We start from the raw sequence: 287,087 nt of genomic DNA on the forward strand, positions 1-287,087 counted from the left end.
CTGAAAAAATTTTTTTCGGCCGGATAAAGCTAGAAAGAAAGGCCTGTAGATGCTGATCAAGAATATATATGATTTATGGGGTCGGAAATGGCTCCTTCACTTATTTTTAGGCTTCTGACTGAAGGTCCATTACCATTTTTATACCGATATTAACAATATTTTTATATGAAATTTTACGACAAATCAAAATTTAAAAATCTCATAACTCAGCCAAAAACGCATTAATTTCAATTCGGAAAGCGGCAGTATGTTAATTTTTAGCAGGTTAACAAAACTGCATACTTAATTTAAAGTGTGAATTTTTGGCCGATTTTTGCAAATTTTCATGATGTAACCCCTTTCCTTTTTTCCGAAAAATGGGAAATTTCTGAAAAAATTTTTTTCGGCCGGATAAAGCTAGAAAGAAAGGCCTGTAGATGCTGATCAAGAATATATATGATTTATGGGGTCGGAAATGGCTCCTTCACTTATTTTTAGGCTTCTGACTGAAGGTCCATTACCATTTTTATACCGATATTAACAATATTTTTATATGAAATTTTACGACAAATCAAAATTTAAAAATCTCATAACTCAGCCAAAAACGCATTAATTTCAATTCGGAAAGCGGCAGTATGTTAATTTTTAGCAGGTTAACAAAACTGCATACTCAATTTAAAATGTGAATTTTTGGCCGATTTTTGCAAATTTTCATGATGTAACCCCTTTCCTTTTTTCCGAAAAATGGGAAATTTCTGAAAAAATTTTTTTCGGCCGGATAAAGCTAGAAAGAAAGGCCTGTAGATGCTGATCAAGAATATATATGATTTATGGGGTCGGAAATGGCTCCTTCACTTATTTTTAGGCTTCTGACTGAAGGTCCATTACCATTTTTATACCGATATTAACAATATTTTTATATGAAATTTTACGACAAATCAAAATTTAAAAATCTCATAACTCAGCCAAAAACGCATTAATTTCAATTCGGAAAGCGGCAGTATGTTAATTTTTAGCAGGTTAACAAAACTGCATACTTAATTTAAAGTGTGAATTTTTGGCCGATTTTTGCAAATTTTCATGATGTAACCCCTTTCCTTTTTTCCGAAAAATGGGAAATTTCTGAAAAAATTTTTTTCGGCCGGATAAAGCTAGAAAGAAAGGCCTGTCGATGCTGATCAAGAATATATATGATTTATGGGGTCGGAAATGGCTCCTTCACTTATTTTTAGGCTTCTGACTGAAGGTCCATTACCATTTTTATACCGATATTAACAATATTTTTATATGAAATTTTACGACAAATCAAAATTTAAAAATCTCATAACTCAGCCAAAAACGCATTAATTTCAATTCGGAAAGCGGCAGTATGTTAATTTTTAGCAGGTTAACAAAACTGCATACTTAATTTAAAGTGTGAATTTTTGGCCGATTTTTGCAAATTTTCATGATGTAACCCCTTTCCTTTTTTCCGAAAAATGGGAAATTTCTGAAAAAATTTTTTTCGGCCGGATAAAGCTAGAAAGAAAGGCCTGTAGATGCTGATCAAGAATATATATGATTTATGGGGTCGGAAATGGCTCCTTCACTTATTTTTAGGCTTCTGACTGAAGGTCCATTACCATTTTTATACCGATATTAACAATATTTTTATATGAAATTTTACGACAAATCAAAATTTAAAAATCTCATAACTCAGCCAAAAACGCATTAATTTCAATTCGGAAAGCGGCAGTATGTTAATTTTTAGCAGGTTAACAAAACTGCATACTCAATTTAAAATGTGAATTTTTGGCCGATTTTTGCAAATTTTCATAATGTAACCCCTTTCCTTTTTTCCGAAAAATGGGAAATTTCTGAAAAAATTTTTTTCGGCCGGATAAAGCTAGAAAGAAAGGCCTGTAGATGCTGATCAAGAATATATATGATTTATGGGGTCGGAAATGGCTCCTTCACTTATTTTTAGGCTTCTGACTGAAGGTCCATTACCATTTTTATACCGATATTAACAATATTTTTATATGAAATTTTACGACAAATCAAAATTTAAAAATCTCATAACTCAGCCAAAAACGCATTAATTTCAATTCGGAAAGCGGCAGTATGTTAATTTTTAGCAGGTTAACAAAACTGCATACTTAATTTAAAATGTGAATTTTTGGCCGATTTTTGCAAATTTTCATGATGTAACCCCTTTCCTTTTTTCCGAAAAATGGGAAATTTCTGAAAAAATTTTTTTCGGCCGGATAAAGCTAGAAAGAAAGGCCTGTAGATGCTGATCAAGAATATATATGATTTATGGGGTCGGAAATGGCTCCTTCACTTATTTTTAGGCTTCTGACTGAAGGTCCATTACCATTTTTATACCGATATTAACAATATTTTTATATGAAATTTTACGACAAATCAAAATTTAAAAATCTCATAACTCAGCCAAAAACGCATTAATTTCAATTCGGAAAGCGGCAGTATGTTAATTTTTAGCAGGTTAACAAAACTGCATACTCAATTTAAAATGTGAATTTTTGGCCGATTTTTGCAAATTTTCATGATGTAACCCCTTTCCTTTTTTCCGAAAAATGGGAAATTTCTGAAAAAATTTTTTTCGGCCGGATAAAGCTAGAAAGAAAGGCCTGTAGATGCTGATCAAGAATATATATGATTTATGGGGTCGGAAATGGCTCCTTCACTTATTTTTAGGCTTCTGACTGAAGGTCCATTACCATTTTTATACCGATATTAACAATATTTTTATATGAAATTTTACGACAAATCAAAATTTAAAAATCTCATAACTCAGCCAAAAACGCATTAATTTCAATTCGGAAAGCGGCAGTATGTTAATTTTTAGCAGGTTAACAAAACTGCATACTTAATTTAAAGTGTGAATTTTTGGCCGATTTTTGCAAATTTTCATGATGTAACCCCTTTCCTTTTTTCCGAAAAATGGGAAATTTCTGAAAAAATTTTTTTCGGCCGGATAAAGCTAGAAAGAAAGGCCTGTAGATGCTGATCAAGAATATATATGATTTATGGGGTCGGAAATGGCTCCTTCACTTATTTTTAGGCTTCTGACTGAAGGTCCATTACCATTTTTATACCGATATTAACAATATTTTTATATGAAATTTTACGACAAATCAAAATTTAAAAATCTCATAACTCAGCCAAAAACGCATTAATTTCAATTCGGAAAGCGGCAGTATGTTAATTTTTAGCAGGTTAACAAAACTGCATACTTAATTTAAAGTGTGAATTTTTGGCCGATTTTTGCAAATTTTCATGATGTAACCCCTTTCCTTTTTTCCGAAAAATGGGAAATTTCTGAAAAAATTTTTTTCGGCCGGATAAAGCTAGAAAGAAAGGCCTGTCGATGCTGATCAAGAATATATATGATTTATGGGGTCGGAAATGGCTCCTTCACTTATTTTTAGGCTTCTGACTGAAGGTCCATTACCATTTTTATACCGATATTAACAATATTTTTATATGAAATTTTACGACAAATCAAAATTTAAAAATCTCATAACTCAGCCAAAAACGCATTAATTTCAATTCGGAAAGCGGCAGTATGTTAATTTTTAGCAGGTTAACAAAACTGCATACTCAATTTAAAATGTGAATTTTTGGCCGATTTTTGCAAATTTTCATGATGTAACCCCTTTCCTTTTTTCCGAAAAATGGGAAATTTCTGAAAAAATTTTTTTCGGCCGGATAAAGCTAGAAAGAAAGGCCTGTAGATGCTGATCAAGAATATATATGATTTATGGGGTCGGAAATGGCTCCTTCACTTATTTTTAGGCTTCTGACTGAAGGTCCATTACCATTTTTATACCGATATTAACAATATTTTTATATGAAATTTTACGACAAATCAAAATTTAAAAATCTCATAACTCAGCCAAAAACGCATTAATTTCAATTCGGAAAGCGGCAGTATGTTAATTTTTAGCAGGTTAACAAAACTGCATACTTAATTTAAAGTGTGAATTTTTGGCCGATTTTTGCAAATTTTCATGATGTAACCCCTTTCCTTTTTTCCGAAAAATGGGAAATTTCTGAATAAATTTTTTTCGGCCGGATAAAGCTAGAAAGAAAGGCCTGTCGATGCTGATCAAGAATATATATGATTTATGGGGTCGGAAATGGCTCCTTCACTTATTTTTAGGCTTCTGACTGAAGGTCCATTACCATTTTTATACCGATATTAACAATATTTTTATATGAAATTTTACGACAAATCAAAATTTAAAAATCTCATAACTCAGCCAAAAACGCATTAATTTCAATTCGGAAAGCGGCAGTATGTTAATTTTTAGCAGGTTAACAAAACTGCATACTTAATTTAAAGTGTGAATTTTTGGCCGATTTTTGCAAATTTTCATGATGTAACCCCTTTCCTTTTTTCCGAAAAATGGGAAATTTCTGAAAAAATTTTTTTCGGCCGGATAAAGCTAGAAAGAAAGGCCTGTCGATGCTGATCAAGAATATATATGATTTATGGGGTCGGAAATGGCTCCTTCACTTATTTTTAGGCTTCTGACTGAAGGTCCATTACCATTTTTATACCGATATTAACAATATTTTTATATGAAATTTTACGACAAATCAAAATTTAAAAATCTCATAACTCAGCCAAAAACGCATTAATTTCAATTCGGAAAGCGGCAGTATGTTAATTTTTAGCAGGTTAACAAAACTGCATACTCAATTTAAAATGTGAATTTTTGGCCGATTTTTGCAAATTTTCATAATGTAACCCCTTTCCTTTTTTCCGAAAAATGGGAAATTTCTGAAAAAATTTTTTTCGGCCGGATAAAGCTAGAAAGAAAGGCCTGTAGATGCTGATCAAGAATATATATGATTTATGGGGTCGGAAATGGCTCCTTCACAAATTTTTTACTTCTGACTGAAGGTCCATTACCATTTTTATACCGATATTAACAATATTTTTATATGAAATTTTACGACAAATCAAAATTTAAAAATCTCATAACTCAGCCAAAAACGCATTAATTTCAATTCGGAAAGCGGCAGTATGTTAATTTTTAGCAGGTTAACAAAACTGCATACTCAATTTAAAATGTGAATTTTTGGCCGATTTTTGCAAATTTTCATGATGTAACCCCTTTCCTTTTTTCCGAAAAATGGGAAATTTCTGAAAAAATTTTTTTCGGCCGGATAAAGCTAGAAAGAAAGGCCTGTAGATGCTGATCAAGAATATATATGATTTATGGGGTCGGAAATGGCTCCTTCACTTATTTTTAGGCTTCTGACTGAAGGTCCATTACCATTTTTATACCGATATTAACAATATTTTTATATGAAATTTTACGACAAATCAAAATTTAAAAATCTCATAACTCAGCCAAAAACGCATTAATTTCAATTCGGAAAGCGGCAGTATGTTAATTTTTAGCAGGTTAACAAAACTGCATACTCAATTTAAAATGTGAATTTTTGGCCGATTTTTGCAAATTTTCATGATGTAACCCCTTTCCTTTTTTCCGAAAAATGGGAAATTTCTGAAAAAATTTTTTTCGGCCGGATAAAGCTAGAAAGAAAGGCCTGTAGATGCTGATCAAGAATATATATGATTTATGGGGTCGGAAATGGCTCCTTCACTTATTTTTAGGCTTCTGACTGAAGGTCCATTACCATTTTTATACCGATATTAACAATATTTTTATATGAAATTTTACGACAAATCAAAATTTAAAAATCTCATAACTCAGCCAAAAACGCATTAATTTCAATTCGGAAAGCGGCAGTATGTTAATTTTTAGCAGGTTAACAAAACTGCATACTCAATTTAAAATGTGAATTTTTGGCCGATTTTTGCAAATTTTCATGATGTAACCCCTTTCCTTTTTTCCGAAAAATGGGAAATTTCTGAATAAATTTTTTTCGGCCGGATAAAGCTAGAAAGAAAGGCCTGTAGATGCTGATCAAGAATATATATGATTTATGGGGTCGGAAATGGCTCCTTCACTTATTTTTAGGCTTCTGACTGAAGGTCCATTACCATTTTTATACCGATATTAACAATATTTTTATATGAAATTTTACGACAAATCAAAATTTAAAAATCTCATAACTCAGCCAAAAACGCATTAATTTCAATTCGGAAAGCGGCAGTATGTTAATTTTTAGCAGGTTAACAAAACTGCATACTTAATTTAAAGTGTGAATTTTTGGCCGATTTTTGCAAATTTTCATGATGTAACCCCTTTCCTTTTTTCCGAAAAATGGGAAATTTCTGAATAAATTTTTTTCGGCCGGATAAAGCTAGAAAGAAAGGCCTGTAGATGCTGATCAAGAATATATATGATTTATGGGGTCGGAAATGGCTCCTTCACTTATTTTTAGGCTTCTGACTGAAGGTCCATTACCATTTTTATACCGATATTAACAATATTTTTATATGAAATTTTACGACAAATCAAAATTTAAAAATCTCATAACTCAGCCAAAAACGCATTAATTTCAAATCGGAAAGCGGCAGTATGTTAATTTTTAGCAGGTTAACAAAACTGCATACTTAATTTAAAGTGTGAATTTTTGGCCGATTTTTGCAAATTTTCATGATGTAACCCCTTTCCTTTTTTCCGAAAAATGGGAAATTTCTGAAAAAATTTTTTTCGGCCGGATAAAGCTAGAAAGAAAGGCCTGTCGATGCTGATCAAGAATATATATGATTTATGGGGTCGGAAATGGCTCCTTCACTTATTTTTAGGCTTCTGACTGAAGGTCCATTACCATTTTTATACCGATATTAACAATATTTTTATATGAAATTTTACGACAAATCAAAATTTAAAAATCTCATAACTCAGCCAAAAACGCATTAATTTCAATTCGGAAAGCGGCAGTATGTTAATTTTTAGCAGGTTAACAAAACTGCATACTCAATTTAAAATGTGAATTTTTGGCCGATTTTTGCAAATTTTCATAATGTAACCCCTTTCCTTTTTTCCGAAAAATGGGAAATTTCTGAAAAAATTTTTTTCGGCCGGATAAAGCTAGAAAGAAAGGCCTGTAGATGCTGATCAAGAATATATATGATTTATGGGGTCGGAAATGGCTCCTTCACAAATTTTTTACTTCTGACTGAAGGTCCATTACCATTTTTATACCGATATTAACAATATTTTTATATGAAATTTTACGACAAATCAAAATTTAAAAATCTCATAACTCAGCCAAAAACGCATTAATTTCAATTCGGAAAGCGGCAGTATGTTAATTTTTAGCAGGTTAACAAAACTGCATACTCAATTTAAAATGTGAATTTTTGGCCGATTTTTGCAAATTTTCATGATGTAACCCCTTTCCTTTTTTCCGAAAAATGGGAAATTTCTGAAAAAATTTTTTTCGGCCGGATAAAGCTAGAAAGAAAGGCCTGTAGATGCTGATCAAGAATATATATGATTTATGGGGTCGGAAATGGCTCCTTCACTTATTTTTAGGCTTCTGACTGAAGGTCCATTACCATTTTTATACCGATATTAACAATATTTTTATATGAAATTTTACGACAAATCAAAATTTAAAAATCTCATAACTCAGCCAAAAACGCATTAATTTCAATTCGGAAAGCGGCAGTATGTTAATTTTTAGCAGGTTAACAAAACTGCATACTCAATTTAAAATGTGAATTTTTGGCCGATTTTTGCAAATTTTCATGATGTAACCCCTTTCCTTTTTTCCGAAAAATGGGAAATTTCTGAAAAAATTTTTTTCGGCCGGATAAAGCTAGAAAGAAAGGCCTGTAGATGCTGATCAAGAATATATATGATTTATGGGGTCGGAAATGGCTCCTTCACTTATTTTTAGGCTTCTGACTGAAGGTCCATTACCATTTTTATACCGATATTAACAATATTTTTATATGAAATTTTACGACAAATCAAAATTTAAAAATCTCATAACTCAGCCAAAAACGCATTAATTTCAATTCGGAAAGCGGCAGTATGTTAATTTTTAGCAGGTTAACAAAACTGCATACTTAATTTAAAGTGTGAATTTTTGGCCGATTTTTGCAAATTTTCATGATGTAACCCCTTTCCTTTTTTCCGAAAAATGGGAAATTTCTGAAAAAATTTTTTTCGGCCGGATAAAGCTAAAAAGAAAGGCCTGTCGATGCTGATCAAGAATATATATGATTTATGGGGTCGGAAATGGCTCCTTCACTTATTTTTAGGCTTCTGACTGAAGGTCCATTACCATTTTTATACCGATATTAACAATATTTTTATATGAAATTTTACGACAAATCAAAATTTAAAAATCTCATAATTCAGCCAAAAACGCATTAATTTCAATTCGGAAAGCGGCAGTATGTTAATTTTTAGCAGGTTAACAAAACTGCATACTTAATTTAAAGTGTGAATTTTTGGCCGATTTTTGCAAATTTTCATGATGTAACCCCTTTCCTTTTTTCCGAAAAATGGGAAATTTCTGAAAAAATTTTTTTCAGCCGGATAAAGCTAGAAAGAAAGGCCTGTAGATGCTGATCAAGAATATATATGATTTATGGGGTCGGAAATGGCTCCTTCACTTATTTTTAGGCTTCTGACTGAAGGTCCATTACCATTTTTATACCGATATTAACAATATTTTTATATGAAATTTTACGACAAATCAAAATTTAAAAATCTCATAACTCAGCCAAAAACGCATTAATTTCAATTCGGAAAGCGGCAGTATGTTAATTTTTAGCAGGTTAACAAAACTGCATACTCAATTTAAAATGTGAATTTTTGGCCGATTTTTGCAAATTTTCATGATGTAACCCCTTTCCTTTTTTTCGAAAAATGGGAAATTTCTGAAAAAATTTTTTTCGGCCGGATAAAGCTAGAAAGAAAGGCCTGTAGATGCTGATCAAGAATATATATGATTTATGGGGTCGGAAATGGCTCCTTCACTTATTTTTAGGCTTCTGACTGAAGGTCCATTACCATTTTTATACCGATATTAACAATATTTTTATATGAAATTTTACGACAAATCAAAATTTAAAAATCTCATAACTCAGCCAAAAACGCATTAATTTCAATTCGGAAAGCGGCAGTATGTTAATTTTTAGCAGGTTAACAAAACTGCATACTCAATTTAAAATGTGAATTTTTGGCCGATTTTTGCAAATTTTCATGATGTAACCCCTTTCCTTTTTTCCGAAAAATGGGAAATTTCTGAAAAAATTTTTTTCGGCCGGATAAAGCTAGAAAGAAAGGCCTGTAGATGCTGATCAAGAATATATATGATTTATGGGGTCGGAAATGGCTCCTTCACAAATTTTTTACTTCTGACTGAAGGTCCATTACCATTTTTATACCGATATTAACAATATTTTTATATGAAATTTTACGACAAATCAAAATTTAAAAATCTCATAACTCAGCCAAAAACGCATTAATTTCAATTCGGAAAGCGGCAGTATGTTAATTTTTAGCAGGTTAACAAAACTGCATACTTAATTTAAAGTGTGAATTTTTGGCCGATTTTTGCAAATTTTCATGATGTAACCCCTTTCCTTTTTTCCGAAAAATGGGAAATTTCTGAAAAAATTTTTTTCAGCCGGATAAAGCTAGAAAGAAAGGCCTGTAGATGCTGATCAAGAATATATATGATTTATGGGGTCGGAAATGGCTCCTTCACTTATTTTTAGGCTTCTGACTGAAGGTCCATTACCATTTTTATACCGATATTAACAATATTTTTATATGAAATTTTACGACAAATCAAAATTTAAAAATCTCATAACTCAGCCAAAAACGCATTAATTTCAATTCGGAAAGCGGCAGTATGTTAATTTTTAGCAGGTTAACAAAACTGCATACTCAATTTAAAATGTGAATTTTTGGCCGATTTTTGCAAATTTTCATGATGTAACCCCTTTCCTTTTTTCCGAAAAATGGGAAATTTCTGAAAAAATTTTTTTCGGCCGGATAAAGCTAGAAAGAAAGGCCTGTAGATGCTGATCAAGAATATATATGATTTATGGGGTCGGAAATGGCTCCTTCACTTATTTTTAGGCTTCTGACTGAAGGTCCATTACCATTTTTATACCGATATTAACAATATTTTTATATGAAATTTTACGACAAATCAAAATTTAAAAATCTCATAACTCAGCCAAAAACGCATTAATTTCAATTCGGAAAGCGGCAGTATGTTAATTTTTAGCAGGTTAACAAAACTGCATACTCAATTTAAAATGTGAATTTTTGGCCGATTTTTGCAAATTTTCATGATGTAACCCCTTTCCTTTTTTCCGAAAAATGGGAAATTTCTGAAAAAATTTTTTTCGGCCGGATAAAGCTAGAAAGAAAGGCCTGTAGATGCTGATCAAGAATATATATGATTTATGGGGTCGGAAATGGCTCCTTCACAAATTTTTTACTTCTGACTGAAGGTCCATTACCATTTTTATACCGATATTAACAATATTTTTATATGAAATTTTACGACAAATCAAAATTTAAAAATCTCATAACTCAGCCAAAAACGCATTAATTTCAATTCGGAAAGCGGCAGTATGTTAATTTTTAGCAGGTTAACAAAACTGCATACTCAATTTAAAATGTGAATTTTTGGCCGATTTTTGCAAATTTTCATGATGTAACCCCTTTCCTTTTTTCCGAAAAATGGGAAATTTCTGAAAAAATTTTTTTCGGCCGGATAAAGCTAGAAAGAAAGGCCTGTAGATGCTGATCAAGAATATATATGATTTATGGGGTCGGAAATGGCTCCTTCACTTATTTTTAGGCTTCTGACTGAAGGTCCATTACCATTTTTATACCGATATTAACAATATTTTTATATGAAATTTTACGACAAATCAAAATTTAAAAATCTCATAACTCAGCCAAAAACGCATTAATTTCAATTCGGAAAGCGGCAGTATGTTAATTTTTAGCAGGTTAACAAAACTGCATACTTAATTTAAAGTGTGAATTTTTGGCCGATTTTTGCAAATTTTCATGATGTAACCCCTTTCCTTTTTTCCGAAAAATGGGAAATTTCTGAAAAAATTTTTTTCGGCCGGATAAAGCTAGAAAGAAAGGCCTGTCGATGCTGATCAAGAATATATATGATTTATGGGGTCGGAAATGGCTCCTTCACTTATTTTTAGGCTTCTGACTGAAGGTCCATTACCATTTTTATACCGATATTAACAATATTTTTATATGAAATTTTACGACAAATCAAAATTTAAAAATCTTATAATTCAGCCAAAAACGCATTAATTTCAATTCGGAAAGCGGCAGTATGTTAATTTTTAGCAGGTTAACAAAACTGCATACTTAATTTAAAGTGTGAATTTTTGGCCGATTTTTGCAAATTTTCATGATGTAACCCCTTTCCTTTTTTCCGAAAAATGGGAAATTTCTGAAAAAATTTTTTTCAGCCGGATAAAGCTAGAAAGAAAGGCCTGTAGATGCTGATCAAGAATATATATGATTTATGGGGTCGGAAATGGCTCCTTCACTTATTTTTAGGCTTCTGACTGAAGGTCCATTACCATTTTTATACCGATATTAACAATATTTTTATATGAAATTTTACGACAAATCAAAATTTAAAAATCTCATAACTCAGCCAAAAACGCATTAATTTCAATTCGGAAAGCGGCAGTATGTTAATTTTTAGCAGGTTAACAAAACTGCATACTCAATTTAAAATGTGAATTTTTGGCCGATTTTTGCAAATTTTCATGATGTAACCCCTTTCCTTTTTTTCGAAAAATGGGAAATTTCTGAAAAAATTTTTTTCGGCCGGATAAAGCTAGAAAGAAAGGCCTGTAGATGCTGATCAAGAATATATATGATTTATGGGGTCGGAAATGGCTCCTTCACTTATTTTTAGGCTTCTGACTGAAGGTCCATTACCATTTTTATACCGATATTAACAATATTTTTATATGAAATTTTACGACAAATCAAAATTTAAAAATCTCATAACTCAGCCAAAAACGCATTAATTTCAATTCGGAAAGCGGCAGTATGTTAATTTTTAGCAGGTTAACAAAACTGCATACTCAATTTAAAATGTGAATTTTTGGCCGATTTTTGCAAATTTTCATGATGTAACCCCTTTCCTTTTTTCCGAAAAATGGGAAATTTCTGAAAAAATTTTTTTCGGCCGGATAAAGCTAGAAAGAAAGGCCTGTAGATGCTGATCAAGAATATATATGATTTATGGGGTCGGAAATGGCTCCTTCACTTATTTTTAGGCTTCTGACTGAAGGTCCATTACCATTTTTATACCGATATTAACAATATTTTTATATGAAATTTTACGACAAATCAAAATTTAAAAATCTCATAACTCAGCCAAAAACGCATTAATTTCAATTCGGAAAGCGGCAGTATGTTAATTTTTAGCAGGTTAACAAAACTGCATACTCAATTTAAAATGTGAAGTTTTGGCCGATTTTTGCAAATTTTCATGATGTAACCCCTTTCCTTTTTTCCGAAAAATGGGAAATTTCTGAAAAAATTTTTTTCGGCCGGATAAAGCTAGAAAGAAAGGCCTGTAGATGCTGATCAAGAATATATATGATTTATGGGGTCGGAAATGGCTCCTTCACTTATTTTTAGGCTTCTGACTGAAGGTCCATTACCATTTTTATACCGATATTAACAATATTTTTATATGAAATTTTACGACAAATCAAAATTTAAAAATCTCATAACTCAGCCAAAAACGCATTAATTTCAATTCGGAAAGCGGCAGTATGTTAATTTTTAGCAGGTTAACAAAACTGCATACTTAATTTAAAGTGTGAATTTTTGGCCGATTTTTGCAAATTTTCATGATGTAACCCCTTTCCTTTTTTCCGAAAAATGGGAAATTTCTGAATAAATTTTTTTCGGCCGGATAAAGCTAGAAAGAAAGGCCTGTAGGTGCTGATCAAGAATATATATGATTTATGGGGTCGGAAATGGCTCCTTCACTTATTTTTAGGCTTCTGACTGAAGGTCCATTACCATTTTTATACCGATATTAACAATATTTTTATATGAAATTTTACGACAAATCAAAATTTAAAAATCTCATAACTCAGCCAAAAACGCATTAATTTCAATTCGGAAAGCGGCAGTATGTTAATTTTTAGCAGGTTAACAAAACTGCATACTTCATTTAAAGTGTGAATTTTTGGCCGATTTTTGCAAATTTTCATGATGTAACCCCTTTCCTTTTTTCCGAAAAATGGGAAATTTCTGAAAAAATTTTTTTCGGCCGGATAAAGCTAGAAAGAAAGGCCTGTCGATGCTGATCAAGAATATATATGATTTATGGGGTCGGAAATGGCTCCTTCACTTATTTTTAGGCTTCTGACTGAAGGTCCATTACCATTTTTATACCGATATTAACAATATTTTTATATGAAATTTTACGACAAATCAAAATTTAAAAATCTCATAATTCAGCCAAAAACGCATTAATTTCAATTCGGAAAGCGGCAGTATGTTAATTTTTAGCAGGTTAACAAAACTGCATACTTAATTTAAAGTGTGAATTTTTGGCCGATTTTTGCAAATTTTCATGATGTAACCCCTTTCCTTTTTTCCGAAAAATGGGAAATTTCTGAAAAAATTTTTTTCAGCCGGATAAAGCTAGAAAGAAAGGCCTGTAGATGCTGATCAAGAATATATATGATTTATGGGGTCGGAAATGGCTCCTTCACTTATTTTTAGGCTTCTGACTGAAGGTCCATTACCATTTTTATACCGATATTAACAATATTTTTATATGAAATTTTACGACAAATCAAAATTTAAAAATCTCATAACTCAGCCAAAAACGCATTAATTTCAATTCGGAAAGCGGCAGTATGTTAATTTTTAGCAGGTTAACAAAACTGCATACTCAATTTAAAATGTGAATTTTTGGCCGATTTTTGCAAATTTTCATGATGTAACCCCTTTCCTTTTTTCCGAAAAATGGGAAATTTCTGAAAAAATTTTTTTCGGCCGGATAAAGCTAGAAAGAAAGGCCTGTAGATGCTGATCAAGAATATATATGATTTATGGGGTCGGAAATGGCTCCTTCACTTATTTTTAGGCTTCTGACTGAAGGTCCATTACCATTTTTATACCGATATTAACAATATTTTTATATGAAATTTTACGACAAATCAAAATTTAAAAATCTCATAACTCAGCCAAAAACGCATTAATTTCAATTCGGAAAGCGGCAGTATGTTAATTTTTAGCAGGTTAACAAAACTGCATACTCAATTTAAAATGTGAATTTTTGGCCGATTTTTGCAAATTTTCATGATGTAACCCCTTTCCTTTTTTCCGAAAAATGGGAAATTTCTGAAAAAATTTTTTTCGGCCGGATAAAGCTAGAAAGAAAGGCCTGTAGATGCTGATCAAGAATATATATGATTTATGGGGTCGGAAATGGCTCCTTCACAAATTTTTTACTTCTGACTGAAGGTCCATTACCATTTTTATACCGATATTAACAATATTTTTATATGAAATTTTACGACAAATCAAAATTTAAAAATCTCATAACTCAGCCAAAAACGCATTAATTTCAATTCGGAAAGCGGCAGTATGTTAATTTTTAGCAGGTTAACAAAACTGCATACTCAATTTAAAATGTGAATTTTTGGCCGATTTTTGCAAATTTTCATGATGTAACCCCTTTCCTTTTTTCCGAAAAATGGGAAATTTCTGAAAAAATTTTTTTCGGCCGGATAAAGCTAGAAAGAAAGGCCTGTAGATGCTGATCAAGAATATATATGATTTATGGGGTCGGAAATGGCTCCTTCACTTATTTTTAGGCTTCTGACTGAAGGTCCATTACCATTTTTATACCGATATTAACAATATTTTTATATGAAATTTTACGACAAATCAAAATTTAAAAATCTCATAACTCAGCCAAAAACGCATTAATTTCAATTCGGAAAGCGGCAGTATGTTAATTTTTAGCAGGTTAACAAAACTGCATACTTAATTTAAAGTGTGAATTTTTGGCCGATTTTTGCAAATTTTCATGATGTAACCCCTTTCCTTTTTTCCGAAAAATGGGAAATTTCTGAAAAAATTTTTTTCGGCCGGATAAAGCTAGAAAGAAAGGCCTGTCGATGCTGATCAAGAATATATATGATTTATGGGGTCGGAAATGGCTCCTTCACTTATTTTTAGGCTTCTGACTGAAGGTCCATTACCATTTTTATACCGATATTAACAATATTTTTATATGAAATTTTACGACAAATCAAAATTTAAAAATCTTATAATTCAGCCAAAAACGCATTAATTTCAATTCGGAAAGCGGCAGTATGTTAATTTTTAGCAGGTTAACAAAACTGCATACTTAATTTAAAGTGTGAATTTTTGGCCGATTTTTGCAAATTTTCATGATGTAACCCCTTTCCTTTTTTCCGAAAAATGGGAAATTTCTGAAAAAATTTTTTTCAGCCGGATAAAGCTAGAAAGAAAGGCCTGTAGATGCTGATCAAGAATATATATGATTTATGGGGTCGGAAATGGCTCCTTCACTTATTTTTAGGCTTCTGACTGAAGGTCCATTACCATTTTTATACCGATATTAACAATATTTTTATATGAAATTTTACGACAAATCAAAATTTAAAAATCTCATAACTCAGCCAAAAACGCATTAATTTCAATTCGGAAAGCGGCAGTATGTTAATTTTTAGCAGGTTAACAAAACTGCATACTCAATTTAAAATGTGAATTTTTGGCCGATTTTTGCAAATTTTCATGATGTAACCCCTTTCCTTTTTTTCGAAAAATGGGAAATTTCTGAAAAAATTTTTTTCGGCCGGATAAAGCTAGAAAGAAAGGCCTGTAGATGCTGATCAAGAATATATATGATTTATGGGGTCGGAAATGGCTCCTTCACTTATTTTTAGGCTTCTGACTGAAGGTCCATTACCATTTTTATACCGATATTAACAATATTTTTATATGAAATTTTACGACAAATCAAAATTTAAAAATCTCATAACTCAGCCAAAAACGCATTAATTTCAATTCGGAAAGCGGCAGTATGTTAATTTTTAGCAGGTTAACAAAACTGCATACTCAATTTAAAATGTGAATTTTTGGCCGATTTTTGCAAATTTTCATGATGTAACCCCTTTCCTTTTTTCCGAAAAATGGGAAATTTCTGAAAAAATTTTTTTCGGCCGGATAAAGCTAGAAAGAAAGGCCTGTAGATGCTGATCAAGAATATATATGATTTATGGGGTCGGAAATGGCTCCTTCACTTATTTTTAGGCTTCTGACTGAAGGTCCATTACCATTTTTATACCGATATTAACAATATTTTTATATGAAATTTTACGACAAATCAAAATTTAAAAATCTCATAACTCAGCCAAAAACGCATTAATTTCAATTCGGAAAGCGGCAGTATGTTAATTTTTAGCAGGTTAACAAAACTGCATACTCAATTTAAAATGTGAAGTTTTGGCCGATTTTTGCAAATTTTCATGATGTAACCCCTTTCCTTTTTTCCGAAAAATGGGAAATTTCTGAAAAAATTTTTTTCGGCCGGATAAAGCTAGAAAGAAAGGCCTGTAGATGCTGATCAAGAATATATATGATTTATGGGGTCGGAAATGGCTCCTTCACTTATTTTTAGGCTTCTGACTGAAGGTCCATTACCATTTTTATACCGATATTAACAATATTTTTATATGAAATTTTACGACAAATCAAAATTTAAAAATCTCATAACTCAGCCAAAAACGCATTAATTTCAATTCGGAAAGCGGCAGTATGTTAATTTTTAGCAGGTTAACAAAACTGCATACTTAATTTAAAGTGTGAATTTTTGGCCGATTTTTGCAAATTTTCATGATGTAACCCCTTTCCTTTTTTCCGAAAAATGGGAAATTTCTGAATAAATTTTTTTCGGCCGGATAAAGCTAGAAAGAAAGGCCTGTAGGTGCTGATCAAGAATATATATGATTTATGGGGTCGGAAATGGCTCCTTCACTTATTTTTAGGCTTCTGACTGAAGGTCCATTACCATTTTTATACCGATATTAACAATATTTTTATATGAAATTTTACGACAAATCAAAATTTAAAAATCTCATAACTCAGCCAAAAACGCATTAATTTCAATTCGGAAAGCGGCAGTATGTTAATTTTTAGCAGGTTAACAAAACTGCATACTTCATTTAAAGTGTGAATTTTTGGCCGATTTTTGCAAATTTTCATGATGTAACCCCTTTCCTTTTTTCCGAAAAATGGGAAATTTCTGAAAAAATTTTTTTCGGCCGGATAAAGCTAGAAAGAAAGGCCTGTCGATGCTGATCAAGAATATATATGATTTATGGGGTCGGAAATGGCTCCTTCACTTATTTTTAGGCTTCTGACTGAAGGTCCATTACCATTTTTATACCGATATTAACAATATTTTTATATGAAATTTTACGACAAATCAAAATTTAAAAATCTCATAATTCAGCCAAAAACGCATTAATTTCAATTCGGAAAGCGGCAGTATGTTAATTTTTAGCAGGTTAACAAAACTGCATACTTAATTTAAAGTGTGAATTTTTGGCCGATTTTTGCAAATTTTCATGATGTAACCCCTTTCCTTTTTTCCGAAAAATGGGAAATTTCTGAAAAAATTTTTTTCAGCCGGATAAAGCTAGAAAGAAAGGCCTGTAGATGCTGATCAAGAATATATATGATTTATGGGGTCGGAAATGGCTCCTTCACTTATTTTTAGGCTTCTGACTGAAGGTCCATTACCATTTTTATACCGATATTAACAATATTTTTATATGAAATTTTACGACAAATCAAAATTTAAAAATCTCATAACTCAGCCAAAAACGCATTAATTTCAATTCGGAAAGCGGCAGTATGTTAATTTTTAGCAGGTTAACAAAACTGCATACTCAATTTAAAATGTGAATTTTTGGCCGATTTTTGCAAATTTTCATGATGTAACCCCTTTCCTTTTTTCCGAAAAATGGGAAATTTCTGAAAAAATTTTTTTCGGCCGGATAAAGCTAGAAAGAAAGGCCTGTAGATGCTGATCAAGAATATATATGATTTATGGGGTCGGAAATGGCTCCTTCACTTATTTTTAGGCTTCTGACTGAAGGTCCATTACCATTTTTATACCGATATTAACAATATTTTTATATGAAATTTTACGACAAATCAAAATTTAAAAATCTCATAACTCAGCCAAAAACGCATTAATTTCAATTCGGAAAGCGGCAGTATGTTAATTTTTAGCAGGTTAACAAAACTGCATACTTCATTTAAAGTGTGAATTTTTGGCCGATTTTTGCAAATTTTCATGATGTAACCCCTTTCCTTTTTTCCGAAAAATGGGAAATTTCTGAAAAAATTTTTTTCGGCCGGATAAAGCTAGAAAGAAAGGCCTGTCGATGCTGATCAAGAATATATATGATTTATGGGGTCGGAAATGGCTCCTTCACTTATTTTTAGGCTTCTGACTGAAGGTCCATTACCATTTTTATACCGATATTAACAATATTTTTATATGAAATTTTACGACAAATCAAAATTTAAAAATCTCATAATTCAGCCAAAAACGCATTAATTTCAATTCGGAAAGCGGCAGTATGTTAATTTTTAGCAGGTTAACAAAACTGCATACTTAATTTAAAGTGTGAATTTTTGGCCGATTTTTGCAAATTTTCATGATGTAACCCCTTTCCTTTTTTCCGAAAAATGGGAAATTTCTGAAAAAATTTTTTTCAGCCGGATAAAGCTAGAAAGAAAGGCCTGTAGATGCTGATCAAGAATATATATGATTTATGGGGTCGGAAATGGCTCCTTCACTTATTTTTAGGCTTCTGACTGAAGGTCCATTACCATTTTTATACCGATATTAACAATATTTTTATATGAAATTTTACGACAAATCAAAATTTAAAAATCTCATAACTCAGCCAAAAACGCATTAATTTCAATTCGGAAAGCGGCAGTATGTTAATTTTTAGCAGGTTAACAAAACTGCATACTCAATTTAAAATGTGAATTTTTGGCCGATTTTTGCAAATTTTCATGATGTAACCCCTTTCCTTTTTTCCGAAAAATGGGAAATTTCTGAAAAAATTTTTTTCGGCCGGATAAAGCTAGAAAGAAAGGCCTGTAGATGCTGATCAAGAATATATATGATTTATGGGGTCGGAAATGGCTTCTTCACTTATTTTTAGGCTTCTGACTGAAGGTCCATTACCATTTTTATACCGATATTAACAATATTTTTATATGAAATTTTACGACAAATCAAAATTTAAAAATCTCATAACTCAGCCAAAAACGCATTAATTTCAATTCGGAAAGCGGCAGTATGTTAATTTTTAGCAGGTTAACAAAACTGCATACTCAATTTAAAATGTGAATTTTTGGCCGATTTTTGCAAATTTTCCTTTTTTCCGAAAAATGGGAAAAATGGGAAATTTTTTTCGGCCGGATAAAGCTAGAAAGAAAGGCCTGTAGATGCTGATCAAGAATATATATGATTTATGGGGTCGGAAATGGCTCCTTCACTAATTTTTGGCTTCTGTCCATTACCATTTTTATACCGATATTAACAATATTTTTATATGAAATTTTACGACAAATCAAAATTTAAAAATCTCATAACTCAGCCAAAAACGCATTAATTTCAATTCGGAAAGCGGCAGTATGTTAATTTTTAGCAGGTTAACAAAACTGCATACTCAATTTAAAATGTGAATTTTTGGCCGATTTTTGCAAATTTTCATGATGTAACCCCTTTCCTTTTTTCCGAAAAATGGGAAATTTCTGAAAAAATTTTTTTCGGCCGGATAAAGCTAGAAAGAAAGGCCTGTAGATGCTGATCAAGAATATATATGATTTATGGGGTCGGAAATGGCTCCTTCACTTATTTTTAGGCTTCTGACTGAAGGTCCATTACCATTTTTATACCGATATTAACAATATTTTTATATGAAATTTTACGACAAATCAAAATTTAAAAATCTCATAACTCAGCCAAAAACGCATTAATTTCAATTCGGAAAGCGGCAGTATGTTAATTTTTAGCAGGTTAACAAAACTGCATACTCAATTTAAAATGTGAATTTTTGGCCGATTTTTGCAAATTTTCATGATGTAACCCCTTTCCTTTTTTCCGAAAAATGGGAAATTTCTGAAAAAATTTTTTTCGGCCGGATAAAGCTAGAAAGAAAGGCCTGTAGATGCTGATCAAGAATATATATGATTTATGGGGTCGGAAATGGCTCCTTCACTTATTTTTAGGCTTCTGACTGAAGGTCCATTACCATTTTTATACCGATATTAACAATATTTTTATATGAAATTTTACGACAAATCAAAATTTAAAAATCTCATAATTCAGCCAAAAACGCATTAATTTCAATTCGGAAAGCGGCAGTATGTTAATTTTTAGCAGGTTAACAAAACTGCATACTTAATTTAAAGTGTGAATTTTTGGCCGATTTTTGCAAATTTTCATGATGTAACCCCTTTCCTTTTTTCCGAAAAATGGGAAATTTCTGAAAAAATTTTTTTCAGCCGGATAAAGCTAGAAAGAAAGGCCTGTAGATGCTGATCAAGAATATATATGATTTATGGGGTCGGAAATGGCTCCTTCACTTATTTTTAGGCTTCTGACTGAAGGTCCATTACCATTTTTATACCGATATTAACAATATTTTTATATGAAATTTTACGACAAATCAAAATTTAAAAATCTCATAACTCAGCCAAAAACGCATTAATTTCAATTCGGAAAGCGGCAGTATGTTAATTTTTAGCAGGTTAACAAAACTGCATACTCAATTTAAAATGTGAATTTTTGGCCGATTTTTGCAAATTTTCATGATGTAACCCCTTTCCTTTTTTCCGAAAAATGGGAAATTTCTGAAAAAATTTTTTTCGGCCGGATAAAGCTAGAAAGAAAGGCCTGTAGATGCTGATCAAGAATATATATGATTTATGGGGTCGGAAATGGCTCCTTCACTTATTTTTAGGCTTCTGACTGAAGGTCCATTACCATTTTTATACCGATATTAACAATATTTTTATATGAAATTTTACGACAAATCAAAATTTAAAAATCTCATAACTCAGCCAAAAACGCATTAATTTCAATTCGGAAAGCGGCAGTATGTTAATTTTTAGCAGGTTAACAAAACTGCATACTCAATTTAAAATGTGAATTTTTGGCCGATTTTTGCAAATTTTCATGATGTAACCCCTTTCCTTTTTTCCGAAAAATGGGAAATTTCTGAAAAAATTTTTTTCGGCCGGATAAAGCTAGAAAGAAAGGCCTGTAGATGCTGATCAAGAATATATATGATTTATGGGGTCGGAAATGGCTCCTTCACTTATTTTTAGGCTTCTGACTGAAGGTCCATTACCATTTTTATACCGATATTAACAATATTTTTATATGAAATTTTACGACAAATCAAAATTTAAAAATCTCATAACTCAGCCAAAAACGCATTAATTTCAATTCGGAAAGCGGCAGTATGTTAATTTTTAGCAGGTTAACAAAACTGCATACTTAATTTAAAGTGTGAATTTTTGGCCGATTTTTGCAAATTTTCATGATGTAACCCCTTTCCTTTTTTCCGAAAAATGGGAAATTTCTGAAAAAATTTTTTTCGGCCGGATAAAGCTAGAAAGAAAGGCCTGTCGATGCTGATCAAGAATATATATGATTTATGGGGTCGGAAATGGCTCCTTCACTTATTTTTAGGCTTCTGACTGAAGGTCCATTACCATTTTTATACCGATATTAACAATATTTTTATATGAAATTTTACGACAAATCAAAATTTAAAAATCTCATAACTCAGCCAAAAACGCATTAATTTCAATTCGGAAAGCGGCAGTATGTTAATTTTTAGCAGGTTAACAAAACTGCATACTCAATTTAAAATGTGAATTTTTGGCCGATTTTTGCAAATTTTCATGATGTAACCCCTTTCCTTTTTTCCGAAAAATGGGAAATTTCTGAAAAAATTTTTTTCGGCCGGATAAAGCTAGAAAGAAAGGCCTGTAGATGCTGATCAAGAATATATATGATTTATGGGGTCGGAAATGGCTCCTTCACTTATTTTTAGGCTTCTGACTGAAGGTCCATTACCATTTTTATACCGATATTAACAATATTTTTATATGAAATTTTACGACAAATCAAAATTTAAAAATCTCATAACTCAGCCAAAAACGCATTAATTTCAATTCGGAAAGCGGCAGTATGTTAATTTTTAGCAGGTTAACAAAACTGCATACTCAATTTAAAATGTGAATTTTTGGCCGATTTTTGCAAATTTTCATGATGTAACCCCTTTCCTTTTTTCCGAAAAATGGGAAATTTCTGAAAAAATTTTTTTCGGCCGGATAAAGCTAGAAAGAAAGGCCTGTAGATGCTGATCAAGAATATATATGATTTATGGGGTCGGAAATGGCTCCTTCACTTATTTTTAGGCTTCTGACTGAAGGTCCATTACCATTTTTATACCGATATTAACAATATTTTTATATGAAATTTTACGACAAATCAAAATTTAAAAATCTCATAATTCAGCCAAAAACGCATTAATTTAAATTCGGAAAGCGGCAGTATGTTAATTTTTAGCAGGTTAACAAAACTGCATACTCAATTTAAAGTGTGAATTTTTGGCCGATTTTTGCAAATTTTCATAATGTAACCCCTTTCCTTTTTTCCGAAAAATGGGAAATTTCTGAAAAAATTTTTTTCGGCCGGATAAAGCTAGAAAGAAAGGCCTGTCGATGCTGATTAAGAATATATATAATTTATGGGGTCGGAAATGGCTCCTTCACTTTTTTTTAAGCTTCTGACTGAAGGTCCATTACCATTTTTATACCGATATTAACAATATTTTTATATGAAATTTTTCGACAAATCAAATTTTAAAAATCTCATAACTAAGCCAAAAACGCATTAATTTCAATTCGGAAAGCGGCAGTATGTTAATTTTTAGCAGGTTAACAAAACAGCATACTCAATTTAAAATGTGAATTTTTGGCCGATTTTTGCAAATTTTCATGATGTAACCCCTTTCCTTTTTTCCGAAAAATGGGAAATTTCTGAAAAAATTTTTTTCGGCCGGATAAAGCTAGAAAGAAAGGCCTGTAGATGCTGATCAAGAATATATATGATTTATGGGGTCGGAAATGGCTCCTTCACTTATTTTTAGGCTTCTGACTGAAGGTCCATTACCATTTTTATACCGATATTAACAATATTTTTATATGAAATTTTACGACAAATCAAAATTTAAAAATCTCATAACTCAGCCAAAAACGCATTAATTTCAATTCGGAAAGCGGCAGTATGTTAATTTTTAGCAGGTTAACAAAACTGCAAACTTAATTTAAAGTGTGAATTTTTGGCCGATTTTTGCAAATTTTCATGATGTAACCCCTTTCCTTTTTTCCGAAAAATGGGAAATTTCTGAAAAAAATTTTTTCGGCCGGATAAAGCTAGAAAGAAAGGCCTGTAGATGCTGATCAAGAATATATATGATACGACAAATCAAAATTTAAAAATCTCATAACTCAGCCAAAAACGCATTAATTTCAATTCGGAAAGCGGCAGTATGTTAATTTTTAGCAGGTTAACAAAACTGCATACTCAATTTAAAATGTGAATTTTTGGCCGATTTTTGCAAATTTTCATGATGTAACCCCTTTCCTTTTTTCCGAAAAATGGGAAATTTCTGAAAAAAATTTTGTTCGGCCGGATAAAGCTAGAAAGAAAGGCCTGTAGATGCTGATCAAGAATATATATGATTTATGGGGTCGGAAATGGCTCCTTCACTTATTTTTAAGCTTCTGACTGAAGGTCCATTACCATTTTTATACCGATATTAACAATATTTTTATATGAAATTTTACGACAAATCAAAATTTAAAAATCTCATAACTCAGCCAAAAACGCATTAATTTCAATTCGGAAAGCGGCAGTATGTTAATTTTTAGCAGGTTAACAAAACTGCATACTTAATTTAAAGTGTGAATTTTTGGCCGATTTTTGCAAATTTTCATGATGTAACCCCTTTCCTTTTTTCCGAAAAATGGGAAATTTCTGAAAAAAATTTTTTCGGCCGGATAAAGCTAGAAAGAAAGGCCTGTAGATGCTGATCAAGAATATATATGATACGACAAATCAAAATTTAAAAATCTCATAACTCAGCCAAAAACGCATTAATTTCAATTCGGAAAGCGGCAGTATGTTAATTTTTAGCAGGTTAACAAAACTGCATACTCAATTTAAAATGTGAATTTTTGGCCGATTTTTGCAAATTTTCATGATGTAACCCCTTTCCTTTTTTCCGAAAAATGGGAAATTTCTGAAAAAATTTTTTTCGGCCGGATAAAGCTAGAAAGAAAGGCCTGTAGATGCTGATCAAGAATATATATGATACGACAAATCAAAATTTAAAAATCTCATAACTCAGCCAAAAACGCATTAATTTCAATTCGGAAAGCGGCAGTATGTTAATTTTTAGCAGGTTAACAAAACTGCATACTTAATTTAAAGTGTGAATTTTTGGCCGATTTTTGCAAATTTTCATGATGTAACCCCTTTCCTTTTTTCCGAAAAATGGGAAATTTCTGAAAAAAATTTTTTCGGCCGGATAAAGCTAGAAAGAAAGGCCTGTAGATGCTGATCAAGAATATATATGATACGACAAATCAAAATTTAAAAATCTCATAACTCAGCCAAAAACGCATTAATTTCAATTCGGAAAGCGGCAGTATGTTAATTTTTAGCAGGTTAACAAAACTGCATACTCAATTTAAAATGTGAATTTTTGGCCGATTTTTGCAAATTTTCATGATGTAACCCCTTTCCTTTTTTCCGAAAAATGGGAAATTTCTGAAAAAATTTTTTTCGGCCGGATAAAGCTAGAAAGAAAGGCCTGTAGATGCTGATCAAGAATATATATGATACGACAAATCAAAATTTAAAAATCTCATAACTCAGCCAAAAACGCATTAATTTCAATTCGGAAAGCGGCAGTATGTTAATTTTTAGCAGGTTAACAAAACTGCATACTCAATTTAAAATGTGAATTTTTGGCCGATTTTTGCAAATTTTCATGATGTAACCCCTTTCCTTTTTTCCGAAAAATGGGAAATTTCTGAAAAAATTTTTTTCAGCCGGATAAAGCTAGAAAGAAAGGCCTGTAGATGCTGATCAAGAATATATATGATTTATGGGGTCGGAAATGGCTCCTTCACTTATTTTTAGGCTTCTGACTGAAGGTCCATTACCATTTTTATACCGATATTAACAATATTTTTATATGAAATTTTACGACAAATCAAAATTTAAAAATCTCATAACTCAGCCAAAAACGCATTAATTTCAATTCGGAAAGCGGCAGTATGTTAATTTTTAGCAGGTTAACAAAACTGCATACTTAATTTAAAGTGTGAATTTTTGGCCGATTTTTGCAAATTTTCATGATGTAACCCCTTTCCTTTTTTCCGAAAAATGGGAAATTTCTGAAAAATTTTTTTTCGGCCGGATAAAGCTAGAAAGAAAGGCCTGTAGATGCTGATTAAGAATATATATGATTTATGGGGTCGGAAATGGCTCCTTCACTTATTTTTAAGCTTCTGACTGAAGGTCCATTACCATTTTTATACCGATATTAACAATATTTTTATATGAAATTTTACGACAAATCAAAATTTAAAAATCTCATAACTCAGCCAAAAACGCATTAATTTCAATTCGGAAAGCGGCAGTATGTTAATTTTTAGCAGGTTAACAAAACTGCATACTTAATTTAAAGTGTGAATTTTTGGCCGATTTTTGCAAATTTTCATGATGTAACCCCTTTCCTTTTTTCCGAAAAATGGGAAATTTCTGAAAATTTGCAAAAATCGGCCAAAAATTCACATTTTAAATTGAGTATGCAGTTTTGTTAACCTGCTAAAAATTATCATACTGCCGCTTTCCGAATTGAAATTAATGCGTTTGTAAATGTAGGGGAGACAAATGGTCGAAAACAGCGTGTTTTATTAAAATATTTAAGAAATACTAAAAGTATGCCGTCAGAAATCTCCTAACGCCATTCAACTTTCTAGTATTTTTAAATTCGTGTCTCCGTTCAGGCCGTTAAAACGGCGCTTAGAAACAGTCGCTTTGAACTAATTGGCTTTTGCTCTCTCTTACTGATTTAAAATTGTGTTAAAATGGTTCATACCGTAGTTAAAAGAAAATAGAGCTGCCTACTTGGCGTCCGACTGCATTCAAAAACAGCTATGCCTTATCATTGTGTCCTCAGACGCTTTACATTCCAATTTCGGTTTTCTATTTTAATTTTCCCTTTTTGCGGGACTTTCACTTCCTGGTCAATATAATTAAAAGTATTTGCCCTAGAGCGCGTGGCATTCACAGCCATTCACAGGATTAACACACGCGGGTAGGATAACCGAGGAAACAACTCACACATGTGCCGTCGTCGTCAGGCTTTCTCTTTTCAGAGTGGAGCGTGTTTGTTTTGGCTTTCAATAGGATGTGAAGGTGCCGTGTCTCGCGTGCTATCGCACTCCCCTCAGTAATATTAGCTAAAAAAAAGCGTTAGGAAAGTAGGAAGAAACCAACAATTAACAAATGAGAAAACCCATGCCAAAGGAGCCCTAAGGCGCAACAGAATGGCGGCAGCACTGTGGCTCTCTCTCTCTCATTCTCTCTCGCGGAAGCGGAAACGAGCATGTGTACATGGAAGCGGGAACAGGACTAGGAACATATAAATAGCACGACGGCCCGCAGGACTCGCTCACTCTGCCAGCGTCGTTTGGAGAGCTTGGCGCCTGGAGTCCAGAGCTCCGGCCGAAACGCGTCTCTTTGCGCAGTAAAAATATTGCATCTTTATTGAAGCAGCTATTGCTATTGTCATCATGTCAGGAGGAGGAACCGGAAGCTAAGAGGAAGCCAAAAAAACCGAGCAATGATGGAGACCACTGGCGGCTACCAGGACATCAGCGCCCTGGAAAAATCTGTGAGTTAATTGACCAGCAAAACATGAATAGCATATCCACTTATTATAACATAGGGATAGGCCAGCTTTCTTCCTGCAGTGCAAGAAAATTTAACGGGTAAGCCTTTAAATAAATCATGGGTCGTGCGGGGCGTCTATTTTTGGGGCTTGGATTGTTGGGTTTCTATAAATAGTCAATAAATTGTGCATAGCACCAGTGACTTAATCAGACGTATAGTAAATAATATGGTAATATGGTATCGATTGCAAAAAATCGGTTAATTGAGAACAGTTTTTTTTTCCTATGAATAAGACTCTGTAGCTTTGGAAACATTATAAATGCGGGCAAAAAATTTGGTACAAAATGGATGGTTTCAGAAAAATTGCATTTGGATCACAATATACTTTATGCCATATTATATTTATACACCTTTAAAGGGTATTTGTAAATAAATAAAATGAGTAAGTGTATGTTTTTTTTAGGAAAAATAAGCACTTCCCTTGGATTTGAATTGTAAAAAGCGAAGAAGCAGTAATCATAGCATTTCTTTTTGATATATTATCATTCTGTTTGTTTTTTGTTTTCTAATTCGTTCATTATTTTTGGTGGTAAAGGTGGCCAATGCGGGCTCGCAGCTGTACACGATGGCCCATAAGCTGCATGCGGTGGAGCGCAGCCTGGAACAGACGACGATGGAGCAAATGGACGAGATGGAGGTGCTGGAGCTGCTCGAGTCGATGAGCGAGGTGACCAACGAGTACCAGAATCTACGGAAGGACATTCGCGAGGTGCAGCAGCTGCAGCGTGACGTCAGCAGCTCGATACGCTACCAAATGCGCAGCATGCAGCAGACCTTTCACACACTCAAACAACGGATAGCCAGCTCCCAGAAGAACTGGAGCGGCAACAAGCCTGTGTCGGAGGAGGAGCAGCGAGTCCGAGAGGCGAAAAACCAGTAGGAGCAGGGGAGCCGAAGCCACCACATTTATGAATAAACCATGAAACTTATTGATTGGACAAAAAGGGAGAGACGGACCCTGCGAGAGGTGCCGGAACTGTGTCGAAGGGATGAGCGGTTAATGTGAGCGAAGGATTGACTGGAGCGAGCAGCGAGGAGCATGGAGGAGCGTCCAAACTGAAGCAATCAACTGTGTAACTATATCGCTGTCACATATACACCAAGCATTTAGACTCCAAAGCAGATTCTCTACTTTATAATGTATACACTATGAAATCGAAAAAAAGCTGCGAATACACCACACACATACACCTTGTAGGTCGGGTGGTAATTTATACATGTATATCCCAGCATAGGAATATAGCGTATTTTACGACGAACCGAATGTCTGATGCACTTTTCCAAAATTTGCCTTAACATAATATCGTATTTGAGCTAGTTTTTGATACGACACGTTTTTAACCGAAAATAAAACAAAAATAATTATATTATTAGGCTGTACTCGCACACACATAGGTTATTTTTATTATTGTGTTTTTGTTTACATTTTTTGACAGTCGTTTGTTGAATAAAATAATAGTTTAGCTCATAGAACTAGCGTATTTTTAATCTGAAACTTTTATTTAGGAATTGTTATTATGAAGCTCTCTGAATGCCTTGAAACCCGAAATGCATGCCAATTTTGCTATTCCGTTTAAAATTTATTTATTTAAGCGACTACATACATATCTACATTTAGTCCAGTCCCCGCCAACATTTTGAATCCGGATCTAATTAAGATGGTTCCGATGTGTTGGAGAGCGACTGGTTCACGACAGGTTCCGGCCAGAGTTCGATTCAGATATCGATATTATCGCTCCAAATAGATTTATTATTATTTTCTTTTTTAATTATTATAGGTATTATTTTATTGTTTCTAATAATAAAAAGTATTCAAGTATTTTTATTAAAACATATTAAATAGTTTCCGGTTATTATAATTTTAGTCAGAAGCTTGGACAGCAGAGTAGGTCTTATATCAGATTCATATATTCTTAATCAGCATCAACAGCCGAGTTGATCTAGCTATGTCCGCTGGAAAATAAATTGGCCCACACTTTTTGAAGATGAAAATAAAAAAAGTTTAAGAACAGGCAAAAGAAATATCGTGACGGTCGAAAATTCATCGATAGTGCTTCCGTAAGCCTGTCCATCGATAGTAAAGATAGTATCGTCGAGGTTTCACAGATCTCAGTGAAATTTATTAAATGAAGTAAAATTAAAGAAGTTTTCGGTAATAATTGGGGCCAGGGGAGCAGTTGGGCGTGGAGTTGTGACAAAAGCAAAAGAAGGCGCGCCGCCGAGTGCCAACGGGGCAATAAGAAACGCCAAAAACAGTGAATATTTAGAACAAGTTCGTTTCGGCATTCCGCTAGTGTATGTGAGTGCGCGCTCGTGTGTGTGTGCGTGTCAACATTTTGTTTTTGCAGTTGTTTTTTTCTTTCTTTTTTTTATTTTGTGGCAAAGAAAGCAATTGTTGCTTTTACCGATTTCACGCATTTGATAGTTAACCAACCTTACCTGTTCTTTCTGAAATATTCATTCCTCCTTTACTCTCGTGCGCGCTTGCGCCTGTGGTTGTTGTTGTGTTTGTGTTTGCGCCTGCTTACGTGTCTGCAGTAGATTAGCAACAACAAAATCCGCGAAAAGTGTATACAAACCCCTCACCCATAAATGATGTGTGTGTTACTGAGACTTGTGCTGGTCTTGGCCCTGTGCCTCTTCCTCGCCTCTGCGGAGGCAGAGTACAGCGAAGTGCAGGTGATCCAGGAGACAGAGAACTTTCTAGAGAATCCCCACTATCTGGACAATGTCCAAGTGGGTGAGCTTTTTGCCCAGCTGGCCAAAGATTATCCGGAACTGGCACAAACGTATACGATTGGGAAATCCCTGAAGGATCGTCCCCTTCATGTCCTGTCACTGAGTGCACCGACCTCGGAAGGCAAGGAAGGAGATCTGCTGCGTCCGATGGTCAAGCTGGTGGCCAATGTACGAGGCGACGAGGCCCTGGGCCGCCAGATCGTGCTTTATGCGGCCGAGTACCTGGCCAGCCACTACGTAGCAGACCAGGAGGTGCAACGCCTCCTGAACACCACCGAAATCCATTTTCTGCCCACCTGCAATCCCGATGGATTCGCCGCCGCCAAGGTGAGTCCCAAACTTGTATACGATTCATGGTTATTCAGCTGAGGGAAAATAAATAGTATCAACTATTTTTTAATAAACCTACACAATACATCAAAAAGTTTCAATGAAATGAAACTGAGGAATAAATAAAAATGTAATAAAAAATAAAAAATAAAATAATAGTTCTATAACTATTTAGATGATATTATTTTAACCGGTGCTGTAGCTGTATTCCCCTGAAAATCGAACGATCTAGTCTGAATCAATCGCAAGAAATGTATAAAAACAGCTGCGCTCTCATTCATAGAGTGGAAAAAGTGAATGTAAATGGGTTTCAACTACCTCTAACCTTTCCCTTTGATCTATAATACGATAATATTCACAATACAGGTCGGGAAAATATTATCCGTCAACGAATCTTTCTTGATCGGAGTTCTCTGCATGAGATATACTGAGCTTTTGTCTGAACTTGGCTCGCAGTGCTTTGTGTGGCACAGAGAAAAATAAAAGTCCGGTTTATCTCTGTACACTCTAGGGGAAAACAAGTTCTAAGTTCTGAGCCACCCCCATGATCGGAAAATGTGACCCAGTTTCACTGGTTTGTAGCTTACCGCCGTTCCGCCTCGTATAATGACTCAATTAGCGACTCTCAGCTCTAGACGCGACTAATCCGACTAGAGATATTCTCCACCGATCTGCTCCCCTTCTGTGGTCTCAATGTCTCGGCCAAGTGTCTTTTGAGTGGCTCTCAAGTTTCCGAAGAGTCTCTTCAATGGAAGAGTGCCAAGTGATGCATCATGGGGCATCAAGTGGGAAGTTTATTTTTTAGGTGGATGACAATAGCAGATGCATTTGTAATTGTATCTTTAACACAATTTCATTGGTTTATCATTATGACATATAAAACCATAAATACAATTTTGTGCTATTTAGATTGTAGTTTTATCATCTACAAAATACAAACCGGTTTTGAATATGTAGAAAATATATTTATCGAAATTTGAATCGATTCACACGGGAGCTGGGAGCATTATACCTTTATCGTTTTATTGTTAATCTTTGGGGGATTCCCGACGAGCAGTTAAATTTTTCTTTTTGCATGTTAATCAACTGCTCATTGCGATCCATGTTTTAAAGTATGTATGTATGTTTGTGTGTATGCGGTGATTAATGAAAATGAAACGAAGAAAAGTCTCTTAAGTTCCAAGTTCGCTTTATAATTTACAAAAAGTGACATTTATACGTTCATTATTGCTTGTCTTAACAGGCCATTTTTATTTTGTTTAGGATTATTGTGGATCTTGTCTGGGTATTATTTATTTAAATGGCCAGACTTTTTTTTTAAAAAACAGGCCCGTTCACTTTTAAGTAACGAATTAATGTGCGTTGCATTCTTAATAATAATCAGGTCTATCTAATCCATGAAGTATTATATATGGCCTGGGCTATTTTGGCCTTGTCGCCTCTCCTTTTTGGCACTTCAATGAGCACTTAGGGGCCCTGATTAGATTAAAATAATGGCAAACAAACTTAGAAAGCTGTTAAATGCGAGATGCACTGGAGGAAAATATCTTAATTAACATAGTTCAAAGCTATTCCAACAACAACAACAACAAGGAAGAGGGAGGGAGAAAGATAAATACATAATGAAATTCATGTATGTACATAGAATGTTTTCAGTGCCTGTTTTGACATTAGTTTGGCTGAAAAATAATGATACTTTTTCGTCATGTATGTGGGCCTTCGTGCGTGCGTATATCTTTGATGACAGTTTTATGGCCTCGCCAATAATCGGAGTAATAAAGTAAACATAGTTACTTAGCCCGCTAAGCCGTCGACAGTTGTCAGTTGTTGACGTCATTATTTCGCAATTGCAGCAGGGTCTGTGACAATAACCGACTGAAAATACTGGGTGGCAGAACAAGTAGGGGGCGACAAATGGCCATTACATTGCAAGGAACTGGTTACGTGTCACAACAAATTTCATCAATGTGTTGTTTTCGCTTTTCGGTTCAACTTTATTCACTTTATTTAACTGCAATTGAAACACTTTGATTGGCAACCGGTTTCGTTGTTGCTGCCCGAGAGTTGGTGCTAAATGTTTGCCAATTTCCGCTGCAGAGCACACGCTTTGCAGATTGGCAAGTTTTTTGTATTTATTATTTTATTGCCGTATACATGGTTGATGTGTGGCTGTATGTGCGTGCAGCAGCTGTGGCAGTTCACGAGCATAATGCAGATTATATAAAACAGGTGCTTGTGTCTGCTGCAGACGCGAAAACATTATGCAGATTATAGAAATCGCCTGGCCAATTGTTACTGGAAGCGAGAGTACTTAAATCAACATCTTAGCTTGCCATTTCTTGAACTGATAATTTATTTGAAAGTTTAAAATTATTTTTAGGAATACAATCAAATTCAATTTAAAAGAAAATAATAATTTAAATACATATTTGTAATTGTAGGGTATATAACCTTCGTCACTCTCTGCTGCTCTTTAACCGCAATCCCCTAAGGAAGTGCATTACTCTGTTTTTGTTTTCTCTCTTACGCTCTTTCTCTTCGTTGTGAGCAGCTTTCCCATAAGCAGATCGGAACTGAGCTTTTTGTATTTATTTACTTGTCGCCAGCGGTTAATCAAGGGGCATGGTGGTTAGTGGTTTGGGGTAATGCGGGAGGGAAGAGCTGAGAAAGAGGCGGAAAATGTCCATATGTTGTTGTCGCATATTCTCTGATAAAAAAATGTAGCCTCGCTCTCTTTGCCAATTTTTGTTTGCTTGTTGATAAGGCGGCGGCGGGACGTTCTCTCGCACGTAAGCAAGTCCGTGTGCCTCAGCCTGTGCCTGTGTGGGTGGCCTTTGAACCCACGCAGGACGGTCGTGACGTCATGACGCCTGGGTGTGGGCGTGAGATTGTGAGTTGAGTTATTGATTTTCGTGTGCGTCGCTAAAAATATCCTGTTGACGTGCAAAGGCAAGCGATGAGACGCAACACCCTCTCTCTCTCTCTCCCTTATTTTGCCCAAATCACACACCCACATGCGCAGGCGCCCCACTTTTTCGGTCTGGCAACACCGTAATAGCACAATTAAATGCGCCTAAATAAACCATTAAGCTATGGCTCCTAACAAAATACAACAATAAACATTTGAAAAAAGACGTAAATGAAAGCTTTTCTTGATCAAAAATTTACCGAAAACGCAGAGTGTGAGTAGTGAGTTCGCAGCAGCGTGTAATTTCCCCACAATTAGCGCCTGTGCCTGCCGTGCCGCGGAGGGCGCGCTCTCTCTTTGCCGGAGTGTTGTGTATTTTTTGGCTCTCTTGGAGTGCCAGCAGCATTAGCGGCGGCGCACAGTGGGTCCTCTGGAACAAACATCGTTGCCAAAGTCAAAATTTTGCAGTGGGCGTATTGATTTTGAGTACTCAAGGAAGTTGTCAATATTTTAAAAACAATAAATATGAATAAAGCCCGAAATTTAGTCACGATTATAGTTGCAGATATACTATATTTGTTTATTGTTAATAGAATAAAGTTTAACCAATATTAAATTAAATTATATAAAAAGAACGTGATATCTCTTATCTTGGTTCCGAAGTTTATAATTTGACAACGAACAAACTGAAATGGTCCCACTGTGCGGCGGCGACGGCGACTGAGCGGGCAATGGGCGCTTAAGGCCAATCAACGCAGCAAATTTTCAAACAGTTGATTTTTCGAGGCTGAGCTGCAACGACGACATTTACACTGGACTAGCCAGCGAGAACCGACGAACGGGGACGCCACCGCCAAAGACAAAGGAGCAGAGCGCGCGCAGAGGAGCAGCGGAGGAGTGTGGAGCTGAAAAGTAACTGTATCGCTCAATTTGCACTCCAGTGATAAACGGCAGCAGCTATCAGCCGGAGCCCGTGGCCTCTGAAAGAATCATCGATAAAGACAGAATCAAGATGCTGGCGCTGTGGCTTTCAATGGCTCTCGCTCTCGCAACGGTCGGCAGCGGGTACATCATCAAGGAAGATGATTCCTTCCTGCAGCAACCCCACTACGTGAGCCAGGAGCAGCTGGAGGACTTGTTCGCCGGACTGGAGAAGGCCTATCCCGACCAGGCACGCGTCCACTACCTGGGCCGTTCGCTGGAGGGCAGGAACCTGCTGGCCCTGCAGATCTCGCGGAACACCCGACAGCGGAACCTGCTGACTCCGCCGGTGAAGTACATTGCCAACATGCACGGAGACGAGACCGTCGGCAGGCAGCTGCTAGTGTACCTGGCCCAGTATCTGCTGGGCAACTACGAGCGGGTTCCGGATCTGGGCCGGCTGGTTAACAGTACGGACATTTACCTGATGCCCACCATGAATCCGGACGGCTATGCGTTGTCGCAGGTAAAGTGTGTTTTCCTCCTCCTCCCCTGGTGTCACCTGTTGTGGTGTTCGATTTGTGGGAAAAATCGATGAGTGGAAGCGGGAGCACCGGAGGAGCCCAAAAATGGCAGCAGGAGAGATAGAGAGTAGTTAGTGGGTGGGAGCGAATGATTTTAAAATGGCCAGAAGAGAGCGTTAGCTCTCTCTCTCTCTTCTTCTCTCTCGGCCTGTCTGTCTCTGTGACTGCCACATAACATTTCCCAACTTCCTAATGAACTGCCTGCCAGAGCCCAAGCTCTGGGCTCAAAAAAACCCCTCGTTTGTTTACCAATATTTCTTATCATTAACAACTATCGCTCGTTGTCGTCTTCTCGGGTGTTCGTGTGCTGCTGCTTGGTGTGAAGCTGAAAGCGCAAACTCGCAATTATTAATATTTGTATGTGCTCAGTGGCACAGCAACAAGAATAAAGGTCAGATTAATACAATCTGGAAGTCTCTCGCGCTCTGTCGCCCCCTCGCTGGCGGGTATTTCAAATTGATTTGCGAATGTAGCGAATGTATGGGAAAAGCCCACACCTAATGCGAATTTAATTTAATTTTCCAGCTTCAATATGAAGTACTATTGAAATCGCTTGGTTTCGCTAAAAAAACTTGGATACCAATTGATATTAAGTTAGGAAGGGACTTTGTTTCCTTTTTTGGTGAAAAAGGGTTAACCTCGCTTTATGGATTATAAAAACAAATCATGCTTGTTTTTTTGTCTTGCCTTTAAGGATAACTTTATTTATATCGGGCTGCACTAAGGATTGATATTAATACATTAACTATTTAAAACAAACATAACATGTTTACAAGGCTCAGTTCAATTACCATTGTTTACCCCAGCACCCAGCCAACTCATCCATTACCCATTTTGACCACGTGAGCAGCTGATTCGGAGCTGCCGAGTTTTTCAGCTTCGGTGGTGTGCAGTGATCATCGTGGTGACGATGATGATGACATGATCCATTTAACGTGGCCCGTCAATGGTGTAATTTGTTGGTTTTGCCACCGGCCTGTTCCGTGTTCCACTTTTCCGGCGTCCATTCTTGTGTGGACTCCACCTTCCGATGCGTGTTGGGTCTCTGTGGCCTTTTCTCTGATTGATTGGAAAGCCGAGTAAACCACCACTGCCCCTGCCCCTGCCCCTGGCGCTGGCTCTGGCTCTGGTGATGCGTTCTGTTTTCCTGCTTCATTGCCCAATATTGTATTGTATTGTCATCGAATATCTATCGGGGAAAGACCGCTCATTCCGTTTTCTATACATATATAACATATTATTGTGTAACCAGTCGACTGACACCTGACTGCCTTGCTAAATGGCCAATTCCGGTCAGGAGTGACCTGCATGCCAATCAGCCCATGATAGAGAGCAAACAGAGAAACTTGTTGTGCTTTCAACTAGCAACTTTAACTTTCAATAACATCAAATTATCCTATATATTGTAAAAGCTGCAATTTAATACAAGTAATACCAGCCAAGTCTTGGCTTTTAAGTAAAGTATCAAATGAACTAACCTTTTAATGCGATTAAATTAATATCCCCCAAGTTAACTCTTAGTACAGTTCACATTTATACGAAGCAATTAAGAATGGTTCACTTACAAATACACCATTTGTTAGTTGTGCCACAGAGATAAGGCAATCTGACATAGCTGTTAATTAACCCAAAAAACAAACACGTAATCTTCTTTGCAGGAGGGCAACTGCGAATCGCTGCCCAACTATGTGGGTCGCGGCAATGCGGCCGGCATCGATCTGAATCGCGATTTTCCCGATCGCCTCGAGCAGTCGCACGTCCACCAACTGCGCGCTCAATCCCGCCAGCCGGAAACGGCAGCCCTGGTGAACTGGATTGTGAGCAAGCCGTTCGTGCTCTCCGCCAACTTCCATGGCGGCGCCGTGGTGGCCAGTTATCCGTACGACAACTCCATGTAAGTCAAGGGCAACCTACCCTCCTCCTACCAACTGGACTAACTCAAGACCCTTCCAGTGCCCACAACGAGTGCTGCGAGGAGAGCCTGACCCCGGACGATCGAGTGTTCAAGCAGCTGGCCCACACCTACTCGGACAACCACCCGATCATGCGCAAGGGCAACAACTGCAACGACAGCTTCTCCGGCGGCATCACCAACGGCGCCAACTGGTACGAGCTGTCCGGCGGCATGCAGGACTTCAACTACGCCTTCAGCAACTGCTTCGAGCTGACCATCGAGCTCTCCTGCTGCAAGTTTCCGGCTGCCAGCACACTGCCGCAGGAGTGGGCGCGGAACAAGGGATCGCTCCTGCAGCTGCTGCGTCAGGCGCACATAGGCATTAAGGGTCTGGTGGAGGATGTCAGCGGCTACCCCATAGCCGATGCCAATGTCTACGTGGTTGGACTGGAGGACAAGCCCATACGGACGTCGAAGCGTGGCGAGTACTGGCGCCTGTTGACCCCGGGCCTCTACAGTGTCCATGCTGCTGCCTTTGGGTGGGTGTGCTCTTACTTCTCCTTCTTGATCCACTAAGCTAATGCTATCTCTGTACAGCTACCAGGCAAGTGCCCCGCAACAGGTGAGGGTGACCAACGACAACCAGGAGGCACTGCGCGTCGACTTCAAGCTGACGCCCGTCGAGACGAACTTTGATGGTATTAGCAGTTTTTACAGTCCCTATTATTTCTAAAAAGGAGGGGGAACGCCAGCTAAATATACAAACAGATCTATATATATATATACATATATAGCAGCAGATCCAGCTAGAAACATACACACACACATAGCATATAGCCATGACCTGCACCTAGTTTGCACGCTGCCAGTTTTCGTTATTGTACTATATGTTGACTCGGCTCATTTCCTTACCATCTAACCTTACCCTTACCCTTTGGTGTGGGCATGATCATCTCATCCCTTTTGTTTTTTCCCCACGATTCCTCTTTCTTGCTATCGGTTTTTTGAAAGTTTAATTGTTAGGCGTTCAAATGGCCGAAACTAATCGAATCGAATCTGTTTAGTGTATTTTCCTTTACTATTTGTGCATTTTATGTTGTATTTCCACTTTCACCGAAGGAATCTCTGGTCCATTGTGTCTCTTCCCCTCGCTCCATCCCCTTTCGTTTCATTTCTCACACACTCGACGAGGAAGCCGGTTGAGTTGTAAATAGACCTCGGCAAGGGACAGCAAAAGTGCAGCCAGAGCCCGAACAATCCAAAACCAAAAATCGAAATATCTAAATAGCGAAATAACAAACAACACACAATAATCGAATATAAGCGAATTGTACTTAGGAACTTGTAAAGAACTCCAATCCAAAGTCACAGCCCACTTGGAAGGTCATAAAATGGCCCCCTAATTAGACGAACAATATATACACGGTTTTAGCTTGATCTCTCTCCTGTTTGTCTTTCTGTTTTACGCATATACATATGCACTATATGGACATATAAGTACATACATATATATATACGGCTATATAATATTACTATCATATGTAGAATCTATGCGAATTCCATCAGATATCGGAAACATGAATTATGGCTTTTAATGTAGATATAAACCATATATATGCAATGCACACATGACTTTAGCTGGAAATTGAATGGAGCGAAAAGAGGAATAAAAATGAATTGATGAGCCAGGTTTATCTCTCCCAAAGGATAAATAAAATTTTAATTTTCGCTTGGTGCGTTTTTATTTCCATCATGGTCTCATCAGTATTCACTTTAGGCGTCACCACATTTTTATATATTGTATAGATTTAGATTTGTGTTTTTGTGGTATTGCTTGCCTAATTTCGCCTTAAGATTTCGATTGTAGTGTGTATTTTATCTCGTTTCAATTAATATTTTGTTTGTTTCTTATTTATTTGTACCTTTAGAATTCGACTTTTTTTTAATATATTTCATTTCACATTTTCTTTCAAATTTTTAATCTTTTTTAATCCAAATTTAGTAGTATTCTTTTTATACCCTTGCATTATAAGTTAAATCAGAGACTTAAATCGCAGTAAGGAAATCATTTCCGCCATATAAACCATATATATTCCTTATCAGCATCAACAGCCCATTCGATCTAGCTATTTCTGGTCGAAACAAAATTTTACTTCATTTTTTTCAAAATTTTATAAGAGGTTAAATTGTTAAAAGTGTAAAAATTTGAAAATATATTTCAAAACTCAGTATTCAGATTCGTTAACCTTACAAAAACTAGCACAGAAAAGCATTTCAAATTGAAATTAATGAATTCTTCGGTAGCATATAAAAAAAACCAAAGTTTTTCAAATATCATAACTAATCGAAAAATTTATTTTAGGTTTTGTTGAAGGTATACAAAGGCCAAGAAGGGAATGACTGCCAATATTTATTTTATTTGATTTGCATTCAAAGAAGAAAGAAAAAAACATTTTAGAACAAAGTTTTAAAAAAATTAACTAAACTCTAAAAATTTTGTTTATTTTTTTGTTTCAAATTTAGTTTAATTATACTACAAATCACTATCTTGCTTAAATAATTATCGTTGATGAAGTCATCAGTTTATGTTCATAATTTTTTGCGAAACTTTGGCTTTGGCGTTCTTTGCTGACCTGACCATTCCGGGCATATATATACATATATCCTTTGTCTTACAATCAGCTGTAAGACAGGACTAGAATCACACAGAATCTGTTTAAAATTGTATTTATATATTCCACCAAGTACCTAAAAATCGAAAAAAAAGAAGGAAAGGAAAGGGAAAAGAAACAAAAGGAAAAAAATAATGTATGTGCCAAAAATCAAACTATAGATTCTCGATATGGATATGTTTTATATTTATAAATAGGTATTAAATGTATCGATCGCACTAAATTGTACAAAAAGTCGGGCATTTTCTTTGGCATTTTACTTGGATTTTATCTTGAAATAAATGTGAACTATGGAAATTATGGCAAAAATAAACGAACAAAATTATACTATGATATGCATCTATGCTTGTGCTTGTAAATCGGCTTCTGATCTAGCTACGCCTACTCCCGCCCCCTTAGCCCCTAGTCCCAAGTCCCTAGCCTTAACCATTGACCCCTAACTTTAGACTCCCTGCTTCCCCGTAACCCCTACACAACCCCTTTGCATGCGGCACCTTTTGCAATCGAAACTGGCATGAAAACACACACACACACACACACACACCCTGACACGCACAAGATCCTTACCCTCATTTCCGTCTCCGCTCTGCCCACTCTGTCCCTAGGCAACTTCCGGAAGGTCAAGGTGGAGCGTTCGGAGCCGCCGGAGAAGCGCAAGGAGCAGTTCCATGGCTTCCTCACCCCCACCAAGTTCGAGCATCACAACTTCACGGCCATGGAGAGGTGAGCATAGCATAGCATCTCTGTATGAAGAGAGAATAGAAGTCCCTGCTAAACTTGACATCTCTTTCCTTTCCAGCCTCCTTCGCGACATCTCGGCCAGATATCCCTCGCTGACCCGCCTTTACAGCATTGGCAAGAGCGTCGAGGGCCGCGACCTGTGGGTGCTGGAGATATTCGCCACACCCGGAGCCCATGTGCCCGGCGTGCCCGAGTTCAAGTACGTGGCCAACATGCATGGCAACGAGGTGGTGGGCAAGGAGATGCTCCTGCTGCTCACCAAGTACCTGCTGGAGCGCTATGGCAACGACGAGCGGGTGACCAAGATGGTGAACGGCACCCGGATTCACTTCCTCTACAGCATGAATCCCGACGGCTACGAAGTGTCACGGGAAGGAGATCGCACCGGCGGTGTGGGACGGGCCAATGCGCATGGCATCGATCTGAACAGGAACTTTCCGGACCAGTACGGGACAGATAGGTTCAACAAGGTGACGGAGCCCGAGGTGGCCGCTCTGATGAACTGGACCCTGTCGCTGCCGTTCGTCCTGTCCGCCAATCTCCATGGCGGCTCCCTGGTCGCCAACTACCCGTACGACGACAACGAGAACGACTTCAATGATCCCTCCATGAGGCTTCGCAATTCGAGCATCAACGGGCGCAAGCCCAATCCCACCGAGGACAACGCCCTGTTCCGACATCTGGCCGGGATCTATGCCAATGCCCACCCCACCATGCATCTGGGCCAGCCCTGCGAGCTGTTCCAGAACGAGTACTTTGCCGAGGGCATCACCAACGGGGCGCAGTGGTATAGCGTCACGGGGGGGATGCAGGACTGGAACTATGTGCGGGCCGGGTGTCTGGAGCTAACCATTGAGATGGGCTGCGACAAGTTCCCCCTGGCCGCTGAGTTGCCCAAATACTGGGCGGATCACCGCGAACCGATGCTGCAGTTCATCGAGCAGGTGCACCACGGCATACATGGGTTTGTGCACAGCACCATCGGCACGCCCATCGCCGGCGCCGTGATTCGCCTAAATGGCGCCAACCACTCCAGCTATAGTCAGACCTTTGGTGACTACTGGAAGCTGGCGCTGCCGGGACGCCACAACCTCACCGTCCTGGGTGACAACTATGCTCCGCTGCGCGTGGAGGTGGAGGTGCCGGAGGGCGAGCCGCACGAGATGCGCATGGACGTCACCCTAATGCCGGACGATCCGCAGCACTGGGCGTCGGCCAACGATTTCCGGATCATCGAGAACGTGGTGAACACGCGGTACCACACAAACCCGGAGGTTAGGGCGCGCCTGGCCGAGCTGGAAAACCAGAACGGGCAAATAGCGAGCTTCGGTTATGCGGACAACGAGTTCAGCAGATACTTCAACTACCTGAAGATGACCTCGGATGTGAGTAGCCTCCATGCCTCCCCCATAGCCTCCTTTGAATGACCTCCCTTTAGATAGGGGAACCCGAGGAGCACAAGTACAAGCTATTGGTGGTGAGCTCTCTCTATGACACGGCCACTCCGCTGGGCAGAGAGATTCTGCTGAATCTGGTACGTCACCTGGTTGAAGGCTTCAAGCTGCAGGACGCCTCGGTGGTCCAGCTGCTACAGCGCAGCGTCATCTATTTCCTGCCACAGACGCAGAAGTTCCAGCAGGTCTTCGATATGTACAATCTCAAGTAAGTTACCCCTGGCATAATCCTGCCTTCCTTACCAACAATCTTTTACTCACAGCTCTTCCATTTGCGATCCCGTGCTGGGGGATGAGCTGGCGGAGCGCATCCTCAGTCCAGAGACCGATCAGGCCAAGGACATGTTCCTGCAGTTCCTGCACAGCGAGAACTTTGACCTAATGCTCACCTTCGGTGCAGGCAGCTCCGACCTGAGCTACCCGCGCGGCGACTCAGTCCTGGAAAAGTTCGCCCACAGCATGCAGCGCACGGAGTTCAATTACTCACCGCTGCAGTGCACCAGCTCCGCCACCAGGCATCAGCACCAGAAGACGACGGAACGCCTGACCAACATGATGTACCGCCTGTACAATCTCCCCGTTTACACGCTGGGCGTCGCCTGCTGCCGGATGCCCCACCACAAGCAGATCGCCTCCGTGTGGCGCAAGAACATTGACAAGATTAAAAACTTCCTGGCCCTGGTACGGACGGGAGTAAGTGGTCTGGTGCAGAACGACAAGGGGCAGCCGCTGCGCGAGGCCTTTGTCCGGCTGCTGGAGCATCAGCAGCGCGTTTACAATGTGACTAAGAACGCGGCACGCTTCCAGCTGATGTTGCCTCGCGGCAGTTACGGCCTGGAGGTGACCGCCCCCAACTACGAGTCGCAGATACTCAAGGTTGACATACAGGATGGCCAAGTGACGGAGCTGGGCATTGTCCACCTGCACCCGTTCACGCTGATACGCGGCGAGGTGCTGGAGCTGCCGAATAAGTTGAGCGGTGCAGCTGAAGCTGTGGCTGGCACCACCAGCATTGCGGGCGTCGTGCTGGACGAGAGCAATCACCCGGTGCGCAATGCCAAGGTCTCGGTTGTGGGCCAAGCCAAGCTGAGGAACTTCACCAATAGCCTGGGCCAGTACCATTTGGCCGCGGTGCCCGTGGGCACCATCACGCTGAAGGTGGAGGCGCCTCGTCACCTGGAAGCTACCCGGGAGTTGCACCTTAGTCACGGCGGTCACTCTGGCGCCACGGAGAATGTGGTTTTCCGCCTAAAGGTCAACGAGCATGTGTTCGGCTTGCCCCGATTCCTCTTCATTCTGTTCGCCAGTGTCCTGATCATCGTCGGAGTTGTGGTGTGCGTGCTGTGCGCTCAGTTCTGGTTCTATCGCCGCCATCGGGGCAACAAGCCGTACTACAACTTCTCGCTGCTGCCGCAGAAGAGCAAGGAACAGCATTTCGATCTCGAGGACGACGAGGCAGGCGACGATGGCGAGACGGAGCTGTTTCGATCGCCCATTAAGCGTGAGTTCCTACCTAGAGACTTTGTAATAATTAGATGCAGCTCTTGGGCACTCTCTGTCTTTAAAATTAAATTTGAAGAGGGCCTGGAGCGAGCGAGCATCTGGCGTTACGAATCTCGGGCTTGTAAAGTCTTTGCCTTATATATTCAATTTAAAACTAATTTTTTAATAAAAAACAGGTGGCATGACTATTCAGCCGTACTTCGATGAGGAGCAGTTGGAGCGCATTCTGCACACAGATGACGAGGACGAGGACGACGAGGATGGGCCGCGCATGGAGCCGGAACTGGATATAGCCGATGACAGTGGCGATGAGATTGTGATGCTGCACAATCATGGCCAGAAGCGTCGCCACTAAGAACAGAGGTGGCAGAGGAAATCCCAGCCCACGACAAAACACACACACACACACACACAACATAACTGTGATTCAAAACGTTTTTAAGCGATGAGGACAGAAGAAGCCAGCGCCAGGCATTGCTCTTACCTTTTATTTATCTTTTTTTTTTTGTACATGTAACTTAATTAATTGCGCCAGCGCTTTTATGTTAATGAGCATCACAATCGTCAGCTTTAAATAGAAAATGTTGTGCCCCAAAAAGACGAACCATACCGTACCGGTGAATCCCTCGAATCTCTCGCCCAGCCTCCGGCTTTAGCCCCATTCGATATCTGCACCTGTATCTGTATTTGTCCAGCCCAGAAGAGAACTGTAGGCGTTATAGTATAACCTAACTAAGACTGAGAGATTTGCAACTCTATAGCAACAAAAAGAATAGAAGAAGCCACAGCAAAGACATGAATCTAGCGAAATAGTCAATTGTAAATTGTATTTGAAAAAGCAAGTTTGTTAATTGAAATGATGAACAAACCTTAGAACGTGGCTCAAAATGGCTTTTGAATTGTTTTACAACTGGAAATTAGTCAAAAAAAGTGTGCAATTATGCTACAAGTATTTGTTTAAAGACAGAATCTAACGTTTTATGTCCATCTGGCTTCCAGAAAAGAAACCACGGCAGCGAGGGAAAACCAATTGTGCAGCTGTGCCAAGAGAGAAAGAATATTAACAGAGTTAACACAGAGCTTTTGTAAAATTTTCCTTGATTAACTTGATATTAGACGTACTAAATATACACCAAAATATATATATATATATTTACTGCACGATTTTAACCGATTTAATTTACTTTAAGCTAGAGCACATAGCCAAGACGAAAAGCGTTAAGACAAAGGTGCAGCATTTACCAATATACTATATACCCATATATCGTATACATATCCACAAAAATATGGCAATTATACAACTAAATGTAAACTGAATGAATAAATGAATGAATAATGTAATAATGTAATGTAATGCTTCGGGGTATGTTGCCTTTGTGACCATCATCGTTATAGCCGCTGTTCGGTTGTCGTCAGAGCCAGGATCAAGGTCATCTGGCGATAGCTGTCTTATCGCCCGACACACCACCCAACCAACAAGCGGCTCTCGCTCTATCCATCCACAAAACACTACAATATACAATGTCCGCTGCCGGCTGGCGATCTCTCTCGTCGCGGCTGAACTGAATTGTCGCCCGGCTTTATCAGGGGGTCCAGAGCCCAAGAGATAGTTGTTGCTCGAGCAGAGCAGGAACACAAAGCAGCAGCATCCGTTGGATCTACTCCATTCGACACGGCGACGCAGTTGCGAAGCTTCCAGCGTCACGACTACATCCCAGCGAACAACAGCAGCAGAATCATGTGGTGGAGCCGTAAGTTAGCCACTAGGTGCCTCCGCCTGCGCCTCCATCGCACCAAAACCACAAACTCCACCTCCGCCCTGGAGCCGGAGCAGACGCTAGCCATCATCGGTGTGCCCTTCGCCAAGGGGCAGGGAAAGCAGGGTGTGGAACTAGCACCGGATTTCCTGCGGCAGAGCAGCCTGCGACAGGTGCTGCAGAGCAGTCATGGTGAGTCTTTGTTATAATCTGGGGAGAAAAGCCAAATAAACGCCAGATCGATAGATAATTAAAACAAGAAAAGCAACTAACTTTGGGAAGCTGAAAATAATGTACATACTAAAATAATAATAATTAAACATAATATAACGATGGCAAAACAATTTATTTTCCTACTTACATGCATAGAAAGATTATTTTTAAGACAATTTGTTGTACAAGCCACAGCTTAACAATCTCATAACTAGGCCAAAAACGCATTTATTTTAATTCGGAAAGCGGCAGTATGTTAATTTTTAGCAGGTTAACAAAACTGCATACTTCATTTAAAATGTGAATTTTTGGCCGATTTTTGCAAATTTTCATGATGTAACCCCTTTCCTTTTTTTTACAAAAATGGGAAATTTCTGGAAAAATTTTTTTTTGGCCGGAGATGCCTTAAAAGATTTGCCTGTTGATGCTGATCAAGAATATATATGGTTTATAGAGTCGGAAATGACTCCTTCACTGCTCTGCAAGCTTCCGACTGAAACTTTGAGCCGATATTTATTTACCTTTTTATATGAAAATTTATATTGACAAATTTAAATTTTAAGAACTCATAAATATGTAATAAAAGCATTAATTTAAATTCGGAAATCGTTCATGTCAGTTTCCATTAGAGCATTCAATCTGCATAGCCCCCCGACTGCGCTTCTTTCAATCAGACTGATTCTTAAATTTCTCAACTTACACCAGGCAAACAGAATCGGCAGGCAGCAGCTCAGCAGCACAACACCAAGCGATGCTTATAACGGGGCTTTAGCGTTTTCCAGTTCGGTTTCCAGTGATTTACACGGCAAGGGGCTTGAGATAATGCCAAATTATAACGGAGCTTTTCAGCATTCCAAATCCTAATGGCCGCTGTTTGTTGTGACCAATCAGAAACAATCTTCGCGTTCTCCTCTTCTAAGATCCGTTACCTTAGGACTTTGAAATCATTAATGGCCGTCCTTTGTTTACGTCTGATTAGACCAATCAGAGAAGTTCTTCCCGTTCCCCTCTTGGAAAATCCGTTACTTCAGAACTTAAATCAGCAGATCAGCTTCTTGCGGAATTTTCTAGTTGCTTGGTAAACAAAATCATGTATTTAAGCACTTTATATGGTGAACTAGCTAAATTGTATTTGGATTTTTTGTGATTGGATTTTTTATTTCCTAAAGTTAAGCTAAACATTTTGTCGAATTTAATTTTTGTTTACATCTTTTATTCTTTATTGTTTAGGATTTTGATTGCAAATATAGATGTACATATGTATGTATAAATTATTTTTGCAATTATTGCCTTTTTGACCTCTGGATGCCTCCCAGAAAACATGGTATATTTGTATTCTAATTATGTATATAGGGTCGGAAATAACTCCTTCCCTTAGACGCTAGCTTCAGATTAAAGTTTCAATACCCTACCCTAAGGGTATAAAAAAGTTTCCATAACCGACCTATTCGATTGGCTAGAAAGAGACGGACATGGCTTTACTGCTTAGCGACACATATGTATGTAGGTTCAGAACCCAGCGAAGATAAATGTTAAATAGCAATCGCAAGAGTACACCGTTGGAACATAAAATAACGGCTTTAGTTGAGAGAGAGATCCCTCAAGTTGTGAAGAGCTTAGCACTCTCCAGATATTACTCCTCTTCTCCCAGCATTTCTCTCTCATCCATATTGGAAATTTGGGCAGAGAGGGAGAGAGCGACATCCCAAGCAACCTGTAAATTTGCAGTTTGCAGAAGCGGTTCATTGCTTTCCAGCACACATTTATGTTTGTTCGCTTCGTGGATTCGCTCGCATTGCCGTGGGAGCTCGGAGAAAAAATCAATTGTACAGTTGCGTTAGAAAGTGAACGTGGAGAACTGGACAGTAATTGCAATCAAATTTCTATCAGCAGAAGTCAATATGTAATGAAAAAGTCAAAGGCCGTGTGTGTAAATGTATTTTTAATTCGTTTATTCTTTCCGCTCAGATGGCCTGGTTATCCGCGACTATGGGAACCTGCAGTATGCCGTGGACGAGTCGCTGCTGCAGCAGCAGCGGGTGCACTATCACCACATCCGGAACTACGCCGACTTCATGGCCTGCAACCGGGCGCTGATCGAGCAAGTACAGTTGATGCTCAGGGAGAACTCTCAGTTTCTGGCCATTGGCGGCGACCATGCGATTGGGTTCGGTTAGACTCCACTTTCATTGCCCCATCCTCCTGCCGTGAGCCTAATCCTGCTGACTTCTGCCCCTCCTCACAGGCTCCGTAGCTGGGCACCTGCAGCACACGCCGAATCTGTCGCTGGTTTGGATCGATGCGCACGCGGACATCAACTTGCACAGCACCTCGCAGTCGGGCAACATCCACGGCATGCCCGTATCGTTTCTGCTGGAGCAGCTGCGCAGCACCTGGCAACACGCTGGCCTCCAGGAGATCGCTCCCAACTGGTGAGTTTGCTTTGCCATGTTTTGCTTTACTTTTTGCTTTATTGGTATAGCGCCAGATCAGTTGAGATCGCTTACAGCTTACAAGTAGCACTTAGTCTCTAGGGCTTCCTCTGTCTCGGGGGTTTTCCTTTTCTTTTTCATATTTGTTTTGTAAATGTATAACATAATTAATACTCTGTATTTGAGGGAGTTTCGGGGTGGGGATTGTTTTTTTTTTTTTTTTTTTTTTTTGGCTGGGTGGGGTTCTTGTCGCCTTATCACAGTTGCATCTCTTTACGAACTAAGTGTTGTTTTTGGTTTGCTTTGATTCTTTGCTTTCGTTTCGGTTTTATTTTCGTTATTGCTAGATTTAGATTTTGTTTTGTTCTCATTTTGCCTTTTGCTCTTCTTCAGTCTTTTTGTTAGTTGCTATCAACCTTTAATCAGCTTATTAAATATATTGTTTCATTTACACATTTGCTTCTTGCGGCAGTTCGTTTGTTTGTTTTCCTCCTTTTTTGTTATATTTTATTTATTTAAAAAAGAGTGGAACGAATTTGAAAACGGGAAAAAGAAGCTAATTGAAAGTTTTTAATAATGGTTCTGTATATATAGGGAATCCTATGGATTTTTGGTCAATGGTGCTGCTTTGTTATTTTTTCGCTCGAAAACATTAAAAAACGGAAAGAATCGAAACTGAGAAATGCCTGAAACTTAAAATACATACATATATTAACTTGGTTAGTCATACTTTATACACACACATACAAAAAAAAAAAGACAGAACGGACAGGCGAAACGGAGACACTGGCACTGACACAATGAAAATCGAAATGGAAACCAAAATATTTATACACATTTGTATATATGTACAAACATTATACATCAGAGACTTAGGACTGCCCGATACTCCTTTCGAGAGGTATTATTATTGGGTTACTTGGTGGATCGTGTGGGGATGGTAGTTTGTGCATTGCTCGATCAAAATCAAATCTATAAACTATAGAAAAACCTGTTAATGTAAATTGAAATTTTTTGCAATATATGTACTTAGAAAATGATTCAAAAATTGGAGGCTCTCACTAGTGTCTTTTGTATCCGAAAATTACATAATACATAAAGTAAGGTGTGTCTTTTGTTTGTCTGTACATCATATGTATGGACATTAATTGGGAAAGGAAAGGGACCGGGGCATCTGTGGATTATGCATTAAATAAGTACAATCAATATTAAAGATTAACGTATCAATGAATCAATATAATTACACAATCATTATTGTTTTTAATCAAGTAATCAATTAACTAAATGTTTTATCTTTTTTTTTTTGTCTAGAGTATTGTTTTTTGTTTTCTTTTTTTCTTTAGTTTTTTTTTTTTTTTCATAAATTCAATTTAAAATCGAACGAACGAACAAGAACGAACACGCCTGAAAATAAATCAAGAGAAAGAAACAAATTAGAAAATGCTTTATAAAAATATTATTAGTTTTTTGCTGCTGGATTTTTGTTTGTCAAGTGTTCTTCTTTTTATTCTTTTGTTCATTTTGCTACAAAAAAGAGGAGAGATCAATATTAATATTAATAAAAATGAGAAAGAAAACCATTTAGAGAAAATCATTATCAGTATGTATTTATTTGGGAAGATCAAAATATATGTGTGCCGAAAAATTGTACAGATCCGGAAAAGGATCCTGGGATCCTTTTTTTTGCTCTTTTCGTCTCCGATTTACTTACCAACAAAAACCACACGAAACAATAAAAGTGAGTGAGAGGTACGCTACAATGTATATGTATATATAATATATATAAATATATATATATATATGTATATATATATATAGATAACAACGAACAAACGGCAACAAGGAACTAAAAATTTTGAAAATTTAAATCGATGAATATGTACCACATGGTGGGGAAAGAAGAAAAGGAACGCAAATCGAAAATCGGAATCAACTCAAGTGTCAAATCGGATTGGATCGGAGTCTCGTCCTCCCTTCAAAGCATCCTCTTCCTTCATCTTCCTCACTTTCTCTTTGGGGGGGGGGTCCTTCTCGGCTGGGACCAAAGAAGCGTACACTGAGCGACAAAATCATAAAAGCAAACAAAGAGCAAAAAATACTCTTCAGTTGAGGAGGGGGCAACTTTTTAGCACACAACAAGAAACTGAAACCAACTTGGAAATGTAAATGGAAAAAGCGTCCGTGTGTCGTGTGTGTTGTTTAGTGTAATATACACTGGAACAAAAAAAAAGGCTAAAGGGAAATTAGGAATCAAAAGAAAGGTCCGAAAAACAGAGAAAATACGAGTTCAAGTCTACAAAAAAAAGAAGAAATATACCGAAATAATTGAATCGAACAAAATCGAAATTCGAAAACCGAACCAATCTGAAACACAGAAAGAATATGAAACACAGAAAAGCACATCGAAAGAGAAATGTAGTAAATAAAACAAAAGTTCGGTGTGTTTGATAGATATATACTATATAGAGATACATATTATATGGCAAAAAGCAAGAAAAACTCATAATCATATATTTTGAAATACATTTATAATATTAATATCATTTTCTCTTTTGTTTTGGTTTTGCATTGTTTCCATTTTGAAATATCATTTGAAATGTGTGATAAATATTAATTAATTAATAAATCGATATAAATATGTTAATAAAATAAATTAAATAGTTTCCTCCGTCGTCCTCACTTTGATAATAATAATAATATATATATAATTATATATATATATATTTATATACCGAAGTGTATATATATCCTTGCTGTTGTTGTCGTGATTATTAACGGTATCATTGGTGTAATCTTTATCGCTATCGCTATATCGCGCTTTCTCTATCCGTGGAACAAATTAGGCGTTTTACTAAATTACAAAAAGTACACACAATTAATTAAGCAATACAAAGATACATATACAGGTTAAAAATCATACATGGAACATATCATTCCATCAAGGATTTATGGATTAATCGAGGGAGTGGCAGAGTGACTGTACTTGTTCTGCTAAAAACTAAACTAGGACCAGAGTCGAGGTCGAGAGATTCGTGTTAATCATAAATATATAAGCACTAAACATAATAGCATTACACAAATTAAAAGTATTCTCTGCTTTTTTGCACACAAATAATATCGCTAATTGCTAATCGCTAATTGCAACATTGGAACCGAGCAACACAAAGCGGGAGATCAATTCTGGATTTGCTCCTGGAATGCTGTTCTTTTCAAGTTTCTTTTTGGGAGGACTCGGGATCCTGATCGATCGGGATTTTCTTTTCTCGCTGAGATCAATGGTTTCCGTGGACGCTTCTTGTGGATCAAGAAGGTCCTTGACTAGATCGATTGTATTTGTTATCATTTTCCTTTTAATGTTTTCTATGTGAGTGTGTAAGAGTTTGATAGAATATTTGAAAATACATAGTCCTTGGGGTTTGAAAAAAAAAGTTGCGGGGGAAAGAAAATGATAAAGATTACAAAACAAAAACCAAAGAGATACAAATAAATCAAAAAACTATGCTAACAGTTTTCCTTTTTAGGTGTTTTTTTTTCTGTTTTTATTGAAAGTAAATTTTTTGCTTCGAATATTTGCAAATTCAAAGGGGGAAATCATAAGAGTGTATAAACATAAATCGTCGAATGTGAACATATAATAATTCGTAGGAAAAATACACAAAATTAAGAGGAAAGGAAATCAAACATATTAAATAATAATAAACATATAATGGTAATCATAAATCATAATAGTATTGCATTCGATGGGGTCAGAGATTCACAGGAATATCCTCTCTCTCTATCTGAGCTGACATTACACATGTATCGTCTATATCTATAGCTAGATATATCTAAAACTAGAGCCGAAGTTTACGCTGGGCTGTGCTGTGTGCTGCTGCTGCTAGATCGAATGAGTTGTACGAAAAATCATAAAATTTTAATTAAAATTAAAACTAAAACTAAATCAAAATCAAAATCAATATAGGGGCACAGAAAAATTAAACGTAAAATGTGAATAGTAGAGTTTGAGGAAGGGGGATTTAGAAATGGTAAAGGGCAGATAACGAGAGGGAAAGAGAGTTGGGGATTCAAAGTTTTAGATTGATTCTATCTATATCCCTTTCGCTCTCTCTCTCTCTTTCTGTTCATTGTGTGTGTGTGTGTATAATTAGGCTAGTTCTTCATTAGTATGCTCTAATTGTTCATCTTCTTTCGCTTTGCTCACAAATCAAAGGAATTAAATTAAATTAAGTTACGTAATTATAAGAATACAATAAATAATGTTTTTGTTTTTTTTTTTGCCTTTTCGCTTTCATCTTGGTTCATTGCTTACTTAAATAGGTTAAAGAAAAATCATGATGAGATATATAAATATATATATATGTGTGTCTCTTAAATTGTAAATTACACTCAAAAATTATATATATATGTATAATGGTCGATTTTCTGTTCATTTCTCGCAGTGCATGTTCGCAAATTGAAATTTGTAATTTGTGGTTTCTGAGATGCCTTGATGCCTTTTGCTTACTTGCATTATTTTAAAACTATTGCACAAGAATTAGAATTAATACAATTAATAAGATCCATCGATGACACAAAAATATAAGCATAATCATATATATTTATATATATGTTTGGGGCATTAGTCAATTTAACTAAATATACATATATGTAGGTGTAGGTGTGTGTGAGAGAAAATTTAAATGAAACAAAATCAAGTACATGTAATCCTTTTTCCTTCCTTCGCTTTCTGTCTCCTTTTTGTATAAATAAACTAGCAGATTTGTTCATATATAAATTATTGCAAATTCGAGTCGGGGAGGAGCAGTGATCCCTCCCAGCCTTTGCCCCGTCCAAGGGGGAAGCCTGCGCCCTAATCTTTGGAAAGGGGAGGGAGTCACCGATCCTCTCTTTGCTTTGTCCTCCTCCATGTCCTTGTTCTTATCCCTATCCTCCACATCTTCTGACTAGATTTCTTGTTGCGAATAAAAAACAACGTCTTCTTTTGTTGGCCACCTAATAGTTACTCAAAAAAAAGGATTAATAATTCTAGTTAAAGAGATATATATAGATATATGTATATGTATAGGGGATATCGGAGATGTATCAACCGATTGTACTAAGTAATAGTAATCATAATTAAATCCATTTCTGCAGGGTTCCAAACTCTTCAAATTAAGAATTTACTATAAGTTTCACAGAGAAGGAAACAAAAAAAAAATAATTATAAATATGCATGGTTGATTGTACTTGTTGTTAGTTAATTCTTGGTTGCAGGATGCAGGAAAGCCGAAAATGTCGAAAAATCAAAGCAAAGCAAAGAAATCAAACGAAAACGTAATAGGAAAATCCAGAAAAAAATATATAGATACATGTAAATAGATAGAGATATCTGATTGATGGTTGGTTGGTTTTGTGAGTGTGTCACTCCTCTCTCGCTCTCTCCAAAAAACGAAACGAAACGAAAAAAGAAGGTAAAGAAACAAGCAAAGAAAGCAAATTGAAAATCAAAGTTCGGGGTATTATAGACTAGTATTGAAAAGGTCGGTTGTAAACGGGGTTTTGGTACATTCTAATGTCCTTTCCTCCTTCCTTTCTTCGTCGACGATTTTCTCCTTTCAATTATTTATTGTTTGTTTGCTTGCTAAGTTGCTTAACTATTAGAGAAAACGCTTGGCTAATGCTTTAATGGCTTTACTGGCTTTAGCGCCTTATACACCAAATCGTCCTTATTCGCTCGTTTTCATATCGTTTTCCGAACTGTTTTTCTTCTTTTTTTTTAATTATATATATGTATATATAAAAAAGTGATGCTTGGTTGCTGCTGTTTTGTTGTGCTAGGCTTTTGTTTAAACGCTAAAAATTGTTGTTAATACGCTTATCGCTTCGCGTCACTTCAACTATACAATATATTTATATATATATATTCATATATATACGTATAAAGTATATGAGAAATTACATTATTTTCTTTTAATAATATTCACTAACAATTATGTACTTGTCTGTAGTAAAACGTTTCAAATTTGCGCATTAATTATTGTTATTACTTTTTTGGTTTTTCCATTCTCTTTCACTCGTTCTTTCCCTTTCGTTCGCTAATCGTTTCTATATAAATGTTGTCTATGCGAGAGATTGGGCTTAAAGGACACGAGTTCGACGGGGGCTAGCGGTTGCTCGTTACTCGTATCTCGTTTCTCCTCTAAATGTAGAAAACACAATCGATGCTCTTTAAAAAAAAAAGAATTCATTATTAAATTTCTATATAAAATAGGTAATATATATATATAGAATTGCATCACCTATACATATCTGGGATATATATAAACATTTCGATCTTTGTTTTTAAGTAGCTTTTGTGGTAATACTGTAGCAGCCTCCATGTTATCAATAACTATATATATTCTATTATTTTATGAATACTTAACCCGCCGCTTCTCCCCGCAGGAGCCGAACTCATGTCCCGTTAACATCCTAGACACTGAATGCTTTCTCATTTCTGTCCCTATTTTCCTGTTTCGTGCACTTTCTTCTTAATTGGTTTTTCTTTTGAGTTTTCAATAATTCTTTTTGGTTTTTTTTGTTAATATATGGTAGAAAAGATGTTTTGTTTTTGGAGTGTAACTAACAGAGTTCTTTTTTTTTTGTTTTTGTTTTGCTTTGTTTGGAAGATTTCATTGCTGCGTTTTACCTTAAGTGTAAGTTTAAATTTTTAAAATTTCTCATTTTCCTTTTGTTTTGTTTGCTGATGCTTTTTTCGCTAAGTTAAGTTAAATTTTCTTAGTAGTTTTGTGTGTTGATTTCTTTGTTTCGCTTTTGTGACTCATTTTGACGGCGGCTGCCAAGACCCAGAGCTGCCTGAGTTCGAGTTCTCTTTTTTTTTATATATATTGCAATTGTTCCTTATAATCTCATTATTCATTCATTCATTATCCTTCGCCTCACCCTTCCTAACTGCTCTGACTGCTCTCCACCCACTCACCCTCTTTCTCTCTCTCAAAGCAGCTTGCTTCCTTTCTAATTTTTGGTTTCTTAATTTTTTGTTCGTTTTAGTATATGATTTTCGTTACTTAAATGCTAAACAAGAAGAATTTTGCTATTGCAACGCGTTTGGCCGGCGCTTTCTCAGGGTTCTCAGAGTCCTCAGGGCTGGATTTCTTGGGGAGATTGGGTAGGGACTTGGTTGCTGTACCGCCGTTTCGTTGTGTCTCGACACGTGTAAGAGAGTTGCTCCTCCTCCTACTGCCTGCCTTCAGTTTGTCCTGCCCTCGTTTTTTTTTTGCTGGCCCTTACTTTCTCTCCTGTCAATTGTTTCTTGTCTCGTGTGTGTTTTACACATACTGTTTGTTTTTGTTGTTGCGCTTAGTTACCGTTATACCATGCATATTTATATATGTGTGTTGTGTTGTGTGCTGCTGTGTATGTTTCGAGTGCTGCGTGTGTGTCGTGTGTTGTGTTCCGAAACGATTTGAGGGGACAAAATTTCTCGTTCCCATTCCCGATCCTGCGTCGCCGCCCTACTTGGCCTTGTTGGTCTTGAAGCTGACCTGTAGCACCCGGTTGCCCATGGTGTAGCCGTTTAGGGCCCGTATGGCCATGGCTGCCTCGTCGTAGTTGGTCATCGAGACGAAGCCATAGCCCTTGCACTGGTTCGTTGTGGGATCCTTGACGATCTTCACTGATTGCACAGCCCCGAAGGGACCGAATAGTTGCCACAGCGCTGCCTCCTCCGTTTCGGGTGCCAGGTTGTATATGAATATCGGATAAGCACCTCCTGGGCCGCTGGCCAGCGTCGTAGCAGCCGCCGCCGCCGCACCCAGTCCGTTCGGCAGCATCACGTCCAACATGTCTCCGGCCATGGGCGAGAATCGTGCCAGGCCCTTGTTGACGGGGGTGTGCATAGCGCCGCCGATGCGTCGCACCAGCTGCGGGTTGAGAAAAGCGGGCAGCTGCGGCTGGATCATCTTGCTGGTACTGCCCGGCGTATTGGAGAACTTCACAACAATGGGATCCGTGCAGCTCGAGGGCGTGGTGCCGTTAAGGGCAATGATCGCCCGTGTGGCCTCCTCCCGCTTGTCGAACCGTATGAAGCCGACGCCCTTCGTCTGCGTATCGTTGCCGGCATTTTGGAGTATTCGCGATGTGATGATCGCACCAAAGGGAGCGAAGATGGCCTCTAGTTCCTGCTGGGTCATAGTTTTTGGCAGCCCAGAGACGTACAGATTGGCGCCCTTGATGGCATCCGACGAGGGACGGGCGAACGACACCTTGATGGTCTTGTTCTGCAGACGTAGGCCGTTCAGCACATTCACCGCCTGCTCGGCATCCTGCGGCCGGACATAGTTGACGAAGCCATATCCCAGGCTCTGGCCTTTGCTGGGCGCCTGAGGATTGAGCGGATCGATGTAGACCTGCGACTTATCGCGTATCAGCTTCACGGACTCTATCTCGCCTACGCTGGAGAAGAGCGACCGGATCTCGTCCTCGGTCATCGTTTGCGGCAAGTAATTCACGATCAAGTTCGTGCGGGTCTCCGTGCTTCCGTTGCTACCGTTCTGGGCGCCGCCGACTCCGGCATTGCCGTTAGTATTGGGCTGTGCCTGTTGCGGCTGAGGCACCACGGCCTGCTGGACTGCGGCCGCCTGCTGCTGCACCACTGCTGCCGCTGCTGCCTGCTGTTGCACCACCGCCGCTGCTGCCTGCTGCTGCTGTTGCTGTTGTTGCGCCTGCTGCTGTTGCTGCTGCTGGGCGGCCACCGCCTGCTGCTGCTGCTGGAGCTGCTGGGTAACGGCCGCCGCCGCAGCGGCCACCGCCTGCTGTGTCTGCTGTTGCTGCACCTGCAGAATTGCCTGCTGAACTTGTTGCTGCTGCTGCTGCAACTGGGCAGCCGCGGCCACGGCGGCCGCATTCTGTACGGGGGCGGCGGCCGCATTGGTTGCCGCCACTGCCGCGGCAGCCGCTGCGCTCTGCATCAGCTGCGCCTGTGTGTCCACTCCGCCGCCGGCTCCGGTGTTTGCCATCATAAAGTCCACTGGATTGGATTCGAGTTGTTGTTAGAGTAGGAGTTGGAGGTGGTGTTGCGATGGGTGTTGAGTTGAGTTGGGTGACACGACGAGGACCAACGCAGGGGCAGGCGCATGAAAAAAATAGTTAAATGTCAAGATTAAACCATTTGCATGATGTGTTAGTAGTAAGTGTCTACAGATGGAGCCTGGTTAGTTGGTTAGTTTGGCTCATCTGCTAGTTATTCTCTCTATGAGAGGATTAGGGAGGATCAGGGAATCAGGTTCAGGATTCTTATCCCAAAAAATGTAATTCTTATGCAGTTAATGTACACATTTTTTTGTGCTATAAACCAATCGGAAGTACAGTGCTGTGAAACAGTATATACGAATAGAGTTGGTTTTACCAAAAGATACAGCAATAGATATATGTACATATGTATTTGTAGTTTTTATACCCTAGCAGGGTATAATAATTTTAGCTAGAAGATTATAATGCTTAAAGAAGTCATTTCCGACCCTATATAACATATAAATTTTTGATCGGCCAATCAATTAAATGAAAGCGAACATTTCAATCTTTGTTATGATCGATTTCCGATTCAATCCTATAGACCAAATGCAGACTCCAAGGGTATACGAACTTCGGCTTCCCGAGGACGGTTTCCTTTCTGATTTGTAGTAAGCTTTACGGGTGTTTAAAAGGACTCAACCTGAGAACTAGCTGGCAACCCTGTTCGCTCTCCTTTTTGGGTTAACGGTTGGTCAAGGAGCTTTGCTCACTGGCGCCGCCCAGCGGCCCACTTGGGTTTGTCTCACTCAAGTGCTATTACCCGCTCTCACTCCCACTTTAACTGCCTCGCCTCGCCCACAGACACACCCACAGACACAATCAAAGCTCGCAAAACAGACACAGACACACACACGCCGGCACAGGAACAAATACACCCACACACGAGCACACACCTCGGCGAACTGATGAACTGAACTTTACTAGATTTGCCGCTTCTGCGTTGTGTTTCACTGATTTATGTAGTTTCGTTTACTTTTGTAGCGATTATTTTGGTTTGGTTTAAATTTACAGAGCGTACGATGATGGCGAGACCAGATCCGCTGCGTCCCAGGCACACGATGCTTCTGAGGCGAGCGCAGGACCTTTCCGTCGGGCTTCTCGTTGTAGCCGCTCTTTTGCTCTTGCTCTTGCTCTTGCTGTCTCTCTCTCCCACTCCATACATCCGCCTTCTCGCACTTCTTTTCGGCAAACTGTTACAGCTCTCTGCGTACGTATTTGTATGTGTGTGCATATACACCCCGCCCAGTTATGTAATGCGACGGCATCAGGAGGGTTAACAGGGGGCGGCCAGCCAGGATATACGAGAAATCGACTCGCACCCCTTGGGACAACACAAAAAATGAGCAGCAGGCATGAGACCCACCCTTAGTCAAAGAAGTTGAAATATTTTGTTTTGCGAAAATGCATAAACTCGGCGGTCGAAGGGCGCTTAAGGGTTAAACGCGCAGCACTGCCACCCCCTAAGCTTGGTCGCCGTTTACATAGCGGCGGCAGTGCTGCTCCTCTTTCGTGTCTGGCAGTGCTGTAAGGCAGCAGCGCAAAGGCAGCGGGGGAGGGACAGTGAGAGAGAGCTGTTGCTCGAGACAGCCAACGGATGTTTGGCTCGGTTCAATGAACTAGTGCGACAGAGACCAAGGGCTAAACCCAAGTGATGATCGTCACAGAGCAATCTAAGCGATTAGCACGGCCCCAGTGGAGCTTTTCAATGAGAGCTGAATAGCAAGAGCAATTCGAAGGACCGGTCTAAATTTCTGTAGGTCGCACTAGGGGAAGTGTATACTTTATTAAGTTATAGGGAAATATTGTTAACAAATCACATTATTAGGCCAACAAAATATTTGATTAGAACAGGCTTCGCCTTTTTAAATTATATATATACAGAAGCGACTGAAGAACAAAGAAATTACAATTTAGTTTCGGATATGTCCTTTAAGTAGAGTAAATGAACAGCGACTAGTTTATGCAGCTAGCCCCATTTATAACTTCATTATTTTCGCTTTGCTTCGTTCGTATTAGTCAAGTGACACTGTTGTTCCGTTGCTCGCTTGACCAATTCGAGCCTTTCCCCTGTACAGCCGACAGAGTCAAAAGGTCAGACAAACACACACACGCATCATCTATCCCACCAACTCGCCCAGAAACTTACACCCACCCACGCAAGAGACAGTGGTCTCGCTGATTCAACTATTGCCATGGCAACCGCGAGACACCCCACCCTTAAAGAGCAACTCACCGCATCCTGCTCGCATGATCTCAGTTACATTCCCTTATGGCTGAAAATGGTTCGTCTTCAAATACTCACTTGTTTTGGTTAACAGCGACCGTGTTTTGTAGTAGTTGGGTTGTTGATTGCGTTTGGTTTCCAAACGAAATGAATTAATGGTCTAGTCGTCCTTTCTCTCGCTTTATATCCTTTTTGGGCGGACTCCTTGGATTCCTTGCGCACACGCTCTCACGGCGCTATCCTCATACACTTTCGCGCTCTCGCTATCGCTCTTTCTCACACTCGCCGGTGGTCCAGGACTTAAGTTCTCGCTTATCGGCGTTGTTTTTGTTGGTAATTGCAATCTTTTTTGTTAATAACTAGACGATGGCGTCGCTGCCGTCTGATGGAAACCATATCAAAATAAAAACAAAACAAAGAAACGATCAGTCAATGTGCTAGTTGTTACTTTTAGTTCTTGTTGTTATGAGAGGGTTATTAGTTTGAAAGTGTGCGGGATTTTCTTTTTTACTTGTGCTTGTTATCGTAAATCGATTTTATCGATTTCCCCCCTTCAGCGTTCATCATTTATATTTCACTGGCATAAATAAAACATAAATATAATTAACGTAGCAGAAACATTTTGTTTTTGTTTGTTATACAATGGTATTGTGTGCGAATGGCTGATATGTTTGCCTTATATTGAATCCCCAAAGCCAAATGTTCATTATAACAGTATCTGCTTCTATTAACTCTCTCTCTCTCTCTCTCTCTTTGCTTCGGACTACACTGATTTGTATATTATTTTTGTTGGTCAACGGGTGGCAACATTGTCGGAGAGCGGTGGGAGGGCGGCAAGTGGAGACTCTCACACTCCTTTCCCTTCCAATACATTGTATGGCTGCCTCAGCTGCTACGTATGTATAATGTACATAGATTTTCACACACGTATAGGAGTTGCTTATGTATTTAATTTTGTTTAAAACACGCACAGAAATCTACATACTCTCGGCTCTCCGAAAACACACACACAGTGGCACTTAGTATCTATAAGGTATTTGTTGTTGTTATTCTCGTTATTGTTGGAACTAAACACGCGCTGTTTTTTTTTTTGCTGCTGGTTCTTGTTCTAATTTTCAAAAAATGTTTTTGAAGAGACATGCGGATAGAGTATATGTTTTGCGGCGGGGTCTTTTGGAACTGTCCTAATTTTTATTTCCGCGCGTTATTTCATACAATTGTGTTACTACTTTTACTGCGACTGAGTGCTTGTGTGTTCTCTGCTTGCGATGGTGTGTGTTTGCTTTTTATGGCAACCGGCGTTTTGTTTACTGCAAATTTCTGCCACCCCCTTACTCTCTCACTCTCACAGCCATACCGTTCTCTCGTTGTCGCCTTGCTAAATGTGTCTACTTCTATGGGATAACTGTTCTCGTTTTTGTTGATGGCTGCGTACAATGCTCCTTGCACATAAAATCGATATGTTAGCTGCGCCCTTTTTGCCACTCGCGCTCTTGACTAGCTCAGTTCCCTCTCTCACCATCGCACATACACACACACAACACACATAGACGGAGAGCCAGCGATTACAGATACACAGCACAGAGACGGTAACGACGGCGTCGCTTTAGCAGTAGATTTTTGAACTCTACTACTATTTTTCCTGTCCAGGACCCCCCCCAACCGACGCCCCAATTTCCTTTAGGATTGCTAGATTTTTTTCAGCACCCCCGCCCCTTCACTTAGCGCTGTTAAGCGCTAAATTGCATATTGTTTTTTCATTTATATTTGTGTTTGAGAATAAAACTTCCATCGAACACACACACAAGCGCACGCACACCCACAAGCAAGTATGGCGAGCAGACGAAAAAAAAAACAAAAAGAAAATACATTGGTAGAGGCACTCATATATAAAAGATACATATATGTACATGTGTATAATTGCACAATTATGCAGCGCAGCGCGAATCATTTGGCAGAAATTTTCAACTTTATAGCATTTGTTTTTGGTATCGCCGCTGTTGTTATTTTTGTTGTTGGTTTCACAAGTCAGAGCGGAGACTATCCGTAAGATATTCTTACATTTTTCTGTTTTGTTTGAGATACGCTCGTTTTTTGTTGTTGCAGACTGTGAATTCTTTCTTTATTCCAATAAATATTGATTGCACTATTAAAAAAAAAAATCAATTGGCGAAATAGCACAGAGCACGATATTTGAAATAAGAGGGATATAGCGTATAGCACATGTAACAGTGCGCAAATGTTACTAACAGTGCACAATAGTACCGTAGAGCGATGTCGAAAGTGTAAATGAAAACCAATTCAGCCTTTTCCCCGTCAAATCTGGCTTTTTCAAAGTCAAATGGCGGGAAGAAACTGTTCAAAACTCACGCCACGAAGTGAATCGGATTAAAGGATCTTGTGTACCGGCCGGACGGTCAAATTTTGAAAAAATAAAATGTTTTTTCGAATTGCTCGCTTGCACTTGTATTTATAGGTTTTTCCAAGACCCGAACAGAGCGGAGGGCTGCTGACAGAGCTCTCTCTCTCTCTCACAAAACCAAAAGAGGGTGCGTAGGAGAGCGATGAAGAGTAATTCTCTCGGATGCCTCTGCCGGACAGTGTTGCCAGTTTCGCTCCCGTCAAATCTAGCTTCTTTATACGTTAACTCATGAAAAAAAATCCAAACCAGCTAACAGTGTGAATTTTGGCGATTTTCTTTTAAATTTTAATTAGCAGTTTTCTGCATATTTTATAAATAAATTTAAAAAAATTATGAAACCACTAGAATTTCCTTGCCTTTGTTTGCTGAAAAAATGATATAGTTATATGTTATAAAATATAAGTTATATACAGATGCATAAGTTTGAAAAACTAAATATAAATGGACATTTAAATTTAAAATTGTTGAGCTAATTTTTCACCTTTTGTCCCGTCGAAATAAGATTTTTTCATGACAAATGTAGCATCTCTGGTTTGTTGGTTGGTTGGTTTTCACAGGGAAAAAAGAGAGCATGGCGACTCAGCAGCGGGGAAATAAAACAAATGCCACTCAATTTTGGTGACGGCGGCAGAGGGCTCGGCAGCGAGAGAGCTTAGGGCGACATGGGCGTAGGTAGAAAGGATATGTTCATCCCCCTAGAGTTTCAAGAGATTTTCCAATCATCGTATGTATGTATGTACATATATGTGGTCCTTTTAATCCTTTTGAAGAATCAAAATAGTTAAGTTGAGCGAAAAGAAATATTGTGTGGCCACTACGACCCCCCTTTCCACCCCTGAAAGAAAGCAACTGTACTCTCCTCTCGTTCTCTCTCTATTGTTGTATGACAGACCAAATAATATTTGCGGCAACTAAAATTAACTGATCAACGGTATTATTGCAACCCCCAATAGGTAATAATTTTTTTCAGCAAATGAATAATCGTTGTTTAGTCGGAGGGTTAAAATAATAAATGAAATTAAGTGCAATCGGAGAGTTTAATTACCAGCAGTGTGGACAAATAGGATAGAGCAAGCAACTGGGGAAGGAAGAGTTGCAGAGTTGGCAAATTGCAGCGACCTTCCCCAACTAACAAAGAGTAGAATTAAAAGTTGAGATACATTTAAAAAAACGCAATAGATTATGTTAAATCTATTCATTATTTTATTATTTTTAATAATAAGATTAGAAGAAAGATTAAAAAGAAAAAGAAAAGTTGATTTATTCACTTAACACATTTTCACCGCCAAGGGTATATAGGAAGGGAAAAAAATGTCAATTTTTTTTTATTCCAAATTTTATAAAATTTTGAAAAATTCATAAAATAAAAGAAAACATTTTATGCCTTATTTTCAAAATTTTATAAGGGGGTTACATCCCTAAAATTGTCCAAAATGGATGGCTTAGTTATGATTAATTTTCCATTCGGTCTCATACTGCAAGGCCAAACAAAGTTCGGTTTCGCGAAGTTAGCTTTCTTCCTGTATATTTTTTGATTGTTTAGTATTTTGCACTAGGCAAAGTAAAGCCAAGCCAAGCCACCACCACCGTCGCTTGACGTTGGGGTGGTTTCAGCTTCGGTTTCCGCGTAGCATGCTTCGTCTCCGAGCACTGCACTACAACCAACACCCCCTACCGTAGCCGAAGGGAGAAAGGAACCCAAAAACCAGGACTCACTTTTCCAAGAGGCGGCGGTTCGATTTCAACTGCAATCCTGCCTCGTTTCTCCTTGCCTGCGTGCGTGCGTGTGCTTAATTGCGCTTGTATTCGGCACTCGACACGCAGGATATACCTATAGCTATAGCCTGAGCCACCCCCTGGCTACTTCCTGTTCTGTGCCCGTTCCCGTGCCCGTGCCATGTGCTGATTTCTGCTCTGTTCCTTCTCTGTTCCAATTTTACATGGCCGCCGCGGCGGTGAAATTGCGAGAATTGTAACGCCACTTTTCGTAGCATTGGGGGTGGTTTTCGTCATGTTTTTCTGGCGATGAGGGGTGGTGACACCACCATGCCGGCACCAGCGAAGCTTGTCCGGGCCGGAAATTCGGGCTCGGACTCGGATTTGCATTCAGACAGATCGGCGTCGCAAGTGTTTGGATAGCAATAGAAATCTGCATATGAATGATAATCCCAGTCCGCAAAAAGACCTAACAGTGGCGGTCGAAGTTATGGGCACCCCAAGGAGTCCTCTGCCATCTGGATGATTAGATAGAAGCAATCTATCTATGAGATCCTTGAAGAGACATTGTCATTACCTGCAAGGATATACTATATAAATTAAACAAAATATTTAATCAATTTTTAAAGAATGTACAATACAGAAATCAACTATTGAAATGTTGATATAAAAGTTTACGCTAGTTTGTGCCTATTACTATTTAAGGAAAGGCTTGGTTGTATTGTGATCAGAAGAAGTACACAACGTTCCGGGCACACAATCCCATTATTTGATATACAAGTGGATTTTTGATTTTATCTCCCGTATCCCTTATCGGATAATTTGATAAAGCCATTAAAAATGAAATCAGCTTTTTTCTTCGACACATGACGTTCTGCTGATAAATAGCACTTGGGGGTCAAGTGCTCCTTCTGCGTGTCCCAAAACAGTAGGCAACTCATTTTTGGAAAAGGGAAATTTAAATTGAAAGGGTTGCCAAATCCGTTTTAGCCACGGGATATGACAAAAGAACGATACAACAACAGGGCGGTGCAACAAAGCGGGTTTTGGGAAAACATCAAAACGTAGGACAACACAGGATTACAACTGAGCTTGGCATACAAATGGGAGTGGAGGGCAAGGGATGGTCGTCTGCCCCTGTTTCTTTTCCCTAGGCCCATGGCAGCGGCTGAGGGGAGGAAGCCGGAGCGCGTCACAGCTCGCTGCGATGCCTGTGTCCACCCTTAAGTAACTTAAACATTACGAGGCGAAAGTCCTCGTCCTTCCTTTTTTCCCGTGAGTGCACCAAATACAGGAGGCAGGAACAGGAACAGGAGGAAATTGCCAAGAGGCCAGGGAAGACCACGAAGAAGGAAAAGGAATGGAAAAACTTGGTCATGACACACACCTTCGTTTATGGTGATATTCCATTAGAATCATCAGCACCGCCGCTGCTACTCCTCCTGCTCCTTTCCCTTCGCATTTGCATAATGATCTTTGGGGTGCTTTTAACTTGGCGTGTCTCACTGCACCGCTACCTTCCTCCCTCCCGCCCGATCTCTTCCCAGTCTCTCGCCAGATCCGGATTCCGCAGCTGAGCACGGCCAGTCATCGACAGATGCAGTTGTACCCCGAAACTAAATAGTAATCATAAAAATTACCATAAGACATCGGGCTTGGGTTCTGGGCGCAGTCCAGGAGCTATGCACGATCGTTGGCGGTGATACAGGGGTGATCTCGCAGGACATTCGGCACTGAATCGTGGCATGTGTTTCCCCTATCCATTGCAACGGCGTCCTTTTGGCTGCTTCTGCTCTGGCTCCTGCCATTGTTCTCCTCCCCGCCTGTATGTGTTGCTGTGTTTTTGTTGCCGTTTTCCCTTTCAGAAATTTTCAGCATTGTCGCATTGCAAGCTGCTGCTCTCGTCTACTTTCAAAATCCCCCACTACCGATTTTCCGAATCGGATTCGGTTGCAGTTGCAAGGACTTGCCACCTGGCATACTAATCAGGATCACGAATTGCGAATGGCAAGAGGGGAAGCATTTCGTGAGGCATTTGGTGTTATTAAAGAGAGAAAAGTTGAAGGATAAAAATAAACGAATTTTTTGGGTTATGGAGAGCATTCGGTTTAAATAAGGGCGTAGAGTGTGGAATATAGATCAATATATTTATTGTGCTTATAGTTTAACTTTTAAAGAGGGGGGAAGGAAGTAAGGAAGAGAAATTTGTGCAATGATCAGTGGAGAATTGAGTACCCCTTGCACGTATATTCCCTCATAAAGGGAGTGAAAATTATCTCGAGAAACTTGAGGTTCCTTTTGGCACACTTTTTTCATTTCTTTTTAAGGATACAAAGGGGACAGATCCCGAAATTATCCTTACACACACACAGACACAAACCAATTGCAGTATGTAAGACACCCCGCACTTTAGGGGCTTTGTGCTCCTTCGAGGGGAACCCACGACTATTTGTTTACACGTCAGCTGTCCGTGTTAGTACCTGCATATCCCTTATAGGATATAGCCCCATCTCCAGCTCTATTACCACGTACTGAGCCATGTTCCATCCTATTGATCTCGCTCCATGTTCTGCTTGTCATTCCAGTTTGCCCAAGGATCAGTTGGTTTACATCGGCCTGAGGGACATTGACCCCTACGAGGCGTTCATACTTAACAAAGTCGGGATACGCTACTATGCGATGGATGTGAGTACACTGCGAGAAGCAAAGCATTATTTTCCATTTTGTTTACTAGCGAGAATAGAACAGAAATTGTTCACGATCCTTATATCACATATCGTATATCTATTAGTTGTTTTAATGCTTTTAAGCACAACCAATTTCGGAATATTAATTACCACACGGTGTCAGTATTTTTCTCTCTGTGTGCAAAACCTAGCGCAGTCTAGGTAGATATGACGCCGATGAGATCCCTTTTAACCAAAATGCCGTGCACTCATGGATCGGTTTTTTCGGGTTTCGGTACTGTTTCGCTGGCAGTTGTTGTAAAAATTTTGAAATTCCGGTTTCTCCCCCTCGCGCAGGATCAAATGACGATCGTGCGTGACTGCCGGAGGGCATTGCACACTCACACACACACACACACACACACCAAGGGAGAGTCCTGCATCCTTCTCGTGCGTTGTAAGCTTGGGCATTCATAGGGGTTGCTAGGGACAGCGGACAGCCACCCTTCCATTCCATTCCATTCCACTGCCTCTGTTACAGGACTTCCCTCCCATTTGATCCGTTTCGAGCCAAAGAGATCCAGGCGGTGGTGGCAGCAGTTCTCACAGGAAACTGAGTAGGGAAAACTACGAATTACGTGCCCGGCCACATCCTGCCTGGTTGGCATCCTTGTTCGCGTCCGCTTGTTGTCCTGGATTATTTATGGCTCGTGCAAAATCGACGACGGCCGACGTCCGTTGAAAAATGGTCCTAATGCTCTCCTGCCCCCTCCCTGTGAGCGATTTGCGTGCCAAAGCTGCAAATTTATTATCGTTCATTAATTCGATCGGAATCGGAATCGTAAAAATTGGAAAAACTAGGCGCTTAGGAGGGGAGTCGCAATTGTACAGTTGTGAAGGCTCACAATCAAAGCGGTCAGAGGGAGGCATCTCCGGCTTAACCAGCATCAGCCGCCGACTCGATTTAGCCAGGATCGCCTTTACTTATTTCAGCTAATCAAAGATTTAGCTACCAAAGTAAGTGACAGTAACTCACTGTAACTTCTTAACTAATTGGATGTTAGGTTTTGTCAATGCTTAATATATTCTTAACAGTAGAAAATTTTTAGTTCATTTTTAAAAATGTTTCAAAAGTTACAGATGCTTTCCAGGTATTTTAGAGGGCTACCGCAAAGAATATATAGCTGCATAAATAATTAGTACATATTTCCGGATTTTTTATAACAACTTAATTAATTTGTAATAATTCTTTTGATAATATCTTGGTGCTAAGATTTTCCAATACTGTAGAATAACAGAAACTATGGAAGAGAGCTTAAGATAACCTGTTTATTAAAAAAATTATTATAGCTTCAGTCCTTGAAACTCTTTCTTTGTTATATCCATGCAGGGTATTATAGTTTTAGTCTGAAGCTTGTCACGCGGTGAAGGAACGTGAAAGTCGAGCCTTTTTTAGGCATGTAGGAGTTGATATGATTTATAGGCTCGGAAATGACACCTTCACAGTATTACAAGCTTATCCGGGTATTGTAATACCCGGTAAGGTTATAATTAGAGCATTTACCATGTTATTCTCTGGGATCCGCATGTCCTCGCTAACCTCCTTCCATCCTTTGTATTTTGTCTTAAACGCAGACCATCGACCGCGTAGGAGTGCCAAAGATCATTGAGATGACTTTGGATGCTCTAGATCCGCAGAACAAAATTCATGTGAGCTTCGACATCGACGCTTTGGACAGCAACGTGGCGCCCAGTACCGGAACAGCGGTGCGCGGAGGGCTGACTTTGCGCGAGGGCATCAGCATCGTGGAGGCGCTGCGGGACACTAAACGAGTGCAGGGCGTCGATCTTGTGGAGATTAACCCCAAGCTGGGCAGTGACAGAGACGTCCGCACCACCGTAGAGTCCGGCCTGGAGATCCTGAAGAGCATGTTCGGCTACCGGCGGTCCGGCAAGTGGAGCAACATCGACACCGGCATTTTGGGGAGCGACTAAGCCAAGAAGTACAGCTCGAACTTATCCATATTTATGTACAATATATTTGTGTGCCATTTTTTTGTATATTAATGAGGGAATAAAAAAACTTAGTCTTATTTTTAGAGTTCCTGGAGATTCGGCTAGACTTGGCTAATGACCAGCTTTAAGTTTGGGTTGCGCCGTCGGCAGAAAAGCCGAGATATCCACGGTGGCCATAAGGTTGGCCGTCTGCAGCAGCTCGTTGACAGGCGGCGGCGGCGGTACCGCTGCCTGGGCGGCAGAAGAGGGCACGACTGCCGGCGGAGCTGGCGAGGATTTTACCAATCTGTGGTACATCTGCGGACAAAAGACGCGAATCAGGCGCCGCTGCACACCCAAGAGAAGCGCATTAATAGCACCCGAAATTACGATGATGCCGGAAATGATCGAGCAGAGGCGGATGGCGAAGGTGAGCAGGTGGTCGCGGTCGTTCCCCACCACAATCTTGAGGGCCGACCAGTCGTACTTGAAGTAGATGCCCGGCGAACCATACGAGTTCCGTTCCGAGTCTGTGTTAGGCAAGTTCATGGAGTGATTTTAGCTCATCGAAAGGAAAACAACATCTCACCTAGTTTCCGCACATTCTCCGTAACGGCGTACTGGAACGTGTTGATGGTGCTGAAAGTCTGGTGGATTTCCGTGGGCACCACCTTCAGGAAGTACTGCACGGTGGTGGCCTCTTCGTGGATCAAGGTCTCATCGCCCTCCAGCGGCTGAACGATGCGCCGCGAGTATTGCCCGAAGCTGAGCCGATTGATGCGATGCGTGAAGTTGGCCGGCATGCGGCGCAGCTCGATCATCCAATGGTCCTCGAACAGACCCACCACCGGTTGGGCGCCGCCCACCAGATGCAGCACACCGGCCACCTTGTTAATGCCCAGTGTGCCGTGTAAACGGCACGCATCGAATTTGCTCTCAGGCTCGCCCGGATTCTGGTGAAAGTCCAGGGCGACGGGCAGCAGTGCGCCCGGCGGCGGTGCAGCAGCTGGAAAATGCAACGATGTTGCCGGACTCTCGTGCATCGGATGCGGATCCCGCATGATGTTCTTAAACAGAACATCCGCCACCGAGTGGAACTCCTCGCGGAGGTAGTGATTCTGGATCTGGATGGCCTGGAACTGAAGACGATCGTGGTCGGACATCTGCCACCAGACGCCCTCGCGCTGCAGCGTCCCATACGCGAAAACGTCCTGCTGCGTCTCGTCCATTAAATCGATGCCCGAGAGCGAGGCGCAGGGCATAGCCACCGTGATGTCCACGTGCATCTGCACCTGCTCGTCCAGGGCGATGTCCGGCTCGAACTGGTAGACGATGTCCGTTTCGTGCCAGTAGTAGTGCAGCTCGGTGTACACCAAGTAGACGATCAACAGGCGGCTGAGCAGGGAAACTGATGGATAGAGAATAAACATAAGCCGTGGCACCCGTTACTCAATGCTCCAACGCTTACGTGTCCCGCCGATCTCCGTGGTCTCCGTGTACTTTTCCGGCACCTTCTTGAAAGCGTCCAGGTTCTTAGCGAACTCGAGCAGGTTGCTCTTGTCGCCCCGGTACCGCAGCGTGGCCGTCATCTTTGCCGAAACTAAGTTGTAAACTCAAAACGCTTCTAAATCGTTGACACGTCGCGAAGCCCCCGTCGACTGTTCGCCGCCTCCTCTGGCGCCGCTGCTTTTCAAAGCATTGCCGACATACGATTTACGGAAATTTTGACTTATCCTCCTATTAACTTATTTAAAATAGAAAAAAACTAACTTTGGGAATTGGCCAAAATAACAGGCTCATGCCAAATTAAGCGGTTTCCAGATGTTCCAGATGTCGGTCATGCCTTACAGCTAGATCTGGCTAGTAAATAGCCAGGCCTGATTAGAGCTGCAAAAACATCGCCGTTACTATCGATACTATCGATGAATTTAAAGGAGGAAAATACCAAAAGAAAAAATTGATTTGTGCATTTCAATTATGCATTATGGATCTCAGCCTTTGTGAAAATTAATTCAAACGCGAGAGCAAATTAGAAACAGTATGACCAACAGCTGATTACTAGCTGTTCAGTCTGCATGCAACGCTTCATTCCAGACGTAAACAATGGCCTTTGTGTAAATTTGCTTCTAACGGATTTTTCAAAATGTAAACAACAACATATATAGCTGAATTAACGCAATTCGGCATTCAAATTCCTAAAATACTTGATTTTATCTACCAGGCAAACAGAACATTCAGCAAGCAGCTATTCCGCTGATGCAAATGCTCCAAAGTAACGGTTCTTAAAAGATGGGAACGTGAAGATCATCTCTGATTGGTCTAATCAGATGTAAACAAAGGGCGGCCATTAATTTCAAAGTCCTAAGTAACGGATCTTAGAAGAGATGAACTTGAAGCTTATCTCTGATTGGTCTAATTAGATGTAAACAAAGGGCGGCCATTAATTTCAAAGTCCTAAGTAACGGATCTTAGAAGAGATGAACTTGAAGCTTATCTCTGATTGGTCTAATTAGATGTAAACAAAGGGCGGCCATTAATTTCAAAGTCCTTAGTAACGGATCTTAGATGAGGCGAACTTGAAGAAAGTCTCTGATTGGTCAATTCAAAGAGCGGCCATTAGGATTTGGAATGCTGGTGTAGTGCTGCTGAGCTGCTGCCAGCCGATTCTGTTTGCCTGGTATACCAATTGTTAAAGTAATCCGATTTAATGCCCATATTCATAAGAAATAACAACAAATCCAACAACATACACACTGAATTAACGAAATTCGCCATACAAATTTCCCAAATACTTGACTTTATACACCAGGCAAACAGAACATTCAGCAAGCAGCTATTCCGTTGATGCAAATGCTCCAAAGTAACGGTTCTTAAAAGATGGGAACGTGAAGATCATATCTGATTGGTCTAATTAGATGTAAACAAAGGGCGGCCATTAATTTCAAAGTCCTAAGTAACGGATCTTAGAAGAGATGAACTTGAAGATTATCTCTGATTGGTCTAATCAGATGTAAACAAAGGGCGGCCATTAATTTCAAAGTCCTAAGTAACGGATCTTAGATGAGGCGAACTTGAAGAAAGTCTCTGATTGGTCAATTCAAAGAGCGGCCATTAGGATTTGGAATGCTGGTGTAGTGCTGCTGAGCTGCTGCCAGCCGATTCTGTTTGCCTGGTATACCAATTGTTAAAGTAATCCGATTTAATGCCCATATTCATAAGAAATAACAACAAATCCAACAACATACACACTAAATTAACGAAATTCGCCATACAAATTTCCCAAATGCTTGACTTTATACCCCAGGCAAACAGAATATTCAGCAAGCAGCTAACCCGCTGATGCAAAAGCCCCAAAGTAACGGTTCTTAAAATAATGGAACGTGAAGATCATCTCTGATTGGTCTAATCAGATGTAAACAAAGGGCGGCCATTAATTTCAAAGTCCTAAGTAACGGATCTTAGAAGAGATGAACTTGAAGATTATCTCTGATTGGTCTAATCAGATGTAAACAAAGGGCGGCCATTAATTTCAAAGTCCTAAGTAACGGATCTTAGATGAGGCGAACTTGAAGAAAGTCTCTGATTGGTCAATTCAAAGAGCGGCCATTAGGATTTGGAATGCTGGTGTAGTGCTGCTGAGCTGCTGCCAGCCGATTCTGTTTGCCTGGTATACCAATTGTTAAAGTAATCCGATTTAATGCCCATATTCATAAGAAATAACAACAAATCCAACAACATACACACTGAATTAACGAAATTCGCCATACAAATTTCCCAAATACTTGACTTTATGCACCAGGCAAACAGAATATTCAGCAAGCAGCTAACCCGCTGATGTAAAACCCCTAAAGTAACGGTTCTTAAAAGATGGGAACGTGAAGATCGTCTCTGATTGGTCTAATCAGATTTAAACAAAGGGCGGCCATTAATGATTTCAGTCCCAACTAACGGATCTTAGAATAGAGGAACTTGAAGAAATTCTTTGATTGGTCAATTTAAACGTAAACAAAGGATGGCCATTAGGATTTGGAATGCTTCAAAGCGCCGTTATAATTTGGCATTATCTCAAACATTCATTAGCGCGGCTTAATTCTCAGGTTTTTGCTCCACATCCCGAATTCGAAATGTGGTGTGCCTGGAGACAACCGCGGTCGGATTGGTGGTCGTTGGTCAATTGGCAATTTGGGCTTCTGTTATCACTGGTCAAATATGAATATAGTGTTTATAGAAAACTCTCAGCACTTTTTTATACAAACTCTTTTTTTTGCAGCCAAACAACAAGTCGACTAATTAAAAAGCTCAATCAAAAGAACAGCATATATGCGTTGAGTATTTTGAAAAGGGGAAAAATGCATTTGTTTATATTATTTCATTTTCTTATTTTCTTTTTCAATAAAATGTTAAATTGTGGTTTTTGTTCTTTTTTTAGTTTAGTTGAACACTTAAACGCTTTAATGTTTATGTTTTTTTCCCAGTTCCTATTCGCTTTTAATTTAAATTTCTTGCTTTACTTCGTTTTTCTATTTATTTACTCTGTAAGAAAACATTGATAATGATCTTTAATCGATTTCTTTCTTTTAAGGAATGGTTTTAGCATTTTTGTATATTTACGTTGGTGTTTGCTGTCTTCCCGAAATGCACAAAAACAAAACAAACAAAAAATAATAATAACAATAAAGAAACGACATAGTGTAGTTTATAGTTTATAGTATTCATAAATTAATGAATATATGGAATACACACAAATCTAAATTACACAGTAAATGGCGAAAGTAGGGGAAAAGAAATCCAAAATTCATGTGGGACTAAGAACTAAACATCAAAAAAAATATAAACATTACACATATTGAGAGAGAGATTAACAAAGCATACGTGGAATACATTAAAAAATAATAATAATAATAATAATAGTAATAATAATGTTAAATTAATAATTATAATTGTGTAAATTGTAAATATCACAAGCAGACTTCACTTGCATCGTTGATAAATGTATTATGTATATATGCCTATATGCCATTTGTTATTCTTCCCTTTATAAATATGCAGTGCTTTCAATTAATTTTTGTTTGTTTTTCGTGTGTTTAATGCTCTTTGCGTCGTGTGTGAAGAAGCCCTGCCGCCGCCTCCGTCCAAGTTGAATTTGAGTTTGGTTTTTGAGTGCTTTCCCTTCGTTATTGTATAATAACTATTAACGTAATGCTTAGATTTAACTAACAATTTTGAATGAGTACAATAATTTCAACATGATCATCGTTAAATTGATTTTATGCTTCTACACTTTCCCATGTCCACACATCCCCTTGTTTCTCTGCTTTCTTCTATTTGAGTCGCCTTTGAGTTCGTTCTGTGCACGATTTGTTGGTAAACATTTATGCGTATGTATTGTGTATATACATATATTATATATACATTACATATCGAATAATGTATGCATGTTTAAAATTGACTTTTTACATTTGTCTTGCCTTTCTGTAAGAACAAAACAGAGACTATTGTGGGGCAAATCGGGGAACATGGTGTGAATTAAATATACGCTGAGGTTGGCTTAAACATATGTATATATATATATATATATTCATCTCTATATATTTTATTATATGTACTGTATGTATGTAATGAGAATCGTCGGTTCATGCTCTGCTTGATCTAAATTGGTGCCTGCTTTTGTTGCTTTATGTGCTAAGAAAGTGCCGAAAAACATTTGAAACATTTCTTATTCTTTGCTGTTAACCCTTGCCGAATACCATTGCTAGTCGTCCCTGCACAAATCAAGATATACTTTACAATATTTATGTATGTAAGAGGGCAGAGGATATGGCCAGCCAGCCAAGCTATAATCCCCGATCTAACGAAAAATGTGCAAAGTCTCGGCCCGCCTGCATGGCTTTGTAATAAACTGTGCTTCCTGCCGACGCTTCCTCGGCTCCTTTCCTTTCCCGCTCTCCATATCCTGGTCTTTGCGCCTTCCCTAGTCGCCGCTGTCCTCCCACTTGCGCTCCTCCATGATCCGATCAAAGCAGTCCGCAAGGAATGCATGCTGTAAGGATGATGGGTTCACATATATAAACATGAATTGCACAATTCTATAATGGAGCTATCAGTGAGTATAAGGTTACCCACTGATTGAGCCCCTTGGAGCTAAGTTTAAGTCAACTCACATATGGCGTGTAGACTTTGACCCAACGTGCCGGCTTGTCTGGACGATTGTACTGAAAGCAAAATGACATGGACTCCTCGTCGCTCTCGGAGCGGGTGATGCTGTCCCAGGTCAGCTCGACCATTTGCGCCTCCAACGAGCCATCCTCGCGGCATGCGTGCAGGCGAAAGCTCTTCATGCCTAGAGGTATGAAAGAGGAATCAGAAAGGGGATTTCCCTTCAGTTAGTATTGAATTAACAGCTAGGAAGTCCGATCTTGCACTCACCCACGGCGGGCACCACGTGTCCTTCCTTGCGACTATCACAGGAGCAGTGGGGAAAGACCACATCCCCGTAGCCGGGCAGTGTGCGGGCCAAGGCCAAATAATCGACCGCCTTCTTGGCGTCCTGAAGCGCCTTCAGCTCGTAGAGGCGGCCATCCGCTCGGATATTCCCACGATTCACCTCATCCACCGCCTGATAGAAGATAAAGCGACCCGCTTGCTCCCCGTCCGGCAGCGTCAGTTCCTTGGACACCGAGAACAGCCATCGGCGCACGCACAGGCAGGTAGAGGAGGCGGTGCTATAGTTCTGCACGTATAGCTGATGTGGTATCTCGTGCGGCTGCAGTTTCCGCTCGAAATTGTACTCGACGATCTCGAACAGGTAGAAATATTGCTGCGTGTAGGCGGTGAGGTTGGCGCGCTGCACTAGGATCTCCCACACAACCTGGGCGTTGGAGGACTTCTTCACCGACACCGTGCTCACCTCATGGTCGGGCAGCATCACCTTGATATCCACCGGCGCGGCGGATATATCGTCTTCGGTGTCCGTGAGAAAGTCCTGCACGGCATCGCTCTCGGCAATCACTCGGACAGCGCAGACCTTCTCCAGATACTGCTCGAGGCCGCGACGCCGTGTGTCCAGCTGCTGTTCGCTGAGCTGGAAGGGCCACTTGCCGGGTAGTTTTGGAAAGTTGAATCCGGAGAATTCCTTGCGCAGCAGCGAGTGCAGGTTGGCGAACTCCCGGTACCGACGCGAGCACAGTTGCCGACCGGCCATGTGTATGTTGAAGACGATGTAGCGCTCGCCATTCCTATTGATGATTCCGTAGTCGGGAATGCTACGCATTGGCAGAGAAACGTTTGGTATAGGTTAGTGAGAATGCTTGCGAAGGGGCTTGCTGGCAGGACTCACCTGATGGGCAGCGATCGCTTGTCCGAGTAGTCAATGTAGGAGTAACCGCTCTGATCCTCCTGCGGCTCCAAACGATCGGCCTCCTGGACGGGACCAACAAAAGAATAAAATATAACTGCCCAAGTAGTTTCATAAATATGTAGGACAACGCACCTGCTGTGTCACCGATATCACCGTGAGCGTTAGGCAATCGCCGCCGGATTTGATCAGATCCACGACCTGTTTGTGTGTGGCTCCCTCCACGCTGACGCCATTTCTGAAACAAAACAAGAGTGAATATTATTATTGTTATTATATATGTCACTATTTAAAAGGTCGTCACCGCCTGCACCGTCTCTCAAATGCGCTCAACTGTGCCAGCTGCACAGTGTGGAAAGGCAGCATTGCTCGAATGAAATCCAAAACCAGGCCAGGGTTTACAAGGACCGAATGTAGAGACTCTGTCAACGCCTCTGGGAAATTGCAGGCGTTGCCATCGACTGCATATCAATTTAAGCGAAAATAATAACACGGGGAGCCCGAGGAGCGATAATGGATGCATTGACATCGACATGGAGCTGATAAGGCGATTGGGCGATTCGGGTCAAGTTGGAACCACAACACAACGCAGCCACACATCTCGAGTGCCCAACGTATCGGATCTCCATGGGATTGAGTGCTGCACTATGCGAACCAGATAAGAAGCTGACCAGAGTGGAACAAACAAGGGAAATTCCATTCATATTCTTACTGATTTCCAGACTAATTTAATTAAAGTTCAAAGTGAAAAGTAACTGTATAGATGTATATGTATGTTTTGAGCTTGTCCATTTGCCCTACCCATATAACGTCTTTCGGAATGGTTTAGACTTAAAGCGGAGTCCTCTTGCGTGATAGATTCGGTTGCTTCTATGGTATTTTTGATTGTATCCAAAGAGAAAGAGAAAGCCAGAGGAAACTCTTGTTCTCCACTGCTTGCACATTCCAGGTAAAGCGCGGAAGAGAAAGAGAGAGAAGTTAAGGATACGGCTCAGTAGTACTGTAAGCAGCGAGTATAATTAATTTAATTCGGTATACAGATGTATTAACCTTGTGAAAACTCGCATAGGAAAGACTTCCGCATTAAAATGATTCCTTTTTTGGCTTAGTTATGGGTTTTTTTAAAACTTAATTTTTTTTTCAACTTTTTGACGCACCCACGTTTTCACTTGTATACCTTTCGTATATGCTTTATTTCAGGCTTTTACATTTCGAGTTCGAGCATAAAACTTTCACAGTATATTCTACAAATATAAAACTATATTTTACAGAAAAACAAAAACATGTTGAGCAGAAGAATAAAATTGCAACGAATTGTCTTTGATAAGCGCCAAAGCCACTCAGTATCCAAACACCAACCCCACACTGACTACCCCATCTTATTCTCCTCTCAGTCTCAGTCTCAGCGTCAGTCCCAGTCGCAGCTCCAGCTCCATCTCCTCCTCCAGCCCCAACTCCGGAGGTATCTCTGCGACTGCTGCTGCGGATTCTTTCCGGTTTGCAATTTGCCAACCGTGCCGTGCCTTGCCGTGCCGCGCGCACAAGTGAGTAAATAAATAAATAAATCGCAGCAGATATCGCCCCCCGTGTGACGCACTCTGGGCAGCTCTGGAGCCCAGCGTGACTCACATAGCGACATGGCAGAAATCCGACGACAAGACATGCCAGCGTAATGGAGGATGGAGGAATGGCACATGGGGAATGGAGACCGGAGGAAGCCTGTTTGCAATGCCAGTCAGCTTACTTGATACAAATAGTAGAAACATTGCAAAAAACAAAAAAACATCAGAAAAGACAATGACTAGATCGGGAAATATATGTATAAAGCCATCTCAAATGCATGTATTTATAGCCAAATGAGAATGCGAATGCGAATGCAAATTCCGCTCTTCTCTCCCGTAATTGTTCGGCAACTTTATATGCTTTGTATTATTTGTCGATGGTTTCTTTTCAATTTAAATTCCATGAAAAGAATTCATTAACTATTCGCAGCATGGTGGAGACCCACAGCGTGGGTGGGTGGCTCTCCCTTCAGTCAGTGTGACATGTGAAACCTCAAATTATCATCAACATTCCCATTGCCACCTCCTCGGATGGCATCAATTAAGGTCAGGAGCTCGAATGGACTTCAATTTCAATTTTAAATTGCTTTACTTTCTTAACCAGTAACCTGCACTTTAAAGCATTCATTTCAGTTCATAGCATACTTAAATTGAACATCTCATCATCATTGATTATGTAGAGTTTATATGAAAATTCCTAAAACTGAGGGCATCTGCAAATTAAAAGTCAACATATTTGCAAATTCGAATAGTAAGTTTTCTATATATTAAATGTATATTTAGATCCAGATTGTTTAAGTTGAAGCAAATCAAATAGGAATTTCTGAAATCCAAATATTTATTGTGGCAACTCTTTAAAAGTAAAAAATATGACTACCTAGCCGCTCCGGGTCATTCGGGTTACGGATTATGTCCTACGGATCACGTGTTCTGATTCAAAGTTTATATTTCATTTACCTTCGACACGTTCGACTGATTGGAACACAAATGTAATTCCATTAACGTGGAAATAGAGACCGAAATCGGAATCGGAATCGAAAATTAATTAATCTCCGACAGAGACTTGACATGAGTATTTAAGAAGTGTCCTTTCATTACTTAATTTTCCGTCTCGTTTCTGTTCAATAATGTCCCTGTCCCTGTCCCTGTCATTCTTGAACGTTAGTATATTTCTGGCTCAGTCCAAGCGAAACCAAAAAGTGAAACCTGAAAACATGGAAACCAGAAACCTAAAACCGCCACAAAGCGAACGAATGAACCCAGGTCTGTGCCCAGGTCTAGGAAATGCGGAAATGTGGGCCAGCCAGCCAGCAAGCGAGGCAGTCGAGCAGAGCAACCGAAGCAACAACATCCAGTCCAGTCCATCCAGTGACGTAACCCTATTGATTATTGTTGGGGCATATGCCCCAAACACACGACAACAAAGGCAGCAACAGCATTGACACAGAACCAAACCGCAAACACAAATTCGTGGCAACTAAAAAAAGCACTCGAGGGGAGGACTTCAAGGCAAAGTTATCGGCCCTACGATACCTAGCACTCTTTATGAATTTTTTTCCCGCTTGTTATACGCCAGCAGGGTATTATCATTTCAGTCAGAAGGAGTCGTTTTCGACCCTATAAATCATATACATATATTCATGATCAGCGTCAAATTTTAACAAAAAAATGTTAAAGAGCAAACGTCGGCTTAGTTAGTAGTTAGTAGTTAGCTTCTTTTCTTGTCTTATATTATAATCTTGCCTAGAGAAGCAGTCACCCAAAGACTCGATTAATAAATGGATTCGAAAGAACTATTCAGTTAAGTATTTCAATTAGATTCGCTCTTTCTCCCTTTCACGCTTTGCCTGCAATTCACAAACAGTACGAACTAAATAGAAGTTTAGCTGCTCGCTGAAAGAGCTTCAAGTTTTCCTTTGCGATGTCATGAGAGAATTTCTTTTCTGGAAATATTCCATAAGGAAGTATCTGCAGAGACAATTTAAAAACTCCATATACCACGCACACGTTTCGCTCCACGATGATTCATATGATGGGACAGAGAAGTTTATATGCTGGTTACAAATCAACTAATGACCCTTCCAATAGCTCAGGCCGTATGCCACACTGCACTTTCAGTTTGAGAATATTGCCTACAACATCGCGCGTGTTTAAAATCTTCCGTACTTCCCAACACTAAATTAGAAATTTGAATTGTTTACTTAAACTTGCGCCTATTGGTGATGGGAGCCAAAGAAGGGAAATGAAGAAAATCAGAGAAAGTTCAAAATGTGAATAATAAAAGAAGGCTAAGATGCATCCGTACCACTCCGCCTCAGAAGGCCTGCACGTTTATCTTCAAATACCCTAAAATAGAATAAGGCTTTATGCTATTATACATATATTGGTCACTTCACATATATTTTGGTAAGCTCTGCCACTAGGTTTTACTTAAGTATGCACTATAAATAATGAAGCCTGTTAGGACCATTCAAAAATGTTTAAATATTCTTTACATACTTTTAGAATACTGTATTTCCGCTTTTCGCTGACATTGCCCCAACCCAGGGCAGACCTAAATAATTTATAATCCCCATTGATCGGAACCGACAACCTTAGAGGGCACCGCCCACATTTTGCAGGGCACAAAACAAGCTTGAGTACAATGTTAAGTGGCCCGAAGGACAGGAGATGAGGGTGATGAAGAGGAGATTGCACAAAGGATGCAGATGGATTGGCTAAGGACTGTCTGGGATCCGGCGGGTCCTCAATTATGTCGTGTATTCAGAAGTATCCGGCTGGTGCCCCTGAATTGCTTTTGGGTGTCTCAAAACGGCGTCAGCAACAGCAAAATGCAACAAGAGGGAAAGCTAACTTCGGCGTACCGAAGTTTGTACACCCTGGCAGATTGTAATTCGCTCATTAATAATTAATTCAATATAAATTATATACTGAGGTGTGTATAAAAGACTATCTGCAAAGTTTCATTTAGATAGCCTTGAAACTGAGGGACTAGTTTGCGTGGGAACGGATGGACAGTCAAACATGGCTAGATCGATGGACGATAAGGTAAACAATTACTTAGTGAATCAAAGTTCATTCACAAAGTAAATGCATTATTTTGGTGGCCCATTTAGGCCACCGTAAAGTTGTTCCTTCACCAGACACTAAGTCATTTGCTTAGTACGTAATTCATGACCCATTTTCTCGTTGAAATGAATTAGTTAATTTATTGAATGTAATTGGCTTAATGGGGTGTGAAAATTTCGTGTTTTCAAAGGGACATGGCAAATTGATTCAACTTAATTGCCCTCTGAGAGAGAGGGTGAATCTATGACTTGATTAGATTAAGTCATTTTTCGCCACTTTGTTCATTGAGAATACAAACTTTCAAGAGGTTTGTAAGGACGGACGGACAAGTAACAGAGGGCAAGGCATTGTCGCATAGTCGCATTGCCAAATAATGCCAATTAAAAATTTGGTGGCATAAAAGCTCTACAGGTTATTCTTCTAATCAACAACAAAAGTTAATTTCCAGATTACGGTTTGTATATAAACCCTTGCAATTCCAATCCTCGCCTAATCGAAAACTTATCCGGAGCAATCTCAGTGCGGGTAGACCGTCGAGTTGGAACCAATTGAGATTCAGCGGTAATCTAATCTCAAATGTGACCAAGCGCACCGCCAGTTCTTTGTCCAGCGGCTGCAGTCCGTAACTGAAACGATGGTCACCAAGTTGCTTCTGCTGCTGCTGCTGCCGCTCCTCCTCCTGGTCATAGTATCCAGACCAGGGTCGAGTGCGGCCCTGGAGTGCTACGCCTGCGACTCCGCCGAGAACGCAGAGTGCGCCACGCGTCCTGGCCAGCAACTGGAAGTGGAGGAGTGCTCGACGTCTGGGGACGAATGCGTCACTTCGATTTCGGCGGGCTTAACGCGTCGCGGCTGCCTGGGGCGTTTGTATCCGAATGGCTACTGCGCCGCTCCCTGCGACAAGTGCAACACGAGTCTGTGCAATCGCCACGTCTATCCCACGGATCGCCTGAGGTGCTACCAGTGCAGCGGAGCTGAATGTATCGATGTGACGAGCAGGCCGCAGTTGCTGCTGCCCTGCCCGGTTTACCGGGAGGACGACAGGTGCTACACCAACGTGGTCCATCTGTCCAACACGCTGCGTGGTTGCGAGCATACGAATCTGCCCACAACCTGTCCGCATGTTTGCCTCAAGTGCAACTACAACGGCTGCAATGCGGAGAAGACCGTCACGGAGACTCGCTGCCTCCAGTGCACCCACAACCGACTGGCACCCAATCCGGACTGTCTGCGGGACCAGGGCCCGGCTACAGGCCCAGAAGATCAGCCAAAGTGCTCGCTGAGCAACATCACGGTGACGCACTGCACCAACAAGGTGATGTACGGCCACCGCGAGAACTGCTACACGCACCGCAACACCCAGACAGAGGTTCTGCAGCGCGGCTGCTCCACAACCATGGGATTCTTTCCCACTGGCGACCTGAGCGAGTGTCACGGGGAGCTTTGTAATGCCAACTGCCAGGACATAGCCTGTGCCGTGTGCAACTCCACGGCGGATCCAGGCTGTCGGTCGGGTCGCAATCTGCCAACGGCAAAGTGTGCTGCTGGCACCACGTCCTGTTATTCCTGCGAGCAAGGTTAGCAGGATTACACCATACATTACATTCTAATTCCTCATATTGTCTTCGGTTAGAATCAATAAAGTTAGAAGTAATAAAGTCAATAAACTAGTATTGGGTTCTTAGTGCATATCCACCGACTTGTACAAATCCTCGTCAATTAGTTCTCAGTAAGACATGTACATTTCTATCGTTCTCTTTCAAATACCCTATGTTCAGGGGACTGGAATGCTTATCAGATCCCTTCCATAATAAACTTCCCCCTTTATGTGCCTGCAGATACCTTCCTGCGACGTGGCTGCGCGGATGAAGATTTCGCACCTTCCCCCGTGGGCGAAAGCTGCCAGCTGTGCCGCGATGCCGACTCCTGCAACCGCTTCTCCGTGCGCACCTGCTACCGCTGCAATGCCCAGGATCAGGGTCAGGATCAGGAGGACTGTGGGGCCATGGAGCTGCCCACACTGATGACCACCAGCAACTGTTCCGGGCCGACAGAGCTATGCGTCAGCACGGTGGTCAGTCGACTGGACGGCATCTATACGGTACGCGGATGCGCCGGAGAGGTGCCGGAGTGCTCGGCCAATGATCCGTACTGTGTCCGTTGTAACGGAAGCCTGTGCAACAACTCTCCCACTTTATGGCGTCAAAAGCAGCTGGATCGGACGGACCTGGGCCTGGCTCTGCCCAACGATGGCTGGTGGTCACTCGTCCAATACTGGTGGACCAGGAGGCTTCGATAACGTTAGTACTGGATTCCTTGGATAAGTACAATGCTGATAAGGGAGTTATGAACGGATGTTTAAGGAGAACGCCCCCGCAACAACGACATAACATAAACACGTTCTGATAACGAATGCGCTTAAAAATAGCAACAATGGAGACAAATATACAAATTAAATGTATCGCTTTCGGGAAAATAAACTGAAAGATTGGACGTATTAGAAATATTCTCCTATTCATTTAAAACTTCATAATTCATTTTATATTTTTTGAACAAATTTATGAACATTTTTTTCTCTCCTTTCGCCTGATGGTGCTGATCAAGAATCTAAGTAACTATGAGCAGTAAGTAACTCTGAACAGTAAGTATCTATGACCAGTAAGTAACTATGATAAGTTAATATCTATGACCAGTACGTATGTATGATCAGTTACTGACTTTGAACACTAAAAAACAATGACTTGCAACTTTTGAACACAACACATTTCTGAAACGTGGCCGGTAGCAGTCACTTCGTTCCGGGGATGTTAGAACACAGTTGGGAATCATAAGCACATGTGCGAGATTTGTTTTGAACAAATTTAAACCAAGCTATTTGAATGAAACTATGGAATTATTTTTCTATATAATTTTACAAGTATATAAATCGGAGCATGGCGAATCGGTGGACTATATATATATACATATATATATATATATATATATATATATATCTGACATAGGAACAATCGGACGATTTATAGAACTAAGATCAGTAATTAACTATGACCAGTAATTAACTATGAGAAGTAAGTAACTCTAAACCCTAAGCAGTAAGTAAATCTGAACCCTAAGTATCTATGACCAGAAAGTAGCTATGACCAGTAAGTATGTATGTATGATCAGTTACTAACTTTGAACACAGAATAACAATGACTTGCAACTTTTGAACACAACACATTTCTGAAACGTGGCCGGTAGCAGTCACTTCGTTCCGGGGATGTTAGAACACAGTTGGGAATCATAAGCACATGTACGAGATTTGTTTTGAACAAATTTAAAGCAAGCTATTTGAATGAAACTACGTAATTATTTTTATACCCTTGCAGGAATGATCGGAAAATTTTTACAAAAAAAATTTTAACTTTTTCAGTTTTCAATAGAATTGGATCAAATTTGAGATATAACCATTTTCCTATACTGTACAATTCTGCATAAAATTTCATGAAAATCGGACTATTATATCATATAGGTGCCATACAAACGATCGTTTGATGTAGAGGAAAAATGCAAATCTTTGAATGTAAAACTGAAAATATAATATGTATAGGTGAATACAATGAAAGCAGGTATTACTTCATTGTTTTTTAACACAAATATATATCATTTATATTGTATGGTTTTTTATTCATAGAAGTTCTATCTACAAGGGTATATAAACTTCGGCGTGCCGAAGTTAGCTTCCTTTCTTGTTCTATATAATTTTCAAGTATATAAGTCGGAGCATGGCGAATCGGTGGACTATATATATACATATATATAGCTGCCATAGGATCGTTTGGAAAATTTTAGGAAAAAAAAATTACATCTTTTCCAGTTTTCTACAGATTTTCATGAAATTTAAAATATATGTATAACTAGTTCAAAAATACATTAATTTCGACACGGAATCCCGTTCTGTGGTAGTTTTCAATAGATTTATAAATCTGCATACTAAATTTAAAATTTACAAAATTTGAAATTTTTTAGTCGATATTTCGACATTTGCATATGACAATTTATTCTACAATTCAAAACCTAAAAACTCATAACTAAGCTAAAAATGCATTAATTGCAATTTGGAAAGCTGTTCTGTTCTAGTTTTGAATAGGTTAATAAATCTGCATAATCAAATTTCATTTTTAAAGTATTTCAATTTTTGTCGATTTTTCAGATGATGTCAAAAAAAGGTTGAAAAAATATTGAAAAAAAAATTAAAAATTAGTTTCCATCCTTTATGCCTAGAAAGATTCGCCTGTTTATCCTGATTAAGAATATATATGGAATATAGGGTCGGAAATGACTCCTTCACTGTGTTTCGAGCTTCCGACTCAAATTAGAATACCATTTTTTTAGTCGATATTTCGATATTTGCATATGAGAATTTATTCTACAATTCAAAACCTAAAAACTCATAACTAAGTCAAAAATGCATTAATTTCGACAGGAAAGCCCGTTTTATGCTAGCTTTGAATAGGTTAATAAATCTGCATACTCAATTTAAAGTTTACAAAATTGGAAATGTATTTATTTTTTTAAATTTTAACTGAGAAAATTTTAACAAAAAAAAATGCCAAAAAAAAAATGTTCTCTCCTTCATTTCTAGAAAGATTCGCCTGATGATGCTGATCAAGAATCTAAGTAACTATGAGCAGTAAGTAACTCTGAACAGTAAGTATCTATGACCAGTAAGTAACTGATAAGTTAATATCTATGACCAGTACGTATGTATGATCAGTTACTGACCTTGAACACTAAAAAACAATGACTTGCAACTTTTGAACACAACACATTTCTGAAACGTGGCCGGTAGCAGTCACTTCGTTCCGGGGATGTTAGAACACAGTTGGGAATCATAAGCACATGTGCGAGATTTGTTTTGAACAAATTTAAACCAAGCTATTTGAATAAAACTATGGAATTATTTTTCTATATAATTTTACAAGTATATATATCGGAGCATGGCGAATCGGTGGACTAGGAACAATCGGACGATTTATAGAACTAAGATCAGTAATTAACTATGACCAGTAATTAACTATGAGCAGTAAGTAACTCTGAACCCTAAGTATCTATGACCAGTAAGTAGCTATGACCAGTAAGTAGCTATTACCAGTAGGTAACTTTGATCAGCAAGTGTCTATAACCAGTAAGTATGTATGCATGATCAGTAACTAACTTTGAACACTAAATAACAATGACTTGCAACTATTGAACACAACACATTTCTAAGACTTGGCCGGCAGAAGACACTTCGTTCCGGGGATGTTAGAACCAGTTGGGAATCATCAGCACATGTGCGAGATTTGTTTTGAACAAATTTAAAGCAAGCTATTTGAATGAAACTATGGAATTATTTTTCTATATAATTTTACAAGTATATATATCGGAGCATGGCGAATCGGTGGACTAGGAACAATCGGACGATTTATAGAACTAAGATCAGTAAATAACTATGACCAGTAATTAACTATGAGCAGTAAGTAACTCTAAACACTAACTATCTATGACCAGTAAGTAGCTATTACCAGTAGGTAACTTTGATCAGCAAGTGTCTATAACCAGTAAGTATGTATGCATGATCAGTAACTAACTTTGAACACTAAATAACAATGACTTGCAACTATTGAACACAACACATTTCTGAAACGTGGCCGGTAGCAGTCACTTCGTTCCGGGGATGTTAGAACACAGTTGGGAATCATAAGCACATGTACGAGATTTGTTTTGAACAAATTTAAAGCAAGCTATTTGAATGAAACTACGTAATTATTTTTCTATATAATTTTCAAGTATATAAGTCGGAGCATGGCGAATCGGTGGACTATTTATATACATATATATAGCTGCCATAGGATCGTTTGGAAAATTTTAGGAAAAAAAAATTACATCTTTTCCAGTTTTCTACAGATTTTCATGAAATTTAAAATATATGTATAACTAGTTCAAAAATACATTAATTTCGACACGGAATCCCGTTCTGTGGTAGTTTTCAATAGATTTATAAATCTGCATACTAAATTTAAAATTTACAAAATTTGAAATTTTTTAGTCGATATTTCGACATTTGCATATGACAATTTATTCTACAATTCAAAACCTAAAAACTCATAACTAAGTCAAAAATGCATTAATTTCGACAGGAAAGCCCGTTTTATGCTATCTTTGAATAGGTTAATAAATCTGCATACTCAATTTATAGTTTACAAAATTGGAAATGTATTTATTTTTTTAAATTTTAACTGAGAAAATTTTAACAAAAAAAATGCCAAAAAAAAAATGTTCTCTCCTTCATTTCTAGAAAGATTCGCCTGATGATGCTGATCAAGAATCTAAGTAACTATGAGCAGTAAGTAACTCTGAACAGTAAGTATCTATGACCAGTAAGTAACTGATAAGTTAATATCTATGACCAGTACGTATGTATAATCAGTTACTGACTTTGAACACTAAAAAACAGTGACTTGCAACTTTTGAACACAAAACATATCTGAAACGTGGCCGGTAGCAGTCACTTCGTTCCGGGGATGTTAGAACACAGTTGGGAATCATAAGCACATGTGCTAGATTTGTTTTGGAACAAATGAGCAAGCTAGTTGAATGAAACTATTGAGTTATTCTTCTATACAATATTACTATTATATAAATCGGAGCATAGCGAATCGGTGGATTATATATACATATATATATATATTTAGCTGACATAGGAACAATCGGACGATTTATAGAACTAAGATCAGTAATTAACTATGACCAGTAATTAACTATGAGCAGTAAGTAACTCTAAACACTAACTATCTATGACCAGTAAGTAGCTATGACCAGTAAGTAACTTTGATCAGCAAGTGTCTATAACCAGTAAGTATGTATGCATGATCAGTAACTAACTTTGAACACTAAATAACAATGACTTGCAACTATTGAACACAACACATTTCTGAAACGTGGCCGGTAGCAGTCACTTCGTTCCGGGGATGTTAGAACACAGTTGGGAATCATAAGCACATGTACGAGATTTGTTTTGAACAAATTTAAACCAAGCTTTTTGAATGAAACTATGGAATTATTTTTCTATATAATTTTCAAGTATATAAGTCGGAGCATGGCGAATCGGTGGACTTTATATATACATATATATAGCTGCCATAGGAAAAAAAAATTACATATTTTCCAGTTTTCTGCAGATTTTCATTTTCATAAAAACGGCTGAAAAATATTGAAAAAAAAATTTCAAAAATTTGTTTCTCTCCTTTATGCCTAGAAAGATTCGCCTGTTTATGCTGATCAAGAATATATATGGAATATAGGGTCGGAAATGACTCCTTCACTGTGTTTCGAACTTCCGACTCAAATTAGAATACCATATTTTTAGTCGATATTTCGATATTTGCATATGACAATTTATTCTAATATTCAAAACCTAAAAACTCATAACTAAGCTAAAAATGCATTAATTGCAATTCGGAAAGCTGTTCTGTTTTAGTTTTCAATAGTTTAAAAAATCTGCATACTCAAATTTCATTTTATAGCTATTTCAATTTTTGTCGATTTTTCAGATTGTTAATGATCTAAAAACGGCTGAAAAATATTGAAAAAAAAATTGCAAAAATTAGTTTTCCTCCTTTATGCCTAGAAAAATTCGCCTGTTTATGCTGATTAAGAATATATATGGAATATAGGGTCGGAAATAGGTCCTTCACTGTGTTTCGAGCTTCCGACTGAAATTAGAATACCATTTTTTTAGTCGATATTTCGATATGACAATTTATTCTAATATTCAAAACCTAAAAACTCATAACTAAGCTAAAAATGCATTAATTGCAATTCGGAAAGCTGTTCTGTTTTAGTTTTCAATAGTTTAAAAAATCTGCATACTCAAATTTCATTTTATAGCTATTTCAATTTTTGTCGATTTTTCAGATTGTTAATGATCTAAAAACGGCTGTAAAATATTGAAAAAAAAACTTTCAAAAATTAGTTTTCCTCCTTTATGCCTAGAAAGATTCGCCTGTCTGTGCTGATCAAGAATATATATGGAATATAGGGTCGGAAATGACTCCTTCACTGTGTTTCGAGCTTCCGACTGAAATTAGAATACCATTTTTTTAGTCGATATTTCGATATTTGCATATGACAATTTATTCTAATATTCAAAACCTAAAAACTCATAACTAAGCTAAAAATGCATTAATTGCAATTTGGAAAGCTGTTCTGTTCTAGTTTTGAATAGGTTAATAAATCTGGATACTCAAATTTCTTTTTTAAACTATTTCAATTTTTGTCGATTTTCAGAATGTTAATGATGTCAAAAAAATGCTGAAAAAATATTGAAAAAAAATTTCAAAAATTAGTTTCCATCCTTTATGCCTAGAAAGATTCGCCTGTTTATCCTGATTAAGAATATATATGGAATATAGGGTCGGAAATGACTCCTTCACTGTGTTTCGAACTTCCGACTCAAATTAGAATACCATATTTTTAGTCGATATTTCGATATTTGCATATGACAATTTATTCTAATATTCAAAACCTAAAAACTCATAACTAAGCTAAAAATGCATTAATTGCAATTCGGAAAGCTGTTCTGTTTTAGTTTTCAATAGTTTAAAAAATCTGCATACTCAAATTTCATTTTATAGCTATTTCAATTTTTGTCGATTTTTCAGATTGTTAATGATCTAAAAACGGCTGAAAAATATTGAAAAAAAAATTGCAAAAATTAGTTTTCCTCCTTTATGCCTAGAAAAATTCGCCTGTTTATGCTGATTAAGAATATATATGGAATATAGGGTCGGAAATAGGTCCTTTACTGTGTTTCGAGCTTCCGACTGAAATTAGAATACCATTTTTTTAGTCGATATTTCGATATTTGCATATGACAATTTATTCTAATATTCAAAACCTAAAAACTCATAACTAAGCTAAAAATGCATTAATTGCAATTCGGAAAGCTGTTCTGTTTTAGTTTTCAATAGTTTAAAAAATCTGCATACTCAAATTTCATTTTATAGCTATTTCAATTTTTGTCGATTTTTCAGATTGTTAATGATCTAAAAACGGCTGTAAAATATTGAAAAAAAAACTTTCAAAAATTAGTTTTCCTCCTTTATGCCTAGAAAGATTCGCCTGTCTGTGCTGATCAAGAATATATATGGAATATAGGGTCGGAAATGACTCCTTCACTGTGTTTCGAGCTTCCGACTGAAATTAGAATACCATTTTTTTAGTCGATATTTCGATATTTGCATATGACAATTTATTCTAATATTCAAAACCTAAAAACTCATAACTAAGCTAAAAATGCATTAATTGCAATTTGGAAAGCTGTTCTGTTCTAGTTTTGAATAGGTTAATAAATCTGGATACTCAAATTTCTTTTTTAAACTATTTCAATTTTTGTCGATTTTCAGAATGTTAATGATGTCAAAAAAATGCTGAAAAAATATTGAAAAAAAATTTCAAAAATTAGTTTCCATCCTTTATGCCTAGAAAGATTCGCCTGTTTATCCTGATTAAGAATATATATGGAATATAGGGTCGGAAATGACTCCTTCACTGTGTTTCGAGCTTCCGACTCAAATTAGAATACCATTTTTTTAGTCGATATTTCGATATTTGCATATGACAATTTATTCTACAATTCAAAACCTAAAAACTCATAACTAAGCTAAAAATGCATTAATTGCAATTTGGAAAGCTGTTCTATTCTAGTTTTGAATAGGTTAATGAATCTGCCTACTCAAATTTCGTTTTTAAACTATTTCAATTTTTGTCGATTTTTCAGAAAGTTAATGATGTCAAAAAAAAGGCTGAAAAAATATTGAAAAAAAATTTCAAAAATTAGTTTCCATCCTTTATGCCTAGAAAGATTCGCCTGTTTATCCTGATTAAGAATATATATGGAATATAGGGTCGGAAATGACTCCTTCACTGTGTTTCGAGCTTCCGACTCAAATTAGAATACCATTTTTTTAGTCGATATTTCGATATTTGCATATGACAATTTATTCTACAATTCAAAACCTAAAAACTCATAACTAAGCTAAAAATGCATTAATTGCAATTTGGAAAGCTGTTCTATTCTAGTTTTGAATAGGTTAATGAATCTGCCTACTCAAATTTCGTTTTTAAACTATTTCAATTTTTGTCGATTTTTCAGAATGTTAATGATGTAAAAAACGGCTAAAAAAATATTGAAAAAAAATTGCAAAAATTAGTTTCCCTCCTTTATGCCTAGAAAGATTCGCCTGTTTATGCTGATTAAGAATATATATGGAATATAGGGTCGGAAATAGCTCCTTCACTGTGTTTCGAGCTTCCGACTGAAATTTGAATACCATTTTTTTTAGTCGATATTTCGATATTTGCATATGACAATTTATTCTAATATTCAAAACCTAAAAACTCATAACTAAGCTAAAAGTGCATTAATTGCAATTTGGAAAGCTGTTCTGTTCTTGTTTTGAATAGGTTAATAAATCTGCATACTCAAATTTCATTTTTTAACTATTTCAATTTTTATCGATTTTTCAGTTTGTTAATGATCTAAAAACGGCTGAAAAATATTGAAAAAAAAATTTCAAAAATTTGTTTCTCTCCTTTATGCCTAGAAAGATTCGCCTGTTTATGCTGATCAAGAATTTATATGGAATATAGGGTCGGAAATAGGTCCTTCACTGTGTTTCGAGCTTCCGACTGAAATTAGAATACCATTTTTTTAGTCGATATTTTGATATTTGCATATGAAAATTTATTCTAATATTCAAAACCTAAAAACTCATAACTAAGCTAAAAGTGCATTAATTGCAATTCGGAAAGCTGTTCTGTTTTAGTTTTCAATAGTTTAAAAAATCTGCATACTCAAATTTCATTTTATAGCTATTTCAATTTTTGTCGATTTTTCAGATTGTTAATGATCTAAAAACGGCTGAAAAATATTGAAAAAAAAATTTCAAAAATTTGTTTTTCTCCTTTATGCCTAGAAAGATTCGCCTGTTTATGCTGATCAAGAATATATATGGAATATAGGGTCGGAAATGACTCCTTCACTGTGTTTCGAACTTCCGACTCAAATTAGAATACCATATTTTTAGTCGATATTTCGATATTTGCATATGACAATTTATTCTAATATTCAAAACCTAAAAACTCATAACTAAGCTAAAAATGCATTAATTGCAATTCGGAAAGCTGTTCTGTTTTAGTTTTCAATAGTTTAAAAAATCTGCATACTCAAATTTCATTTTATAGCTATTTCAATTTTTGTCGATTTTTCAGATTGTTAATGATCTAAAAACGGCTGAAAAATATTGAAAAAAAAATTGCAAAAATTAGTTTCCCTCCTTTATGCCTAGAAAAATTCGCCTGTTTATGCTGATTAAGAATATATATGGAATATAGGGTCGGAAATAGGTCCTTCACTGTGTTTCGAGCTTCCGACTGAAATTAGAATACCATTTTTTTAGTCGATATTTCGATATTTGCATATGACAATTTATTCTAATATTCAAAACCTAAAAACTCATAACTAAGCTAAAAATGCATTAATTGCAATTCGGAAAGCTGTTCTGTTTTAGTTTTCAATAGTTTAAAAAATCTGCATACTCAAATTTCATTTTATAGCTATTTCAATTTTTGTCGATTTTTCAGATTGTTAATGATCTAAAAACGGCTGAAAAATATTGAAAAAAAAAAATTGCAAAAATTAGTTTTCCTCCTTTATGCCTAGAAAGATTCGCCTGTTTATGCTGATTAAGAATATATATGGAATATAGGGTCGGAAATAGGTCCTTCACTGTGTTTCGAGCTTCCGACTGAAATTAGAATACCATTTTTTTAGTCGATATTTCGATATTTGCATATGAAAATTTATTCTAATATTCAAAACCTAAAAACTCATAACTAAGCTAAAAGTGCATTAATTGCAATTTGGAAAGCTGTTCTGTTCTAGTTTTGAATAGGTTAATAAATCTGGATACTCAAATTTCTTTTTTAAACTATTTCAATTTTTGTCGATTTTCAGAAAGTTAATGATGTCAAAAAAAGGCTGAAAAAATATTGAAAAAAAATTTCAAAAATTAGTTTCCATCCTTTATGCCTAGAAAGATTCGCCTGTTTATCCTGATTAAGAATATATATGGAATATAGGGTCGGAAATGACTCCTTCACTGTGTTTCGAGCTTCCGACTCAAATTAGAATACCATATTTTTAGTCGATATTTCGATATTTGCATATGACAATTTATTCTAATATTCAAAACCTAAAAACTCATAACTAAGCTAAAAATGCATTAATTGCAATTCGGAAAGCTGTTCTGTTTTAGTTTTCAATAGTTTAAAAAATCTGCATACTCAAATTTCATTTTATAGCTATTTCAATTTTTGTCGATTTTTCAGATTGTTAATGATCTAAAAACGGCTGAAAAATATTGAAAAAAAAATTGCAAAAATTAGTTTCCCTCCTTTATGCCTAGAAAAATTCGCCTGTTTATGCTGATTAAGAATATATATGGAATATAGGGTCGGAAATAGGTCCTTCACTGTGTTTCGAGCTTCCGACTGAAATTAGAATACCATTTTTTTAGTCGATATTTCGATATTTGCATGACAATTTATTCTAATATTCAAAACCTAAAAACTCATAACTAAGCTAAAAATGCATTAATTGCAATTTGGAAAGCTGTTCTGTTCTAGGTTTGAATAGGTTAATAAATCTGCATACTCAAATTTCGTTTTTAAACTATTTCAATTTTTGTCGATTTTTCAGAATGTTAATGATGTAAAAAACGGCTAAAAAAATATTGAAAAAAAATTGCAAAAATTAGTTTCCATCCTTTATGCCTAGAAAGATTCGCCTGTTTATCCTGATTAAGAATATATATGGAATATAGGGTCGGAAATGACTCCTTCACTGTGTTTCGAGCTTCCGACTCAAATTAGAATACCATCTTTTTAGTCGATATTTCGATATTTGCATATGACAATTTATTCTACAATTCAAAACCTAAAAACTCATAACTAAGCTAAAAATGCATTAATTGCAATTTGGAAAGCTGTTCTATTCTAGTTTTGAAAAGGTTAATAAATCTGCCTACTCAAATTTCGTTTTTAAACTATTTCAATTTTTGTCGATTTTTCAGAATGTTAATGATGTAAAAAACGGCTAAAAAAATATTGAAAAAAAATTGCAAAAATTAGTTTCCATCCTTTATGCCTAGAAAGATTCGCCTGTTTATCCTGATTAAGAATATATATGGAATATAGGGTCGGAAATGACTCCTTCACTGTGTTTCGAGCTTCCGACTCAAATTAGAATACCATTTTTTTAGTCGATATTTCGATATTTGCATATGACAATTTATTCTACAATTCAAAACCTAAAAACTCATAACTAAGCTAAAAATGCATTAATTGCAATTTGGAAAGCTGTTCTGTTCTAGGTTTGAATAGGTTAATAAATCTGCATACTCAAATTTCATTTTTAAACTATTTCAATTTTTGTCGATTTTTCAGATTGGTAATGATCTAAAAACGGCTGTAAAATATTGAAAAAAAACCTTCAAAAATTAGTTTTCCTCCTTTATGCCTAGAAAGATTCGCCTGTCTGTGCTTATCAAGAATATATATGGAATATAGGGTCGGAAATAGGTCCTTCACTGTGTTTCGAGCTTCCGACTGAAATTAGAATACCATTTTTTTAGTCGATATTTCGATATTTGCATGACAATTTATTCTAATATTCAAAACCTAAAAACTCATAACTAAGCTAAAAATGCATTAATTGCAATTTGGAAAGCTGTTCTGTTCTAGGTTTGAATAGGTTAATAAATCTGCATACTCAAATTTCGTTTTTAAACTATTTCAATTTTTGTCGATTTTTCAGAATGTTAATGATGTAAAAAACGGCTAAAAAAATATTGAAAAAAAATTGCAAAAATTAGTTTCCATCCTTTATGCCTAGAAAGATTCGCCTGTTTATCCTGATTAAGAATATATATGGAATATAGGGTCGGAAATGACTCCTTCACTGTGTTTCGAGCTTCCGACTCAAATTAGAATACCATCTTTTTAGTCGATATTTCGATATTTGCATATGACAATTTATTCTACAATTCAAAACCTAAAAACTCATAACTAAGCTAAAAATGCATTAATTGCAATTTGGAAAGCTGTTCTATTCTAGTTTTGAAAGGGTTAATGAATCTGCCTACTCAAATTTCGTTTTTAAACTATTTCAATTTTTGTCGATTTTTCAGAATGTTAATGATGTAAAAAACGGCTAAAAAAATATTGAAAAAAAATTGCAAAAATTAGTTTCCATCCTTTATGCCTAGAAAGATTCGCCTGTTTATCCTGATTAAGAATATATATGGAATATAGGGTCGGAAATGACTCCTTCACTGTGTTTCGAGCTTCCGACTCAAATTAGAATACCATTTTTTTAGTCGATATTTCGATATTTGCATATGACAATTTATTCTACAATTCAAAACCTAAAAACTCATAACTAAGCTAAAAATGCATTAATTGCAATTTGGAAAGCTGTTCTGTTCTAGGTTTGAATAGGTTAATAAATCTGCATACTCAAATTTCATTTTTAAACTATTTCAATTTTTGTCGATTTTTCAGATTGGTAATGATCTAAAAACGGCTGTAAAATATTGAAAAAAAACCTTCAAAAATTAGTTTTCCTCCTTTATGCCTAGAAAGATTCGCCTGTCTGTGCTTATCAAGAATATATATGGAATATAGGGTCGGAAATAGGTCCTTCACTGTGTTTCGAGCTTCCGACTGAAATTAGAATACCATTTTTTTAGTCGATATTTCGATATTTGCATATGACAATTTATTCTAATATTCAAAACCTAAAAACTCATAACTAAGCTAAAAATGCATTAATTGCAACTCGGAAAGCTGTTCTGTTTTAGTTTTCAATAGTTTAAAAAATCTGCATACTCAAATTTCATTTTATAGCTATTTCAATTTTTGTCGATTTTTCAGATTGTTAATGATCTAAAAACGGCTGTAAAATATTGAAAAAAAACTTTCAAAAATTAGTTTTCCTCCTTTATGCCTAGAAAGATTCGCCTGTCTGTGCTGATCAAGAATATATATGGAATATAGGGTCGGAAATGACTCCTTCACTGTGTTTCGAACTTCCGACTCAAATTAGAATACCATATTTTTAGTCGATATTTCGATATTTGCATATGACAATTTATTCTAATATTCAAAACCTAAAAACTCATAACTAAGCTAAAAATGCATTAATTGCAATTCGGAAAGCTGTTCTGTTTTAGTTTTCAATAGTTTAAAAAATCTGCATACTCAAATTTCATTTTATAGCTATTTCAATTTTTGTCGATTTTTCAGATTGTTAATGATCTAAAAACGGCTGAAAAATTTTGAAAAAAAAAATTGCAAAAATTAGTATTCCTCCTTTATGCCTAGAAAAATTCGCCTGTTTATGCTGATTAAGAATATATATGGAATATAGGGTCGGAAATAGGTCCTTCACTGTGTTTCGAGCTTCCGACTGAAATTAGAATACCATTTTTTTAGTCGATATTTCGATATTTGCATATGACAATTTATTCTAATATTCAAAACCTAAAAACTCATAACTAAGTCAAAAATGCATTAATTTCGACAGGAAAGCCCGTTTTATGCTATCTTTGAATAGGTTAATAAATCTGCATACTCAATTTAAAGTTTACAAAATTGGAAATGTATTTATTTTTTTAAATTTTAACTGAGAAAATTTTAACAAAAAAAATGCCAAAAAAAAAAATGTTCTCTCCTTCATTTCTAGAAAGATTCGCCTGATGATGCTGATCAAGAATCTAAGTAACTATGAGCAGTAAGTAACTCTGAACACTAAGTATCTATGACCAGTAAGTAACTGATAAGTTAATATCTATGACCAGTACGTATGTATAATCAGTTACTGACTTTGAACACTAAAAAACAATGACTTGCAACTTTTGAACACAAAACATATCTGAAACGTGGCCGGTAGCAGTCACTTCGTTCCGGGGATGTTAGAACACAGTTGGGAATCATAAGCACATGTGCTAGATTTGTTTTGAACAAATTTAAACCAAGCTATTTGAATGAAACTATGGAATTATTTTTCTATATAATTTTACAAGTATATAAATCGGAGCATGGCGAATCGGTGGACTATATATATATATATATATCTATATATCTATATATATATATATATATATATATAACTCTAAACCCTAAGTATCTATGACCAGTAAGTAGCTATGACCAGTAAGTAACTATGATCAAAAAGTCTCTATGACCAGTAAGTATGTATGTATGCATGATCAGTTACTAACTTTGAACACTAAATAACAATGACTTGCAACTTTTGAGCACAACACATTTCTGAAACGTGGCCGATAGCAGTCACTTCGTTCCGGGGATGTTAGAACACAGTTGGGAATCATAAGCACATGTGCGAGATTTGTTTTGGAACAAATGAGCAAGCTAGTTGAATGAAACTATTGAGTTATTCTTCTATACAATATTACTATTATATAAATCGGAGCATAGCGAATCGGTGGATTATATATACATATATATATATATTTAGCTGACATAGGAACAATCGGACGATTTATAGAACTAAGATCAGTAATTAACTATGACCAGTAATTAACTATGAGCAGTAAGTAACTCTGAACCCTAACTATCTATGACCAGTAAGTAGCTATGACCAGTAAGTAACTTTGATCAGCAAGTGTCTATAACCAGTAAGTATGTATGCATGATCAGTTACTAACTTTGAACACTAAATAACAATGACTTGCAACTTTTGAGCACAACACATTTCTGAAACGTGGCCGGTAGCAGTCACTTCGTTCCGGGGATGTTAGAACACAGTTGGGAATCATAAGCACATGTACGAGATTTGTTTTGAACAAATTTAAAGCAAGCTATTTGAATGAAACTACGTAATTATTTTTCTATATAATTTTCAAGTATATAAGTCGGAGCGTGGCGAATCGGTGGACTATATATATACATATATATAGCTGCCATAGGAAAAAAAATTACATATTTTCCAGTTTTCTGCAGATTTTCATGAAATTTAAAATATATGTATAACTAGTTCAAAAATGCATTAATTTCAACACGGAAGCCCGTTCTGTGGTAGTTTTCAATAGATTTGTAAATCTACAAACTAAATTTAAAATTTACAAAATTTGAAATTTTTTAGTCGATATTTTGATATTTGCATATGACAATTTATTCTAATATTCAAAACCTAAAAACTCATAACTAAGCTAAAAATGCATTAATTGCAATTTGGAAAGCTGTTCTATTCTAGTTTTGAGTAGGTTAATGAATCTGCCTACTCAAATTTCGTTTTTAAACTATTTCAATTTTTGTCGATTTTTCAGAATGTTAATGATGTAAAAAACGGCTAAAAAAATATTTTTAAAAAAAAATTGCAAAAATTAGTTTCCCTCCTTTATGCCTAGAAAGATTCGCCTGTTTATGCTGATTAAGAATATATATGGCATATAGGGTCGGAAATAGCTCCTTCACTGTGTTTCGAGCTTCCGACTCAAATTAGAATACCATTTTTTTAGTCGATATTTCGATATTTGCATATGACAATTTATTCTACAATTCAAAACCTAAAAACTCATAACTAAGCTAAAAATGCATTAATTGCAATTCGGAAAGCTGTTCTGTTCTAGTTTTGAATAGGTTAATAAATCTGGATACTCAAATTTCTTTTTTAAACTATTTCAATTTTTGTCGATTTTCAGAAAGTTAATGATGTCAAAAAAAGGCTGAAAAAATATTGAAAAAAAATTTCAAAAATTAGTTTCCGTCCTTTATGCCTAGAAAGATTCGCCTGTTTATCCTGATTAAGAATATATATGGAATATAGGGTCGGAAATGACTCCTTCACTGTGTTTCGAGCTTCCGACTCAAATTAGAATACCATTTTTTTAGTCGATATTTCGATATTTGCATATGAAAATTTATTCTAATATTCAAAACCTAAAAACTCATAACTAAGCTAAAAGTGCATTAATTGCAATTCGGAAAGCTGTTCTGTTTTAGTTTTCAATAGTTTAAAAAATCTGCATACTCAAATTTCATTTTATAGCTATTTCAATTTTTGTCGATTTTTCAGATTGTTAATGATCTAAAAACGGCTGTAAAATATTGAAAAAAAAACTTTCAAAAATTAGTTTTCCTCCTTTATGCCTAGAAAGATTCGCCTGTCTGTGCTGATCAAGAATATATATGGAATATAGGGTCGGAAATGACTCCTTCACTGTGTTTCGAGCTTCCGACTGAAATTAGAATACCATTTTTTTAGTCGATATTTCGATATTTGCATATGACAATTTATTCTAATATTCAAAACCTAAAAACTCATAACTAAGCTAAAAATGCATTAATTGCAATTCGGAAAGCTGTTCTGTTTTAGTTTTCAATAGTTTAAAAAATCTGCATACTCAAATTTCATTTTAAAGCTATTTCAATTTTTGTCGATTTTTCAGATTGTTAATGATCTAAAAACGGCTGAAAAATATTGAAAAAAAAATTGCAAAAATTAGTTTCCCTCCTTTATGCCTAGAAAAATTCGCCTGTTTATGCTGATTAAGAATATATATGGAATATAGGGTCGGAAATAGGTCCTTCACTGTGTTTCGAGCTTCCGACTGAAATTAGAATACCATTTTTTTAGTCGATATTTCGATATTTGCATATGACAATTTATTCTAATATTCAAAACCTAAAAACTCATAACTAAGCTAAAAATGCATTAATTGCAATTCGGAAAGCTGTTCTGTTTTAGTTTTTAATAGTTTAAAAAATCTGCATACTCAAATTTCATTTTATAGCTATTTCAATTTTTGTCGATTTTTCAGATTGTTAATGATATAAAAACGGCTGAAAAATATAGAAAAAAAAATTGCAAAAATTAGTTTCCCTCCTTTATGCCTAGAAAGATTCGCCTGTTTATGCTGATTAAGAATATATATGGAATATAGGGTCGGAAATAGGTCCTTCACTGTGTTTCGAGCTTCCGACTGAAATTAGAATACCATTTTTTTAGTCGATATTTCGATATTTGCATATGAAAATTTATTCTAATATTCAAAACCTAAAAACTCATAACTAAGCTAAAAGTGCATTAATTGCAATTCGGAAAGCTGTTCTGTTTTAGTTTTCAATAGTTTAAAAAATCTGCATACTCAAATTTCATTTTATAGCTATTTCAATTTTTGTCGATTTTTCAGAATGTTAATGATGTAAAAAACGGCTAAAAAAAATATAGAAAAAAAATTTCAAAAATTAGTTTCCCTTATTTATCCATAGAAAGATTCGCCTGTTTGTGCTGATCAAGAATATATATGGAGTATAGGGTCGGAAATGACTCCTTCACTGTGTTTCGAGCTTCCGATTCAAATTAGAATACCATTATTTAGTCGATATTTCGATATTTGCATATGACAATTTATTCTACAATTCAAAACCTAAAAAACTCATAACTAAGCTAAAAATGCATTAATTGCAATTCGGAAAGCTGTTCTGTTCTAGTTTTGAATAGGTTAATAAATCTGCATACTCAAATTTCATGTTTAAACTAAATAACAATGACTTGCAACTATTGAACACAACACATTTCTGAAACGTGGCCGGTAGCAGTCACTTCGTTCCGAGGATGTTAGAACACAGTTGGGAATCATAAGCACATGTGCGAGATTTCTTTTGAACAAATTTAAACCAAGCTTTTTGAATGAAACTATGGAATTATTTTTCTATATAATTTTCAAGTATATAAGTCGGAGCGTGGCGAATCGGTGGACTATATATATACATATATATAGCTGCCATAGGAAAAAAAATTACATATTTTCCAGTTTTCTGCAGATTTTCATGAAATTTAAAATATATGTATAACTAGTTCAAAAATGCATTAATTTCAACACGGAAGCCCGTTCTGTGGTAGTTTTCAATAGATTTGTAAATCTACATACTAAATTTAAAATTTACAAAATTTGAAATTTTTTAGTCGATATTTTGATATTTGCATATGACAATTTATTCTAATATTCAAAACCTAAAAACTCATAACTAAGCTAAAAATGCATTAATTGCAATTTGGAAAGCTGTTCTGTTCTAGTTTTGAATAGGTTAATAAATCTGGATACTCAAATTTCTTTTTTAAACTATTTCAATTTTTGTCGATTTTCAGAAAGTTAATGATGTCAAAAAAAGGCTGAAAAAATATTGAAAAAAAATTTCAAAAATTAGTTTCCATCCTTTATGCCTAGAAAGATTCGCCTGTTTATCCTGATTAAGAATATATATGGAATATAGGGTCGGAAATGACTCCTTCACTGTGTTTCGAGCTTCCGACTCAAATTAGAATACCATTTTTTTAGTCGATATTTCGATATTTGCATATGAAAATTTATTCTAATATTCAAAACCTAAAAACTCATAACTAAGCTAAAAGTGCATTAATTGCAATTCGGAAAGCTGTTCTGTTTTAGTTTTCAATAGTTTAAAAAATCTGCATACTCAAATTTCATTTTATAGCTATTTCAATTTTTGTCGATTTTTCAGATTGTTAATGATATAAAAACGGATGAAAAATATTGAAAAAAAAAATTGCAAAAATTAGTTTTCCTCCTTTATGCCTAGAAAAATTCGCCTGTTTATGCTGATTAAGAATATATATGGAATATAGGGTCGGAAATGACTCCTTCACTGTGTTTCGAACTTCCGACTCAAATTAGAATACCATATTTTTAGTCGATATTTCGATATTTGCATATGACAATTTATTCTAATATTCAAAACCTAAAAACTCATAACTAAGCTAAAAATGCATTAATTGCAATTCGGAAAGCTGTTCTGTTTTAGTTTTCAATAGTTTAAAAAATCTGCATACTCAAATTTCATTTTATAGCTATTTCAATTTTTGTCGATTTTTCAGATTGTTAATGATCTAAAAACGGCTGTAAAATATTGAAAAAAAAACTTTCAAAAATTAGTTTTCCTCCTTTATGCCTAGAAAGATTCGCCTGTCTGTGCTGATCAAGAATATATATGGAATATAGGGTCGGAAATGACTCCTTCACTGTGTTTCGAGCTTCCGACTGAAATTAGAATACCATTTTTTTAGTCGATATTTCGATATTTGCATATGACAATTTATTCTAATATTCAAAACCTAAAAACTCATAACTAAGCTAAAAATGCATTAATTGCAATTCGGAAAGCTGTTCTGTTTTAGTTTTCAATAGTTTAAAAAATCTGCATACTCAAATTTCATTTTAAAGCTATTTCAATTTTTGTCGATTTTTCAGATTGTTAATGATCTAAAAACGGCTGAAAAATATTGAAAAAAAAATTGCAAAAATTAGTTTCCCTCCTTTATGCCTAGAAAAATTCGCCTGTCTGTGCTGATCAAGAATATATATGGAATATAGGGTCGGAAATGACTCCTTCACTGTGTTTCGAACTTCCGACTCAAATTAGAATACCATTTTTTTAGTCGATATTTCGATATTTGCATATGAAAATTTATTCTAATATTCAAAACCTAAAAACTCATAACTAAGCTAAAAGTGCATTAATTGCAATTTGGAAAGCTGTTCTGTTCTAGTTTTGAATAGGTTAATAAATCTGCATACTCAAATTTCATGTTTAAACTATTTCAATTTTTGTCGATTTTTCAGAATGTTAATGATGTAAAAAACGGCTAAAAAAATATAGAAAAAAAATTTCAAAAATTAGTTTCCCTCATTTATCCATAGAAAGATTCGCCTGTTTGTGCTGATCAAGAATATATATGGAGTATAGGGTCGGAAATGACTCCTTCACTGTGTTTCGAGCTTCCGATTCAAATTAGAATACCATTATTTAGTCGATATTTCGATATTTGCATATGACAATTTATTCTAATATTCAAAACGTAAAAACTCATAACTAAGCTAAAAATGCATTAATTGCAATTCGGAAAGCTGTTCTGTTCTAGTTTTGAATAGGTTAATAAATCTGCATACTCAAATTTCATGTTTAAACTAAATAACAATGACTTGCAACTATTGAACACAACACATTTCTGAAACGTGGCCGGTAGCAGTCACTTCGTTCCGAGGATGTTAGAACACAGTTGGGAATCATAAGCACATGTGCGAGATTTGTTTTGAACAAATTTAAACCAAGCTTTTTGAATGAAACTATGGAATTATTTTTCTATATAATTTTCAAGTATATAAGTCGGAGCGTGGCGAATCGGTGGACTATATATATACATATATATAGCTGCCATAGGAAAAAAAATTACATATTTTCCAGTTTTCTGCAGATTTTCATGAAATTTAAAATATATGTATAACTAGTTCAAAAATGCATTAATTTCAACACGGAAGCCCGTTCTGTGGTAGTTTTCAATAGATTTGTAAATCTACATACTAAATTTAAAATTTACAAAATTTGAAATTTTTTAGTCGATATTTTGATATTTGCATATGACAATTTATTCTAATATTCAAAACCTAAAAACTCATAACTAAGCTAAAAATGCATTAATTGCAATTTGGAAAGCTGTTCTGTTCTAGTTTTGAATAGGTTAATAAATCTGGATACTCAAATTTCTTTTTTAAACTATTTCAATTTTTGTCGATTTTCAGAATGTTAATGATGTCAAAAAAAGGCTGAAAAAATATTGAAAAAAAAATTCAAAAATTAGTTTCCATCCTTTATGCCTAGAAAGATTCGCCTGTTTATCCTGATTAAGAATATATATGGAATATAGGGTCGGAAATGACTCCTTCACTGTGTTTCGAGCTTCCGACTCAAATTAGAATACCATTTTTTTAGTCGATATTTCGATATTTGCATATGACAATTTATTCTACAATTCAAAACCTAAAAACTCATAACTAAGCTAAAAATGCATTAATTGCAATTTGGAAAGCTGTTCTATTCTAGTTTTGAATAGGTTAATGAATCTGCCTACTCAAATTTCGTTTTTAAACTATTTCAATTTTTGTCGATTTTTCAGAATGTTAATGATGTAAAAAACGGCTAAAAAAATATTGAAAAAAAATTGCAAAAATTAGTTTCCCTCCTTTATGCCTAGAAAGATTCGCCTGTTTATGCTGATTAAGAATATATATGGAATATAGGGTCGGAAATAGCTCCTTCACTGTGTTTCGAGCTTCCGACTCAAATTAGAATACCATTTTTTTAGTCGATATTTCGATATTTGCATATGACAATTTATTCTAATATTCAAAACCTAAAAACTCATAACTAAGCTAAAAATGCATTAATTGCAATTCGGAAAGCTGTTCTGTTTTAGTTTTTAATAGTTTAAAAAATCTGCATACTCAAATTTCATTTTATAGCTATTTCAATTTTTGTCGATTTTTCAGATTGTTAATGATATAAAAACGGCTGAAAAATATAGAAAAAAAAATTGCAAAAATTAGTTTCCCTCCTTTATGCCTAGAAAGATTCGCCTGTTTATGCTGATTAAGAATATATATGGAATATAGGGTCGGAAATAGGTCCTTCACTGTGTTTCGAGCTTCCGACTGAAATTAGAATACCATTTTTTTAGTCGATATTTCGATATTTGCATATGAAAATTTATTCTAATATTCAAAACCTAAAAACTCATAACTAAGCTAAAAGTGCATTAATTGCAATTTGGAAAGCTGTTCTGTTCTAGTTTTGAATAGGTTAATAAATCTGCATACTCAAATTTCATGTTTAAACTATTTCAATTTTTGTCGATTTTTCAGAATGTTAATGATGTAAAAAACGGCTAAAAAAATATAGAAAAAAAATTTCAAAAATTAGTTTCCCTCATTTATCCATAGAAAGATTCGCCTGTTTGTGCTGATCAAGAATATATATGGAGTATAGGGTCGGAAATGACTCCTTCACTGTGTTTCGAGCTTCCGATTCAAATTAGAATACCATTATTTAGTCGATATTTCGATATTTGCATATGACAATTTATTCTAATATTCAAAACGTAAAAACTCATAACTAAGCTAAAAATGCATTAATTGCAATTCGGAAAGCTGTTCTGTTTTAGTTTTCAATAGTTTAAAAAATCTGCATACTCAAATTTCATTTTAAAGCTATTTCAATTTTTGTCGATTTTTCAGATTGTTAATGATCTAAAAACGGCTGAAAAATATTGAAAAAAAAATTGCAAAAATTAGTTTCCCTCCTTTATGCCTAGAAAAATTCGCCTGTTTATGCTGATTAAGAATATATATGGAATATAGGGTCGGAAATAGGTCCTTCACTGTGTTTCGAGCTTCCGACTGAAATTAGAATACCATTTTTTTAGTCGATATTTCGATATTTGCATATGACAATTTATTCTAATATTCAAAACCTAAAAACTCATAACTAAGCTAAAAATGCATTAATTGCAATTCGGAAAGCTGTTCTGTTTTAGTTTTTAATAGTTTAAAAAATCTGCATACTCAAATTTCATTTTATAGCTATTTCAATTTTTGTCGATTTTTCAGATTGTTAATGATATAAAAACGGCTGAAAAATATAGAAAAAAAAATTGCAAAAATTAGTTTCCCTCCTTTATGCCTAGAAAGATTCGCCTGTTTATGCTGATTAAGAATATATATGGAATATAGGGTCGGAAATAGGTCCTTCACTGTGTTTCGAGCTTCCGACTGAAATTAGAATACCATTTTTTTAGTCGATATTTCGATATTTGCATATGAAAATTTATTCTAATATTCAAAACCTAAAAACTCATAACTAAGCTAAAAGTGCATTAATTGCAATTTGGAAAGCTGTTCTGTTCTAGTTTTGAATAGGTTAATAAATCTGCATACTCAAATTTCATGTTTAAACTATTTCAATTTTTGTCGATTTTTCAGAATGTTAATGATGTAAAAAACGGCTAAAAAAATATAGAAAAAAAATTTCAAAAATTAGTTTCCCTCATTTATCCATAGAAAGATTCGCCTGTTTGTGCTGATCAAGAATATATATGGAGTATAGGGTCGGAAATGACTCCTTCACTGTGTTTCGAGCTTCCGATTCAAATTAGAATACCATTATTTAGTCGATATTTCGATATTTGCATATGACAATTTATTCTACAATTCAAAACCTAAAAAACTCATAACTAAGCTAAAAATGCATTAATTGCAATTCGGAAAGCTGTTCTGTTCTAGTTTTGAATAGGTTAATAAATCTGCATACTCAAATTTCATGTTTAAACTAAATAACAATGACTTGCAACTATTGAACACAACACATTTCTGAAACGTGGCCGGTAGCAGTCACTTCGTTCCGAGGATGTTAGAACACAGTTGGGAATCATAAGCACATGTGCGAGATTTGTTTTGAACAAATTTAAACCAAGCTTTTTGAATGAAACTATGGAATTATTTTTCTATATAATTTTCAAGTATATAAGTCGGAGCGTGGCGAATCGGTGGACTATATATATACATATATATAGCTGCCATAGGAAAAAAAATTACATATTTTCCAGTTTTCTGCAGATTTTCATGAAATTTAAAATATATGTATAACTAGTTCAAAAATGCATTAATTTCAACACGGAAGCCCGTTCTGTGGTAGTTTTCAATAGATTTGTAAATCTACATACTAAATTTAAAATTTACAAAATTTGAAATTTTTTAGTCGATATTTTGATATTTGCATATGACAATTTATTCTAATATTCAAAACCTAAAAACTCATAACTAAGCTAAAAATGCATTAATTGCAATTTGGAAAGCTGTTCTGTTCTAGTTTTGAATAGGTTAATAAATCTGGATACTCAAATTTCTTTTTTAAACTATTTCAATTTTTGTCGATTTTCAGAATGTTAATGATGTCAAAAAAAGGCTGAAAAAATATTGAAAAAAAAATTCAAAAATTAGTTTCCATCCTTTATGCCTAGAAAGATTCGCCTGTTTATCCTGATTAAGAATATATATGGAATATAGGGTCGGAAATGACTCCTTCACTGTGTTTCGAGCTTCCGACTCAAATTAGAATACCATTTTTTTAGTCGATATTTCGATATTTGCATATGACAATTTATTCTACAATTCAAAACCTAAAAACTCATAACTAAGCTAAAAATGCATTAATTGCAATTTGGAAAGCTGTTCTATTCTAGTTTTGAATAGGTTAATGAATCTGCCTACTCAAATTTCGTTTTTAAACTATTTCAATTTTTGTCGATTTTTCAGAATGTTAATGATATAAAAAACGGCTAAAAAAATATTGAAAAAAAATTGCAAAAATTAGTTTCCCTCCTTTATGCCTAGAAAGATTCGCCTGTTTATGCTGATTAAGAATATATATGGAATATAGGGTCGGAAATAGCTCCTTCACTGTGTTTCGAGCTTCCGACTCAAATTAGAATACCATTTTTTTAGTCGATATTTCGATATTTGCATATGACAATTTATTCTAATATTCAAAACCTAAAAACTCATAACTAAGCTAAAAATGCATTAATTGCAATTCGGAAAGCTGTTCTGTTTTAGTTTTTAATAGTTTAAAAAATCTGCATACTCAAATTTCATTTTATAGCTATTTCAATTTTTGTCGATTTTTCAGATTGTTAATGATATAAAAACGGCTGAAAAATATAGAAAAAAAAATTGCAAAAATTAGTTTCCCTCCTTTATGCCTAGAAAGATTCGCCTGTTTATGCTGATTAAGAATATATATGGAATATAGGGTCGGAAATAGGTCCTTCACTGTGTTTCGAGCTTCCGACTGAAATTAGAATACCATTTTTTTAGTCGATATTTCGATATTTGCATATGAAAATTTATTCTAATATTCAAAACCTAAAAACTCATAACTAAGCTAAAAGTGCATTAATTGCAATTTGGAAAGCTGTTCTGTTCTAGTTTTGAATAGGTTAATAAATCTGCATACTCAAATTTCATGTTTAAACTATTTCAATTTTTGTCGATTTTTCAGAATGTTAATGATGTAAAAAACGGCTAAAAAAATATAGAAAAAAAATTTCAAAAATTAGTTTCCCTCATTTATCCATAGAAAGATTCGCCTGTTTGTGCTGATCAAGAATATATATGGAGTATAGGGTCGGAAATGACTCCTTCACTGTGTTTCGAGCTTCCGATTCAAATTAGAATACCATTATTTAGTCGATATTTCGATATTTGCATATGACAATTTATTCTAATATTCAAAACGTAAAAACTCATAACTAAGCTAAAAATGCATTAATTGCAATTCGGAAAGCTGTTCTGTTTTAGTTTTCAATAGTTTAAAAAATCTGCATACTCAAATTTCATTTTATAGCTATTTCAATTTTTGTCGATTTTTCAGATTGTTAATGATCTAAAAACGGCTGAAAAATATTGAAAAAAAAAAATTGCAAAAATTAGTTTTCCTCCTTTATGCCTAGAAAGATTCGCCTGTTTATGCTGATTAAGAATATATATGGAATATAGGGTCGGAAATAGGTCCTTCACTGTGTTTCGAGCTTCCGACTGAAATTAGAATACCATTTTTTTAGTCGATATTTCGATATTTGCATATGAAAATTTATTCTAATATTCAAAACCTAAAAACTCATAACTAAGCTAAAAGTGCATTAATTGCAATTTGGAAAGCTGTTCTGTTCTAGTTTTGAATAGGTTAATAAATCTGGATACTCAAATTTCTTTTTTAAACTATTTCAATTTTTGTCGATTTTCAGAAAGTTAATGATGTCAAAAAAAGGCTGAAAAAATATTGAAAAAAAATTTCAAAAATTAGTTTCCATCCTTTATGCCTAGAAAGATTCGCCTGTTTATCCTGATTAAGAATATATATGGAATATAGGGTCGGAAATGACTCCTTCACTGTGTTTCGAGCTTCCGACTCAAATTAGAATACCATATTTTTAGTCGATATTTCGATATTTGCATATGACAATTTATTCTAATATTCAAAACCTAAAAACTCATAACTAAGCTAAAAATGCATTAATTGCAATTCGGAAAGCTGTTCTGTTTTAGTTTTCAATAGTTTAAAAAATCTGCATACTCAAATTTCATTTTATAGCTATTTCAATTTTTGTCGATTTTTCAGATTGTTAATGATCTAAAAACGGCTGAAAAATATTGAAAAAAAAAAATTGCAAAAATTAGTTTTCCTCCTTTATGCCTAGAAAAATTCGCCTGTTTATGCTGATTAAGAATATATATGGAATATAGGGTCGGAAATGACTCCTTCACTGTGTTTCGAACTTCCGACTCAAATTAGAATACCATTTTTTTAGTCGATATTTCGATATTTGCATATGAAAATTTATTCTAATATTCAAAACCTAAAAACTCATAACTAAGCTAAAAGTGCATTAATTGCAATTTGGAAAGCTGTTCTGTTCTAGTTTTGAATAGGTTAATAAATCTGCATACTCAAATTTCATGTTTAAACTATTTCAATTTTTGTCGATTTTTCAGAATGTTAATGATGTAAAAAACGGCTAAAAAAATATAGAAAAAAAATTTCAAAAATTAGTTTCCCTCATTTATCCATAGAAAGATTCGCCTGTTTATGCTGATTAAGAATATATATGGAATATAGGGTCGGAAATGACTCCTTCACTGTGTTTCGAGCTTCCGACTCAAATTAGAATACCATTTTTTTAGTCGATATTTCGATATTTGCATATGACAATTTATTCTACAATTCAAAACCTAAAAACTCATAACTAAGCTAAAAATGCATTAATTGCAATTTGGAAAGCTGTTCTATTCTAGTTTTGAATAGGTTAATGAATCTGCCTACTCAAATTTCGTTTTTAAACTATTTCAATTTTTGTCGATTTTTCAGAATGTTAATGATGTAAAAAACGGCTAAAAAAATATTGAAAAAAAAATTGCAAAAATTAGTTTCCCTCCTTTATGCCTAGAAAGTTTCGCCTGTTTATGCTGATTAAGAATATATATGGAATATAGGGTCGGAAATGACTCCTTCACTGTGTTTCGAGCTTCCGACTCAAATTAGAATACCATTTTTTTAGTCGATATTTCGATATTTGCATATGACAATTTATTCTAATATTCAAAACCTAAAAACTCATAACTAAGCTAAAAATGCATTAATTGCAATTCGGAAAGCTGTTCTGTTCTAGTTTTGAATAGGTTAATAAATCTGGATACTCAAATTTCTTTTTTAAACTATTTCAATTTTTGTCGATTTTCAGAAAGTTAATGATGTCAAAAAAAGGCTGAAAAAATATTGAAAAAAAATTTCAAAAATTAGTTTCCATCCTTTATGCCTAGAAAGATTCGCCTGTTTATCCTGATTAAGAATATATATGGAATATAGGGTCGGAAATGACTCCTTCACTGTGTTTCGAGCTTCCGACTCAAATTAGAATACCATATTTTTAGTCGATATTTCGATATTTGCATATGACAATTTATTCTAATATTCAAAACCTAAAAACTCATAACTAAGCTAAAAATGCATTAATTGCAATTCGGAAAGCTGTTCTGTTTTAGTTTTCAATAGTTTAAAAAATCTGCATACTCAAATTTCATTTTATAGCTATTTCAATTTTTGTCGATTTTTCAGATTGTTAATGATCTAAAAACGGCTGAAAAATATTGAAAAAAAAAAATTGCAAAAATTAGTTTTCCTCCTTTATGCCTAGAAAAATTCGCCTGTTTATGCTGATTAAGAATATATATGGAATATAGGGTCGGAAATGACTCCTTCACTGTGTTTCGAACTTCCGACTCAAATTAGAATACCATATTTTTAGTCGATATTTCGATATTTGCATATGACAATTTATTCTAATATTCAAAACGTAAAAACTCATAACTAAGCTAAAAATGCATTAATTGCAATTCGGAAAGCTGTTCTGTTTTAGTTTTCAATAGTTTAAAAAATCTGCATACTCAAATTTCATTTTATAGCTATTTCAATTTTTGTCGATTTTTCAGATTGTTAATGATCTAAAAACGGCTGTAAAATATTGAAAAAAAAACTTTCAAAAATTAGTTTTCCTCCTTTATGCCTAGAAAGATTCGCCTGTCTGTGCTGATCAAGAATATATATGGAATATAGGGTCGGAAATGACTCCTTCACTGTGTTTCGAGCTTCCGACTGAAATTAGAATACCATTTTTTTAGTCGATATTTCGATATTTGCATATGACAATTTATTCTAATATTCAAAACCTAAAAACTCATAACTAAGCTAAAAATGCATTAATTGCAATTCGGAAAGCTGTTCTGTTTTAGTTTTCAATAGTTTAAAAAATCTGCATACTCAAATTTCATTTTAAAGCTATTTCAATTTTTGTCGATTTTTCAGATTGTTAATGATCTAAAAACGGCTGAAAAATATTGAAAAAAAAATTGCAAAAATTAGTTTCCCTCCTTTATGCCTAGAAAAATTCGCCTGTCTGTGCTGATCAAGAATATATATGGAATATAGGGTCGGAAATGACTCCTTCACTGTGTTTCGAACTTCCGACTCAAATTAGAATACCATATTTTTAGTCGATATTTCGATATTTGCATATGACAATTTATTCTAATATTCAAAACCAAAAAACTCATAACTAAGCTAAAAATGCATTAATTGCAATTCGGAAAGCTGTTCTGTTTTAGTTTTCAATAGTTTAAAAAATCTGCATACTCAAATTTCATTTTAAAGCTATTTCAATTTTTGTCGATTTTTCAGATTGTTAATGATCTAAAAACGGCTGAAAAATATTGAAAAAAAAATTGCAAAAATTAGTTTCCCTCCTTTATGCCTAGAAAAATTCGCCTGTTTATGCTGATTAAGAATATATATGGAATATAGGGTCGGAAATAGGTCCTTCACTGTGTTTCGAGCTTCCGACTGAAATTAGAATACCATTTTTTTAGTCGATATTTCGATATTTGCATATGACAATTTATTCTAATATTCAAAACCTAAAAACTCATAACTAAGCTAAAAATGCATTAATTGCAATTCGGAAAGCTGTTCTGTTTTAGTTTTTAATAGTTTAAAAAATCTGCATACTCAAATTTCATTTTATAGCTATTTCAATTTTTGTCGATTTTTCAGATTGTTAATGATCTAAAAACGGCTGAAAAATATTGAAAAAAAAATTGCAAAAATTAGTTTCCCTCCTTTATGCCTAGAAAAATTCGCCTGTTTATGCTGATTAAGAATATATATGGAATATAGGGTCGGAAATAGGTCCTTCACTGTGTTTCGAGCTTCCGACTGAAATTAGAATACCATTTTTTTAGTCGATATTTCGATATTTGCATATGAAAATTTATTCTAATATTCAAAACCTAAAAACTCATAACTAAGCTAAAAGTGCATTAATTGCAATTTGGAAAGCTGTTCTGTTCTAGTTTTGAATAGGTTAATAAATCTGCATACTCAAATTTCATGTTTAAACTATTTCAATTTTTGTCGATTTTTCAGAATGTTAATGATGTAAAAAACGGCTAAAAAAATATAGAAAAAAAATTTCAAAAATTAGTTTCCCTCATTTATCCATAGAAAGATTCGCCTGTTTGTGCTGATCAAGAATATATATGGAGTATAGGGTCGGAAATGACTCCTTCACTGTGTTTCGAGCTTCCGATTCAAATTAGAATACCATTATTTAGTCGATATTTCGATATTTGCATATGACAATTTATTCTACAATTCAAAACCTAAAAAACTCATAACTAAGCTAAAAATGCATTAATTGCAATTCGGAAAGCTGTTCTGTTCTAGTTTTGAATAGGTTAATAAATCTGCATACTCAAATTTCATGTTTAAACTATTTCAATTTTTGTCGATTTTTCAGAATGTTAATGATGTAAAAAACGGCTACAAAAATATAGAAAAAAAATTTCAAAAATTAGTTTCCCTCATTTATCCATAGAAGGATTCGCCTGTTTGTGCTGATCAAGAATATATATGGAATATAGGGTCGGAAATGACTCCTTCACTGTGTTTCGAGCTTCCGACTCAAATAAGAGTACAATTTTTTTAGTCGATATTTGCATATTACAATTTATCCTACTATTCAAAACCTTAAAAACTCATAACTAAGTCAAAAATGCATTAATTTCGACCCGTTCTATGCTAGCTTTGAATAGGTTAATAAGTCTGCATACTCAATTTAAAGTTTACAAAATTTGAAATTTTTATCAATTTTTTTAAATTTTAACTGAGAAAATTTTAAGAAAAAAATTGCCAAAAAGAAAATTGTCTCTCCTTCATATCTAGAAAGATTCGCCTGATCAAGAATCTAAGTAACTATGAGCAGTAAGTAACTCTGAACAGTAAGTATCTATGACCAGTAAGTAACTATGATCAGTTAATATCTATGACCAGTAAGTAACTATGATCAATAAGTATCTATGACTAGTAAGTATGTTTGATCAGTCACTAACTTTGAACACTAGTAAACAATGACTTGCAACTTTTGTAACAACACATTTCTGAGACTTGGCCGGCAGCAGTCACTTCGTTCCGGGGAGGTGAGAACCAGTTGGGAATCATATGTACAGATGTGCGAGATTTTTTTTGGAACAAAGATCAAGCTATTTCAATGAAACTATGGAGTTATTCTTCTATATAATTTTACTAGTATATAAGTCGGAGCATGGCGAATCGGTGGACTATATATATACATATATATAGCTGCCATAGGATCGATTGGAAAATTTTAGGAACAAAAATTACAAATTTTCCAGTTTTCTACAGATTTTCATGAAATTTGAAATATATGTATAACTAGTTCAAAAATGCATTAATTTCGACACGGTAGTTTTCAATAGATTTATAAATCTGCATACTAAATTGAATTGAATTTTTATCAATTTTTTTTTTAATTTTAACTTAGAAAATTTTAACAAAAAAATGCCAAAAATTGTATCTCTTCTTTATACCTAGAAAGATCGCCTGTTGATGCTGATCAAGAGTATATGTATATGGTTTATAAAGTCAGAAAGCTTTTGACTTAAATTATAATATTAGGTAGGGGTATAAAAATGTCGATAAATATCAATCTAAAGCTGTCATGGACGGATTCTAAATTTCCGTATTAACATACATATAAACCTCTGGATATCCACTCCTTTTTGCCTTCAGACATTGTGTCCAGAGAAGAAAGGTTATGAAAGCAAGAGTTGGAAACTAGTTCGCTAAAATACGGAAATCAAATGCAAATTTGTTTGTTTTTGCTTTCGTTTAATGTTTGTGCTCTTTTATTTTTTTGCTTTTGTCGTTGTTATTACATTTTTGCGTCTGCTTTTGTTAGCTCACGCGCAGCCGAATTATAACGGCTCTCGCTCGCTGTTGTTGCTATTTTTGCTGATAATGAAATCATGGGCCACTGCAAATAGCAACAACACAACCCAGTCGCATAATAGACGAGCATGCCTCTCTCTCACACCTCCGTTTCTGTTCCCTTCTCCCTCGCCCTGCCCCGCTGTTTGCCATGGAAATATGTGAGAAAAATGTGGAAAATTTGCGAGTTTTGTTGGTACTGTGAAGGTGACGATGATAATTAAGTTGCTGGTTACTCTACGCTGCTCGCTGGCGAGAAAGAATATTTAGCAAAATTGATTAATTGAAATTCGCCGTTTGAAGCATCGAGTAAGGGGGCGCTAGTGGAGCAACTACAACCGCACCCACGGGAATACAAAACAAAACCCACGCTACATAACGGAATGGAGTAAACGCAAAAAAAATACAATTTGATTGATGGAAGGTAGGAAGAATGGTTTGTAGACGACAAGTGAATAGAGGGAGCGATGGAAGGGGCGACAGGGTCAGAGGTTAACTCCACTTACTTAATCCTTATAGCACACCACACCCTGTCTTAGCAGTAAGCTTGCTTTGGAGTATAATTTGTACTACAGCGTTTTAGGTTTTGCCTGTTCACATATTCCAATAAGGGGACTACAATTATTGCTCCAAGGTATACAAAGCATACACTTTTAACAGCGTTGGCAAATACTTCCCTAAATCATCATTCGAAATTAAAGCATTTTTGGCTTTGATTTGAGTTTTTAAAACTTTGATTTGTAGAAACAAAAATGGTCATAAATAGTAGCAGAATGCAAATATTTTGAAGTTTCGATTCGATAATTGGATTGCAAACTGCAAGGGTATACAAATTTCGACTTCCTGATGTTAGTTTCGTTTTAATTTAATCTTTAAGGATCAGAAGGCCATTAGAAATAGCTAGGTGTTTGGGATACATAAAAATTTATAATCCAATTTACACTAATTTCGGGGTGTAAAATTACGACCTTACAACCGTACAACCCCTGAAAGAATATTGATATAGTCTTGAGGCAAAAGGAATTTACAAATATTATAAAAACATATTAATAATTCCGGGAAAGCGTAAACTGAACCCCTTCTTAACGTAGGATATGTGTATGTAAGGATATACTTACACCTCCAGTATGCGGTCGCCCTTCTTAATGCCAGCCTTCTCCGCCGCCCCATTTTCCAGCACGGCACTCACGTGCTGCAGCGGTGCGTACAGCTCCCCGTTAATGGACCGCAGCTGCCCGCCTTCGGACACCTGGCCGCGCACGTTGAAGCCGAAGCCCGTTTCAGTTTTGTAAATGGTGACTACGCGCGGACCGTTGGCGGTGGTTACGCCCATGACGACACCACCTCCCCCTCCGCCAGCGCTGCTGGAGACGCTACTGCTGACCACCACTGTGGTGGCGGCGGCGGGTGGTGGTGTAGGGTGTGGGAGGCTGGTGGTGCCGTGATTCTCGCCAACAATGCTGCTCATTGCGCCGGTCGCTCTTGCTCGCTCGCACGCACTGCGCTACGCTTGGTCCGCGGCTCCTCTTCACGCCACTCCTTTCCCTCGCTCACTTAGTCGCTTTTTTACACTCAAACCACTTTAGCACTAACTCGCGGCAGTGGGCAAAATCCGAGGTTGTTTTCTTTTGCACAATATCCTTCGTTGTGATTGCTATTTGGGTATCTTGTTTTTTTTTTTGCGTAACTCCTCGCCGTCGCCGATTTTGTTTCTGCAACTTCTTTTTCGGCACACACCGTCACAAACAAACGCGTCAACACACACACACACTAACACTGGCACTCGCACACACGTATAGAGACAGGCACCGCCACTTTTACTTTCCACTCTCCACACACACTTCGCGCTCCACAACTCCTATATAGAGCCTCTCTGCCTCTTTTGCACCACACTCTTCAATCGGAACCAACATAAAAAAAAAACGTGATATTCGTATCACTCCGGTCTGGGCGTGTGCTCGTTGTTGCGTTTCGCTCTACACATTTTGTTAACTGTCCATATTAGTTGCGTTTATTTATTTAATTTGCTCGTAATTAGTCGGCAGTGTGCCTGCCAAGTTTTCCGTTCAACTGCGGAAGTCAGTCGCAACAAGAGATGAATTTTTCGCGCCGCAGCAGCTGGCCACACTGAATTGAACGTGAAGTGAAGAATCGATAACACTATCGCTATACTGACGCTATTATCGATACATACATGTTATTTTGCAAATATATATTTCTTGTGTGTGGCAACACTCACTGAAATCAGCTGGAAGTTATCGACACATTTTCTGTAAATACATCGATAACTGCGCTTGCAGAGTGAAAAACGTAAATAAAAGATAAAATCAGTGCAAACCAATGAAAATCAACCACAAATATGAGTTCGACGACGACGTGGCCTCTATCTGCGAGTCGACGGTATATGCCTGTCCTGGAAGTTTGCGTGGTTGTTTCACACAGTAAGATATGTTTTGTTTGTTTTCGCAGGCCGCACTGACGGAGGGCTGTCGTCTGCCCGTGCGGATGCACAAAACGGACGACTGGCCACTAGCGGAGATCGTGAGCATCAAGGAACTCGACGGGCGACGGCAATTCTATGTACATTATGTGGACTGTGAGTATGCGGCGGCCCTTACAAGGACTCTCGTTTTGACCCATTTGCTTGCAGTCAACAAGCGCCTGGACGAGTGGGTCAATGAGGAGGACCTATACACGCGCAAGGTACAGTTTCCGCGGCGAGATGGCTCCCAGACGGGCACCAGCACTGGTGTGACTACGCCGCAGCGTCATCACTCCCTAGCGGGCAGCGTATCACGTCCCACGTCACCACAGCACCCCGCTTCTGGTGTTGGAGCTTCTACAGCACTTGCAGCAGGCGGCGCAATTACTGCCGGCGGGCCGCCAGTCGCGCACGGTGGTGGTGGTGGCAGTGGTATCAGCGGCGGCCCTGTCACCCCAACACCCAGTACTCCCGGCGGTGGTAGCGGAGAGCTCGTCAACGGCAACAACCTTGCAGCCGCCTTGCAAAAGCGCATCAATCGCAAACGGAAGGTGCATGGTGCCACCGCACACGGACACCATACACTACAGGCACAGCAGCATCCGCATTCGGGGACCGCGCAAACGCCATCAGCCACAACTGTCGTTACACACGTAACCGGAGACGGACTGATAAACGCAGCCACTGAGGACGGCGATGGATCGCAGGACGGCAAGATACCGACGCCCAGACAGTCGGGCAGCATGGTGACGCACCAGGACGACGTAGTAACGCGCATGAAGAACGTAGAGATGATCGAGCTAGGGCGGCACCGCATAAAACCCTGGTACTTCTCGCCGTATCCCCAGGAGCTGTGTCAAATGCCTTGCATCTACATCTGTGAGTTCTGCTTGAAATACCGGAAGAGCAGAAAGTGCTTGGAGCGGCACCTGTCCAAGTGCAACCTAAGACATCCGCCGGGCAACGAGATTTACCGCAAACACACTATCTCTTTCTTCGAGATCGACGGGCGGAAGAACAAGGTGTACGCCCAGAATCTCTGTTTGCTAGCCAAGCTCTTTCTCGACCACAAGACCCTCTACTATGACACTGATCCGTTCCTGTTTTACGTAATGACCGAGTTCGATTCGCGTGGCTTTCACATCGTGGGGTACTTCTCCAAGGAAAAGGAGAGCACCGAAGATTATAACGTTGCCTGCATCCTCACCATGCCGCCATATCAGCGCAAGGGCTATGGCAAGCTGCTTATCGAGTTCAGCTACGAGCTGTCCAAGTTTGAGGGTAAAACGGGCTCGCCGGAGAAGCCGCTGTCGGATCTGGGGCTGCTCTCGTACCGATCTTACTGGGCGCAGACGATATTAGAAATCTTTATCAGCCAAAACCCGAGCACGGATGGCGAAAAGCCAACGATAACAATCAAGTAAGGGGACTTTGTCTTGAGGTTATATTTTCTCCTAACCTTTTACTTGCCCAGCGACATATGCGAGTGCACCTCGATTAAGAAGGAGGACGTGATCTCGACGCTGCAGAACCTGAATCTGATAAATTACTACAAGGGTCAATACATAGTGTGCATCAACCGCGACACCATCGAGCAGCACCGCCGGGCGATGGATAAGCGCAAAATCCGCATTGACTCCAAGTGCCTGCACTGGACGCCCAAGGACTGGTCCAAACGTTCCAAGTGGTAAAATTTAGCCCGTTCCTAGGCACCCATCCAAATATTGCTCACCAACTTCCATTCTCTTTCGCAGAATGCTACTTACACGCTTAAGCACGTCCAGGATGGACCTGAAATAACATTTGCAGACTTCGTTCTTTATAATTGTGTAAATGCAGGGTATAATAAATGTGTAAAATAAAAACTCCTCCTCGACCACTACTCATCGCTTCTTCGTGCTGGCAACAGTTCGGTCACCATTTGGTCCATCGCCTGCATTGTGTGCAGCTCCAGTCCGTTCTCCAGAGCATCCACCGAGGTGCGCAACTCCTGCAGCGCCTTCTGAATCTCTGCAAACTCCCGCTTCTGCCGGCTGAGCTGAAAGCGCGGCTTGTGGACAGTGTCCAGCTGCTGTTGACAATGCACCACAACACTCGCGTCCAGGCTGGCGGGACGCAAATCACTGGCTATCCTCGTTCGCAGGTTGTTGATCATTTTTAGGGTCTGCTTTAGTTTCTCTTCGTCCAAACTGGTGGACCTGGTGTCTATGGCCACGCGCATTCCGATGCAATTGATGAGGCGCGCCAGGCGTGAATACTCCTGTTGGTATTCGTATTTGGCGTCCAGCCAGTCGCGCGCCTTGTCCTGCACCTGACGCTGAACATTTTGGGCGTCCTCCTGAAAGCGGCACCTCGCCTCCAGGTTCAGCAGGCGCTGAATGTCTTCCATGCCACTATCGGCGGGCATAACGGTGCTCGTTGCTCGTGGTGCCCTCGTCGGCGTAGGTGGCGTCGAGATATCCATTTGGCAATCAACAAAAAGCCCTGAGTTTCAAGCTGTAAAAAGAAAATGCCGAGCATTTCAGATCCGATTGGCATTGACAATCGTAATTGGCGGCTGTCATCGATAGCTCGAGCTATCGTGTGCATGACCGCACGCATCTATAGGGTGGTCTGCTGGGGACGTGAAAGTTTGCAGAGACCAACGCTAGAAAGAGATAGCAGCCAAACGACTGATCGATAAAACCACCTTGTAAAGATTCACCATGATGGCGTGGGGCAAAACATTAAGCACAACTCTTTTAATGCAATTGTGTATGTCCTGTAATAAAAAACAAAATTTCAAATTTTTAAATGCTATATAAGCCTTATATTACATATTTTAATAAATTGTATACTCTTGCAGGGTATTATAATTTTAGTCAGAAACTTGCGACGCAATGAAACCATATACATATGTACATATGTATGTATGTATATTCTTGATCAGCTTCAACAGGCGAATCTTTATAGGCATGTCTGGGAGAACATTTGTTTTACCTATTTTAGTATTAAATATTTTAGGTTTTCTTGTAGGTATACGAATGATTGTCAAAAGTCATATATATATATATTTATATTTGCACTTAAAATCGTAATCAATAATTAATAAATCATTTTCAAAAATTAATTACACAAAATTGTAGCTTAACTTAAAAAAAAAATAATAAATCCAAAAACAAAAAAAAAACAAATCCATTTCACCGAATTCACCATATAAAATTTCTCAAGTTCTACCAGGCAAACAGAAAATTCAGCAAGCAGCTAACCCGCTACTGCAAAAGCCTCAAAGTAACGGATCTTTACAGAGGGAAACGTGAAGATCGTCTCTGATTGGTCTAATCAGATGTAAACAAAAGGCGGCCATTAAAGATTTCAAAGTCCTAGAGTAACGGATCTTAGAAGAGAGGAACTTGAAGAACGTCTCTGATTGGTCAATTCAAAGAGCGGCCATTAGGACTTGGAAAGTTGAAAAGCTCCGTTATAATTTGGCATTATCTCAAGACCCTTGCCGTGTAAATCATTGGAAACCGAACTGGAAAACGCTAAAACCCCGTTATAAGCAACGCTTTATGTTGTGCTGCTGGGTTGCTGCCAGCTTTTTCTGCTTGCCTGGTATATCAAAGGCGTGGGATAGTTATATTAGCCTAATTAAAACCCATATTGAAATGAAATATTTTCTTTAACGTTTTGTAGTGGGGTGTGTAATATTTAAAATTGTCAAGAATTAATAAAATTAAAAAGTTTTAAATATTGAAGCCACAGAAACGATTTCCAAATGGAAATTAATGAATTTTTGGTTTAGTTATGATTTATTGTACATTCGAACCCATGATCCGATGCTATGGTTAACTGCAGGGATATATGTATGTATGTATGTACAAACTTTGGCTTTCCAAAATTAGCTTCATTTATTGTTTTTTATGAAACTACATCGCATTCTTCGTTTAGACGTCACCCAAGGAAGCCCATAACGTATTATATAGTTTGCATTGTGCTTGAATAATAAAGGATAACATCAACAAATTCATTTAGGGAGCGTTTGCTGTGACCATTAGAAGGGATCATTCATACAGGGGGCATATGGTCAACGTCCTTAAGGACAAGAGAGTTTTCCAATAGGCATGTCCCAACCTGAAAAACGATTAATTTTAATGCAATTCTTTCTCTTTTATTTCTTTCTTTGATTTCGTTTGCTTTTGTTTTCTGCTCTGTTGTTTGTTGATCTTTTCTTTTTTTCTGTATGTATGAAATTTGTTAAATATATATACGCACTTTCTGCGAGTGTACATAATTGATTATTAATCCTGAAGCAGTCGTAAAATCACTGCCAGCCGCCTATCTAATATTAGCAAACGTGTTTTGTTTTTTTAATTTCTCCTTGTTAATTTTTACTCTGTTATTCATGTATTGCGTAACGCACTCGTACACACACGCACACACAGATATACACGTAAAAAAATAGTGCAAAATGTTTTTTTTTGTTTAGCTCTTAGTTTTTACTTTTCTCTTATTTTGTATTATTTTCAATATGTCTTCTAATTTTATATATTTATATAACAAACGGCACGCCTTTTTATTAATTTCTTGCTCATCATTGTTGCGTGTGTGTGGGTTATGTATATCGAAATTAAAATGTACAATTATTATATATAAAAAAAAAAAAAAAAACAAATGGAGATTTGAGGAGGCTGGCCAAAGGATGATACAAATTAATACGCAATAAATATAAAGTTTTAAAATATGTAATATGAAATATAAAATTTATATATATCGTCTAGATTAATTAGGGCTTGATCTGGCATCCTAATCTGGGCTTCCAACAAAAATTGGCTAAAATGTATTGTGGGCGTTTTCCTAAAACTCTCCTGTAGCTGCTTTTACACATACAATTTACACTTTAGGTTGATAATTTCGATATATATAATTCTACACTAACTTCTAGCATCGTGGGAAAAAAAATTTAACCCTACATTTAAATATATGTATATATATAACTATAAATGTCTAAATGAAACGGCGGCTACAAAATCTGTGTATATTGTGGATTTTTACGTAATTTTTCTCATTAGAATTGCTTAGCTTAGGCTTAGCTTACCTACATATACATACATAATAATAGATCATACTAATTACAAATATCTGCGACTAAGACCTGTTCACGATCCTAGATACTCCCTCTCACTCTATCTCAAGTTCACTGTGTGTTTAGTTTCTCTTTTCGGTTGTTGTTTTCGTGGTGCTTGTGGTGGCTATAGTCCCGTGTACCATCCAAAAAACCGTGGCTGTCCTCTGGCAACAATATTTACAGCGGGAGTGAGCTCTCCCCTTGATTTCCCAATGACCTCCCCCTCCGACACACTCACAGACAGATGGCTTGGATGATGACCCCGTGGGCTCAGTGATGCCACATCAGCCATCGTTAACTCTTGGCGGCGGCCTGCTCGGCCACAGCGGCTACTGTCGGTGTTGACTGCTGCTTTTCCTCCCACCAGTCCTGGATGCTGCACACCATTCGATGCCGCCGGAAGCGCAACGACTCCCCAATGCACATTTCCACAAACTCTGACTGCATGTCGTGGTCGCCCTTAACCAGATTCAAGTGCTCCAATAACTGGCTATAGTCGCGCCCAGGCCGACGGATGTCCCTGAAGATTTGCAGACGCAAGTCAATGTTATGTCGTCGGGCCGCCTCGCGTTGCTCCTCGCTGAGTGTCAGGGGTGGCGGCGGACTTACCTCGCCGCCGTTGTTGTGCGTAGGCGAAGAACCGCAGCTGCCGCTCTTGACTCCGCTTCCAGGAGAATCCATTAGCTTGAGGCCACTGGCCCAGTAATAGTGGGGATTCCCACCAACCGCCGCACGCTTCAAGGCATCGAAGCTATTGCTGCCCAGCGAGTAGTGATCTTCGACTAGGCCGCTGTCCGCTGAGGACGACGAGCTACCCCCACTGCTGCTGCCATTGCCATTCAGGTTGTTGCTGCCGCTGTTGTTGCTGCTACTGTTGTTGCCACCTGCTCCCGAGGAGGAAGAGCTGGTGCCGTTGTGGCAGGTCTGCAGGATGCGCGATATCTCCGAGGCATCGTTGATGTCATTGTGGCTAAAGTGACTGAAGGCAGAGCTGGAACTGGAGCTGGAGGTGGAAGTTGCGGGCAACGTGGAGCTGCTGCTGGCGGGCGGTGATAATGGCGAGGGCGGTGAGATAGCCACTGCTCCATGGCCGTGCCCGTAGCCATTGGCTAGGGGCAGTAGGCCCGGTCTTGAGTTACTCAGTGAGCTCAGGCTGTCCATCGACGAGGAACTGACTCCGCCCAGATTGCTACTGTAGGCGGCATGGGTGGTCAGGCCGTTCAGGGGAACATAGAGCACTCCTGAGGAGCTGGAACTTAGGCTACTGCTACTTCCAAAATTTACACTGCCGCTGCTGCTAGCGACGATGGCGGGACAGGAGACATCGTTACCATTGCTAGTCGTTACCGTTCCCGCTGCCGTTGGTGCTGTCGTGGCTTCCTGTGGAGGCTCTGTCGGCACGATAACCATAATAGCGGCAGGGGCAGAACACGCTGACACTGTGGTCGTCGGCGCCGTCGCGGCACTTGAACTCGCACTGATCGCGGCCTCCGTCGTTGCTTCAGTGTCCACGGCACCCATTGCGTCCTCGCTGATTCCATTGATAAAGTTGTGCACGTAACCGTTGAGTGGTGTGTCCTGTTCGCTAGTCTCCTCCTCATTGAAGTCAAAGCCGATGCCCAGGCGATCTGAATGCCCCAGCGACAGGCCCGAGTCGTTCGGCAACTCCCGCTGCTCCGAGACTGCGGAGGATGAGCTAGCAAAACTGCTACTGCTGGAGCTATTGCAGCTGCTGTTGCTGTCGTCGTCAAAGCAACTGGAACCGGGACTGTTGTCGGCTGGCGTCAAGGAATCACATCCTAATCCTAATACCGATGGCAAGGTCCCGGGTAGCTGTGCGCCCGCTGGGGCACTGGTGCTCGTCGTCGGTGAGGGGACGGGACTGGAGCAGGCCGATCGCGAATCCGTGGACATGCGCCGGAATTCAAAGGCGCGCGGTAGAGGTCCTGCTTTCCGTTTGCGTCCTCGGGCCGTGCCGTCCAGCTTCTTGGAGAGACCACCAACGCCACCTCCACCGCCCCCCATCATTAAGCCGGACATACCTTGGCTTACACCAGGGCCACCCGGCGACGGCGACGGTTGTCCCGGTCCTGTGGGTGAACCAGAACCCGAACCTGATCCGGGCGGCGGGGCACCGCTCTGCCCATTCCCATTGGGCGACTTCATGGGAGCCACATCGCTGAGATCCGCCTCGTCCACCATGACCATGTGCTTGTCCTTCTTATAAGGATTGCCGAACATGTGCTGTCGCACATTTGTGGGCTCGATTTCGCGCAGCGGATTGTCCTTGTTTTTGAGATACTCCTGGTAGTTGCCCATCTCGGCAATGGGCAGGCAGTGGCCCGAATCCTTGGCCACTAGCGAGGCGGGTCTCAAAAAGGTCTCGCGCATTCGGGCAATTTCCTCGATCAGGTCTCGGCGCGGTATATCAAACGGATTCCGGTACGTTTTCGCCGACAGCTGATGAGTCAGTTGCGGCACCACAATCGTGTAGTTCTCCACGGGTTCGATCTCGGCATGGAGTTTGGCGAATGTGTCCCTCAGCAGCGGGTGCCGCACCAGATCCCGGCGCAGGGCAACGCCCGTGCATAGCTTGGCAGTCTCCACCTGGCGATAGGGGGGCTTCGGCTGCTTCAGCTGCTTGTAGACCTTCAGGCAGAGGTTCTCCTGGTCCTGCTTGGCCGTGTTCTTGATGTGTTTCAGCTGGTTGGCAATGGTGGGGGACAGGTAGTTGTCCACGTTCTCGGGCAACAGGAACTGCAGCAGCTGGTACGGCACATTGATGTTGACGAGAGCCTTGCGGAGGAAGGGGCAGTAGTAGGGCGGTATGGAGCGGACGTAGGCGTTAAACTTATACATAAGGTCGTTCGGCGGACTCATGTTGTACTTGTGGATTAGGTCGTGCAGGAGGGGTAGTAACGCCGGGTAGTTGTAAGCGAGGACGTACAGGTGGACCTGGGTAAAGTTCGGCGAGGCCTTCAGGTAACCAAAAGGCAGTTCAAAGCCGTGCATCCCATTTGTCACAATCACTTGCCAGCACTTGTTCATCTCGCGCTTGTTGAGGATCTGCAACGTAAGAGGGCAGCCCTCGATCTCATATTTGTCCACAGGGAAGCTGCGCACCAGCTGCGGCTCATCTACTGCCGGCGTTAGAATCTTCAGCTTGGGATGAGCGTCGCGGGGCGGCAGTGTGATGGCCTTGGAGTCCGGCCAATAGGGTTCCGGCAGCGGCCAGTAGCCGATGGGGAAGGTCTTTTGTGTGATGTGCTTCTGCACGTAGATCATCTTTTTTACCGGCTGGAAGACTATGTCCGTTGGGGCTTCTCCTGCTGCTGATCCACCAGCTGCTCCTGCCGATGTCGCCGCCGAAGACGAGGAGGACGAGGACGTGGACGAGGAGGAAGAGGTCGCCGTTACCGATACCGAACCAGCTCCGCCCGCCCCTCCACCAACTGCACCTTGAATGGCACCGGTGCCAGCATTACTACTTGATCCTGCTTGACCCGTCGGCGTTTCCTTAGGCAGTAGAAGCGGCTCAAACTGCAATACCACACCTGGTTGCACTTTCTGCACAAGACTCTCGATGCACTGGTTAAGCACATAGTGGCTGCGGACGCGATAGGACCGTCCACCGGTGACCTCGCACATCCGCTCGATCGGGGAGTCATCGTGCGGCACCTTGCCGTCCACCCGCTCATCAATCTTATTGCCGGGCATCCGGAGAACCAAGGAAAAGAGACGCTGGTCCCAGCGAAAAGGTTCCTTGGTAAACTTGGTTCCCGGTATTTGGTTGCTCAGCGGCAGTATTATCTCTTGATGGACACCGTTGCGGTAAGAGTACCTACCGCCGTCTGTAATCACAATGATGACCGAGGGCTCCAGGTAGAAGGGACACCGGCCCTGGCCGTACGTATCGATGCCCGACTGCATCCGATTTAGATTAAGCAGATCGAAGGCGTTGCGCAACGATTCACCCATAGAAGTGAGGCCGTGACTCTGCAGGTTCTTAAGTTCGTTCATGAAAGTGGCATGATTTTCCTTCCAGCCGGCCTTTACATTAGCCGGCGGCTCCTCGAATGTGAGTAGCATGTAGCGATCCCCGAGACAGTCCTGCGTCCGCTGGCGATACTTAAGGAACGTCTCTACTGCACCCTTGGCAATGTCCAGATACGTCTTTTGCACCCCGTTCACATACGCCTTCTGGCACATGGACGACGAAGTGTCCACCAGGAAGAGTATGATTGTCATAGCGGGGGGTTCCTCTTCCGACTAAGCTGAATGATCCTGCCCCTGCTCTCTAGTCTCTCCTCTGACCGAAGCCTAGGCCCTACTTCAAGTAGCTTATGCTCTTGTTTTGGGCTTAAAAAATAAAAAGAGGTGTTTAATATTAGTATTTAATTGTGATTAGGTAAAATTTAATTTAAATTAAATAGGTAATCCGTTTGAATAGGCAGATGTGTAATTATTACTGTCATTGCATTACCCTTGTTTGTTATCAATGATTTCTAACCAAAAAGGTAAGTTATGGGTACGAAATACTACCAATATAACAATATAATTAAAACCAGGAATGCAGTTAATATTAAGTATTAAATATTATCTCGCTTGATTCTAGAAAAGTTTTAACTCTATGGTAGGAAGTCAGTAATATAAACCATATTTCATCGATTAATTAAACTGAAATGTTTTGGTAAATAATTAAATAATTCAAATTATTAATATATATACATTTATACATATATACAAGCTTCCGACTTAAATTATAATACTATGGAAGGCTATAAATTTTCATATTCTTTAATCTATAATTTTGTATCAGAATCATTTCTTCATATCAAAGCTTACAAAAATCATAACTGGGCCAAAAAAGTATTAATTTTAATTGGAAAAAATTTCCTGATTAGGTTTTTATTAGGTTAACAATTCTGCTTACTTAATTAAAAATTTAAAATATTTGTATAAATTTTACAGAATTTTAACGATGTTACCCCTTTTAAAATTATTAAAAAATTGGCAAAAATTAATATTATATTTTCCTGTAAGGGTATAAAAACAGAAAAAAAAACAACGATATTAATACTAAAGAGCCTTAAATACATTTCCCACCTTAAATCAAAATCATTTATAACAACCTTATAATTCACTGGAATTTTCAATTTCCGAAACGGTTTTGGTATTATGGTTTTAGAAACGACTAAATCAGAATGCATTGTAGTTATAAATTGGGTTTACCGCTTACCTTGTGGTTGGTTATGCTCTATCTTTCTAGGCCCCTCCCTTCTCGTCTCTCCTGTTCCTTAATTTTTATTGTTGCTTCTATGGTATTTGTTGTTCTTATTGCGCCTATGTATGTGTGTTCATTGATTTCTTTTTTGTATTGTTTATGTTGTTAACAGCGCTCTCTTTCTTGCTGCTGTTGCTGCTGTCCTGGGCTTGATCGGTTAGCTCTTTTTCTGCGCTTCGCTGTTCCGCTTTTATGGTACATGTTGCGTGAAACAGCTGACATTTGGACTGGATAATAAACAACAACGGTTAACTGCACTGAAATGATAAAAAAAAAAACAAAGAAACGGAACGCAATGGTAATGAAAATGAGCTGTAAATATTGTCGATAAATAAATATATCATCAAACGTTGCGCATACGCAGTGTGTGGCAATCAGTAGATTAGGCAAAAAAGATCAAATACACTTTACTGACAAACTGCGTAATCACTGGTATTCCCACACACGCAAGCACACTAAAACTAAACAAAACACATAATTTTCTAATTTAACAATGAAATGGAATTAAAATCGCAGGGGGTCTGTAAGTTGTTTTGTGCGCGAGATGTTTTTGCATATTTATGGGGGACACGAAAACGCTTTGACACAAATCCAAATTCACTCCAATTTACTTCACTCCACTTCCCCTTCCCTACACGGTGCTACACTTGTATTACTCTTCCACCTTTTACTTCAGCTTCGTCTACTTCGGCTGCTCTATATCTATCTGGTCCTCTTCCTCTGCTGCTCTGCCTTGATGCCCCACAACGGAGCCATTCTCTTCATGGTGTAACTATTCAAGGTGTTCTATTCGCAAGAACTGCTCTCTTTTCACGACTGTGATTCGCTTGTTATCTTTTTCCCTACAAATGTTTTATGTTTCGTATCCAATAAAGCTCAGAACCACCTTAAGTATTTGCATCATGATTTATTCAACGCCAGCTAAGTAGTACTACGCTCTGTAGGCGTGTCGGCCTAGAGATGACCGCATGAATTCTGGGTCAAGTAGAAAACTATAAATTATTAAGAAAATAAGCTTTGCTATACATATTCATCACACATAAGTAATTTTGTATAGGCTTTATTTGCAAATTTATAACCACAACAAAATAATTTTGCGACTTACTACCGCTTTCTCGCTCAGCATCTTTGATTTTCTCTGCTCTTGTTAAAAGCATTTTCTTTCTATGCATCACTTGAAAATCTTGATCAGTATCACCTCTTTTTTAAGCTGTGTCGTGTCCTGGTAATATAACAAAATATAAAAATACCGGAAGTGTATTACACAATGCCTATTTCCCGACCCACCGTTCACGATCGTGAGTACACGAGCTAGGCATCTCTGACGGCCGAGCAAGAGGATTCAGGTGGCAAAATAGAGAGGAATATATGTATGTATGTATGTATAGTAGCTAAAGCCGGGAGTTACGATCGCCAAAACGACAATATCTAATGCTTACTATGTTCCCCTTTCTTTGACGCGCGACTAATAGATGCCGGTGCTGCCAAAAACCACTATCCAATATATCGCGTTATCACTACCAACACTCCGGAGGTAATTGACGGAATTCGAGTGCAAAACATTCAATTTCTATTTGAATAAGAGGGCAAACAAACGCACGCACACCAGAGTGGGCATACGCAAGCGGATCCAAGGTTGCCAGATGACCAACGGGAGCACATCATTCGACGCACAGGTGGAGCTGATTCCACTAGCCATGTCCCCCGAGGATCCATTCGCGCACACACGAACTAAGTGTGTGTGAGTGTGTGTAATTCGATATGATAATGCAAAGTTGGAGTTAAGCAATTGTTGTCGCCGGCTGTCTGGCAACTCTGTGCGCCAGTGTGGGAGGTACCCGCACACGGCGGTGGTGGGGTGACGGGGTGGCGGAGGCGGTTGCCCTATTCTGTTCGACACTGGCAATCCGCACACACACATACACACGCACTCAAAACAAATGATTTAGGGCGACCGCCGCTTTTGGTAATCGAGTTTTTGTGGCCATTAATAACGCCGAAGGTTGAAGCGGCGGATGGGCGGTAGGTTATAATGACACGGCTCTTCGTCGGAATCCACTTATGCAGCCGCAGCCGTAGCGCACCAGGGTTGCCAGTGCTGTCCAAAAGTGCGAGGGAATATGCACACAACTTTTTAAGTTACTGCATTTGCAAATAGGGGGAGGAAACGGGCAATGGGCTATGGGCGCAATACAGTTGGTCGAGCCATTTTTCCATTTGGCAAACGCACACACGCAGTTTGGCTGACCTTAATTTCCATGTGATAATAATGCTGGAATTAGTAGTGGGGAAACCGTGTCATCGCTGTCGCCTATCGACTATCGGCAGAGTTGCTGCCGCCGGCAATCGATAAGCCGCATAAGTAGCCGCCAAAGCTTTCGAATTTTGAAGTGCATATTGCATGCACAATTTATGCACTGTATTATAAGGGATTTGCGGCAATTCGCCGGATAATTCCATCTTGAAGCAAAATCAACACTCACGCGAACAAACGCTGTCTCTTTTCATTTTTTGAAACACTGCACTCAACTACTGGTCACTAAATGTCGCACACACACGCACGCGAGCTGGCGGACTAACAGCATCTCAACGGGCACAAGTACTTCGCCGAGTGAGAGTTTCGAAAAGCACTCACACACGCTGCCAATTAACCAAACAACAAATGCCTCTGCGATAAAAAATCACAAACAACCAACAAACAAACGTAAAAAAAATATACCGAGAATGCACACAGCAGAGTGGCGGTGGTGGCGGCTCTCACTCCTCTCAAATCGCCAATACTTGCAATAATTTTCGATTAGCTTTTATCCGCGCCACGATTTTTTATTCTGTTATATTTTTACTTTGTGCCAACAAAAAAAAATTTATCACCACCGCGAGCGAGCGAGCACACAGGCACACTAAGAGGTTAGGGGATGGGAAGCGGGGGAGAGAGCGAGTAAGCACGAGAGCAAGAGAACGATGAACGACAAACGGAACGGCGCGGCGCGTATTACTACGTGTATGTGGCTCTGCTTAAGGTGCACGGGTGAGAACGACCGACCGACGTGACTAACGGTCGTTGCGACCTAACCGAACGACTGAACGTCCGACCGCTCGCCACCACAATAACAACAATGGGACGGTCGTCGTGTTGTCGTCGTCTCCACAATCGTTCGCTCGCCTAGGTAGTGGTGGGGGCTGCTTACACACACACACGCCTGCGTTCCGGCTGTGCCTGCTTCTTCTTCTTCTTCTTCTGTTGGCTGCTCCGGGTTCCGAGCCAACCGTTCGATTCAACTAAAAAAAACAATTTGAGCTAGAGCTGGCAGAGGCCCGATCTCCTCAACTTTCTAATGATGGCGATATGTCGATTTTCGGAGGCCGACGGGAATCGATAGCGCGCGTGTCCCCGATATTAATCCCGGTTAAGAGATACGCTAAGAAGTGATGACAAATTTTTTTTGTTACTTACTTCAGGTAACAATTTGGATGATTTTTAAAAGTAATATTTCAGCAGTTTACCCATACGTCAATTTAGGGCAAAATATCAAGAAGACTTAAGAACGGTTAGTGAATCTGCCAAATATTTAGCCGTGGCTCAAACCCTATCATCGATTTTCGCTTTCGGTTAGTGCTGCAACCTTAGTTATTTTATAGTCATTTAAAATTTACGATATGTATATAGTTAAAAAAAAACCTCACTACCAGTTTCCAAAAATATATTCTATATATTTATCACCGAGCTGAGTTAGGGCTATATAATTTTATAATATCATCTGGAAGAAACTCTCGCCGAAAATATTATTTTACGCTCATGTTTATAAATATCTAAAAATTCGGTATAAATAAGGTAAGACAGGGTTCTCGGTAAATACTGTTATTATTTAAAAATGTAAAAACAATGGAAAGGTATAAACGGTTACTACTCTATGCTCTTTTAAACTGTTTTAGGTCTTAAAATTTCTCTTCTCGCCAGAAATAGCTATTTTCGCGCTAAAACTGTTACAGGACTGGCGAATCAGCTGCTTATCGGCGCTGGCGATGAACACATGTTCATACTCCGCTTTGGCGCGCAAACAAAAAAGTCAACGACGACAACGAAAGTGAATTTATAAATAAAGCACGGACGGACACAAAATGCCGGAGAGCCTAATCGCCGGCATCCCGGTGCACTTCCCCTTTGAGCCGTATCCGGTGCAGCGGGCGTACATGGAGAAGGTGATTCAGTGCTTGCGCGACGGCACTAACGGCGTGCTCGAGTCACCTACAGGCACCGGCAAGACGCTGAGCCTGCTCTGCTCCTCATTAGCCTGGATTCGCACCCGCCAATCTGAGCACCAGCAGCAGATGCTTAGCCTGAATAAGGGCGACGCGGGAGCGGGAGCGGGCGCAGGCGCTGAGCTGTCGGATCTGGCGAGAACCGTGGGGAAGATCAACAATTGGGGCGTCCCCAAGGTGATCTACGCGTCGCGAACGCACTCCCAGCTAACACAGGCGATGCGGGAGCTGAAGCGGACGGCGTATGCCAACATGCGGTCCGTGGTGCTGGGCTCCCGCGACCAGTTGTGCATCCATCCGGAGGTGATGCGCGAGCAGGGCAACTCCAACAAGACTAACATGTGCAAGCTGCGCGTCCACTCGAAGACCTGCTCGTTTCAGCTGCGCGTCGAGTCTAAGAAGGATCATCCGGACTTTCGCGGACCCAGCATCATGGACATTGAAGATCTGGTGAAGGTCGGTCAGCGCCTTAAGATGTGTCCGTATTTTGCCTCCAAGGAGCTGGTGGCCCAGGCGGACATCACATTTATGCCGTACAACTATCTGTTGGATCCTAAGGCGCGAAAAGCCAACAAGATCGAGCTAGGCAACACGATTGTCATCCTCGACGAGGCCCATAACATTGAAAAGATCTGCGAGGAGTCCGCCTCTGTGCAGATCCGCTCATCGGACGTAGCCATGGCCATTGAGGACATCACGCACATCATGAAGATCTTCACCAGTGGTGAGTCGCAAGATATGGGCGCCGACGAGCCCAAGGATTTTACCCTAGACGATCTGACGCTGCTCAAGGAAATGTTGCTGGAACTGGAAAAGGCCATCGATGCCGTTGTGGTGGACAATGTAACCGAGGGCACCACCTATCCGGCCACGATGATGTACGAGCTGCTGGGCAAGGCAAATGTGAGTGGCATCGCCTCTTCCTTCCTCCTTGCTTTCCTCTTATTAGCTTCTCCCCCAGTTCAGCTATGGCAATGTGGCCACCATAGTGTCGTTGCTGGACAAGCTCGTGCAGTATCTGATGGTGGCCTCGCAGCAGATGAGCATTAGGAAGGGCGGCACTTTCACCCTGCTCAGTGATCTCCTGACCATTGTCTTTGCCAACAAAGAGGATGTAATGAGCAAGGTGTACGCCAGCTTCAAGGTGCACGTCCAACTGGAGGAGACGAAGCAGCAAGGACAGCAGGGTCAGGGAAAGCCCGGTAACAAGCAGGCGCAGGGGGGCTGGCTTAGCAAAGGCACACTGACCACAAGCAGCTCTAAGCAGGCCAAGATAGTGAATTTCTGGTGCTTCAACCCTGGTTTCGGCATGGAACAGCTGCTTAATACCCAAGTGCGCAGCGTGATTCTCACCAGCGGCACCCTGGCTCCGCTTAAGCCATTGATCGCCGAGCTGGCAATACCGGTGGCCCAGCATTTGGAGAATCCGCATATAGTCGATCAATCTCAGGTGTATGTCAAAATCATTGGAACTGGTCCCGATCGACAGCAGCTCATATCCAACTACACCAATCGGTGAGCTTGACGAGTCCCCAATTCCTTTTCTTTAACACCTCTGTATTTTCCAGGGACAATCCTAAGTATATCAGCTCCCTGGGCCAGACCATTTTGAATGTGTCGCGTATCGTTCCCGACGGCCTACTGGTTTTCTTCCCCTCGTATCCCATGCTCAATAAGTGCGTTGATTCGTGGCAGGCTAGTGGTTTGTGGGCAGACATTGTAGCCAAGAAACCCATCTTTCTGGAGCCGCGGGGCAAGGATCAGTTCACCAGCACTATGGAGGAGTTCTATCAGGCCATTCGCGACTCTAAGGGCGCCGTCTTCATGGCCGTTTGTCGCGGCAAGGTGTCCGAGGGTCTGGACTTTGCCGATCGCAACGGACGGGCGGTCATCATTACAGGACTGCCCTTCCCGCCGCTGAAGGACCCCAAGGTGATACTGAAACGACGCTACCTGGAGGCAAATCGAACGCGGGAAAACCAGCTTCTAAGCGGCCAGGAATGGTATAATTTGGATGCCACGCGGGCCGTCAACCAGGCCATCGGCAGAGTGATCCGTCATCGCAATGACTATGGCGCCATTCTGCTGTGCGATTCACGTTTTAAAGATGCCTCTCAGGTAAGAAAAGCCGATAAATCGTAAAGGAACAAATTTTTGGTAATTTTTTTTTAGAATTATATTGTTTAATTTTTAAAGGGGTATGCAGATTTATTAACCTTGAATAAACTAGCATAGGAAAGATTCCCGAATTGAAATTAATTCTTTTTTGGCTTAGTTATAAGATTTTTTGTTTTTTGATTTTTAGAAATAATTGTCATATAAAAATATAGATAAATATCGGCTCAAAGAATGGTATTATAATTTTAGTCAGAAGCTTAAAACACTGTGAAGGAGTCAATTCCGATCCAACAAATCATATATATTCTTGATCAGCATTAACAGGCGAGTCTTTTGCCATTTTTCCAAAATTTTATAAGAGGTTACATCATTAAAATTGAAATAAATTTTAAATTTTTAAACTGTGAAATTCAGAACTAATATTAATGGCTTTTTTGGCTTAGATCTGATCGATTTTAAATTCGTCCTAGTGCTGTTGTAATCGGTGCATTGTTTCCCAAAGTTCTTTTTTTATGCATCAACAAAATTCATTTTTCATTATTTCCGATTACTATATATCAAGCGATTGCATATTTTCTATATTATATTATTCCATTCATGTCATACTTTTCCTCTCGGAATCTCCAATCCCAGGTGCAGCAACTGTCCAAATGGATACGTGGTCACCTTGGCGATCGGCCGCAGTGTTCGCCCTTCGGTCCCATTGTCCGGGAGCTGCGTCAGTTCTTCAAGAATGCCGAGGCCACAGTGAGTAGAGGGATCTACTCTTATTTCTCTCTCACTATCTGATTATCTCTATTTTTCTCCCTAAAACCCAGATGAAGCAGCCAGATAAACGAGATTCAGAGCCACCTTTGCAAACGGTTTGCAAGCCGGAGGAGGATGAGCCCCTGGCGGCCATTATTCCAAAGATCAAGCGAGAGCCGGGCTGCAGTTCTTCCTTTAAGACAGCGAATGAAACCGCAATGTTTGTATTTCGAAGGAGAAAAAGAAGACTACAAGCTTACCGCTACTTGGGCTCTTCTTCTTCTCTCTTTAGGAAAGTGGAGATGGCCAATTCCATTAAGACGTGGACGCCCGATGACTATGCACAGGCTGTTGGGCGAAAGTTGGGCACTGGCGGAGCAGCGACACCCAATGCCATGGACTTTATGAGCCGCCTCGACTCCAATGTTTCGGTGTGTGTCGGGTGTTCAATTTAAATTAAATTTTATCTTTTATTTATTTATTCCCTAACCAGAGTATCGACTTTAATAGCTGCTCGGACGACAATAGCAGCGGCAAAATTGGTTTGGTAAAGATCCACAAGCGAGAGCGCAGCTCGCCCACGCCGCCAAAGACGGGTGGCAGTTTTACACAGGCACCCAAGAAACGCTACAAGCTGGTGGAGAACATAAAGGTAGGTGCAAACATACGATTTATAAATCTAAACTTAAATGTATTATATATGGTATAAAAACGATTTTTCCCCCTCGATATACATCACTACAACAAGGTTAAGGCGGAGCCAGAGACAGTTAGTTCCCAAGTGAAGGTGGCGCCCGAAGAGAGAGCCGACTTTTTGCGGGAGGTTAGCTGCAAAATATATAAAAAATATCTGAAAACATATACAAATTATTTATCTAATCAGGTGCGCAGCCGGATTAGTCGTGATCAATTCCGGGACTTTGGCAAGGCTCTGATCGAATACAAGAATGGTACCAGAGAAAGTTTCGATCAATTGATGCAGGTGCTCCTCAAGGTGCTTGTGGGTCCCCAGCTGCGCTTTCTGTTTGTCGGGATGCGCCGCTTTCTCAAGAACGAGCACAAGCCCGAGTTCGATCGACGGATGTCCCAGTTAGAGTCCTGCTAAGTCCATCTCTGTATGTATAAATGTCTATTTTTTGTTCTTTAAAAATAAAAATATAATTGTATAAATTAGTTTGTAAGCAGAAAATCAATTTTGTGCTGCAATCTTTATAAATAATTATTTCTTAAAGAAAATACATATTTTTGATGGTTAAATTATTATAATGCAATTTGGGAATCATATACAGCTCGAAAAACGAAAAGTTCGATAAATTAATTTAATTTTAGATATATTTTCTTAAAGTTTAAAAGTTTATCAAATGGTTTTCTAGTAGGTTAAAATGATCAAAATCAAAAACCTAATTCTCTACAGTAAGTGAAGTAAAATACGAACAGACTGCGAAACGGAGATATGGACAACGCTAATTTAAAATGTGTAAAGCACATTTTCAGGACACGGACGTAAGATGTTTTTAAACTCTTGGGGGTGTAAGGCAACAAGAAAAAGGGTCCTGACCCCTATCACCTGGCATTGGGGTTGATTGGATGGAGGGCGTCAGGCGTTGGGAGATGATGTGACTTCGTTGCGAATTATACGTTATATTTATTATTCTAATAATTTAACCTTTTAAAATTGCTCGGATATATGAAATCGTTAAATTGTTGCCCTTTATTAATATTATTTTTTTTTAATTCACATACTTTGTAATTAATTATAATTTTTGTTCCAATTTGAAGTACTTTTGATTGTATTATTTGTTTCGTTCTATAAAATATTTTATTCCTTTAGGAACTCGCCAGTTTTGCTTGTTGCTTGTTGCCAAGCCAGGCCAATCTGCCAAGTGCAGGCCACAGCGCGTCGCATCCAATAAGTTCATTGCCAAACTGGGAGCCGAGTCCGCGTCCCGAGTAAACCGAGTAACACCCGTGAGTAGCCCGAATGGCTACGAGCCGCTGCTGCTGCTGCGACTTGGCACTCGCGTGGCAACAATCGTCCAGGACGCACACGGCCCTTCCAGCAGCAGCAGCAGCAGCTGCTTGAAAAGCTGAAAGGCTGACAAGCCAATAGCTTCAAGGTATAGCTATACCTGTAGCCTAAAGTGCCACCGCCTACTAAGCTTCACAGCCCGCTCCAGCTTCCCGTTCATTGCTCATCTAATTTTCAACGTAAGTTGATTGCATTTGCAACAAGTAACGCACACACCACCTTTCCCGATCCGACCTTGGCCTACTTAGAACTACTGGCTACTGGGGGTCACTTGCCTTAATTGCATTTTGTCGTCATTGCAGCAGAGGACAGCACATGGTCGAGGAGATTGGCTGCCAGAGACAGACGGGCATTGTGGTCGCCATGCCCAGCCAGGTGGCAACCAGCAGCGGAGCACCACTAATTGTACCATCAGTCACAGCCGCAGCAGGCATTCAACATCAGCAGCAACAGCAACAGCAACAGCAGCAGCAACAGCAACATCAGCAACTATCTGGCCACATAAGCATGCTTAGTATGAAGGGAAGCGGAGGTGGTGGGGCGGGTGGACGCTACTTGTGGACGGACAGGGAGCTGCTCATGCACCTACAGAACTACACGCCACTGATATTGCTCATCGATTTCGTGGAGAAGACACGCACCAAGCGCTTTTACGAGAGCTCTGAGCGGTACGAAATCCTTATGTTGGTCTTCATCATGCGCAAGGGGGCGCCGTTCTGCGAGAACAAGCGATTTCCGGCCGAGTACTGGGTGAATCTGTCGGTGGGACCCATAGCAGAAGCCTTTGATCGGCTGCAGGCAGCCATTGATATACCGGATCCGCAGCTGCCGATCCACATGAGCGTCACGGATTTGACCAGCTGGAAGCAGATGTTCGATGTGGCGATGCTGGACATACGGCGCTTTGCCTATTACACCGATCCGATGCAGCTGGCCGATGCAGGAGTGTACAATCGGATCACATTTGAGCAGCGATTTGGAATGCAGTGGCAGGAGTAGCAAGAAGCGCAGGATAATGATATACATGTATATATACACATTCCCCACAGAGTTTCTTGTTGCGTTAGAGAGAGAATCGCCCAATAAACTGTGCCTTTCCGCTCCTCCTTCACGACTTCTGCTCGCATGTGTATCTGTAGAACCCGCAAAGTGCTATAATGGACAAAATAAACGTTAGTTACTGGTTCTGTCATTCTTTTTGGTCTTTGTTTTTTCTATAATACTCTATATTCGTACCATTACACACTACGAAACGCATAACGTTTATTTACATTAAAACTAGGGCTTAATCATTCAGGGACTAGATCCTCCTACGACTGACGCTTGGGCAGCTGGTCACGGTCGAAGATGCCAAGCAGCTTGCCACGGGTCATTTCCTTGGCCTCCCGCAGCCCCAGCTGGTAGATCTCATCCTGTAACGATTTAATTTTTTCCACCAGCTGATCTGGCTCCAGTTGGGACAGCTCTGCGAAAAAAATAACAAGCAATTTAAACATTTCATTTAAAAATCCCTGACTAGACCCAGAACAACTTGAACTTTATATTGAACATATATTAGCTCGGAAATTAGTCCGCATTGCGGGTGCTTGAATGGTCATGTCTCTACTTACGATTCATATGGGCTATGTCTTCGGTAGTAAGATTGTTGCTACGATCCATGGTGGGCGTGTAGATGGGCGTGTCGCTCATGGTAAGAAACTCCTCCATTCCGGGGACTTGAAACGAGAAAGAACGTTAAATATGGCGCCAATGTGCGAAGGTGATCACGTTTTCTACACTCACAGCGCTCCGGCCACTGGATGGGTGAGGCGCGCAGCGTTTCCTGCGAAATAAGTTCATCCTCATGCATCCCCAGAACATCTTTGTTCTCTTCCGAAGTCTCCGTAGCGGAAATCAACATCTTCTTGCTTGGCGACGCATCAGAATCAACGGCCGCCGCTGCGGCAGCATCCTCGTCCATTTTCTGTATGGTTTCTATGGGCAAGAGGTGCGTTTTTCATTTACGCTCTTCGGGTATTTGTTGCACACTTACCTGGCGCAAAAGCCTCCACGCCTGATTCCTTCTTGTCCATCTTTTTTATGAAAACAAAACCAAAGAAATACAAAAATCAACCAAAAGTCATACAAATTTCGAGACAAAAGGCGGAGATGCCACTCTTTTGCCAAAACCTATCGCCCGGAACTGTCGATAGGGCAGTGCTGAAAAACGACAGATATACAAATTTTTTAAATGACGGCGGCTGCACTTTATTAGCGTCACCATTGCCACTACCGTTGTCTCGCTCTGACGCACAAGCCGAGTACCTAAACAGTGGCATCCTTATCCTTGCTCTCGCTCGCACCTTGTCCGCTGCTCCGATGAATACCTATCGATAAGGGCAGAATCGATTTAACTTGCATCTCTAATGTGCTTGCCATGGCCATTACTATTCACCTGTTCTCTTAGTCGTTCCGCTAGCCAGTTTGAACTCCGCCGTCACGAGTGGTCCGTGTTTTTTTTATTTGGCAGAACAAGTTGTCGTCGGTGTGCCTTGGCGCCAATTTCGAAACTGCATCTTAGTTGTAGTCCTCGTTGGCTTCCTTCCCAGTTCCCGTTCGCATTTCCTTTCGCTTTCCCGCCGCGCGCCCCTGCCCCACAGTTGAGTCTTATTGGCCGAGGCCCCGATGGCAGCTAGCAAATACAGTTCCAGTTCCGCCAAGCAGACCACACATTTCGAGGCGACATGTGCGAAGATCTCCGCGTTCTACTTTGACCTGGACAATACGCTGATCCCTACGCGGGCCGGCGACCTAAAGGCCATCCGCAAGGTGAGTTAGAGTACACGCTCCACAGTCCACTCTACGCACGCCACGGTCTACCTTCCACGCTCTCCGCTCTCCGTGAGCATCTCCGAATTCGGGGGTGAAAGTGCGCAGCAGGCAGCTAGAAAATTTTCCACTGCAGCCCGTCGCCGCTGTCGCTGTTACGTAGTCGAGAAACCCCGGACGCCCCTTCTTCCGCGCTCTGACCGTCCGTCCCACTGGGTTCCCAGCTGATAGCACGCGCCCGAAACTGAAGTAATTGTTATTTTTTTCGGCACGCAAGACATGCACTTTGCAAGGTCTCCAGCTGTAAGACTTTTGCGGCGTCCAAAAATACTTTGTTTACTTTACAGATTATATGTAATATAGCCTTAATTTCTCATTTAAAAGGCACTTGAGGAAGTCGTTCATTATCTGTAGCCCCAAAAATACATAAGATATCAGGCTATAAATAAATCCGTTTATTTCAGGGAAATGCATTTATTTAACATTAAATATTCACTTTACGGGGGGTAGGGATCTTACTTACAATTTTTGTCTCTTTCCGATTATAGCGGATATATGTATTTAACAGAATTATCAGAATTTGTCGCCACTTAAAAAAATATAGATCTCGAAATTACAATTAAAATATATGTATATACATTTCTTTAATCAATATATCACATTTTTTTTGTCAAGAAATCCGAGCTTTAAAATATCATAAGTACACCACCAAACAAGCATACATTTAAATTCGAAAAGCTTTCCTGTGTTTGATTTTATTAAGCTAATAAATCTACATGCTCTGTTAAAAATTAGAAAAAATTAAAATTTTTATAAAATTAACTGTTGACGCTGATCAAGAATATCTATGATTTATGGGGTCGTAAATGACTCTTTTGCAGTGCTTAAAGGTTCTGACTTAATTGATAATACTCAAAAAGTATGAAGAATCTTAAATTACAGCTTTAATTAGAATAAAACAATACTTTTTCTTTCTCTTTTCTGTTTTTTTTTATCAGACGTTGACCCTCATTTCGTTTCCAAATAATTAAAACAGATAATACCGGTATATATTAAAACAGCAAATAAAATCTCATAAAATTACACATAAAATATATAAATTAAGTTAAAAATATGTTTATTCATAGAAAGCAACGATAAGCAAACTTGATTTTCAGTTCAGAGATATTAATTATCATATGCTTGACACTCGGATTATCATCAGGGAGCTTAGGAAAATTGTTAATTTTTAAATTGATTTATTGCTTTATTTAAATTATTTAATTTATTAAATTTATGATAATCCTGATATACTTCCACTTGCACTTTGTTTGTATTTACACAAACTGATAGAGACATGGGGACAGAAATCAAGTCAGCAATTGTCGGAAATATATGAATAAGGGCCATTGAAATAGATTGAAACATTATGTGGCATTTGCAGGTTGTTATTCATAGTATCCCGGGTGCCCAGAATCAGCTTGGGGCAAAGCAATCACCCAGCCGCAATCTTGTTTTTATATCCTTGTGGGAAAGTATTTTAATCAGAAGTTTGCAACGCAGTAAAGGTGCCATTTCTGATCCTATAAAGTATACATCTTCTTGATCAGCATAAAAGCTGTGTCTATCTAACCGTGTTGGCAAAACAATATTTTTCTGACAGTATCTATTATTATATAATTTGTTTAAAAGAAGATTTATATTTAAATGCTTGTTTTTAAAAAGACATTGCTGATTGCTAATATAAAGTGCCTTGAATAGAACGATACGAAAAACCTGATACATAATATATTATATCATATTATATTGTATTTTATATGCATACTAGTTATCCGAGATTGTGGGCCGATTAGAGACCTGATAGAGCATTACTACTGCTTGGACAATCGCATGACATTAAACAACCGCTAATTACGCTCTTCCGATCTCGCCCTCTCTATCTGATCCCCGACTGTAGCTCGGTGACGTTCTGGAGGCGCAGTATCAGTTTAGCAAGGATGACGCCAGCCTGTCCACGCAAAACTTTCTCAAGTCCTTTCGCCGGTGTCCGGATAACTCGCAGACATCGCTGGACTCGTGGCGGACGCACTTGTGGCGCGAATCGCTGCCGCCGCGACACAAGCACCTTGCCGAGCAGATATATCCGCAGTGGCTGCGCTTACGCTATCGTTATCTGGCGGTTCCTGCCGACTATGTCCAGCTGCTAGTGCGTATGCGCCAGGCGGGCTATGTTCTGGCCCTCATCACTAACGGGCCCTCGAATGCGCAGTGGGAAAAAGTGGCTAAGCTACACGTGCGCGGCTATTTTGACTGCGTGTTGGTGTCCTCCGATCTGCCTTGGGAGAAGCCCCATCCGGAGATCTTCTATGCCGCCTGCAATTTCCTCAACGTGAAGCCGCACCAGTGTGCCATGATTGGCGACAAACTGGAAACGGACATCAAGGTGAACATCATTCATATTTTTTTGTATTCTGTTCGAAGGTAAGCTAACCATAAATCACTTTTTAGGGAGGCCACCTGGCCCAGCTGGGCCTCACCTTCTGGACGCCACTGAGCAGCAGCAGCTCGGTCGCCCAGTCGCTGGAGGATGTGGAGTATAAGCCGCACATCAAGCTGGGTAACCTTCTGGAGATGTACAAGTACTTCCCGCGGCTTAATGCTGTCGCTACGCCCGACACTCCGTCCACATCTCGACGTCGTGGCAGCCACATGAGCAGCAGCGTCGTCAGTGGGAGCAGCGGCAACGGGAGCGGGAGCAGCGGCAACGGGTGTACCAGTTCCACCGCCAGCTGTGAACCGGCAGCCACTTCACGTGGATACCAGCACCAGCAACAGCGACAGTGGGTCTATCGTCGTGGCGTCTCGCTGCCCGCCATGGATTGCTCCAACAGCGAGGCGGAGAACAGTTGCGACAGCTTCCTCTAGACAGAGAAGAGAGCAGGACCTCAAAAGATGAAGAGGAGGATTATGAAATTGATACAAAAATAATGTACCTTCAGTTTACAAAACTATAGCTAAAACAGAACAGAGGCGAGGAGACGAGATAAGGAAGAAATCGAATGGAACGAGTAAGAACTACGGACATAGGGACATCCGGGAGCCTACACACATAGAGACACATACATACGGTAAATGTCGATATCTGCCATTATTACACTAAAAATAAGGCTAGAGAACATTGCAGAGGAAATCCAGGCGAAGACAGCAAGAGACACAAACATAAACCAAATGTATTTTTCTAAGCGACTTTTCTCTCACTTTTTTTGTAAATTGATAGCCAATGCAACAAAAAGCAAATCTAAAGTTAAACAAATGATAAACGATGAAAGGATGATCAATGATAAATGATAAATGATAAATCAGAGAACATCACATCACAAGGAAATTTTTGGAAGACGAAACGAATCACTAACGAATCTGTAGCACACGCATTAGGGATGTCGGGGAATATCGATGTCAACAGCCGGATATAGCAACAATATAGCGAACAGAGAAACAAACAATTCAAAATGCATTCTTGGGATATTTTTTTATTTTATCGATATTTTTACGTTAAATGCAATATTATTTATATATATATATATAAATTCGATTAATAGATATTCTAATTGATAGATCGCACAAATATAAATGAAAGGGGGTAACAAAATTAAAATTTTATGTTATTTTTCGATAATATCGTTAAATGCTATATTTTTCGATATTTCAATTTTAATTTATCAAAGATTTCGATTGTTTAAATATGATTTTGAGTGCGATATACTTGTCGATAGACAATTTCCATATTTTCCCCTCGATGGGCGTCCCTAATACATACATAGCAGTGAGATGGATGTACGTGAAATGTTAACTATTGTCTTAGTCGTAGCCTTTAGCTGGTACCGTTTTTTAAGCCGCCAACTCGAAGCCAAGCCGGAGAGGAGCTCTCTTTCGGCACCACCACACATTCAGAGGTGCGAGTCTCTGTTGGCATATTGTTATTTGCAAATGCACTCGATCCCATGTCCCATCCATTTCCTGATCCTTTTCCCAATCCCAAGCTTACCTGATGTTGATAATAAAAATGGTACACATATGTATAAGCATGCCTATAGGAGCTGCACCACTGTTGATCATGGATATTGAATAATAAATTACACAACGCTTACTCATAGGACTTTTCATTACCACGGTTAGGCCGCGATTTTGGCCGTTGGAGTGATAAAAATCATTGAAAAGCGTCAAATGAAGAGCCAAAAGTGAATTATTTCCAATGCGAAATCCATAAAAAAAAACAATTAAATTAAGTTGGGAAAACTTTTCTGAGTTAATTTTTATTAGGTTAATAAATCTGCGTGATCATATTTTCAATTGGTTAAAATTTAAGGATAAATCAATTTATAAAATTTTAAATTATTCAATTTTTGAAAATTTTAACGATGTAACCTTATATATATTTTTTTTTCGCCTGTTGATGCTTATCAAGAATATATATGGTTTTTGTACAAACCACAGCTTAAAAAACTCATAGCTCAATTAAATTTCGACACGGAAGTTTGTTCTGAGCTAGTTTCGAATAAGTTAGTAAACCTGCATACTCAGTTTAAAATGTAAAAAAATTGACATTTTTATCAATTTATGAACATTTTAACGATGTAACAACCCCTTATAAATTATTGAAAAAATGCCAAAAAAAATTTGTTTCTCTATTTTATACCCAGAAAGATTCGCCTGTTGATGCCGATCAGGAATATATATGGTTTATAGGGTCGGAAATGACTCCTCACTACTCTGCAAGCTTCCGACTGAAACTATATTACCATTCCTTGAGCCGATATTTATCTATTATTTATATTAAAATTTTTCGTAACAAATTAAAGTTTGATGCACACATAACTAAGTAATAAAAGCATTAATTTAAATTCGGAAATCGTCCCATGTCAGATTCCATTAGAATAAATAAATCTGCATAGCCCCCCGACTGCGCTTTTTTTAATCAGCCTGATTCTTAAATTTCACAATTTCACGTTTATGATATACCAGGCGAACAGAATCGGAAAGAGATGGCAGCAATCCAGCAGCACAACATGGCAATGGTATTGAGATAACGCCAAATTGTAACAGAGCTTTTCAGCATTCCAAATCCTAATGGCCGTCCTTTGTTTACATTTGAATTGACCAATTAGAGACTTTCTTCAAGTTCGTCTCATCTAAGATCCGTTACTTAGGACTTTGAAATTAATGGCCGCCCTTTGTTTACATCTGATTAGACCAATCAGAGACGATCTTCAAGTTCCTCTCTTCTAAGATCCGTTACTTAGGGCTTTGAAATTAATGGCCGCCCTTTGTTTACATCTGATTAGACCAATCAGACACGATCTTCACGTTCCCATCTTTTAAGAACCGTTACTTTGGAGCATTTGCATCAGGGGAATAGCTGCTTGCTGAATATTCTGTTCGCCTGGTGTTTAAAGTCGAGTTTTAAGAAATTTGTATGGCGAATTTCGTTAATTTTGTGGTGTATGTTGTTGGATTTGTTGTTATTTGTTTTAAATATGGGCTTTAAATCGGTCAAATTTAACAATTCCACGACTTTGGTATACCAGGCAAACAGAATCGGCTGGCAGCATCTCAGCAGCACTACACCAGCATTCCAAATCCTAATGGCCGCTCTTTGAATTGACCAATCAGAAACTTTCTTCAAGTTCGTCTCATCTAAGATCCGTTACTTAGGACTTTGAAATTAATGGCCGCCCTTTGTTTACATCTGATTAGACCAATCAGAGGTTTTCTTCAAGTTCGTCTCATCTAAGATCCGTTACTTAGGACTTTGAAATTAATGGCCGCCCTTTGTTTACATCTGATTAGACCAATCAAACACGATCTTTACGTTCCCAACTTTTAAGAACCGTTACTTTGGAGCATTTGCATCAGCGGAATAGCTGCTTGCTGAATGTTCTGTTTGCCTGGTAGAGCTTAAGAAATTTTATATCGCGGATTCGCTAAATTTCATTTGTTTTCTATTTTTGTTGCTGGATTTGTTGTTTCTCAAAGTTATTTTGTTATTTCTCAAAGTTAAGTTAAATATATTGTTGAATTTATTTTTTCAAATGTTTTATTCATTATTGATTAAGACTTTGATTACAAATGGAAATATATATTTCTTTTGGGAATCATTGCCTTTTATGCCTCCCAAAAAGACTTTAAATATTTATATTCTAGGTATTGTAAATATAAAATACTCTGTAAATCAAAGTTTTTTAGATATCAGAAACCGAAAATGCATTCATTTAAATTTGGATAGCAAAATAATAATAAACTGCTTTTTGAGTTTTTAAATTAAAAATATTTACATTTTTATAAAATTTTGACAATTGCTCCAACTCCAAGGAAGATTTATCGATGTATCTCTTTTTAAAGCGTGAAAAAGATGTTTCCCGAAATAAAACAATTTCCATGTGATTTTAATTATAGTAAAATAAGTTTGTTTTTATAATTATTTATTAATTTGGGGCTTTCTTTTTGTTATTTAGTTTATAGCCTACAAAAGACGCTATACGGTAAAATGGTATATCGCTTGCAGAGTTAGCTAAAATAAATGTTATTGTAACCAACACAGAAGTTCCTTGCTTTAATGTTTAATTTATAATTGTTTGTTGTTTTGCTTAATTCTTGTTTTCTTCATCCTGAATTATATACCATACCATACATATACACAACGATATACATACATAAACAATTGTATAATCAAAGTCACGTACACGAAAAAATTTATATTATCAATAATGTTAAAAAAAAAAATGGGAAATAAAACATTTCCGAGGCATCGAAAATTCTGCATTTATCCAGCTGCAACTGGGGGCTGGCTAGCTAGGCTTCCCGGTCTTGGCTTATAGTTTCATTTTTTTTTACAAAAAATAGAACTTTTCAGACTACAAAATACCCTAAGAACCTTTAACTTGGAAATATGGATTACACATATAAAGGGGACAAAAAAGAAAACGTAACGTAATATGTAAAATAGCCTGGAGCGGATTTCGCAGAGGTTGTTGTTTTAATAGTAGTAGTGGTTGTCGCTTTCTGGCCTTCCTGCTGCTGTCGTCATTGAAGTAGTAAATATAAGTAGTATCCTTTTTGTTTTGTGTAAAGCAGTTGTACAACGTTTATCCGCTCGTGTTAAAACTCTCTCTTTCTCTCTCGCGACAGAGAGAGATCTATTTCCTCGATCTTTTTCCTGCGCTTCGTCAGCAGCGGATTGTTTGACTTGTCCAGCGCCTTGATTTGCATCTAAAAATAGGATCAAATATCAGAAGCATGAAATAACCTTATTACATGTCTAAATCAATATTGTTTGTTAATCGAAAGAACTTTGGATAAACTGAGCATGAAGATTTTTTACCTCAAAAAAAAAAAAAATAAAATAATAATAATAATTATCAGAAACAAAAGCTTTTCGTTCAGTTGCAAACTGGATTATACATTTTTAACCTTAAGAAAAGAAATTAAGCTACCTTTTCTGGTATGATATGTACATATGTACTTCGCCCAACCAGAGAGAAAACCAACCTGATCGTAGTCCACGCGCATGGTGGCCAAAGAGCGCGTCATCTCCTCCTGCACCTCAGGCCAGGTCTCCTCGCCCTCCTTTAGCATACGACCCGTGCAAAGTGGCGTCTGGGGAACGGCATTGTACTGGGCAATCCACTTGTTGCGGATAACGTCCTGGATGCGCAACCGCTTGCTAGGATCCACGTTCAACATGCCCTTAATCAGATCCTTGGCCGCCTGGCTGACGTTCGTCCATTCTGGATCTGGGAAATCGTACTGGCCGGTGCGTATTCGCTTCTTCATGCCTGGCGAAATAGCCAGGCCATGGTTGCTATAAAAAGGCGGAAAGCCGCACATGATTATGTACATGACCACGCCCAGCGACCAGATGTCGCAGCTTTTGTCGTACTTCTCTGGACCGAGGACCTCGGGAGCTGTGGAAATTAATGAAACACAATACAGAAAACATAAAAGTCTATAATTTTTAAATATATAAATATTTATATAGGTGGACTTTTGGACAATTACAACTTTTTTACTCATTTGTTTATTACTTTGTTTTTTTTTTTTAGATTTTTAGGTTTAAGTTTTACTGTTACAGGTAGATCATAGATTTTAAAGGCAACGAAAGTTCGCTATGTTGCAAAAGGGTGAATACTATAAAGAAAATAAATGAAAACAAAAAAAAACAAGAAAGGAAGCTAACTTCGGCACGCCGAAGTTTATATACCCTTGCAGATAGAACTTCGATGACTTCCTGGATTCCTTCCATACAATATAAAATATATATATTAATGTTAAAAAAAAACAATGAAGTAATACCTGCTCTCATTTCATTCACCTATACATATTATATTTTCAGTTTTACATTCACAGATTTGCATTTTTGCTCCACATCTAACGATCGTTTGTATGGCACCTATGTGATATAGTCGTCCTATTTTCATAAAATTTGCAACAAAATTTAAGACTGATATAAAATGGCAATATTTCAAATTTTATGAAAATCTGCTGAAAACTGAAAACGTTATAATTTTTAATTGTATTCATTTTTTGATCGTTCGTGATATAGTAGTCCGGTTTTTTTTATAACTTTACACAAAATTTAGATTAAAATAAAATGATATTTGATGAAAATCTGGTGAAAACTGAAGAAGTTATAATCTTTAATTTTATTAACTTCTTTTATTTATTATAAAATGGCTATGTATCAAATTTGATGAAAATCTGTTGAAAACTGAAAATGTTATACTTTTTAATTGAATTAATTTCTCGATCGTTCCTATGGGAGCTATATGATATAGTCGTCCGATTTTCACAAAATTTGCAACAAAATTTAAGACTGATATAAAATGGCAATATTTCAAATTTTATGAAAATCTGCTGAAAACTGAAAACGTTATAATTTTTAATTGTATTCATTTTTTGATCGTTCGTGATATAGTAGTCCGGTTTTTTTTATAACTTTACACAAAATTTAGATTAAAATAAAATGATATTTGATGAAAATCTGGTGAAAACTGAAGAAGTTATAATCTTTAATTTTATTAACTTCTTTTATTTATTATAAAATGGCTATGTATCAAATTTGATGAAAATCTGTTGAAAACTGAAAATGTTATACTTTTTAATTGAATTAATTTCTCGATCGTTCCTATGGGAGCTATATGATATAGTCGTCCGATTTTCACAAAATTTCACAAAAAATTGTAGAATAATATGAAATGGCTATATCTCAAATTTGATTAAATTCTGTTGAAAACTAAAAATGTTATAATTTTTTTTGTAAAAATTTTCCGATCATTCCTATGGCAGCTATATGATATAGTCGTCCGATCCGGCCCTTTCCGACATATATACGAGTGAGAGTATATAGAAGACTAACTGCAAAGTTTCATTCAGATAGCATCAAAACTGAGAGACTAGTTTGCGTAGAACAGACGGACATGGCTAGATCGAGTCGGCTGTTGGTCCTGATCACGAATATATATACTTTATATAGTCGGAGGTGCCTCCTTCACTGCGTTGCAAACTTCTGACTGAAATTATAATACCCTGCAAGGGTATAAAAATAAATAAATATACGAAATTGTGTGTTACTAAGAAATACATCTAAATTTAAATTTAAGCTGAAGTTTAAATCATCGTGTGATGGATATAAAAACCTCTTATTTGGGAAACTGACTATTTTAAGATCATGAAATGTGTTAAGTCAAGGTGATTCCTTTTTTATACCGAAAGCTATTAAAATGGGTAATGTTTTCAATTGGCAATAATTTAGAGCGTAAATATTTCATATTAAATATTTTTCTATCGATATACAGACATCCCAAATGTACCTCTCATTAGGAGAAATCCCCCCTTCGGGTAAAGGTCACTCACCCACGTAGTAGGGCGTGTAGCAGGGCGTCTGCAGCGTGTCATTGGTGAATGTCTCCTTGGCAAAGCCAAAGTCCGTCAGCTTAAGAATTGCGTTTGGCTGGGAAGTGGTGTACAGTAAGTTCTCCGGCTTCAGGTCGCGATGAGCGATATCCCGGCTGTGCAGGTAGTCTATCGCCTCACAGATCTCGTGCATAATCTGGGCTGCCTCTCGCTCCGTAAACGCGCCGTCCGCCTTGTCCTGAATGCGCTGGAACAGTTCGCCGCCCTCCATGCACTCCATGACGACCAGCAGGCACTTCCGTCCGCTGTATGTATTCTCGTACACATCGATGATATTGACAATGTGCCGGCATCCACTCACGCGCCAGTGCAGGTCGACCTCGCGCCGCGCCTTCTCGTTGTCCAACAGCACCTTAAGGGCATAGTTCTGTTTGGTGCGACGGTGGTTACACTGCACCACCTTGCCATTAATGCCCAGACCCAGCACCGTGTCCGAGATCTCGTAATCGTCCACCAGTGGAGTGGTCTTCGGTTGCCGTTGGTTTTGCAGCGAAAGCATTTTGGTGTTTGAATGCTGGTTGGGATCTCTTAACTGAAAGAATGAATTTATTAGGATATGAATATATATATTTAATGAATAACGGATATATATTGTTAATATTGATATTTTCTTAGCAGGGCTTAAATGTCTCCTGGGGTTTGGAGCATTTACAAATAGGATTTAATTTTGCTTTTTATTTCGTTTATTAAAATGCGCATGCTATGCAACTACACAGAACATTTCTGGTTAATTTAATATAAAGAATTATAACTTTTCATCGACAATATCAATGTGGGTTTGTTTTATACAATTATTTTCATCAATAGTACAGCCGTGATACATATCGTAAACGCTAATAACATAAAGCATTACGGCTTTGTGGCATTTTTATAATTGCAGTTAAATTTAATTAAAATACTATTCGTTTGGATTTTGGATTTTCTAAGCAAGGCTCCCATTGCCTAATTTATTTTCCAATTTTTTTTTTAAACACGAATGATATCAGAATTTAGAGTTTAAAGCCCGAACCTACGCCATAACAAGATTTTTTGCCATAAATCATTCGCTGTTGTAACAAAAAAAGCAGGAACATTAAAAGAAAGGTGGAAGCAAGATTAAAAAAAGGGAAAAACCACAGTAGAAGTCAAAATAAGCATGGAGAAAAAATAGGAAGTCGTGTTTTTTTCTGTGATTTTGTCAGCAAATAAGTATTTTTTATGTGAAAAGCTAAACAATATTAAATAGTATATTAAATATAATATTATAGTATATTATATAGTATATAAATCCTATTAACTAAATTTAATGCATTTAATGTAGAACCTCTAAACAAAAAACTAAACATTAATAAATAAAACACTTTCTTTGATTAAAATTCAATAACAACCAAGTTCTTTGATTTTGTCGACTGTATCCTAAAACTTTAGTTGTGTATATTTTATCTACAAAATATATGCAGATCCAAAACCTCGGGCTACCGATCGATCTCTCGCACTCGATTCAAATTACAAATGCAAATTGACTTTCAGGGAGAAAAGCGGTAAAAAAAATAAAAACAATGCCGTCTCTAATTAAACCCACACTCGCTGCATATTGCCATGTTTTCCGGCGAAAAAGAAAACCCCAATGGATATTACACAATTTTTTTACGGGGAAACTGACTGGAAGGAAAACGAATAAATGCATATGACGCTCTATCGGTTATCGCTAATATCGATAGCAAGCAGATGGGCGGCGGCGGCGGGGTGGACAATGCTCGATATGCTGTCTGCGTTTGTGTGAGTGTACGCTGGTGAAATTACTGCCCCCTCCCCTCTCGATTGTTTTGTTTATTTCGAGCACATTACGCATTTCCCAAATAAGTTTCAGTTTGTGGAACGTTTTCTCCTCTAAAATTGGTTAATTAACCCGTATTTACTGCCGACAAGCTCACATACACAAGTACACACGGCGACCCGCGCATTAGCACACACACATTTACAAATGCAAATAATGCGTCATGTTTTCTCACTGTTAACTAGTATTTCCTACTTTTCAGCTTTTTTCGGTCTCCACTGTACCTCCACCATTGTACGTGAGGAAGGTTTTTTTTTTATCTTGTTATCGCTAGCCGTAACTTTTGATCGTTGGCCCAGATTTTTCCTAACCATGCGCCGCCCTATGCATTGCCCCGGGCGCTTTTTGCATTATCACCTGCTGTTCAGCTGATCGGTATTTACCTTCGATTATTTGTTTTAGCGTGCTATTAACGAACGAAAAAAAAGAACAACAACCCGAACCGAAATTTATAGTTATTTACGCTGGATAGAGCTGAAAGAAAGTCGATTGTGCATTCGATGCATCGATACCTAAACTATCGATTCAGTTAGAGTCAATCGACTACTAGTTCCGAACTATCGAACATTAATTCGTTTTATTTTGAAGAACAGTTTAAACAAACACATTTCAATTCTCGTCGATTGTATGTTTGTAATTAACAATAAACAAATCACAGTCCAGAACTGAATTAAAAAACAAAATTCACAAAATGTTAAGAAAAACTATTTTACAGAGGATCGATTGCCCTTGTTAGAAGCTTGCAACTCTGTGAAAAATGTTGCACATTTTTTCAAAATTAAACTTTTTGAAAAATTGATACAAATTTTAATTTTTGTACATTTAAATTGAGTAAGCAGAACTGTTTACGTAATAATACAAATTAATGTTTTTATATTTTGCTTAGTTTTAAGTTTTTTAAGCTTTGATTTGTAGAAAAATGGTAATTTACGATTCGATCCTACAATTCTGTTGCAAACTTCTTCCCGAAGTTTCCATTCTATAAAAATGTAGTATGCTGATTCGTTAAAAACTAGCAAATAAATAATTTCTGAATTGAAACTTCGGAGACCCTTTTTTCCCTTTCATTTATCATTGAATGTAACATCTAAAGTTTAATTTTACGCAATACAAGCTCACGATATGCTGCTTAAATTAAATTAAGATACTCTGTCTAAGATATCTACATATAATTATTTTTGATAAGGCGGAACATCGGTTCGCGGCCATGACTCATCCATATAAACACTGGCTGTCGGATCCTCTGCTACGCGTAGTTTGCCGACCGGCACTCGTTCCACACTTGCTCCATTTCCGCTGAGTCGCCGAACTGATGCGAGGCTATCACCGCACTGTAGCTGTCTGGACCCTTGTACTTGGGCCGGTAGAAGCGGAAATCCTCGCAGTGCTGCAGCGGAATGCCTGACTTCAGTGCGACAATGCCCAAGTAGACGTCGTCGAAGCGAAAGAGCGGTATGTGGACACTGGTCGCATACAGGCGGAGCAGGGCCTGGCGGGATAGCATAAAGGCGCCGGCAGTGACGTAGGGAGGCCAGCGATCGAAGGGATACTCCTCCAGCGAGACATACCACTTACTGAACTTGTGCCGCAACGGCGCTGTCTGGAACACATGGCCCGCAAAGAGCATATTTGGCTGATGGCTCTTGCGCCCTCGGCCTAAAAATCGTAGAACATTTTTGGTCGAAACGTAGTAGTCGTCGTCCACGAACAGGTAGAAGTCGCTGCTATTAAATTGTTCACTGGCCCAGCGCATGCCCATCATAGTTTTCAGCGTGTTATTAAAGTACGCGTCTACGAAGTCCGCCTGCAGAATGTCGCCGTGCTCGCGCGACTCCCAGGCCACGTCCTTCTCGCTCTCGTCGGCGCTGCCCAGAACGAAAACGCGTCGCAGATGGACATCCGAGAAGCGACCCTCGTAGCCCCACGTACGTCGGATGGCCTCGCGTCGCCGTACATTTCCCACTGCACTCTTTATCAGTAGCGTTAGTCGGGGCGGCTCCACTTGAACTTCCGAAGTGAATGCGGGCATTAGCAAATAGGAGTACTTGCCAACGCCCGAGGTGGCAGCAGCGTGGTCATCCTGCAGCGGGTAGTGAAAGTGACGCTCATAGTCCAATTCGTACAGGTGGGTCAGCAGGCCGCAGTAATCGGCAAGCAGGATGAGGGGCAGGGCCAGAAGACACCGCAGCAGCAGTTTCAAGTGTTTATTTTGCATGTTTTGCCACAACAACAGTGTGACCAAAGGTGGTCCAAAATACCGTTTATTATTTGCGGTATATTCAGTATATTTATTAGAGCCGGAAGGTACTTTATATCGACAATGCCGCGGTCACTCTGATCAAGTAGGAAAAAGGAAGAAGACGTTTACAAATTGGAATTGCCGATTACGCGCCTATTATTAATAATTTTAGAGATCTTGAGAAATTTACATAATGTCCAACGAGGGGGCAGATACAGCTGCTTTACCAACTCCCAGTAGCTCAAAGCTAACCAATGCGCAGAAAGCGCGAATCGAGAGAAACCAAGCAAAGGCACAAAAGTTGCGAGAAGCCAAGCTGGTGGCGCATCCCTACAAGGATCTGGGCAGGTGGGTACGTGATTTCTACTATATTTTCCCTGATCTGAACTTTTAGCCCCGTGCAGCAACAAGAACGGCGTTCATTCGGAGGCCATGTTAGACATGGGACAAACCGGCGTGATCAAGGTGCAGGGCACAAAGTACATTGACAGCGGCGGTGGCTTTCTCCTGGAGCAGCCTGTCTTGTCGTCCGCTTCGGGCGCAGTAGAGAAGCCATCTGTCAGCGATGGAAACGTTATCGTAGACGACGCCATTGCCATTCCAGTGCATTACGAGGAGTGCGCCGAATGCGGTGACCAGTTTGCCGACTCTTACTTGTTTAACAACTTCGGGCATCCCGTGTGCGACAAGTGTCGGGACAACGAAGAGCGCCACGCTCTCATCACCCGTACAGAAGCCAAGGCTGAGTACTTGCTGAAGGACTGTGACTTCGACAAGCGCGAACCACCTCTGCGATACATCAGTCGCAAGAATCCGCATAACGTGCGCTGGGGAGAGATGAAGCTGTATTTGCACCTGCAGGTCCTCAAGCGCGCCTTGGAGGTGTGGGGCAGCGAAGAGGAGTTGGTGCGCCAGCATGAAGGTCGCGAAGAGAAGCGCGAGGTGGGCAAGGCTCGCAAGTACAACAAGCAGATGAAGCAGCTTCGCATGGAGGTGCGCAGCAGCGTCTACACCAAGAAGACGCACGCCATCCATGAGCACGAGTTTGGTCCGGATACCTACAACGAGGAGGAGGACACCTACACGCACACCTGCCTCACCTGTCCGTACAGCGAGACGTACGAGAAGATGTAGGAGGAGTCCCTGGCATCATTGAATTAATCATTGCATATTTCACCTTTTCAAGTATTGTTTGGTTTAAAAACATTTAATCTGAAATTAATTTGAATTTGAAACTACTATTATATATAATTATTGAATCAAGAACGTTTTCTACAAAGGTTCATTCATTTTTAAATTAGCTAATATATTACACCTGAGTATTATGTGCGGTATATATCGAAACTACGATATTTTTCTCCCATAGCAGCTCTTGCCATGCGCCAATTCTCGTTGTGGTATTTTTCAGCATTTGTCAAACGGTCGCACGCGCTGTGCATATACCAAAAATCATAAACAAAATTAACCACATAAACGGATAACGCCGTTGCGTGTGTTCCCAGGCAAACACCGAGCTGAGTGCCAGCAAAACAAACACGGCGGAAGAAGAACAACAGCCAGCAGGCAAGATGGTGGACGAACCTTCCGACGATGAGAACTCGGAGCCCACGCCCAAGAAGATCAAGCGGGAGTGGTCGAAGAGCTACTCGAACAAGGCCATGGAGATGATGAAAAAGATGGGCTACGAGAACGACAAGGGTCTGGGCAAGAGCAACCAGGGTCGCCTCGAGCCGATCATCGCCGTACAGCAGGACGGCCGTCGCGGCTTTGGCCTTAAGCTAGACGCAATCACATCATTGGCCGGCGGCCAGTGGGATCCCAACCGCGAGGAGTTGGACATACCGGAGCCAGTGCTTTGGCTGACCAACCTAGGCGGCGGTGCCCTGTTATATACCACCGAACAGTTGCAGGGCCACGTTGTGCTCGGCCCCAAGAAGCGTACGCTCGATGGAGAGACCCTCTACTGCGATCCCACAATCCTGCACCACATCCTCGATGCCAAGACGGTGTTTGATGATCTCAACGATAGCGAAAAGAGGCGGGCGCGATCACGCTGCAACCCTTTTGAGACCATACGGAGTTCCATCTTCCTCAATCGCGCCGCCGTAAAAATGGCCAATATAGACTCCATGTGCGACTACATGTTCACCAATCCCCGCGACAGCAACGACCGATCGCTGGTGGCTGCTGACGAGCTGCTCTATTTTACGGATATGTGTGCAGGTGAAGTCTATGTCCTGGTCCTGACCAAGTCTCTCTCTCTCTCTCTCTCTAGAGTTACTGATTATGCTGACTTATATTTCCGTTGGAAATAATCTTTCGTAACTGAAGCCCCTATCATGCATTTCTAGCAAAGCACAAATGTAAACAAGAATTATCGTTTAGGTCTCAGATTTCGTCCATATTGTTTATAAAAATCGATATCTCCCAGCCACCATTTCAGATCTTTTCCAGCTTTAACATTATTGATAAACATTGATTCGAGTGCGACTTCAGAGCTTACCGGAAAAAGAGATAAATTAACTAACTTAATTTAATGTTTCTGTTTTTGATTTTAGGCTCGTGTTTTTGTTGATTTATCATATCCAACTTTTCGACTCAATAAGCACCCCCAACACATTTAAGTTTATTATTATTATTTCTTTCCTTTTCAACAAGTTAATTTTCTTGGCAAATATGTAATTTAGCTCAAACTTCAATATTTCATATATTTTTCTTTTCTCTTTTCGCTGCAGGCCCTGGCGGTTTCTCCGAGTATGTGCTGTTCCGCAAATCCTGGGAGGCCAAAGGCTTCGGCTTTACCCTGCGCGGCGCCAACGATTTCAAGCTGGAAAAGTTCTTTGCCGCATCACCCGAGTCCTTTGATGCTTTCTACGGCGATAAGGAGGACGGGAATATATTTGACGAGTCCAACCAGGACTCGTTAAACGAATACATCCGTCGCCATACTCCTTCGGGAGTTCACTTTGCCATGGCCGACGGTGGCTTCTCCGTTGAGGGTCAGGAGAACATCCAGGAGATCCTTTCCAAGCAGCTGTACCTTTGCCAGTTCCTTACCGCCCTTAAGATACTGCGCGAGAACGGCAGCTTCGTGTGCAAAGTCTTCGACCTCTTCACGCCGTTCAGCGTGGGTCTGGTCTATCTGATGTACAAGTGTTTCCACCAGATCGCCATCATCAAGCCAAACAGTAGCAGGCCAGCCAATTCGGAGCGCTACCTGGTCTGCAAGTATAAGCGCCCGGATGCGGAGACGGCCGCCATAACCGCCTATCTGAACTCGGTCAATCGTATGCTCAATGAGGAGGAAGACGAGGGTAGCGACGTCCAGGAGATCTTCAATGCCAAGGAACTTGCCGAAGACGAGGACTTCCTGCGCTATATTATCGATTCGAACAATGCTATTGGGAGGAAACAGATTGTGGGCCTGCAAAAGATCGCCGCCTTCGCCCAGAATTCTGAGCTAAAGGAGACACGCCAGTCGGAGGTGCGGAAGGAATGTCTTAAGCGCTGGAGTCTGCCTGACAAGCTGCGCCAGGCGCCAGAAATCAAGCCGACCGAGCGTTTGCTTGAGGAGTTGCTGGCCGATTGGGCGAAGGATCGCACTTGGATGAATCTGGCGCCGACTGAGCTATGCGGCGTGGCGATGCTGGACAGCGCCGTGCAGAAAGTATCCAACTGGTACTTTGTGCCCGTCGGGCGCGAGGAGACCAACCTCAATGCCTGCACCCTGTTCCTGTGTCGTTCGCGTGGCAATCTCCTGCGCTTCACCGAGCACAAGAAATGGGAGCTTGTAGAGACGCCGTTTGAGGTGCAGCCACGCTCTATTTTCTTTGGCCAGATTGTGTACGAGTTCTACGGCGAGGGCCGAACCATCCAGCGGGTGGCGGCCCTGCACATCATCGACGGGATTTGCTTGGGCGGCATCGACATACGCCGACGGCCGTTCCGAGAGCGGGTTAGCATGTGCGACAAGTACGCCCGCAGTCTGAACAAGCCGTATCGCAAGGAGCGCACCGTTGGGGCGCTGCGCAGCAAGCCCTTTTTCCCACTGAGCGACCTGGATGTTTTCTTTGCCGAAATGCGGCGCTATGTTCTGAAGGACAACTCGAAGCGCTTCGGCTATGCTCTCGACGACGACAATAAGTTTTTTGTGCCCGGTGGACTGCTGCTGTTCCGCGAGCTCACCCATAACTACGTGTCGGCGCATTCGCGCTCCCACAACCAGCTGTACTACTTCAACGTGAAGACCAGGGAGTCGTACTTCAAGGATCAGATACCCAGCAACAAGGCCCTCGAGATATTCGCCTCGTTTAGACACAGCTACTGTGGACGCCTGCTCTGGAAGTGGACGAACCTACGGCAGGTGGACGAGCATGCCACCGAGGAGGATCCGCAAATTCTCTACCGTAGCGATTTTGTGCAGTTTATATCGCACAAGATGAGCCAGTGTTAGGGGATAAATAGCTTCTTCCGTAGAAGTTTAGCCTTAAGCCTAAGCTATGTGTTTTTTTTTATTCTGCTTTTACTTACTCGATTTAAGTATTTAGGACGCAGGAACTGATAAATACGATGATTTTTGTTTACCTGACGATCACAACATCCATTTACATTTATTTTGAATCATCAATTGTCATGTCAACTGTTTTATTTCTAAAGATCCTACCAAAGTTATCGAGCGTTTTCTTACGGGTTGAGGGAGCTGAAAGAATGGGTAATCTGAGTAGTTCTTCAAGGACAAACAAACTGCTAGGTGTGGGGGCGCCAGATAATCGAAGTCATATAAATATTAATTTTTGTAATCGCATCGTGTCTGCAAACTGCAATCTAATCGTTCACAGTCTATGTTTTGTTTTGCCATACACCAATGGCACGTTTTCCAAGAAATTATAGTTACCTAAAGAAGCCAAAAGTTTACCCTAGAAACTTATTTGTACATAAAAAATATCGTTCACGAGCGACTGGCAATGCATGAAAATTCCACGAAAGCCCGTCTTTTTCCTGGTTCATGGCACCAGGCGAACAGAAACAGAAACAAGTTGCCCTGCAGCATGTGAATTGCGATCAGAGCAATGGCCGTCCTTTGTTTACATTTACTTGTAACGGTTTTTTCACAATGTGAGCAATGGCCGCTCTTTGTTTACGTTTGAAATGACCAATCAGAGAAGTTCTTCAAGTTCCCCTCTTTTAAGATCCATTACTGAAGGGCTTTTAAATCAGCCGATCAGACGCTTGTATTAATTTGTCAAAAAATATCATCACAGATATAAAGTCAATAAAAAATGAAAGCCAAATCTGGGACACGGAAAGCCAAGCCAAATTGCATTAAAAATTCAATTGTGAATCGAAAAGTCAATTATTTGTAGCAAAATAAAGTTGACAAAAATGCACTTGGGAGGCAGGTGAGGACGCACTGCGTTCACAGCTGTCCCACTTGGCTTTTTAAAGGGCCGAAAATGACGTTTGTGGCTCAGTATGACCATTGGGAGAATAAATGGTAAGGTAATGGTAATATTTGGTGTAAAAAACTCCACTCAATCTTTAGTTGGCTTGATTTCAGGAATAAATTTAAGATAACCAAATTAGAAGTAGTTCCACGGGGAGATGTCAGCGGCAGAAAGTTGCATTCGCAGGCTCTTGCAGCTTAATTAATCACCCCATAAATGGCCGGAGAACGGACTAAGGACTCTGGAGTGAGGACTCTATGGACCTGGGACTGTGGCCTCCGTGCTCCGCTTACAGTTGGACAAAAAAGTGAATAGCTCCGCACTTCTGCAATTCACGCCTCACACACAGTTTCACATTGAGAAAGCTGGGCAGGATCCCCTGGGCAAGGAGGGGGAAATGCCACTGACATGCGCCAGTAATTAACGTCCCATTTTGGGTTAGATTATCCATAAGTAATTGGGAATGACGATGGTCGCGCTTGTCGTCGCACCGCTAGAAAAAGAAAAACAAAAAACAAAAAATGATATGCCCAAATAATTTCATTACATTAATTTATTAATTTGGCTTTTAAAATGTTTGATTATTAATTTATGGAAATTCCTTGCCTTGGTATTGGCTTCCCCTAGAAAAAATACTGCAGTGGGCCACAGAAAATTCTATGCAATGGAATATATATAGATTTTAATTCGAATTGGAAAACCGTAGAAAGTAATACATTTAAATAACGAATATTAATTATTATTAATTCGAATAGAGAAATACTGACAAATTTGGATCACATTTTCGGCGGTGCAATGGCCTGTCGGTGGCAGCTGATAACTTAGGTGCAACGCTAATGGATGGAGGAACGGCATCGGACGGTATTGGTCAGGGGGTTGGAACTGGGACTGGGCTGGGACTAAGCGGACGGAGTGGACCAGATTGATGATGGCCGTTGGTCCTGTCCAGCTCCAAATCCCTGACCCCCACATCGTTGGGAGTGAGTGTTTTTGGAGACTGAAAACTTTGCTAATTGCTTTTTGGCCACGGCTACAGCGATGGCTACTGCAAATGCTGTTGACGACGAGGATGACTCCACGCCGGAGTCCGGAGTTCGCAGTCCGGAGTCCGCAGTCCACCGTCAGGAATGGCCCCTTGCCATAGCTGCAACATCCGAAAAATTGTAGTTATCCATTTGCAGTTGAGTTGCCAGGCACATTGGCCTGGAAACCATAATAATAAATATTTAATATATACTTTATATTTATAATATATAAAAAACTTCATTTGTCTTTCCAGAGCCAACGGTTACAGATAACTTCTCTAAATAAATATTCCATCTTAAAAGAGACTCACTCAACGGAAACTAAACGTTATGAAATCTTGAGTATGTGGACCAATGTACAAATGGCTTAGGGTGATGCTACGTCCAGGCAAGTTGCTCATCCCCATCCCCATCCTCATCGCCGTATCCAATCCGTTTTTGTTAACCATTTAATTGTGCTTTTTTGGCTCAGCCTACGATTTGTGTGTGTCGACTCAGCAGAGAATTAATTACACACACAGCGAGGGATATATATATATTAAAAAGAGAGATAGTTTCGCACTTTTGTGTTTTATATAAAATTCTGCACTTTGGGCCAGTGTCTTTGGATGTCAAAACAAATTTTTGCAAAATGTGCCGTTCATTTGTTACGAGATTACGGAGACCGGAGGCCGAAGACCGGTGAAGGAGCTGGGAGCCCGGAGAGCCCAGGAGACAAAGTCAGCCTCCAGACTCCAAAGCTGTCGGATGGAACTCCCTGGAGGGCAGCACATGAGTCCAGGATATGGGATGTGGGATATGGGATGTGGATGTGTGTCCAAATGCAAATGTCATTTTGTGGTCATTCGAATGAATAAACGAAATTAAATGTAAGGAATTGGGCAAAACGCAAAAGAGTTTGGCTGGCAGAAGCCTCGAAACTCGGACCTCGGTCCTGGAAGTCAAAGTCAAAGCCAAAGTCCGGTTGAGTCCTGCCTCCCCTAACCCATGTGGGACCACAAATGATTGACAGCAGCCGGAATCGAACTGGATGCCATTTGTGAATCGATATGCCGCCCGTGGAAACTTACCGCCCCCACAGACGCACATTTGTTGACCAGTGTCATTATGACTTAGGACCTCGACAGTCCCACGAGCTTCAGGGAGAAAGGTGCGGAATAATCAAACAAATGGAGAGTCAAGAGGCCAAGCCATATGTACATATGTACATACCGAATCTTAAACTTGTGCAAAAAGGAATAAATTCAGAAAAAACTAAGATCTTAGACCTTTTTTATGCTCTTACGGGCTGTTATAGTTTATGTTAGAAGCTTATAAAATTGCGCAGGACTTATTTCCGACTCTATATATCATAAAAAAACATAACCCTTGATCATCATAAACAGGGGAATCAAAATTTCAATCAATAAAGAATAAAACATGTCAACAAATAAACTCCACATAATATTCTGCTTAACTTTGTGAAATAACAAATCCAACAACAAACAACAAATCCAATTTAGCGAACTCCCCATACAAATTCCCAAAATACTTGATTTTGTCTACCAGGCAAACAGAACATTCAGCAAGCAGCTATTCCGCTGATGCAAATGCTCCAAAGTAACGGTTCTTAAAAGTTGGGAACGTAAAGATCGTGTCTGATTGGTCTAATCAGATGTAAACAAAGGGCGGCCATTAATTTCAAAGTCCTAAATAACGGATCTTAGAAGAGATGAACTTGAAGATTGTCTCTGATTGGTCTAATCAGATGTAAACAAAGGGCGGCCATTAATTTCAAAGTCCTAAGTAACGGATCTTAGATGAGACGAACTTGAAGAAAGTCTCTGATTGGACAATTCAAAGAGCGGCCATTAGGATTTGGAATGCTGGTGTAGTGCTGCTGAGCTGCTGCCAGCCGATTCTGTTTGCCTGGTATACCAATTGTTAAATTAATCCGATTTAATGCCCATATTCATAAGAAATAACAACAAATCCAACAACATACACACTGAATTAACGAAATTCGCCATACGAATTTCTTAAATACTCGACTTTAAACACCAGGCGAACAGAATATTCAGCAAGCAACTATTCCGCTGATGCTCCAAATGCTCCAAAGTAACGGTTCTTAAAAGATGGTAATGTGAAGATCGTGTCTGATTGGTCTAATCAGATGTAAACAAAGGGCGGCCATTAATTTCAAAGACCTAAGTAACGGATCTTAGATGAAACGAACTTGAAGATCGTCTCTGATTGGTCTAATCAGATGTAAACAAAGGGCGGCCATTAATTTCAAAGTCCTAAGTAACGGATCTTAGATGAGACGAACTTGAAGAAAGTCTCTAATTGGTCAATTCAAATGTAAACAAAGGACGGCCATTAGGATTTGGAATGCTGAAAAGCTCTGTTACAATTTGGCGTTATCTCAATACCATTGCCATGTTGTGCTGCTGGATTGCTGCCATCTCTTTCCGATTCTGTTCGCCTGGTATATCATAAACGTGAAATTGTGAAATTTAAGAATCAGGCTGATTAAAAAAAGCGCAGTCGGGGGGCTATGCAGATTTATTTATTCTAATGGAAACTGACATGGGACGATTTCCGAATTTAAATTAATGCTTTTATTACTTAGTTATGTGTGCATCAAACTTTAATTTGTTACGAAAAATTTTAATATAAATAATAGATAAATATCGGCTCAAGGAATGGTAACATAGTTTCAGTCGGAAGCTTGCAGAGCAGTGAGGAGTCATTTCCGACCCCATAAGCCATATATATTCTTGATCAGCATTAACAGGCGAATCTTTCTGGGTATAAAAGAGAGAAACAAATTTTTTTGCCATTTTTTTAATAATTTATAAGGGGGTCGTTAAAATTTGCATAAATTGATAAAAATGTCAATTTTTTTACTTTTGAAACTGAGTATGCAGATTTATTAACATATTCGAAACTAGCATAGAACTGGCTTCCACATCGAAATTAGGGGATTTTTGGCTTAGCTATGAGTTTTTTAAGCTGTGGTTTGTCCAAAAAAATTGCCTTAAAAATATAGATAAATATTCACAAAAAATTCATAAGGGGTTAAAATTTTTATAAATTGATACAAAATAAATCCAAACGTCAGAAGCTTATAACACTCTAGAGGAGTCTTTTCCGACTCTATAATTTACATATGTACGTATGTACATATATTCCAAAATTTATGCTTCAATTGTTTTCTCTGAAAGACAAGAAAAGCTCTGATTGAGGGCGGGACTCGTGGCACAGGAGGCGGGGCACGGCACCGTGAGTGGAAATTGTTGAGGTTTCCTTACCGCTGACCCACTCAACGCCGCATCAGAGATTAGCATCATCCGGAAAGGACTCGACCCCCAGCGAAAAGGCAAAAATATTTCATTTAAAGCAACGAAAAAAACAAAGGGACCTTTGGGGTTGAGGGTGAGTACGCTGGCAAATGGTTAATTTAATTACGAATTCTTTGCTTTCTTCCCAGCATTTCGTATTAAATTTTCATGAGGTCTGTGTGTGGGTGTGTGTAAGGATAGGTATAAGGACACAGGCATGTATGAGCGGCACAGCACCTGCTGCCATTGCCGTCTTTAGCAACTGTTTCGGACGCTTAAATACCCAAGGGACTTCCAGCCCCATTACGCTCTCGAAAGGACTCGTCGCTGATTGTCCTTTCAATGAAAAATAGCGTTCATTAATGGCTCTCATTAGCAGGGTCCTGCCAGTGACATTCCCTTACGTGTCCTGCGCCGTCGAGTGTCAACTGGCAAATGATTTGCCATTATTTACTAATAAAACTCGTCGATTTTTGGGGGCGCCCTCTTGCTAATCGAGTGTGTGGCACTTGCAATCCGCACAAGAACCGACGAAACCACCCCGCTCCAGCACTCCAGGCAGCAGCAGGATCTTCTGTCGGTCGGAGGGCAGTGGAAAAAGTCCTAATTCGAAGCGACTTACACGTTTCCCTCGCAAATGACCTCAATCAACGAGACCCAGGGTGCAGAGTTCCAAGAAGTTGCCAAGGGTCTTTAATATGGAATGTACCAAAGGATCCCAAATTATACATACAGGACATTGCTAAGATCAGGCTGAACTAAAGATTCATTAAACATTTAAAGCAAACCATAGTATAGTAACACAATCCTTGAAGTAACTACATATGTATTAATTATTCATTAATTGATTTGTTTACTGTTGTCTGCACTCCTGCACTGTACACTTGCATTTTACCATTGAAACGCAGGATCGAATCTTAAAGTTATCATACCTAAGTTTAACATATTCGCTTTCTTAGAGCTAATATTTATCTACAATTTTATATGAAAATTAAAAGGTTTGAAGCCATACAAAATTAATTCGGAAATTGTTCCACGTCAGATTCCATTAGAACTTTCAATCTGCATAGCCCGCCGACAGCGCTTCTTTTGATAAGACCGATTCTTAAATTTCTCAACTTACACCAGGCACACAATCGGCTGGCAGCAGCTCAGCAGCACTACACCAGCATTCCAAATCCTAATGGCCGCTCTTTAAATTCACCAATCAGAGACTTTCTTCAAGTTCGTCTCATCTAAGATCCGTTACTTAGGACTTTGAAATTAATGGCCGCCCTTTGTTTACATCTGATTAGACCAATCAGAGACAATCTTCAAGTTCATCTCTTCTAAGATCCGTTACTTAGGACTTTGAAATTAATGGCCGCCCTTTGTTTACATCTGATTAGACCAATCAGAGATGATCTTCACGTTCCCATCTTTTAAGAACCGTTACTTTGGAGCATTTGCATCAGCGGGTTAGCTGCTTGCTGAATGTTCTGTTTGCCTGGTGCATAAAGTCAAGTATTTAAGAAATTCGTATGGCGAATTCGCTAAATTGGATTTGTTGTTTGTTGTTGGATTTGTTATTTCACAAAGTTAAGCAGAATATTATGTGGAAATTAATAGTTTGGCATGTTTTATTCTTTATTAATTAAGATTTTGATTGCCTGTTGCCGGTTGTTGTTGAAATAAGCCCTTCACTGTGCCGCAACTTGACTGAAAGTATAGTACCCTGCAAGGATATTTAAAAACAAGTCCTTATCAAAAAACTACCAAAAATGTTGTTTCCTGCTGCATGGCCGAAAAGATTCGCTAGTTGGTGCTGATTATGGATGTATATGGTTATAGGGGAAAAAAAGCTTCAAGCTTCAAATTGAAATGATAATACCCTGTTTATTCCCATTTTCTGTCAATATTTATTTAAACTTTTAGGACAATTTTTTTGGACAAACCACAGCTTAAAAAACTCATAGCTAAGTCAAAAATGTGTTTTTGAAGCATTCCAAATCCTAATGGCCGCCCTTTGTTTACATTTGAATTGACCAATCAGAGACGTTCTTCAAGTTCGTCTCATCTAAGATCCGTTACTTAGACTTTGAAATTAATGGCCGCCCTTTGTTTACATCTGATTAGACCAATCAGAGACAATCTTCAAGTTCATCTCTTCTAAGATCCGTTACTTAGGACTTTGAAATTAATGGCCGCCCTTTGTTTACATCTGATTAGACCAATCAGAGATGATCTTCACGTTCCCATCTTTTAAGAACCGTTACTTTGGAGCATTTGCATCAGCGGGTTAGCTGCTTGCTGAATATTCTGTTTGCCTGGTGTATAAAGTCAAGTTTTAAGAAGTTTGTATGGCGAATTTCGTTAATTTTGTGGAGTATGTTGTTGGATTTGTTGTTATTTCTTATAAATATGGGCATTCAATCGGACTAATTTAACAATTGGTATACCAGGCAAACAGAATCGGCTGGCAGCAGCTCAGCAGCACTACACCAGCATTCCAAATCCTAATGGCCGCTCTTTAAATTTACCAATCAGAGACTTTCTTCAAGTTCGTCTCATCTAAGATCCGTTACTTAGGACTTTGAAATTAATGGCCGCCCTTTGTTTACATCTGATTAGACCAATCAGAGACAATCTTCAAGTTCATCTCTTCTAAGATCCGTTACTTAGGACTTTGAAATTAATGGCCGCCCTTTGTTTACATCTGATTAGACCAATCAGAGATGATCTTCACGTTCCCATCTTTTAAGAACCGTTACTTTGGAGCATTTGCATCAGCGGGTTAGCTGCTTGCTGAATGTTCTGTTTGCCTGGTGCATAAAGTCAAGTATTTAAGAAATTCGTATGGCGAATTCGCTAAATTGGATTTGTTGTTTGTTGTTGGATTTGTTATTTCACAAAGTTAAGCAGAATATTATGTGGAAATTAATTGTTTGGCATGTTTTATTCTTTATTAATTAAGATTTTGATTGCCTGTTGCCGGTTGTTGTTGAAATAAGCCCTTCACTGTGCCGCAACTTGACTGAAAGTATAGTACCCTGCAAGGATATTTAACAACAAGTCCTTATCAAAAAACTACCAAAAATGTTGTTTCCTGCTGCATGGCCAAAAGATTCACAGTTTGGACCTGAGGTTCGTTTCCAGGTCGAGCTTCGAGGCTGAGGTTGAGTCAAGTAAGTTTGGGCTGGACGGGAAGGGAGTCCCAGGTCCACTACGACACTCTGGAGAGAAGTGCGGAATGAAAAATCGACTTGCAATTAGCAAACATGAAACATCCTCTGCCGGAGGGGGGCGGGGGCCATGTGTACAGACACATCCTGACTCTTCTGTGTTTGCGTGTGTGTCTGGAGCTGCAGGAGCTGGCAGCGTTGTCAGCATGGTTAATAAGTTACTTTCTAGATACTTTATTACTTCCTTGGTGGTGAGCGACAGCTGTGCGGGGGCAGGTGGTGGGGGAGCGGTGTGGCGGCACAAAGGGTTGCTACCCCTTTCACCAGTCCCCATTCCCCAGTCCCCAGTCCCCAGTCCCCAGTCCCCAGTCCCCAGCTCCTGGCGCGTTCTCTGTCTGTGCGTGAGTGTGTGCAGTTTTTTAATTTATGCGATTTTTGACTGCCGTCGTCCTCAGCGCACGCATACGTGGTACAAAGGGGGTGGGAAAAAGGATAAAGAATAAAGGCTTTGGACCCAGTGACAGTGGCTGGCACAGTCGCAACGCTCTAGCTCATTACCCTAAAGAATGTATTAATTTAAAATAAAAGTAGAAATAAGTTTGTAATTGTGGAAGAGTCCTTAAGTTTACGTTAAAAAGAATAAATAAATAAAATAAATTAAATAACGTGGATCACATTAAATTAATTATATTTATTTCTTACATCTAAGTCCACTGTATTTCTTTTATTTATTTATTACAGATAATTTATTAGCTCGAGTGTGTGCCAGTTAATAGATTCGCTAAAAAGTATAGCATACCATTGTGGGCAACTAGCAGGAGCGTAAGGATCTCTCCTCTGATACCTTCTTTGATGAACATGTTGTGTGCTGATCAAACATTTCCATTTAAGATCATTTAGGCCTCCTTTTATCCAACTCCTTTTTATTTAAAACAATCACATTTGTACATTTGCATGCATTTTGGGCCACAGATTTGATCAAATGAAAGTAAACGGCATCATTTGAATCGAAATCACTGTCATTTCCATCCATTTGAGACCACTGTGCAAGTGAACGCTTTTCGCTTCTCCCAAAATCTGTGCAATAGTTTCCACATTGCACGTTATCAGGGCGGTTAAGGGGGCTAGACAAGCGCCCCCTTTGAGTTTTTCCTTATTTATGCAAATGAAATCAATGCTCGTTGACGTATGCCCTTGTGTGTGTGCGTGTGTGTGTGGCTGTGATTGCGCCAAAAGAATAGAATTTTTCATTTTAAATTACATGCCAGCACGCAGGCAGGACGAACTTTTGTTCGTTTGTTTTTGAAGAAGTTTCCGTCGAGGACCGAGAACCGAATAGAACTCAAACTCAGTGCGAGAAGCAAGCCAAAAGCTCTCCCGAACCACATTAAAGGTAACTATGCAAATATTTTTGCGGCTCACACGGGCAAACACAAACCGAAACCCGAAAACCGAACACCGAAAACCGGACCCGGCAACCCTTTCACCTCCAGTACTGGCATTTTTTTTCTTCTCTTGCGAGTCCTTGGAGGTGGCAACCAAAAATATTCCATGTTGGTCAATCGCAAAACTACGAAAAATTCCCCAGAAAGTCCCCCCAGCCAGCGTTTTCCGGCTTGCTTCTAATTGTGTTTTGGTAGCCGTAGTTTTTCCGGCAATCACTTAGCCGGGGATCCCCCTGCACCTGACCACCACAATCCTCCAGAGCTAAAGAGCTATGTGCGGAATGTCTAATGAAGCCACATAAATCAAGTGGCGGAGCAGGTCGAAGGGCCGCCGATCGTCCTCGGAGAGAGAGAGGTCAGGGCCAGTGGCTAATTGAAATTAAAAACGCTGCCAAGAAATTGCTGGACATTATTCATTTGATTTTCCCGAGTGTTGGTGAGCCATTGATTTATGCTAATGTTTGTAAATGCTTAAAAAAATTGGGAAATGAAACAACAAAAAAGAAAAGGGGAAAGTGGAAAGTGGAAAATACTGCAAGCAAAGCTAGCACATTTTACTACAAATACAACTATAAACTATAACTGTATATATAACAATAAATATAAATGAAATGTAAATGTTAACAAACCATCTGAATAACTCCAGAGCGGATATGGTCTTTGCCAATTCAAATTAAATGCATTAAAAAGTCGTATTCGAAATGTTATTATGTATATCCTTTATTTGGTATTCGAATTATTTAATTCTTGTAATATTAAAAAAAAAGACAATGATCACATAAAATATTTTTGTTCGCTTGTAAATTACAGAATTGTTTTCTTGTTTTACAATACAATGTTATGTTATATTATATTATATATATGCTATTATTTTAAGTTTATATTATTTGGTTTAGCGTTTAATTAGTTTAACCATCTTAGTGTGTTATTTACCTCATTTCGAACAATGATCTCTGCTTGTTGTATTTTATTCTTGGTTTTTGCCTCCCAGTTTTCTTCGATTTAGTTTTTCTTTTATATTTTCGTTAAAATTCGTCTAAATTACCCTTTTTCAGGGGCTCTTGCTTTGCTCTTGCTCTTTCTTCTTCCTCTTTCTCTTTGCTTTATTAAGTTATAATTAAGTTTAAGATTAGACGTATGACAATACAAAAAAAAAAAAAAAAACACACACACACACATATGTGACTTTGTTGTGGCTCAACTACGTTATTATTATATTTTTTTATTTACTTAAGCTTACACAATAACTATTATTTGTATAGTTAATTATTATAAATATTATTATATTCCTTTTGGTTTAATGTATTGCACTGAATTTTAATCTATTCTTCGGTTTCCTTCGGTAAATGCCCCGATCTCGTCGTCGTTACTGGGTATATATATAACATTAAAACTTACGATCCTACAGAGAGAAGCATATAAGAACATATACACCACAACTTCTGATATATGCCTATTAATAGGTATGTCCCCGTTTGAGTTTTCCTCACTCCGATTAGTCCGGCACTCCACCGATATTCAACTGATATATTACCATATTTTCAGACACAAAAAACAAAAAAAATTTAGGATCCACTTAGATTAGTACTGATTATATTTCCCATTTATTATTATGTATTTTCTTTTTCCACATTTTTGGTGTTCGACTTTGCCACTAAACTAAACTTAGCCTGCGGGGTCCTTGGAGCGGGGTCTCTTCTTCCTGGGGAGTACTTCGGAACACCCTTTGTTGCAAAAAATTGACCAGACATTAACACCAAACAAATGCCCTACACTCAAACATCTAATTAGTTTCCACTCTATTCCTATATATATATATATTGTTTATATATATCTTTATAGTTAATAACTTCTAGTTTAGTATTTGATACAGATAAAAAAAAAGTGTTTGCAATTTATAATCCAATTTCGATTCTTCCTCTCCTTTTTTTATACACGACGAAAGCGTCTAGGATCTAGGATGTGTGTGTGTAGTTCTAGCACTATGTCGGGGACACTGCAGTATCCCCACCAACTACATATGTATGACTACTTACTGGGTACATCTGCCGGATGCTGGGACGCATCCTTGCTATAGGTATAGTCTATATAGCTATCTGTCTCAGAAGTGGGGAACCCCTTCCCGCTCCCCATATACATAAGTATTTACATGCGTCGTGGCCCTGGACGGGTTGTGGCTCTATTTGGGGTTCGGACGACACCAGGAGAGCTCCTCCTGCTGCTCCTGCTGCTGCTTGGGGGCTTTTGATTAGTTCGAGTTGCCTCATTAGATGGGTGTCGGCATCAGTTTGCCATAGTCCTGGTGCATGCTGGGCTTCACCGAGTTGTACACGGGCCGCTCTGCGTCCTCGGGCAGGGCGTACACATCCGGGGGCACGCACAGCGACTGCAGCTTCGAGATGTACGAGTCGAAGTGCTCGTGCGGATGCGGATGCGGATGGGAGTGCGAATGGGCATAGGTCACGGGATGGTGAACGGTGTACGGATGGTGGTGATGATGATGATGCGGCGGCGGAGGTGCCACAGGTGGCACAGGCGGCGTGGCCACCGATGACGGTCCAGATGCGAGACCATTGCCTGTGGCGGTGCCCTGGTGACCGTACATGCCGCTGTTGCCTCCACCCGACGATGCAGATGGTGGCGGCGGGGGCGGCGGCAGCAATGGGGAGTAGGCCGTGGCAATCTCGGTGCTTCCCACCAAGGATCCGCCTCCTCCTGCTCCCAGCTGGCCACCACACACGCCGTCCGAGGGCGGTGGTGGCGGCGGCGGCAGACGCACATGCTCCAGCAGCGTAATCACATTGTTGCGCAAGCTCTCGTAGTAGTTGTTCAGGTTGGCATTGGCCGGTGCTCCTCCCCCAGTGTCCATGGGGGGATTCGAGTTGCTGCCCCCTGAGCTGGGCGCCAGGTTACTGATCGGATGGCCCACCAGATCGTTGTTGGCCGAGCTGGAGCCGCCGCCGTTCCCGCTGTTCACCACGTTGGCTGTGCCGCTGGTGGAGCTGACACTGGCGAATGGCGATTGACCGCTGGGCGAGGCCAAGGAGGTCACCGAGGAGCGTTGCTGCTGTTGCTGCTGTTGCTGCTGCTGCTGTTGCTGCTGTTGCTGCTGCTGCTGGTGGCCGATCAGTGGAGAAGCCTCCTGGAAGGAGCAGAGGATTGGTTAGCGATAGTCACGGCACGGACGCCGAGGCCAGGGGCTGGATGGGGGACAGACGCTGGTCACGAATGGGAATTGAATTCCAGAACCTACCCCGAAATGGGATTAATATGAAAATCAAATATATAAATAATATGTATCTGAGCACACACATATGTGTACATGGAAATTCCAATAAGAAAGCAGCAAGACAAAAAAATATAAATAAATAAGGACCAAAGTGATGGGGGGGTTGCCCTATTTTTGGGGGTTGGGAGTCTTCTCCGTGCAAAAAATCCAAAAAAAAAGGAAGAGAGACGAAGTGAAGCCAACGAAGCCACACGAACACGAGCGAAAGCTGGCCCCTGTATATATTTTTTATTTCGGAGTGGAGTTCCTGCAGGAGCGCAGGAGCACAGGAACGGAGGAACGGGGGACGAGGAACAAAGGTTAAAGGCTGCGCCCGAGCAGCGACGCTACGTAGCACACTTTTTCTTTAGCCGACTTTCCCCCCGAAAAGCGTTTTTAGGAGCAAATCGAATCGAGTCCTGCGATTTGTTGGCGCCTCGTCCTCGTCCTCTTCGTCATTGTCGCCTGCGCATGACCAGCACCCACACACACACACACACACACACACACACATACACATAGAAGGCACACACGCACACTAGGGACACACGCGTGTTTAGGGGTGTGTGCCGCCGCTGCTGCCACACCTCCTGCCACATCCTGCCGCATCCTGATTCGCTGCCCCGATGCAGCAAAGATGCAACGCCAGCGATTGGTCGAAACGGAGAGAAGCGCTCGAGAGTGAAGAGTGGAGGCGTTGCATTCCGGGTGGTTGCGTGGACTCCAAATGGAGCCACCGTCATCGTCATCGCCAAAAAGCCGGCTTAATTTCCATATGTAAATAAATATCTATGTATAAATTTATATGCTGCAGCTTAGGTTCAAGACGTCTGATAAAACTTTTTCCCTAAGTTCACCACACTTTGCTTAACTTGAGTTTGTTGTTTCATTGTTTTTTAGAGACGTCCTTGAAAAACACAAGGCAGGGAAACTCGCTCAGGTGACGACGACCGACTCGGGGAAAACAAAACTTAAGGGAAACTCTCGCTCGCTCGGGCCAAGAAAGAAAACTCCACTCAAAGTCTCGTTTGAGTTGAAAGTTGGGTTTGCAAAAACAAATAAATAGAGCATGAGGCGGGGTAAGTACAGTTGGTGGCAAAACTTGGCAGTGTGACCAGCCTAAGCAGTCTGACCAGCGTCTGCAAAGTTCGGGCTTAAGAAGGTCTGGTGTGTGCTTGTGTTTCTCTCATAATTTGTTGCCTTTCAACGAACCTGAGCCTACGTACCCGATCGCTGGTGCTCAGCTGCGACTCCATGGCGTTGATGTCCGACTTGAGGCGCATCATCTGCGACTCCACGCGCGCGTTCTCCCTCTGCAGCTCGGAGATTTCGGCCTCCAGTGTGTTGAGATCATCGCTACCAGTCGCCCCCGAGGAGGGACCACCGCCACCGCCGCTGCCATTACCTCCTGAGGCACTCTTCTCGCCGCTGTTGCTCCCGTTGCTATTGGTATGGTGGGGATTACCATTGTTGTTGTTGTTGCTGCCGCTGCTGCTGCTGCTGCTGCTCACTCCAAGGCCGCCAACGCCGACTCCGACGCCTAGACCCAGGCCCACGCTGCCGCCCATGACGATGTCCATGCCGCTGGCGCCTGTTCGAGGTGGGTGGAAGTAGGAGGAGGAGGTACGGGTGAGAGAGATTCGTTAGTGGATGCTTGCACCTGTCTACCGATCTAGGATATCATTATTATTTTTTATTTGTCTTTTCTCTTCGTGGCATCTGGTCTGGCCTTCCACGGTTTGTCAATGTGCGCGTGTGCTAGCAACTTGATTGTTGATGTGTAAATTTACAATAATTGTAGCCCAAAGAAGTCGCCTTGAGTGGAGCACAGGAGGCAATTGAATCACAGTCAAATTGTTAGCATTGAAAGGGACTTCTCAACACTGGCAGACTTCGTCCTTCAAGGGGGACTTGGGCCACACTTATTGTGACTTTCGGGGGGAACCCCCAGTGTGCCTGGGTGCAGTGATCGTCAGAGTGGCTCGAGATGGTGTTTGGTGTTTTCTTTTAGTTCAGTTGAATCTTTGGGGCTTACCTTGGATCGACACACAGCTATATGTTGTATGTACAGTCTGTATATATTTTGGATTCTCTGATTTGAGGTGTGTGAGAGAGAGGTCTTTGCTGTCTTTCGGTGTTGTATATTTTTAGCTTTTTTCGGTTTGGATTCTGTTCTGTACTTGGTTTAGTTTTGGTTTAGTTCATTTCTGCCTTTACTCGCATTTATTTTTGCTTGCTGGTTGTGGTTTCAGTTTCGGACTCTGTTTCAGTGGTTATGGTTTTCTATTTACAGTAGATACTCGGCACCGATACAAAACGTTGCGTAATCTAAAAGAAAACGCCAACGAAAAATCGACATGAAACGAAACGAAAAAGCAGAAGTAGAACACAGAATTAAAATGAGAATTTTTAAACTAGGATTTGAATTTAATAGTTTTGAATGTTTTCTTTCTCTTTTGATCAGCATTTGCATGGATTGCTCGTGATCGTTCTTGTTATGTACCGGGTTTATCATTCGAAAAAGGATCATTGAGTTGGGGTTTGTGGTCAATGGTTTGGGGGGTTGGGGTTCGGGGTTGTTTGGTGGTGTTTTCTTGGTGGAGGTTGACTGGTTTACAGAAGGTTGGAGTTGGATAAGCCCGTGTCCGTTTTCAATTTTGAATTTTCATTTTTTACTTCAACGTTTAGTTTCAACGTAAAATGACTAGTTCTAGTTCTTCAAAAATTTGTTGTGTTGCATTTTCCGAAACCAAAACCAAAAATTAAGGTCTTTAATTAAGTTCTTCATTGCTGAATATATATATATATATAATTTCTTCTGTTTCTTTCTATTTTTCGTTTGACTTTAGCACACGCACACAAAATTCCAACCGAAAATGTTCAAGACAAGAAGAGAGCAACACAACAGAGAAGAATACATAGGTCTAGTTTCCGGATCAAATCGGATGGAGATTCTGAAGGCTTGTTCGACTTTTTCGACTCTACATTTTCCGACATCTTCTTTGTGTGTGTTGCTAACTTGATGACAACGCCATTATGCCCCAACCCCCCGCCAAATTAGTAGGGGGGTGGTATATAGTGGCCTTGGGCCCAGTTCATAACAGAAAAATACACGCAAGAGAGAGAGAGAGCTAGAGATACAGAGAGAGAGAGCGAGGGAAAGGCTGTAAGGATTGAAGATCCCATCACTCACCTGTATAACCTTTGGGATACACCATGGTGACCTCATCGAACTTGGGCTTCTTGATGCCCTGACTGCCCACCGTGGTGCAGGCTAAAAAATACATGAATACAGAAAATTAGATTCAATTTATATATATTTTCTACAAATTAAATTATTGCTTTTTGTAGCTTATACTTTTACTTACCATCGAACTTCATGGCCGTGGCAGCTGCTACTGCAGCCTTGTGCTGCTCTACAGTGCCGCCGGCTTCCAGGACCCTCATCTTGTTCCTATTGGCAATGGGACAGCCCGAGGCGCTGCAGGGATGCGAGATCCGGAATACGGAATATAGAATACCGAACACAGAATGCACTCCATCCTCCAAAACTCACCTTCTGTGGGAGAGGAACTTGCCAGTGGAATGACCAGAGCCATCGCAGCCCGGTATGGGACAGCGCAACGGCTCCGAGTCCTGGCCATCGCGCGGCTTGCTCTTGGGCTTGTTGGCCCTCGGGCAGCCGGAGAGGCTGCGGTGCGAGGAGTAGTTCCCGGTGACATGGCCAGAGCCGTCGCAGCCGGGCGTTGGGCACTTCAGCTCCTGCGAGTGCGATTGCAGATGGTTGCGGTCCGAGCGAGAGCAGCCCGTCAAGCTGAAGATGAAGAAGGTCCTTGGATTAGCGATTGAAGTGAGATCCCGGTCCCCGGTCCCAGAGCTCAGAGCCCAGAGTGGTCGTGGCCAGATAAGAGAATCGCGTGCGTGTGCGTGTCTGTCTAAGGCTAAGACTCTTGAAACTTTTGGCTTTAAATTTGAGTTTAATCACGAAGTGGTGAGTGGTTTGGTGTGTGGGCCAGTTTTATGACCGCCCTGCGACCACATTCGGCCGTAATCATAAATATTAAAGTCACTGTCCCACCTAGACCGAGGATTAAACGTCGCAGGCTGGAACAACCCAATGGGAGCTCGTAAAATAGAAGGGATTTGAGGTATTGCAAGTAATGTTGTATAGCTGCCTCAGTCTTAATTATTTCTAGAGTTTAGTCCCATTTGAGTTTCCGTTTCAGCTTCAAGTTTATACAGAACATGAGGCAACAGTTCATTCAGGTGATGCTCTGCTCTTCCCGTGACAGAGATGGATCGAACAAAACGGGATGAAGATGGAGGTGGAGATGGAGGCGGAGGTGGAGGTGGAGAGCTCGGGCATAGATGGATGGACACTTTGTCCGATTATTATTTGATCCATTAACTCAACAAACACTCACAGGGAACTTCACCCGAGGAGAGGGAAGGAGGAGCAGTTGGACTTACCCGTCCTTGGTCTTGTCGTGCTGCGGTATGTGCTGTGGCGGTGGCATCGAGTAGCAGGTGGCCGGACTGGGCGAGTAGCCGCCGGAAACGGGCGTGGGATAGCCTCCGGGACCGACGGCCGTTGCATACGGATTGCTGCACTGATAGGCGGCTGGGCCGTAGCCATGGTAGCCCGCCGGCGGGTAGTCCGATTGCACCACCATCCCGTAACCAGGATGCGGTGAGTAGCCTGCAAGGAGGTAATCAAAGGGGGTTGATAAAGCTTTGTTGGCTATCGATCGCACAGAAACACATGCAAACAAGATATTGAGACACCACACTAACCACTAGGATCCCGATACGTCTCGATATAGTGAGAACCACCGCTATCCGGCGTGGACTCCCGACTGTAGGGTCGCGGACCGGTGATGTGGCCCACCAGGCCGAAGCCCAAGGGACGCGGCGGCCCGCTAAAGTCCACCGGCTCCATTTGCGGCGATCGGGGCGGACCACCGTTGCCTGGTCCCAGCGGTCCTGTCGCTCCACCTCCGAAACCCTGGGCATGGCCCACGCCCACGCCGACCACCAGACCGTCGGCGCCGTACTGTGGACTCGTAATAATGCTGTGAAGAGAGAAGAGAGGGAGAGGTTATTACTATAAGATCATATATTTTTTGGCGACTACTGAGGAGTCAAGTGGAATCACAGAGCCCTGGGATAATAACCCATATCATGTACACCGTGAGACGTTGGACACCTCTAGTGATAACTCTAATGATAATTATTACAGATTTGTAGAGTGCTCACCTGTGTGGCAGTCGGGTGACGCTGAGGTCCAGCGTCTGCCCCTGTGGACTCGGCACCTGGGGACTGGCTATGTTCGGACTGGCGCCCGGCTGTGGACTGCCGTTGCCCATCCGCTGGGCGGAGTACTGGTTGTGCGAGGCTGGCGAGTTGAAACCATGCGGACTGCTGCTTGTCACCGAGGTGGATCCGCTCAAGTCCACCGCCGGCACTCCGCTGGCGCCGCCGCCCACATTTGGAGCCGGCGAAGAGCTCTGTTTGCCGTGCTGCTGCTGCTGCTGTTGGTGATGTTGCTGCTGCTGCTGCTGTTGTTGCTGCTGCTGCTGCTGTTGTTGCTGCTGCTGCTGCTGCTGCTGTTGTTGATTTTGATTCTGATAGGCAGCTGCTGCAGCGGCTGCCTGGGCGGCTGCCATTTTCACGGATAGATTTATGGCCGAGAAGCCCGGCGGCAGGGGACCCATGGTGGGGTCATAGTGATACATGGGCCGCGGATACAGCGGCTGGCCTCCATTGGCGGCCAGCTCCTCGTGCTCCGCCTTGGCCAGCATCAGCTGCTGCTCCTGCAAGTACTTCTGCTGCTGGGCCTGCATCTCGTCGGTGGTCTGCGGCAGGTAATGATAGGCTGCTGCCGCCGCCGCCGAGGCACCCACCGCCGCCGATGTGACCGCCGCTGCCGTCGTAGATGCCGTGGAGCGCTGGCCATTTGTTGGACAACAGACGCCGCCGCCGCTGGAGTCGTAACGCTCGAAACCCGCTCCGCTGGCGGCGGCCACAGAAACCGCGTCCACAGCGAAGGCTGCTGGGGAGCCGCTAAGCGGATGTCCTGGATGTCCCGGATGTCCTGGATGACCGGGATGACTGGGATGCCCGGGATGGCCGGGGTGGCCGGGATGACCCGGATGCGGCTCATATGCGCTTCTCGCCGTGCCCGGCGACAGGTCGCTGGAGACTCCATTGGCCACCAGCAGCTCGTGGCTCTGGGCATACCGCATCTCCGCGTACTGACGCTCCTCCGCCTGCTGCTGCTGCTGCTGCTGCTGCTGCTGTTGCTGCTGCTGGTGGTGTTCCGAGTGGTAGCTGGCCGTGGGATCCGGCACATCGTTCCCTTCTATGAAGGGTCCTCGCTGCTGGTGGAGCGTGTGTTGCTGCTGCTGCTGATGATGTTGCTGCTGGTGGGGATTGAGATGTGGGGGACTCTGCAGACCCACAAAGCGACTCAAATGCGGAGCATGCAGGTTACCGTTCTCATTGCCATTCGTGGATGCCCCACTCCCGCCGCCGCCAGAGCCCGATCCGCCGGAGCGCGGTGCTTGGGAGGCGGACGTGGCCGAGGAGGAGGCGGCGGTGGCAACCGAAGGAGCGGGCGCTGCCGCATCGCTGGATAGGTACGAGTGCATGGGGCTTTTGTTGTATTCCGACTTGATGCTGGCCACGGGACTGTACTCCGATTTGATAATCGGCATCGTTGCACCTCCGCCGCTTAGTTTGGCGCTGGAGCCACTGCTGGCACCACCATTCGGACCACTGCCACTGCCACTACTACTACTACTGCTGCTGTTGTTGTTGCTGTTGCCGTTGCTGTTGCTGAGATAGTGGCTCGAGGCGATCTTGAGCTTGTCCAGCGGGTGCAGCTCCTTCTCATGCTTGTCCAGCTCGGCTAAAGGGTGCGAAATAGAGCAGAGCGAGACATGGAGCGATAGAAAGAGATCAGACAGTGGAAAGGGAAAGAGTGAGAGAGAGAGACAAAAAGAGAGAGAGAGATGGAGAGTATTCGGTGTGGGGAGGTCGAAAGCAGAGAAGGAGAGGTATGAGTCAAACCATTAAAGTTCATTTGAAGTTCAATCAAACAACCTTCAAGCGTTCGTCAAGCATTCATTAGCAATTCATTCACAGGTCAACAGTCATTCGTGAATCGTCCCTCATCACACATCACTTACCACACAGAGTCTAGTTCCTTGGGTATAGCAACTACGCTCTTTCAGTCGATAGTGGGATGAATGTATTCACGACTCATGAGGTTCAGTATTCAGACCTCTTCTGTGATCAGTTTGATGGTTCTATCTGATTGGGAAATCTTCTAGTTCTAGCACATACATTTCACACACACTCACACAGTCTGACACACAGTTCAAAATGTTTTGGTTAGCTTAAAGGGTTAATTAAGTTCGACTTCGGTATGGATTGCATTGGGGCTGGAGGTTGATTTGTTTCACCTGCTGTTGCTGCTAGTGTCACTAGCGACGCTGCTGTGGCTCCCGGACGGCGGCTGGCTCCGCTGGAGCGCCTTACGGCCCGCGGACAGCCGGAGAGGCTGCGGTGCACGCTGCGATGCGGCTGCACGTGGCCACGACCATTGCAGCCCGGCGTTGGGCATTTCAGGATCTGCTCGTGCAGAGCGAGCACTGCGGGATCAATGGTCAAGGATCAGCGGTCAGTGATCAGCGATAATTTGTTGGCACGACTACGACAAACAAGGCATTCCACAATCAAGGGACAGAGACAGAGCTTAAGAGACTTGGAGAATTAGAGACAGAGAGAGAAATAGAGGGGAAAGAGTAGTTGGAGCCTCTACCAGGTAAAGCCACAAAGCACTTTGGAGAATTAGAGAAGGAGGAGAGAGAAAGCTGAAGAGCCAAAAGCTCTCTTTCACACTCTATGGAAAGCAACTTACATGCAAAGAAAGGTCTACGGAGATCTTTAGATTCTTCAGAGCAGAGATCTATAGAGATCTATGATCATGCGAGAGAAGGAGACATTTGACAGAGAAAGTTAGGTCTTAAGATATACTTCTACGAGCTACAACTACGCAATACACCACCTTATAGAAAGATTACACGAAAGATGTGTCACAGATGAAGAAGGCAGGCTAAAAGAGACCAGAAACTAAAAAGTAAATCTTAAATAACAAATAAATATAGAGAGTACTACGGAAAGTTCAGTAGATCCGCGCAAGGAGCTCTATCTTCGAACACATTAAACATTCACACACGCAGGTTAGGACTAGACAGACACAGTCTTCTTTGTGAGAAAAGAAAGCCAGTTGGAAAGAGATAGAGACAGAGAGAAATAGAGACAGAGAATTGAACGTCTACATCATGAGCCACACAAGAGCATGCAATATGGATAACATTTCGGTTTTTCTTTTCTTTATCCAACTTACATTCCGTGGTGACCTTATCCCTCTTCGGACAACCCGACAAACTGTCATAAAATCCCATCGAACGCCAGATCGAAAGTAAATATATTTCATATATGGAAATACACAGAGAGAGAGAGATAGGGAGAAAGTAAGAGAGAGAGAGAGTGAGAGAAGAAAGGGGAATGAGTCACGGAATCTCTTGTTGGACGATGAATGGGTGTACCTGCGATGGTGGGAATACAATCCGGTGACATGTCCTTGGCCCGTGCAATGCGGCGTGGGGCATTTGGCGCCATCTACAATTAACCAATTAACAGTGAAAGGTAAATCCAGGGCGGGCGAGATCGGGCTACATACAATATCCACGTGAGAGAGAGACAGGTTTGGATATTTTCTAATTAATTATATGGCAGAGACAAGTTGACGCTTTACCCCACAGAAGAACCCTTCAGAAAAAAGAAAACTCATAAAAAGAAGGGAAAGCGGAAGCCAAAGCAGAAGCAGCAACAGCAGGCAGCCAGTCAGTCAGTCAGCGAAAGCAACTGGAATTCTTTTACCCTAAATAATTAATTAAAATTTGATGGAAAACAGCTTTGCATTATTTACTTTAAAAGCACACACATGACAGGCAGCAAGAAGGGTTTCCTACCAATACAGACACACGGCTAGCTTCAAAAATCGTGAAAACTCAGTACCAAAAAAGGCCACGCTACGCTATTTCTAAGATAAAATAACCCCAACCTCAGCCTCAGCCTCAGCCTCCGTCTCTGTCTCAACCTTCTCCCCATCGTATGAGATGTCGGGGTTGGTTAATGAAATATTTTTCGAAATATTTACGCCGTGTCGTGTCGGTTTTTGTCTATTACGTGGCCGGGCAAAATGTCAAAAACTGCAGCAGCCAGCCAGCAGGCAGGCAAAAGCACAAGCTGAAGCAAAAGCACGAGCACGAGCAGAAGCAAAGGTAGGCAGCCAAGCCGGGACCAAGGACTCTTCTCTAATTAGAATTTAATTAAAATAAAGGAGAACCAGCAGCAGTGGGAGGGAGGCTGTGCATTAGAAATTCCTCTACAGTTTCAGAAAAACTAAAGCCCAACTAAAAGGATTTAGCATAATAAGCCACATTAGCAGAGAGGCTAAAAAGGCGAAGCCTACGCACAAAAACAATAACACAACGCTAATGACTTATTACCGAGGAGTCTCTAGTCCCGTCTTAAGCCTTTCTCCCTTACCCGTCAACTATTTAAAAAGTCATTCAAATTATATGAATACCAAAAGCCACACACACAGCGACTGTATGCTCGGCGGCATATTAATGCCAAAACATAATGACAAAATAAATATGCGAAAGTGGTTTTCGTGAAGGAAAACGTGCTCATAATGCTTTATATCTAATCAGGCCCCACGCCCCATGCCCCATGCCTTATGCCCCGCCCCAGTCTGTGTGTAGAAATTGTACAGCAAAATTAGTAGATGGCAAAGCTCAAGGCTCAGGCACTCAACCGAAAGATGTCTGTCTGTCCAAGATGAGGACGTACGGGGCACGGTTCGTGGGAGGAGTATATGTGTGGGGCGTAAAGGGTTTACAAGCCATTAGTTGTTGCCTCTGCACTTTTGGAACCCCTCACCGATACTCCAAGCCCGGTAACGACAAAATCGCTTAATGTCTTTTTGCCTGCCTGCAAAGGGGTTTTATTTTTGGAGATACTCTTGAGTCTTCCAAGAGTATTTTTAGGGGTATTTGTAGTGGTATTCGGGGGTATTAGGGTTTGTGCAAATAATAATAATAATAATAATAATGTTGCTTATTACGCAGGCAAATTGAGTGTAGTTACTCTCTCTATTTCTCTTTCTCTCTCTACATCAATCTCTCTTCACATGCACACACAAAAAACACACACAATTGCTGCCTCAATCTTGTTCTTTTTTGTTATTTAAAGGTGGTACAGGCTTAAGGTGTAAGAGGGCTAAGGGGGACTGGGATTAGGACCAGGGACCAGGGACCTTCTTCTCTGTTCTGATTTTGCCAATTGAAGTGGTTAAACTCAATGCAACAAGAAGTCTCACACATCAGCTGATCATGGATCAGTCGAAGCCCAACCAACCAACCAACCAACCAACCAACCAACCCACCAACGAATCAACGAACCTCTTCGAACGCCGCTTTCTATTGTTTCGCACTGTAACACACTGGCGAGGATGGTGTACTGTGTGCTCTGTGATGGTACGTGTCCCGATCTGGTGTTTACATTACTGTTGCCTTCGTGTCACCTTTACAGCACTGCTTCGCGTCGAACCTTCTTATACAACACTGATCTGCGACTGTTAAGCTGTCACTGTAAGTGGCATCACACGAGTCTTTACAACACTTCGATCAGTGTTCACGAATTCCAGCAATATTCACACCAGATCGGTCTTTGTTTCCGGTCACAGTTCACCACCGATCCAGACACACCACACAGAGTCAACGGGGAATCAACAACTTTCTCTCTTTCTGTTCTATGACTTACTATGGGAGCACTTACCGCGATTCTGGCTGCTCGGCGAGTAGCTCAGAGCCGGAGGAGCTGTCAGCGTCGTCGTCGTCGTCGTTGTCGCTGCGGACTGCGGACTGCTGGCGGGTGCTGTGGTGGTCGGTGGCGTGGCCACCAGTGGCACACCGACAACGCCCTCGCGTGCAATGTCCTGCATCACGGACGCCGCCCGGCTGCCGACGCCCGCCGGCTGCAGGATCGTATACTGCTTGCCATCAGGGACCAGGGATCCTGGTCCGTCCTTGGGCCGACTGAGGCCCAGGCCCAAGCTGCCCAGGGGCTGTTGGTGTTGCTGCTGCTGCTGCGACTGCTTCTCGCCCAACTGGCTGGCTATGTCGAAGGCGGAGGCGGAGCGCGACGTGGCCTCCAGTCCAAGTTGCTGCTGCTGTTGGCTAGCAGAGGCGGCAGCGGCGGCGGCATAGCCGTAGTAGGCCAGTCCGGCGGCAGACTCGGCGGGATTGTAGGCGCCGCTGGTGTAATGGGCGTGAACCTGGGCCTGAGCCTGGGCCTGGGCATGGGCGTGGGCGGCGGCCGCATAGTTCCGTTTGATGATATCAATGGGCGGCTTGAAGGCGGACGCCGCCTGAGCGTACACACCATTGGCCTCCTCCAACTCCAGATTATCACCTCCTGCTCCGGCTCCGGCTCCTGCTCCTGCTCCCGACGACTTCTTGCTGCGCTCCATCTGGGCATTGGCGTTGAGGCGCGCCTGGTCGTTCTCCTTCTGTCTGTGGAAACGTGAGAAGATCTGTGAGCTGGGACTGCCGGGATCAAGGGCTTGGTCTTGGTGCTCCTCATACTTTTGCTTCTCCTCAAAGAGGTTCTGGAATGGCGGCGGATTCTCGTCCTGCTCCTGGAGTCGATAGAGATTGCCGCGGGCATCGGGCCAGCTACCGGAGAGGCTCTTCAGTGCCGCCTGCGTCTCGCGGATTAGAGTCTCGTCGTCCTGGTCGGTTTCCGCTGCATTGCTTGCCGCCTTGCCCATCATTGGCGTGGGATTGGGTAACTGCCCCTGGCCCTGTCCCGGACTGGGACTCTCTGGACTGTCGGCAATGTGTCCCTGTTTGCGCTTCTTTTGTGGCAAATTGTTGTTATTGTTGTTGGTGTTGTTGTTATTGTTATTATTATTGTTGTTGTTAGTGTTGTTGTTGTTGAGAGCGGCAGCATTGGTGGTGTCGTCGTCGCGACTGCATCGCTTGCGCCTCTTGATCGCCGTCTCATGGTCGTTGGCGGCGGCATTTCCGTTGCCGTTGCCGTTGCTCTCAGCGAGGGGCGTGTCCTTGGCGAGGGGCCGCTTGGAGAGCGCCATTTTTGGGGTTTAATTCCGGTCTAAGCCAGTTTTGCTGCAGGATCGAAAGGCAAATATACTTTCGGGGCAATACACAACAACAAAAAAAAAAGAAGAAAGCAACACGAGCCACGAGCATCAGCCTTATCAAGGATTTATGTATATATATATATTGAAAAAAAAACATTACAAATATATATATATTGATATTCAAAGTCCAAGCTAGAAACCTAAACAAAATCGAAACCAACATCAGGGCTACACCTGTGCTCTATAAAACCTGACATCACGGATAGTAGTTCTAATATTTAACTTATTGCTGGTTTTTTATTTGTATTTTCATGTATTTAAAAAGATTTTTGCTCTCTTTTTTAGGACCGACCATACTAATTAAAAAATTAAATTACTTAAAAGGGCTTGAAATTAAATTAATTTATGGGAATTGTTTTGATAACTTTTTTAATTTGTATTCATCTAGGTACTTCTTATACATAAATGCTATTAAGTTGAACCTTGTAAATATTTGTATTCCGCTTTGGAATTATGGCAATAATAAATAATTTTAATTTAATTATTTAGAAGTATGTGTTTACCATAATTCTTTCTACACATCTAAACAAAGTCTAGGTTAACGATTTGTTGTCATCACAAAGTTTCTTGATTCCTTGCTTTTTTTATTCAAGTTTTTATGATACCCTAACATAAACCATAAAAACTAACTTGGAAAACACTGACAAAAAAGTGGCAAAGTTTCCGCACTATAATAAAAATCATTTGATTTGAAAACTAAATAAAACTGGAGATATTTTCCACTATATTATTTATAGGACATAGAAGGATCCTAGTAGGGACTGTATGGAACCCATTTTAGACACAATGAACTGCCCCGCTCTTCTTAGAGTCTCATTTTTCCATCATTAATGTTATCATTTTCTTCTCATTTTGTCAATTTAGCGCAAATTCTCAATGGGATTATTCTTGTTGCATTGAATTTTTGTTTAGCTTTTTATACAATATACGTTTGTTATGGTTTTGGATTTCTTTGTTTGTAGATTGTTTTTGCTTTTTTCCTCGGTTCTTATCCCCATTTGTTTGTTATTTTGTCGTCTTGTTGCTTAGAGAGAGGTTCGGTTTAATTTTTGCCTTGCTCTATGGAAGGGACATGGGGCGGGGGGTCTGGGTGAGGAGTATATAGTATATATACAAGATATATATGCTTTCGAGAAGTATTACTTAATTACAAGAGTCAAATACTTAGATGTGAACTTTACCTATTTGGTGGTATATCTTTTCAGTTTCGAGTTTCGACTTTCAAGTTTCGGTTTCGGTTTCGATTTTGTTTTGCTCTCTCTCGGTTTTAATTGCTCACTTTTGATCACTTTTTGTATCACTTGGTATTTCTAGAGATTTTCGGTAATGACATTAATGGCTGCTTGTGGCTTATGCTTGCTTTTATTATTTATATACTGTTATTAATTAGATCACCAACGATCACTAATCAAAAAATCCAACATAAACTAAATGCAAGGTAAAAAAAAATATAAACACAAAAAAAAAAAACACAAAACAAACTCACTTTGCTTTTCGCGACGAAAGTTTTAGGGTTTTATTTGCTTGCTTGTTGGGTTTTTGGGTCTCGGTTATTTCTTGAGGTTGATAACGGGTCGTATACTTGTTATGGAATCGCGGCGCACTTGGCACTTTTCAAAGGGAATTCTTAGTGTGACCTTTTGTTTGGTTTTTGCACTGTTTTGGGTTTTTGCTTTTTACTTTCTTCTTATTTAATGGGTTTACTTTTGGTTTAGCCGCGACGCGGTGTTTCCATCTCCTCTCAAAAAGTTTGCGAAGTTTTTCTTTGTTTTTGTTTTTTTGTGAGCTTTCCGCTTCAGTTTTTGGTTTCTGTTTTCTGTTCCTGGCACGGGCACGGACACTGGTACTGGTACTGGTACTGGTACTGGCACTGGCACTGGTTCTGGCACTGGTTCCTGGGTACTGGGTACTGCGTACTGCGTACTGGGTTCTGGGTACTGGGTACGCTGGGCTCTGTATGTGTGGGATCTCTCAGTAAGTGGCGCCGCAGAGCGAGGCGGCGGTAGAGTCCGGACGTCCAAAACCCGACTGTTCGATGCGTTTGGGGTAATAAAATTTTACATCGTCGTCGTTGCCGTCGCTGCTGCTGCTGACGTCGCGGCCGGCGTCGCTGTCCAAGCGACGCAGACAACGGTAAAAGCCGAACGTCCTTCGGAGATCCGGCGTTCGGCCGCGAGAGCCGAGCTTCAAGAATCGAGCTTGGCTTGAGCTTCGTTTCTGTTTCGTTTCGATTCGTTTCTTTCACTGTTTCGCTTCGCGCCTCCCGCGTTCCACTCGTTTCAATTCGGTTCGACAGGGGGTGGCTGTGTACTGTTCCTTTCCAATCTGTTCCGCCCGACTTTTCGATGTTTCCTTTTTTTTGGTATTGTTGTTGTTTTTTTTCAGCTAGCCTTCGCTTTTCCGACGACTTTCCTGCTTTCCAGGCGGAACGTGCGTGTCTCTACCTGTTCTAAGTTCGCTGCCAACTGACAGTTTTCCAAAGTTGTGTGTGCTGTCGAACTTTCGAATGCACCCGAAAAAATTGACGACGTCGACAGCGACGCCGATGGAGACGGCGGCGTCGATGCCGTTTCTGCCCATTTTTCGGAGTCATTGCTTGCTCGCTCGTTCGCTCCTGCTCTATCCTGTATTCGCCTCTCACTCTGTCACACTCGAACCCGGCCGTAGGACAGTATTACAGTTATGTTCGGCGAGTCGGCGCACTGAAGGTCACATCGTCCTCGCCGCCCCCCGAGGTCAACAGCTAGTCCGAAAAGGACGGCACGGAAAGGGAGCTGGAGAACAACAAAGGGCGGCATTCCTTCATTTTCCTCTGCCGATTTCGGAGATTCACCGGAATTTCTGGGCGACGTCTACAGAGGCAGCAGCGGCGGCGTCGGCAGCGAAGGATTCAAGTGATTTTCGTGATTTTCCTAAAACAGTCCGTCGTCCTCCAACGTCCAGCGTCCGGCGAAGATCGCAAAAATGCCATAGATCCAGCAAATCGAAAAGATTTAACTCAGGAAAACTTTAGACACAAAGGATGAACATCCAGGACTACTATAAAAAAACAGGGACAGGATAAAATAAAACTGCTTTATGCAAAAAGGCTAAAACTAGCTAAAGAAGCCTACGAAATATACAAACTAATATAAATATATAAATACTAAAATCCTAAATAACTAAAAAAATAAGCTTAAACAAATAAAGCGTAAGCACAAGGATCAAAGGATGATTATTTTTAGAAAGATAATTAAAGCTAAAGAATAAAAAGAAGAATTAAAAAAAAACACCAAATGAAACAAAAAAAAACAGGAAAAATGATGAGATAAAAACCCCATTTGAAGCATTAAAGCCGCTGATTCAAAGTGCATCCAGCTGTCAACAATTTCCAGATTCTCGGACCAATCACCGGTTCACCTGGATCACCTGGAAAGCACATCTGGAAAGATGGATTTCCACCGTCCCACAGCTGTGTGTGGGCAAATGCTTTTTGGTCTTTACGCAGTTCAGTGATTAAGATGCTCGACTTATTGTAGAGCCAATTAACAAACGATTAACATGAGTTAAAAGGTTTTAAAGTTAATTGCACTTATTTAACATATGATTTTACGTTCACTTTAAAAATGAAACATTTTGTGCAAAACTAAAATAAATGATTTGCTTTTCAGCAGCGAGACGACTCCTTCACTGTGTTTCGAGCTTCTGACTGAAATTATAATATCATCTTTTGAGTCAATATTTCGATATTTTTCTATGACAATTTATTCTACAAATCACACCTTAAAAAACTCATAACTAAGCTAAAAATGCATTAAATGCAATTCGGAAAGCTGTTCTGTTCTAGTTTTGAATAGGTTAATAAATCTGCATACTCAAATTTTATTTTATTGCTATTTCAATTTTTGTCGATTTTTCAGATTGTTAATGATGTAAAAGCGGCTGAAAAAATATTGAAAAAAATTTTCAAAAATTTGTTTCTCTCATTTATACCTAGAAAGATTCGCCGGTTTATGCTGATCAAGAATATATATGGAATATAGGGTCGGAAATGACTCCTTCACTAAGTTTCGAGCTTTCGACTCAAATTAGAATACCCTTTTTCAGTCGATATTTCGATATTTGCATATGACAATTTATTCTACAATTCAAAACCTAAAAAACTCATAACTAAGCTAATAATGCATTAAATGCAATTCGGAAAGCTGTTCTGTTCTAGTTTTGAATAGGTTAATAAATCTGCATACTCAAATTTTATTTTATTGCTATTTCAATTTTTGTCGATTTTTCAGATTGTTAATGATGTAAAAGCGGCTAAAAAAATATTGAAAAAAATTTTTAAAAATTTGTTTCTCTCATTTATGCCTAGAAAGATTCGCCTGTTTATGCTGATCAAGAATATATATGGAATATAGGGTCGGAAATAACTCCTTCACTAAGTTTCGAGCTTTCGACTCAAATTAGAATACCGTTTTTTAGTCGATATTTCGTTATTGCATATGACAATTTATTCTACAATTCAAAACCTAAAAAACTCATAACTAAGCTAAAAATGCATTAAATGCAATTCGGAAAGCTGTTCTGTTCTAGTTTTGAATAGGTTAATAAATCTGCATACTCAAATTTTATTTTATAGTTATTTCAATTTTTGTCGATTTTTCAGATTGTTAATGATGTAAAAGCGGCTGAAAAAATATTGAAAAAAATTTGCAAAAATTTGTTTCTCTCATTTATACCTAGAAAGATTCGCCGGTTTATGCTGATCAAGAATATATATGGAATATAGGGTCGGAAATGACTCCTTCACTAAGTTTCGAGCTTTCGACTCAAATAAGAATACCGTTTTTCAGTCGATATTTCGATATTTGCATATGACAATTTATTCTACAATTCAAAACCTAAAAAACTCATAACTAATCTAAAAATGCATTAAATGCAATTCGGAAAGCTGTTCTGTTCTAGTTTTGAATAGGTTAATAAATCTGCATACTCAAATTTTATTTTATTGCTATTTCAATTTTTGTCGATTTTTCAGATTGTTAATGATGTAAAAGCGGCTGAAAAAATATTGAAAAAAATTTTCAAAAATTTGTTTCTCTCATTTATGCCTAGAAAGATTCGCCGGTTTATGCTGATCAAGAATATATATGGAATATAGGGTCGGAAATGACTCCTTCACTAAGTTTCGAGCTTTCGACTCAAATTAGAATACCCTTTTTCAGTCGATATTTCGATATTTGCATATGACAATTTACTACAATTCAAAACCTAAAAACTCATAACTAAGTCAAAAATGCATTAAGTTCGAAAGCCCGCCTTATGCTAGCTTTGAATAGATTAGTAAATCTGCATACTCAATTTAAAGTTTACAAAATTTAAAATTTTTTTCAATTTTAATAAAAAAAATGCAAAAAAAAATGTTCTCTGCTTCATATCTAGAAAGATTCGCCTGATGATGCTGATCAAGAATCCAAGTAACTATGAGCAGTAAGAAACTCTGAACAGTAAGTAGCTATGACCAGTAAGTAACTATGATTAGTTAGTATCTATTACCAGTACTTATCTATGATCAGTTACTAACTTTGAACACTAAAAAACAATGACTTGCAACTTTTGAACACAACACATATATGAGACGTGGCCGGTAGCAGTCACTTCGTTCCGGGGATGTTAGAACCAGTTGGGAATCATAAACATGTGCGAAATTCGTTTTCAACAAATTTAAGGCAAGCTATTTGAATGAAACTATGGAGTTATTCTTCTATATAATTTTACTAGTATATAAGTCGGAGCATGGCGAATCGGTGGACTATCTATCCATATATATATAGCTGCCATAGGAACAATCGGACGATTTATAAAACTAAGATCAGTCATTAACGATGACCAGTAATTAACTATGAGCAGTGAGTAACTCTGAACCCTAAGTATCTATGAACATTAAGTAACGATGGTCAGTAATTAACTTTAATCAGTAATTCTCTATGACCCGTAAGTATGTATGTATGATCAGTTACTCACTTTGAACACTTGTAAACAATGACTTGCAACTTTTGAAACAACACATTTCTGAGACGTGTCCGGTAGCAGTCACTTCGTTCCGGGGATGTTAGAACCAGTTGGGAATCATAAACATGTGCGAGACTTGTTTTGGAACAAATTTAAAGCAAGCTATTTAAATAAAGCTATGGAGTTATTCTTCTATATAATTTTACTAGTATATAAATCGGAGCATGGAGAATCGGTGAACTATATATATACATATATAAAGCTGCCATAGGAACAATCGGACGATTTATAAAACTAATATCAGTAATTAACAATGACCAGTAATTAACGATGAGAAATTAGTAACTCTGAACCCTAAGTATCTATGAACAGTAAGTACCTATGATCAGTAATTAACTTTGATCAATAAGTCTCCAGTAAGTACGTATATATGATCAGTTACTAACTTTGAACACTAATAAACAATGACTTGCAACTTTTGAAACACAACACATTTCTGAGACGTGGCCGGTAGCAGTCACTTCGTTCCGGGGATGTTAGAACACAGTTGGGAATTATAAGCACATGTGCGAAATTCGTTTTCAACAAATTTAAGGCAAGCTATTTGAATGAAACTATGGAGTTATTCTTCTATATAATTTTACTAGTATATAAGTCGGAGCATGGCGAATCGGTGGACTATCTATCCATATATATATAGCTGCCATAGGAACAATCGGACGATTTATAAAACTAAGATCAGTAATTAACTATGACCAGTAATTAACTATGAGCAGTGAGTAACTCTGAACCCTAAGTATCTATGAACATTAAGTAACGATGGTCAGTAATTAACTTTAATCAGAAATTCTCTATGACCCGTAAGTATGTATGTATGATCAGTTACTCACTTTGAACACTTGTAAACAATGACTTGCAACTTTTGAAACACAACACATTTCTGAGACGTGTCCGGTAGCAGTCACTTCGTTCCGGGGATGTTAGAACACAGTTGGGAATCATAAGCACATGTGCGAAATTCGTTTTCAACAAATTTAAGGCAAGCTATTTGAATGAAACTATGGAGTTATTCTTCTATATAATTTTACTAGTATATAAGTCGGAGCATGGCGAATCGGTGGACTATCTATCCATATATATATAGCTGCCATAGGAACAATCGGACGATTTATAAAACTAAGATCAGTAATTAACTATGACCAGTAATTAACTATGAGCAGTGAGTAACTCTGAACCCTAAGTATCTATGAACATTAAGTAACGATGGTCAGTAATTAACTTTAATCAGTAATTCTCTATGACCCGTAAGTATGTATGTATGATCAGTTACTCACTTTGAACACTTGTAAACAATGACTTGCAACTTTTGAAACACAACACATTTCTGAGACGTGTCCGGTAGCAGTCACTTCGTTCCGGGGATGTTAGAACACAGTTGGGAATCATAAGCACATGTGCGAGATTTGTTTTGAACAAATTTAAAGCAAGCTATTTGAATGAAACTATGGAGATATTTTTCTATATAATTTTACTAGTATAGAAATCGGAGCATGGCGAATCGGTGGACTATATATACATATATATAGCTGCCATAGGAACAATCGGACGATTTATAGAACTAAGATCAGTAATTAACTATCACCAGTAATTAACGATGAGAAATTAGTAACTCTGAACCCTAAGTATCTATGAACAGTAAGTACCTATGATCAGTAATTAACTTTGATCAATAAGTCTTCAGTAAGTACGTATGTATGATCAGTTACTAACTTTGAACACTAATAAACAATGACTTGCAACTTTTGAAACACAACACATTTCTGAGACGTGGCCGGTAGCAGTCACTTCGTTCCGGGGATGTTAGAACCAGTTGGGAATCATAAACATGTGCGAGACTTTCTTTGGAACAAATTTAAAGCAAGCTATTTGAATGAAACTATGGAGATATTTTTCTATATAATTTTACTAGTATATAAGTCGGAGCATGGCGAATCGGTGGACTATATATATACATATATATAGCTGCCATAGGATCGATCGGAAATTTTTAGGAAAAAAATTACAACTTTTCCAGTTTTCTACAGATTTTCATGAAACTTAAAATATATGTATAAATTTCGACACGGAAGCCTGTTCTGTGCTAGTTTTGAATAGATTTATAAATCTGCATACTAAATTAAAAATTTACAAAATTTGAAATTTTTTATTCGATATTTCGATATTTGATGATATGATAATTTATTCTAATATTCAAAACCTAAAAAGCTCAAAACTAAGCTAAAAATGCACTAATTGCAATTCGGAAAGCTGTTCTGTTCTAGTTTTGAATAGTTTAATAAATCTGCATACTCAAATTTCATTGTTAAACTATTCCAATTTTTGTCGATTTTTCAGAATGTTAATGATGTAAAAGCGGCTGAAAAAATATTGAAAAAAAATTGCAAAAATTAGTTTCCCTCCTTTATACCTAGAAAGATTCGCCTGTTTATGCTGATCAAGAATATATATGGAATATAGGGTCGGAAAGAGCTCCTTCACTGTGTTTCGAGCTTCCGACTGAAATTAGAATACCCTTTTTCAGTCGATATTTCGATATTTGCATATGACAATTTATTCTACAATTCAAAACCTAAAAAAATCATAACTAAGCTAATAATGCATTAAATGCAATTCGGAAAGCTGTTCTGTTCTAGTTTTGAATAGGTTAATAAATCTGCATACTCAAATTTTATTTATAGCTATTTCAATTTTTGTCGATTTTTCAGATTGTTAATGATGTAAAAGCGGCTGAAAAAATATTGAAAAAAATTTTCAAAAATTTGTTTCTCTCATTTATGCCTAGAAAGATTCGCCTGTTTATGCTGATCAAGAATATATATGGCATATAGTGTCGGAAATGGCTCCTTCACTGTGTTTCGAGCTTCCGACTCAAATTAGAATACTCTGCAAGGGTATAGAAATATGGACATTTCACAATGCAAAGCTTTAATTTATACGAAAGCTGTAACCACACTGGCCTTTTTGTCATTTAACAGATATTTTATATTAACTTTCTGTTGTTCGCAAGATTCCAGGATTGATGAGTTACCAAAAGAGGAAGGATGTGTAAGAAAATGATAAGTACACCCCTATGCACACTCGGGTCCTTTGAACTAGTGTTCTTAGGGAAAGGGCTGGGATGCGCTGCTCCTTGTGTGCACTGGGCCGTAATTAAAATAATTAAATGTGGAAAAAAGTAATCACAAGATTGAAAAGTAATTTACACATGTAAGCAAACACCACGCACACAGCTTAAACAAATACGCGCGCACACAAACAAGGCCCGCAGGATATGCAGGATGTACCAACACACACAGAGAAAGAGAAAGAGTGTGAGAGAGAGAGCAGCCCGAAGACGGGCTTAAAAGAAAGCTACCAAGAAAAAGAACCAGGAACCAGGAACCGGGAAAAAGAAAAACCAGCTGAAGATGCGGAAAAGCAGCGAAAAGAAAAGGAAACACACGCCAGAAATTGCCAAGGCAAATGGTAAAGTCAACATGAGCATGAGGACGAGGACAAGGACAGGGATGAGCAGCCAGCAGCCAGGAGCCAGCCATCAGGATCAGGCAAAAAGAAGGGGTTAAGTGCGGGGGATTAGCATCAGCTACCCACGGAACGCAAATGATTTCTCTTATTTCCAAGCGGTCGCGGTTTGCCCCACGGAGTGGGGTTGTTCCTCGACAGGATTCAGAAGGACTCTACCAGGACCTCGTACTTTCCCGCCCACCCCCGGGTATCAGTCAAAATTTGCGCCTAGTCCTCGGTTGTACACTTTAAAAATCAAATCCAAATGTGCTCTTGGAGAAATATACATCGTTTTTACATATTTACAATGTTTATAATACTCTCTCTTCGTCTTTGTTCAAAACTTGTACTTTTGATTGTATATTCACATTAAAATATTGAAGATATGGGTATTTGAACAGAGGTCCTTTGGTGTTCAATGTCATGACATTTTATATTAATCTAATATGTGTAGCTAACAGAAATTGTTTGATATGTATCAATGCTTTATATAGATTTTATGCTCATAATATATATTAAAAATGAAATGGCAAATATTCAAGCCTTGACATAAGTTAGTTGCTCATTCCAATTTAAACATTCTTAATATATTCATAATTTAAATATTTTTAAAACCTTAAATTCTAAACTAGGAAAACTTGAAAACTTTGTGGTCCCTGTTGCAGTTTTTCTCCCTGTGGCTTCCATCTTCTGAACCATCCAAGTTCCTGGGTTGTGCCAAAGGGGTAAGAAAATGAAGTACAATTCAATGGGGAGAGCGGGAAGGCGGAAGGACGCGGCTCAGCGGCCACAGACGCTGGCGCAAATCTAAGGACAACAAAAATTAAGTGGCAACAAGAAAATAAGTCACTTTTTTAGCCTGGCCTAGACAAAAGGGGGTTTTTCCAGCCCCCTCTGGCTGGCGAGTGGATGTGGGCGTGGGCGTGGTCGCGACCATGGACGTGGTTGTGGTCCCTGGGCCGAGGCAACGAAATGATTGACAGCGCATAATTAAATTAATTGAGTAATCCACTGGCTGGGTGGCGGCAAAGGGTTAAATTCCCACTGCACACACAAATGTGCCGCCGATGCGGTTTTTAGCCGAAAGAACGAAAGAAAGACCCCCTCCCAGTGAGTTTCCCAGCGAATTTTCCAGCTTTCTTCTGCCAGCGAACACGAAAAATTCATTTGGTCCTAGTGGTGGCCTTGGCCCAAGCAGAAGATCCTGATGGGAAAATCGTGTCCGTAAATCGTGGGCGTACGTATTTTATAAGCAAAAAGGCCTGGAAATTAAATGTAACTTAAGTACTAGAGAAAAAATATATAATCCATTTGTTTAAATGTTTGTTCTTCTTAGAAAAGAGTTATATCTTCCATTGCTTGCTATTCAAGGCTTCAATCGGAATTTTTTATGTTGCTGTCCTTCAGTTCTTACTCCTTTTAAGCCTACGGAAATTATGTTAAATCATGTTTTTTCAGTTGAATATTGTAGAAATGCAAATAATAAAATATATATTTTTAAACATATGTTAGTTTCTTCATTTTCCCCTTGACATTTTCTCACCTCGTGTGGCGACAGTTTCTAAAGAGCTCCTGCATAATGAAAAACCGCGTCGCGAATTCAGTAAAAACCGAAATTGAAAGAAATAAGCCGGAATGCTATGTGGCAGGGCCTCCAGCTTAACCCCTTCCGCCTGGCACACACTCTATTCCTCCAGCTCCAGCTCCAGCTCCTGCTCCTGCTCCTGCTCCTGCTGCTGCTCCTGCTCCTGTATGTAGCCAGGACTTGTGGTTTCCTCTCGATGTGAGCCTTTGTCTTGGCGCGTTATCCAGTTAAACAGGAGTCCTCCGAAAACGTCTCCAGAGGCAGCTGTATGCGGCTTGGTCTCTCCTTTGTCTCGGTCTCTTTATTAAAATTAGTAAAAAAAATTCAGAGGAAGGAAAGGGGGACGGAGGAGCTGCCACAGCCACAGCCTCCGCCAACGCCACCGCCACCGCGGCCAGTGACAAGTGCCACAATGGCATCCAAAGGAAGCTGATGCCGCGGGCAATTGTTTGCGAGTATATCGCAAATTAAGTAGGGCTTAAATTTTACAAGCATTTCGCCTTTAAGAGTTAAGTGCTTTCTCTGTTTTCACCCCCTTGCCGAGCACGGATTTTGATTGCCAGCGATTCGCCTTGGCATCCGTCTTTGACACTCAACACTCTGCGTTGACATTCCATTCTAGTCAGAGTATTTCTGTTCCAGTCCCTGCTGCCTCCTCCCCGCTCTCAGGGATATACGAGATATAGATCCTGAGCACTTGCAGGGGTTATTTTGGTCGCCGTAAAAGGGTTGGGCGATCGCGAAAAGAACTACAAGTTATTGGGGTAAAGTGTCCTTTAAAGGTATTACTCAGCAAGGACACTCTAGTGATACGGTGAAGGAGAACTCTGGCTGAACACTCATTTTGTTGTAGAAATTATAGACCTCAAAGTATGAAATTTTATGAACTCTTAGATTATTAGCATTCAATTTCTTTCTTGCTCAAAAATTTAATTGATTTTTTGAGCTTAATGAAGTCGCTGGGAGTGGAAATGGCAAGGAAGGGTGCCATCCAGGAATGGGTGATTCCTGAATACGCCGCCTGATTCGTGGTTAATAATATTTGCGGCTTGTGGCCACTGCCACTGCCACTGCCATTGCAACCGCAGTGGTTTTGGCTTTCGGCAGAATGTAAAGAAAAGGACCTACTCACACTGCCTCCTTGACGAAGCCGCCTTTCAACTCCTTGCAGGAGAGTCTGGGGTCTGGAGTCTCGAGTCTCGAGTCTTTTTAATATTCCGTTGACGCTGCTGCCGTGGTGGCCCTGGATTTCTTTCCACTTTTCCCTGGTCCTCGCTGACTCTGTAATTACGCGTATAGGATGATGATTAACGCTCACGCAGCAGACAGCAGGCGGCAGGATAATGGGGGCTCGCAGCAACTTGATTTTGCATTAACTGAAGCAAAGCTAATGAGTCTCCCTGCATGTGAATCCGCATCCGAGTCCGAGTCCGCAACCAAAGGATTTTTGTGTATTTTCTTAGCAATTAGTTTGTCCTTGCCGCCAGAAATGCACACGGAGAGAAAAACATTGATGTCCAAGGGTTGCCAAAGAAAGGAAGGATGAGAGCCTTGAGGCAAGACTTCTTTACCCCTTTTTTAAATCTTAACAAAACTACGATGCTAGTAATTGCAATTGTTTTTTGTTAAGTGTAGCCAGCCGAATCTGACTGAGTTATGAAATTAGCAAACGCATTTGTATGGAAATGAAAGCGGAAAGTTGTCGGTACATAAACACTGAGATTCCATAGGCCATAGTCCTGCGAGTTGAGGCGAGCGAGTCCTGCGAGACTGTTTCAAGGACACCGTCTGTTTGGCATTTGCAATGTAGTTAAAGCCTTTTGCCGCTGCCGCTGCCGCTGCCGAAAAACTTTGGCAGAAAACACACCCCCACTCGCTTTCATTTCCTTGGGCCGCTTTTCCACTGGCTTTTCCTCGACGCGTCTCAGCTCGACTTTTCTTCCTTGGCGGCGTTTTAATCAGGCAAAGTGTGAAAGTACGACAGAGGCCACAGGGCGGGAGGGCGGTGGCGGCCAAAAGTTTTGTGCTTTATACATATTTTTAATATGCCAACCAGGAGGAGCGCCGGGAGTTGAGTTCAGTTGAGTTGAGTTGAGTTGAGTTTTGGAATTGTGTCTGCATCTGTGTCTGGGAAGTCGTCGCAACTTTCTGGTCCTGCTTCGACTCAAGGTTCCCCAGTCCCAGTTTGCTTTTTTTCCTACGTTCCTCTTTAATTAGTCCTGGATGCGGGAACCCTTAAAGCTTCCCCTCGAACTCGGGTTAATTGCAAATTTACAAGCTGCTGGCAACACCTACGCGATTAGGAAATACTTATGTGTGGCAATATGGGGTGGAGCTAGCCTTGCCCTCGTCCGCGTCATAATCGCTGGCGTTAATTGCCAAGCAACTATGGCGGAGTCGTCGTCCTTCCATCGAGTGCTCACATTTGCTAGGATCTCCTCAATGGCTTTTCAGAAGTGGCGGCACTGGGCCAAAAACCTGTGCATTTTCCAACTAAATGTGAGTATTTTTCCATCAATGTATAGCTAAATTATAGTAATAGCTGTTGCTTAAATTGTTCCTCTTTCGGAGAGTAAACACACTTGGAATTCAGCTAAAAAGAAACTTCCGCTTTTGCTTATACATTGCAGGCAAATCACGAAGCGCAAATCGTAATATAATATTCAGTAGGCAACCGGTATTCAAAAGGACCCAGTTCAATGATTTCTTTGTCTTGTTACTCTTTAAAACACATCTCTGTCTTGCAATAAAATACAACAAAATGGAATTGAAAAAGAGTTTACCAACAATATTAATTATTTACATATATTTATAGACCCTTTTAAGTGATTTTTTTTTGCGAGTGCATTGCGTATTCATATCTGCATCTAACACACATCATGCGAGCTTGTATCTATGTATCTATGTACTTTTAATTGCCGGCAAATAAAACTTAAATGCACGTAGACTCTAGTTGAGAGCGAATGGGGGTGATGGAGTGAAGGTAGAGCCACCCCAGGTGGTTTGCTGGTGCTCCTGGTGCGTGCCGTAGCCACATTTAGTGCGGTTAAGTCACCAAGGTGCTAAGTGCTCGCCAGGATACGCAGCGGTAGGAGCCCTTAATAACAAGAAAATTGCGTGGCAAGAGCAAATACAATATACAATACACAATACGCACTTAAGCGATTTCGTCGGGGTGATTGAAAAGCGATAAGCTGCACTCGAAGGGCTCGGACAACCGCAAACAGTTCCCACCGAATTTTCATAGAACATTTTCTGTTTCCACAAAGGAAAATAAAAGGAAAGAATCGCGCTTGTTGGCCACAACACACTCATAAAAGTTAAACTGTCATTAACAAGTGAGCAAGGGGAAGGGGAGAAGAAAAGGGAGATGGAAACTGAGAGAATAAGTGAGACAGAACGGAGATAGACTGAGAGAGAGAGAGCAAGTCCTTGCTGCGCCTTACGCTAATTAAATTCAATTAAACGACAATCAAACAATGTCAAGCGGAAGTCAAAAAAAGTTCAGCGATTACAAAAAAATACAATAAAATGGGGGGGAGGTAAAAAATGAGAAACGAAACAAACTCAACCTGTCCATCGCAGAGCACAACCCCCCGCCTCCTCCTGCTACACGCCCACGCAATGCATGAAAATCGTGGAAATTGTGAAATGTGAAAAGTGAAAGCTGTAGCATAACATTCAAGTAATTATTTTTATTTCTCCAATGTTAATATCCTGCCCTCTCACGAAGTGGGGTATATGGACAGGGCCAAGAGACTTGAGCTTGGAAAGCGCCCTCAGGAGTATGCTACAAAATGCGCTGTGCTATTTTATTAGCATACTTTTTAGGGCTTTTTATGATTCAAATTTTGATGGCTTCATAAACTGAGAATTTTCTACAAAGCAAAGATTATATTCTTGGTGAAATTAATTTCTTTAGGTAACCCAAATATAATTCAAAACAAATACAACATGTAAAGTTGATATCACATTAATGTAGATAAATAAATCAAACCTATAACTATAATATGATCTAGTATGAAATATCTTCCTTAAAAGCTATCAAATTAAGTCTGCGATTAATATAAAATTTTCTCACCTAAAAATATGATGAAACATTTTTTAAAGAGCTGAATTTATTCGGCTTTTGGCAAAGGCGTAATTTTTTTTCATTTTGACTGACGACTTTTACTTTTCGGCAACACAATTGACACGCGATACGACGGACGGCCCTTGCCCGTGTAAGCCGCCCCCGATTTTCTATATTTTTTTCCCTTTTTAGGTTTTTGTATTTTATTTTTATTCTGTGCCGGCGATGTTTGCGTGACTCGTCGTTTGAAATGTTAATGACGCCGATGGGGAGCCGGACTGCCCAGTGCCTCCTCCATCCCCAGCTGGTGTAATGTCCTCGCTTCAACCTGTTGACAGCTCCCTTGGACCGGGCTAAGCGAGCGTGTCACATGTCCACGACTCTGGCAAGGGGGCAGGGGCAGGGGCAGGGGCAGGGGGCAGAGGTCACCCTGCAGCTCGAGCTTAACCCTTTCAGCGCGCATTTCATTAACGCATCTCCGGCAGCTGTGCTGGCCACAACCCTTTACCTTTTTGGGTATTCTTTTCGCCCAGTTTGGGGCTATTTTGGTTTTTATTAGTGCTCATTTCGCATGCAGTCGGAGTGGATATATATTTTTTAATGCGTCGGTTTACTTGCTGATGAAGTGAATCAAATTGAGCGGGGTTTGGGTTGGGTTGAGACCCTAACTGGGCTGTGTAATTGCATTTTTATTACTTTGCCCCGGCCCAGAGCCTTGCCAACTTCCATCTCGGCTTCCGAGTAACTCTCCTCTCATCTATTCTCAAGTTGAGGCCGAGGCCGAGACCGAGACCGCGACCGCGACAGTTTGTTAAGTGGAAATGCGGGGAAAAGGAGCAGGGAAAAGTGGAAAAAAAGGAGAGAAAAGTGTTAAAATAAGGGGAAAACAAAAAACAACTCGAAAGGGTTGATGTGGCAGTGGCAGCGGCAAAAATTCATCATCAAAGGTGTAAAAACTTTTAATATGTTTAATTTTCCACCTATTCTTATCAGGCCATCAGCGAACGAAAGGAGTATTTTGATAAAGGATAGCAACGGCTGTGCTGGACTTAATCATATCCTTAAAATAGGGTATAGATAATTAGGGGAACTTTCTTTAAGAAAACCAAACTAAAAAAGGATATTTGAAAAGAAGATTTGCCTTGATATTTCCTTGGAAATACTCTAAGCTCATATTCATATTTAAATTTTAAATAGATATTGATGTAGTCGATCAGGTCTTCGTTGCTGCACTCTAGAGTTCAGGAGGATCCTTTTTCTTTGCCCAGGGGCGTTGGGACCACATATACTGAGGGGGACAGGGAGCGTTTTAGCTCCTGCCATAGCTTCTCCAGGTGGCCATAAAAGCCGCCTCGAAGACGGGCCACGCTCTCGGGGTCTTTGGCACTTTTGAATAATTTTAACCCAAATAAAAAATGATGTGAATTCCTAATTAGGCACAAAACAGCAGCATGGACCCTAAAGGAAATCAGCGTCGCTTGTTCGCCACCCAGTCCAGAGCCCTTGGTCCTTCGTCCTTCGTCCTTGGTCCTTGGTCTTGAGGCTGGCGTTATGATGATGGCTAAATGCCAGGACTGACTGTCACGGCCACGTGGGAATTGAGCAAACGCTGCAGAATCCAGCTCCTGGACAAGCAACTCGGACCACGCCTGACTAGTTAAAATGCAAGGATTTCTTTGCTTTCGCTTGGCTTTGGCTTTGGCTTTGCCTTTCGCCAGCAACCCCGAGACTTTCCTTTATTTTTTGATTTTTTTTGCTGTCAGGACGAACCCCGCAGTGCCGCAGCCTCGCATTGACAAATTGATATTTGCATTTAAATTGAAAATTTACATTTGTGCCAACGATGACGATGATCGAGGGTCCAGGGTCCCAGGTCCCGGGTCCTGGGTCCTTGCCTGGTCCTGCACTGCAATCGCCTTGTGGTCACAGTGGTGTAATTCACATTAAATACAGCATTTTTCTTATTTCTGCCCCATTTCCATATCCTTCGGCTTCGACGCCACTTCATTCGCTTGACATTCGACATTAATACCCTGCCCCCCGCAGACAAAAAAATATAAAAATGAAACCAAGGGAGAGGCCAAGGCGGGGCAGACACAATTTGCATTATGAAATAACATTTCTTTTCCTTCATTGCCAGGACCCAAAGCACTCCTTAGATTGGGCCCCAAAAGCAGCTGCTCCAGAGCCAATCTGTGTTTATTATTTTATGTTTCTCCTCTTGTTCTCTTTCTTGTTTTTGGACTTATGGAAAAGGTAACATAAAAATATGGAATATATATCTGTAGATATATATCCCTGGCGAGTCAGCAATCAATCAAAGGTCGCTGCACATGCACTGGAAGGGGTCAGAATTCAATCAGCGATTCACCTCTAAGGGTTGAATATACACATATAGTTCTAAAGGTGTTTCCTTATCGGGAGATACATTTCTTTACGATTTGTTTTGCTAAAACAAATACGTGGTAGACCTCGTTGAATGCAGTCTTTATCAACAACATTAGTTTAAGCACAATGCTTTACTAGTATTAAGAGTTCTTTTTCTATAGAGACTCTAATTTCGAATGCTTTCACCCAATAAATTTCCATAAGAACTCTGACAGAACCTGACAGAATTCTGGAGTGAGGGAATTACTCTATATATATTTAGGGTATCCTAACTGTCTGCTATCTTTTCAGTCCCAAGAAACCTGCAACATATTCATAAATTTCACAGTTTGTTTAAACAAATTTCGCTGGCTGTCGGATATTATTTATTTGCCTAAGTGGCAGGCAGGCAAGGAGTCGCTTGATTGGATGGGGAGTGGGTTGCTTTGGGGTTGGGTTCTGGGTTCTGGTTCTGGGATCTGGGTTCTGGTTCTGGGATCGAGAGGCTGGCCAAAGGGTTGCCAAACAATGCCTCATATGCGGGTGCCAATATTGGGACTCCATGTGGGTGGCTTCGGTGCGGCCGTGTGTGTGTGGCTGGGGATGTGGTCTCCGCCTGCGGGTCACGGCATTCGGTAATGGTGATAAAATATGCTCAAATTTGCCAAATATGAAAAGGTATCGGCAGTGGGACGGGCCTGCCCGCAGGACAAGGGTTCTTTCTGGTCTGGGCTTCCTTCTCGGACAATCTGAATATGGAAACGGAATTCGAATCTGAATCTGAATCTGAATCCGAGTCCGAATCAAGTGGCAGAAGCAAGGGGCGCCCCTTTGGTCCAAATCTCGGTGGAAATGAAAATAAATGCGTTCGCTAAAGCGAACCGATTGATTTTAGCCTTTTGTGGCAGAGGCTTTGATACCCATTACTTGCGGGGTTTACTCCAGCATTATTTTATAATGCAAAGTAGCTTAATAACTGACATTTCCATATTAAGCTTGTAATCATAAGATTCCTTAGTTTATTTATTTATAAATTTAAAAAACAAGGAGTCTAGGGTATCCCCTGTTCTACTCTATATATATCTATACCATTTTTCGATTTCTATGAGCCTTTTGTCTAGAAAGGACCTTTCGCAGCAGTTGCCAAGCGAGGTTTTTTCTTATTCATACGAAATAATATATAAAAAAATATATATGAGGGGACACTGGAAATTGAATATATGTATAAATATACACATATATCCTGCCCCGGCCGGAGCAGGAAGGCCCTCGTCAGTCGCCTCCTCCGTCCACTGGTCATTCATGTGTGTCAAAATGGCAAACTGAATTTGTATTCAAACATTCAAATGTTCAAATGTTCAAATGTTCAAATGCTCAAATGCTCGAATGCGAATGTTGGCAATGCTCCGTCGCCGACATCGCATATGCGTTAATATTTCCGGGCGTAATGTCGGCCGGCCATAAAAAAGCGAAAAAAGCGGATTCCAAATAATAGAAAGCCAGAAAAAATTGACACTGAGGGAAATTATTATCTCTCTTTGGTTGAAAACATTTTATATTTTATAGGGACAAACTGTCACAGGATTTCTACATTTATTATTGGATATATTTCCAAGGAAATCTATGTATACTTTTGCTTTACATTTATCATATTTTGAATTTAGTTTTGCTTGACTTGCTTTTTTTCAGTGTCCGCACACACCAAAATTTGGCAAATTGTCACGCATTGAATTATTTTGTTTGGTTTGCGACCAAAGAAAAAAAAGCGAAAAACACCATGTATGTATACGGATAAAAAAATGTAAATAAAAATGGAAAATAAAATTTGCATTTTATTCAATTTCAGCAACATCCGCCTAGGCCTTCGTCACTCGATCGCCACTTGCATTGTTCCCAGTTATTTACGAGTTTGTTAAGTGCCCCACCACCACCTCCGCCTCCGTGACCACACATCCTTTACATCCTTCACATCCTTCGCATCCCCTTGACCCCATTCGAGACCAATGAACCAGCAACCCATGACCGGACATGGCTGAGCTAGCCATCGAAAAGATATAGATTTATGCCGGAAAAATCGCTGGACAAAATCCGTTTTGAAATTATGTCTTGCAAATAAGTAAAAGATATTTATTTAAGAAATAATCAAAACAGTAAAGGAAGTGCAAAGAATTTGGGGTTAGGAGTAAGAGTATTTTCACTATTTCATTAGACACTGAGAGCATCCTTCAAGATAGGATGAATATTAAGCGCACAGTAAATCAGCTACAAAGTACCAAAATTCGAACGAGTTATAGGAGAAACTTATAAAGAAAATGTAAAAAGGATGAAGAACGAGTGTCGATAGATTGATTTTCACAAGCAGTACTAAAATAAAGAACTAACACTTTTAATTACAGTGTCAAATGCACTCAAGTTTTACCAGATTAACTTCAGGAAATGAAGGCTTAAAATCAATTGAATCTCCTTAAATTGCCCGTTCCATCGACTTCTCCAGCCAGTTGGTTATTGGGCCTTTAGTAATTATTTCATTAGGATTTCCACCAGTCAGACCGATTTAATTGGATTTTCAAAGGGAGACTCAATCCTGACACAACTCCTGCTCCTCCTGCTACTGCTATTGCCATGTGGCGTGCCCTGATCGACCTTGTTGCATGCCAATATTAATAACGACGAATGGCAATAAAGCCTATTAGAGCCGGCACACATTCGGGCCATTAATAAAATACATTGATTTCTGTGTCGCCCCGTAAAAACTAAAGTAATAATAATAATGCCCTGGCAGCCAGCGCAAGCGAAAAGGGTTTAATTCAGAGTCACAGGAAGGTATCCCCCATCAAGGCATTTTTCGGCAATCGCTCGACGCGCAACGCTCAACGCTCGACGCTCGACGCTCGGTGACATGTTCATGTCCTGTTCATGTTCTCCCGCTCCTGTGTATGTCCTGGCCTTGCATGTTGTCACGTTATAAAAACCAAAACGATCCCCTGGTCCCGTCCTTAGGCCGTTTTGTTGGTTCCGCTCGTTACCAGAAGCGCCAACTCAGCACGAAATGACTGCGACGACTCGACTCCCCGTCCTCCCAAGGATTCAACGGTGTTCTGGGTGAGGACAATAACGTCAACGGGTTTGCACAGCATAAAAAAAAAAATAAAAAAAAGCATAACAAATTAAAGAATATAAAGAACAAGTCACCAAGGACAAGATCTTCTTGGAGTTTACTTAAAAGTGCCGCAGATAAATGCATGAACCCTCAAAAGTATGCTATGAATTGTGACAGTAAAAATGGCAATCTGCAATCTTTTTTTTGTTTTATTAGTTGCTAATCAATTAATAATTCCTAAATATCTCCTATATATATATATATATATATATATATCACTAATTTATCAATTTTTCAAAAACATAACAAATTAAAGAATATAAAGAACAAGTCACCAAGGACAAGATCTTCTTGGAGTTTACTTAAAAGTGCCGCAGATAAATGCATGAACCCTAAAAAGTATGCTATGAATTGTGACACTAAAAATGGAGCCATAAACTTCATTTAATTGCTTTATTTTAGCAATCTCTTTTGTTTCAGAAGTTGATAATAAATAATTAATAAAGTTTTCACATATATATATATTTATAATATCTATAAGATAGATCTATAAGATCAAATCCAAGGAAAAACCTCTAACATACACCTTTAATGCCTTCTGTTGGCCTTCCTTTTTGTTCCCTGTGTGCCATGGATCCTGAAAAAGAATTGTCTTGGGCTTGGGTAGTTATTTACCCCTCTAACCTCCACCTCCACCCTTACACACCCCCGCTGGCAGGTTATTAATAAATCCTTAACCCTTTTCCCTTAGTCCCTGCACAGTGTTTCGAGTTTTAGGGGCGTGCGTGCCGGGGCTTCTTGTTGCGGAAACGGAAACGCAATGCCGACAGGGCTACCTACACATACGAGTATAATCGATTAATTCCGATATTAGATTGAATTTATGAGCAATACCGGCCGGCCATTGCACCTGCAATGCCGCCGCTGCCTCCTCCTCCTCAGTCTGTGAGCCACTTTGGAAGAACTTTAAGTTTTAGGAACCCAAACACATTCAGACACAGACTTGGCTGCGAAAAGAGAAATTAAAGAAAAGTCGCGAGCGAGTTCTTCTCGCCGAAAAGTTTGGGCAGAAAACCCAAAAATTTGCTGCGAGACGAGGCGGAGAAGAACGAAGCAACTTTCGCCTTGGCCAACACACAACTTTTGAGGCCATAATTGAAAATTTGGCGCCCAAAACTTGGCTTCAACTTTAAATACTTGCAAAAGGGGCAAAAACCTGCTGCTAAAGAGTGGCCTTAAAGAGTCCTTCTCCGAGCGCTGCGGTTTATCCTGCCTGGGTTTGGGGTTATTAATTAATAGGAAACAAATATCAATGATGACGGCTGCAGGTGCATTTTTTTTACTACTATTTCTTCGTTTGCTTTCCGTTTTTTTGTATACATACAAGTAAATATATATTTAAAATTTTTTATTTTGGTTTGAGTGCATTTAGTGTGTGTGCGCTTGATGGATTGCAGCAGCAAAAAAATAGAATAAAATAAAAATAATAAATGAAAATAAAATACAAATAGAAAGAAAAGGTATTTTATGTAACCGATGAACGAGAGACTGAAACGGAGGCCGGAGAAGAAAGAGAGCTCCTTATGTACGGTGGGTGAACCCCTGGGTGGTGCCATCGCAGGCGTGGCAATCGCTCCTCATAGGCGCAAGCGTTGGAGCTCCCGGTGCCGGCATAAAGGGGCTGCCTCCCAATGGAAATGCTGGAAAAGCGGCGAAAGCGCCAAAGGAGGCGTCGCCAATATGGGCTTGGAGTCCTTTCTCGGGGAAGTGCAGCGCAGGCGCAAGGCGAGCGCCACTCGGAGACGGGGGAGCAGGAGCAGCAGAGCGGCATGTCGGCAGAGCAGCAGGTTCCCCCATTCCCAGGACATCCGAAGCGAAGGGTAGCGGTGGTGGCAGTCCGAATATCCGGCAACTGTTCTACTTAAAATGTCTGGCTTTCGGATAAACCAACTCAGTGGCAGACGGAACGCGCTGGCCCGATGTCTGGAGAGTCGCTGTCCTTCTTCTCAGATTTGATTCAAGGAAAAATGACGAAATAGAAACAGAAACAGAAACGGACGAAATTGAAGCCGAAACCGAAACCGAAAAGTAAACAAAAACGTAACAACTGGCAGAGTAATTTCTACGCCGGGACAAGGGGATGAATAATTAGATTTCTCAGTCCGAGTCCGAGTCCGGGGGAGTCCCTGGTTCTCGGCCTAATTTCATTGTTTTTACAGTCAGTTTTGAATGATTTCTGGCCTGATTCCCCCGTCTTTGCCCGTTGTTTCCTTCCCGCTCCTGGCCACACAAAAGACGTCAAATGAAATGAACAATTTGCTTGAATTTCTTTTCACCATTTCCCCATGTTTTCCCTCATTTTCGTTGTATTATTCTTGGTGCTTTTTTTCCTGCTGTTTTTTGCTGCTTTCCCTGCTGCTTGTGTTTCTTATTAAGTTGAGCGACAGTTGTTTTTATTATTTTTATTGCCCCGACCAGAGGCAAATCAAAACTGACTAATGGCATGCGAAAAACAATAAAAACCCTAAATGAAATAATGAGCCAGGGGACTAGCTCCTGCCAAGGGGGCGTACGGGAAGATGAGGTCCTTTGGCCTCTTCGATTTTGTGGCTAGAGGATTGGATAGGCTAGATGAAGTGGGGCTTCTTGCTGGGAGCCCTATCCTTATCGCGTCCTTGTTGGCCAGCAATTTGCCAATATTTTGTTGTCCAGATAAGGGACACGAAAGCCAACGCTTCATATATTACAAATTTATATCCAGATAGAAGTCTGTCAGTGCTGACAGCCTCTTAAATAAGTGAGATATATAATATTTTATTAAGTACCAAAGGGAAGCAAATGAACTAATTAAATTTTAATTGTTTTCCTCTTTAAATTCAGTTCTCAATTAAGTAAATCATCATATCATATTTGATATACAAACAAGAAAAAAAGCAATATATATTATATAAAATATAATAGGTACTTACCCCAAATATTTACAGGTATTTTCTTTCCTCAAAATAAGGAGTTACGTTCTTTGTGTTTTCCAGTTAAGTGCGATTTCTCCGAATTATCCTTAAGTTAAGGTGGTTAAGATGCTTAGAGCACAGGCACTGCCCTTGTAAATCTAAAGAAGAGGGGTGTGGATTGTTCCTGTATTTAATGTTTTAATAAAAATCAAAGTATAAAAGAGAGACAGGAAATAATACCATTTTTGTCGATTTTTCAATATGTTAAAAATTAAAAGACCGTCTGACAATTTTTAAAAACATTATTTTCAAAGATGATGCTCTACCCAACATGCCTCAAAAGATTCGCCTGTTTATGCTGATTAAGAATATATACAGAATATAGGGTCGAAAATGACTCCTTCACTGCGTTTCGAGCTTCTGACTCAAATTATAATACCGTTTTTTAGTCGATATTTCGATATTTTAATATGACAATTTTTTCAACAAATCAATATTTAAAAAACTCATAGTTCAGCCAAAAATGCAATAATTTCGATTCGGAAAGCTGTTCTGTTCTAGTTTTGAATAGGTTAATAAATCTGCGTACTCAAATTTTGTTTTCAAACTATTTCAAATTTTGTCGATTTTTCAAAGTGTTATCAATGAAAAAATAGCTTAAAAAAATTTGAAAAATAATTTTCAAAAATTTCTATCTATCTTTGATGCTTAGAAAGATTCGCCTGTTTATGCTGATCAAGAATATATATGGAATATAGGGTCGGAAATGACTCCTTCACTGCGTTTCGAGCTTCTGACTGAAAGTAAAATACAATTTTTTAGTCGATATTTCGATATTTGCATATTACAATTTATTCTACAATTCAAAACCTAAAAAACTCATAACTAAGCCAAAAATGCATTAATTTCGATTCGAAAAGCTGTTCTGTTCTAGTTTTTAATAAGTTAATAAATCTGCATACTCAAATTTCATTTTCAAACTATTTCAAATTTTGTCGATTTTTCAAAGTGTTATCAATGAAAAAATAGCTTCAAAAAATTTGAGAAATAATTTTCAAAAATTTCTATCTATCTTTGATGCTTAGAAAGATTCGCCTGTTTATGCTGATCAAGAATATATATGGAATATAGGGTCGGAAATGACTCCTTCACTGCGTTTCGAGCTTCTGACTGAAAGTAAAATACAATTTTTTAGTCGATATTTCGATATTTGCATATTACAATTTATTCTACAATTCAAAACCTAAAAAACTCATAACTAAGCCAAAAATGCATTAATTTCGATTCGAAAAGCTGTTCTGTTCTAGTTTTTAATAAGTTAATAAATCTGCATACTCAAATTTCATTTTCAAACTATTTCAAATTTTGTCGATTTTTCAAAGTGTTATCAATGAAAAAATAGCTTCAAAAAATTTGAGAAATAATTTTCAAAAATTTCTATCTATCTTTGATGCTTAGAAAGATTCGCCTGTTTATGCTGATCAAGAATATATATGGAATATAGGGTCGGAAATGACTCCTTCACTGCGTTTCGAGCTTCTGACTGAAAGTAAAATACAATTTTTTAGTCGATATTTCGATATTTGCATATTACAATTTATTCTACAATTCAAAACCTAAAAAACTCATAACTAAGCCAAAAATGCATTAATTTCGATTCGGAAAGCTGTTCTGTTCTAGTTTTTAATAGGTTAATAAATCTGCATACTCAAATTTCATTTTCAAACTATTTCAAATTTTGTCGATTTTTCAAAGTGTTATCAATGAAAAAATAGCTTCAAAAAATTTGAGAAATAATTTTCAAAAATTTCTATCTATCTTTGATGCTTAGAAAGATTTGCCTGTTTATGCTGATCAAGAATATATATGGAATATAGGGTCGGAAATGACTCCTTCACTGCGTTTCGAGCTTCTGACTGAAAGTAAAATACAATTTTTTAGTCGATATTTCGATATTTGCATATTACAATTTATTCTACAATTCAAAACCTAAAAAACTCATATCTAAGCTAAAAATGCATTAATTTCGATTCGGAAAGCTGTTCTGTTCTAGGTTTGACTAGGTTAATAAATCTGCATACTCAAATTTTATTTTCAAACTATTTCAAATTTTGTCGATTTTTCAAAGTGTTATCAATGAAAAAATAGCTTCAAAAAATTTGAGAAATAATTTTCAAAAATTTCTATCTATCTTTGATGCTTAGAAAGATTCGCCTGTTTATGCTGATCAAGAATATATATGGAATATAGGGTCGGAAATGACTCCTTCACTGCGTTTCGAGCTTCTGACTGAAAGTAAAATACAATTTTTTAGTCGATATTTCGATATTTGCATATTACAATTTATTCTACAATTCAAAACCTAAAAAACTCATAACTAAGCCAAAAATGCATTAATTTCGATTCGAAAAGCTGTTCTGTTCTAGTTTTTAATAAGTTAATAAATCTGCATACTCAAATTTCATTTTCAAACTATTTCAAATTTTGTCGATTTTTCAAAGTGTTATCAATGAAAAAATAGCTTCAAAAAATTTGAGAAATAATTTTCAAAAATTTCTATCTATCTTTGATGCTTAGAAAGATTTGCCTGTTTATGCTGATCAAGAGTATATATGGAATATAGGGTCGGAAATGACTCCTTCACTGCGTTTCGAGCTTCTGACTGAAAGTAAAATACAATTTTTTAGTCGATATTTCGATATTTGCATATTACAATTTATTCTACAATTCAAAACCTAAAAAACTCATATCTAAGCTAAAAATGCATTAATTTCGATTCGGAAAGCTGTTCTGTTCTAGGTTTGACTAGGTTAATAAATCTGCATACTCAAATTTTATTTTCAAACTATTTCAAATTTTGTCGATTTTTCAAAGTGTTATCAATGAAAAAATAGCTTCAAAAAATTTGAGAAATAATTTTCAAAAATTTCTATCTATCTTTGATGCTTAGAAAGATTCGCCTGTTTATGCTGATCAAGAATATATATGGAATATAGGGTCGGAAATGACTCCTTCACTGCGTTTCGAGCTTCTGACTGAAAGTAAAATACAATTTTTTAGTCGATATTTCGATATTTGCATATTACAATTTATTCTACAATTCAAAACCTAAAAAACTCATATCTAAGCTAAAAATGCATTAATTTCGATTCGGAAAGCTGTTCTGTTCTAGGTTTGACTAGGTTAATAAATCTGCATACTCAAATTTTATTTTCAAACTATTTCAAATTTTGTCGATTTTTCAAAGTGTTATCAATGAAAAAATAGCTTCAAAAAATTTGAGAAATAATTTTCAAAAATTTCTATCTATCTTTGATGCTTAGAAAGATTCGCCTGTTTATGCTGATCAAGAATATATATGGAATATAGGGTCGGAAATGACTCCTTCACTGCGTTTCGAGCTTCTGACTGAAAGTAAAATACAATTTTTTAGTCGATATTTCGATATTTGCATATTACAATTTATTCTACAATTCAAAACCTAAAAAACTCATATCTAAGCTAAAAATGCATTAATTTCGATTCGGAAAGCTGTTCTGTTCTAGGTTTGACTAGGTTAATAAATCTGCATACTCAAATTTTATTTTCAAACTATTTCAAATTTTGTCGATTTTTCAAAGTGTTATCAATGAAAAAATAGCTTCAAAAAATTTGAGAAATAATTTTCAAAAATTTCTATCTATCTTTGATGCTTAGAAAGATTCGCCTGTTTATGCTGATCAAGAATATATATGGAATATAGGGTCGGAAACGACTCCTTCACTGCGTTTCGAGCTTCTGACTCAAATTATAATACCCTGCAAGGGTAGAAAAGTGAAAATATGCGGAAATAAAGGAATTCTAGAGACAAAAGAATATCCTGGCAAAGTCAGAAAAGAAAAATCTGCCAAATTGGCATCCCCAACTCGCTCGCATTCGGATGATGCATGGTGACAGGGACAAGCAGCGCCCTTATCTGTCAACGATTCCCAGACTGGACACTGGCCACTGGTCCGTTGGACCATTGGTCCGCTGGAAGGGATCCGGGTGGCGGACGGAGGACGGAGGACGAAGCTCTCTTTTTAATGTGATTATCTTGTAGCGTGCATGTCCATGTCGCATGTCTGCGAACCCGCTGCCCGCTGCCAGCTACCCTCATCCTTCATGCCTCCGCCTGCCATAACATGTCTATGCTCCCGGCTCCTGGACCGAGTCGGGCAGGACTCCAAGTGAATTCCGGATTCTGGACATATCTGGCGTTGGCTTATCGAACAAATTGACAGGCGACGCGGGGGCGAGTGCCCAATGCCCAGTGCCGAGGGGTAAACTGTTATTCCAGCATCAGGCGATGATTAAAATGATGATGTCAGAGGCGAAAACAAAACAAAACAATAACGGGGGTATAAGAGTACACAGAAGAAAAAATATTTCAACAACTTGGGTCTAGAATTTGTATATCTCCATGTTCCGGGTAGCTTCTTTTGCCTATATTATTTATTTCACTCGCTTCCCTTGCCATGCGTTGCCTTCTATGTACAAGCAATAGCTACCGAGAGAGTTTCTCTTTTGCTGCACTCTAAGAAAGTTTCCTAACGAAATAGATCCCTTTTAAGGGGTTATTCCCGAGAGGTATCTTTAATCTAACCTTTGAGTGAAAATTAAACATTCTTTCTGTAATCTACAAGCGTTTTTTTCTCTCTGTTCACGGTAGACAATCCCAGGATCGGACAAGTGGCAAAACTCAACTTTTCACTTGACCACTTCAGACGGAACCCTGTTCCTGTAGCTCCGACATCCTTCATCCGTCCAGTGCGTCATGTGTCCTGTGCCCTGTGTCCTGTGCCCTTGGGGGCCCCAGAGAGATGGAGAGTGAGAGACAATGGGCCAAATCACTGGCCAGCACTTCTTCTCGCCGATCCAATCGAAACGAAGCCAATCCAATCCAGCTCAAGCACGAACATCGAGGCTCAGCTCGAGAGCACTTGGCCATAAATTTATGACATTCATTAGAACGTCAGATTAAGAAATCTCCAGTCGAGCAGCTGACGCAACAGAAAAAAAGAGGAAAATAAAAACGAAAACGAAGAAAATACAGGGCTGTTCTTTCCAACTTTCCACCGACTTGTTAACGCAACAGGCTCAAGAGCAGGAGCAGAAGAAGGAGCAGGAGCTGTCCAAGGTACATGGTAAAAAATCCACAAAAATAAAGCCCAAATAGACCAATGTGCAGCTGGGCTACCATCTGGATTATTCCTCGAGAGGGAGGGACTGTCCATTTGAATAAATTTGAATATTGAATTGACTTCCTAATAGTTGTGACTAGAACTAATTTATTAAATGTAGAAACTACCATCAATAAAAAATATGCTACACTTCAATTTATTCTAGTGTTTAGTTTCAAAATTTGTGCAGTTTTCTATACGCAAGCCTTCGCTTTTCCGCTAAGTGCCGCTGTGAGGCTTTTCCCCCCCACACAATAAACCTGCACAATTGGAGTTCGAGATATTGAAAATGACTTTAAAGTCAGCCGCAGCTGTGTCCTCCTCTGGAGTTGCTTGGGCTCTCGTCCAGGTGGCTTTTGGTCCTGTGCTCCTTTGGGTGCCTGCCTTCGACTTCAGAAGGGGGGGAATGAGAGCTTCATAATTAAGTATGCGGTTAGCACGCACACCGATGTGCAGCCGGAACTGTGGCGGGAGCAGGAGCAGGACCAAAACAGGACTGCCGACCAGGAGAGACGACGTACACAACTGTCACCGCTGCCAGTGGCAGTGCCTTTGGGACAGCTCGCGCGCCAGGATTTATGTGCACGACAAACAAACGACCACCGCAGGACAAGAAAGCGCTTAAGAAGTGCCCTTCCAGGGGGGTTGGGACCAGGCAGAAGGCACCAGGAGCAGGAGCAGGAGCAGCAATCCAAACAGCTGCGAGAGACAACAACGACGACGACTATCGACCAGCGACCAAGGTTGTTTTGGAAAACCAAGTTATTTAGCTACGAATCGAATGAAATGTCGCGTCCTGTCCTCTTGCCTGGCGCCTCACCCCTGCACCGCTCCCCTGTTCCGCTTTCTTGCCCCATCTCTGGACTAAATGCCACACGACATTTGGGACACATTTACCAAAAACATTTTACGTATTCAGAACTTAAGTTTTGTTGCCTCGCTCGCGCCGCCAATGCGGTTCTTGTCGACTGACTGGCTAACTCCCCCCGCTTCGTCCTCCCAATCTCCAGCCCAGCCCAGCCCAGCCCCCCCAAGGATACACCCCATCCCCCATCCCCTAGCTACATACCTCCTCAAGGATTGTGTTTGCATTTCGCATTTGGCTTTGCTGCTGCGGCAAGTGGCAAGTGGCAAGTTGTTGTCTTCATAACGCGTTGTTGTCGTCGTCGTCGTCGTCGTCTCAGTTGTTGTTGGCTGGCTGGCAGTTCATAGCGAAACTTTAACAAAAACATAGCAGGAAAGGCAAAAAATGGAAGGCAGCTAAGTCGAGACTAGGCGGTTTCCCAGTACTCACAAGGATAAGAATCATCAATGACATGTAATATGATCTCATTAAAAACTAAAAACGTAAAACAAATGCTTACAGGAGAGGTTTCACGATCCTTAAATCATTGATATATGTGCCGATTGGTAGACATTAATATATTACAAACAGTTTTAATATTAAAATATTTATGTAATATATAAGTATTGGTATCCTTTTCGCATATAGGGTACACAGAGAAAAAAACACACACAAACTATAGACTGCTGCGTAGGCCATTTAAAGGCCAGAATTATGCTCCTTGGAATTTAACAAATGACAGGCAAGCGTCTCAATTAGCCAGACAATTCCAGGAATATGAAGAGGAGTGGAGGACGACCGCTGTTGTTATGCAGATTTTGTTCACGATTATGTCTCTATATACGCACATGTACATGCCAAAATATGTAAAATACGACTAAAGCACACACTGAGACAAGAAAATAGGTTAAAAGGTTGTACAGACTTTCTCAAACTTCTACTTGGATTCAGTCAAAGTTGATTGACCAATAAATGTACTTAGATTAACCTCGTTTTATATACAGTTCTTTAGTTTCCCAAGTCGTAGGTATAAGTAATTTCGCTCAGTGTCGAAGGAGAGAAAGCGCGGCTCACACGCAGCGGGCACACACAATTCAAAACACATAAATATATTATATATACACACAAATACGCGTAACGACCTCATTAGCATAATAACGGTAAGTAATGGAAGAAAAATACCATTAAACAACACTTTATGACTTTCCTTCCCATACGACGACTCACTCGAGGAAATGTGTGTGTAAATCTCAGCCTTGTAGGCCCAGCATGTGCGACGATGCCTAATCAACTGAACATTGAATTGCTGCCTTTAAAAAAATAATAATGCTAGAGCGGGGGAGGAAAATACAAAATTTAATAGGCAGGAAATGAGTCTGGGCTGATAAAGTTCCTTCCACACACTCACAAGAGTAGCCAAAGAGAGAGAAACATAGAGAGATCCTTCGTTTCCTTCTGCTTGTACATTGCAGGCAACATCTCTCAAAGCAAAGCTTAGCGATCTTTTCAATCGAGCCAGACGGTAACAGGTTTCTCACCCTACATTTTTCTGATAAAGTTCCTGCCACACACTCATCAGAGCAGCTACTGCTTGTACATTGCAGGCAAAGTGTGTAAGATATCACACACTTATATCTCTCTAGACAAACCCTAGCGATCTTTTCAATCGAATCAGATTGTAAACGGGTTTTCTCACCCTTCATTTTTCTTTAACAAAATAAATCAGAACCAAGTCTTGGCCTTAACAAACTTTAATTTGCTGTACCAATTTCCTCGGATTTTTCTCCCTAACAAGCTCTTGAATTTATTCAGTTCAATTTAAGGCCTATTCAATTTAAGGCCTTGCCTTAATTACTCAATTTCGTAGAAAAATCTCAACGGTTCTCGAAATGGAAATTGCTTAATTTCCAATGGAAATTCTATTCTTCTTTTTCGAGTCATTTATTTGCATTTTTCCCCCTTTCTATGTGTTATTTTTTATTTTCTTAGCGAATTTATGGGATTTGTGTTGTGTTTCAGCTTCTCGGGCCTCAATAACATGTTTAAAGTATGTTAAATGATGCTGCGACCTCGGAAGAGCTCCCTTAACTTGGCACAAGGCCCAACCCCTGAAACAGGTCTCAACCCCTTTGTCCCTTTGGACAGATAAAAGTGGGACGCGCCCCAAGAGCAGGGAAAAGCCTGGGCCCAAAAAAGAGCGCTCCTTGTTTATTTAGGTCTAAGCTAATAAAAAGGCTTACCATCTCAATAAAAGTATTTAACACAAGCGTTTTACTACACTTGAACATTATTTTTTCTTCCTCAGCTGTCCTTTTTTCGTTAAGGAGCTCGAAAAAAAGTATAAAAAATAAAAAATCGTAGAGAAGGGATCCAGAGGGTTTCCCTTGCTTTTGCAGTCGCTCATCTTGGCCCCTTTTGTCTTGGTCGTCGTGCCTCCAGTTTGGAGTATCGCTCACAAAGGAGCTCGGCAAGCCGGGAAGCTGGGAAGCTGGGAAGGTGGACCCCGGTTAAATCCCTTAATCTATGGAAATGCTACGCAATTACCACGACAAGCCGCTCCATGTGACGCGCTCTGGATGCTGATGTCTCGTCCTGCCCTGACCCTTTTAATGTTCCTTGTATTTTTCATCCTTTTACGGTCACTGACGGTGGGACGTGGCTGGTGGCTGCTGGCCTTTTTTATATTCGCCAGTGTTTACACAACCAGTTACAAAGTGCAGAAGCCAGAGCCGGAGAGCAGGATCTGAGGACCTGCGAGTCCTTTTGCTTGGAAGACGCGCCGACCCTCACGTACAGAGAGAGGGTCGTCGCCGCCGCCTCTCGCAACAAATCAAATTTGCATACCAAGTATTATCGGTATCAGACACTGAGGGGGGACGGAGATTGATACTCCATCGCAATCCCGATGATATGGAGAGGCTCTGGGGGGCGATATTTGACCGACCCTGATATACACGCTCGACATAGCTGGGAAGGACGGGTCATCAGATCCCAAGGACTCTTTATATTTGATGTATTGGTATATATTCTATTCCATATTCAGACAGGGGTGTTTAGTTCAGGGGAATATCGATAGTGCTTTAAGGAATATATGTATGTGTAATATTTAAAATGAGGCCCTAATGCACTGACCACACCTGGGAAAAGGACCTGCGGCTGTGGGCCTCCTCACTTGACGGCTCCATCCATTAGCCACAACGCTCGTCAGTTGCAGGGGCAAGAGCACAACTATGCAACAATAATTGCAATTCACTGTAATTATGATTGATTGATCCCAGGGAGAGGGGAGAAACGCCATCGATAATTGCGAAACTATGATGAGGAAGCCACCGAACGAACTCCCATCCCCTGGAGCAGCGCTGTCAATGTCCAGCCGCTAATGATGAACTGGAAATGTGCCGCAAATGTGATTGAATCTACGCAGAACTTGCCCCTTTCCGGTGCTAGCTGCCAAGGCAGCGAAATTAAATTAGAAATATGAAATGGAATTAGCAGGAAGGGAGCAAGAAGGAGGCAATCCGCACAGGAATAGAGCCATTGAGCAAATAATTAAATAATAAGCGAAAGCCGAATCATCGTACATTGGCAATGGCAACCTCCCCAGCTCCTGCTCCTGCTTCAGATCCTGCTCCTGCTCCAGCTCCTGCTCCCTCGCGATTTCACCTGAACGTGCTCCGTGTGCTACCTCTTATTACGAGCATATTACCAACTTCTCCTGTCCCCTCTCTCCCTCCCTGGCACTTGTAATTATGGCTAGAAAACGGATTCCGTATTCCGAATTCCGAATTCCATTTTGGCCAAAGTAAAAGGGCACCTCAATAACAATAAATCGATTCAAGTGCGCGTAATCGGGCAAATGTTATCCAATAATAAAAATAATAGCGCCACACTTCAGGGCTTTTCGGGGGACAATAAAACAGATTTCAGGGGAGGGAAGAGAAAATAAAGGAAACCAGGAAATCCATTAGAGGGTAACCCCAATCAAAAGATGCTCTTTAGGGATAAGTATTGGGTAATATTGGTTAATTGAAATTGCAATTGGAAAATAACACAAATTTAAATCAATTCTTTCTTTTCTGCATTAACTAATCTGTGTCCATACTAAATACCAGAACTGATATACTGATATACTGACTTAATTTCAATATTTTGAAGTAATAAATGCGAATTTCAATAAAATCCTTTAAAAGTAATAATATATCCTTTCAAGAAGTAGGCAGGAACAAGGGTTAAGTCCTTTTATATAATAATATTGCAAAATGGGAGCCCCTTAATTGGTCCTCTAAGGCCTATTTTTTTCTCCCAGCGATTTCAATGAGCGGCAAATCAAGTGCAAGCCCATTTAATAAGGACGAAATGGCCGGGGATCAGGTAATCCTGCCAGCGGAATAACGAGCCCATTAAAGCCACTCACCTGTATGGGTTTCGGGAAGCCGAAAGGAAAGCGCGACGACGAGGACAACGACGTTTGGCAGTTTCGCCAATTTTGCGACAGTTTGCCGCCGTCATCAACAAGAGATCAAGTTGCCATTGAATCGCCAATGTTGAGGATGTGGAGGATGCTGAGGATGTGGAGGACGTGGAGGATGATGATGATGGGGCACGAGGCACTCGAACGGAAATCGAATTGAGCAATTGTAAATGTGTGCCTGCTGCCGATGATTTGCTTCCAAGTGATTTGATTTCAATTGAGTTGAAATCAAGGCGAGCCGCAGTCATTTCCCCTCGCCCATCGCCATTTAATATCCACTTGATTTCTTTGCATTCCAGTTTGGCTTTTGGCGACATATTGTTGCTGTGTCTCCACGATGTCTGCGCAGCAGTGATGACACACGTTGAAAATATTTACCCAACTTGAAAGGGATAGTATCTGGAACAGAGTATTAAAATGGGTTACCTTACAATGTCTAAGGCTATCGTCTTTTATTGCATACTTTTATAAACAAAATCTATACAAGAATATGTTCAACAAACATTCAAATTGATTTACTTTTAGGTTCATTTATATTTCTGTGGTAAATATTACTTTCTGTGCATGGAGAAACCGCGGCATCTCCGTCGCCTAATGAATTTCGTTTCAATTTTGTGAAACGCCAAAACAATTTGTAAGCCGTGCGGCACACACATCAGCAGCAACACACACACCCCCTCAGAGTTGAGGTGTTGTTTATAGTGTTTGCGGTTAATTAATTCACATTTACACCTGTTGGCGGCAGCATGCAGACACTTTTCCCCCATTTTCCCAGTCATTTCCATTTCCATTTCCATTTCATTTCTATCTCATGTTCACTTCATATGCTGCAAATAAACTTCAATGAGAACGAGACAATAAGAGTAACTCCTGCAGGATACCTGAGACACTGCCTATGGCGGAATAAAATAATTAATCAATTAATTGGCGTAAGACGAGTGCTTTTGAGGGCGCTTCAATGGCTTGCATCAAGTGCAATTTAATCGATTTGTATCAAGAGGGATGTAATTACTATCTATTTATGATAGATATAGATCTATAGATAACCTGATGTTCAAGGATATCTTATCTGAATACATTTTCCAAATTAATTCATCCAATTTAATGTTCTTTTAATTTGCAATTCCTCCATTGACTTGCACTCGAAGGGAGATTGCCACTCCTTCGTCCTTCGGCTAATGACTGGGGCAATGCCAAGGTGTTGACAGTTCTCGGTTGAACGACACCAAGGGGGCGTTGATTAAGAGTGCAAAAAGTGGGCGGGGCTGTGCCAAGTGTAAGTGTAAGTGTGTGTTGCTGTTCCTGTGTTCCTGTGTTCCTGTCAATGTCATTAACAAGAGCGAAGGCCAGGACAAAGCGGGCTGGTCTCCAGCACATTAACCGAACCGAACCCCACCCCACCGTGTGTGATGACCCCAAGCTGAGGTTGACCCAACGCGACACCACACCACCCTGCACCCCGCTGCAACCCCCCACAGCAGCTTTATCCACACCTTCCTAGGTTCTCGGAGCGCAACAGGCGACGGCAGGCAGGCGTTAATTACAAAATAAACTCCTGTGTGATTGTGACTAGGACATGGGTGGCGCATTCACTCGAGAGAGAGAGGGGTTGGAAAAGGGGATGAGGATGGAGGTGGGGACTAGGACGTCTACCGGTGGGTTGGGGCAAGTCATTATGGCTGCGAATGACCCGCCCAAAGCACACATTTGCGTCGCCTCGCTGACCAGCAGGAAGTGACGGGACAAAATGCCAGACCAGAAGGCGCTCTACACGTACCAGAAAATGTCCTGTAATTAGCTCATTTTATGGGATTTATATATAAAAAAAATATTGTGTTTTATTTATTTGACCTTGCAAATCTTCATTGGAGTAAGGAAATTAAATAACAAGGACAATAAAGTATGTAACGCTGTAAGATTTCTTCCCTCTTTATGTCAAGTTTCTGTAAAATTCCAAATAAACAATAGAAAATGGTATTCCAGATTTGTGTACTTTTCATTTCTCACATCCTCGTCAGATATACCCTGGAACGAGCAACATTTAAGGGGTAGTGAAAACAGCAGAGAAGCTGCTGGCTGGCTGGCTGGTTTGGACGACGTGCTTCAAAGCGTTCACATATGCCCAAGTGCGAAATTCGGAAGCAGGAGCAGCAGGAGGAGTGGTGGCCAGCAGGAGTGGCAGGACTGCCAGGACTGCCCAGCGGTCGTCGCCATTTAGCGGCGTGATTTACTGCGGTCAACCAGAGAACGCGCGCGCGACCTCCAAGCCACCCAGCCACCCAGCCACCCAACAGATCCCACCTGCAGCAATGAAAAGCCACCCCCACTGCCACCGGCTCATTGGCAAACCCCCTGCGGCTGTCCTCAAATGACCAGCCGCCTCCCCTGGCATAATAATGTTTAATTTGAGGTAAATACGTTTTTTGTTCTCTGCCTTTTTCGCCCGCTGCGTTAGCGGAAAAGCCACTGCCGAGTGAGTGCATTAAAGCCCAGTCCTGTGTTACTTGGGTGTCCCAAATAAAATTAAGCACTTGCCAAACACAGAACGAGAGCAAATGAAAAAGCAGGAAAATTCCAGCAAGGCAAGGAAAATGCCTTCGACTCGGATTCGGACTCGGATTCTGGCCAAGATCCATTGGGGGCCAAATCGCTAATTGAAATTTGTTAAGCTGCACAATTGCAGCAGGAGGAATGAAGGATATCGCCAAGGATGAGGATGAGGATAGGGATGAGAGTGAGGAGGCATTGTCAGCCATTCCCTTTTGTCCGATGCTGTGAAAAGGCTTCAAAAGGCACCAAAAACCAACACAAAACAAAAAAAGAAAATATATACAATATAAATACAAAGAATTCCCAGGGACATTGGGGCTAGACGACCATCAAGGATCGCAGCAAGGCGGAAAAGGAAGCGGATGTCGCGTTGGCCAATGTTTCTGCTACTGTATCTGTATCTGACTCGGACTCGGACTCGGACTCTGTGTGCTTTCGGCTGGTGAATGGAATCCATCAGGGACATTCCATGGCGAAACATGTTTATTGTCCAGTGTCCAGTCCATCGGAGGATGGATGGAGCGGATGGCGCAGCGACAAAGGATTCGAAAAGGACGAAAGTGGGGACACACTGCCTGCATGGATATGGTTACCTGAACATGCGGAACATATGCATAATGATTCAGGATAATACAAAGGATACAACAGGGTAGAACATGGCTTATATTAATGAAATATCTTTAAAACGTAACGTGATTATGGAGGCATTTCGACTGTGTTTCTTGGGAATAATATTGATTTAAATACCTAATAAAAAATATATATTTACGTTTAGGTGTTTTGAAACCTAATTATTAATTAAGCTTTAGAGAGTATATTTGGAATATATATTCAGTAGAGAAACCAGTGCGAGTTGAGTTTGGAGGCCATCATCTTCACTTGTCCGACTTCATCTTCATCTTTTGGCATCATATTTCGCATATTTGGTTCACTGAGAACATTACAGGTTTCTTTGGCTCACTTTACGCTTTTACCTACATATTTTCATTGAATTATTTAAGCACAGTGATGGAGGAGAGTCGGAATGGGTGCTCAGCAACAGCTGGGCAAACAAATCAAATTGCCTGCCAAGTCGCCTGCAGCAAATAACTACATATGTGTGTGTGCACAACTCGAAAGGACGACTTCTGTGTGTGTGTATGATGCAACTAGGATTTGGCTAATGGAGGAACTAAGGTCGTCCTGCTGGTGTTGTCGTTTCCTGCTTTGCAATCGTACTGCCGAAATCAGAAAGGAGGGAAAAATCGCGACGTCGTCGTCTGGATTCTTTTACTTTTGCAGGGTAGCAAGGACATGACCCAAAAGGTCATCTTAGAAGAACTTCTAATGTCCTGCAAGGAGGATATCTTTTATATCCCTTTTAGCTCATTATAGTTTATTATTTGTATTTTGTTTATAATCCCCATTTAAACGCTCAATTTATTCACCCAAAGCTGAGAGTAATACACATTTTAAGGGGTATACCGACTATCGAGTTGTAGACCAAAGAAACCCCGGCATTTCTTGGCCAATTTGCAAAGTGTTTTGTGGCCCAAGACCACGACATGCAGCAGCACATACACAAAATAAAAACAGGCAAGAAATATATATAAATACGAGTTAGAGGGGCGAAAAATAAAGAAACAAAAACCGAAAATATTCGCAATCGACAGGCGCAATAAAGTCAGGTTTTATTTTTTTGTTTTTTTGGCGCTGCCTGCCGGTGCCTGGCACTTGCGGCTGGACGACCGCCGTTGCCGCCAACGGAATATTGTTAATTTGCGGTGGGCGTGGCAATGATATGCAGGTAATTGGTTTCGCCTTTTTGTTTCCACATCGCCCCCGGTTGCCCCGGACAACGAGCCAAGGGTTGTCTTTTAGCCACCTCCTCTTCCTCTTAGCTGACTTTAAAGGAGCTCCAGCCATAAATCTGACACGCACTCACCTGGCCAAAAAAAAACCCAGGTAGCTGCAGTCGAGAAATGCAAATGAGCGGCATAAAACTGAGCCCGAGAAGCTGGCGAGAAGAAAGCTGCGACACAGACAGCAAAGATCCCCAAGTGCCTTAATGAAAAGCAACAGCAGCAGACACACACACACACACACACACACGAAGGACAAAGGACGCAGGATGGTGGCTTGAGGTTAGAGGCAGGTCCCAGCACGGAGCAGAAATGGGAGCTTTGCGTTGTCGGCGCTAATCCTCATTTAATTTTAAAGTTCGAAGGTGTTGAAGATAATTTTTGCACCACCCACACTAATACACATGGCTGCTGTTCATTACACTGAGCAAAATAAAAGAGGATTAGAGAGGAGCAGCAATTTAAAGTTTCATTCAAATTCAGCTATAAAATTTAGAGACTAGTTTGCATAGAAACGGTAAGACTCACAGGATTCACTGACATCGGCAGATCGACTCGGCTATTGATTGATAATATATAATTTATAGGGTCGGAAAAAACTTTTTTCACAGAGTTACAAGATTTCTGATTATCTATATTCTTATATGACAATTTGTTCTACACATCAATTCATAAAAAACTCATAACTAAGCTAAAAATCCATGAATTTCGAATCGAAAAGCTGTCCTGTTCTACTTTTTAATAGGTTAATAAATCTGCATACTCAAAATACATTTTTAAACTATTTAAATTTTTGCCGATTTTTCAGAATGTTAATGATGTAGAAAACGGCTGAAAAAATATTGAAACAAATTTTCAAAAATTAGTTTCCCTCTTTTATGACTAGAAAGATTCACCTGTTTGTGCTGATCAAGAATATATATGGAATATAGGGTCGGAAATGGCTCCTTCACTGCGTTTCGAGCTTCTGAATGAAATTTATATACCATTTTTTAGCCGATATTTCGATATTTTCATATGACAATTTATTCTACAATTCAAAACCTAAACAACTCATAACTAAGCTAAAAATGCATTAATTGCAATTCGGTAAGCTGTTCTGTCCTAGTTTTGAATAGGTTAATAAATCTGCATACTCAAATTTCATTTTTAAACTATTTCAATTTTTGTCGATTTTTCAGAATGTTAATGATGTAAAAAACGGCTGAAAAAATATTGAACAAATTTTTCAAAAATTAGTTTCCCTCCTTTATGCGTAGAAAGATTCGCCTGTTTCTGGTGATCAAGAATATATATGGAATATAGGGTCGGAAATGGCTCCTTCACTGCGTTTCAAGCTTCCGACTGAAATTATAATACCGTTTTTAGTCGATATTTCGATATTTTAATATGACAGTTTTTTCAACAAATCAATATTTAAAAAACTCATAACTAAGCCAAAAATCTATTAATTTCGATTCGGAAAGCTGCTCTGTTCTAGTTTTTAATAGGTCAATAAATCTGGATACCAAAATTGAATTTTTAAAATATTTTAAATTTTGTCGATTTTTCAGAATGTTAACAATGAAAAAAAGGGCTTAAAAAATAGGCAAATTTTTTTTCAAAAATTAGTTTCCCTCTTTTATGTCTAGAAAGATTCGCCTGTTTATGCTGATCAAGAATATATATGGAATATAGGGTCGGATATTACTTTTTCACATAGATAAATGCTTTTGACTAAAATTAGAATGTCCTGGAAATGGGTGCGTTGCAAAACTTTGAACTAAATTTATAATACTCTGCTGGGATATAAAAACCCAACTCCATTCTTAATAATCTTCTATATAAGGCAATATTCAGTCATAAGAAAGGTTTGTTAGGCAGAGTTATAGTATTTCCAGATAAAATCATATAATCTATTATACAAATATGTATATAATTTATATTTAATATTTGAATATTTAATAATCCTCGTACAAGTGTATTGCAGCTGCCTCATTGCATTATTTTCTCTGTGCTTTTGTTGTTTTTTTCTTTATTTTTTTAATTTTAATTTTTCTGCCATGTGTATGGCAACCACAAAGAGCAAAACGGTAGCCCGTTTTCCCAGGTTTTTCTCCAGGTTTCCCCGAGGTTTTTCCAGGACCAGCAGAGCAGGAGCAGCAGCACATTTATAGAGTGTTCGCACATAAAAATATTTTATGGCGCGTTTTCCTCTCGAGAAAAAGGATTGCAGACGACGACGATGGCGATGGCGCTCGCTTGGATGAGATGAAGTGCAGGAGGAAAGGTGGAAAGTGGGAGGGTGCTCCTGGTGGGGGTGGAGGTGGCTAAGTGGCGTTACCGTTACCGCACATCGCCAGATAAAATAACGGTGCCAGACATTGTCTTATGAATAAATTGTTATGGAAATCGAATTAATGAACGCTGTGGCGCACAATGGAGGAGAGAGGAGAGAGTGGCGAGTGGCTGGGGGTCTAAGGAAGCTCCAGCTTCCGTCTGGTCTGGTCTCTGGGTGTGTGTGTGTGTGTTAGCGTGCCAGAGGTTAATACCTGAGCTTATTTGTCTAACTCTTTCGCCTCGCCCTGTGCTCCTCCTTGGCGCTGCGTAATTTAATTATGCGTTCACTTTGCCAGCAAATCCCACCTTCCAGTCTTCGTCCTCGTCCTTGTCCCTGTCCCCTAGCTGGATTTCTTATCTCAAATGTCGAGTGTCTGCACCGCAGCTTCTCCCCCGTGTGTCCTGAGTGTGTGTGTGTGAGCGGCATTAAATTGCAGCATTTAATCGAATTTTCATCTGGTGCCGCCTAGAAACGCCAACTCATAAAATCGAGCTTAAAGAAAATCCCCCGAACACAAAGTCGAAATTTTACAGCCTTTAAAGTACACCCTCCATATTAATAAAACCATATTTAAAATAAATAAATATCTGTGCTTCCGGTGACCTCAGGATCTGCCATTAAGATCCAAAAGTGGAGCTCAGGTTGACTTAATTACGTGCAGCAATTAAGCTGAGCTGGTATGTAGTTGCAGTTGAAGCAAACCCAAGGACCTCTTTCGGTGTCACTTGCAGGATAAACAATGTGAGGGAATTGACGATGGAGCAGCAACAAAAGGCATTGATATCTTAAAGGACATTGGCATCAAACTTCTCCCCGGGAATTTCTCGATTTTTCAACTCGAAAATCGAGTAGACAGACGAAAATGAGCCACCGTCCTGTAAAGCCAACCCTGCCTCCTTTTGCACTTGAGCAGATAAAGGACTTCCCAATGATACTTTGAAATTAAACACGATGGTGGGGAGAGGCAGGGAAAGGGCAGAAAAGCAGCCAGGACTTGGCCATCGGAAGACGGAGGCTTCGGAGGAGTAAATGAGCAGCGGCTGGCGACGACCTATTTGACACACGGCTGGGAAATTAAAAAGCCAGCAAGGACGAGGCCGAGGACGAAGTCGTTTGAAGTTTCACACCGTAATTGTCACAGAAAATGTTGCCACGGACAACTCAGACCAGGCTGGAGTCCGAAGTCCTAATAAGATCTGAGCAACATCTTAAATGTGATGTTTGGCAGTTAAAGTGTAAGAAGGAATAATTTGAATTTATAAATTATAGATTACAGAGATTTAAATGTAATCTATTAAAGCTTGAGTTAAGGCTCTTGAGGTTTTTATCCCCTTATTATATACATATAATTAATTAATTGGTATATAGTATAAACCTATATAGTATAACCTTTCGTAACCTTTTGTTTTGTTTGTCCCAAGACACATCTGCACACATATCGCGCTCAGAGTTTAAGGACTCCCAAGCAAGGACATTTTGCCTATTGGCTTGTAGATCCAAGTGCGTTAGCGTGTGCACGGGTTAAAGCTAAATGGCCCATGGAGCACGGAGGACGCTCCACTGGAGACGCGGGATAAATGGACGGACGCCCAGATGGATGGCTTCGAAGGGGTTCCTTCGCGGGCTCTCCTCTAATGCAATTGATGTTCCTCGCAGCCAAAAGCCAAGAAAAAAGGGCTGAGTGAGGCATTGAGGCGGCAACCTAATAAAAAGGAACGAAAACAACTTGTTTTCCAATTTTACAATTTAACAAGTTGCCATTAGACGACGACGACGACGACGTCGCCTGGCGCAAGTCGTTAGTCCTTCCTCCTCCAACCTCCATCCTTCGTCCGCCAATCCTTTTCTGGCCTGAGCCGCCGCTGAAACCAAACGGCGGCCAAAGAATTCCAAAGAAAATCGACTGCTATTGGATTCCAGGCCCTGCCAAGGCTCAAAGGCTTACCGGAACACACAAATAAAATAAAATAAAATAAAATCAAGCCCAAAAGCCAGTAGAAACAGAAACAGAAATGGCAAGAAAAAAAAGAAGCGCACACAGAAAGCACACCAGAGCCCAGAACATTTTTCTCGGGGCGAGCGTACAAATTTTTCGAATTGTTCGCTGGAGACTAATAAAATCAACGACGTGGAACTTCAAGCCGTTCCCATGGACCAGGCTAGATTCGGCGGCTGCAGGGGCTCCAGGGGAGCAGTGGAAGGACCCAAAGCAGCCGGCGGAATACCAGAGACAATGAGTCGTCGTCGCCGGCGACGTCTCTCACATGCAGCCCAGGAGCAGCAGGAGGAGCAGCAGCAGGAGCACCCACAGCACCGGAACACAAGTCACTGCTAAGCGAAAGGATTCTCCGACTATACGATACCCGGCATATCCGAGTTCTGAGAAATTAATAACAAGGATCTGGATATACAACCAATACACTATATGTATTTAAAATCCTTTCCTGGTAGGCAATCGTTTAACTTTTGTCAGGGGACATGGCTAGATCTACTCTGCTGTTGATACTGATCAAGACTTTAAGGCATAAGTTAAAGGGTTGGAACTGAATCCTTCACTGTCTGACTGAAATTATAATACCCTTTCTGGATCCATTTATAGAGAAAAAAGGGCCAGAAGACCCATGAACCAGGCAAAAGTTATTAAACAGTTAAGCGGCGTCGCACGTCGTCGCGTTTTGAGTCGGACAAGTCTGAGATTTAGCGGCGAGCACACACAGACACACTTCCTTCCATAAAACAAAAAAAAAACAGGATTCACGTATCCACCGAGGAAGAGTTAAGTCCTGGTCGTGGTCGTGGTCGCAATCCTTGTTCTGGTCCTGGTCCCTGGTCCCTGGTCCGGGGCCTGAGTTTGTTGCCAGGTCGAAGACGCAGCCAACGTTGTCTAATTTATATTTAGCCATGTTGCCAAGGGGAATGGGCCCAGAGACCAGGTCTAGGCCAGGCTCAGAGGATTGGGGCCTGCTCTCGTAGGCCTTAATCAGCCAGGGCCGCCATTAATAAATCAGAGTCATTAAAAATGCAGCTGCCAGTGAATGGGAAAAAAGGCCAGCGAAGCAGAGTAATAGAAAAAAATCAACTCAAGGACCAATGAAATTTAACAAAGAATTTAATGTACTCTATCTATAATAATTTCAGTGAACAAAATACTAACATATTATTTAATTTAAAGTTCCAAAACGTCATAGAAATCACTTCACTATATTCTTATAGATATTGAATATATATTATACATATGTTGGTTACAAATTGGATCCCAAAACACATATAGCCGGCTGGGAGGGCAGAAAAAATACAAATTGGAAATCGAATGAAAAGACGAGACGCCCTAAGCTGTGGCCAGGATTTTGAAAGGCGTTCGCATCCCGAAAGATGCTCGCAGGACGACGCGCGATGGGATCCTGTGGGGCCAGCTGCCGGACGGGCGGTATATTCATTCATTAAGCAGCCAGGCAAGGCGGGCAGCTTGGAAGCCAGCACACAAAGGGACACTTTACAGCCGAATGAATCTAATTAAAATGTAATTATAAATGTAACCGTTAAGCGGAAGTATCCGCGGGATACCAGCCGGCCCTGAATCAGATTTCGAACGCCCAGAAACGAATCTCAATCTCAATCTCAGGCAGAGCACAAGCGAAATGCTAAATAATGAGAATGAAAATAAAAAATTAGAAGCGACAAGCAGCAAACCCCTTAATCATGACGCCCTAGCGCCCTCGATTTATGCCCGAGACATTTTCCTTTTTATTTTCTTTTCCCCAACCCCAACCCCAATTTTCCATTTTCCTGTTTACTCTTTATTATATTTTCTTGTTGTTATTTCCCCCCCTAATTCTTTTCGCACTTAAAGCTAACTTGGAGAGAGTGAAATTGATCGGAGCAATCAGAGTTAGAAGCGAGAATCTAGTTCAACATTTATTTAAAACATTTGCTCTAATACAATACTATGAGCTGTAACTAACTCTGAACCTCAAGTATCTATGACCAGTAAGTAACTATGATCAGTAAGTATCTATGACCAGTAAGTATGTATGTATGATCAGTTACTAACTTTGAACACTAGTAAACAATGACTTGCAACTTTTGAAACACAACACATTTCTGAGACGTGGCCGGTAGCAGTCACTTCGTTCCGGGGATGTTAGAACACAGTTGGGAATCATAAGCACATGTGCGAGATTTCTTTTGAAACAAATTCAAGAGCAGGCTGTTTTAACGAAACTATAGAGTTATTCTTCTATACAATTTTACTAGTATATAAGTCGGAGCATGGCGAATCGGTGGATAATATATGCACATATATATAGCTGCCATAGGAACAATCGGACGATTTATAAAACTAAGATCAGTAATGAACTATGACCAGTAATTAACTATGAGCAGTAAGTAACTCTGAACCCTAAGTATCTATGACCAGTAAGTAATTATAATCAGTTAATATATATGACCAGTAAGTATGTATGTATGATCAGTAACTAACTTTGAACACTAGTAAACAATGACTTGCAACTTTTGAACACAACACATTTCTGATACGTGGCCGGTAGCAGTCACTTCGTTCCGGAGATGTTAGAACACAGTTGGGAATCATAAGCACATGTGCGAGATTTGTTTTGAAACAAAATTAAGAGCAAGCTATTGAGCTTTTCTTCTATATAATTTTACTAGTATATAAATCGGAGCATGGCAAATCGGTGGACTATATATATACATATGTATATATAGCTGTCATAGGAACAATCGGAACATTAAGAAAAAAAAATTATAACTTTTCGAGTTTTCAACAGATTTTTATCAAATTTAATATATATAATCCAGAATTTTTGTATAGAATTGTATGAAAATCGGACTACTATATCATATAGCTGTCATACAAACGATCGTTGAAAATCGTTGTTTTAATGTATTTTCTGGCTCAATTAAAGTTATGCCTTTAAAATATATAGCTTTTTGGGTGTTTTGGTATGCAAACGAAGGGACACGGGACATGGGACATGGGACACAGGACACGGACAGGACACAATTTGCTTTTGGCTTGTGTGCAATAAAACTAAACTTAATGAAATTTAAGACCCGCACACATTGGGGCGTGGCAAGTCTTGGGCCAAAAAGTTTGCTGCAAATTCAGCAGGGCAGCCAGCTGGGCAAGGAGATCCCAAGATCCAGTCTCAAGTCTCCATCTTCCATCGTCTTGCACTTTCCAGAAACGTTTGACCTGCACACAACACCCGTGCCCAAAGTCCTTGTTGTTGTCCTCGTAAGCCGGCTCTAAGTGCGTGTCCTGGTCATGTAATCGCATTTCAATTTAAAGTCATTCATTCAGATGCTGGCCAAACAACAACAGAGGAAGACCGAGGCCCAAGACGCACAACGCACTGGGCCTCCTTGTTTCTTGTGTGTTGTGTGTATGGGTGGCTTAAGAAAATTGAAAATTCCATGGCATATGTGAAAGGGATGAGCCAACCCTCGGTCAGAAAGATTGTCCAGAAACTATCGGGAAAATGAGACAAGTTCTCTTAGGATAAGGTAAGGTAATTGTCATAAGTCCAAGATTAATTCAGGATTCTGTTACAACATTTAGTCAGTATTATAGTTTGCTGTAATCTCACCGAAAAAGAATGCAAGTCAATGCTATAGTAGTCAATTGATTTGATTAATTCAGCTTGATCAGCTTGAATCATAAAATATATGTGATATATATTGTTACAATTTCCACCATAACTCTGTTTGAATATATATTGGAGTATATAGCTTTTATATCGCTTTCTGCTGATATCTGCTTATCGCTGGAGTGCCATCTCAAGGCACATGTATGAGTATTTGTGCTTTGTATAGTTTGCATGTGGCTGGGAATAGTTTGACACTTGCAATGCACATAAATTCTGGACACTGTCACTGCTGCTGACCGACCTCTTGACCGCCCGGCCAGTTCCCTGGGAAAAAGCACCCCTTTTTTCGGCATTTTTGGGGGCAGAAATGCAGCAAAGTCGTAAAGCGCTTTTAAGCACACAAATTAACCACAGAACATGGCACAGAGAATAATCTGGCCGAGCCGATCCCAACCCCCATCAGCATCAGCATCAGCATCCATTCTGTTTGTCTATTTCGTTGTTTATTTGTTTTTGTGTGCACTCAAGGATTTCTAAGAACTTTAACTTGCCAAAAATGTGCACACACACACATACTTAGAAGGGGAGGGAGAGTCCTTGTGTGTGGACCCAAGGATTCATTTGCACTGGGGGCTGTCTTGGGGAACTTCACATTGCGCAGTGACCATTAACGAATTTTCAACTATGTACATTCCGCTTTCGACTGTAACTGCTGTCCAGGACACTCCCAGGACACGGCAGGCGCACGCATGACTGCCCCGGCCTGTTCCTTAGCCTCTGCCTCTGCCTCTGCCTTTGCCTTAGCTTTGTGTGCTAAGATCGTTCGAGGAAATTAATATTCCACTTCTGGCACTTACTTACGCTCCGTAAATACTTCAGCACCCTCAGGCGCACCGCCCCGACCTCAAAAATTAAATATATAGTATAGTATATCCCTGGCTCGCTCAAAAATGCATAATCACTTCATTAGCGAGACAAAAATGAGCAAATCCGAAGCCAAAATAAATAAATAAAAAAAAGGAAGAAAAATTTAGAGCGAAAAAAAAGCACGCAGAGAAGGCAAGTAAATTACGCGTTTCCCACAGGAGCGCCCACATCAAAGTGACCAGCTCCCAAGGCCCCACTCCATCGGTGGCATCGGTGGTGCATTTCCCAAAGAACTCGGCCATCTCACAATTAGACGCACAAAGTCAAACGTCAACAAATTATAGCCACATGGGCGGACACATCCCACCCAGGGCTTGGGCCCGAGCGAGGGGTTTTCCCCAAATTAACAAACACAATCATCAAGTGAAAATTTCCTTTCCTTTTCCACTAAAGAAAATGTGAGGATGTAAAATGTAAAACAGAAGGAAAATAATAAATAAACACTGCAGAAGAAAAAGCAATTAAATGCTGTGCATTTTGGTTTTTAAAAATAGTTTCCGCACAGTTTTGGAGGTGAAAGCAGCTATTGCTATATCTTACTGATATTAATTAAACCTTTCAAGTAAATAAAGTCCTAGTTTTCTCTCAATTTTATTTATTTAGTAATTATAACTAAGAAAAAAAAATGAAAGAATAATTGAAGTGTCTTTCATTTACTATATTCTTGCTAATGTGGAACAAAATTGTAGAAGAGGGTGTTCCATTTCACTCAAAAACACCTTTTACATATATGCATCTCTCTCTCTCTTGCTTTTCTTTCATGCTTTGCCTGCAACATACAAGCAGATAGAAAGATTAAGGGACTTTCTCTTCGCTTGGGGACTAAAAGTCTCTGAAAATCTATCCATATTTCTTTGACTAAGTGAATAAGAGTTAAATGAAAGAGAATTTATCAAATTCTGTCGGCTAATTTTTGTTTTCGGTGCATGACTAGTAGCTGGCGGCTAGGAGGAAGGGACACAGACACATGCCAGCTCCACCGCCAAGGCCCACCCAAGACATGGGGCACTGATTTGCATTAATGGACGCATGAGTGATTCCCCGCTTTCCTTCCATTTTCCAGTTTTTTTTTTTTTTTTTTTTGGGGTTGGGTCTTCGGTCCAGCAGCTGTCGACCGAGGCCTTAATTAATTAAGTTCACATGACCAGAGAGAGGGAGACAGAGAGAGAGAGAGTGGTGGGTGGGTGGGTTTTGTGGGTGAAAGTGGGAGTGAGAGTGAGTGGGTTCAGTGCCAAGACCGCCTCCGATCGAAGTGCATTCGATCGATGGAAGGCCTTCTCGTTTGTCCCTCATTACACGCAAATTACTTTGTTTTATTTCACTTTCCCTTTAACCCAACAACAAAAATCCGAAAACACAAAAGGGAAAATTTGGAGTCATCAAAAAAGGACTTGCAGTGAGAGGCGAACGAACGAACATATATTCGGGAGACATAGAAAGGACTAGCCGAGCCACAAAACAAATGCCAACTAAATCAGTCCGCTGTCCGGTGACCGCTGTCCGGAGTCCAGAGTCCGGAGTCCGTTTCCCGGACATAGAGCCACCCCTTGCAACCGTTATCCGGGACCACTGACCAAACGCCGGACACGGCAACAGTTCCTTTTCGTAAAAAATAGAAATGGTCTCCGGCTTGGCTTTTTATTATGCTCAGAAATCACATTAAAAGGCAAACTCAAATATTTTAATCAGATTTTCGCAAAAAAGGACAAACGCACCCGTTCGTCCTTCCTCGCCCATCCTTTATGTCCTTCCTTCCTCCCTTTCCCGTTCCTCGCACATAGACATATGCATTTAAAACAGCAGCTTTTGCTTCCTTTATCTTTTTTTTCTCTCTCTGTGACATTTTAATTTTGTTACCTTGCCAAAGTTGGACATGCAAGGAGATATTGAATAAGACGATAATAATAAAGAGTGTCCGATTTTAGGATCTAAAATTAACTATTAAATTAAGGAAATTCCTCGTTATATATGTTTATCTATAAAATCCGTAATTGATCAACAATTAATATATTAAAAGATGGCATCTTTTCTTCCCATGGAATTAATTTATTTTCGGGGTATTCATCAGTCGACTAACGACGAGTCTATAGCTCCGAAATCATTCTCCATTATTTAAGGACAATGTGTGTTAATGTGCGTCAACGCAGGGTTCGGTCTCATTTAACCATGGTCCAGCTGTATTTTACTCCCTGGGTCCTTCTGGGTTGATGTTGAGTCCAAAAGCCGAAAGCCGAAAGCCGTCGAAAGGAAATGGCCACAGCTGTTCCATTCATGCATTGGCTCGTTGTCTCATTTGCCCCTTTCACTGCCCGATTCCTGGACCAGTCCAGGTCCAGGCCCGGTGTAAACCCAAGCCCAAGTCCCTGTCTATGGCCAGCTTCCGTTCAGTTTCGGGGGCGTGCCAGGTTCAGCTGTCCGAAAAAGTAGCAACAGCTCAAAAAAAATACAACCGAACGAACAAACCCCTTTTGCCCATTCTTTGTCTGTATATATATGTAGATATGTATATAACTTTGTATATATCTCATCCCTGAACGAAACGACATGACATCCACTTTAAAGCATAAGTTGCGGTTCCAGCGAAACGAAAAACTCAATTTCATGTGATGACCGAAGTACGCTGAGAGAAAACCTTTTAAGAAAATGTAATACGAAACAATGAATAATGCTCTACATTATTATTCCTAAAAGCATTTAAATATTTCGCTGAATATTTAATGATTTTGAATGTGCTTATCGTTAAATTGCCTCACTAAGCAGTTTTATGTCCCGCTTTCAATTGCAATATCCACTGAAATAGAAATACAATTAGTTAAACCAATAATACATTATAAAATGTAATGTTTTCATTTAGTTTTTCTCTTAGTGCAGCTTCTCTGGCCCAACTGCTCAGCCCTTAGTTGGCCACAGACTTTGGGCTAGATTGATATTTACTCTGTTGTAGCATACTTTTTTGGGCCAGCCCCCAAAACTGGACATTCTGTGACTTTGTGTGTGTGTGTGTCCTCCTCCTCCCCTGAGCCTACTTTAGAGCCAAAAGGACAGGGAGGGAGGGTGAGAGTGAGGGTGGTGAAAATGAAAATCATACCACAGCGAATTCTCCAGCGACATTTTCACAACAAATTGACACAATTTTCAAGATGCTTAAACGTGAAAATTGCCACAGCACAAGATAAATATATAAACAACAATATATATACATATATATATCTATAGGGGAGGCGGTACTGAACCCAATGCCGCTACACGACACTTGCCGCCTTTGTTTTCACACGCCCCAAAAGGCACTAAAGTGCCATTTTAGGCGGCTCAAGTGGCAACCGGAATCCAGGACTCGAACACACTGAATACTGAATCCAGGACACGGCATCCCAGAGTCCTGCCCCGGCCAAGGCGTTTGTTTTTCGAAGCTCTTCAAAGTTGCAGTCGGCGACAAATTAGAATGTAAATTGTGCACTCAAAACAAAAGCTGTGCCTTCAATTCGAAGGGAAAATGAGGAAATTTGTTTAGGGTTAGGTTAAAAACAATAATAAACGAGAAAGGAGAAACCAACTATACCCTTGCAATTCACCAATGAATTAAACGATCAAAACGGAAAGTGCTCATAACTAAGGTCTATTATCTTATTATCTTTTATCTATTATTTTTATAAGACAATTTATTCTACACACCAATTAATTAATTAATTTTGATTCGGAATGCTGTTATGTTCTAGTTTTCAATAGGTTAATATATGTTAAGTATCTTTCAACGGAAAGTAACTATGATCAGTAAGCCCCTATGACCAGTATGTACATATGTATGTATGATCAGTAACTAACTTTGAACACTCGTAAACAATGACTTGCAACTTTTGAAACACAACACATTTCTGAGACGTGGCCGGTAGCAGTCACTTCGTTCCGGGGATGTTAGAACCAGTTGAGAATCATAAGCACATGTGCAAGATTTGTTTTCGACAAATTTAAAGCAAGCTATTTAAATGAAACTATGGAATTATTCTTCTATATAATTTTACTAGTATATAAATCGGAGCTTGGCGAATCGGTGGACTATATATACATATATATAGCTGCCATAGGAACGATCGGACGATTTATAGAACTAAGATCAGTAATTAACTATGACCAGTAATTAACTATGAGCAGTAAGTAACTCTGAACCCTAAGTATCTATGACCAGTAAGTAGCTATGACCAGTAATAACTTTGATCAGTAATTAACTTTGGTCAATAAGTCTCTATGACCAGTAAGTATGTACATATGTATGATCAGTAACTAACTTTGAACACTAGTAAACAATGACTTGCAACTTTTGAAACACAACACATATCTCAGACGTGGCCGGTAGCAGTCACTTCGTTCCGGGGATGTTAGAACACAGTTGGGAATCATAAGCACATGTACGAGATTTGTTTTGAACAAATTTAAAGCAAGCTATTTGAATGAAACTACGTAATTATTTTTCTATATAATTTTACAAGTATATAAATCGGAGCATGGCGAATCGGTGGACTATATATATACATATATATATATATATATATATATATATATATATATATAGCTGCCATAGGAACAATCGGACGATTTATCGAACTAAGATCAGTAATTAACTATGACCAGTAATTAACTATGAGCAGTAAGTAACTCTGAACCCTAAGTATCTATGACCAGTAAGTAGCTATGACCAGTAATAACTTTGATCAGTAATTAACTTTGGTCAATAAGTCTCTATGACCAGTAAGTATGTACATATGTATGATCAGTAACTAACTTTGAACACTAGTAAACAATGACTTGCAACTTTTGAAACACAACACATATCTGAGACGTGGCCGGTAGCAGTCACTTCGTCCCGGGGATGTTAGAACACAGTTGGGAATCATAAGCACATGTGCGAGATTTGTTTTCAACAAATTTAAAGCAAGCTATTTGAATGAAACTATGGAATTATTCTTCTATATAATTTTACTAGTATATAAATCGGAACTTGGCGAATCGGTGGACTATATATACACATATATAGCTGCCATAGGAACGATCGGACGATTTATAGAACTAAGATCAGTAATTAACTATGAGCAGTAAGTAACTCTGAACCCTAAGTATCTATGACCAGTAAGTAGCTATGACCAGTAATAACTTTGATCAGTAATTAACTTTGGTCAATAAGTCTCTATGACCAGTAAGTATGTACATATGTATGATCAATAACTAACTTTGAACACTAGTAAACAATGACTTGCAACTTTTGAAACACAACACATATCTGAGACGTGGCCGGTAGCAGTCACTTCGTTCCGGGGATGTTAGAACACAGTTGGGAATCATAAGCACATGTGCGAGATTCGTTTTGAACAAATTTAAAGCAAGCTATTTGAATGAAACTATGGAGTTATTCTTCTATATATTTTTACTAGTATATAAATCGGAGCTTGGCGAATCGGTGGACTATATATACATATATATAGCTGCCATTAGAACGATCGGAAAGTTTTAAGAAAATTCATTATAACTTTTTCAGTTTTCATCTGATTTTCATCAAATTTAATATATACCTACAAAATATTATTATAGAATTTTGTGTAAAATTTTATGAAAATCGGATTACTGTATCATATAGCTGCCATACAAAGAATAGTTAAAAATAGAGGAAAATGCAAATCAATGAATGTAAAACTGTAAATATAAAATGTATAGGTGAAAGAAAAGTAAGTTGGCATTACTTTATCGTTTTTTTTTTTACATAAATATATATATTTGCAAGGGTATAAAAACTTCGGCCTGACGAAGTTAGCTTCCTTTCTTGTTTTATGAAAATGTTTTCAGAAAATCAAAATTAAAACACTCACCACTAAGCCAAAAATGCATTAATTTCGACTCGGAAAGCTGTTCTGTTCTAGTTTTTAATAGTTGAACAAATCTGCATACTCAAATTTCATTTTCAAACTATTTCAATTTTTGTCGATTTTTCAGAATGTTAATGATGTCAAAAACGGCTGAAAGAATATTGAAAAAAAATTTCAAAAATTTGTTTCTCTCTTTTATGCTTAGAAAGATTTGTCTGCTTGTGCTGATCAAGAATATATATGGAATATAGGGTCGGAAATGGCTCCTTCACTGCGTTTCAAGCTTCCGACTGAAATTATAATACCATTTTTTGAATCAATATTTTCATATGACAATTTATGCTACAATTCAAAACCTAAAAAACTCATAACTAAGCTAAAAATGCATTAATTGCAATTCGGAAAGCTGTTCTGTTCTAGTTTTGAATAGTTTAATAAATCTGCATACTCAAATTTCATTTTATAGCTATTTAAATTTTTGTCAATTTTTAAGATTGTTAATGATGTAAAAACGGCTGAAAAAATATTGAAAAAAATTTTCAAAAATTTGTTTCTTTCGTTTATGCCTAGAAAGATTCGCCTGTTTATGCTGATCAAGAATATATATGGAATATAGGGTCGGAAATGACTCCTTCACTAAGTTTCGAGCTTTCGACTCAAATTAGAATACCATTTTTCAGTCGATATTTCGATATTTGCATATGACAATTTATTCTACAATTCAAAACCTAAAAAACTCATAACTAAGCTAAAAATGCATTAATTGCAATTCGGAAAGCTGTTCTGTTCTAGTTTTGAATATGTTAATAAATCTGCATACTCAAATTTCATTTTTAAACTATTTTAATTTTTGTCGATTTTTCAGAATGTTAATGATGTCAAAAACGGCTGAAAAAATATTGAAAAAAATTTCAAAAAATTAGATTCCCTCCTTTATGTCTAGAAAGATTCGCCGGTTTATGCTGGTCAAGAATATATATGGAACATAGGGTCGGAAATTACTCCATCACTCCTTTTTAAGCTTCTGACTAAAATTACAATACCATTTTTTAAGTCGATATTTCGATATTTTTATATGACAATATGTTCTACATATCAAATCTTAAAAAAGTCATAACTAAGCCAAAAATTCAATAATTTCGATTCGGAAAGCTGTTCTGTTCTAGTTTTGAATAGGTTAATAAATCTGCATACTCAAACTACATTTTTAAACTATTTCAATTTTTGTCGATTTTTCAGAATGTTAATGATGTCAAAAACGGGTGAAAAAATATTGAAAAAAATTTTCAAAAATTTGTTTCTCTCCTTTATACCTAGAAAGATTCGTCTGTTTGTGCTGATCAAGAATATATATGGAATATAGGGTCGGAAATGGCTCCTTCACTGCGTTTGAAGCTTCCGACTGAAATTATAATACCATTTTTTGAGTCAATATTTCGATATTTTCATATGACAATTTATGCTACAATTCAAAACCTAAAAAACTCATAACTAAGCCAAAAATGCATTAATTGCAATTCGGAAAGCTGTTCTGTTCTAGTTTTGAATATGTTAATAAATCTGCATACTCAAATTTCATTTTTAAACTATTTCAATTTTTGTCGATTTTTCAGAATGTTAATGATGTCAAAAACGGCTGAAAAAAATATTGAAAAAAAATTTTAAAAATTTGTTTCTCTCCTTTATGCCTAGAAAGATTCGCCTGTTTGTGCTGATCAAGAATATATATGGAATATAGGGTCGGAAATGGCTCTTTCACTGCGTTTCAAGCTTCCGACTGAAATTATAATACCATTTTTTGAATCAATATTTCGATATATTTTTAAAAATTCTATGCTACAATTCAAAACCTAAAAAACTCATAACTAAGCCAAAAATGCATTAATTGCAATTCGGAAAGCTGTTCTGTTCTAGTTTGAATATGTTGATAAATCTGCATACTCAAATTTCATTTTATAGCTATTTAAATTTTTGTCGATTTTTCAGAATGTTAATGATGTCAAAAACGGCTGAAAAAAATATTGCAAAAAAATTTAAAAAATTTGTTTCTCTCCTTTATACCTAGAAAGATTCGTCTGTTTGTGCTGATCAAGAATATATATGGAATATAGGGTCGGAAATGGCTCCTTCACTGCGTTTCAAGCTTCTGACTGAAAATATAATACCCTGCAAAGGTATAAATAATCATGGGTATAAATTAAGACAAAAGCAACGAAATATATACTAAAATCGGTACTTTTATATTTTATCACCTTGTAAGATATATATTTCAAATATCTTTTATTATTTGGCCACGTTCGAACCCTTTTTCTCAGTGTAAAAATAACTCTAACCGCCTTGCTGCAGGCACTCAGAGGAGGCGTGGCCGCTGGAGAGTTTAACACTTGAGAAGGACGAGCGCATCCCTAAACGATGCCAACGCCCTTCGTCCTGTTCCTGTTGTTCCCATGGCGGCCGTCGATTAGGTGGCATTGCCCCAACCACCCGCACCACCCCCACCGCTCCCACCACCCACAACCCCCTCAAGGACACCGTCTCCGCGGCGGCGGAGCAATTGAAGCGATCAAAGGGCATAAATTTATGCAAATTATTTTCACGCCTTTTTAGATATGCGATTTTTACTCTCTGGCGGGGATACCCACCATTTTTTCCACCAGGGCACGTTCCAGGACCTCGAGCAGGGCCAGGATTAGGGCCATTGTGTGTGCTCATCGCAGGAATTAGCTGGGATATATGTATGGAGAGTCAAGATTGAAGATTGGCCGGGGACAGATGGGGAGCTTTGTGGCGTGGGTTTCAGGGGCTCTCGGAGAGATCAACAAGTGAAATCTGTGTAGGGTTTATCTCCAGATATGGCCATAATATGTAAAATATACAAATTTGCATATTAAGCCCTAACTTGACAGCTAATTTTGGCAAATTCCCTTTAAAATTGAGTCACGAGGCTTGAGCTAAAGGAACTAGCATTGTTTACAAGTTGTTATTTACTTTTTTATTTGATTTAGAGAAACTCCATTAGAAGGAATCTGTCTGAAGAAGAGTTTTAGTTTTAAAAACTACATTAGACTTGGAACTATTCCCTGGTCTCAAGATTTCTACCTACCACAAAATGTATAAAACCGTTTAACAACGCATTTTGGCTCAAATTCCAGCTTTAGAGCCACATTTAAGCCAAAATTTAAACTGGCACTCAACCGGAAGCAATATTAAAACGGATTCTTGGCCGTGAAATGGCGGAATAAGCGCGCTTCCGCCGGACTGGACCAGCGAGGATGCCAGGTGGTGAGCGTCACCTGAGCCGTTCGTTCGGCTCGACCAATTAGCCAAATTGTTTTTATGGCCAAAAAACCCAAAGCCGACAAGCCGAAGCCGAAAGCGAAGCTGCGACCCAGCCTGAAAATTATAGCGGGCATAAAAATGGTAAAGGACGAGCACGAGGGCTGATGATTCCTGATAGTCGTGGAGCAGCTGCACCCACATCAACCACCATCTAATTTCTGGCCTGGATGGAGGTGCAAACGTGTGAGAATTTTGCGTAATTGAGTTTCAACTTCAAAGTCCGCTAACCGCATGCACTCGTCGACGGAATAGGGATTGGGATTGGGACTCGGATTGGGTTTGGGTTTCAGCTTGGCTATGAAAATGTGCCTTGGCCCAGCTGATTTGCATATGCGGTTCGGTCCCACCTTTTCCTTTTTTTTTGTTACTGAACGAAAGGTCAAAGCTGCCCGCCCCGGAGCCCCGTGTTTTTTGGGTATCCGGGAATCCGGGCATATTTGAGCTGTCAACACCTACCACCCCACCCGGAGGAAGGGGGCTGAGGATGGGCTGAGTGTGTGCCAAGCGAGTCAAATTAGTGTGTGTGCCGGCATCCAAACCCAATCTCTCCAAGCTCAGCTCAGCTCAGCCCCTCTTTCGGGCTCGCTTCGGTTGGGATTAGGCTAGGAGGGAGGGCCATTGGTTAAATAAACACTTAATTTATCAAAAAACTCCAGCTTGTTATGCTAATGGAAAAGGCAGACTAATAAGGGGAGCAAAGAAGTGGATTCCTGAAAGCTCAGAGGATAGTTCACAGAATGTAGTGTAGTCAGAATTAGCAATTAATGTAATTATACAAACAAATACTATTGAATATATAGGATATAGTAGTCCGATTTTCATGATACTTAACACAAAATTCTAGATCAATATATATCGGCTATATATTAAATTTGAAGAAAATCCGTTCAAAACTGGAAAAGTTGTAATCTTTTTTCTTATCGTTTTCCGATCGTTCCTATGGCAGCTATATATAAATATATATATATATATATATAGTCCGATTTGCTATGCTTCGACTTATATACTAGTAAAATTGTATAGAAGAATAACTCCATAGTTTCTTTCAAATACCTTGCTTTTGATTTTGTTCCAAATCAAATCTCGCACATCTGCGCTTATGATTCCCAACTGTGTTCTAACATCCCCGGAACGAAGTGACTGCTACCGGCCACGTCTCAGAAATGTGTTGTGTTTCAAAAGATGCAAGTCATTGTTTACTAGTGTTCAAAGTGTTTACTAGTGATCATACATACATACATACTGGTCATAGATATTTACTGATCATAATTACTTAATGTTCAGAGTTACTTACTGATCATAGTTAATTACGCTCTCGCTCTTACTTTCTCTGTTATTCTCTTTGCTCGGAGACTATAAATACAGGCAGTGCAATCGTACTCACCTCATTCTGTACGATGCCTCCCTGATGTTAACATCTATAGTAAAAGTGGTAGTGACAGTGATTGCCTTTCGACCGAAAAGTATCACCTGACCAATGGAATATATTTGGGTAACCAGGAAAGAGATACCTCCTATGACGAAAGGGATACAGCGGTAAGTATTAACCATGACAATTAAATTATGTACATAGATATTGTAGGAGAGATTAGGCATTGGCAATCAGGAGTGCCAGATAACTATTCATTTATTACCAATTTCTTGAAGTTACCCTCTACTTTCTCGTTAGTTAAGATTTTTGATTAGCTTTAAAGCAACACTTTATGTCGCCCTCCTCCTTATGAATGGTAATGCTGGGTTTTAGAGCATCGATAGATATATCTCTGGCAGTACTACTACTACTACTTCCAAACCAAACTAACTGCTAACCCTTCTTGCTGTGGATTCGGGAATCCCCCGAACCCACTTCTCAGGGTCTGTTTTGTCTGGCGGGCAAAGTCATAACTTCACTTATCAACATTAGCTGTTACCAGGGGCGTCCAAGGGGGAGGGCTGGGCAAGGAAAGGGGCAACGCTTGTGATATTCATACATTTTAATACGCTGTTTATATTTTATGAAGGCAAATGAATGCACAAGGAAATGAATGAGAGGGAATGGGGGTCTGAGGGTCTGAGGGTAGCCAAAAAATTCAACACCAAATGAGTGAGTTAGCTCGTGTGCGAGTGTGTGTCCCAAACGCAGACGTTGGCTGCGAATCTTGGTAGAAGCGAGCACAACCTCGCTTCGAGCTATAGACGAGTTTACAGTTATCAAGGGAAAATTATCATCTGCCATGAATCTCGATAAAATTCATATTCATATGCGAGAGAACCGAGAGTCCAGGGGTGGAGGCAGGGACAGGGACAGGGACAAGAGCAGGGGCGGCACTGGGAACAGGGGACAGTGTCCGGGGCCACATTGTTGTATCTGTATCTGTAGCTGGTAGCTGGTAACCACACACACATGAACACACCCACACGGATACACATTCATTACGTCGCCTTGCTTCGTCGTCCCAAAATGGGATAACTCTCTCTCCCCAAAATATGGCACAGCTGGGGTCATAATAATAGCGACTATTGAAAATAATAACCCCTATAGCTAGATTAACTTAATTTATATAAATATTTTGAAAATATTCTAGAATTTTAATTGTTTCGCTGTCTCAGTATCTCTCTATCTCTGTATCTCTGTATCTCCGTATCTCTGTATCTCTGTAACTCTGTATCTCTGTTAATCTGAACCTCTGTGACTATGTTACTCTGTAACTCTCTATCTCTGTTACTCAGTTACTCAGTTACTCTGTTACTCTGTAACACTGTAACTCTGTATCTCTCTATCTCTGTAACTCTGTTACTCTGTATCTCTGTATCTCTGTATCTCTGTATCTCTGTATCTCTGTATCTCTGTATCTCTGTATCTCTGTATCTCTGTATCTCTGTATCTCTGTATCTCTGTATCTCTGTATCTCTGTATCTCTGTATCTCTGTATCTCTGTATCTCTGTATCTCTGCATCACTGGATCTCTGTATCTCTGTATCTCTGTATCTCTGTATCTCTGTATCTCTGTATCTTTCTATCTTTGTATCTCTGTAACTTTGTACCTCTGTGACTATTTTACTCTGAATCTCTGGATCTCTGTATCTCTCTATATCTATCCCCGTATCTCAGTATCTATGTATCTCTCTATCTCTCTCCTGACTGAGAGCAATACTCCTTAAGAGTTATTCCATTATTGGGAACATCTTTTTAATACATTTCAAGTGTGTTTTTAATACTTTTCGTTGAAACATTTTAGAACAAGGAAGATTATCAAAATAAATCCCATTGATGGTTGCTATTTCTCTGTTCTCGACTGTGTTTTACCCCGAATATGTGTACATGTGAGGGTCACAGGAAGCACTGGGACGACGGGCCAGACAGACGTTTGCCCCGAATAACACACAACGAGCAGCAGAAAAAGGCAACAACAAAGCAACAATTGCTTGATATGGAAAACGGGCTCACAACTAATTTTTGGAAACAAATGACTCTCGTCCTCTCAAAGCCAGGAAAAGGCACCAAACCCACCAATCCACCATCCACCGCAACATTTCGCCCCTTTTCCACCCGTATGTATATTAAAGGTTCCCTTAAATTGGTTTCTGTCCGGCTGAATTGACTTTAAAATGCTCACAGTTACTTTGGATAATATCTCTGGCATAAGTGATTGCCATAAGGAATTATTAAAATGAGAGTAATATGTGATAGAATTCAGTTATTGGTAAAAGAAAAGGAGTTAAGAATGATAAGGCTTAGAAGAAACATAGAAACAGCAGCAAGGGATGGCGAGATCTTCCAGCAAGCTCTAATTTTAATTAATTAATAATAAAACAAGTAATCTAACTAAAGACAAAAATGTCATTTCTAAAAACGTGAAATAACTAAAGACATAAAGAGACGAGCATTTGCTAATAGCAAACTAAGTTTGTAACAATTTCTCTTGATTTCTATTGACGCCAGGACGAGCAGGACGAGCAGGACCAGACCCAGACCCAGCCGGAGCTCGAGCTTTCTCAAAGGCTGCCCAGGTAATTAAGTAATTCCTGGCACTAAGCAGCTCACTTAAATATTTACAGTTATATCTCCTCTGCAGTTGAAAAGATAAAAGTGCGCGCGTGCTGCCCGGATAGCTAACCTTATTTTTACGGCACTACCTGGGGCAGGTGTGGCATGGGTGGCATGGGTGGCATGGGTGGCAGGAAGTCTCGCTGGGGCGAGTTCATTAGCTGGCAAAGGGTTTAATTACCTACTCTGTTCATTTAGCGCCACTTGGCTAACGCGCTGTTGAGCAATGCAAACCGAAAACCGACTCAAACAACCTTGCCCCCTGAGCAGACTCTGGAGCTGCAGCGACTCTCTCTCTCTTTCTCTTACTTTTTAGTACACGGTTAATTAAAAAAAAAAGGAAACACAAAAATAGGATAAAAATAAAAAGGGAAGCGGAAGCTCAAAAAGCAACGGCCTCAGCTGGAAATGGAGTACTCCAGTGCTCCTTGAGTTCGCATCTCCAGTACTGAGTCCTGGGTCCCCCGTTCCCCTTTCAATTCGCAATTAATGTGAGAGATACACGACAAAGTGCGCTGCACATAAATAAATATTTCCATTTTCTTTTCAAATATAAAGAAATAATATGCATTTAATTAATCAGAAAGAAATTGTAAGCTAAGAATTCTTTGAAAGGTTTCCCTTTCTCCCTTGAGTGAGTGCAACTATGTATCCTGTCAAACCTTGAAAAGATGGGATGCTGTTTTACATTATATTTGAATGCCACTTTTAAGCTTTTTTCCCAGTGTGTTTTGGGAGCCTGAACGACGGTAAATCGAGAAAGCAACGGCGACGGTAAACTGCGAACATGAAAGAAATTAGCAGCGTGACCGAAGCTCCACTCCCGCCCTGCTGACCCACCCAGGAAAAAAAAGAAGAAAAAGGCAACCCAAGAGCTCTGGAACTCCCGGAGCTCCCTCATCCCTCATCCCGGGCTGGGCGAGGCCTAGGACAAACCCGCCCAGAAGAGCCACTTGAAGGCGCACTTATTACACCTGAGCTGCAGCTAAGTATGTTTACAAGATGTTCGGGATTGAGGAGGACTCGGGACTCGAGACTCGGGACACGGGACTGCTGGGAGCTCGAGGAAACTTGACTTCACTTCCGGCGTTTACTTTTTAATAAATTTACACACAAAAACAGGAAGGAAGGAAGGAAGGGAGGAGATGTGGGGTGGGGTGGGGAGATGTCGTAACCCAGTTTGGTCTACTTATAAATCCTTTAACTGTCGCCGGTCGTCTCTCGCATCGCATCGCATCGCATCCCATCCCATCCCTCCCTCCATCAGGCATCCCGCATCCCAAATCCCGCATATCCTTGAAAGGCAGTCGTCGAAGCAAATAAATTTTACCCAAGGGGGTAATCGACAAAATATATTCGATAAGAAATTTGTATTACCAAAAGACGCAACACAAGATGATGTAATCATCGACGAGGGGTTAGAGTTGGTAGCTGGTAGCTGGTAACTGGTAACTGTTAACTGCGACTTGGTAGTACTCCATCTTGGGGCACTGATTGCCACTCCGGAACCCGAGGAGCCCGGGGAACCCATCGGGCAACCCGGCGACCACCTGCTGTTCCCGGGCACTGTTGTCACTCGACGAATTGCTTCGGAGACCTGCAACGTGACTAACGGGCGCCACAAAGGTGTCGTCTGGCGGATTGAGGATTCGGTCGAGGATTTCGGCTTTGGCAACTTGGGGTCTCCATATCAGACAGCATCCAATGACAGCATCCTTGCACCGATTGCTTTTTAATCGATTCCATTTACAAATAAATTGCTTCGCCCCGAAAGATTTATCTATTGCCAAGTGCAGTCGAGGGCTTGGGAAAGGGACAAGACTAGCAGGTAGTATCCTTAGTTTCTAAAGGACATAACTTAGGGGTTATTTAACATGTATATATTTTACTTTATATATAAAATATATATATTCCTATCCTATACAAGGATGAGCTTGGCTTAAAAGACAGACAGCGAATCTAAGCAGGATTGTAAGTATTAAGAATAGTGTTTAGTGTTTTGTCGAGTATTTAGACCTTGAACTTTGGAAAAAACTCAAGCACCTCAAGCTCCTTGATAGCTCTTAAATCCATTTTGGAGCCACATACATTGTTTCTTCATTAGGCGGACAGGGTTTCTTTTCTCTTTTGTATTTAACTAGGTAAGTATTCTTGGTTCTGGGCTAATGACTGCTGGGCATAGCCTCCTGCCTGCTTTATGGCACATCGGACGTCATAAAAATCCGCAGACAATGCAAACCTGGTGCTCCGGAGCTCCGCTTAATGAACTTTCTCTCGAGGAGAGATGGGAATAAAATCCAAAATCCTAGAAGTAGGAATAAAAAATGGTTGGAGGAGACTTGCTTTCATTTTTACGACTGTGCAACATGTGCCTGAGATTGGGCCAAAATAAATGAAACGGAGTGGCATGGATGGGAGTGAAAGTGGAGTGGAGAGAGTGGCTCATTGATCTGGGCTCCACTTTCTTTTTTCCACTCTCCTTTCTTTGCATTGAGGAGGGGGTAATGGGGTACGCACTTAGCTCTGATGATGGCGCGGCGGCAGGAAAAATAACAATAATAATTCGAAAATTATGAAAGCTATAAACGCATAAATTTCCTGACGAGGCGCAACCATAGCCATTATATACGACATTTTAATAATTTTCCACACGCCGCCGTCTCGCCGAACTTTGCCGAAGTCTTTCTAATTGGTGGGCGGGGGGAGGGTTAAATCACACATACAGAGGGAGAAAAAACTAGGCTATTTACTATACATATTGCAATGGGAAATCCTCAAAGGAATGCCATAGGTACCTATTAAATATATATATTTAAATTCAATTAGTTACTTTTGAGGACCAAAGTCTAAGTAGGACTTTACATAAGTAGAACTTTATTTCTCTCAGTGTTTCGCCAGAGCAAACGCAGACAGAGGAGACCCACATATATAGACAGAGCCATAAAATGCCTACGCGAGAGCAACACTATATAAAAATTCATAATGCAAACATAAATTTTCATTTGAATATTTCGCTGTCGTCTTGTTCTTTTGGCGAAAATCCTTGCTCCTTTCGGGACCAGGTCCTGGCCAAATATATAAATGGGCGATGCTGCATTAGGCGGGCAAAAAGGATGGCAAAGCGATGGCAAAACGATGGCAAGGACGACGGCAAGGATGGCAAGGATGATATCAGGAGTATCATACACACACGCACACACCCGTTGCCCGCCGTTGGCGCAAAAAGCGGTGGCAATCATATCGTTGGTGTTGTAAACATTTTCCAGTCGACATCATATGAATTATGGGGGTCATACCGCGAAAAGCTTTTATAATCGTGCGCAAATCGCGCAAAAAGCAAAAAAAAAACAGAACACAAAATATGTAAAATTGTGTACATGCTGCACTGCTCTCGGTAACCTCTATCCCTTGGAAAAATGGAAAAATCCCTTGCTGCAAATGCCCGAAATATGTTTGCATTCCGCGGTTTGACAAGTTAATGCTATTGGGATTTTCCGAAGGGGGGGAAAACGAGGAGGAAAACCTGCTGCATGATGAGGCATCTTTCCCCATCAATTGCACATTTATTTCCAGGATTCCCAGGGATAGTTTTGACTTAAGGGTTTATTTATAAATTATAAAAAAAGGGAATCCAAGAAAAGTGAATCTTGTGTTTTTATACCTTTACTATCAAGTGTATGAAATCGATATTTATCGATATATTATTGTTGGAGAAATTAAAGTAAAAAGAAAAGTTCTTGAGACCTTGAATCTGTATACTAATTATATTATTAAATACCATATATAATATCATATCACTACATATCCCTCCCAATATTAATGAAATTATTTTACAGAAAATTATATTTTCCATTCTATTGATATTAATTTCCCCATTTCTGATGGGGGTTCCCCTTCTAAAACCTGGTCAATGTGAGTGTGTCACCAAAGCCATTAATTTAGCCAAAGGATGAGAGCTGGGAATTAGCATTCATTGGCCTCCCTTCCGCCCATCCACCTGCCGGTGGTGACCTTTAATTGAGTGCACAAATACACACACTCACACCCCCCTCGCATTTTCCCCCGTTTATCCTTTAGAGCAGGCACTCTCCACGGCGTTGACAAATGGTGGGCACACGTGCCCCCAGGATCAGGATCAAGAGCAGGAGCAGTAGCAGGAGCAGAAGGAGAGGCCTCTGGACACCAAGTGAAATTGATGACTGGCCATCAATTTGCCTGGGAACTCTCGACGACTCTCGATGGCGCCCCGCGATTTGCCCCGCCCACATGACCTTGCTACATGCCAATAAATGGTCATCGTTGGCGGTCGTGGTTGTGTTTGTGGTCCCTATCCTTGTCCCCTTTTTAGTCCTGGCACGCGGTCAACAGTTGAAAGTCACGTTTGCATGTATTTTTTGGGTTGGTAAAGGGGTTCATCTCCCTGTTCCCTGCTCCTGCTCGTTCTCCACAGGACACGCCACAGGAATTATTAATGGATCCCTGTCGCTGGTAGCTCCATCCCAACTGGACGCCAGGCGGTTGGGGGATGATGCTGTGGCCAAGACCCCCTCCCGGCAGCTGTGATTGATTTCGAATCGTTTTTCAATTGGCAGACCGCACTGGATTGGGTTTATTTGGCTATTTGCATTTGACAAATTGTTTGCTTGTAAAAGTCAACGAATTGGGCAAGGCCATAACATGTACATTATGCGACGAGGACCGGATAGCCAGGATATCCATGGAATGGGTCTTGTGTGTGTGTGTTGCCTTGCTATCTCTGCGGTAATTACTCAAAACGGGGGGAAACAGAGTCGCGGCTCGTTTTTCGGTCTCTTTTTTTTTGGTAATGTTGTGTAAGTTAATATCCTGTTTGTTATTGCCGCGACCAACGCCATTATACATGCAACATGCAGGCCTCAGTCTGATGAATTGATTAAACAATTTCCTACCCTCGACTCTAGCTCGTTATTGTGGATTCATTCAAAGGGGTGCGGGGGTGCTATCTCGTATTCGTATATACATCTGGTTTATATCCTATGCTATATAGGTATATAAATTAAGGAATTAAACAAGGTATTTTACTTAATTTTCATGGATTAACTTGAAACATTTCATTGATATGTTGAAATTGCAATTGTAAAATAGGTAAATGATATCATATCCTATTAATATCATTTATTACCAAAAAGTATTTAAATAGAATACAACAGCACAATAGAAGACATTTTTAATACAAGAATATTCCATAAAGGCTGTATGAAACTGTTAAATAAAAACCTAGATAGATACTTGTTTTAAGGGACAAAAAAAGAAAGAAAGAAAAAAACGACGATCGTTGGCATTGGCAACAAATCACTTTAGTTGTGCGTGATAAATTGAGTTGTTGTGTTTTGCGTTAATTGGGGCAATTTCCCACAAAAGGGGGCACACACTGCACCCCCAAAAAATAGACACACACTCGCACACTCATGTGTGTGTGTGCTAGACGTGCCAGAGTCGAAAATTAATATTGTAACAGAAGCTGACTCTTCTTGTTGGGCTGCTGACCAACGCCGAAAGCTGACCGCCATACTAAGAAGGCCGCACCACACGGCGCGTGTCAAATGTCAACCAAAAAAAGTCAAAAAAAAAGGAATGGACAAAAAAAATAACAACGAGTCCTGATAGCACCGCTATGCCGGTCACGTTGCACGTTCAAAATGCCACAGATGTCAACGGTAGCGCAACAAGATGCTGCTGCTGCACAGCAAGAAATAAGGGGTTGATTTATAAATAAGAAACAAATTCATAAAAAAAATGTCTAAGTAGAAATGGTATACAAATTACATTACTTTAAATAATTCCCTTTTAAGTATATATATTTTTCACTCTAGAAAGTATCTTAGATACTGATTCAAAAGTGATAAAAACTCTTTAAAAATACAATACTTAATACTACGTTTTTTTTAAAGTGCAAATGGAGCTCTGAAATCTGTGTTCTGTTGATGAGATTGTGTCACAGGCCGCCGTTGCTGTCGACGAGAGACGAGCGACAGCTTAACTAAGGTTAAGCCTTGGGTTACTCACACCCCCTACCCCCACACCCCCTACCCACACACACACACACACACACCCCTAGGAACACACACACACACGGAGAGTAAAGAAAAGCTAGGTTTCAGTGTCAATGACAAGAGTACTTAAGAGATTTTCACATCGTTACAAAGAGAATTGGGATAGAAATTAAAATTAATGCTTTCCCCAGGACCTTTTCTTTTTTTCTGTTTTCTCTATGGCCAGCTTTATTTATCCTACTCTGGAAATGCCTTTGTCCAGGACCACAAAGAGGTCAACGGAATTTGGAGAATTTTGGTTTCATTTTTGGTTTGGTTTTCATTGTGGAATGATAATGGAAATGGCAATGAAAGCAGCAAATGTACTGCAAATGATAACCAAATGTTAATTTGCAGCAGAATCGGTGAAGAACTCCTTTTTGCTTTCTGGAACATAGTATCATCCCTGAATCCCAGACGATGGAATTATATAAAAATAAATCACGATTTCCTTTTATTTAATCAGCAAACAAAAAATTGTATTTCATAAGACCATATTGAAATTAAATAATTAGTAAACTAAATTAGCAAAAACTCTCCGGACAAATAGGTCAAGAAGTCATAAAAATAAACACATTTTCCAGCAATTATTATTGCTTGCACCTGCATCTCATTAGAATGAGCATAAATTTTATGATTTCAGCGAAACGCTTCTGATTATCCGGGGAATCGTGAGGTTGCCATGGGGGATTTACCTGAAAAACCAAACCAAGAACTCAACCTATTTGCAAATTTTGCACTGGCAAAGCAGGAAAGCAGCAAAGCCAAAGCCAAACCGCACCGCAATTTGGCAAAAATCCTTGCTGCTCTCTTGAAAACCTGAGTGGAAAATTTTTGGGAAGCGATCACAACATAAGCCACAACCACATAATAGAGTTTTATTTATGTGCCACCGCTAAGGGGGTTTACCCTCCCATTTTTCTTTTTGTCTTCCTTTTTTGTTCTGGAAAAAGGAGCAGGAGAAGGAACATTGCGCAGACAACAGGATTAAAAAGCGCTCGCAAAATTGGCAACATGTTTAATAATTATATTTTGTGAATGTGCTTTTTGTGGAGGATGTGCCGATGCGGACGGGGAAGTGAATGTGGATGCGGCTGCCACACAGACGCTTCAGGAGAAGAGACAAGGCAAATATGTTTTTTTGACAAAACACAGCAGCACACACATGTTGACACCCCACTCCAACCTCCACCCTCTCCACTCATCAGTTTCCACCGTCAGATGGCATAAAACAACCGCAGCACCGCAGCAACATTTGACGATATGCCTCCCTCTCTCTCACCTCCCCCTGTATACCTGTCTCTTTCGGGGGCGCTGCCTGAGTGACAAGCGCCTTATCATTAAGGTAAGCAGCAGCAGCAGGAGCAGCAGTTGTCATCATCATCATCATCATGGCCATCGCCATCGCCATCCACAACTGTGGCGTCAACAACCTCGAAAATTCGTTGTTGTCTGTGTGTTCCCGCTACCGCTTTTGTCACAGACGTTACCAACAACCCAACAAAAACGAAAAAAAAACATGTATAGAAAAACCCAGACACGAGGTAGATACGACCCAAGTGATACCCTCTAACTCACTGCAAATGAGCAATCACATTTGGATAGCCCAATATTTACATATATATCCTTGCAGTTTGCCATTAAATGAATCGACCGTTTTGGAGATCATAATACCATCCTTTAAGTCAATATTTATCGATAGTTTTATATGACAATTTGTTCTACTAATAAAAGTAAAAAAAAGTTATATCTATGCCAAAAATGCATTAATTTCGATTCGGAAAGCTGTTATGTTCTAGTTTTGAATAGTTTAATAAATCTGCATACTTAATTTTCATTTTTAGACTATCACAATTTTTGGCGATTTTTCAAAATGTTAATTATGTAAAAAACGGCTGAAAAAATATTGAAAAAATTTTTCAAAAATTTGTTTCTCTCTTTTATGCCTAGAAAGATTTCCCTGTTGATGCTGATCAAGGATATATATGGAATATAGGGTCGGAAATGGCTCCTTCACTGTGTTTTGAGCTTCCGACTTAAATTATAATACCATTTTTTGAGTCAATATTTCAATATTTTTATATGACAATTTATTCTACAAATCAATATTTTAAAAACTCATAGCTCAGCCAAAAACGCATTAATTTCGATTCAGAAAGCTGTTCTGTTCTAGTTTTTAATAGGTTAATAAATCTGCATACACAAACTACATTTTTAAACTATTTCAAATTTTGTCATTTTTTCAGAATGTTAATGATGTAAAAAACGGCCTAAAAAATATTGAAAATAAAATTTCAAAAATTTGTTTCTCTTTTTTATATCTAGAAAGATTCTCCTGTTGGTGCTGATCAAGAATATATAAGGAATATAGGGTCGCAAATGACTCCTTCACTGTGTTTCGAGCTTCTGACTAGAATTATAATACGTTTTTTAGTCGATAATTCGATATTTTTATATGACAATTTTTTCAACAAATCAAAACTTAAAAAACTTTAAACTCAGCCAAAAATGCATTAATTTCGATACGGAAAGCTGTTCTGTTCTAGTTTTTGATAGGTTAATAAATCTGCGTAGATTAATTGAATTTTAAATTCATTTCAAATTTTGCCAATTTTCCGAAGTATTATCAATAAAAAAAAGGCTTAAAAAAATTGAAATAAATTTTTCAAAAATTTGTTTCTCTGCTTTATGCCCAGAAAGATGCTGATCAAAATATATATGGATTATAGGGTCGGAAATGACTCCTTCTCACTAAAAATTACAATATCCTACAAGGATATAGAAAAGGAATGCACAACGTTAGAAGTTCATGGAAATGTGAAACGGGATTTTTCAATAATAATACTGTAAGAAATCATTAAAATATATCTTATAATTAATCCGTAAAATCAAATACGTTTACATTTAATAAAATGAATGACAATACCGCATACCCGTATAAGTCACACAGCAAAAAGGGTATATGGAAAACAAAAAGAAAGACACACGCACATGCACCTGACGAACCTGGCACACACACACCCACACACACACACACACACTTAGAGCGAGACAAACAACACACGTGGGACACTTATGCAAAAAAGGCAGAAACAACAATCGACGTGCCGCAACAACAATTGACAATGCCAGACGCTTCGCTTCGGTGTGCCTCTGATGTGTGGGTGTGTGTGTGTGTGTGATGACTGATGGGCCTTATGTGCCACTGTGTGTGTGTAAGTGTGTTTGTTACACTGCACAAAAATCAAGTGGAGCGGGTTGAATAGTGTCAAGCTTTATGCAAATATAAATGGGGATATTTAAGGAGGTAAAAAGAGGTGAAATTTGAACAACCATCCATGTTGCTATACAAATGTGAGAAGGGTTCTCTAGGTTTTCTATTAATAAAACTATTATATAATACGCCAGGCAAGACTACTTTAAAACCGACTTTTAAACCTTTAAAAAACTAAATCAACACACACAGTTTCAGCCTCCCTAGGAATCCTGGACGAATAGTAAACAGAAATCAGTCGAAACTGTCAGTTAATGGAAGAGGACCACCCCCAGAAACTCATCCCAGTTTACTTTAAAGGGAATGAGGATGGCAATGGGAATGGGAATCGGGATGAGGATGAGGATGAGGATGATGCTGTGGGTAAGGGTGAAACATAAAGGCTGTAATGGTCATGGAATGGGGCCGGGCAACACTCAAAATTCCACACATGTTTTCATTTCTCCTGTGTTATTTTTTGCTCTATTTGTCGGTTTTGTTCAAAGCGTTGACCATTTGGCAACAAAAACAAGAACAACAAAAAATACAAATAAAAATAGAAGTAGTCACAGGACCCTGGCCACAGGCAGCTAGGCGATAACCCAACAACATATTGTTTGCCTCCATTTGGCCGGCTATTTGCTTTGCTGTCTATTTTGGTGGCTTTATTGCCAATAAATCAGAATTTATTTGCAACAACAAACAACGAATTAAAATGTTCAATAAATATTTTCGACTCTGCCATTAAAAGTGTGTGTGTTCCGGGATGGATGGATAGTGTGTGTGCGTGCCAATAGGTCCAAGTCGAGCCTTATCTTATCGGCGAACCAAATTCACTTTGAACGTTACTGTCTCAGGCCAGACTACGTGAGGAGCATTTTTGCAGCCACTCTTTTGTGCCGAGAAAATCTATTAAAAAATTATAGGTTAATACGCTGCAATTTATGGAGCGTCGAAAAGTTGTTTTTGCCAACAAATTGTCCACACGTGAGACAATCAAAGTGGCATAAACCAAAACCCCTCATGGCTAATAAACCGAGCGACCTCTCTCGGCATCTCGGCATCCAAGTATCCTGGCGTCCTGGCATCCTGGCATCCTGGAATCCATTCCCATATTCGATGATTTCCTGGCCCTAACGTATGCGTCCGTCGTCCCCAGGGACCCATCGATAACTCCGATCCGAAAACGGGGGTCCCCGCTGAATGACAAAAATTCGAAAATTCCATTTATGCAGGAGGCACTGGGTACTTCCCCCGTCACGGGGCAAATGCAAATGTGTTAGGAATATGTTGCAGACACATTTCCATAGATTCTATAGCCCCCCATTCCCGCACCCGATAAATCCCGACCAAGTTCGCATTATATTTGCAACTTTATTGTATCGACATTTGCCCTTGGCCACCCAGACGACGGCTAAGAAAATGGAAAAGAAAATTCAGAAAGAGAACTAACTTCTAGCGAAAGCGAAGTTTATATACTCTTGCAGTTTGTAAATTTATAATAGGATCGCTAAGCTTAGTAATTCGCCAATGAATTAAAGGATCAAAACGGAAATCGCTCATAACTAAGGTCTATTATTTTATTATCTTATTGAATAAATATTTTCAAAACTTTGCTTCTCTGTTTCGCCTGGTTAAGCTGATCAAGAATATATATGGAATATAGGGTCGGAAATGATTCCTTCACTGAGTTTCGAGCTTCCGACTGAAATTATAATACCGTTTTTTAGTCGATATTTCGATATTTTTACATGACGATTTTTTCAACAAATCAATATTTAAAAAACTCATAACTCAGCCAAAAATGCACTAATTTTGATTCGGAAAGCTGTTCTGTTCTAGTTTTTATTAGGTTAATAAATCTGCATACTCAAACTACATTTTTAAACTATTTCAAATTTTGTCATTTTTTCACAATGTTAATGATGTAAAAAACGGCCTAAAAAATATTGAAATGTATTTTCAAAAATTTGTTTCTCTGCTTTTTGCTTAGAAAGATTCTCCTGTTTGTGCTGATCAAGAATATATATGGAATATAGGGTCGGAAATGACTCCTTCACTGCGTTTCGAGCTTCCGACTGAAATTATAATATCGTTTTTTAGTCGATATTTCGATATTTTTACATGACAATTTTTTCAACAAATCAATATTTAAAAAACTCATAACTCAGCCAAAAATGCACTAATTTTGATTCGGAAAGCTGTTCTGTTCTAGTTTTTATTAGGTTAATAAATCTGCATACTCAAACTACATTTTTAAACTATTTCAAATTTTGTCATTTTTTCACAATGTTAATGATGTAAAAAACGGCCTAAAAAATATTGAAATGTATTTTCAAAAATTTTCTTCTCTGTTTTATACCTAGAAAGATTCGCCTGGTTATGCTGATAAAGAATATATATGGAACTTAGGGTCGGAAATTACTCCTTCACTCCTTTTTAAGCTTCTGACTAAAATTACAATACCATTTTTTAAGTCGATATTTTTATATGACAATTTGTTTTACATATGAAATCTTAAAAAAGTCATAACTAAGACAAAAATGCATTAATTTCGATTCGGAAAGCTGTTCTGTTTTAGTTTTTAATAGGTTAATAAATCTGCATACTCAAACTACATTTTTAAACTATTTCAAATTTTGTCATATTTTCACAATGTTAATGATGTAAAAAACGGCCTAAAAATATTGAAAAAATATTTTCAAAAATTTGTTTCTCTGTTTTATGTATAGAAAGATTCGCCTGGTTATGCTGATCAAGAATATATATGGAATATAGGGTCGGAAATGACTCCTTCAATGCGTTTTGAGCTTCTGGTTAAAATGAAAATACCCTGTATAGGGTATAACAAGGCGTTAGTGATTTTGGGGGAACTCGAGCTGAAAAATCGCCCATCCATAAGTCAAAGCGGAGGGCTCAACCTAATTGTTACCTTGTAATCCATCCTTGGATTTATTATATATGTAATATTATATAAATTAAATATATCAATAATAAAAAAACTAAAACCTTCACATCCAGTATTAATTCTAAACAGGATCTCCCAACCTTAGTACCTATAACTGTTCCCACTCTCTTTTAAAAGACCCTCCGTTAAAGCCTTTATATTATATTTCCCTCTAGGCAAGTTTTAGGAGGAAATCAGCAGTCGAATATACCCTTAGCTAGGGAAAATCGCAGTTCGACGACTGACTGATGGCCACTAATTAACTAAGCCGGGGCTCTCGCCGGTTTCCCGGTGGCCAAACAAATTGCTGACATTGAGCTGACCCCCAGGCCGGATTGGTTTGGTTTGAATTGGATCGGATCGGATGGCGTGGCGTGGGAACCACTTGAAAATCAAATCAAGCGTTCAACTGTAAATCACAATAAATAATAAAAAACAGAAACCCAAGCCCAGCAGAGAGGGGAGCGAGCATCGATACACGGAATGCTTTACATGGTCGCCCCATCATATTTTTTACTTCATTGTGTTTCCGATGACGACGACGACGACTCAATTCTCCTGCCCACCCATAATCCTCTACTGATTTCGTTGTTTGCCGCCGCTTTTGTCAAATGTCGAGTGTGTCCAGCAGGCAGCAAGTCCAAAGAATGGCATCTCCACGCAAAAAGGCAGAGGCAGAATATAATAAAAATAAAGTATTTACAAAAGAAGTCAAGCCAGTTTCAAATACTCTGAAAATCGTATTGAAAAAGTTGGAAAATGCTGGAATATATATACACATAGGACTCTAAAATTAAAAACTGGAATTGGAAACTTTCCAACTTGATCTTAATCAATACTCCCAATAACATTCTAGTGTAAGGGCATCCAAACTTCAACCATATCCTGTGACCAGACAAACGCAGATAAATATGCGAGTTGAAAATGCCAATGGCAAGCCGAACAATACGAATCCATCGATGATGATGATGATGATGATGGGGATTCCAAGATGAGAGGCTGGGGGAATTCCCGGGAACAACAACAGTTTATGACGCGCCGCTTACGTAATCCCCTCACCCTCCAAAAGGGATACGGAATAAGGATTCAGCGGGACATTGACCATTTGGATGGCTCCGGCTTTCGATCCATTCAATTGGTTCAGATTCAATAGACACTCGCGGCTATTTGACATCACTCCACACTACACACTCCACACTCCACTCCCTGTGCTACATCCACCATATATATATGTGTAATCGTAACCCTTATCAGAATTGCCAAGCCGACCAAGAGAATTATTATTGTATTTTTGTTATTTTTTCAGATTTCTTCTCGCCCCAAGGCCCATTGAAGGCCACACCAGGCAGGCGGAGCGAAACCCTCATGAGCTTGCTTATGGTTGGCTTATGCAATCGCTGAGTAATAAGACGGAAATAATTTGTATTGTTCTGCTCCTTCTCAGGATTCCTTTGTGTAAGAATGCTCCTTTCAAAGTGTCGTTTCTGACAATTCTCTGGCACACACACACAAATAGAAGGCTTCATAATCCCCGATGAATGCACACGGGGAATTCCCCTCCTCCATAACATATTTTCACACCCAATAAGTTTGCATTGCCTGCAGATGTACATACATTTATGGAATTTATGGGAAAATATACGGTTTGCGAATTAAAGATATTCAGAATGGATTCTTCATTGGTTCCACACTGGACATGGTTTTTGAAGTAACTTTGTTTTGGCATTATTTTCACTATGAACTTTTTCACTACTTTCCCTTATATTATTTTAAGTTATTAATGATTATAGAAACAATTGGTTCATTAGTTAGTTTCCTTTTCTCGCAGGTTATAGACATTGAAACAAACGATTCTTGGCTGTGTTTCTGATTTCTAAAAAGTTCAAGTTTCAGTAAACGTTCTTTCTTCTTTTAATGACCGTTTCTCTTTCTCGCAGATAAGACCTATGTAGTTCACCTCATAATACCTTCCTATTTATCTGTAACTCCCTCAGCTTGATCGCAAAAAAACAAAGCAAAAAGCAAACAAATTTTTTTTAGGGCCTGGCCCAGGGAAAAAGTTTGCCAATTCATTTGTTTCACACTAATTAAACGCTTATCGGAATGCACAGGCGAAGAGGACTAGAACTAGGACCACGACCAGGACTCGTACCTACACAATTTCGGAGCTCATCGGGGTGTGGTCGTCCTACAATATGTGTATATAGAAGTGGCACCTACCACACATGGGTGTGCCCAGTGTGTGTGTGCGCTTTTTGGGGGTAGAAATCGTTGCCCAGCACCAAACACACACAAAATTTGATTTGCACTTTTTGGAAATACACACAAACACACACTCACACTCATGTGTGAAAATACAAATAGAAGTTGATTGCTTTGTTGATTTGTTTGCGGTTACAGTGAGCGCGGGAAAACCCATGCCATATGTACACATACACTATATTTATATAGTATTTTTTGGGGAGAACTGACAATTGGGAGTTGGGTGGTGGGAGGTGGAAGTGGGTTGTCGTTTCCCAATGTTAGACGCTTAGTTAGAAGGCTCAAATGGCAATCAATGGCCACATTGATGGCTGTTACCTCCCAGCTACCAGCTGCCAGCTGCCAGAACCGAAACCAAAGCCGGCTAACCTTTACGGCCTTTTCACACACACCACACACACTCCACACACATATCAGCAAGCCGCATTTTGTTGCCGAAATCGAAAATCTGACGACGACCAAACTACAATTAGGGTAATACAAACCTATGCAGAGAGAAAAATAAAGCACACACAAAACTCCAGATAAAGAAAAGGCGAAGGATCCTCAGTAACCTCAGTAACTATCTCTCTGTTCAGGCTTTGTCTGCAAAGTACAAGCAATAGGGACCATGAAAGGCATTCCCCTGCACTCTGTGAGAGCTTCGCTTATTCACTCCTTATGATTATGAAATCGTAACAGAATTTCTAGCTAAGCTTTCCTACATTTGTTCTCCCTAATAGTTAAATTTATCCACAAATTTACATTTACTAAAGTACAAAAAGCTTTAAATATTATATATATATATATATTCTTCCCGTGTAACATCAACCCTTTTTTTGGGTTCACGCGTCCCAGCAACGAACGAAATTATTTATTGAAATTTAATAAATAGTGGGATCAGACAACGAAAATTAGAGTCTGGAAGCCGAAAAAATACGGGCCAGAGTGTGTGCGAGTGTTGTGTGTGTGTGTGTGTGTGTGTATGTATAGGTTGTGTGGGCTTGCAAAAGGGTAGCTAATTTCCAACGATAAGCCTCGTGGCACGACACTAACCCCGCCAGTTTGCAGAGCTGTAAGTGTTTTTAGTTTTGCCCCAAAATGTATGCTACAGAAACACACACACACATCCCGATGACGATGATGATGATGATGACGATGGCCCTGGGTGGTGCTACGTCGCGTCGCCACTATTGTTGCTATCTAGCTTAAGGGGGAGGACAGGTTCGACCGGTCTCTGTCCCGGTCCCCGTTCCGGGTTACCCGTTCCCAGTCTTCGGTCTCCGGACTCAGGATTTCGGTCTCCGACTCGGTCTCGGATATTAATGCATCATGGGCATTGTAAAATGTTCGTTAAGCTTTCGTTCGCTCTCTCTCTCTCTCCATCTCTCGCTCTTTGGGCCACCAGGATACCACTGGCAGGATAACCAGCGGAGGGGAGCCATAAAATTGCCACGACGTCGAGGAGGACATGGCGACGGTCGTAGTCGTCGTCGTCGTTGTCGCGCTCATGCGGTTTCTGTACAGTTGTGCCCAGACCAGCAGAACCATGAAAGAAGCCACCGGGAGGTAGGTGAAGGAACTAGTTAGAGGTGGACCCAGCAGAAGGAGAAGCAAACAGGACGAGTGGGCCAAGCAAGGAGAAGTACACTGCTCCTGCTCGTGGCACACCTTTATGGCGAGTGCTTAAAATATGCAATTAACTTGAAAGTAGCTTGGATATTACCTATTATCAGCCTCAAATTCTTTGGATAAATAAAAGAAATGCTATTCAAGATTAAGCCCACTTTCTCTCAGTGCAAAAGAAAGCAGAAGCAAACCCAGACACTAGAACGAGAACAAGAAGGAGGAGGAGCGTTCATCTCAGCAAGATAGAGAGAGAGTCAGAGCGTTAGCCAGATTTAGCACCCGGCCAGACTTGACCCGCACCACTGCAGCTTCCACAACATCCACAGCCACAACCTCCTGATTCACACAAAACCCCTTTCCCTGGGCAGTCTTAGACCAGGACCTCAGACCTTTTTGGCCAGCAACTGCCATTACAACTACTTATGGCCGTCACTGTTTTAAAATCAAAAGTCGGAACGAAACGAAGGGGGTTGTTGGAAGGTCGCAGGACGCAGGACACGCTGCGAGTGCCCTTAGTTCGTTGGACGCACCCTATTAGTTTCTTGTTTTCAAAAAGGGTTCTACGCTTTCTTCAAGAGAAATAGAAGATAAATCTATTGTTCTAGACCAGTTTCTTTCCAATAAAATATATATAACATAATTTCTACAATATATAACCAACCTTCTCTTATACTTAAGACTTTTCCGTCTAAGACAGAATCTAGCGCAACATCACTTAGAAGGACATCTCCAAGTCGGCTTAAAAGGGAAATCTCACTGGTTCCTGGCATGAGGCGTAGTTCAAGGCTTAAGGATAGTGTGGGTGCTCGAGGTCTGGCCTGATCAGCGCCTGGCTTAAGGACCCGGCTGCTGATGCTGAGGTTTTATGAAAATAAATTGTGCTTTATGCTCGATTATTACCCGTAGACTTATTGGGCTCCATGAAGCGCTCTAAATGCTGTCCTGCTGCTGGTCCTCTCTCTATTTTTGGGTCTAGGAAATCCGGCCAGTTCACCTTTTGCCATGTGTGTGTGTGTGTGTCTTTGTAATTGTTAAGATTTGGTTACTTCAATTTATTATCGTTGCCCTTGGTTGGCTTTGGTTTATGACCTGGGTCTGGGACCTCCATGTCTGCTCTGCTCAGCACTGGGCTCTGGGCTCTTGGTGATTATGCGAAAAGTTTAGAGACTTTAGCTAGTCGTCTCTCATTTATTGCCTTATCTAGTTTTCACCTGGCAGCAGACCTTTAAAGCCTCCCAGGACTCGCTCTCACTCCCCTCCGATTACTTTGCGCCTGGCCTATATTAACCCGAAAGAAAAACAACAAAATAATTAAGCCTTAACCCCTTTTAGGTTTCTCTCACGTTGAAAGTACAAAATTAACAACTTCATCGATAAAAGGGGGGCTCGGCCAAATCAAGTGTTCCGGTCGGAACTCCCTCTCGAAATCAGGAAAAATCAGACTGGCGGTCGGCGATAATGGTGCGTGACCACGCATCAGCAACGATTTTGTCAGGGATTCCGGTCCGAGCGCAACCACCTGACTGACATTTAGTCGAGCTGACGAGTTAATAACCCTTTTTAGCGCCCCTGTGAGAAAGGAACTCCTGACCAGTGGCCCCGACCCCAGAAGGTCGAGACTTGAGGCACAGTGGAGCAACCAACAATGTTTATAAAGCGATAAAATTCAAGAATATTTCATTCTCTCTTTTGCTTGTACGCTTGCAGGCAAAGCGTGAAACGGAAGCAGAAAGAGATAGAGATAAACAAAATATGGGTAAATACAGTATTAATGGCCTTGCAATTCCCTTATTCATTTACTAATATATATTATTCTAAATTCTCAACAAAATGTTGCATTTTCTCTTGCTGATAACCACTGTTCCTGGCTTCGGTTTCCTATGGCCGATGGTCAATGGCAGTCGCGTGTGCCTTGGAGGGCGGAGGACCTGTGTCCACTGGATGTCGTCCGTGGAGAGGGGAACGAACTCAGGGGCCGGACTTAAACGGACCAGGCCACGAGCTTAAGTGGCTCGAACGCCCTTTAGCATGTGAATTAGGAAAGGGTTTGCCGCTCGCCGTTCGCTTCCAATTAAGTCGCCCAGCCACTCGGACGCCAGGAACCAGTAGAGAGCTGGAGGTTATGGTCTCATGTCTCAGGTCTCAGGTTAAGGGTCTCGGTTCCTGGGGGGGTTAGAGGGGATTTCATGGGCGGTAGGACAACTCTTTTTGGCATCGGTTAATTGAATCAAGTCACGTGATCGGAATAGGATATATCGCTCCACACTCGCTTCCACTCCCACTCCCAATGCTCATTCCCATTCCTTAATTGACAGCCGGCGAATGAAGTTCTTTGATGAGCAGCCCCCAAGTGCGAGTGACCATGTGTGCTGTGTTTGTTTGTTAAGGCACCGAGTGAGTTTGGCTTCCATTCACGTTTTTAATATTGCATGAAGTGGCAGGACTTGGTTGGACTTGGTCTCTATTTGCATTTGGTCAGACGGAAGCAGGACCTTAACGGGGCTAAAGGTGACCCCAAACGACCAAACGCTCTCGCCCTGGCTCTGGCTCGTCGTCAAAGCGACCGCAGTCGAAGATCTTAAAGAATTTCGAAGGAAGCCAGAAGGATGAGGCTGGGCAGGGCGGGAAGCTGCCTCGACGAAACCATTCACAAAGCACTTCAAAAACTGCAACTTGCGGCTGGAGGAACCAATGCCCATCTCTGGTTCTCTCTGGCCTGCTCGGCTGGCTGCCTGGCTGCTAAGTTTTGAGCCAAGAAATCCAAAACCACACGAAAGACTCGCAAAGATGCAAAAAGGACCCGAGGAATATGTATTTTGGCTTTGGCTTTTCTTGGGTTTCCCTCTCCCGAGCTCTCCCCCTGCAGTTGCCTTTTGTTTTTTCTACTCGTCTTGGTTTCTGGGGGTTTTCTTCCCTTCAATTTCCACACCCATCTGCGGCCAGGGCCTTTCATCATCTATTACGACACCAACCACACGTAGATGACAAGGTGGCACCCATCCCTTTTCTCTCTTCCCGTTTCCCATTTTCCTTTTCGGGTTTCCCAAAGACATTTTTAAGGGCAATCCCCGGTGCGGTCTGAGATTTGCCGTGCAAATTGCAAGGATTAAATTTCATTTCAATTTAACAAATGGTTGCCAGTTGCCGGCCAGTCTGGCCTTTCTTTCCTGTGGTTCCTGCTGCCTTCAAGATGGATCGATCGGACCAAAGATGTGAGGGAAACAAGACGGAGAATTGATGGATTTGTGGAGATATTTGAAGGGGCAGAGAAAGGGTAAGGAAAAGTTCAATATATCGACAAAAATATCGAGCTCAATTAAATATCGAAACAGTATCGATGACATCTAATCCTTAGTAATTACAGATTGAGTAAAGCTCTTAACAGAAGAACTAAAATGATGGATTTAATATCAACTTCTAGCCCATTATTATGAGTTCCAAAGATATAATATCTTAAACCCATTTCCATCATTTATTTTCGAATACGCTCATTGTGCTCATTGGGCTAAAAGAAAATCGAAGGGAATTCCCTTAACCGAATCAAAATTAATCTTAATTTGGTTTCCCCCAGCTGTCAGGAACAGGAGCCGCCTCATTTGCATTCCTTCAAGGATTCACGGGAGGCAACTAAATAAAACTGATTATCGCAAAATTCGCAATTGCAATCGGAAAATTAAAAAAGGGAAAATTCGAGGGAGAGGGAAAGCTCGAGTCGATTTCACGCATATGTGGCCAGATTTGATTTGCACTCTCATAACTCTCCCCGCGAATTTCCAGTCCCTTTCGACTCCTTTTCATCGGCATTGTTTGTCGTTATTAAATTTGCCAATTTGCCTTTTTCGCTAAGCGAATTAAAATTCAAACACACGCCACGCGGATGAAAAAAAAATGAGAGAGTCCTGAATAACAAAACGAAAACAAAATCGCGGTTAACGATTGCGGGAGGATAAAGGCGAATCAGGTGAAAAACGATTTCAAAAAGTCGAATATAAAAACACACTCTTATTCGAATAATGTTGGAATATAATTACTGATAAGGAAAAATATAATCACAAGGACTCACCGGAATGTATCGTATGAGTTTAAATATTAATATTGCAATTGGTCCAATCAATAAAACTGAAAAGAGAGAGATATATAAATTAAGTAATATTATCCGAATAAATTTAATAAATGGTTTACGATATTTTCTATACAATATTGAGCCTGATATTGGACTTTTTCTTTCTATATAAATAACATTCTACAATTTTATGCATTCGAAAGAGTATCGCAGAATTTCGCAACTTGCCAGTCGCGCTTTTTTTTGCTCCCCGGGGATGGATGTCCCTGTGCCTGTCCCTCCTCCTGTTCCTGCTCCTGTGCCTGCTCCTGTGTGTGCATGTCAAAATAAACAAGTTTGTGTCACTGCAGAAATGTTCATTTAATTTGCTCAGCGATGACGAGCACGATGAGGCCAACACACGACAAGCAAGCCAGGCCGCAGCCCCAGGCCAGGAGAGGAGACGTGGCAGTGGCAGCAGGAGAAGGACCTTCCCCATTCCACCAGTAAACAAGGACACATCGCGGTCGCAGGAAAAAACGCGAATTCCGCCAGCGAAAAGGTACGCCTGCCTGCCTGCCGTAGAGTCACCAGGACCCGGAAGTTGCCCAACGGAAGGTGGCTACTGAACCTGAAAAGTGGTTAAATTACAAATTATCCACGCCAGCTGGGCGCACCCAAGGTGAAGGCTGGGCAGGACGAGGATGAGGGTCAGGTCCACATAGTGGGTACTGTGGGCACTGAGAATGGATCCTGCCGCCCGCCAGTTGAGAAGTTAAGCACTCGAATATGAAGAATTATGCGCAACGGGGGACGTCCGCTCTGTTCAGTTCCGTTCCTTTCCGTTCAGCAAAAGGCTGAAAAAAAAACTTAAAGTCAGCTAAAAATCCAGCTTCCCTTCGAATCCCCAAATCTCCAAGAGCGCGACCCACCAATCCCCTCCTGCTCCTTCATCTTTTTCTGGCCATAAATCAAGCATAGACAGCCTCAGCAGCAGGCTGCTTCCAAAATTCAAGGAAAAACATTTGGTACAGTGTGGCGAGAAGGACCACATCTCTACACGTAGAAAAAAATATATACTGTTTTGGATATATATAATACAAAATATCCTCAAGAACGAGATGCTTAATTAAGGTCTATAAACCTCACAAACCATACTATGATTAAATTTACCAATAAAAGTGACTGTTTACAATATTTAACTATTGAATAATTACAAATATAAATAAATATAGGAAACCCTAAATACATATATTAATTAATGCAAGTATCCTTTTATTATCCTTTCGGTGTAGCGATATCCTACTCACCCACACACATGTGCACCTTTCAATTTACACATGTGAATTAAGGTTTTAAAATGGCTTGACAAAAAGGAGCCGGTGCGGCAGTCCAAAGTATCCTTAGCGCCCTGACTACACCTCCTCCTCCACCTCCTAGCCGTAAGTCATTGTCATGCCCATGTGGTCCCCCCCAAAAAGAAAAAATATATAGAAAGAGCAGAGAAGTGGAGGTGGAAGGAATGCCCGTGGCAAAGATTAACCAGCTGAGCTACTGGCTCCTGGCCTCTCTCGCATTGCACAGCAACAGCAGGACGACTGCTCCTGTAGTGGCAAAAAGGAGCAGGGAGCAGGGAGCAACTAGGAAGTCGCCCTAATACACTCAGAGCGAGCCACACACTCACTTACGTAAGCGCTTGTAATCGATTTTTGATTGAATATTGCTCCAAGCTCCCTGCTTCCTTCAGTGTTCTGTGCAATATCCTTCCCATATCCCATATCCTTTATCCCATTCCCCCCTCCTGTCTCCTGCATCCCAGAGCCCATACAGTGGCCGGGATCTCGGCATGTTGTCACACACATGTCGCTCGTTATAAATTTTCCGCCTTTTCAAATATCAATAACTGTAAATATTATGAACACGTTCGCTTATGGGCTTAGCTATGGCTTTCTTTTCCTTTTTTTTTCGTTGCCTCTCCCCTTTTGCATTTTCCACGCTTCCCATTTCCTTATCCTATATATATTTCTTTCTTTCCTTCTATTTTTTGTTGCTATTTGTTTGGTCCTTTGACATGCCAGGTTCGTCTGCTTTTACACGGTGTTACAGTGGGTTAAATGCCAGGTTTTTAGAGGGGGCCATAAAAATAAAATATTATTCACTATACCTACATATATCTATACATTTAATATGCAATATATATCTAAATATATAATTGCAAATAAATGCAAGAGAATATTTTGAGTTATTCACTTAATGAATGCTTTTATTTACACCTTAACAATAAATATTGGAATGACGTTTCTTTTCGACCCCATGACCCCACTGTGAGGACCACTTGGCGGGCGGGTTGCCGCCTTAAAGAGCTAATCCCATTGAGGGCTCATATGTGGGACATCCGTGCGACAGGTTGGCTTATATCCATCCTTAAAGTCCTGCCGCATTTCCCCCTTTCGCAGTTGGCCGCATAAATCCAAATATGATCACTTCATAATTTGACATTGATAGATGAGTGTGTGCGACGAGTGGAGTGAGTGTGTGTTGAGGTAAACAACAAGCAGGCTGGAGTATAAAATAAAACACAAAATCCAGGAGAACCGAGACCTCAGACCTCAGGACCTTCAAGCGGAAAAAAGGGGTAGGACGGACGTACGGACGACACTCAATCATTTTGGTGAAAGGCAGCGGTGCTTTGATGGTTGTTTGATTTCTTGTTTTCCAACGATTGATATTTTATCGTTTTTATGGCCCCACCCACACCCCTATCCATGCCAACCCCCTTCGCGTGTCTGTGTGTGTGTTTAACCCCTTTTTGCTATATGTGGTTGCCTAATAGATTTTTTATGATCTCTTCCTAGACGTAGCAGCCTGCCCCAGAGGCCTCCTTTATTGATATATTTCGCGTGCATGTAAACAAGCAAATAACATTAATAATCCACCAATTTCGATGTCTTGTCTAAGTAAATATGTGTGTGTGTGTGTGTGTGTGTGTGCGACAAGTGTTGGTATCAATAATAAAAGCACATTATCATCGTAATCATCATTACAATCAACATTATCGTCATCGTTGTTGTTGCTCCTGTTGTTGTTGTTGGGGCCAACTTAGGAGTTAAGTGTAACTGCAGGTCAAAATCCTGCACTCCGAACCCTTTAACCCCCACAACACACACACACACACGCCGAGGGAGAGGGAGCGAGAGACCCCCAGGGGTCTAAAAGGGTTAATGGCAGTCCCCCCCCAGAAAACAATGCAAGCTCAATTCTCAGATAATATGGGGGTTTCCCGACACACACACAGGTCGTGCCATGAGCCCTTGAGCGTCATAAATTAAACCTTTTGTTAATTGATACAAATACAATTAATGGGCGTGGGTGTGTGTATGCATGTGTGTGTGCCTGTGAGTGCGGCTACTTAACAGTAACTAAGCAAACACAACAAAACCAACAGCAACAAGAGCAGCTAGACCAGCCACCGTGACGTTGCACTAGAAAAAATAAATACAAAATATAATAGTGACTAAAGCAACTGCATTGTAGAAAGATCTATCTGAGTGATACTACAAACAAACCGAACTCTCGTTCTCGCATTGCTTGTGCATTGCAGGCAAGAGCACAGAGCAGGCGGCATTCAGTAAGGTAAAGGTCCAAAATCAAAATATAAAATAAATTTATAAAGAAATTTATAAAGGGAATTAAAGGAAATCTGTAAAATAGCTAACTTAATATTAAATATATTAATATTAAATATGTATATGAAAATATTTCTCTTCGAAATAGCACACATTTCTTTTTTTTGTGAGTCCTTTTTTTTGCTCTCTGTAAAACCCGAAGCAGCAGCAGCAGCAGAAGCAGTACCATTTGATTGCAATCCTAATTATTGCTTAAAATAATTAACATTTCAATGTGTAATACAACACAATGAGGCGCCCACACACGCAGACACTTGGCCAGGGGGCCAGAAGGACACGAGGTGGCCACAGGATATGCATAAATGCAACAATACTGGCGATACCCCTTGGTCAGCCGGCGCGTGCAGCTGTTAATAGAGTGTGCCACCCCGCCTACCCCTTACCATCGAACCGAACCGAGCGAAGGACGAAAATCGAAGGACATTGGTCGGTGGTGAAGAAGGTGCTGCTAGTGGGCACAGAGGTTGTGTCCGCACAGTGGTTAGTAATATTATTATGACTTTAAAGTTAAAGTAAGATCTTGATCAGTTAGTTTTATAGAGAATATACATATGTAATCCACAAACTATCCAATATGTTTTATATATATTCAGGTGAAATTATACATAAATTCTACTATTAGAACGTCCTCAAAATAAGCTTCAAATGAGTAACTTTCAAGATAGCCTTTAGCTAGCCCGACAAAAGGCGTTACTTATCTTAAATCGTATTCAATCTTGGACTTATGCATTACGAGGACATTTTCACTACCTAAGACCCCACTGTGCGTGTCCAGCGGACGGCGGAAGTTGCCTGTTCGATATCCTTGTCCGTGTATCATTACGCTGGCCACTTCGCTGCTCCTGGCGGAAGTCGTAATTACCCGTGGACGGTACGAGGACATCATGCGAGGATGTGCATGTACGCGTATGTAAATGCAAATGTAAATGGAAATGTAGACGAGAACGTCGATGTGTGTAAGTGCCAGGAGTGTTGCCCTGGCCCCAAAAACCAAACTGGCCGCCAGCAAATTTAATGAACTCAACGCGTGCATACACAGAAAACAATTAGTTCAAGTGGCAAACTGAGATGAATCAATGAATAACAGAAATATAACCAAGTCTTAAAGGTTTTCTTAAAGAGAGAGAGAAAACTGATCATCGAATGCTTTATTGGAGTAAAATAACCAAATAAACCTATGACACATATTGTTTCTTTGCTTTTCTTCTAGTGTAGAGGCATGCATGCCGTCTAAAAAGGGGGCGTGTCATGTTGACCACTTTGTTTTAATGGGCGCTCGCTGAATGCTGTTATTAAATGTGGCCCGCATCTGCTTATTAACTGTTCATCGTTCGGGCTTTGTTGCCGTGGTCTGTGAAGCCCACTTCAATAGGTTCTCCTCCATGTCCTCGATGTCCTCGACGAGTGGACTGAATGGACTGAAGGCAAGGGAGAGGAGAGCCCACCCAAGCCTAATTACAGGCTGGTAAACCATTAATCTATTAATGCACACAGCAACTTGGCCTTCGAGAAGCTGTCGAGCGCCAGGGCTGGCGCTCATGATGTGCTTCACTTCCTTCTCCACCCACCGCCCACCGCCCTCCGCCTTCCGCCTCAGTCTCTTTCTGGGCCAACGCATTTCCGTTTCCGCTTCAATGGCAGGACACAACCCCCTACGTCCTCCCACCCTCCCCCTTCCACACGGAACGAATGGCGGTAATGACTTTTCATTTTCGCCCAAGATAACGCCAACATTTCTGGCTCCTTCGCTTTTTCGGCTTTCAGTTTTCAGTTTTCAGTTTTTGGAAAATAATCAAAGGCAGTTTGGGCACAAGGATATTCTGGGGGGGGGGAACGAACGGACGGACAGACAGTCAGTTAGCTATCGGCACTGGCAGTCTTACTCCCAATCTCCTGCCCTTCGGCTAACTCCGGGTAATGAACGCAATAAACGCAACCGAAAAATTTCAAACTCTCACACGGCTGGGCGAAACTACGAAATACAGAGCAGCAGAAGAGTGCCCGGAGGTACGGGGAAATGGGTGGATTTTCGCCAGCAAAAAGGGGTCCACGATAGTGTCCTGAAAGGAGCTCAGAACCGTCGCTGGAGGGAGGGGTAGAAAGTGGTAGAAAGTTAAAGGTTGAAGGTTGAGGAACAGAAACAGGAACAGCGGAGCAAAGTGCGGACTATCTGCGCCATCAGCGAACGCGCTCGACCAGAAAAAAGGGGCACCAACCGCGTGGCACAGTGGTTCGAATATCCTATTTATGTTCAAGTTGAAGAACATTAGAGAACAGAAAAGATCTTTGATCAGTGATCAGAAATATCTACAAATAATTAATTGCCTCAAACTTAAATTTGTGTGCTTTAATTAAGAATTTTTGTATGCTTTCCATTAGTTTTGGTTCATTTGTATTGCTTTGTTTATGTATTTTATAAAAACTAAACAAAAAATGTCCCAAGTGCGGCAGTTAAATTTGTATAAATTGTGCATTTCTTACTGATTTTAACCCATTTCAGGCCATTGTACGATATTGCACTTAGTCATAAGCAGGCACAGGCACCAGGACTGCCACTCGCAGGACCCTCACAAACACACACAAGCACACACACACACACATACACAAGTATATAAGCAGGAAGGAGAACAGAGGCTGGCTGGCGTTTTGTAGTGCGTTTTGTTGCCATTTCCGGGCAATGGGCAGCATTCCGGACGCCGGCGCCGCTGTCTGTTCCAGCTGCCAGTCACCCGTCCCCCCACTCCCCTTTCCATTCCCATTCCCATTCCAATTCCTTCCAGGGGTAACCCCTTCTTCAATGTGGCACACAGCACCCTGTGGTTTTTGTTGCTGTTCTTGTTGTTCTTGCTCTGTGTTTTGCATAGACAGCAAAGACCGTCGACAACGTCGACTAATTAACTGCGATTATTACGGTCATTACGTGGGATTTCCTTTGCGTAAACATCTTGAATTTTGGCGCTCTCTCGTCTTCTCTTCCCCCCAATATCCCCCCAACCTCTCTCACAGGATTCGTCCTTTTGGTTGGGAGACACCAGTGTTCTTTGGTTTTTTGGAGTTATATGCCGACTAATGGCTGTTACCAATCCCCCATTCCACACCGAATGCCATACCCCGCAAGCAGACATTAAAGCAAATTAACCCTCTCCGGGAGTGGAGAACGATCCACACCACAAAACAGAACAGAACACCGCCAAGCTAGCTCATTTGTTGTGCAATGTGTGTTCCATGTGGAACTGGCAGTTTAAAAACCAAAACAAAAATCAATACAGAGACCAAAAAGGTTATAGCTGGCAGACAACAACCTTCGCTGTCTGATTGGGAAGAGACACGCCAGGGCTAAAAGGCTAATGGTTATGACTCTGCGGTGGCCAAGATGACAGCGGCTTTCGCTCTGACTTCAGCTTCATCTTCAACTTTGGGTTCAGCTTTAGCTTCAAATTCGGCATTCGGCTTAAAGACTCGACTCTAAAGACGACTCAACCCGAAGCGAATTGAACCCTCGCCCCCTCAAGGCGACCGCATCGTTGCCATTTTGGCCAGGACATTAGCCTGGGACGTTGGCCGGGGCCAAAAAGGTAAATGTCTACATCCACAACAGCCAACCTTAAGATTACTCAATTAATGCACTTTAATTTGGCACAGCATGGGAGGAATCCTTTTCTTTAGGGTAAACTATGTTATGTCCTTCTTGACACACCTTCAATTGTCAACGTCTCCTTAGGATAGTGTATAAATTTAAACGAGAAAAGGAAACCAACTACCAACCTTGTAATTCGCCAATAAATTAAAGGATCAAAACGGAAATCGCTCATAACTAAGGTCTATTATCTTATTGAATAAATATTTTTAAAAATTTGTTTCTCTGTTTTATGCCTAGAAAGATTCGCCTGTTTGTGCTGATCAAGAATATATATGGAATAAAGGGTCGGAAATGATTCCTTCACTGCGTTTCGAGCTTGCGACTAAAATTATAATACCGTTTTTTAGTCGATATTTCGATATTTTTATAAGACAATTTATTCTACAAATCAATATTTAAAAAACTCATAACTAAGACAAAAATGCATTAATTTCGATTCGGAAAGCTGTTCTGTTCTAGTTTTTAATAGGTTAATAAATCTGCATACTCAAACTACATTTTTAAACTATTTCAAATTTTGTCATTTTTTCACAATGTTAATGATGTAAAAAACGGCCTAAAAATATTGAAAAAATATTTTCAAAAATTTGTTTCTCTGTTTTATGCCTAGAAAGATTCGCCTGTTTGTGCTGATCAAGAATATATATGGAATATAGGGTCGGAAATGACTCCTTCACTGAGTTTTGAGCTTGCAACTGAAATTATAATACCGTTTTTTAGTCGATATTTCGATATTTTTATATGAGAATTTTTTCAACAAATCAATATTTAAAAAACTCATAACTCAGCCAAAAATGCATTAATTTCGATTCGAAAAGCTGTTCTGTTCTAGTTTTTAATAGGTTAATAAATCTGCATACTCAAACTACATTTTTAAACTATTTCAAATTTTGTCATTTTTTCACAATGTTAATGATGTAAAAAACGGCCTAAAAATATTGAAAAAATATTTTCAAAAATTTGTTTCTCTGTTTTATGCCTAGAAAGATTCGCCTGTTTGTGCTGATCAATAATATATATGGAATATAGGGTCGGAAATGACTCCTTCACTGCGTTTCGAGCTTGCGACTGAAATTATAATACCGTTTTTTAGTCGATATTTCGATATTTTTATAAGACAATTTATTCTACAAATCAATATTTAAAAAACTCATAACTAAGACAAAAATGCATTAATTTCGATTCGGAAAGCTGTTCTGTTCTAGTTTTTAATAGGTTAATAAATCTGCATACTCAAACTACATTTTTAAACTATTTCAAATTTTGTCATTTTTTCACAATGTTAATGATGTAAAAAACGGCCTAAAAATATTAAAAAAATATTTTCAAAAATTTGTTTCTCTGTTTTATGCCTAGAAAGATTCGCCTGTTTGTGCTGATCAAGAATATATATGGAATATAGGGTCGGAAATGACTCCTTCACTGAGTTTTGAGCTTGCAACTGAAATTATAATACCGTTTTTTAGTCGATATTTCGATATTTTAATATGACAATTTTTTCAACAAATCAATATTTAAAAAACTCATAACTCAGCCAAAAATGCATTAATTTCGATTCGGAAAGCTGTTCTGTTCTAGTTTTTAATAGGTTAATAAATCTGCATACTCAAACTACATTTTTAAACTATTTCAAATTTTGTCATTTTTTCACAATGTTAATGATGTAAAAAACGGCCTAAAAATATTGAAAAAATATTTTCAAAAATTTGTTTCTCTGTTTTATGCCTAGAAAGATTCGCCTGTTTGTGCTGATCAATAATATATATGGAATATAGGGTCGGAAATGACTCCTTCACTGCGTTTCGAGCTTGCGACTGAAATTATAATACCGTTTTTTAGTCGATATTTCGATATTTTTATAAGACAATTTATTCTACAAATCAATATTTAAAAAACTCATAACTAAGACAAAAATGCATTAATTTCGATTCGGAAAGCTGTTCTGTTCTAGTTTTTAATAGGTTAATAAATCTGCATACTCAAACTACATTTTTAAACTATTTCAAATTTTGTCATTTTTTCACAATGTTAATGATGTAAAAAACGGCCTAAAAATATTGAAAAAATATTTTCAAAAATTTGTTTCTCTGTTTTATGCCTAGAAAGATTCGCCTGTTTGTGCTGATCAAGAATATATATGGAATATAGGGTCGGAAATGACTCCTTCACTGAGTTTTGAGCTTGCAACTGAAATTATAATACCGTTTTTTAGTCGATATTTCGATATTTTTATATGAGAATTTTTTCAACAAATCAATATTTAAAAAACTCATAACTCAGCCAAAAATGCATTAATTTCGATTCGAAAAGCTGTTCTGTTCTAGTTTTTAATAGGTTAATAAATCTGCATACTCAAACTACATTTTTAAACTATTTCAAATTTTGTCATATTTTCACAATGTTAATGATGTAAAAAACGGCCTAAAAATATTGAAAAAATATTTTCAAAAATTTGTTTCTCTGTTTTATGCCTAGAAAGATTCGCCTGTTTGTGCTGATCAAGAATATATATGGAATATAGGGTCGGAAATGACTCCTTCACTGCGTTTCGAGCTTGCGACTGAAATTATAATACCGTTTTTAGTCGATATTTCGATATTTTTATAAGACAATTTATTCTACAAATCAATATTTAAAAAACTCATAACTAAGACAAAAATGCATTAATTTCGATTCGGAAAGCTGTTCTGTTCTAGTTTTTAATAGGTTAATAAATCTGCATACTCAAACTACATTTTTAAACTATTTCAAATTTTGTCATTTTTTCACAATGTTAATGATGTAAAAAACGGCCTAAAAATATTGAAAAAATATTTTCAAAAATTTGTTTCTCTGTTTTATGCCTAGAAAGATTCGCCTGTTTGTGCTGATCAAGAATATATATGGAATATAGGGTCGGAAATGACTCCTTCACTGAGTTTTGAGCTTGCAACTGAAATTATAATACCGTTTTTTAGTCGATATTTCGATATTTTAATATGACAATTTTTTCAACAAATCAATATTTAAAAAACTCATAACTCAGCCAAAAATGCTTTAATTTCGATTCGAAAAGCTGTTCTGTTCTAGTTTTTAATAGGTTAATAAATCTGCATACTCAAACTACATTTTTAAACTATTTCAAATTTTGTCATTTTTTCACAATGTTAATGATGTAAGAAACGACCTAAAAATATTGAAAAAATATTTTCAAAAATTTGTTTCTCTGTTTTATGCCTAGAAAGATTCGCCTGTTTGTGCTGATCAAGAATATATATGGAATATAGGGTCGGAAATGACTCCTTCACTGCGTTTCGAGCTTGCGACTGAAATTATAATACCGTTTTTTAGTCGATATTTCGATATTTTTATAAGACAATTTATTCTACAAATCAATATTTAAAAAACTCATAACTAAGACAAAAATGCATTAATTTCGATTCGGAAAGCTGTTCTGTTCTAGTTTTTAATAGGTTAATAAATCTGCATACTCAAACTACATTTTTAAACTATTTCAAATTTTGTCATTTTTTCACAATGTTAATGATGTAAAAAACGGCCTAAAAATATTGAAAAAATATTTTCAAAAATTTGTTTCTCTGTTTTATGCCTAGAAAGATTCGCCTGTTTGTGCTGATCAAGAATATATATGGAATATAGGGTCGGAAATGACTCCTTCACTGCGTTTCGAGCTTGCGACTGAAATTATAATACCGTTTTTTAGTCGATATTTCGATATTTTTATAAGACAATTTATTCTACAAATCAATATTTAAAAAACTCATAACTAAGACAAAAATGCATTAATTTCGATTCGGAAAGCTGTTCTGTTCTAGTTTTTAATAGGTTAATAAATCTGCATACTCAAACTACATTTTTAAACTATTTAAAATTTTGTCATTTTTTCACAATGTTAATGATGTAAAAAACGGCCTAAAAATATTGAAAAAATATTTTCAAAAATTTGTTTCTCTGTTTTATGCCTAGAAAGATTCGCCTGTTTGTGCTGATCAAGAATATATATGGAATATAGGGTCGGAAATGACTCCTTCACTGAGTTTTGAGCTTGCAACTGAAATTATAATACCGTTTTTTAGTCGATATTTCGATATTTTTATATGAGAATTTTTTCAACAAATCAATATTTAAAAAACTCATAACTCAGCCAAAAATGCATTAATTTCGATTCGAAAAGCTGTTCTGTTCTAGTTTTTAATAGGTTAATAAATCTGCATACTCAAACTACATTTTTAAACTATTTCAAATTTTGTCATATTTTCACAATGTTAATGATGTAAAAAACGGCCTAAAAATATTGAAAAAATATTTTCAAAAATTTGTTTCTCTGTTTTATGCCTAGAAAGATTCGCCTGTTTGTGCTGATCAAGAATATATATGGAATATAGGGTCGGAAATGACTCCTTCACTGCGTTTCGAGCTTGCGACTGAAATTATAATACCGTTTTTTAGTCGATATTTCGATATTTTTATAAGACAATTTATTCTACAAATCAATATTTAAAAAACTCATAACTAAGACAAAAATGCATTAATTTCGATTCGGAAAGCTGTTCTGTTCTAGTTTTTAATAGGTTAATAAATCTGCATACTCAAACTACATTTTTAAACTATTTCAAATTTTGTCATTTTTTCACAATGTTAATGATGTAAAAAACGGCCTAAAAATATTGAAAAAATATTTTCAAAAATTTGTTTCTCTGTTTTATGCCTAGAAAGATTCGCCTGTTTGTGCTGATCAAGAATATATATGGAATATAGGGTCGGAAATGACTCCTTCACTGAGTTTTGAGCTTGCAACTGAAATTATAATACCGTTTTTTAGTCGATATTTCGATATTTTAATATGACAATTTTTTCAACAAATCAATATTTAAAAAACTCATAACTCAGCCAAAAATGCTTTAATTTCGATTCGAAAAGCTGTTCTGTTCTAGTTTTTAATAGGTTAATAAATCTGCATACTCAAACTACATTTTTAAACTATTTCAAATTTTGTCATTTTTTCACAATGTTAATGATGTAAAAAACGACCTAAAAATATTGAAAAAATATTTTCAAAAATTTGTTTCTCTGTTTTATGCCTAGAAAGATTCGCCTGTTTGTGCTGATCAAGAATATATATGGAATATAGGGTCGGAAATGACTCCTTCACTGCGTTTCGAGCTTGCGACTGAAATTATAATACCGTTTTTTAGTCGATATTTCGATATTTTAATATGACAATTTTTTCAACAAATCAATATTTAAAAAACTCATAACTCAGCCAAAAATGCATTAATTTCGATTCGGAAAGCTGTTCTGTTCTAGTTTTTAATAGGTTAATAAATCTGCATACTCAAACTACATTTTTAAACTATTTTAAATTTTGTCGATTTTTCAGAATGTTAATGATGTAAAATACGGTCTTAAAAATATTGAAATGTATTTTCAAAAATTTTCTTCTCTGTTTCATACCTAGAAAGATTCGCCTGGTTATGCTGATAAAGAATATATATGGAATATAGGGTCGGAAATGACTCCTTCACTGCATTTCGAGCTTCCGAATGAAATTATAATCTCCGGAAGGATATAATGAGAGGCTTATGGTGTATTTCATAAAAGGAAAGGAAAATTTAATAAGTGGAATGGTTGTATAACTTAAAATAACTTATTTGACTTGCTTTGATATGATTCAAACTCAAGGTATACATAGTATACATTATGATGTGAAATTAAGTCCCATCTCTCCCTTTTGTCTCGAGTGTTTGCTTTCTTTTTTTATGTAAGAAAGCCACATAATGTCTTGAAACTTTCCTCGGACAAATTACGTTAAGGTGGCACTTTTGAACCCCACCCCAAAACCCGTAAGCTTGCCAAAATAGTTTCCATTGAAAGCACTCTCACATACTCCCGCTTCTCCCATTTATATCGCATCCAATCAATCGACAAAGTCCATGTAGATTTGCCTGCAGAAAGGACGAAGGACGTGCTCGCCGGCTGCTCGAAGGACTTTGTCTTGCTGACGCTAGTTTAGGAGCTGCGTTGTTTCTCTGTTTTATGCCTAGAAAGATTCGCCTGTTTGTGCTGATCAAGAATATATATGGAATATAGGGTCGGAAATGACTCCTTCACTGCGTTTCGAGCTTGCGACTGAAATTATAATACCGTTTTTTAGTCGATATTTCGATATTTTAATATGACAATTTTTTCAACAAATCAATATTTAAAAAACTCATAACTCAGCCAAAAATGCATTAATTTCGATTCGAAAAGCTGTTCTGTTCTAGTTTTTAATAGGTTAATAAATCTGCATACTCAAACTACATTTTTAAACTATTTCAAATTTTGTCATTTTTTCACAATGTTAATGATGTAAAAAACGGCCTAAAAATATTGAAAAAATATTTTCAAAAATTTGTTTCTCTGTTTTATGCCTAGAAAGATTCGCCTGTTTGTGCTGATCAAGAATATATATGGAATATAGGGTCGGAAATGACTCCTTCACTGAGTTTTGAGCTTGCAACTGAAATTATAATACCGTTTTTTAGTCGATATTTCGATATTTTTATATGAGAATTTTTTCAACAAATCAATATTTAAAAAACTCATAACTCAGCCAAAAATGCATTAATTTCGATTCGAAAAGCTGTTCTGTTCTAGTTTTTAATAGGTTAATAAATCTGCATACTCAAACTACATTTTTAAACTATTTCAAATTTTGTCATATTTTCACAATGTTAATGATGTAAAAAACGGCCTAAAAATATTGAAAAAATATTTTCAAAAATTTGTTTCTCTGTTTTATGCCTAGAAAGATTCGCCTGTTTGTGCTGATCAAGAATATATATGGAATATAGGGTCGGAAATGACTCCTTCACTGCGTTTCGAGCTTGCGACTGAAATTATAATACCGTTTTTTAGTCGATATTTCGATATTTTTATAAGACAATTTATTCTACAAATCAATATTTAAAAAACTCATAACTAAGACAAAAATGCATTAATTTCGATTCGGAAAGCTGTTCTGTTCTAGTTTTTAATAGGTTAATAAATCTGCATACTCAAACTACATTTTTAAACTATTTCAAATTTTGTCATTTTTTCACAATGTTAATGATTAATTAATGTTAATTTGTTTCTCTGTTTTATGCCTAGAAAGATTCGCCTGTTTGTGCTGATCAAGAATATATATGGAATATAGGGTCGGAAATGACTCCTTCACTGCGTTTCGAGCTTGCGACTGAAATTATAATACCGTTTTTTAGTCGATATTTCGATATTTTAATATGACAATTTTTTCAACAAATCAATATTTAAAAAACTCATAACTCAGCCAAAAATGCATTAATTTCGATTCGGAAAGCTGTTCTGTTCTAGTTTTTAATAGGTTAATAAATCTGCATACTCAAACTACATTTTTAAACTATTTCAAATTTTGTCATTTTTTCACAATGTTAATGATGTAAAAAACGACCTAAAAATATTGAAAAAATATTTTCAAAAATTTGTTTCTCTGTTTTATGCCTAGAAAGATTCGCCTGTTTGTGCTGATCAAGAATATATATGGAATATAGGGTCGGAAATGACTCCTTCACTGCGTTTCGAGCTTGCGACTGAAATTATAATACCGTTTTTTAGTCGATATTTCGATATTTTAATATGACAATTTTTTCAACAAATCAATATTTAAAAAACTCATAACTCAGCCAAAAATGCATTAATTTCGATTCGGAAAGCTGTTCTGTTCTAGTTTTTAATAGGTTAATAAATCTGCATACTCAAACTACATTTTTAAACTATTTTAAATTTTGTCGATTTTTCAGAATGTTAATGATGTAAAATACGGTCTTAAAAATATTGAAATGTATTTTCAAAAATTTTCTTCTCTGTTTCATACCTAGAAAGATTCGCCTGGTTATGCTGATAAAGAATATATATGGAATATAGGGTCGGAAATGACTCCTTCACTGCATTTCGAGCTTCCGAATGAAATTATAATCTCCGGAAGGATATAATGAGAGGCTTATGGTGTATTTCATAAAAGGAAAGGAAAATTTAATAAGTGGAATGGTTGTATAACTTAAAATAACTTATTTGACTTGCTTTGATATGATTCAAACTCAAGGTATACATAGTATACATTATGATGTGAAATTAAGTCCCATCTCTCCCTTTTGTCTCGAGTGTTTGCTTTCTTTTTTTATGTAAGAAAGCCACATAATGTCTTGAAACTTTCCTCGGACAAATTACGTTAAGGTGGCACTTTTGAACCCCACCCCAAAACCCGTAAGCTTGCCAAAATAGTTTCCATTGAAAGCACTCTCACATACTCCCGCTTCTCCCATTTATATCGCATCCAATCAATCGACAAAGTCCATGTAGATTTGCCTGCAGAAAGGACGAAGGACGTGCTCGCCGGCTGCTCGAAGGACTTTGTCTTGCTGACGCTAGTTTAGGAGCTGCGTAATCTAGTTTCTGGCGAAATTCAATTAGCCCGAGCATCTTAAAGCGGAGCACAGGACCTTCATCATGCTGTTTTTCCCCAAACCTGGATTGAAGCTGATATGAATTTTCATATTGACAGCCGCCCCCTGTCCTTGTGAACTCCGAGGGAGACTGAGACCGAGTCCAGGAAGTTGCACCGCACTTGTGGCTGTTCAATTTCGGCGGCCGTTGTTTTATGGCTGCCTCGAAAAAATAAAAAACACAACCAAATTTTTGGGCCAGTCCACCACACACACACATATTCAATTTTTTAATAAGCCTCGCAAACGGACCACGGAGAAGTACAAAGCAAATATTAATAACTTGCAAGGCCCTGACCATTGCCAAAAAAAGCTATAAACAAAAAGAAAGCCAATGATAGAGTGTTAAGTCCCGACTAAGTGATACTCTATTAATTTATAGGATTTTTAAAAGGGAAAAAGTGATAAATGTAAAGCTACATAGTTTTCTTTTAAGACTTATGAAACTGTGCGTAAGACTTATAAATTTTTCTATATCTGAATTTCCCATAATTTTTTTGGATACCAAATCTTCTGAAAATATTTCCCAATAGTCTTTAGATACCCTTCATTAAAATGCGACTTGCAACATCTCTTTTTATATGTATATTTTTATACACAAAACTCCTGCTCCTCCTCCTCTTTTTGTTTTTATTTTTGGGGAGCGTCTGCGGCTTGGAGCACCAAGTAAATATCAATATTTTCCAATGGGGTAGCCTTTTTTTTCATTCCATAGACGTCCCTGGACGACATGCATCATAAAGTGCAGGACGAAGGACTGACTGAAAACGATGTTGTGTCCACTCTGGTCAGTGGAAAAATCAAGTTAAGGCAATTAATTTCCACAAAACAACCAATTAGCTGGTAAAGTTTACCTTAAGTGTCTAAACAAGAGAGGTCGCCGCTGGTGGGGGGACCTGGAGACAGGAGGAGCCCCGCCCATTTTTCGGACAACAAAAGGTTACTTGATTTGACTACTTTGAATGCTTGACACTTTTGCCAGGATGCAAGGAGCGTGGCCAGGCAGCAGCAGCAGCTTGTTTTCCTTGTTGTGTCACAACATCCGCCTGAAATAATTTTCCAGGCCAGCTGGCTAGCCAGGATCGGGGATCGGGTGGGGATTGGGGATTGGGGTGAGTGTAAAAACTAAAGTCGGTGGTCCATTTGGACAAGTGTGAACAAGATGTTTTAGGCCGGCGGGACAGCTGGACGGACGTAGCATGTTGACACCAATGGCATCCTTGCTGGAGTAAACGAAAATGAAAACTTCAAAGTCACAGACGATGACGAGCCAGGAGCCAGGAGCAAGGAGCCAGAAGCCAGGAGCCGGTTGCCGGTAGCCAAGAGCCGGTAGCCGGTAGCCAGGACAGTGGCTGGTCTCCGGTTTAGTTTGTCATTTTCATTCAGTCATTAAAAACCCTTGTCAAGTGCTGGCACTAGCCGAGAAGCAGGCCAGGCCAGGACTTCCTTTACATATATCCCCTGGCCTGACCACACCAGACGGACGACGGACGACGGACACCTGCAAGAAACGATTTTCATAGTCCACTTTCAGGGCTTTGGGGCTTTCAGCCGGCATTTAAATTAGCTCTGCCTCAGATCTCCTTCCCCTAGTCCTTGGCCCTTAGCCCATAGCCCAAAAAAGCCCAAAGGAGAATTTGCATTTCACTTTAAGTGTTTGTCAATGTCTCTCCCTTTTCCCCTTTCCCATTTTCCATTTCCCATTGCCATCTTGTGGAAAGATTTCCAGAGCTTGTAGCCGAGGCTTTAACCCTTCGGGTTAATTGAATTGATGGATTTGTTGTGTGCCGGATGGGCTTTAAGACAGTCCTTTGCAAGGACTCTCCGCGATTAACAGAAGAAGGAAATGCGTGTGGCACTCGCAGCCCCCGCGTTTTCGAAATTATGAAAAGTAAGCCATAAAATCTTATTTTTACTTCCGCATCCGCTCCGCACTCTAAATCTAGATCCACCTCCACCCTCTGTCCTTCTGTCCTTCCCCTTCTATCGAAACCAAGGGGGTGCTGCCTTTCAGTGAGGGGTTGGTCGGAAATTTTGGATACAATTTTAATTATGGCAACCGTAAGCTTTTGGTTGTAAATATTTGAGAATGCCCGATAACGTCGACGATTTTCATAAATAATACAGCCCCGCAAGAGCTGCTTTCGGGAGCTGGGGGCGTGGAGTGCCTGGTGCCCCGATAAGGGTTATGCGTGTGCCTCTCCAGCATCGCCAAAAACATTTCGCAGTGTTCTCTCTGCTCTGTTTGCTCTGCTTCAAGACAAAAGGATTGCCTCTTTCGCTGTGCGTGAGGCCATCTACACTGTACAAATTAAAGTTCAGTAAGGGAAAATGAAAATGAAAAGAAAAACGGGAAGAGAAAGGGAACATTTAGAACAATTGCCTCGATGATGCATTCCATGGGACTGGTCTTGAATTTTACTTAAAAGAAAGGATTACCCAGTTTACCATTAATGGTAAAGCAAGCTTTTTACTGTGAATAAATAATAATAAAAAATACAACTTAAATGAACAAAAAAAGTACCAAGTAAATAAGTAAGATAATTACAAGATAAGAATAAGATTCGATGACGATAGGATATCCAAAGACAAAAAAGCAGGTAGATCGATCCTTTCTGCCTCATCGGCAACTAACTTTTCTAAGTAATTTCAAACTCATTTCAATTCAGTCAAATATTTTGTGCAGTGTAGGCTCTGCCTGTTGTCTGTGACAGCGACTGGGCCTTAGTATCTGAGTATCTTTATCTCGGGCTGCGGCTGTTTGCTCGCCTTCTGATTAGACCGCCAGACGAGGCCGCTGCTCCTCTCCCTCCCCTTTCACCTCTTTTACTCTTTCACCCAGCCTCCCCCCCCCCATCCACTTTCACCGCCCCCTTCCCCCTGGCAGCCGCCGCACGAGTACCCGCAGCAACATTAGCGGCATTTCAGCATTTGATAAGCGACAGGCGAGCATAAGGCAAACAGGAGACGCTGTGCACTGAGAGAAAACGATCTACGATCTTTGAGATATTGTATGCTAAAATATCGAATAATATTCCACTTGAATATATTCTAAAATATATTATATATTCAATCAATATGATCTTTTCTCCGACTATAGTCATCTAACATTCCCACCATCCTGGTCAAAAGCATCTGTAGAGCATCTAACCTTAAGTTATCTGTAAATATATGTAATCAACTCTCGATTTTTCTCTCTGTATTTAAACCTCCATCTCCCTGCTGGTGGCACGCGTTGCCGCAACCCTTTCTGCCCACCACTTCCACATCCACATCCACATCTTCATCTTGAGTTTTAAAGCTGCTGCTTGAGATTGAGCCTGAGCCTGAGCTCCTTGTGATCTGTGATTTGTGTGATTTTTCCCGCAGCACACACACCCACACACACACAGTTTTTCCTCTTTTTTTTTGTGTCTTTGGACCAACAACAGGAACAACATTCATCATCAATGATGCCTCCGGAGCCCGCATCTTAATTTTCCCATCCAAAAGCAAACAACACCAACGTCGCCTCACATGGGCCACGCCCTCGCCTGCGCCCCATTTCCCTGGGGAAAATCCTGGGCAGACAGTTTTTGACGAGCACTTCTTAATTTATGATAAGGGTTTTCGGGAAAATTGGAAAATGTTCAAATGTGAGCGCAAAGCGGGGCGGAGGCTGGGGGAATGGGTTAAGGCTAAACGAACCTACGGGTCTGGGTGGAATTTTTCGGCTATATAATGAGTATATACTCGCCTTTACACATATATTATATACATATATACATCTGCTATTTTTTGCCTTCGTAATGAGCTGCAAAAGCATTTGAATTATTTTAACCCCGACGACATTATGCCCTTGAGATCAACAACACACTGGGACTCACACCCCCGTTGGTGAAATTTGATTTAGGATTTTTAATTTTATGTGTGTGTGCGTGTGTGCTGTAAATCCTTTTTTACTCAGCATAATTAAAAAATATATATGAGCAGCACACGCACACACATACGCTAGCTCCTTTTTCGAAAATTAATTAAATTTGCACACATTTGCAGGGGCTGCCCGAGAACCAGAGAGCCAGCGAGCCAGCGAGTTTCCTGGCAATTAAAAAGCTTTTACAGCAATCAAAAGTTGCAAATGTGCGTGGGATGACACTTTCAAGGCAGTGGCCCAGCAGTGCCCATTTTCCAACTCTTAGCACTCCATCAAGCGGCTTTCCGCAAGGACAACAACCCCGATAAGAACGTCAAGCTGTTTATAGTTTTAAACGCTTCGCCATTTGCATATGGCCGAGCCCCGGCTTTCCCCAGATTTTCCCAGATTTTTCATCTTGCCCTTAAGTAACACTCAAGCGGCCAAATTCCCATGATAAAGAACAGAACCATTTCCCCCAACCCCATTCTGGTCGGAAAATACACTCAACATTTGACCGGCAGGCAGCGATTTAAGTGGAAAGAGCAAGGCACAAGTCAGCTTAAGGCAAGACATGCAACAACAACATCGTCAGGAGTGGGGAAAGTCGGTTTTCCACTGAGGAAAACTTACACTTACAGGTAGATGATACAAATATTTCCCCTAATCTTAAATGATTGCAAACATTCAAAGGGGTTTAATAGCAGTGTCCTGTCTTGCAGTGATGCATTCCCTGAGATCCTTCAAATCCAAGTAGCTTTCCTGTTAAAATTTCTCAACCAAACCTTGCACTGGGTGAGTAAAGAACCTATTTAAATAAATATCTCCAAGTGTAGCCATGACAAAGCACAACCGAACCATGGGGGCCCCTTGGTCTTGGTCATGTGTCTTACGCTTAAGCGAATTATGAAGTGACCCAGTGAACATAAAAATTTATTGCCTCGAAATAAAAATCAGCGTAAAAGTCTGTTCAGGACGCAGGACGCAAGACGGAGTTGCGGAGGATAGATGAAATCAGCATGTGAAAAAAGAGACATGCTGGTCGCCCCGCAAGGGTGCCCTTATGCCCGCCAGCAGCAGCAGGAGCAGGAACAGACAGGGACAAGAAAGTCCTTTTAATCTTAACACATATCATCATGATAACAATTTGGTCACTTTAAGTGAGGCAAATTTATTTATAAGCCTCATCCTTATCCCTCCCCCTTACTGGTGTCCTGTTCCCTCACCCTTAGCATCTGTCCATCTTTATTGTTGTAGCTCTATCAAGGCGCCGCTGACTAGATTTCCTCTTCCTTTCAAGACACAGTGGAACATCTATCTACTCGTTACTTAACTTTTAAGAATAACTTAAATTCGAAAGATAGAATAGCTACAAACTGCAACGAAGAGGTCCTTGAGACTGAACTCAAATTTAAATTCAAATAATTTTGATATTAGCAAGGAGATTTCCTTAAAAAAACTCAACCAAAGAATCACAGTTAGGGAGACTTCACTGTATGCAGGATATATGCGAGACATTCTTTTCCATTTTCCCTTTTTTTTCTTCGTCCTTTCTGAGGCTCATGTTTTTATTGTTGTTGATATTGCTGTCGTAGCTCTTGATTTTCCTTCTCCCCCCATTCGATTGCTCTCTGTTGTTTGGTGTTTTAGTAAATTGAAGCAAAATGCGCTTTGATGTCCTTGTTACACACAGGATGTCCATCCGCCGCTCCACCCACCACTCACTCTCTGTGTGCCGCTCTCATGTGTAATCGTGCTTTATGTACCGTTACGCACTCAACTTTCTTATCCACTCTTGTGGTTTTTTTGCTGTTTCCGGAAACGAAATCATGTCCAGTGATTTTTTTATTAGGCCCACCCCCAAAACGACATCCTTGCGTCCTTGCGTCCTTACGTCCTAACGTCCTTATGTCCTTACCCCCAATGTCCGCGTGCGTGTGCAAATATTTGTAATTTTATTACGCACTCAAGCACTCATAAATAAACAATTACATCAGTTAAGATCGTCTCCCCTTCGACCGCATTCCGATTGCCAATTATTTATAGTTATGTTTCCTATTAGTCGCAGCTAATGGCAACGCCCCCCAATCCAAAAGGATTTTTCCGTTGCTCTTACCGATTTTCCTGATTTTCCTCGTTTCTCTAGATTTCCCTCCCCCCTAATCTCGGGCATTTACCAGGTTTTTGGCGCAAAAATGGCTAAAAACGAATTTCGTGTTTTGCATTTGCGCTGCTGTCAAGCTGAAGAGGGGGTTTGGGTTAGAAAGGGGTTCCCCGACGAGTTCTGTCTGCACTGATTCAAAAGGTTTTTAACATGTCTGAGCACGCAACGTAATTTTAGTTTAATTGGGTAATTATGCGCATAGAGAGAGAGAGCGACGACGGTTCCTAGGTGTTCCCCGTTCGTCGTTCTGCTTTTGGTGTGGGTTTCCGAGGACATAAGAAATCGTGACTCGTGACTTAAGTCGATTTTGTAGTTTCAACACACAATAAATATGCTATAATCGGTGAGGTGTTAACCCTAACGGAATGCCTAATCTCGCTCTTTTAGTAGCACATGAAATAAATATTTATAAGAACAGTGTTTACTTGATTCGAGTGTCAGTGCAAGGATCCCTGTCTATTGGGTTAGTTCAATGTGAAGCTAATCATAATAAAGTCCTAGTAGTAGGTAAGTCAAATATAAATACTCTCCGATATTTTAGATATAGCTCATACTGATTGCATTCAAAAACTCGCTCACGAGGCCATCGCTAACACTAGAGGTGGGAAAGGAGCTGAGGACAGATCCAAAATTTAAACAGTTTGTTTGCTTCGCATGCAAATGCAGCTCATCCAGACGACCGGCTGCAGTGGGAGTGAAAGTGCGAGGGAGACAACTGGCTCTAGACGCCATAACTAACGGTAAGATGAATCCGTTAGCGGGGCCATGCGGATAGGGGACAAAGAGGTGAAAGGAGGACATGAGCAGGAGCAGTCACAATGTCAGCGGAAAGCGGCAAGCGGAAACGGAAGTGCATGCAGTTTGAAGGGGGCACGAGCGGAAGTTGTCGTTTTGGCACAGGAAATGGGCATAGAGGGAAGGGTAGATACCCCAAAACGACGCTCTATGCTCGGCTGACTTTCGCTTTGCCTTGTTAATTTATGTGCAGAGTCGGCTAAAACGTAACCGTGCATGCATATATGTATGCTATGTTATGTATGCATATGTGCATGTTCCTTACAGACTTCCTTTAATTATGACCAAAGTCGGGCGAAGTGAAGGCGGGCAGATCGGAGCTTGGCAATCACATCAAGGAAATCCCTTCCAAAACTCTTGCAAAAACTCTCTCTTTAAGAAGAACCAGGAAGAAACTCACAATTTTGACCCCGAAAAATTGGGCCAACAAGTTAGTGCGAACGAGATGGCATACACACACACACACGCTTATTCTAAACTTTTCCGCTCTCGCCATCTTGCCTGTCTCTTTTCATTGTTATTATTTGCCGGCGCGAAAGTTTTAATTTTTATTATTAACTACGAAACTTTTGCCGAAAAGGCGCAAAACTTAAAAAAAAAAAATCAGGAACAAGAAAAAGCTAAAGAAAGCGACAGACAGAAGGAGAGAGCGCTATGCAAGCGAGATGTGTGCGAAAGAGATGGTGGACAGACGGTGCGAGAGAGATGGTTAGATAGACAGCGGACAGACGGGGCCAAAGGGGTGCTGCTGCTGCTGCTCGAGCGTCAAAGTAAAGTTTTAAAGCAAAGTTTTTCGGCGTTTCCCCGCGTAAAGCCCGGGGAAGCCCCCCGCTGTCCGCTTTAAAAGCCCCGTAAAGTATAACTTTGTTTTAGGTTTTTGGGGTTTTCCCCCCTCTCCCCACGCTTCTTCCATATGATTTTCCCCTTTCTGCCCAAGTTGCCACTTTAACTTGTTCTTCTTGTACTTACTTGTTCTTGTTTTTGTTCTTGTTCCTGTTCTTATTCTTAGACATAGCCCAAAAATCGGGCAAGGTCAGGGACAAGGCCTCCTGCTCCATCTCTCTCTCTCCCTTTCTCTCTCACGACTTGGGTTTAAGTTTGGTCTCAGTTTGGGCTCTCGGGTTTCCCAAGTTTTTCCACCAGAAGACAATTTGCATGACACATTAAAGGGCTGCACGATTATGATTCTTCAAGCCAATTTAAATAATAATTAAAGTGTCTGGACTAGGGCGAGACCAGTGACAAGAGATTCAAGTTTCGTTTAAATTCATTGGCTGGGTAGTAATGGGGATTGCCCAGGATGTCCTTTTGAAATGGATTTAAACGATTTAAGTTTCTTCAGACCAACATATAGTTAAGACAGAGAAATCGTATCTTATTAAAGATTTTGGAGGCATTCTTCTAGTTACTAACTTTAGAAAGAATCTCGATAAGATTTTCGAATGGAACTAAAGATGGAAAGAAATTATATAGCTTCAAGCTAAATTTAATTTCTTTTCGAATCAGAGAAGAGCTTTAAAAAATGCTACATTTTAAAGGATAAACCTTGATAAGATGCACATTTTATAGCCCCTTTTTTGGATAGTATTCTGGGCTTGACCTTTCGACCGGGCACACGCACATTATTTATGCTGCATTTAACTTTGGTTTTTGGCTACAGCTTCCCATTCCCAATGTCATTTCCATTTCCATTCCCATAACCCTCCATCTCTGGGCTCTTGGCCATTTTTGGGGGTGCCACTGTTTTGCGGTTGAAATCCATGTTGGTCAGAAGCAGTCCAGTTCAGTCCAGTTCAGTCCAGTCCAGTCCAGCCCAGTGTCCCGGGCAGGGTCAGCTGAGGGAAATTAAGTAACACTTACAATGCAAACGGGTTCGCATTCAAATTCGCATTTCATTCCATTCCATTTTGGGACGCACAACACACAGGACACGCACACCGGGGGGCTCGGTGTGGGCTTTTTCGGGCGCTTTTTTCCAGTGACCGAAAATTGAAAAACCGCCTGCAGTTGTGAAATGTTCAGGCGTGAAAACCCCGATTGAGGTTAGGACCCCCTGCCCCCGAACGGGGAGTGTTCCCCTCATTTCCGCATTTAAGCCACACTCATTTATAAAAGCCAAAGTGTAAATCTGCTTTTCAGTGCCTCGTGTGTGTGTCTGGCATTTG

At 39.6% G+C, this 287,087-nt stretch overlaps 19 protein-coding genes and 1 long non-coding RNA gene across 58 annotated transcripts; 10 read left to right on the plus strand and 10 right to left on the minus strand.

The window, feature by feature from the left end:
* Positions 1 to 26,501: 26,501 nt before the first annotated feature.
* On the plus strand, positions 26,502 to 28,548 carry LOC110183070 (uncharacterized). 2 transcript variants are annotated; one of them, XM_086839870.1, is made up of 3 exons: positions 26,612 to 27,019; positions 27,074 to 27,116; positions 27,614 to 28,548. In XM_086839870.1, the coding sequence occupies exon 3, from the start codon at positions 27,644 to 27,646 to the stop codon at positions 27,956 to 27,958; it is 315 nt and encodes a 104-aa protein (XP_086695996.1). In that variant the 5' UTR covers positions 26,612 to 27,019; positions 27,074 to 27,116; positions 27,614 to 27,643; the 3' UTR covers positions 27,959 to 28,548. The 2 variants fall into 2 exon arrangements, with proteins under 2 accessions (XP_020806915.1, XP_086695996.1); XM_020951256.2 differs by lacking the exon at positions 27,074 to 27,116 and having other exon boundaries at positions 26,502 to 27,019.
* A 576-nt stretch (positions 28,549 to 29,124) lies between these two features.
* On the plus strand, positions 29,125 to 44,163 carry svr (Carboxypeptidase D svr). 4 transcript variants are annotated; one of them, XM_086839841.1, is made up of 10 exons: positions 29,125 to 29,230; positions 29,620 to 30,144; positions 36,219 to 36,454; positions 36,514 to 36,993; positions 37,052 to 37,152; positions 39,732 to 39,849; positions 39,926 to 41,252; positions 41,306 to 41,529; positions 41,585 to 42,822; positions 43,001 to 44,163. In XM_086839841.1, the coding sequence occupies exons 2-10, from the start codon at positions 29,671 to 29,673 to the stop codon at positions 43,177 to 43,179; spliced, it is 4,377 nt and encodes a 1,458-aa protein (XP_086695967.1). In that variant the 5' UTR covers positions 29,125 to 29,230; positions 29,620 to 29,670; the 3' UTR covers positions 43,180 to 44,163. The 4 variants fall into 4 exon arrangements, with proteins under 4 accessions (XP_086695967.1, XP_086695965.1, XP_086695966.1 ...); XM_086839840.1 differs by having other exon boundaries at positions 29,152 to 29,230; positions 29,617 to 30,144; XM_020951261.2 differs by lacking the exons at positions 29,125 to 29,230; positions 29,620 to 30,144 and adding exons at positions 33,168 to 33,329; positions 33,719 to 34,502.
* Positions 32,477 to 33,724, minus strand: LOC147642637 (uncharacterized). Its single transcript, XR_015273217.1, has 2 exons — positions 33,316 to 33,724; positions 32,477 to 33,246 (listed from the first exon to the last, which is right to left on the minus strand). It is a non-coding gene; the product is annotated as an uncharacterized LOC147642637 (long non-coding RNA).
* A 15-nt stretch (positions 44,164 to 44,178) lies between the features above and the next one.
* arg (arginase) lies at positions 44,179 to 67,398 on the plus strand. Of its 2 annotated transcripts, none has more exons than XM_020951264.2 (5): positions 44,179 to 44,773; positions 46,763 to 46,966; positions 47,040 to 47,226; positions 65,225 to 65,324; positions 66,941 to 67,398. In XM_020951264.2, the coding sequence occupies exons 1-5, from the start codon at positions 44,563 to 44,565 to the stop codon at positions 67,298 to 67,300; spliced, it is 1,062 nt and encodes a 353-aa protein (XP_020806923.2). In that variant the 5' UTR covers positions 44,179 to 44,562; the 3' UTR covers positions 67,301 to 67,398. The 2 variants fall into 2 exon arrangements, with proteins under 2 accessions (XP_020806923.2, XP_020806924.1); XM_020951265.2 differs by having other exon boundaries at positions 44,434 to 46,697.
* Positions 51,486 to 61,061, minus strand: elav (embryonic lethal abnormal vision). 12 transcript variants are annotated; one of them, XM_086839855.1, is made up of 4 exons: positions 60,767 to 60,967; positions 60,563 to 60,647; positions 58,580 to 58,883; positions 51,486 to 56,233 (listed from the first exon to the last, which is right to left on the minus strand). In XM_086839855.1, coding segments are annotated over exons 3-4 (1,515 nt in total). In that variant the 5' UTR covers positions 58,581 to 58,883; positions 60,563 to 60,647; positions 60,767 to 60,967; the 3' UTR covers positions 51,486 to 54,719. The 12 variants fall into 12 exon arrangements, 11 of the variants coding, with proteins under 11 accessions (XP_086695981.1, XP_086695979.1, XP_086695983.1 ...); XM_086839853.1 differs by having other exon boundaries at positions 60,752 to 60,948; XM_086839857.1 differs by lacking the exon at positions 60,563 to 60,647 and having other exon boundaries at positions 60,872 to 61,061.
* On the minus strand, positions 67,322 to 71,130 carry LOC110183077 (endoplasmic reticulum-Golgi intermediate compartment protein 2). The gene is made up of 3 exons (XM_020951263.2): positions 68,769 to 71,130; positions 67,890 to 68,708; positions 67,322 to 67,830 (listed from the first exon to the last, which is right to left on the minus strand). Exons 1-3 carry the CDS (start codon positions 68,887 to 68,889, stop codon positions 67,433 to 67,435), a joined length of 1,338 nt encoding a protein of 445 aa, XP_020806922.1. The 5' UTR covers positions 68,890 to 71,130; the 3' UTR covers positions 67,322 to 67,432.
* Positions 71,131 to 71,630: 500 nt separating this feature from the next.
* Positions 71,631 to 114,821, minus strand: Snx27 (sorting nexin 27). 4 transcript variants are annotated; one of them, XM_086839850.1, is made up of 8 exons: positions 75,705 to 75,898; positions 75,456 to 75,586; positions 74,959 to 75,320; positions 74,790 to 74,892; positions 74,637 to 74,719; positions 73,727 to 74,562; positions 73,462 to 73,640; positions 71,631 to 73,340 (listed from the first exon to the last, which is right to left on the minus strand). In XM_086839850.1, the coding sequence occupies exons 3-8, from the start codon at positions 75,018 to 75,020 to the stop codon at positions 73,272 to 73,274; spliced, it is 1,332 nt and encodes a 443-aa protein (XP_086695976.1). In that variant the 5' UTR covers positions 75,021 to 75,320; positions 75,456 to 75,586; positions 75,705 to 75,898; the 3' UTR covers positions 71,631 to 73,271. The 4 variants fall into 4 exon arrangements, with proteins under 4 accessions (XP_086695976.1, XP_086695974.1, XP_086695975.1 ...); XM_086839848.1 differs by having other exon boundaries at positions 74,959 to 75,586; XM_086839849.1 differs by lacking the exon at positions 75,705 to 75,898 and having other exon boundaries at positions 74,959 to 75,377; positions 75,456 to 75,589.
* On the plus strand, positions 78,951 to 81,789 carry LOC110183069 (uncharacterized). Its single transcript, XM_086839862.1, has 2 exons — positions 78,951 to 80,862; positions 81,124 to 81,789. Exons 1-2 carry the CDS (start codon positions 79,920 to 79,922, stop codon positions 81,582 to 81,584), a joined length of 1,404 nt encoding a protein of 467 aa, XP_086695988.1. The 5' UTR covers positions 78,951 to 79,919; the 3' UTR covers positions 81,585 to 81,789.
* Positions 114,822 to 114,870: 49 nt separating the features above from the next.
* On the plus strand, positions 114,871 to 117,009 carry Tip60 (Histone acetyltransferase Tip60). Of its 2 annotated transcripts, XM_020951239.2 has the most exons (5): positions 114,871 to 115,045; positions 115,115 to 115,241; positions 115,296 to 116,547; positions 116,602 to 116,814; positions 116,882 to 117,009. In XM_020951239.2, coding segments are annotated over exons 1-5 (1,653 nt in total). In that variant the 5' UTR covers positions 114,871 to 114,985; the 3' UTR covers positions 116,883 to 117,009. The 2 variants fall into 2 exon arrangements, with proteins under 2 accessions (XP_020806898.1, XP_086695973.1); XM_086839847.1 differs by lacking the exon at positions 116,882 to 117,009 and having other exon boundaries at positions 116,602 to 116,818.
* Positions 116,925 to 119,113, minus strand: dgt4 (dim gamma-tubulin 4). The gene has a single exon (XM_020951240.2). The coding sequence runs from the start codon at positions 117,589 to 117,591 to the stop codon at positions 117,007 to 117,009; it is 585 nt and encodes a 194-aa protein (XP_020806899.1). The 5' UTR covers positions 117,592 to 119,113; the 3' UTR covers positions 116,925 to 117,006.
* A 1,211-nt stretch (positions 119,114 to 120,324) lies between these two features.
* IntS6 (integrator complex subunit 6) lies at positions 120,325 to 128,822 on the minus strand. Of its 6 annotated transcripts, none has more exons than XM_020951236.2 (3): positions 128,707 to 128,822; positions 125,474 to 125,775; positions 120,325 to 124,593 (listed from the first exon to the last, which is right to left on the minus strand). In XM_020951236.2, exon 3 carries the CDS (start codon positions 124,480 to 124,482, stop codon positions 120,529 to 120,531), a length of 3,954 nt encoding a protein of 1,317 aa, XP_020806895.1. In that variant the 5' UTR covers positions 124,483 to 124,593; positions 125,474 to 125,775; positions 128,707 to 128,822; the 3' UTR covers positions 120,325 to 120,528. The 6 variants fall into 6 exon arrangements, with proteins under 6 accessions (XP_020806895.1, XP_020806894.1, XP_086695968.1 ...); XM_020951235.2 differs by having other exon boundaries at positions 128,238 to 128,813; XM_086839842.1 differs by having other exon boundaries at positions 128,002 to 128,813.
* Positions 128,071 to 135,864, plus strand: Rtel1 (Regulator of telomere elongation helicase 1). 3 transcript variants are annotated; one of them, XR_015273211.1, is made up of 12 exons: positions 128,482 to 129,350; positions 129,452 to 130,681; positions 130,740 to 131,293; positions 131,347 to 131,896; positions 132,530 to 132,643; positions 132,715 to 132,863; positions 132,936 to 133,074; positions 133,137 to 133,295; positions 133,392 to 133,466; positions 133,527 to 133,758; positions 134,475 to 134,851; positions 134,975 to 135,864. XR_015273211.1 is itself a non-coding variant. In XM_086839846.1 (10 exons), the coding sequence occupies exons 3-10, from the start codon at positions 130,800 to 130,802 to the stop codon at positions 133,746 to 133,748; spliced, it is 1,902 nt and encodes a 633-aa protein (XP_086695972.1). In that variant the 5' UTR covers positions 128,071 to 129,350; positions 129,452 to 130,681; positions 130,745 to 130,799; the 3' UTR covers positions 133,749 to 133,900. The 3 variants fall into 3 exon arrangements, 2 of the variants coding, with proteins under 2 accessions (XP_086695972.1, XP_086695971.1); XM_086839846.1 differs by lacking the exons at positions 134,475 to 134,851; positions 134,975 to 135,864 and having other exon boundaries at positions 128,071 to 129,350; positions 130,745 to 131,293; positions 133,527 to 133,900; XM_086839845.1 differs by lacking the exons at positions 134,475 to 134,851; positions 134,975 to 135,864 and having other exon boundaries at positions 133,527 to 133,900.
* Positions 134,330 to 137,038, minus strand: lin-52 (DREAM core complex component lin-52). Of its 2 annotated transcripts, XR_015273216.1 has the most exons (5): positions 136,705 to 136,925; positions 136,455 to 136,646; positions 136,283 to 136,387; positions 135,909 to 136,137; positions 134,330 to 135,824 (listed from the first exon to the last, which is right to left on the minus strand). XR_015273216.1 is itself a non-coding variant. In XM_020951251.2 (4 exons), exons 1-4 carry the CDS (start codon positions 136,742 to 136,744, stop codon positions 135,983 to 135,985), a joined length of 492 nt encoding a protein of 163 aa, XP_020806910.1. In that variant the 5' UTR covers positions 136,745 to 137,038; the 3' UTR covers positions 135,850 to 135,982. The 2 variants fall into 2 exon arrangements, 1 of the variants encoding a protein (XP_020806910.1); XM_020951251.2 differs by lacking the exon at positions 134,330 to 135,824 and having other exon boundaries at positions 135,850 to 136,137; positions 136,705 to 137,038.
* On the plus strand, positions 134,988 to 135,864 carry LOC110183063 (uncharacterized). Its single transcript, XM_020951250.2, has one exon. It carries the CDS (start codon positions 134,988 to 134,990, stop codon positions 135,669 to 135,671), a length of 684 nt encoding a protein of 227 aa, XP_020806909.1. The 3' UTR covers positions 135,672 to 135,864.
* On the plus strand, positions 136,943 to 141,606 carry LOC110183047 (N-acylneuraminate-9-phosphatase). Its single transcript, XM_020951231.2, has 3 exons — positions 136,943 to 137,480; positions 139,417 to 139,902; positions 139,968 to 141,606. The coding sequence occupies exons 1-3, from the start codon at positions 137,337 to 137,339 to the stop codon at positions 140,382 to 140,384; spliced, it is 1,047 nt and encodes a 348-aa protein (XP_020806890.1). The 5' UTR covers positions 136,943 to 137,336; the 3' UTR covers positions 140,385 to 141,606.
* Positions 141,607 to 143,900: 2,294 nt separating this feature from the next.
* MAPk-Ak2 (MAP kinase-activated protein kinase 2) lies at positions 143,901 to 149,785 on the minus strand. 4 transcript variants are annotated; one of them, XM_020951238.2, is made up of 4 exons: positions 149,628 to 149,785; positions 147,369 to 147,960; positions 145,005 to 145,420; positions 143,901 to 144,725 (listed from the first exon to the last, which is right to left on the minus strand). In XM_020951238.2, exons 2-4 carry the CDS (start codon positions 147,925 to 147,927, stop codon positions 144,615 to 144,617), a joined length of 1,086 nt encoding a protein of 361 aa, XP_020806897.1. In that variant the 5' UTR covers positions 147,928 to 147,960; positions 149,628 to 149,785; the 3' UTR covers positions 143,901 to 144,614. The 4 variants fall into 4 exon arrangements, with proteins under 4 accessions (XP_020806897.1, XP_086695992.1, XP_086695991.1 ...); XM_086839866.1 differs by having other exon boundaries at positions 149,440 to 149,707; XM_086839865.1 differs by lacking the exon at positions 149,628 to 149,785 and adding an exon at positions 148,990 to 149,596.
* Positions 149,786 to 150,318: 533 nt separating this feature from the next.
* On the minus strand, positions 150,319 to 151,459 carry brn (beta-1,3-galactosyltransferase brn). Its single transcript, XM_020951252.2, has one exon. It carries the CDS (start codon positions 151,457 to 151,459, stop codon positions 150,491 to 150,493), a length of 969 nt encoding a protein of 322 aa, XP_020806911.2. The 3' UTR covers positions 150,319 to 150,490.
* Xpac (DNA repair protein complementing XP-A cells homolog Xpac) lies at positions 151,148 to 152,749 on the plus strand. The gene is made up of 2 exons (XM_020951253.2): positions 151,148 to 151,831; positions 151,888 to 152,749. Exons 1-2 carry the CDS (start codon positions 151,677 to 151,679, stop codon positions 152,615 to 152,617), a joined length of 885 nt encoding a protein of 294 aa, XP_020806912.2. The 5' UTR covers positions 151,148 to 151,676; the 3' UTR covers positions 152,618 to 152,749.
* Positions 152,688 to 156,154, plus strand: Cmtr1 (Cap methyltransferase 1). The gene is made up of 2 exons (XM_020951241.2): positions 152,688 to 153,706; positions 154,219 to 156,154. The coding sequence occupies exons 1-2, from the start codon at positions 153,052 to 153,054 to the stop codon at positions 155,934 to 155,936; spliced, it is 2,373 nt and encodes a 790-aa protein (XP_020806900.1). The 5' UTR covers positions 152,688 to 153,051; the 3' UTR covers positions 155,937 to 156,154.
* Positions 156,155 to 166,583: 10,429 nt separating this feature from the next.
* LOC110183061 (uncharacterized) lies at positions 166,584 to 184,159 on the minus strand. Of its 8 annotated transcripts, XM_086839871.1 has the most exons (14): positions 182,937 to 183,480; positions 182,632 to 182,760; positions 180,064 to 181,415; positions 177,765 to 177,837; positions 177,563 to 177,603; positions 176,616 to 176,804; positions 174,406 to 176,059; positions 173,944 to 174,221; positions 173,620 to 173,848; positions 172,706 to 172,963; positions 172,518 to 172,630; positions 172,343 to 172,423; positions 170,376 to 170,740; positions 166,584 to 169,023 (listed from the first exon to the last, which is right to left on the minus strand). In XM_086839871.1, exons 3-14 carry the CDS (start codon positions 181,379 to 181,381, stop codon positions 168,148 to 168,150), a joined length of 5,475 nt encoding a protein of 1,824 aa, XP_086695997.1. In that variant the 5' UTR covers positions 181,382 to 181,415; positions 182,632 to 182,760; positions 182,937 to 183,480; the 3' UTR covers positions 166,584 to 168,147. The 8 variants fall into 8 exon arrangements, with proteins under 8 accessions (XP_086695997.1, XP_086696003.1, XP_086696001.1 ...); XM_086839877.1 differs by lacking the exon at positions 180,064 to 181,415 and having other exon boundaries at positions 182,632 to 183,917; XM_086839875.1 differs by lacking the exons at positions 176,616 to 176,804; positions 177,563 to 177,603; positions 177,765 to 177,837; positions 182,632 to 182,760 and having other exon boundaries at positions 180,064 to 180,800; positions 180,873 to 181,415.
* Between the last annotated feature and the right edge of the window lie 102,928 nt (positions 184,160 to 287,087).

The sequence above is a fragment of the Drosophila serrata genome, unplaced genomic scaffold, assembly GCF_035046125.1.
Source record: "Drosophila serrata isolate PLE 108 unplaced genomic scaffold, ASM3504612v1 contig_378, whole genome shotgun sequence".
NCBI lineage: Eukaryota > Metazoa > Arthropoda > Insecta > Diptera > Drosophilidae > Drosophila > Drosophila serrata.

Coding starts and splice junctions, on each gene's coding strand:
- MAPk-Ak2 (XM_086839865.1), bottom strand. CDS start 149,094: ATGCATTTATTCGTTTTCCTTCCAGTCAGTTTCCCCGTAAAAAAATTG. Junction 145,421..147,368: donor CTACACGCCCTACTACGTGG/GTGAGTGACCTT, acceptor TAATTTCCACAG/CTCCCGAGGTCCTCGGTCCA. Junction 144,726..145,004: donor TGCGCGTGGACTACGATCAG/GTTGGTTTTCTC, acceptor TCCTATTTTTAG/ATGCAAATCAAGGCGCTGGA.
- svr (XM_086839841.1), top strand. CDS start 29,671: ATGATGTGTGTGTTACTGAGACTTGTGCTGGTCTTGGCCCTGTGCCTC. Junction 41,253..41,305: donor ACCTGAAGATGACCTCGGAT/GTGAGTAGCCTC, acceptor ACCTCCCTTTAG/ATAGGGGAACCCGAGGAGCA. Junction 41,530..41,584: donor TTCGATATGTACAATCTCAA/GTAAGTTACCCC, acceptor TTTTACTCACAG/CTCTTCCATTTGCGATCCCG.
- LOC110183069 (XM_086839862.1), top strand. CDS start 79,920: ATGGTCACCAAGTTGCTTCTGCTGCTGCTGCTGCCGCTCCTCCTCCTG. Junction 80,863..81,123: donor CTGTTATTCCTGCGAGCAAG/GTTAGCAGGATT, acceptor ATGTGCCTGCAG/ATACCTTCCTGCGACGTGGC.
- brn (XM_020951252.2), bottom strand. CDS start 151,459: ATGCAAAATAAACACTTGAAACTGCTGCTGCGGTGTCTTCTGGCCCTG.
- Cmtr1 (XM_020951241.2), top strand. CDS start 153,052: ATGGTGGACGAACCTTCCGACGATGAGAACTCGGAGCCCACGCCCAAG. Junction 153,707..154,218: donor TTTTACGGATATGTGTGCAG/GTGAAGTCTATG, acceptor TTTTCGCTGCAG/GCCCTGGCGGTTTCTCCGAG.
- Xpac (XM_020951253.2), top strand. CDS start 151,677: ATGTCCAACGAGGGGGCAGATACAGCTGCTTTACCAACTCCCAGTAGC. Junction 151,832..151,887: donor CCCTACAAGGATCTGGGCAG/GTGGGTACGTGA, acceptor AGCCCCGTGCAG/CAACAAGAACGGCGTTCATT.
- IntS6 (XM_020951236.2), bottom strand. CDS start 124,482: ATGACAATCATACTCTTCCTGGTGGACACTTCGTCGTCCATGTGCCAG.
- dgt4 (XM_020951240.2), bottom strand. CDS start 117,591: ATGGATATCTCGACGCCACCTACGCCGACGAGGGCACCACGAGCAACG.
- Snx27 (XM_020951254.2), bottom strand. CDS start 114,113: ATGAGCAGCATTGTTGGCGAGAATCACGGCACCACCAGCCTCCCACAC. Junction 74,563..74,636: donor AAGCGATCGCTGCCCATCAG/GTGAGTCCTGCC, acceptor GCCAATGCGTAG/CATTCCCGACTACGGAATCA. Junction 73,641..73,726: donor ACACGTGGTGCCCGCCGTGG/GTGAGTGCAAGA, acceptor TCATACCTCTAG/GCATGAAGAGCTTTCGCCTG.
- Tip60 (XM_086839847.1), top strand. CDS start 114,986: ATGAAAATCAACCACAAATATGAGTTCGACGACGACGTGGCCTCTATC. Junction 115,046..115,114: donor CCTCTATCTGCGAGTCGACG/GTATATGCCTGT, acceptor TTGTTTTCGCAG/GCCGCACTGACGGAGGGCTG. Junction 116,548..116,601: donor AAGCCAACGATAACAATCAA/GTAAGGGGACTT, acceptor TTACTTGCCCAG/CGACATATGCGAGTGCACCT.
- LOC110183063 (XM_020951250.2), top strand. CDS start 134,988: ATGGTCGAGGAGATTGGCTGCCAGAGACAGACGGGCATTGTGGTCGCC.
- arg (XM_020951264.2), top strand. CDS start 44,563: ATGTGGTGGAGCCGTAAGTTAGCCACTAGGTGCCTCCGCCTGCGCCTC. Junction 46,967..47,039: donor CGACCATGCGATTGGGTTCG/GTTAGACTCCAC, acceptor CCCTCCTCACAG/GCTCCGTAGCTGGGCACCTG. Junction 47,227..65,224: donor CAGGAGATCGCTCCCAACTG/GTGAGTTTGCTT, acceptor TTGTCATTCCAG/TTTGCCCAAGGATCAGTTGG.
- Rtel1 (XM_086839845.1), top strand. CDS start 129,638: ATGCCGGAGAGCCTAATCGCCGGCATCCCGGTGCACTTCCCCTTTGAG. Junction 131,294..131,346: donor ATATCCAACTACACCAATCG/GTGAGCTTGACG, acceptor TGTATTTTCCAG/GGACAATCCTAAGTATATCA. Junction 133,467..133,526: donor GAGCCGACTTTTTGCGGGAG/GTTAGCTGCAAA, acceptor TTATCTAATCAG/GTGCGCAGCCGGATTAGTCG.
- LOC110183061 (XM_086839871.1), bottom strand. CDS start 181,381: ATGGCGCTCTCCAAGCGGCCCCTCGCCAAGGACACGCCCCTCGCTGAG. Junction 177,838..180,063: donor GCCGAGCAGCCAGAATCGCG/GTAAGTGCTCCC, acceptor GGTTAATTGTAG/ATGGCGCCAAATGCCCCACG. Junction 176,805..177,562: donor GGATAAGGTCACCACGGAAT/GTAAGTTGGATA, acceptor TTGATCCCGCAG/TGCTCGCTCTGCACGAGCAG.
- LOC110183047 (XM_020951231.2), top strand. CDS start 137,337: ATGGCAGCTAGCAAATACAGTTCCAGTTCCGCCAAGCAGACCACACAT. Junction 137,481..139,416: donor ACCTAAAGGCCATCCGCAAG/GTGAGTTAGAGT, acceptor CCCCGACTGTAG/CTCGGTGACGTTCTGGAGGC. Junction 139,903..139,967: donor AACTGGAAACGGACATCAAG/GTGAACATCATT, acceptor ATCACTTTTTAG/GGAGGCCACCTGGCCCAGCT.
- LOC110183070 (XM_020951256.2), top strand. CDS start 26,969: ATGATGGAGACCACTGGCGGCTACCAGGACATCAGCGCCCTGGAAAAA. Junction 27,020..27,613: donor TCAGCGCCCTGGAAAAATCT/GTGAGTTAATTG, acceptor TTGGTGGTAAAG/GTGGCCAATGCGGGCTCGCA.
- lin-52 (XM_020951251.2), bottom strand. CDS start 136,744: ATGGACAAGAAGGAATCAGGCGTGGAGGCTTTTGCGCCAG. Junction 136,647..136,704: donor CGTGGAGGCTTTTGCGCCAG/GTAAGTGTGCAA, acceptor TCTTGCCCATAG/AAACCATACAGAAAATGGAC. Junction 136,138..136,282: donor AGACATAGCCCATATGAATC/GTAAGTAGAGAC, acceptor TTTTTTTCGCAG/AGCTGTCCCAACTGGAGCCA.
- LOC110183077 (XM_020951263.2), bottom strand. CDS start 68,889: ATGACGGCCACGCTGCGGTACCGGGGCGACAAGAGCAACCTGCTCGAG. Junction 68,709..68,768: donor CACGGAGATCGGCGGGACAC/GTAAGCGTTGGA, acceptor TCTATCCATCAG/TTTCCCTGCTCAGCCGCCTG. Junction 67,831..67,889: donor GGAGAATGTGCGGAAACTAG/GTGAGATGTTGT, acceptor TGCCTAACACAG/ACTCGGAACGGAACTCGTAT.